The sequence below is a fragment of the Polypterus senegalus genome, chromosome 5, assembly GCF_016835505.1.
Source record: "Polypterus senegalus isolate Bchr_013 chromosome 5, ASM1683550v1, whole genome shotgun sequence".
NCBI classification, from domain to species: domain Eukaryota; kingdom Metazoa; phylum Chordata; class Cladistia; order Polypteriformes; family Polypteridae; genus Polypterus; species Polypterus senegalus.
The window spans coordinates 191,505,875-191,794,232 of record NC_053158.1 but is presented as its reverse complement, the minus strand read 5'-3'; the positions used below and the strand labels follow the sequence as shown (position 1 = coordinate 191,794,232).

The 288,358-nt window shown below is 40.8% G+C and overlaps 2 protein-coding genes across 25 annotated transcripts in view; one reads left to right on the top strand and one right to left on the bottom strand.

The window, feature by feature from the left end:
• Nucleotides 1-13,773, top strand: part of svila (supervillin a) — a 246,635-nt gene extending 232,862 nt beyond the window's left edge. For 15 of the 18 annotated variants that reach the window (XM_039753870.1, XM_039753862.1, XM_039753868.1 and 12 more), the window contains 2 exons: nucleotides 7,338-7,355; nucleotides 12,847-13,773. In XM_039753870.1, coding sequence (XP_039609804.1) covers nucleotides 7,338-7,355; nucleotides 12,847-12,933 — 105 coding nt within the window. In that variant the 3' untranslated portion in view covers nucleotides 12,934-13,773. The remainder of the gene's footprint in view (nucleotides 1-7,337; nucleotides 7,356-12,846) is intronic. The other 3 variants (XM_039753872.1, XM_039753871.1, XM_039753857.1) reach the window with 1 other exon arrangement.
• Nucleotides 13,774-130,462: 116,689 nt separating this feature from the next.
• On the bottom strand, nucleotides 130,463-269,146 carry znf438 (zinc finger protein 438). 7 transcript variants are annotated; one of them, XM_039753847.1, is made up of 6 exons: nucleotides 269,000-269,146; nucleotides 254,731-254,811; nucleotides 223,593-223,668; nucleotides 159,487-159,578; nucleotides 136,386-138,144; nucleotides 130,463-131,137 (listed from the first exon to the last, which is right to left on the bottom strand). In XM_039753847.1, the coding sequence occupies exons 4-6, from the start codon at nucleotides 159,560-159,562 to the stop codon at nucleotides 130,558-130,560; spliced, it is 2,415 nt and encodes an 804-aa protein (XP_039609781.1). In that variant the 5' UTR covers nucleotides 159,563-159,578; nucleotides 223,593-223,668; nucleotides 254,731-254,811; nucleotides 269,000-269,146; the 3' UTR covers nucleotides 130,463-130,557. The 7 variants fall into 7 exon arrangements, with proteins under 7 accessions (XP_039609781.1, XP_039609784.1, XP_039609782.1 ...); XM_039753850.1 differs by lacking the exon at nucleotides 223,593-223,668; XM_039753848.1 differs by lacking the exon at nucleotides 254,731-254,811.
• Nucleotides 269,147-288,358: the final 19,212 nt, after the last annotated feature.

Genomic DNA, 288,358 nt, shown 5'->3' with positions numbered 1-288,358 from the left:
TAGAAATGTTGGCCCATATTGATAGGATAGCATCTTGCAGTTGATGGAGATTTGTGGGATGCGCATCCAGGGCACGAAGCTCCCGTTCCACCACATCCCAAAGATGCTCTGTTGGGTTGAGATCTGGTGACTGTGGGGGCCATTTTAGTACAGTGAACTCATTGTCATGTTCAAGAAAACAATTTGAAATGATTTGAGCTTTGTGACATGGTGCATTATCCTGCTGGAATTAGCCATCAGAGGATGGGTACATGGTGGTCATGAAGGGATGGACATGGTCAGAAACAATACTCAGGTAGCCCATGGCATTTAAACGATGCCCAATTGGCACTAAGGGGCCTAAAGTGTGCCAAGAAAACATCCCCCACACCATTACACCACCACCACCAGCCTGCACAGTGGTAACAAGGCATGATGGATCCATGTTCTCATTCTGTTTACGCCAAATTCTGACTCTACCATTTGAATGTCTCAACAGAAATTGAGACTCATCAGACCAGGAAACATTTTTCTAGTCTTCAACTGTCCAATTTTGGTGAGCTCGTGCAAATTGTAGCCTCTTTTTCCTATTTGTAGTGGAGATGAGTGGTACCCGGTGGGGTCTTCTGCTGTTGTAGCCCATCCGCCTCAAGGTTGTGCGTGTTGTGGCTTCACAAATGCTTTGCTGCATACCTCGGTTGTAACGAGTGGTTATTTCAGTCAAAGTTGCTTTTCTCTCAGCTTGAATCAGTCGGCCCATTCTCCTCTGACCTCTAGCATCAACAAGGCATTTTCGCCCACAGGACTGCCGCATGCTGGATGTTTTTCCCTTTTCACACCATTCTTTGTAGCGCTAGGAATGGTTGTGCGTGAAAATCCCAGTAACTGAGCAGATTGTGAAATACTCAGACCGGCCCGTCTGGCACCAACAACCATGCCACGCTCAAAATTGCTTAAATCACCTTTGACCAGGACCACACCCCTAAATGCATTAATGCAACTGCCATGTGATTGGTTAATTAGATAATTGCATTGATGAGAAATTGAACAGGTCTTCCTAATAATCCTTTAGGTGAGTGTATGTAGAAGGTGTAACTGATGCCATTGATGAAATTCAGTAAATCACTGAGCCAGCTGCACTTGAACTGGCTGCACACAGAGGGCCAACGCTGATGCTGGCAGGCCAGTCTAGTGCTGTGGCTGAAGCCCAGGGACAGTGCTGCAGGAGGCGGCAATGGTCACAAGCGGACTGTACGACATGGACTGATCAGCCATGACATGCTGGTGAATTGCCCTGGGAACCGAGTATAGCCAGTTGCAGCCTTCAATTAATGCACGTTGACAAATATACTCGGCTCCTGTGTGCTGGCAAATTGCACTGGGAATCAACAGCGGTTTAAGGGTTAAGACAGATAGAGGGTTTTAAGTAATCAACACAAGTTGGGACACCTGTGCAAATTGTTGGCTTCATCTGTAGGTTGTAACCTATTAGTTGTTCCCTTAACGAGGCCCATTTGTAGTAATCTGAAATGTCCTGTTCTTTTCAGTGTTGCAAAGCTAAACTTTACATTTAAAACCTCTGGCTTACCCTTTCACAATTTTAGGTCATTCGTTCTTTACATTCCAACTGATTAAACTTGGCTGAGATGTTCTAAAACGTTTGATCGGTCATATATATACAGTGAACCCTCGTTTATCACGGTTAATCCGTTCCAGACTCTACTGTGATAAATGAATTTTCGCAAAGTAGGATTCTTTATTTATAAATTGAATATTTTAAGCTGTTAGAGTATAGAAAACCTGTTTACGACCTTCTAAATACGTTTTTTTAACATTATTAGAGCCCTCTAGACATGAAATAACACCCTTTAGTCACCATCACACTCGTATTACCCAATATATTAGACAAAATAAGAGAAAAGACATATTAGACGTTACAAATATCATATTATTACTAGGCTCACCCACCTTTTAAGACTTTTATCCTCAATTTGTGTGCCCTCCATGTGTACATCAGACATGTAAGTGTAGGGAATGAGAACATCAAAGTGCCCATTCTTTTTTTTTTTTTTTATCCCCTCGAGTGCCTGTCTAAAGTCGTACAATGTCAGCCCGAATCTGTACCACTAAAGACAGAGTTTCATGTACTAAATAAGCTATAGATGAGAATAAGCAAGCACCATCTCCCCTGATATTTACTACGCGGTGAGGCATTTGTACTCCATCAACATTAATATTTCCAGAGACATCATTTTGTCTTTTTCCAGTACATCGCGCACAAAAGCAAGGGAACGATGAGAGCACCAGAACTCTGCTTACATTGCGTCGCTTCGTGCCACAAGTAGTAAGTCTGTAATAAGAGGAATACCGCTATGCTTTGCACTCACGGGACGGAAGGACAATCCCGACAGCTTTTATATAGTAGATTGTACTGTACATTTAATTACACACACACACAGTTCTTACACACAACCACGAACCTATGAAGGCACAACCTCAGTAGGAGAGTCTTCAGGTGGTGCAGTATCTTCAGCAGGTGCGTCGTCGTCTTCTTCATCCGCTGAAGGAGTACTAGGAGTAGGCAGTGGGTATCTGGTTGCGCGGCTGAAGAACATCTTGATAGGCAGTTGCTGGCGCTGTCTTTTCATATGCGTGAGGAGGCTTTTGTAGGGTATTGCCATCTTTAATCATATCCAAGAGTTTCACCTTCTCCTGGATAGTAAGCATCTTCCTCCGGCACTTAGTTTTATTGTCAGAAGGCTTAGAAAAAGCAGCATGTTTAGGAGCCATCGTGGGGCTTAAATAAAAGCTCTCAGAAAGCGCATGAGTAGTGACGTAAGCGTGTATGAGAAAAAAATCACGATAGAGTGAAGCCGCGAAAGTCGAAGGGATCACTGTACTCAGAGTTTGTGTGTGGGTTTTTTTTTGTTTTTTTTTTCTGTTTTAAAAAAGTTTAGACCTGTTCAGCTAAGAGTATTTGTTTTATTAGAATCGGAATTCACTTTATTGCCGGGTACACTAATGCTGGAGTCACCAGCTCTGGTCCTGGAGGACCACCGTGGCTGCAGGTTTTCATTCTAACCCTATATTCTAATTTTCTTAATTAGTGACCAGTTTTTGCTGCTAATTAACTTCTTTTGAATTCATTTTAGTTGACTTGCTTTTGAAGACTCTGACCCCTTAATTGTTTCTTTTTCCTTAATTAGCCGCCCTCTTTTGCAGCATTCTTGAGGTAATTTAAAATTTGGAGTTCAATGGACTTCATTACCACAGCGTTTAAAGCTACTGATGTGTAGTCATTCAGGCCCATGACCTTTGATTTTTGGATAGTGGACTGGTGGTGGAGGTCTTGAAGCAGACAGGAACATTGAACACATCCAGTGATTTAGTCTAAAATGTCTACAAGTGCTGTAGATGACTGGTCTGCAGAGTGCAGAAGGAGAAATGAGATCTGATTATGTGTGCTGAGCAAGCTGCTCCACTTGTACCTCAGTTTGAAAACCTCTAAAATGGATCAAGTTGTACCAAACAAAACTGAGTGGGTGCAAAAATCACTTCACAAGCCTACCTCGGCTCCAACAACCTCAAAGCATAAAATGAAACTTATGCAAGTAAGCCTTGGCAGTTTATAAAACTGGTTGCCTGTTGAGATGTGACTAGTGGCTTCATATTGGTAACTGACTAGACCACCACCGCTAATGGTTAGCCAAGCCACTGGGAATGTAGTAAATGACCTTGCCTTGTGGGGTCAAGACAATAACTTGACTCTTGCTCGTTGGCTTTTATTTTCCAGTGCTGCCCCATTAACCACCAATGTAAAGAGCCTGTGTGGGCGAGTGTTTTCCTTTAGGGGGCGCAAGCTCCCTGGTTGGAATAAGTTCTTCTTTTAATTGCGGCATCTTAAGTAACCCGAAACTACATAGATATAATAAAAGGCGGTAAGAAATCACATAAGAGAAAATAACTTGGCTTTCTTTAATGACGTTTTACGTGGCATTACAGACAAAAGAATCCATAGCAAGACTTTTTTTTTTTACTGAGGTGGGAGCTTGATGTATACATACAGTCTGCCATTTTCGTTGCTGCGCTGGAAGGATTTTCAGGATCGAGTAACGTTATCACCCATCTGTCTGTTGTCTTCAAAGGTGTGCCGGGCAATGTTTCAAGGCTTTGTACTCCTCCTTCACGTGCAGGCCCCCACAGGTGAATCGTGCCATTCCAAACAAGGCAAAGAAGATCCAATGTCATGCTGACTCTTGACACACACAAATAGCACAATTCCCATTTTCGTAGTTGTCCCTTTCTCGTCTTCTAATGCCTGCCTAGCAGTTCTAAATGATGAGCCTCTGTGTGCTAAATCTGGCCTTGTGTTAGCTGTACATGTGAGAAGAAGCAGATTTGTAAAATACAGAGCACAGTGACATATTCAATATACAGTATAAACTTATTACAGAGAGAGATTTTAATATATAGAAAGCACTCCACTGCCATGTGTAATTATATATTGCAGACCAAGCCTGATTTTAAGACAAAACTTGTTTAGACTTAGGTTCAAACCATTTTGTAGAAGCTGACGGAATGAACCTAGTCCGAAGTAGATTATCCACAAATCAATATAGCGCTCCCAGGACAAACTGTTTTGTACTGGTCTAAACTAGTTTGGCCTGCAATCACAATTTCCTTGGTTAAACTGATTTATCCCATCATACTTCGGACAAATTGGCTTGGCCTAGTCTAAACCCTAAAATCAGGTTTGCCCGGTAACATACATAACCATACACATATAAATATATACATATATATGTGTGCGTGTGTATATATCAATATATCATGTTTCTGAAAAATATTGACTGAGTTGAAAAATCACCAAACGTATCCATTAATATAGAACGTAAGTCTTCTGCATGGCTGGTCATCCAAAAGCTTAGATTCGGTTAGATTATACTTTATTTGTCCCCAAGGGGAAACTGAAATTTTACAGAATCTCCAAAAAATAAATATATAAACCACAAACACATCCCTCTGTGGCCAGAGTCGCAGAGAGCTGCTGCTGTCAATACAGGCTTGTAGGTGGCAGGAAGATGAGATCAGACCAGCTTGGATTGTGCCATACAGTAGGTTTGTATTTAAAGGCATTAATATTTCGATAGAGAAGAATCCACAAAAGGAGCACACCAAATAGGCCTTGATTTCTTCTTTAAAGTCAGCTTAGTGTTTAAAAATAATAAAGTAATAATTTAAAAGGATGAAAAAAATAATCATCATTATTGGAATCTGACCATTCTAATACCATACAGTAAGCTGGCTAGCACTACCGGCCCTCAGATAAAACCCGATAAGAGCGGCCCTGCTAGTTACATTCTTGGCTGTTAAATCCACATGGCTGTTGTGTGTTGACTTGAGTTTACACCCGAGGCTTTTTCATTTCCCACCTCTTGGCCTTGCCCTTTAGTCGTCTGGTGATTTCCATTGACACCAACTGGTGTCCCATTCAGGTTTTGCTCCTCTCTTGAGTCCATTGCTAGGCTCCACTCCTTTTTTTAAAAAAAAAAAAAAATAAGAACAGATAATGGAAGAATTTGAAGGTTCAAATCCAGAAATTGAAAATGGCAAGAGAGTAAATAAGTTTACCAGAATGAGGAAAGTACCGGCAAGTGCTGAAGGGATTGAGGCCTGATATTGAATGATTGTTTAACTCTTTTAGGGCTAATTATTTTTACATTTTTGTCCCGAGGGCTCAATATTTTTCCAAAAAACTCAAGTTTTCTAAAAAGTACACAAAGCAAAGGTTTCACATAACTCATCCATCCATCCATCCATCCATTGTCCAACCCGCTATATCCTAACTACAGGGTCACGGGGGTCTGCTGGAGCCAATCCCAGCCAACACAGGGCGCAAGGCAGGAAACAAACCCTGGGCAGGGTGCCAGCCCACCACAATAACTCAACATAAAATACTTATTTATGACAAATGTCACTCCATTCCAGGAGCTCCTAAAGTAGGCATATTCACATATTACATATGTCACTCATAAGCTGAAAGGCACTTTTTTAAAAAAACGTCTTGAAGTAGTCAAGTGGCTGCTAGTCCATTGTGTCCACCAGAAGGCCGCGTCCTTTGAAGTCCAGTCGCCAGCTTGTCTCTCACAGATCGATGTCTGTGTGGTTGTCCCAAGGCAAATGTTTTCATAGGCCTGTCAACTACACGAGCGTTTCCAGCACTACGATCAGCCAGGGACTGGTCCGCTGATGCAAGTACCTGACTTTCATTTTCAATCTCCAGATCACTTGTATCTAAATCAGAGTTCGATAAGTCAGAGTCTGATTCGGCTATAATACGTAAAAAAATAAATAATACACACGGAGTATTTTGCTTTCTGCATTTGCTTTGCTCTCTCGCCCAATGTCGATACCATGCTAGATGTAGCCACCAATGTATAAGGCAAGATCAAGCACGGGTGAAACGTGTGCCGAAAGAAATCTCTCAGTCCAAAAGTTTCTTTTAAAAATATTTAGTGAAAGTTAAAAGCAAATAATCCACACAAGAATAAAAGAAAAAATAGTTACACATGTAGAATAAAAGGCACAAAAAGGAAAAATATATCTTCTCTATACGTAGATTTTCTTGAGAAACTTTAGTTAATTCTATACTTAAGTTCTTAATTTCTTCTTCTGTACGCCTTAAGCGTATGGCTTCGTGCTTATGTAAGAGCGTTATCTTTACGAGTTACTTCACATACTCGAAGAGCCCATAGGCGCGGGCATGAGCACGGTTTAAAACTGTATGCCCTCTATACCTTACACATGGCAAGGCTGTCACTAACTAAAGAATAATGTTTAGTCAAACTGTTAGAAATGGCAAGAATATACCAATTTCACTCAACTTATGGGGGTTTTAGGAACCTCCCATAGATTATGTATTGTCATCTAGTACAATATTCATGAATCTTTTATATAACTAGGAAAATGGCTCTTACACTAGACGTTGCCTACTCTATGCTACTTAAACACACGCAGGATTTCAATGTCAAGTCAATAAGTCTAACAATCCTCCGAGCAAAGAGAGTCGCCCTCTGCCTCTGATATTCATTCTCAACCCCTTGTGTCGACAAAAGTCGACATTTGCCCTAAAAGAATTAAAATTGCAAGACTGTCAGTTAAGTCATTACCTCGGACTGCCTATCAGTCTGTCTGTACTCCGTTTCTTTAAAATAAAGTATAAGCAATTGTAATGTATGCCAGTATAAGTCACCTTGTTTGAAGGGTGTCTGCCAAAATATACAATAATCTTTAAAAAAAAATTGTTACCTGGAAGGAATCTAAGGAAACCATTGTAAAATGTTGACTTCACGTTCTAGGGGCAGCTCCTTGGGAAGGTGAGTTCAGGAAGCTTCTTTACCTCTGATTGGCACAGCACTGGCACCGGCCCTATTCCCACCACACACACTTTTTTTTTTTTCTTTTTTCTTTCTTGTATAGTAAATACAAGCGTTGGTGGTCACTTTCCTTCTCTTTCCTTGTTTTGTGCAAATGGGAATGTAGCATGTGGATAGAATAAAGTCACACTTGCATGTATGCGCACTGCCATGTTGCACCTCCACTGAGTCACAGTTGTGGATTTTCTCAAATGATGGGCTGTTTGTTTTATTTATTTATATTTTTTTTTCCTGCAGTCATTTTCCTGTGTAGATTTTATTCAGCATTTTTTTCCTTCTGCATGAGCACTTAATTTGTGAATTTTCTCCATGTGTTTTCCCTTTTGACTGGGTGTCAGTTAACTGGTTGGAAATGTAATGATGATGGTGTGTGTGTTTTTTTTTTTCCCCCTTTTGGTGTTTATTCTAACAAATGTTAAGAGAATATTCAAAAAAGATGAATACCAAGAAGTAAGTTACTCAAATTAGTAGTGTAAGAACATGATAAAAGTACTCCCAATGAATGTTACTTTTGGACACATTGAACTTTGAGACTTGGTAAGGTGGATGCCCAGTAAGCTTAGCATATCCAACCTGTTGCCACCTTGATGTCTGCAACCTTTTTTTTTTTTTTTTGGCAATGGAGATTTTCAGACCTCTTCATGAGAACCGATAACAAATAAAGCTCTGTTCAGATGAGGTTACCTTACCAGTAGGAGGGGGGGGGAGATGAAGTCACCACTACAGGAGGGCCTCTGTAATTTTAGTCTGGTACGAATCGCTCATATCGGTAACTTTTCATAGAGTCCCTCAGGGTATCTGTCCCTGGACCCATTGTTACTTTTTCTGATTTATCTTAATGACATTGATTCTGATATGGTTAGTCAATTTGTCAAATTCATAGTTGACGCTAACATTAGAGGGATGGCAGACACTGAGGTGGCAGCAAAAAGAATTCAAAATGACCTGGACAAGCTTCAGAACTGGGCCAGCACCTGGCAAATGAAGTATGATGTAGAAACGTGCAAAGTGCTACACGTGGGGGGAAAAATATAAATAAAGATGGGAGACACTGAGTTAGAGGAAGAGATTTCTGAAATGGATTTAGGGGTTTATGTTGACTCCGCATTTCTATTGACTAAGCAACACAGAAGTTATTGAAAAGGCAAATAAAATGTTAGGTTAAATCATAAAAACTGTAGAGTTTAAGTCAAGGGACGTTATGCCCACACTACATGATGCACTCATAAGACCGTTCTGGAGTACCGTTTGCAGTTCTGGTCACCATGCTACAAGGCAGACATAGCACGACTTGAAGGCGTGCAGAGGAGAGCAACCAGGTGCATCATGTGACTTAAGGACATGTCCTGCTCTGACAGACTCAGATAATTAAATTTAGTGTCTGGGGACCTAATCCAGATCTTCAAAATCCTCTAAGGCATTGATAAAGTTGATCCAGAAACATTCTTTTAGCTTAAGGGTGAATCGAATACTCAAGGAGGGTGAAGTCCAGTCGCCAGCTTGTCTCCCACAGATTAATGTCTGTGTAGTCCTCCCAAGGCGAATGTTTTCATAGGCGTGTCAGCTGCACAAGCGTGTCCAGCACTGCAATCAGCCAGGGACCGGTCAGCTGATGCAATCACCTGACTGTCATTTTCAATGCCCAGATCACTTGTATCAGAATCGGAGTTTGAGAAGTCAGAGTCCAATTCAGCTATAATATGTAAAAAAATAAATAAAACGCAGTATTTTGCTTTGTGCATTTAATAATAAAGAAATTTTATTTATATAGCACCTTTCCTATGCTCAAGGCACTTCAGAGTTTAAGAAAGAAGGGCAGGGTATACAGTATATAGCATAGTACTAAACCAAATAAATAAATAAAGATGAGTAAGAGAGTAAATTCAGAGAAAAAAAAGCCTGACAACGTAATTAAGGGTGAATCGCATACTCAAGGACACCAGCAGAAATTTAGGGAAAGTGCATTTAACTGAAGTAAAGCCAGGAAGCACTTCTTTACACACACAGTTGTGGGACTCTGGAACAAACTACTGAGACGTGTCGTTGATGCAGGAACATGGACAACCTTTAAGAAGAAGCTTGTAGAGATATTGGGACATCTTAGCTATTCGCTAAACAAATGAGTTTCATGGACTGAATGGTTTCCTCTCGTTTGTTAAATTTCTTATGTTCTTATGAGTGCATGTTCATCTCTGTAAAAAATTATAGTTGGGGAATTGTTAACCTGAGGGTAAAAGTAATTCCATGCGAATTGACATGTCAGTCAGGTAGACAACGTTTTGTGGGCAATTCAAATGGCAATAGAGTTAATTAGCTTACCTCGGAGGTCCATCAGTGTGCTGATATACACAACTTACAGAATATAGAAATGTGGGTGGAAAAATCTAGAATTACTGTATTTTATGAACACATTGCGAAATCCATGACTTGATGGATTCCCTCCATTCTGAAGTCCTCCCTTGGCACTACAGGTACACTTGCCAGCTAACGCCACCCTTCAGTCTTTGTGTGTGAGTGAATATAAAAGCTGCTTGTGGTAACCGGTACCGTACATTGCATAGGTGTGTCACACTTCTATGAAGTTGATATTTTCTATTTTTTATTGTTAGGTGCCTGACAATATAGTTGCTTGACTCTGTTGGTTTATTTAATACGTAGTCCATCATCCTCTCCTGTTCCACCACATTTATAATTTAAATTTTAACTGAACAAATGGAAAATGAGTTATGTCATTTTCTAAAATGCTTAATCCAGACCAGGATCATGGGGGCGCTGGAGCCCATCTTGGCTAACATACAGCGCAGGACAGAAACCAATCCTGGAGAGGGCGCCAGTCCATTGCAGGGTGAACAGCCCCCAACCACACCAAACGCACACCAGGGCCAGTTTAACATCACCAATTCACCTAACGTATGTCTGTGGACAGTCGAAAGAAACCCAAACACCTGAAGGAAAACCCACATGGAAACTCCACGCAAGGAGTACCTAAAAAGCAAACCCTGGCCTCCGTACTGTGAGGCAGCAACACTGGCGCTGTGCCATGCCACTCCATGAGTAGTTGTTGCTAAAAGAGAGGGTCTTTATTAAGCTCTTTTTTTTTTTTGTAATTCATATATTCACCTTTTATTTTTACGCAGGTTATCAACAGTTCCTAATTAATCAGTCTGCAGTCCCACCCTGCATCCCTGTAGTCGAATACGTGGGTTCAGAAAATGGATGGGTGGACTTGACTGATAAATGAGGAATTTCCTTGATGTCATGGTTGCTAAAGAAGGTTGATTGGAAACGGCAGACTTTTGAGGCTTTATTGGTGGGCTCCAAAAGTTTGCTGTGCACTACAAATTTCCAAATGTGCTAGTTCTCCGCTTCTCATTCGAGGAATTCTATCCTCTTAACTGTTTGTCTTTTGTAGTTCATTATACCGTGATCAAAGTGAGGAGAGAACTGCTGTGAGAGTGCATGGAAAATGGTTACTTTCTGTCATTTGTGCACAGAGGATGAGGGAAGCTGTTCATAGACAGGATTAAAACGAAGTGTGTAGCTAAAAGCCTATAAACTTTTTATATCTAGCTGGCTAGTTTACATGTCAGGCTACATGTCTCCTTTGTAGAGGATTTCCAACACAGACTGCAGAGTAAAGGAAACTTTGCCGTCTCAGCAACATCTTTGTCTTCCTCTTCATCTTTTCCCACTTCTCTGTGAGGTCGATGTGCTTGATCAACCTTCTCCAAACGGCTCGGCCCTGCACCTTCTCCCCCAGTCAGTCCCTTTTCCTTCAGATTTTCTTTTACGTTATCCATCCACCTTCACTTTGACCTCCCTCACTTTCTCTTCCCCTGCACTTCCTTTCTGTTGACTCCCCTTGCCCCTCAACTCTTTGAACACAGTCAAATGACCAATTGGCACTCTTTGTCCTGATGACTGCCCTTGCCCCTCCTCTTTATTTCCATCACTCTTTTGTTCACATCTTCATTGTCTCTCCTCATCACACGTCCATATACTTTCCTGTGCTTTCTTTGATATCCCTATATCTTGATTGTCTCGTTTCTTATTCTGTCCTCCACACTCGACATTCTCATTTCTGCCACATCCAACTTCTTCTCCTGCACTCCCATTACTGCCCATGTCTCAGCTCTATACATCATTGCTGTTCGTACCACTGTCTTAAAAACATGACCTTTAATTTTCACTTTAATCCTGATACCTTCTTCCAATTGCTCCATCCATACTACATTCTATGGGTCATCTCTGCATTTAGTTTTCCATCTTGGGCTACCACTGATCCCAAGATGTTTGAACTTATCCACTGTTTCAGCGGCCCTCCCTGCAGGCTAACTTCTGACCATCTCAGCAACATATCAAATTTTATTACCATCAGATTCAAATCTTCAACCCGAATTACCCAAAAAGCTGGCATGGTAAAATACTGTTGACACCTCTTACCTCAACTCTTGATGCTGATTGGTCGTTTGACTGCATTCACTTTTGTCCTGGTGAATCCTCTTGACCCGCCTCTTGATGCTGATTGGTCGTTTGAATTGATGCTGATTGGTCGTTTGACTGCATTCACTTTTGTCCTGGTGAATCCTCTTGCCCCGCCTCTTGATGCTGATTGGTCGTTTGACTGCATTCACTTTTGTCCTGATGAATCCTCTTGCCCCGCCTCTTGATGCGGATTGGTCGTTTGACTGCATTCACTTTTGTCCTGATGAATCCTCTTGTCCCGCCTCTTGATGCTGATTGGTCATTTGACTGCATTCACTTTTGTCCTGATTTTGAATTGAAATGCAGTACACTTGGAGCAACCACTAAGTGAAATGCAATAAGTTTCTATTAACTAATGACGCGTGATCTTTGGACATGATTTAAAATGCAGTACACTTTTGTATTTCATTTTTAAGCTGGCACAAAAATCACTTGCCGAAATGAAAAGTAATTGATAGTTTGGTTGATATGTTTTTAATTATAACCCAATAAGGAACGTGACAAAATTAAATTCACCACAAGCATATGTATTGCGATATAGTTAACCCACTGGATTGCATTTTATTTTGCACAACTCTTCCATACTGTTCAGTCTGACTGGAAGCGACTGAACTTCAGGTTCCATAACGTTGCATTGGTTGAGTTTATTACACAACGTCAAGCGTGTCATTCTTTAACGAATCTTCTTTGTTTTGGATGTTGGCATCCTTAAATAAGCTGTAACATCCATAATAATTCAGAATTGGTTTTGTCCACTGTCTCCTCAAGATTATGTCCCGGTTAAAGTTTGGTAATCGGACGTTAGCCGAGAGCCAACAGATTTTTTTTTTGTATTTCCCAGAATTGCCTTTTTAATATATGAATATTATTTCTTGGAGAATATGCTACCTGTGCTTATATTTCTCTTGAAATGTGTCACATTTTTCTTTTCTTTGTGTGTCTTTAGAAAGCATTAGAAATGACGAGAGAGGAATTTGAAGGGCTTCCCTCCTGGAAACAGGGGAACCTGAAGAAAGCCAAAGGCCTTTTCTGAAGCTCAACAGCTGCCTGAGAAAATTGGACTCTTGCTTTGACCGATTTTGGGGGACCCCTTGCGAGACATCTGGACGAGTGGTCTTGTGGGTTGAGTGCCAGTCTACCCAAGTAAAAGGAAGCCCTTGGAACTTTTACGGTCTCCATGTTTGCGTCTCCTGACTGTCTACGAGACCCAGCATATTCTGAGTGTGTGATGATTTTTATTTTTTAATTTCCCCCCCGTCCCCCCCAACCCTTTCGTTTTCAAGTTCAGAAATTCAGATGCACTTACAGGTAGCGGTTGTCCTTCATGCTGCTGCTATAATACATTACCTGGTCACATAACTGCCAATCAGTTTTGATATGGTTATCTTTGTAAAGTGTTATTTTTGTGTGTTTAGTGCATAATAAAGAATTTATATTTATATAAACACATTATAGTAATCATAATGTACAATCCTATGTAGTCACTTTAAAAGGTTTGTGTCATAAAGCTATATTGATAATTGTAGAAAATTGAAATGCTTCAAATAAGGATTGAAACCTGCCATGGACGGCTCACGCACGTTCTGAACTCTCTCCGATATCCGAGCTCACTTTACTTGTTTCTACAATGGTGTCGGTTCAGTGGGAGGAAACTACTTTCTATAAAAACTAAAATAATGTATAGTGCCTTGTTTTTTTTTTGTGTACAGTTTATATACAGAGAGATAATAGTCTGCATTTTGATGACAGAATGTCAGCAGTTTAATATACTTTAATACATTTAGAAGAGAGAAGAAGCCATCATGGTTGAGATGCTGTATAACAACTTTTGTGATAAAGGAGTTAGAAAAATAAAGATGCAAATTGAAATGGATCATGTGGGATTTTATGTTTTTTTTTTTTTTTTTTTGGGGAGTACATTTTACACCCCCAGTCCTTTATAATGCTGTGAGCCCTCCTGATGACTCTGACGTGGTAAATGTCCTCCTCACTAATAGAAGTGCCACAAATTGGAAAGGCTTTTGCTCTCTCCTCCTCTGCCTCACCGATGTGCAGTGCTGTGCCCCGCTCTCTCTCCTTTTTCCATGGGTCCACTGTCATCCCATTGGTTAAACTGATTTAACATGGCAGTCAAACTCAGGATTTGTGGGGCTGGCGTCTGTCCTGACAGGATTGGTGCAATGCAGGAAACGACCCTAGGCACGGTGCAAGTCCATCGCAGCACACACATTCACTCGGACACAGCGCCAGTTAACCTAATGGCCATGGCTTTGAGGACGTTGGAGGGTCCTGAGATTAGGGTTGCCAGGTACTGATGATACACTATATCACCAAAAGTATTGGGACGCCTGCCTTCTCACACACACACATGAACTTGAATGACATCCCATTCTTAATACTTAGGCTTTAAAATATGGAGTTGGCCCACCTTTTGCAGCTCTAACAGCTTCAAGTCTTCTGGGAAGGCTTTCCACAAGGTGTAGGAGTGAGTATGTTGATGGCAATTTGTGACCAGGAGAGCCTCTGTGAGGTCAGGCACTGATGGTGGATGTGAAGGCCTGCCTCGGCCGCAGTCTCTGCTCTCATTCATCCCAAAGGTGTTCTGTCGGGTTGAGGTCAGGGCTCTGTGCAGGTTCCTCCACACCAAACTCACTCCTCCATTTTATTATTATTATTATTACCACGCTTATTTTAACTTCACCTGTTTGTTGTCTGGTACAAATCTTGTCATCGATATTTGACCTACTTCCTATTGTCCAAATGACATGAAATGTTGCACACTTCCGATGACAATACATGAATCAATAATCAGTTTCGCTAATTGATCAATTAAACCATGTTAAGAAATGAAACTTTCATATGAAGAATAGTTCAAGATTTCACCAATAGATGGCGCTAGTAATGGATTAGAAATATTAAAGGAAGTGTTAAAATATTGATTACAAAAATATACTAAAACCAACCAGAGACTAAAAAGTTGAAAATAATATAGTCGGTTCACTCTGTTATATTGCAGCCATTTGCTAAAATCATTTAAATTAATTTTTTTCCTCATTAATGTACACACAGCACCCCATATTGACAGACAAAAAAAGAATTTTTGAAATTGTTGCAGATTTATTAAAAAAAAAAAACTGAAATATCACATGGTCCTAAGTATTCAGACCCTTTGCTGTGACACTCATATATTTAACTCATTTCTTCTGATCATCCTTGAGATCCCCTTCATTTGAGTCCAGCTGTGTTTGATTCTACTGATTGGACTTGATTAGGAAAGCCACACACCTGTCTATATAAGACCTTACAGCTCACAATGCATGTCAGAGCAAATGAGAATCATGAGGTCAAAGGAACTGCCTGAAGAGCTCAGAGAGACAATTGTGGCAAGGCACAGATCTGGCCAAGGTTACAAAAAAATTTCTGCTGCACTTAAGGTTCCCAAGAGCACAGTGGCCTCCATAATCCTTAGATGGAAGACGTTTGGGACGACCAGAACCCTTCCTAGAGCTGGCCATCTGGCCAAGCTGAGCTACCGGGGGAGAAGAGCCTTGGTGAGAGAGGTAAAGAAGAACCCAAAGATCACTTTGGCTGAGCTCCAGAGATGCAGTCAGGAGATGGGAGAAAGTTGTAGAAAGTCAACCATCACTGCAGCCCTCCACCAGTCAGGGCTTTATGGCAGAGTGGCCTGTCGGAAGCCTCTCCTCAGTGCAAGACACATGACAGCCCGCATGGAGTTTGCTAAAAGACACCTGAAGGACTCTGAGATGGTGAGAAATAAGATTCTCTGGTCTGATGAGACCAAGATAGAACTTTTTGGCCTTAATTCTAAGCGGTATGTGTGGAGACAACCAGGCACTGCTCATCACTTGTCCAATACAGTCCCCACAGTGAAGCATGGCGGTGGCAGCATCATGCTGTGGGGTGTTTTTCAGCTGCAGGGACAGGACGACTGGTTGCAATCGAGGGAAAGATGAATGCGGCCAAGTACAGGGATATCCTGGACAAAAACCTTCTCCAGAGTGCTAAGGACCTCAGACTGGGCCAAAGGTTTACCTTCCAACAAGACAATGACCCTAAGCACACAGCTAAAATAATGGAGTGGCTTCACAACAACTCTGTGACTGTTCTTGAATGGCCCAGCCAGAGCCCTGACTTAAACCCAATTGAGCATCTCTGAGAGACCTAAAATGGCTGTCCACCAACGTTTACCATCCAACCTGACAGAACTGGAGAGGATCTGCAAGGAGGAATGGCAGAGGATCCCCAAATCCAGGTGTGAAAAACTTGTTGCATCTTTCCCAAGAAGACTCATGGCTGTATTAGCTCAAAAGGGTGCTTCTACTAAATACTGAGCAAAGGGTCTGAATACTTAGGACCATGTGATATTTCAGTTTTTCTTTTTTAATAAATCTGCAACAATTTCAAAAATTCTTTTTTTGTCTGTCAATATGGGGTGCTGTGTGTACATTAATGAGGAAAAAATTAATTTAAATGATTTTAGCAAATGGCTGCAATATAACAAAGAGTGAAAAATTGAAGGGGGTCTGAATACTTTCTGTACCCACTCTGTGTGTATGTGTGTGTGTGTATATGTGTATATACTGTATCTATACTAATAAAAGGCAAAGCCCTCACTGACTGACTGACTGACTCATCACTAATTCTCCAACTTCCCGTGTAGGTAGAAGGCTGAAATTTGGCAGGCTTATTCCTTACAGCTTACTTACAAAAGTTGGGCAGGTTTCATTTCGAAATTCTACGCGTAAGGGTCATAACTGGAAGCTATTTTTCTACATATAATGTAATGGAGTTGAGTTGGAGATGGCGTGGGGCGGAGTTTAGTGTGACATCATCACGCCTCCTACGTAAATGCGTAGAGAACAAGGAAGAACTCCAAACAGCGATGAGCACAAAACGCCATTTCACAATTGAGAAGGCAGAAAAACATTATGAAGCAAATGATGCATACAAGCATATTCATAAGTACAGCTACTGCGGAAACAAAGCACGGCGTGAACCGTAAGTTTATATTAAATTAAGTTCATAGACAGGCTGCCACTAGCGTTTGTAATTTAGTGCCTGCCCATATAAGGCCGTCCATCAGCGGCAATCCAATACAAACACTGCCGGTAAATATTCACGTGAAGGACTGTGCTTATGCAGAGGAAGATGAGATGGTCAGGGTGGTGTTTGGCACAAACTCATTGAAACTGCGAGAGAAACTTTTAAGTGCCGGGTCTTAGCTGACATTACACGAGATGGCACCAGTACAGCTGGGAACCTTCGATGCAAGAACACCAAGCGGCTCACGTGAACTGACGCAGTGCACAGACAAAAAGCAACAGTTCCAAAGAGTGCTGAACAAAACCAATTACACAATTGAGAAGGCAGCAAAAAAAGATGAAGCGCCTGATACATAGAATCATATTCATAAGTGCAGCTACTGCGGAAACAAAGCACACGGTGGAAAAAGTGAATGTCCCGCTAAAGGAAGACAGTGTAAAAAAAACCCGTGCATGCAGTTTGTCACATCTCAGATAAAAGGAAGACGAGCTGTTTATTGATGCAGTAAGGAACTAATCGATGAATGAAACCTCTTATCTTTACAACGATTGACAAACACGGAATGTAACTTGAACACATCCTACAAATACGAGCCTGATTGAAAGAAATAATGATAATCAAATCCTTGATGACAGCAACATTCAATAACACTCACAAAACAATTACTGTATATTGACAATCATGTTACGTTATTTTTAAAATGTTCCCTTTTCTTTTCATAACTTCTACTTCTCCACTGCGACACGGGTATATATATATAAATGTATATATATACCCGATCTACAATACATACTTTAGCATAGACAAGCCACACGCTGTGGCTAATTGTAGAGTCTTGCCTCTAATGCCGACATTCGAGGTTCGATTCCCGAGAGGGGATGTACTGAGTATGTACGCGCGCTACCCGATTCATTTTACCTTCGCATCTCCTTGGTTTGGGACGTATGAAAAAATATTAGGTTAACGCAGAATCATGTTACGTTATTTTTAAAATTTTCCCTTTCTTAGCACAAGCACAGCTGAGAAGCTTCGATGCATGTACTCCATAACGTAAAAATAACGATTTAATCACACTTTCAATTCCAAGCAAACGGGAACTTTTGTCAATGCATGATTTCCTGGTACATCCATTACACTGATGCACACATCACAGCTACAAAAATGTTAGAGTCGGAATAAAGCGTTCCTACGACTGATCATTTCGACTTCCCGCAAGCCTTGATAAAAGCATGGTTTTGTGCACACTGAAAAGCAAGCAAAATTAGATGCATTACAGAAAGCGGACTTTGTGGCTCTTACTGGGGATCATTGGACTTCCGTGACCGTTAGTAATTCTAAATACATCTAATTACAAAATGTTCAATGATCACACTGTTTTAGCCTAATGTACAAAATAATTTTGGCTAATGTTACTCAGAGTTTAAAGAGTAAGCTGGTCAAATTACCTTTTATGTTTCTGACTTATTTTTTAAGAAGAAAAACTGCACTTTATGGTGAAATTTTGGTTATTATTATTTAAAGACAATACTATTCTGAAAATGTACTTAAAGTACTTAAACTACCACTTTATTTTTAAGTCTGCCCAATTTTAACCAGGGATGATATTTTTGTTTCTGTTTTGAATTCAAATGCAGTTTAAAGGCTTTTTTTCAGAAATTAAAACAGCTTCAGTTTACAATATTCATGTCCATGTCTATTATTTGATTCTGTAAGCCCACTAAAACACTTTTAAATTAAAAAAAAACATTTGCGATTTGGGGCAAATTTACGTGTCGATTACATACGATTAATCAAGATTAATTCTTACACAGCCTCTAATTAATTGGATTAATTTTTTAATCGAGTCCCACCTAAATATATATATATGATATATATATGTAGATTTGTATATATATATGTGTATATACAGTATATATGTAGATATGTATATGTGTATATACAGTATGTATATATATATGTGTATAGATGTGTATATATATATATATATATATATATATATATATATATATATATATATGTGTGTATATATATACACTCATGACAATGACAAAACAATTACATTGTCAATCATGTTATGTTATTATTAAAATGTTTCCTTTTCTTTTTACTTCTCATGCCAATATATATATATTTTATATATATATATATATATATATATATATATATATATATATATATATATATATATATATATATATATATATATATATATATATATATATATATATATATATATATATATATATATATATATATATATATATATATATATATATATATATATATATATATATATATATATATATATATATATATATACACACACAAAAAGTGAAACTTGTATATTAGATTCATTCATTACACACAGACATGTATTTCAAATATTTATTTATTTTAATTTTGATGATTACAACTGACACCAAATTCAGTATTTCGGTGAAATTAGAATATCAATTAAGACCAATGCAGAAAAAGGATTTTTTGAAATGTTGGCCAACTGAAAGATATGAACATGAAAAGTATGAGCATGTACAGCACTCGATATTTAGTTGGGGCTCCTCTGGCCTGGATTACTACAGCAATGTGGCGTGGCATGGAGTCGATCAGTCTGTGGCACTGCTCAGGTGTTATGAGAGCCCATTTTGCTCTGTTAGTGCTCTGTTAGTTCTGAATTGTTGAAGAGCTGAAGGCCACTAACAGAGCTAATTTTCTAATTTTATGACCGGCACCTGTTTATATATGTACACTTTTTAAAAACCACACTTAAGTTAAAAAGTGTACTAAAAAGTAAAAAAATGAATTGTTGCACGTTGCTCTTTTGTGCAGATCACAAGTAAGGCAGCCATTGTTTCTCACACCGCAGTTACAAATGATCTGACGTAACACCTTCACACCTGCACGGCAGTGGCTGGGGAGATGGGGACCTCGTATGGAAAGACAGTGCTGCCAATGGAAGTTTTAATGTAACCGGAGAGCAGATAATTTTTTTTGACTCTCCCTCATGTGTGAGTATATATGTATATACACAAGGGACGTTCAATAAGTTTCCACACACTATTAAGAATTTCAAAAACAAATTCCATTACTTTTCTACATAGTCGTCTTTGTTTTTGATGCAATTTTCCCAGCGTCTTTCCATCTTTTTAATGCCTCCATCTCCACCGTCTCATATATATATTCATTTTCTTTGTTCTGAATTGCTATCCGATTTATTTGCGTGGTTACCTACCAGGTAACACTTGTGGTTGGTCGGCTACTCGGCAAACGTCCACCATGTCCTCTCAGTTGTGAGAAGCAGATCATACAAGGGGTGTCCAATAATTTATCTACCGGAGTATGAAAGAAAGGAGCAAGCATGCAAGTCTGGGCTGTAGTGAGTTGTCTCAAGGTTACTCCTGCACAGTTGTGGCTCAGTGCGAGTCTAACATTCCAGGAGATCAGGAGAGTCCTCGTGCGAATCAAGTAAGAAAATGTTAGATTTGGAGCAATGTTCCGTGATAAAATTTCTCACAAAAGAAGGGAAAAAGCCAAAGAAGATCCATGAACTCCTGACTGCAGTTTATGGTCTGCCCTTTCATCCTACAATGCAAACTTTTGGAGCAAGCAGTTTACAAGATAGAGAGAGAGTCCATTGAAGATGACCCTCAAACTGGATGGCCAGTGGAAGCAAGTTCCGCAGAAATGTGCAAGAAAGTAGAGGATCTTATTTTGTCAGACAGACAAATTAAGGTTTCCCAAATAGCTGAAGAAATGGACAGCTCGGCAGGTACAGTTTAGAAAATAATTCATGTAAAGTTGGGTGTGTCAAAGGTCAGTCCGAGATGGCTTCCAAGAATGCTGGCACCATGTCACAACAACAACAACAACATTTATTTATATAGCACATTTTCATACAAACAGTAGCTCAAAGTGCTTTACATATTAAAGAATAGAAAAATAAAAGACACGATTATAAGACAAAATAAATCAACATTAATTAACATCGAATAAGAGTAAGGTTCAATGGCCAGGGGGGACAGAAAAAACAAAAAAACTCCAGACGGCTGGAGAAAAAATAAAATCTGTAGGGATTCCAGACCATGAGACCACCCAGTCCCCTCTGGGGCAGGCCACCACCACAAAGAAACCGGAAACAGAAAAGAGAGTAGGGGTCAGTACCGATTTTAGAGCCACCATGAATAGTTGTTATGATGAATTGAACATGTCAGAAGGCCACAAGGCTCCAGTGCTGTCAAGAGAACTGGGAGATGCTCCATGAAGACAAAGTGAATTTGTTTTCATCATTTGTTGAGTGGAGATGAGACTTGGGTCAATTGCAGAGATCCTGAGTCCAAAATGGAGTCAATGCAGTGAAAGCACAAGTCATCCCCCACCCCAAGAAAGTTCAAGACAGAAAAATCTGCAGGCAAAGTCATAGCAACTGTCCTCTGGGATATTGAACGACTTTTGCTTCAGGAGTTCATACCACAGAAGACAACCACAACTAGAGAGAGTTATGCCAACATAAAGATGGATTTGTGGGAGTCAATCAAGGAGTAAGATGAGGAAAACTCACAGCAGGTTCTTCATGACAATGCACTGGTTCACATGTCACGTCAACCACAGCCTCCCATTCGAGAATGTGGGTCCCAGCAGCTGAACCATCCACCTCACCTCACACACAAACCAATATTTTTTTTCCAACTTTACTTACTCAATGTAGTCTATAACATCCATGTGAAAGATATTTTAAAAAATCAAAAACAAGAAATCCTGAGATGAATAAAAGATCACCCCCCTCCTAAACTCAATCAGATGTAAGTGCCCCCCATTTTCATTACAGACCCTGGTTACTGGCTGTGATCAACTGTAACGAGTGTGATTAGTGAAGCTGTTCCTGGAGCATTCATTCCCTTGCTTGGTAGGGCAACTGGCAGCAAACAAGTGACTATGGGTGGCAAGCCACCTTCAAACAATCTCAGGGACAGAGTTGTGGACAGACATAACGCAGGAGATGGATACCAAAAAATCTCAAAGGCTTTATCAATCTCAAGGAGCTCAGTAAAGTCCATCATAAAGAAGTGGCGAGTGTTTGGTACTACTAGGACCTTCCCTGGATCCTCCAAACTGGGTGGAAGAGCAAGGAGGAAACTGGTAAGAGAGGCTACCAAGAGGCCAATGGCCACTTTGAAGGAGTTACAGGATTTATGGCAGGGAGTGGTCATGGTGTGCATGTGACAATTTCACAAGTGCTCCACAATTGTGGCCTGTTCGGTAGGGTCGCCACTTGTCAAGAAAGGTCACATTAAGGCTGGTTTGAACTTTGCCAGAATGCACCTTGAAGATTCTGATGCCAAGTGGAAAACAGTCTTATGGTCAGATGACACCAAAATCGAACTAATGGGCCTCAATACCAAACGGTACACCAATGCAGCTCACTATCCACAACACAGCATACTGACAGTAAAGCATGGGGGGGCAGCATCCTGTTGTGGGGGGCCTGTGGCTCTCGTTGAGGTAGAAGGAAAAATGGATGGGGCAAAATACTTGAAGAAAACCTGCTACCCTCTGCCAGAAAGTTGAAGATGGGCAGAATGTTCACCTTTCAACATGACGACAACCCGAAGCACATAGCAAAATTAACCACACAGTGGCTGAAGGAGAAGAAAGTGAATGTCCTCGTGTGGCCAGTCAGAGCCCAGACCTAAATCTCACTGAAAATCTGTGGAAAGATTTGAAGATGGCAGACCACCAATGCTCACCATCCAATTTGACCAACTTGAACAGTTCTGTATATTGAGTGGGCTCAATCTAGATGTGCAAAGCTGATAGAGAAGAATCACAACAGACTAAAGGGGGTTCATCAAAATGACATGGGGGGGGTGATCCTTTATTAATCTCAGCATGCCCTGTTTTTGATTCTTTATAATTTTATTATTTATTTTTATATACAACTGCTCACAAAAATTAAAGGAACACTTTTTTTATTGGGCCTGGCATGAAATCAATTAAACCTGTCTAATAATTTTCTGGTTGGTTAAGCAGCTGAGGTCATTGTTAATCACTTTCAGCTGTATTGGTGTTCATGGACTTAACGACAGGTGCACTAAAGTGGCAACAATTAGAAAACCCTCAAAACAGGACTGGTTTTACATGTGGAGGTCATTTCAAGTTTCTCCCTCTTGATCTTTTTTGGCTGGTTTTCCACTCGTGCTAGTTTTGGCTTGAGTAATCATCTCTACTGGCAGTATGAGGCGATTCCTTAACCCTACAGAAGTTGCACAGGTTGTCCAACTTCTCCAGGATGGCACATCCACACGTGCTGCAGCAAGAAGGTTTAATGTGTCTCCCAGCACAATCTCCAGAACATGGAGGAGATTTCAGGAGACTGGCTGTTATTCTCGGAGAGCTGGACAGGGCCGTAGAAGGTCCTCAACCCATCAGCAGGACCGATACCTGCTCCTTTGTGCAAGGCGGAACAGGCTGAGCACTGCTCGTGCCCTACAGAATGACCTCCAGAGGGCCACTGGTGTGAATGTCTCTACCCAAACAATCAGGAACAGACTTCATGAAGATGGCCTGAGGGCCCGGCGTCCTGTAGTGGGCCCTGTGCTCACTGCCCAGCACTGTGGAGCTCGACTGGCATTTGCTCAAGAACACCAGAATTGGCAAGTCCGCCACTGGCGCCCTGTACTTTTACAGACGAGAGCAGGTTCACCCTGAGCAGCTGTGATAGGCGTGAAAGAGTCTGGAGAAGACAAGGAGAACGATATGCTGCCTGCAGCGTCGTTCAACATGACAGGTTTGGTGGTGGGTCAGTGATGGTCTGGGGAGGCATATCCATGGAGGGACGCACAGACATCTACTGCATAGGAAATGGTGCTCTGACTGCCATAAGGTATCGAGATGAAATCCTTGAACCCATTGTCAGACCCTACGCTGGTGCAGTAGGTCCTGGTTTCCTCCTAATGCACGACAATGCCCGGCCTCATGTGGCAAGAGTATGCAGGCAGTACCTGGAGGATGAAGGAATTGAAACAATTGAATGGCCTTCACGATCCCCTGACTTAAACCCAATAGAACATCTGTGGGACATTATGTTTCGGTCCATTAGGCACCGCCAGGTTGCTCCTCAGACTGTACAACAGCTCAGGGATGCCCTCATACAGATCTGGGAGGAAATGCCACAAGACACCATCCGTCGTCTCATTAGGAGCATGCCCCGACGTTGTCAAGCATGCATACAAGCTCGTGGGGGCCACACAAGATACTGAAAAGCATTTTGAGCAGCAGAAATTGAAGTTTTTGAAAAAATGGACTAGCCTGCCACATCTTCATTTCACTCTGATTTTAGGGTGTCTACACAATTGAGCCCTCTGTAGGCAGAAAACTTTTATTTCCATTAAAAGACTTGGCATCCTTTTGTTCCTAAGACATTGCCCTGTCGTTATTTGTATAGATATCCAACTTCATATTGAGATCTGATGTATCTAATGTGTTTCTTTAAAGTGTTCCTTTAATTTTTGTGAGCAGTATATTATTATTTATCTTACACTCGGATGTTAGAGGTTGCATTGAGTAAGGAAAGCTGGAAAGAAATATTTTGTGTGTGTTTTCATTTAAGGCAGTAAAGCAAAAAAAAAAAGGGAATATTTCGAAGGGGGGATTCTTTTGTATACCCACTGTATATGTAAATATATATGTATGTGTGTGCAGTCACAATTATGTAAACCATAATACAAAGTTTATAGCGCCCACTGGCCATTTAGTGGCAGGAAATGTGTCCTCCATTTTTCAAAGACCACTCCTCCACCCCTCTCCGCAGTTCAGACCATAGAATTAAAAAGCCTTTGACATAAATAACGTGCCGCTTACCTCCTCAGACCAAGAAAACGGACAAAAAATCAATTTAAATAAAAAAAACACACCCTGCATGTCCCAAAGCGGCCACAGGGTGGCGCCTAAAGCCTGCACATCAGATCGGTGGGTGAGCGTCGCTTTCCTTTCGCTTTGCTGACAGAAGTTGCAGCCTGTTGAGCTGAGCAGCCGCTGCCCCCTTAACAGGCTTGAAAATGACTCATGGAATGTAATGGAAAACTTGAAGGAAAGGGGGAAGAAAAAAAAAGCAAAATGAAGAAAACACCAAAATCAAATTCATTTGCAGCAAATTTAAAGGAGAGGTTTAGGAAGATGTAGTCATTATTTTATTTAAAATAGACATTATGTGTGTCTTGCTGATGCAATCAACTTCCGCTCCCCCACCCCAATATCTCAGATTGTGGATTAATCAAAATTCTAAAATGGGCGGGTGAGCGTCGCATTGATTATTTTACATGTTAACGAGTAATTTCTTCCAAACCAGAGATGGCCCCCTACCTTGACCCTGGTGGTCCTGGGTGACTGTGTGCCAGAGTTATAACTGAGATGAGAAACTGAATGGATCATCATCATCATACAATGTGCTTTATTCAAAAGACCTACAATCTGCAGGGACCCCTTTTATGGTCGTCTTCTCCCAGGTCCCGTGTCTCTCCCAGGTTTAGGTGGTCTCACCAGAAATTTTTAAACCATAAATGCCATTTCCTATTCTTATTTTTGTGGCAGTGGAGAAGCAAGAATTCCAGGGGGCTGGAGTTTTGGAAATAACTGGGTGGGCAAGGCATAAGTCGTTCTTGTTTTCTTAAACTTTATGTGGCCTGGAGGCGAGTTCCTGCCCAACCCTTGAAGGTTACCACGGCTCAGTTCAGTAATTATGCCAAAGGTTGGAGCAGAGAGGTCCACATTGATGTTTCCACTGCAGTCTTACACAGATGATATACAGTAGCAAAGATTGGTTGTGTTTGGGGTCCCTTTGGTGTTGTACTGAATGCCATTGTTTGTTTAGTGGAGTTTATGTGGGTAGATAAAATGCCGCCCCGCACCTTGTCCACCCTAATCGTGCTTCTCCTAATCTCTTCACTCAATGGTACCCCTTGCCTAACCATCATGTCTGTGAAAGCCAAGTACTGTGAGCATTCATTAAGGGCATAATTGATGAATCCTAGAGAGGATAGCAAACTCTATTTTTTCAGTGTTGCCAGCCTAGGAGTCCAGTCTAGAGACCACCATGGCTGCATATTCAGCCGACTTCTGCTCACGACTGTGTATGGCTACGCGCTGCTCGAATGCAATCGTGACGTCTGCGGATGACCCAGCGCTGGTGAGTCAGCCTACAAAATGGCGACACGATTGGTGGACGTGTACAAGTTCAGCCATCTGCCTCTTAATATGGAGAAGGTGAAAGAGATGATTGTGGACTTCAGGACGGCCATGCTGTCCACACATGACTGCACATAATAAACAATAAGTTGCATTTATAGAGCGCCTTTCACAAAACCCAAGGTTGCTTTACATACATACATAAAAAAAATAGTAAATACACAGGCGACAAAAGTTAATCGAAGTGGAAAGTTTTGAGTTGAGATTTAAAGGTGGAGAAAGAGGAGCAAACTCGGAGAGACTGAGGAAGAGCCATAACACTGAAGGACCTGCTTCCCAGGGTGGAGAGTCTGGTGTGTGGGACGTGGGGGACCCTGTGATGGAACTGGTCAAGACCACCCAATTCCTTGGTCAATTAACACCACCTCCTTAGCCCAGAAGGTGCAGCAGCAGCAGCATCTCCAGGGCTGGATTAAGACGAAACTGGGCCTGATGCTGCAGCGCAAAAAAGGCCTATTTCTACTCGGCATTGGTGCATTGGATACTCACCGTACACGCGCACTCAGACCGACCGAGGAGCCTTAATTACTTGTGACGCAACCAGCCAGCCTTTATTGAACAGGAATAATAATAACGACGACGTAGTATCGTAACAACTCGAGATTAACATCAAAGTATGTAACATCAACATTCGATAGCAATTGTCTGAAAAGTGCGACTTAATGCAGAAAACCTAACAATGAAATACACAAAATTTCACAATTCTCTTACGAAACAGAGCAAGAAAAAATGAATTTGCAGAGACATTGGGTCAAAGTGACTCAGTTCAGGCTCTTGAGGGTAAAAATTTTAAATTTTATAATAGACCAGAATCCTGTTGAGGATTTTAAAAATTCTAAACATCCACACTGGGCCTGCAGGTCGGCTTTTAGTTTTTTTACCTTTACAGATAACCATTTAAATAGCCATCGATTTTTACTGTACCCTAACTCTATCTTTAAAAATCTATTTTAAAGTCCTGATATATTACGGGTTTTAGGTATATTGTATAATTTGATAAATGGGGGGTACTTATAATTTAAAACCCTCTATTTTATAACAAAGAATTTTAAATATATTTAAAAGTAAATTATTGGACTTCATTACAAATTAATTTATGGATAATTTAAGACAATTAGTGAAACTTTAAGTAAATTATTATGACAATTGATAGGATGGATGAGAACTACAAAATAAAAATTTTATAAATGAAAAAGTGTACCCATGCAATTTGAGGATAATAACCTTTGGGTTATTATCCCCTACCCCAACTCTAAACCTAACCCTAATTTCAACTTTCAAAGTGAAAAATTTACTACGTGGCACTTACTGAACAATAATAAAGTGGCAAGAATCCCCAAGATATTGCAAAAAAACGCAGCTAAATTACTAAGTAAACTGTTTAACATAAAATTGATAGCATTAACTTAAAATCTTCAGTTAAGAATAAACACAACGACGTTATAGTTACGTCACAGCACAAAGAACAATAGTAACTGTATAATAAGTAACGCTGTGTCTAGGCATCTGAAAGTCGGACTCCAAATTTCATTCTAAGAATTATTTTTAGGTTAATATAGCAAAGGAAAACTGTTCAGCTTCTGGAAAATTCTCGTCTGTTTTCATCTGGGCCTATTTCAGGAATGCAGCATCAATAGCACCCACCTTAATCCGGCCCTGAGCATCTCCACATCCTTCGGTGGCAGAACAAGATGACTTCACCTCCTCTCCATTCTCGCCACATTGTCCAGGGCAGGGGTCTCCAACTCCGGTCCTGGAGAGCTACTGTGGCTGCAGGTTTTCATTCAAACTCTTTTCCTAATTAGTGATCAGTTTTCACTGCTAATTAACTATTTCCCTTTATTTTAATTGACTTTTCTTGAGACTCTCTGACCAGCTGAATTGATTCTTTTTTCCTTTGACTGCACCTAAACATAAATTTGATGTGAAGTGAGCCAACAGAGGACCAACTAAGTCGGGGCCTCAAACTCCAACTAACTTCACTTAATTGAGTTTCTTAATCTGAAGCCAATTCTCGTTGCTAATTAAAGCCGTTATTTAATTCCATGGCTCTCATTCTGCCATGGCAGGCATTTCAAAAACTGTTGATTTTGTTTTTTAAGAGCGCTGGCTGTCAAAATGTTTTGTGGACCTGAGGCCTTCACCTTTCTTTATTTTCAGTTATTGTGTGATGGACGGAGGTTGTTGTTTATGTGTTGGTTCATTTTGTGTCTTAATTCTGTTTGTTTGCTAATTAAGGAAAAAAAGAATTAATGCATGAGCCCGAGTCTTAGGTTGTGCATCAATTAAAATTAAGGCAAGGAGTTAATTAGCAGCACAACAGGTCACTAATTAAGAAAAGGGTTAGAATGAAAAGTTGCAGCCACTGTGGACGGCCCTTCAGATAGATAGATAGATAGGAAAGGCACTATATGATAGATAGATAGATAGATAGATAGATAGATAGATAGATAGATAGGAAAGGCACTATATAATAGATAGATAGATAGATAGGAAAGGCACTATATCATAGATAGATAGATAGGAAAGGCACTATATCATAGATAGATAGATAGATAGGAAAGGCACTATATCATAGATAGATAGATAGATAGGAAAGGCACTATATCATAGATAGATAGATAGATAGGAAAGGCACTATATCATAGATAGATAGATAGATAGGAAAGGCACTATATCATAGATAGATAGATAGATAGGAAAGGCACTATATCATAGATAGATAGATACTTTATTAATCCCAAGGGGAAATTCACATAATCCAGCAGCTGTATACTGATACAAAGAAACAGTATTAAATTAAATAGTAAAAAAAAAAAAAAAAAAAAAAAAAAAAAAAAATTAAAATAAAATTAATGTTCGCATTTACTCCCCCGGGTGGAATTGAAGAGTCGCATAGTGTGGGGGAGGAACGATCTCTTTAGTCTGTCAGTGGAACAGGACAGTGACAAAAGTCTGTCACTGAAGCTACTCCTCTGCCTGGAGATGACACTGTCCAGTGGATGCAGTGGATTCTTCATGATTGACAGGAGTTTGCTTAGTGCCAGGACTAGAGTTTGAAACGAAAAAGCGAAAAATATTTTTTTGTTTAAGCACAATTTTCGTGGTTATATCTGACTAAATAAATCTGTGGGGCGCACATACAGTATATTAATTCCATCCATCCATTATCCAACCCACTGTATCCGAACTACACAATTAATAGAATAGCTACTTTCATCATAAAATATAAAAAACAAACAACATTGTAGTCCCCCAAAATGCTAAACATGCTTCAAAAATTGTTTGAATCAATTAATTTATGGGTTTGCTTCCCGGGTCCTCCCTATGTGGAGTTTGCATGTTCTCCCCGTGTCTGCGTGGGTTTCCTCCCACAGTCCAAAGACATGCAGGTCAGGCGCATTGGCGATTCTAAATTGTCCCTAATGGGTGTGCTGTGTGTGTGCCCCGCAGTGGGCTGGCGCCCTGCCCAGGGTTTGTTTCCTGCCTTGCGCCCTGTGTTGGCTGGGATTGGCTCCATCAGACCCCTGTGACCCTATAGTTAGGATATAGCGGGTTGGATAATGGATGGAATTAATTTATGTGCACCCCACAATTTTATTTAGTCACATATAACCACAGAAACAGGGGCGGCACAGTGGCGCAGTGGGTAGCACTGCTGCCTCACAGTTAGGAGACCTGGGTTTGCTTCCTGGGTCCTCCCTGCGTGGAGTTTGCATGTTCTCCCCTTGTCTGCGTGGGCTTCCCCCTGGTGCTCTGGTTTCCTTCCACAGTCCAAGGACATGCAGGTGAGGTGCATTGCCGGTCCTAAATTGTCCCTAATGGGTGTGCTGTGTGTGTGCCCTGCAGTGGGCTGGCGCCCTGCCCGGTATTTGTTTCCTGCCTTGCACCCTGTGTTGGCTGGGATTGGCTCCATCAGACCCCTTTGACCCTATAGTTAGGATATACAGTAGCGGATTCGATAATGGATGGAATAAATTTATGTGCGCCCCACGATTTTATTTAGTCACATATAACCACAAAAACCATGGTCAAGGGAAATTTTATTTTTTGCTTTTTAGTGCATTTATAATTAAAGTAAACAAAATCGCCTTTTATATATTTAAAATTATATTTGAAATATAATCACATATGTATTCCCCTTAATGTACTGTAACAAACATATCTGTAAATGCAGTTTGTATAAGACGTGCATTCATTTGAAGTTTCTCAAAATGTTTTAACCTGGAAAAAAAGAAATGAAAACACAGGCGTCCCGGTGAATCCAGCGTATCGCTGTCAGCACATGTAGGATGTGAGGTTTAACACTCCGAAACATGTGTAATGTAAGCTTGATATTTTATGACATTTCAAAAAAAAAAATGATAAAAAAGTTAGCAATTTGTTAAATGATAGTTTCTAGAGATGAATAATCTACTGCCAGGCTAACAGTTTTAGCTGTGACTACATCAATAACAGGGGTCCCCAACTCCACTCCTGCAGGTTTTCATTCTAACCGTTTTCTTAATTAGTGACCTGTTTTTGCTGCTAATTAACTTCTTTTGAATTCATTTTCATTGACTTGTTTCTTAAGATTTGTACCCCAGAAGTTCTTCATCGTTTCCTTAAACAGAAATGTGAAGTGAGGGAGCCAACAGAAGACCAACTGAGTCAGGGCCTCAAACTCCAGCAAGTTGCTTCATTAGGCGCCGAGTCTTCTTGTTCATTAAACTCGTTCTTTAATTCCGTAGCTTATTGCTGCTCTCATTGTGCAATGGTAGACATTTCTGAAATTGTTGATCTTCTCTTTTCTAAGAGCTCTGGTCAAATGTTTTGTGGACCTGAGCAGATCAACATTCCTGAGATCTTCATCTTTCTTTATTTTCAGATATTGTGTGATGGTCACAGTTCACTGGTCCTGTTTTGGCTCATTTTATATTGTTTGGCTGCTAATTAAGAAAAAAAACAATTAAGGGGTCTGAGTCTTCAAGAACAAGTCAGTGAAAATTAATTCAAAAGAACTTAATTAGCAGCCAAAACAGGTCACTAATTAAGAAAAGGGTTAGAATGGAAACCTGCAGCCACTGCGGCCCTCCAGGACTGGAGATGGAGACCACTGCTTTAGGTTGTAGGAGACTGTGAAGCAGTGCCCCTTCAGACCCCAATATATAGACTTTTAGAAAAAGGTTTAGCTCGGGGTGTGATTGAGCCTCACAGCTCTAAGGACTTGGGTTCAAATCCTGACCCAGTCGTGTGGTAGAAATCCGTTGTCTTACCGTATATGTTCCAATAGAGGCCCCCGGTGTTTATTTGCAAAACTAGTCTTGGCTCCCGGCGCTTATTAGAGACCACCCATTATTAACAAAAACATCACAGTTGGGGACCCTGATCTATAATAGAAAAATTACTATTAATGGAAAGTTAAAATACATAAAAGATATATTAAAATATATTGAAATGTCTATCCATCTATTATCCATCCCACCATATCCTAACTACAGCATCATGGGGGTCTGCTGGACACAATCCCAGCCAGCACAGGGCAGAAGGCAGGAAACAAACCCCAGGCAGGGAACACACTAGGGACAATTTAGGATCGCCAATGCACCTAACCTGCATGTCTTTGGGCGGAAACCGGAGCACCCGGAGGAAACCCACACAGGCAACATGCAAACTCCCTGCAGGGAGGACCTGGGAAGCAAACCCGGGTCTCCTAACTGCGAGGCAGCAGCGCTACCCACTGCGCCACCATGCCACCCTGGAATGTCTATATACTCTAAAATATATTGTATAGTATAACTAGAATTTACAGTATACTTAACAACATGATCAAAGTGTTTTGTCCCCCTGGAGTTTCCATAGTTGAGAGGAGAGACGCTCTTCTAGTTTTGTTGGTTTTTTTTTAATAACTGCCCTTAAGGGAGATTTGCCTGTGGACTCATTTTAAATGAAGTCGGAATATTCTCCACACCAACCTGCTCCACTTCTTTATTTTATGAACCAGGAGCATGTAAATGAACACACGGGCACTCGGTTACGCATGTGTCAGATAAGGATGACTTCAATAATATTTTGCTGTTTGTTAATGTTAAGCTTATTTAAGCCATTGTTTCCTAATAAGTACGCAAGTGGACAACACTGAAGTAGCTGCTGCTGCTCTATAGCATTCGCTCATTTGCACCCGTGGTCACTGTATTGATTATTAATCGAGAGTTAATGTTGCATTTTGTTTCTTGAAAAATTCCAAGTTATTGGTAATTTGCTTTTGTGTTGGTGCCAAGGTCAAAATTTTGACATCGATCCTGCACTACTCCATAATCAACATGGCCCCCACATTCTAACGTGGGCCCCTAGGCCAGGATCTCTGGAGGGCCCCTCACCCAGGGTTAAGGAAAACCTGATACCCAATAGGATTTAAATGTAGGTATACAATTTAGTTGAAGATCCGCTTAGTTTTTCATGCACTCCGGCATTTTTGATATACTTTTCTAATGTAGGGTTTCCTATAGGAAATTTTCCGACTAAAACAATGGCGGTTGTCGCACTCCTCAATTTCCTTGCATAAAGCCGGAAATTATGTCTTTTTGAAAATGGCGGCAATTTTGAAAAAAATTGAAATTTTAACTCTATATCTCTCTAGAAATAAGTGACGTAAATGTTTAATTTTTTTGTGTAGTATTTATTTAATTGTGTTTAAAACCATGTATAATTTGTTTAAGATTATTGTTTATAATATTTATAAATAAAGAATATATAAAACTATATGACACCAAATCAGCAATTAATATCAAAATTTTCGACCAGTGGAGAGGTGTATGTTTCATTTGGATTTATAAAATGTCAAAGCGAGAAAGTTGTAGAAAAATGTATGTAGAAATTTTTTTATCTGAAACTTTTTTTGATATTGTTTTTAGTTTTCAAAATATTTTATGCTGAAGTTGACACTCAATGCTGTAGGATCAATTCTTTCTTTCTGTTCATATGTTTTGTTTGTGCATAATATCTACTCACCACTGTGATCCCGGGCCCCCTGGCTAGAGCCCTGTCAGCCCCCACTTGTGGGGGCCATGATAATCAAAGCATTGTCTTACAGCATCAAAGTTAAAGGCCTGTGTCTGTGTATCTCTCCTGAGAAAGTCTTTCAGCGTGTTGACTCAAAACACAGTGCGATCCCCCATCACGCGTGTGCGCCTCAGGACCATCTTCCTGGCTTAGCTAAGGTAAGCGCTACCACTCCAGGACAAAATGCGCCGCTGTCACTAACTGGCCCCACTCTCTCTCTCTCTCTCTCTCCTGTAGCTCAGAGAAGAAGCCCAGTGAGAGCACATAACCCCGCCCACAGTGCCCAGAGCTGGCTCCACCCCTTCTAGTTAAAACAGACAGCCCCAGAATGTGGAGTCTCATTCATGACTCAGATTCCGAAAATGACAGAGCTGCCGTAAAGAGCCTCTTGGCGATGCACTCCAGATGGAGGTTCTTTTTAATTGGCTGCAGTGCATCCTTTATGCTTTCCGTCGATTATTCGTTGAATAGGGTAACCCACTTGGTCCCCAGCACTCCTCACTACATCTTCGAGGGCTGTCCACTCGGTCACAGCCATACTTGGGTACATACGCACTGATCATCACCTGGTTATGAAATCAGCACTGTAGAAAGCTGAAAGTGTGTGTGTGTTTGTGTACCACACCCATACTGTATTAGAGACATACTGTATTAGAGAACTTGTGCTGCTGGTGGAGTTACGATTACCAGTTTGGTTCTCAAACTCCAACCTGGGGACCCCACGTGGCTGTAGGGTTTTGTCCCATCTAACTTCTTGTTCAATTGGAATCCTAGCTGTTCTATTTCAGCCAGGGTTCCTCCCCTGGCTGGGGTTCAAATCTGTATTTAATGTCTTCTTCGTTTATGTTCGATTGTTATGTTTCTGTTAATATTATGAATTATGTTAGAAATTTGATGAATACTTTAATATTTTACTAGTTTGTTGCATTGTTTGCTTTCTTTGTGTATAAGCTGCCTTTGTTGTGTGTCTTTTGAGTGTTTCCCCGAGGGGCGGGGCCACCTGTCTATCACTGCCTGGGACTGCCCATAACCCTATAAAGGCAAGAGTCTCCCTAACTTCCTGACTGTTCATTTTGAATGCGTTTGTGGTGTGGCGAGTTTACTTGTTCTCATGGTTAACAGAAGTAGCGTCATTCTCGCTAGGTGCTCTTATTGCAATACGAGTGCAGTGAATTGCTCTGATTGCGTTAGAAGAAACGGGCATGGCTGCAAATGGCCTTTTTATGTTGGCAAAATCCTGTTATGTTTTTTGTATGCGCACCCACAATCAATGAAAAATGGACGTAGTGCCTCGTCGATCAGTTCATAGCCTCCAGCACAGCTGGCATGACGGAGTGAAGCTTGGCCGAGATATTCCTGCCCTGTCAGCCAGTTTCCCTTAGAAGTGATAATGGGTAGCCGAAATAAACTGATGAAAAAAACAAAAAAGTTCTAAAAGGTCTAAAAAGACAGCTAAAAAACAATCCGTGCATCATATTAACCACTTTACAGGTTTAATACATTTGTCACGTCAGCAAACATTATAATAACGGCTCAGTGATGTGAATTATTATGCGTGTGAGTCGTCATTTTGCTGGTTTGGCTGCTTTTCCCTATCTAATTATGGGTGCCGTCATTTCCCACTTTCTCTGAAATGTGTATACAGGGATCAGTGCTACTGCAACATATACACACGTCACTTTATAAATCCCAGCATTTGTGTGGAAATTTGCGTTCACACATTTCGGGCCTCTTTATGTGTGTACACAAGTTTTTAAATGGGTTCTAGGTTTCATAATAAATTAAATATCTGTGCATTGCATACACAATACATTGTAATCTACTCTATATATAAAATCCTAAGCCTAAAAGTGCAACTATTTTATGTCATGTTTTTTGTCACGCTTTAAATTGGGCTTATTTTAAAACCTACATATACAGTGGTGTGAAAAACTATTTACTCCCTTCCCGATTTCTTATTCTTTTGCATGTTTGTCACACAAAATGTTTCTGATCATCAAACACATTTAACCATTAGTCAAATATAACACAAGTAAACACAAAATGCAGTTTTTAAATGATGGTTTTTATTATTTAGGAAGTAAAAAAAATCCAAACCTACATGGCCCTGTGTGAAAAAGTAATTGCCCCCTTGTTAAAAAACAACCTAACTGTGGTGTATCACACCTGAGTTCAATTTCCGTAGCCACCCCCAGGCCTGATTACTGCCACACCTGTTTCAATCAAGAAATCACTTCAATAGGAGCTGCCTGACACAGAGAAGTAGACCAAAAGCACCTCAAAAGCTAGACATCATGCCAAGATCCAAAGAAATTCAGGAACAAATGAGAACAGAAGTAATTGAGATCTATCAGTCTGGTAAAGGTTATAAAGCCATTTCTAAAGCTTTGGGACTCCAGCGAACCACAGTGAGAGCCATTATCCACAAATGGCAAAAACATGGAACAGTGGTGAACCTTCCCAGGAGTGGCCGGCTGACCAAAATTACCCCAAGAGCACAGAGACGACTCATCCGAGAGGTCACAAAAGACCCCAGGACAACGTCTAAAGAACTGCAGGCCTCACCTGCCACAATTAAGGTCAGTGTTCACGACTCCACCATAAGAAAGAGACTGGGCAAAGACGGCCTGCATGGCAGATTTCCAAGACGCAAACCAATGTTAAGCAAAAAGAACATTAGGGCTCGTCTCAATTTTGCTAAGAAACATCTCAATGATTGCCAAGGCTTTTGGGAAAATACCTTGTGGACTGATGAGACAAAAGTTGAACTTTTTGGAAGGCAAATGTCCCGTTACATCTGGCATAAAAGGAACACAGCATTTCAGAAAAAGAACATCATACCAACAGTAAAATATGGTGGTGGTAGTGTGATGGTCTGGGGTTGTTTTGCTGCTTCAGGACCTGGAAGGCTTGCTGTGATAGATGGAACCATGAATTCTACTGTCTACCAAAAATCCTGAAGGAGAATGTCCGGCCATCTGTTCGTCAACTCAAGCTGAAGCGATCTTGGGTGCTGCAACAGGACAATGACCCAAAACACACCAGCAAATCCACCTCTGAATGGCTGAAGAAAAACAAAATGAAGACTTTGGAGTGGCCTAGTCAAAGTCCTGACCTGAATCCAATTGAGATGCTATGGCATGACCTTAAAAAGGCGGTTCATGCTAGAAAACCCTCAAATAAAGCTGAATTACAACAATTCTGCAAAGATGAGTGGGCCAAAATTCCTCCAGAGCGCTGTAAAAGACTCATTGCAAGTTATCGCAAACGCTTGATTGCAGTTATTGCTGCTAAGGGTGGCCCAACCAGTTATTAGGTTCAGGGGGCAATTACTTTTTCACACAGGGCCATGTAGGTTTGGATTTTTTTTCTCCCTAAATAATAAAAAACATCATTTAAAAACTGCATTTTGTGTTTACTTGTGTTATATTTGACTAATGGTTAAATGTGTTTGATGATCAGAAACATTTTGTGTGACAAACATGCAAAAGAATAAGAAATCAGGAAGGGGGCAAATAGTTTTTCACACCACTGTATATGTTTGGTATCATTCTTTTAAGAATTTATCGAACTTAAATGTGATGTTGTTAGATTTTCAGACTCTTATTCAGTTTTTAAATTATAAACTAAAAACTATCAAGATCTCGCATCCCGTGAGATGAGAATTTGTGCCAAGAGATTTAACCACACCTGGGGCCGGAAATAAAAGACAAAGAGTAGATGACAAAGTAGAACATCATAGAGACAAAAGCAAGGCAGTGAGACAAAAGGACAGCTGCTGTAAAGGCTCTAAAATGTTCGAAGCGCTGCGTGAGAAGCAGATCACGTAGCAGCAGCAATGGCAATGTGAAGTGGCTGGCGAGCGAAGCGAGAAGGGTGGCAAACCCTCTAGTCTTAATATAGACTACAAAGAATTAAAGTATCCCACTAATGAAATATTAACAAACATCCTGATCATGAGAGCTTTTCATCTGTCATACTTTAAATTTTCATATTACCCTCAGGTCGGGTCAGGTCAGGTAAGGTTGGGGAGCAAGCACTGGTACAGCATGTTGACGCACACACACCACACGATGAAAATGCCCCCCAGACAGACATGCGGTCCAGTCCCACCCTCTGGAAATGACCATCTATCTGCCACAGCCAGGTCATACGTGGGCATCCCCTTAGCCTGGTCCAGCCAATAATGAGGGTCCTGTGAGCCGGATCACCCTTTGGGAATCGCGCCACATGGCTGTAGTGCCATAACTAACACTCCCTCACAATGCAGGTAATGTGCCTCAATCGGGACCCCATGAGCAACACAAAGTCAAACCAGCGGTACACAAGAATTCTCCAAAGAGACACAGCGCTGAAGGAGTCTGGTCTTCATCTCTGGTCACTGGATAGTGTCCATGTGTCACATACAGGAGGCACCAGGACACTTAAGACTTGGACCTTCATCCTTTTGCATAGATATCAGGAGTGGCACACACCCCTTTCCAGTGACCTCATGATCCCCCCCAGGCTCTCCCAGTTCGTCAACTGACTTCATAGGATGAGTCACCAGAGACATGAATGTGTCATGTAAACCCCTTGACGAGGTCGACACTCTCTCTGCAGACAGACACACTGCTGATGGCCGTGCCCATTAAAGGCCTGGATCTAATTACCCTCAGTTTTTGAAATATTGTGTTAAACAAGGCAAGGCGCTATATAGACAGAAGATTATTTGACATCTCCGGAGTTTGCAGGATGCTCTGCACTGTCATTAGAAGTCAAGTCAATTGTCAGTCCTGACGTGGAATCCCATCCCGTGTGTGCGTCTTTGTGTCACTTGTTTTATTATCTCACACCTCACAGCTGAGAGCTCCGAGGGGCTTTAACTTAATCAGCACACAATGACTTCACGACAAGATAGCATCTGAAGGAAAATATTAGACAATCCACTGACCTGCAATTCACCCTGATTAAAAAAAAAAAAGAAAGGCAGCCAGGCAAAAGTGAAAATCTCACATCTTTCGAGGGAGCCACGCTGAGGGCAGCGCAGGTCTCAGCTGTTGTGTTGTTACAGATGGGAAACATTTACAGTTTAATAACGGAGCCCTGCTTTATATCAGCTATTATCAGCCACCTTAATTACACGCAGGTATGCTCATCAGCATCCAAATTGTAATCAGAGTGAAATATGGCTTCGACGATATCTGATCTGGGAATTTATTTTCAAGTTCGCTTTTCCATGGTGCTTTCATTTCCTGTAATTTAGAGCTGGAAGCATTTGCGGAATATCACATGGTTCTGGTTTACGTTTAAAAAAAAAAAAATTGAAAAAGAAAGATCGGTGGCAGTGGCAGATAGGAGCTGATTGAAGAGAAATACGTCCTCAAAATCGATTTTATGGATCTTCAACGTCTTTTTGTTTTTTTATTTCCCTTATAGGTGTCCGTGGTGGCCAGAGAGCATTAATGGCCGCTAATTAGCAGTTGAATTGGGTGCAAATAATGAGCCACGAAATTGTACCTTGTAATGGCATGCCCCTCACGTTGTCATAGCAGGTGAGTTCTTTATATACAGAATGATAAGTCGGACAAGGCGCTGGGGGTTTAAGGGGGAGTCCCAATGGACTGGTGGTGGTTTAGTGGTTAAGCTGCAGTATCTGGCAGGGTCTGCCGCTGGCCAGCACTCCAATTGAGCAAACTGTCCTCATCCAGGTAGCTCACAAACCTTATATGATGGCAAGCTGGGTCAAAGTATCAGAGTTTTGTTTAAAGTTAAGTCTCTGCCATGTCCATGTGTCATTCCACTTGTCCACACTATCCTACCCAGCAGGGCTACACTACAGGACTACAATTCCCAGATTGCCTTGCAGGTGTGCAGATGGGTGATCAGGTCAAGGGATGTCGTCACCTAGTGCACTGAGGGAGTATACAGCCATGACAGGCAGCCTTCACCTGTCCTTCCACTGTACTGTCAGCAGCCAAACCACCTGCGTTTCAGAAGAGCTCATCCACCTGAAGCTAAGCCTGGTCAGGCCCGGCCAGCCAACCAGGAAAAGCTTGAGTTGCTACTGATAGAGGTGTAGGTGAGACCACCGAGCAGGGGGTGCTTAACCAATGGTCTGGATGTGGAGCCCAATGCTGCAGTGCAGTGACAAGAACACTGTGATGCAAAAATGGCACCGTCCTTTGGGATGAGAAGTAAAATCAAATCAAAGTGCTGACTCTCTGTGGTCATAAAAGATCCCTGGGCATCCTTCATAAAGAGTAGGGGGTATATATATATATATATATATATATATATATATATATATATATATATATATATATATATATATATATCATAGCATCCATAGTCTGAGTCTCGATCTGATTGTATGGGTGGTTACCTACCAGGTAATGCATGTGGGTGGTCTGCCAGTCTGCAAATATCTGCCACGAGCCCTCTCAGTTGCAAGAAGTCTCAATCTGATTGTATGGCAGACTGGCAGACCAACCACATGCATTACCTGGTAGGTAACCACCCATACAATCAGATCGAGACTCAGACTATGGATGCTATGAATGTAATTACTCCGATCTCCAGGCTGTCAAATAAACGAACGACATACCGTGGCGCAGCATAAAGGGACTTCGTCTCTGATGCTGACGTCCGAGGTTCGATCCTGGCGAGGGGTGCAGTTTAGTGTGTACACCTGATAAGCCAAAATAAGAGCGAAACACGTGTTGCGTACTCTTTGCATTATTTTACATTAAACTATGTAACATATATATATATATATATATATAAATATATATATATATATATATATATATATATATATCAGTGCGACACAGTGGTGCAGTGGGTAGCGCTGCTGCAGCGCAGTTAGGAGACCTGCATTCACTTCCCGGGTCCTCCCTGAGTGGAGTTTGCCTGTTCTCCCAGTGTCTGCTTGGGTTTCCTCCCACAGTCCAAAGACATGCAGGTTAGGAGCATTGGAGATCCTAAAATTGTCCCTAGTGTGTGCTTGGTGTGTGTGGGTGTGTGTGCCCTGCTCAGGGTTTGTTTCCTGCCTTGCGCCCTGTGTTGGCTGAGATTGGCTCCAGCAGACCCCTGTGACCCTGTAGTTAGGATATAGCGGGGTGAATAATGGATGGATGGATATATATTTATATATCTATATAATATCTATATATATATATATATATATATATATATATACATATACCCCTACGAAGGATATACAGTATAGTGCCTTTCACATTATCTATCTATCTATCTATCTATCTATCTATCTATCTATCTACCTATCTATCTATCTATCTATGATATAGTGCCTTTCATATCTATCTATCTATCTATCTATCTATCTATCTATCTATCTATCTATCTATCTATCTATCTATCTATCTATCTGTCTGTCTCTTTTATATAATGCCTTTCATATATCTGTCTGTCTGTGTCTTTCATACAGTTCCTTTCACATCTATCTATTTATCTCTCTCTCTCTCTCTCTCTGTATATATATATATGTATATATATACTATATAAACTATAAACTCTGTATATATATACTATATAAACACACATAGACATACATAATATACTGTAATACCAGACTGAAAAGTCCCAGTTCCCGAGTTCCATTCCCAAGTCTGCTCTTTCTCCTCCCCAATCCGTGTGGCTTTTCCTGCCACATCCCCATAGACGTGACCGGCCATTCTCTACCAGCCTCCTGTGACGACTACTTCAATGTGCCATCCTAAACAAATTATAAGATAAACCAAATAGCAGCTCCTCTAAATCTGGCGCCTGGTTTTCAGTAGATCACACCAGAGATGTCTGAGTGAACGCCAGTCCAGAAAAGACAAGAAAGGGTTAGGCCTGACTGGCATCAATCACCTTTATTCACAAAACTGGGTCACAGAGGCCTACAGGCTCGAAACAAACAATCTGATGGGTTTTATCATCGCAGTAATGTTTCCAGCCGTGATGTTTACTGAAATTGCTATGATTTTTAAATTACCTTCCTTAACAAAATAAATCAAATTTCCTCTCCACCTGCAGCTCTGGCATTTTCTCCTGTTTGGTCGCTTTACAGTATGCCAATGCATAATAGATGAAATATTCAGTAAGAGATTTGAATCGATTGTCTGTGATGAGCTGTTAAATATCAAGGCATGCAGCTCCATCTCGGTGCTGCTGACTCGGCCCGCAGGTTCAAACCCAGGCGTGCATTTGCAGGACCGCCCGGCTCCACGCGGATCTTTCCTGAGGGGCATTTCATTTTAACGACAGATAGCGGGTGAACGCTGGATATTATCCAGTAGATATCATTTAGTTAAGCTTGTGTATCGCAGGATGTTATGGTTATGCATGTTGGCAATTTGTGTACGCTTGTTTATATTTTTCTCCTAATGGTTATTCCCCAATTGTGGATTTATAAATATGAATTTTGCATTTCTTTTCAAAGTGGAATCTATTTTCCATTGTTAAAAGTTTTTAGCATCAATTTTCACCGGCATTTTCTTTGTCCCTGAGGCACTCTCGTCTTGTGTGTGCCACCCTCATAATGCTTTTTTTGCTCAGGGAGATGTTTCATTATCCTTATTAAAGTTTGTATTCCTCCCTCTGCCAACGGGGACTCAGCAACCAAAATGATTCACTCCATTACCATATGTGGTGACTGCAACCATGTCACTTTGGAAGGAACTATGACAAACGTCCATCAGATTGTGTCATGTTCCACTCACGGAAATAAAATGAGCTGGACCTGCTCTACTCAAAAGTGTCAACTTATGACCACAACCTGCTTCATCTTATTCCCAGTGTGAGTGCCATGAAGGACAGAAGGGTAAACGGGAAAATGACTGGCCGGAGGTATATAAAGAATGGGCGGTGGAAGCCGGAGGCCAGGAGCAGCTCTGTCCCCTCATACAACAGGTGGCTGAGGTCCTCCTGAAGCATCCCAGTTTGGACACATGCAGGGTTACATGGGAGATGAAGTCCAGAAGTGCAGGCCTGAGAGGAAGCTGTCGTGGGGAAGACCCTTCTGGTTCCCATACAACTCTGAAATGAGGAAGAGGAATCTATGGCATTCCCAGGTCCAGCTGAAAAGGAGCCTATCGTCTCAGGAGCGGGAGGAGAGGAAGAAGAGATTGTACTGTCTTGTAATTGTGGTTGGTTGCTTTTGCACATTTGATAATTCATACTTGTGTAATAAAATCCTCTATTTGACATATGACAGTTAGAATTCGTTACTAACCCTCACCTGTTCTGTTTCTCTGCTTGGTACTCAAATGTGGCACTTGGTGCCACTGCCCACCTGCCAAGTCATCTGCCTGCCTAAAGTAAAGTCATCTCTGATGAAGGATCGCAGGAATCGTTGGGTAGAGGTGTCCTTTCATCAGATTGGCTGGCCTCAGATTGGAATGGCCAATAGGGGGAGGCAGCTTGATGGCGGAGGTCTGCAGGACTCTGAACAAATCCAAATCATATTATGGGATATCATCTGCTCCGTACTTGGAAGATTTCTATTGCACTATTATACTGTATTGAAGATTACTTGTGTTCTGTTCTGTATATTGTGTTGTATTTACCCCCTTTTTTGACACCAACCTACCTGGAAAGGGGTCTCTCTCTCTCTTTGAACTGCCATTACTAAGGTTTCTTCAATTTTTTCCCCTTCAAGGGTTTTTTTTTTGGGAGTTTGTTCTTGTCATCTTAGAGCAGGGGCGTCGAACTCCGGGCCTGGAGGGCCTCAATGGCTGGAGGTTTTCATTCTAACCATCTTCTTAATTAGTGACCCGTTTTTGCTGCTAATTAACTTGTTCTGCCTTAGTTTTAATTAACTTGACTCAGACCCCCTTAGTTCTTTCCTTTTCCTTAATTAGCAGCCAAACAATAATGAGACACAAAACAAGCCGCCACATCACACAATATCTGAAAATAAAGAAAGGTGAGGGTCTCAGTAAGGTTGATCTCTCAGATCAATAATCAGAAACAGAAAATCAACAGTTTGGGAAATGTCTGCTGTGGTAGAATGAGAGCAGTGGCAAGCCGTGAAATTAAGAAACGGGTTTAATTAACAGCAAGAATCGGCTTCTCATTAAAGAACTGGTTGGAGTGAAATTGGCTGGAGCTTGAAACCCCAATTTAGCTGGCCATCTGTTGGCTCGTTTCACGTCTCATTTCTGATTGGCTGCCATTTAATGAAGAAAAGAATCAATTCAGAGGACTGAATCCTTAAAACAGGGCTATGAAAATGAAGGGAAAAGGAGATAATTAGCAGTGAAAACTGGCCACTGATTAGGAAAAGGGTGAGAATGAAAACCTGCAGCCACTGCGGCACTTCAGGCCCAGAGTTGGACACCCGTGTCTTGGAGAGTCAAGGGGGGCAAAAGGCAGGGCCTGTTAAAGCCCATTGTGGCACTCCTGGTGTGATTTTGGGCCATACAAAAATAAAGTGTATTGTATTATATTGTATTGTATTGATCCTGGTACGGTGTTGGGTGATACCTGGTCAGAGATTTGGGGCTCAGTGGTGCCCCTTGTGGTCACATCAGCTCCGAGCCTGTTATTAGACAGCAACCTGTTAACACCAGGATAGTGAGGAAGTGGAGCCTGTAAGCCGAAATGGCCCTGAATGGCGACTTTCAAATGACTGACTGGGAAATGACGTGTGAGTGACACGGTGACAATATCAAGGAACTTTCCAGAATGTTACTTGTGTAACCTTTACAGTTGTACTTTGCCTCTGTCCCAACTTTTTTTGGTGCATGTTTCAGGCGTCAATTTCTAAATGTGAGTATTTTTAACACACAGAATTGAGTTTGTTGGTGAAAACGTTAAAAATCTTTTTCTTTGTCCTTTTGCCTGTTACATTCAATTCAGTTCAGCATTCAACACAATCGTTCCCCAGCAGCTAATATAAAAAATCAGCCATTTGTCAATGTCAATGTCAGTTTATTTATATAGCACATTTAAAACAACATAGTAATGCTGCGGCCAAAGTGCTTTGGGACTCAAGACCTCTCTCTGCAACTGGGTTTTGGACTTTCTTACAGTGAGGCCACAAAATGTGCAGGTCGGCAATAACACCTCTAAGACCATCACGTTGAGCACAGGGGCCCCACGAGGGTGTGTGCTCAGCCCATTGCTCTTCAGCCTGCTGACCCATGACAGTTCCAATCACATGGGCAAGTTTGCGGATGATACAACCGTGGTCGGCCTCATCACCAACAATGACGAAGCCATCTACAGAAACGAGGTGAGCCAATTGGTCCAGTGGTGCAAAGGCAACAATCTCTTCCTAAACGTGGGAAAGACCAAAGAGATTCTGGTTGATTTCAGGAAAGGTTATTCACAGCACCCCAATCCACCCAAAAGCCACCTACCGATGATGGTGTAGCTGTGGAAAGGGTGAGTAGCACCAAGTTCCTGGGGACGTACATCTCCGAGGACCTCTCCTGGTCAGATAACACCACATCACTGGCCAAGAAAGCTTAAACCCGCCTCTACTTTCTATGCAAATTGAGGAGAGCACAAGTTCCACCCACCATCATGGGCTCTTTCTACCGAGGCACAATCGAGAGCATCCTCACCAGCTGCATCTCTGTGTGGTATGGAAGCTGCCCTGCCTCCTGTAGGAAGTCCCTGCAATGCATAGAGGATGCGGCCAGTAAGATCACTGGTGCCCCACTGCCCTCCCTCAAGGACATTTTCCACACCCGTCTCACCCATAGAGCCATCAGCATTGCTGGTGACTCCTCCCACCCCTTTCACTCCCTTTTTAGCCTCCTCCCCTCTGGGCGGGCCTGCTGCACAAGACTGTCTAACAACTTCATCACCAAGCTGTCTGGATGCTGAGCTCTGTCCACTTAACCTGCATGTCTTTGGACTGTGGGAGGAATGCGGAGGAGACACGGGGAGAACATGCAAACTCCACGCAGGGAGGACCTGGGAAGTGAACCTGGGTCTCCTAACTGCGAGGCAGGGTCACGGGGAGCCAACCCAGCCAACACAGGGCGCAAGGCAGGAAACAAAACCCGGGCAGGACACCAGCCCACCGCAGGGCACACACACACACACACACCAAGCACACACTAGGGACAATCTGGGATCGCCAATGCACCTCACCTGTATGTCTTTGGACTGTGGGAGGAATGCGGAGGAGACACGGGGAGAACATGCAAACTCCACACAGGCAGGACCCGGGAAGCAAACCTGCGAGGCAGCAGCGCTACCACTGCGCCACCGTGCCGCCCTGTACATATACACTGTGTGCAAAATTATTAGGCAAGTGATTATTTTGACCATACAGTGGAACCTCGGGTTACAACCATAATTTGTTCCAAAACTTTGGTCGTGAACCGAAGCAATTTCCCCCATAGGATTGTATGTAAATACAATTAATCCATTCCAGACTGTATGAACTGTATGTAAATATATATGTTTTTAGTTTTTAAGCACAAATATAGTTAATTACACCATAGAATGAGTGTTGAATAACACTGAGAAAACCTTGAACAACAGAGAAAACTAACACTGCAATAGTTTGAGCTATAGTGCTAGGAACCACTCGCTAAAAACACTTTTTTTTAATGAGACTTAGGCACAGGGAAAAAAATGAACATTTGAAAAATCTGTAATTTAATAAACCACCAAGAAAAGTAACATTGCAATAATGCACGCTGCGAACCGATCGTTATAAACAGAACTGAACACAAAAACAAGCCTTCTCTACCTTATGCGTCCAGCACCCCATCTCTCGCTCGCTCTCTTTCTCTTTCGTGTGTGTGTGTGTGTGTGTCTCTGTGTCTCTCTCTCGTGCGCCTGTGTGTGTGTGTGTGTGTCTCTCTCGCGCCTGTGTGTGTGTGTGTGTGTGTGTGTGTGTGTGTGTGTGTGTGTGTGTGTGTGTGTGTGTGTGTGTGTGTCTGTCTGTCTGTCTGTCTGTCTGTCTGTCTGTCTGTCTGTCTCTCTCTCTCGCGTGTGTGTGTGTCTCTCTCTCTGTGTGCGTGTGTGTCTGCGCGCCTGTATGTGTGCGTGCGTGTCTCTCTCTCTCGCGGGCTGTGTGTGTGTGTGTGCGTGTGTCTGTCTGTCTGTCTGTCTGTCTGTCTCTCTCTCGCGCGCCTGTGTGTGTCGCACTTTCTCTCTCTTGCTCGCTCGCTGCACAGGAAATGCACAGGGAGAGACTGAACATGTACAAAGCGAAAGGGAAACTGGCCTGTTCGTATACCGAGTGTGTGGTCGTGAACCGAGGCATAAGTTTGGCGAACTTTTTGGTCGTAAACCGAGTTGTACGTGTACCGAGACGTTTCACTGTATCATCATTTTTATGCATGTATTCCAACTCCAAGCTGTATTAACTTGAATGCTTATTGAATGTAAGCATATCAGGTGATGTGTATTTGTGTAATGAGGGAGGGTGTGGCCTAAGGAGATCAACACCCTATATCAAGGTGTGCAGAATTATTAGGCAGCTTGTTTTCCTCAGGCAAAATGGGCCAAAAAAGATTTAACTGACTCTGAAAAGTCAAAAATTGTAAAAAGCCTTTCAGAGGGATGCAGCACTTTTGAAATTGCTCAGATATTGGGGCGTGATCACAGAACCATCAAACGTTTTGTTACAAATAGTCAACAGAGTCACAGGAAACACGTCGAGAAAAAAAAAGACGCAGATTAACTGCCAAAGATTTACGAAGGATCAAACGTGAAGCTACCAGGAACCCATTATCCTCCAGTGATGTCTTATTCAGAACTGCAACTTAGAGTGCCCAGAAGTACAAGGTGTTAAGTGCTCAGAGACACGGCCAAGGTAAGGAGGACTGAAACCCAACCACCCCTGAACAAGACATATAAGTTGAAACGTCAAGACTGGGCCATGAAATATCTGAAGACAGATGAACAATATGGACTGATGAGATGAGAGTGACTCTTGACGGAGCAGATGGATGGGCCCGTGGCTGGTTCAGTAATGGGCACAGAGCTCCACTTCTACTCAGACGCCAGCAAGGTGGAGGTGAGGTACTGGTATGGGCTGGTATTATAAAAGATGAGCTAGCTGGTCCCTTTTGGGTTGAAGATGGCCCTTCTTAAATGGGAGATTTATGGTGAAAGGAAAATAGTACAGCTATCTGAACAGCGTCTGGGAAGCTGGGATTGCTGCTGATCAAGAAACTGACAGACTCTGTGAACGGCAGGTTTACGACTGTTATTGAGAAGAAGGGTCAGCTTTTTTTTTTGGAAATGTTTCTTTGTAAATTTTGAGTTGCTTATTATTCTCACTTTAACAGATGAAAATGAACAGGTGAGATGGGAAACTTTTCGTTTTTCCTTTAGTTGCGTAATAATTCTGCACACTAATAGTTGCCTAATAATTGTGCGCACATATGTATTCCCCTGAGAATGTTCACACTCACATTTCCATTGTTAAACATTTAGGTTTCAGGTTTATTAACATTTTGCATTGACTGATAGCACTGTATTTGTTCCACATTAAAATGAATCCTCAGAAATACAACTTGCCTAATAATTGTGCACACAGTGTAGTGAATTGACAATAAACGGCTATTTGATTTGATTTGATTTGATTTGATTACAGTTCAAGTCAATTACCAAATTACAGATTTTAGTTTTTATTGCATTTTTAGAAGGTGTCCCAACTTTTTCAGAAATGGGGTCTGTAGATTGACAGGCAAAGATGGCAAATGTGTCCGTAACACCTCAATGAAATGTGCGGAAAGTGAAGGGGTCTCAATACTTTCTCAAGCCAAGCTAATCTTATAGGTTGATGAAGTGGAATCTGTCGCCGTGTCTGTTAACGTCGTAAGTCGGAGGGACTTCAGCTTTTATTCCGGGTGTGCAGACAGACCAGATTTCAAGCGTTTTAAGATAACGGTGCGGATTTGCATTTAGACCTGCTTATTAATATTGCATCTGTGTTTTTACTGTTTAAAGGGCAGGGTAAGTCAATGTTTTGCTGCAAATGGAAAAATCGGCTCCTGCCGTAACGTCGGGAAATTCACTCCTGAATCAAAGCGTACCCGAGCTCTTCCTCCAACGTTGGCTCCATTCATAATTTAAATTGCCTTTTGCATATTAATTGCTAAGTAACAGAATTGCAAACCAGGAGACATTACATTAATATTTCATTCAACGGTTATTCCAAATGTAAAATTCATTAGCATCGTAGAAAACATTTGTTTGCTGGAGTTTACTCAAATGAATGACATTTCAGTCGGAGTGTTGGCTTCGTTCGCATTTTCTGCCAGAAGCATAGCCCTGATTTTTTTTTCATTTTTTTTTTTAAATGAATAAAACATGCCTCCATTTTGACTTTGCTTGCTGTTTGTCAGGTTTCTCTATGAAAGCTCTGCCGTCTTCATAAAGCAGCAGGGCTGAGCATGTGACATGAACTGCCCAATCACGGGCCAGGACTGTCCATGCCATCTGATCATTTGGATCAGCTTGGGTTTCACTGTTCAGATGGCGTGGGCTCAAGAGGATGGCAGATGGTCCAGTGAGCACCCGCTTGGTAACACTGGGAGGCGTTTATCTGCCATATCGGCTGGCAGGGCAATCTCACCTTTAATTGGTTTGTTTTCAAATGGGTTACTATTGGGAGGGTGTGAGTTTGGTGGTCTATCTGAGTTAGGGTCACACCTGACCGGGTATCGTTGGGGAAGTGATGTGGTTATTTACAGCAGGGAGACATCACACCCTGCAGTGGGTTGGCACCCTGCCCCGGGATTTGTTCCTGCCTTGCGCCCTCTGCTGGCTGGGATTGGCTCCAACAGACCCCCGTGACCCTGTGTTAGGATATGGCGGGTTGGATAATGACTGACTGACTGACATCAACCCTCATATCTCTCAGCCTCCCTGGCGTTAACCCCCAGAATTCTTTGTAAATACGGTGGCACACATGTTTGCATGGCAGACAGTTTAAGGACTCGAAGGATTGTGTTTCTCCACCGGACCAGGGGTTGGCGCTGCACTCTAAATCTTTCTCTTCTTTCCCTCTGAAGAACTCGCCTCTTAGAGACATCACCTCCGCTTCTGGCTTTGTCGACCGAGCCTCCTAAAGACGTTACTTCCACTTCCAGTCCCTGGGTACCCACCTCTTCCTGTCACCTGACTACATAACGGCCATGTTTCCATTATGTATCTCAGTTCTGTTTTGGACTCACGTCTGTAAATTTACTCTTACTGTCCCAAACCTTTCTGCTGTGTTTGTTCTGCTTGTTTTACAACGGTTAAGTCCGAGTCAGACTCGGAGTGACGCGTAACGATCCTCTTTACGGTGTTAATCCCACATGACTCTCAGAACAGTGTTCTGCTGCCATCTAGTGGGTGAATTAGCCTCATGCTGCATTCTGTCGCTTTATAGCTCTCTGTCTTTTCTTTGTGACCCTCCTCATGATGAGATGTAACAGAAGCAATGGACAAGCTTCCTCCTGCCCGGTTCTTCAATATATGTACCGTATATGCTCCAATAAACGCAGAGTCTCTTATTGTCACCGTTCTCTAATAAGCGCCGGGCTTCAGAGGGGATGCGGCAAAATAGTAGCCGGTCTCTAACAGTAGCCTACTAGCGTACATTGTAAGCGTCTGTATCTTTATAGACGTGTGTAATACATGTGCATGTCAGCACGTTGCATATATAAGAAATACGGATATACCGGTTTCAAAAACTACTTAATTTTCGTGCCGGGTTGACCAAAATACGGTCGTTAAACTGCAATACCGTATGGTAGTGATAAACAGAGAGTGGTTCAAATGTGTTTTGCTATGAAGAGTCTCCGCGATGATTCATCACTTTTAACCAGCTGCACATTCCTTATCGTTTTCTCTGTCAACGAGATTAGCCTAGGTCATCGGACCCGAGACACATTTACTTATTTTGGACTTATGAGGCCTTGGATTACGAAATCTACCCTTTGGGCAGAGAGGGGAGTAACAAAGAAAGACCTGCCGTCTTCGTATCCGCTAAAATGGAATTTTCTTGCCATTGCGGATTCAGACGATGAATAACAGCGAAAGGTACAGAAAGACTTTGCCATTTATCTTTAACAGTCTTATGCAGCGTATGAAGTTTAAATAAAGTAGCTGTTTGTAATATTAGTCGATACTTTTGTGTTGTTTGTGTTATTTTGGTGATGCTTTTGTTAATAATGGGTGGTCTCTAATAGCAGCCGGTCTCTATTAAGCGCCGGGAGCCAAGGCTAGTTTTGCAAATAAACGGCGGGGGCCTCTATTGGAGCATATACGGTAAGACAACGGATTTCTACCACACGACCGGGTCAGGATTTGAACCCAAGTCCTTAGAGCTGTGAGGCTCAACCACACCCTGAGCTAAACCTTTTTCTAAAAGTCTATATACTGGGGTCTGAGGGGGCACTGCTTCACAGTCTCCTACAACCTAAAGCAGTGGTCTCCAACTCCGGTCCTGGAGGGCCGCAGTGGCTGCAGGTTTCCATTCTAACCCTTTTCTTAATTGGTGACCCGTTTTTGCTGCTAATTAACTCCTCGTTCATTTTAATTGGCTTGGTTTTTCAGATTTGTCCCCCTAAATTTCTTCATCGTTCCTCTTCTTTCCTTAAATGGCAAACAGGAATGAAATGTGAAGTGAGTGAGCCAACAGAAGACCAACTCACTTGGGGCCTTAAACTCCAATTTCACTCCAACCATTTCTTTCATTAGGTGCCAAGTCTTGTTAATTAAACTCGTCCTTTAATTCATTGACTTGTTGTTTCTTTCATTGTGCAATAGCAGACATTTCTGAAATTATTGATTGTTCTCTTTTCTAAGAGCACTGTCGGAAGCCAACCCCGACACAGACAGGCAGGTTTTGCACCCAGCGCTCGGTGTACAAATCACCAATACTGAACACAATCCAGTCCCTCAGAGGCGGCCTTAGGGGTGTACGGGACTTTGTTCTTGGTATTACAAGAATATATATATATATATATATATATATATATATATATATATATATAGTGTGGCAGACAGCCAGGGCCCTTACCTGGCTGAGACACCTCTGTAGTGGAAGGACTGGGGGAGAGAGCATATTCAGGGCACTACCCCCCAGGAGCAGTAGATGGCAGTGCCTTGGACTCCCACAGGGCTCCTTGGGAGTTGGACTTTGGCACAGCCCTGTTGGGTTCCATGGGCACTACCAAGGTGCATTGCAGGAATGGGCTACACCCAGAAGTGCTGCCAGAAGAAGGTCACTGGACAACTGGGTGCCCTATAAAAGGAGCCAGCTGCTTTGATCAGGTGGTGGCGCAGAAAACTGGAAAAAGAACAGCTGCAGTTGCTGTCCCCCATGGGCCCCCTTTCCCAATACATGACATCATCCATCCATCCATCCATCCATTATCCAACCCACTATATCCTAACACAGGGTCAAAGGGGGTCTGCTGGAGCTAATCCCAGCCAGCAAGGCAGGAACAAACCTTGGGCAGGGCGCCAGCCCACCTCAGGGTGCGCTAACACACACACACACACACCAGGGACAATTTAGGACCACCAATGCACCTAACCTGCATGTCTTTGGACTGTGGGAGGAAAACCAAACAGACACGGGGAGAACATGCAAACTCCACACACGGAGGACCCGGGAAGCGAACCCACGGGTCTCCTAACTGCGAGGCAGCAGCGCTACCCACTGCGCCACCGTGCCGCCCTCATATGACATCATTATCTACTGTATTTGTGATCTTTAAATGATTTACGTTCCTGTTAGAAGTCCTCACAGGGTGGGCACACACACTGGATCACACACTTAGTGATTTGCGGCGTTTCTATCCCCACATCACAGACGATCACAAATTCATTAGAACGTCTTTTTTTTTTCTTTTCACAAAGGATTTTTAATCAAATCTCAAGCTAAGATAACAAACCCTCCAAGGCAAATGCCATATGCATGGCAGCACATTGGCCACGTCCACGCGTCTCTGTCATTTAACCTTGTGAACAGCACAATGTATAATTAATGGCTCCAGCAAAACAGACGAATCCCCAATGAGCTCATCAGTATTCTCATCAACAAAGTGATATTTAGAGAGGACTCAGCCTATTTTAATTAATAAAGTTCTGCCTGCTTTAAATCAGATCCTAATCTTTCTGCCTAAACCCGGTGGCTAATCATGCATTTCATCGGCACAAAAAAAAAAACAATTATTAACAACAAGTACTCCTTCACCACGCTTTTTTAAAATAATTACACTGTATTAAGGTGAATTAAGACCCTGGAAACACAGCAAAGCATCATGGGGGCAGGATGGCAGACATCACAGGATAAGCGTTGCACATCCCGCCCATTTCAAATCCCCTTATTTTTTAATTTGGGATCGCCAATGCACCTCACCTGCATGTCTTTGGATTGTGGGAGGAACGCGGAGGAGACATGGGGAGAACATGCAAACTCCACACAGGGAGGATCCTGGAAGCGAACCCGAGTCTCCTTACTGCGAGGCAGAAGCGCTACCGTGCCGCCCTAAATGTAACTTATTATTATTATTTATTATTAACTAAGTGGTTGCTGTGGGGGAGATTTTTTTAAAGAAATACAGACCTACGAACACTCTGACTCGACACAGCTGTTCAATTACACAAAGCCTTATATTATTTTCACATAACTAGTGATGTTTGGTCTTAATGTCCGACAACCTACATAATCCAACAACACTGATAGTGATGATAATAATAATAATTATCATCATCATCAAACTGTAGCACAGAAGACACAACTTCAGTCAGTCAGTCATTGTCCAACCCGCTATATCTTAACTACAGGGTCACAGGGGTCTGCCGGAGCCAATCCCAGCCAGCACAGGACGCAAGGCAGGAACAAACCCCGGGCAGAGTGCCAGCCCACCGCTGGGCACACACACACTCCCACACACACCGAGCACACACTAGGGACAATTTAGGATCACCTAACCTGCATGTCTTTGGACTGTGGGAGGAAACCGGAGGAGGAAACCCACACAGACAGCACTACGGCTCTTGAACGCATCGCAAAAGGCTGATTTAAATCAAACTATAATCATGGAGGATCACAGGAATCGTCGGGTAGAGGGGTCCTTTCATTGGATTGGCTGGCCCGGCACTGACTCAGCTGTGGATTGACCAATAGGGGGAGGCGGATTGATGGCCGAGGTCTCCAGGACTCTGAACAAATCCAAAACCTATTATGTGATATCATCTACTGTTGAATTCTGCTCTGTCCTTGTAATATTTTTATTTTTATGCTGTATCGAGGATTATTGTATTGTCCCCCTTCTTTTTTGACACTCACTGCACACCCACCCTACCTGGAATGGGGGTCTCTCTCTCTTTGAACTGCTTTTCCTGAGGTTTCTTCCATTTTTTCCCCCTACAAGGTTTTTTTTGTCTTCTTAGAGAGTCAAGGCTGGGGGCTGTCAAGTGGCAGGGCCTGTTAAAGTCCATTAGACTCTACATAAAATAAATTGTATTGTATTATATTTCACAAAAACTTGTGTAAAAACACTGGAAAAATCATTCTCGACTAATGCCAGGTGCTGCCAGGATAAACCTCATCTTCAGTGCCATTATGAAGGAAAACAGGGTCATCAGCGAACCCCATACCCCTAAACACAATCACACTAAGTCCCGGGTTCAAATAAAGGAAGGTTTATTAAACAATTCCTCTTCAAAGTAACAAAAGCATAAATAATAAGTTTTTAAGTTTTATAATAGTTTATAATAAGCCTACTGCTCAATGGAAGCATTTCCAGGTCATGTGAAAGTCCATTATACCAGGGAGCTGGTCTTTCTTTAGCGCCCCCTTGCGACACCCCAGCAGGGCTGCTCTGCCAGACTACATTTCATGACATATCCTGCTGGCTTCCCACTGGCCACTGATATCCGGGGCCGCTGCCATTTAGCGTGGTCGGGGTGTAAAAAGTCCCCAATGACATCTTTCCTTTCCAATGGGCTGTCTGTCCATCTCTTCCAGGTCTGATCCCCTTCTTCACCCAAGCCAGGATGCCTATCTGCCTGTTAGGAGCCTCCCATCCTCCTCTTCTGGCCGGGATGCCCATCCTGCCGATGTGGCATCTACACCATCTATGACATCTACGCCCATTAAAACAACAGAATCTGAGATGCAGGCTTTACTTGATTGGAGGGCAACTCAAAGTAGACAGTCAGATTTTAGGAGAGCTCTGCTCTCTTGGCAGCTCTGGTCCACAATGTGATGGCACTTTGAGGGGACATCTGCCCTTATATCATCTGAACCAGAAGGGGCAGGAGATTCTCTGGCTCAGCTGACCTCATTGGCACTGTGAGGAAAAAAAGGAGACAAGATTGTGAGTGGCAGCACCCTCTGCCGTAATGGAGTGACACTGCATACCTCAGAAAAGCCTGGAAGGTTACACTGTGGTGCACATACATGACAATATATATACAGTACTGTATATTGTCACACACGTGCGCATAGGAGGCAGCTAAAGGGCTTGAAAGAGGGAAATTCCATGCCAGACCAGGGGGTGGCAGGCTGTACTGACTGTTTCTCTCTTTCTTCTGCAGACCAACCATGGGAAATGCCACTTGGGCCTGATGACCTCACTTCTGGTTGTTGACCAGATGACATCACTTCTAGTTCTGAGCCCGATGATGTCACCTCTGGTTTCCTGACCCGATGACATCACTTCTGTTTCTGGACCCAGAGATGTCACTTCCGGTTTTCTGACCCGATGACATCACTTCTGCTTCTGGACCCAGTGATGTCACTTCCGGTTTTCTGACCCGATGACATCACTTCTGTTTCTGGGCCCGATGACATCACTTCTGTTTCTGGACCCAGTGATGTCACTTCCGGTTTCCTGACCCGATGACATCACTTCTGTTTCTGGGCCCAATGATGTCACTTCCTCCACCTGGCTTTAAAAACGACATGTTGTTTGTCACACATCAGTTCTGTTTTCGACTCAACTCTGATAAGAGATATTGTTGCTTTTTCTTTGATTTTAAACCCAGCCTTCAGGTATGCGGGGCGGCTACCCGAAGCCTTTTTGTAGTGTTTCTCGTTTCATTTGACAATATATTTATATCTAATGCTGTGCGGACTATTCCCCCTGCACTCTCGCCTGCGTCGGTCCATCACAGGGCCCACTCACATAAACACCCAGAACTGATTGAACAAAGAGAAATGTTCACTTCCAGGACGAGCCACAAATGATCCTAACAGTCAAACAGCTGCTGCGCTTATAGATTTGGTTACAACTCGGGAAAACAATAGCCAGAGGATGAATCTGATTTATTGTCAGCTGTCATTTCTCATAGTTTTTCAAAATACAACATGAGCCACGCTGAGCTTGTTATTAATTATGGAGTAAGGGTGACATCATTGCCCAAACAGCGTAGCGCTCGGCCTCCCTGGCTCAGCCTCTCTGTTTCTGCTCTCTTAGTATCACAATACGATGTCATCAGCCGAGATCAATGCTGCAGCTGACAAGAGCCATTATCCCTGTTAATGAGAGGAGAGGTTGCCCCTCTGGGTGTAACAAAAAGACAAAGCAGATGCTTAGGGCTGCCTTTCTGCATCTCAGTTTCCCCAGCTCAAGATGTCAGACCGATATAAATCAGAGCCGTATGGATCCAGAGGTGCGTCAGTAACACGGTGCCCTAAAAACAAGCAGCTTAGGAAGTCTTCATTGCAATGGGGTGATCCTGTGCTCAACGCTGACTTTCTTTAATTTCATACAGCAGATTCAGAAAGGATTGAGACCCCTGCACGCTTTATTATGTGGCAGGTTTCATTTTAAATGCTGTTTTTGAGCATCAGTCTACACTCGATATCCCATAATGACAAAGTGAACACACAATTTCAGAAGGGCCTACAAACGTATTAACAATCATCCATCCATCCATTTTCCAACCCGTTGAATCCGAATACAGGGTCACGGGGGTCTGCTGGAGCCAATCCCAGCCAACACAGGGCACAAGGCAGGAACCAATCCAGGGCAGGGTGCCAACCCACCGCAGGACACACACACACAAACACACCAAGCACACACTAGGGCCAATTTAGAATCGCCAAGCCACCAAACCTGCATGTCTTTGGATTGTGGGAGGAAACCGGAGCGCCTGGAGGAAACCCACGCAGACACGGGAGAACATGCAAACTCCACGCAGGGAGGACCCGGGAAGCGAACCCAGGTCTCCTAACTGCGAGGCAGCAGCGCTACCCACTGCGCCACCGTGCCGCCATTAACAATCAAAACACGGAAATTTCTCTGTCATAAAGCATTCGGCTCCTTTACTGTGAATCTTCAAACTGTGCTCAGGTGTGTCCTGTTTATGTGAATTCTTCTTGAGCACCTGATTGGAGACCCCCAACCCAAGACCCCAAACAACCCGGTGGGTGAACCGAAAAGTATGGTCATCATTTAGAAAGACACCATGTGTAAAAAGTCCAAAACTTCACACTGCACGCCGGGACCAAAAATCAAGCCATGAAGTCCCGGGGACTTTCTGCAAGACCTCCGTGATCAAATTGTGGTGAGGTCGAGGGGATCAGACTATTTCTAAAGCTTTGCACGGTGGTCTCAATAATTATAAAATGGAGTCAGGACTCTTCCTATAGTGTCAAAAAGGGCATCGGTCTGGGGTCTTAGCAAGAACCCATTGGTCACTCTGATAGATGGGAGATGGAAGAACATGTCAGAAGGACAACCATCTCAGCAGCACTTCATCAGACAAGCATTTACAACAGAGTGGTCAACTCCTGCACGAGTTTTGCTAATTAAGATTTAAAGGACTCTGATCTGATTGGACAAAAACTGAGCAGATCTGCAAGCCCTGCTCATCACCTGCCTAATGCCTGGTGGTATCATCATGATATGGGGGGTGCTTCTCAGTGGCAGGGACTGGGGGGTCTGGTCAGAATTGAGGGAAGAATGTCAGTCAGTCATTTTCCAACCTGCTATATCCTAACATAGAGTCACGGGGGTCTGCTGGAGCCAATGCCAGCCAACACAGGGTGAAAGGCAGGAAACAAACCCCGGGCAGGGCGCCAGCCCACCACAGGCCACACACAGACACAGACCATGCACACACACTCAGGACAATTTAGGATCACCAATACACCTAACCTGCATGTCTTTGGACTGTGGGAGGAGACCCACGCAGACACGGAGAGAACATGCAAACTCCACGCAGGGAGGACCCAGAAAGCGAACCCAGGTCTCCTAACTGCGAAGCAGCAGCGCTACCCACTGTGCCAAGACACAATGTGACAAAGTAAAATTAATTAAATTAATTCCATCCATCCATCCATTATCCAACACGCTATATGCTAACTACAGGGTCACGGGGATCTGCTAGAGCCAATCCAAGCCAGCACAGGGCGCAAGGCAGGAAACAAACACTGGGCAGGGCGCCAGCCCACCGCAGGGCACACACACACCCACAGGAGAATTTAGGATCGCCAATGCACCTAACCTGCATGTCTTTGGACTGTGGGAGGAAACCCACGCAGACACGGGGAGAAAATGCAAACTCCACGCAGGGAGGACCCGGGAAGCAAACCCAGGTGTCCTAACTGTGAGGCAGCAGCGCTACCCCACCGCCATCCTGAGGGAAGAATGAATGCGGCTAAATACAGAGAATACCTTGAAGAAAACTTTCTCCAAATTACAAAATACCCACTGGGCATTCTACCTCACATAAATGACCTCAATCAGTCCTCAGGTTTACTGGCTTCACATGGAAGAATTTGATGATAAAGGTTCATGTGGACATCTGGCCTTCAATCCATCAATGTTGGGACTGCACAGTGCTTTGATCAGGTGGTGGGGCGCAGATCACCACCACAGAAAACTGGGAAAAGAACAGCAGAGAAAGTAGTGGAGCCATGAAAAAAAAAAAGAAAATTCAATTCATATACAGAATATCACGGTTACACTAAAATGAAGCTGTCAGAAAGGCATGTCACAATAAAGAGCTTTTAGCAGTTTATTAAAGTGCTCCACCATATCAGCCTGGCGAATTTCTATCGGTCAGCTATTCCAGAATTTAGGTGCACAACAGCAGAAGGCCGCCTCACCACTTCTTTGAAGTTTAGCTCTTGGAGTTAAAAGCAGACCCTCACTTGAAGATCTAAGGTTACGATTTGCTCATGGAGTCCCGAATAGTGAGTGATTGTGAGCGGATTGGGAGAGCATGGGGGGGTCATGAGGTCACTGGAAAGGGATGTGTGGCGCTCCCGAAATCTCTGCAAAAGGACGAAGGGCCAAGTCTTTAGAGTCCTGGTGCTTCCTGTATGTGACACATGGACGCTATCCAGAGACCTGAGACGAAGACTGGACTCCTTCAGTTCTGTGTCTCTTCAGAGAATCCTGCTGGTTTGACTTTGTGTTGCTCATGGAGTCCTGAATGAGGCGCATTACCTGCATTGTGAGGGAGCGTCAGTTACGGCACTGTGGCCATGTAGCGCGATTCCCTAAGGGTGATCAGGCTCACAGGACCCTCATTTTTGGGGACCCATGCGGCCAAGGGGCCACCACAAAACACCTGGCTATGGCAGATAGACAGTAATTTCTGAAGAGGGTTTACCTGAGGGGATGCCAACAGGGATCCCAAGCTGTTTCGTCGTGTGGTGGGTACAGTAACGCGCTGTACCAGTAACTGCTCCCCAACCTGACCTGACCTTACTGCATGCAATGTTCTTTTAACATCTCGACCTATTGGTATTTCACAGATCTGATTCATCTACTCATAGTTAGTCACACTATGAAGCCTGTTATGAATATAAATAACAGAAAATGTCTTTCTGGAACCTTCATGTGAATGGGAACCACTAATGGTTTCTCTATGGCATCACTCTGAAGAACCTTCTCTGGCACCATTCTTTCTAAGAGTGTATAGGGAGCTGGTGTGTGATCTGAAAAGAGGAGTGACGCATGCAAACCCTGACTCATCGAACACCAGACGTGCCACTTAATTTTAAATCAGCTGTGGGGAGTAGTGTGTGTTGCAGTAGTCTAGACATGACAAGACCAAAGCCTGGGCCAGAACTTGTGCTTCATTGCTCTGTCAGATGTTGTGAAGAGTGAATCTTGCATGAATGAGAGATCATTGCAACGTGTTCAGCGAAGGATTGGCTGGCCAGCAATCATCACCTCAAGGTTGGGTACTGACGTAGTAGGTGTTAGTGATAATGGGGCAAGCTTTCTAGAAGTAAGGTGCGTGACGGGTTGCCACGGCCATCACCTGGCCAGGACACCAATGGAATGGAAGGACCAGGGGAGCGAGCACCCACGTGGCACTGCCTTCTCCTGGATGCTAGAGGGCAGCCCTCTTGGGCAGTTGTGGTCCCACGGATTCCCGCAGGGCACACACTGGGAGTTGGAGTTTGGCACAGCCCTGTTGGGTTCCACGGAGGTGCCACCAGGGGAGCCCTACGATGGACTGGAGCGCTCCAAAGACCATCTAAAAAGGAGCGGCCTTAGTTTACTCAGGGAGCCAGAGTCAGGAGGAAGAGGGACGAAGCTTGCCATGGAGGAGTGGAGGCGGAAAGGGAACTGCATATTTGGTGCTGCTTTGTGTAGTGTGGCTGTGGGGAGCACGACAAGAGCACTTACTACTAGTAAATAAATGTGTGTCATGTGGGAAATCGTGACTCTGCCTGTGTCTCAATGTCAGGGTTGGGGTAGCTGGAGAGCCCCCTGGTTTCCACAGACGTTAAATTACATGGGCTGGCAGGGAAAACATCTGACTTTGCCGAGTTTTAATCCACCACAACGAGATGTGTAGAAGTTGGTGTTGCTTCTTCACAGATCCACCATCCTGTGTTGGAATCTTATGCCTGGTGGTTGTCTGCATGAAGGACAGGTGGGCTACTGCCTCCCATCCCCCTGCAGATGAAGCTGTTGTGCAAAAACAGAATAGTCAATAAGTAACTCACCTCAATAATTTAATCCATTCCATCCATCCATTTCCTACCACTTATCTGAGTCCAGGTCACAGGGACGGCCCAGACATCCCTATTCCCAGCCACCTCCACCGGGGCATACACCAAGGCGTTCCCATGCCAGCTAGGAGATATAATCTCTCCAGCATGTCCTAAGGTCTGCCTTGAGGTCTCCTCCCGGTTGGACATCTCCACATGGAAGCTTCCATAAGGCATCCCAATCAGACGCCTGCACCACCTCAACTGACTGCTTACAAAGTGGAAGAGCATCAGCTCTAATTTGGGCTCCTCCCGAATGTCTGAGCTCCTCTCCCCATTTCTAAGGCTGAGACCAGACACCCTGTGAAGGAAGCTCATTTCTGTTACTTGTCTCTGTGATTGAATTCTTTCAGCCACTACTACCCAAAGCTGATGACCACAGGTGAGGACAGGGACGTTGGTCAACTGGTAACTCGAGGACTTTGCCGTTCAGCTAAACTGTTTTCACCACAATGTCCGACACTCTGATCCAACCTGCTGAACTCCTGCAATCTTCTTCCCTCACTCGTAAACAAGACCTTGAGATATTTAAACTTTGTTGAGATGAACATTTGTAATTTGATAGGATTTCAGTCAGGGACGTGTGGTCAGGGGAGGCGCCTCACCTGTCATCGTGAAAAGTAAAAAAAATAATAATGATAACATAAATGTGTCCACTTGTCTGTGCTATAAATTTGTTTTCTGTATTATTCCAATAATTTTGACCATTGTTATAGTCAAAATCGCTGAATTGGCACATTTCCTGTTCAAATACAGGGAGAAACGCGAAGCGCGGCAGACAAGCCTCACCTCACCTCGGACTGCGCTCTCCCTCACACACTCTGGGCCTGTTGCTGTCTCTCTGTATGTCGCCAATATAAGGTTTGCACACTCGTTTATTTTACACCCTGACATTCTACAGGCTGGCTAACATCTTTAATGAATGTGTGTGACATATTTAGTCTTGCTGATTGGACATAAAAATGCAGTGAAAAGGCACAAGGTGAGGCAGACAGTACCATGCCGCCCTGAAAGGGGCATGTGAGCCAAACCGGCTCTTCTACGCAATAAGTTAGTGAGATCAGAACGTCAAGTGCACTGCATGGCTCCATCCATCCATCCATTATCCAACCCGCTATATCCTAACTACAGGGTCACGGGGTCTGCCGGAGCCAATCCCAGCCAACACAGGGCGCAAGGCAGGTAACAAAACCTGGGCAGGGCACAATTTAGAATCGCCAATGCACCTAACCTGCATGTCTTTGGACTGTGGGATGAAACCACGCAGACACGGGGAGAACGTGCAAACTCCACGCAGGGAGGACCTGGGAAGCGAACCTGGATCTCCTAACTGCGAGGCGGCAGTGCTACCCACTGCGCCACCATCCCAAAATAGAAGATTAAAATTTTTAAAACTAAAGGAAAATAAGGAGCGACTTTTACAAGAGAGTGACGGAGATTTTCGTGGAGAAGGATAGGCACATGGACTTCCATTACAAATAAAAGTGAGACCATAAACGGCTTACAATTTTATACAAAATAGGATCAGACTAAGAAAGAAACAATCCAATATTTAAAAACTACATTTTGACCTTAAATAAAATATCCTTTTTATTTTTCTTGTTATCCTTTTGTTGAACAGTCTGTATTAAAACTGATTAAAGCATCAGAATTAAAAAGCTTAAAAAAAACCCCAAATATTTCAATTAAGGTCAAAATTGAAATCCATTCTTTTTTATATATCACTCAATACTTTCATATGTAGTTAATGAGTATGAATTGTGGAATTCATACTTTAGAACACATGGAGGGTGTCGAGCAAATGCGCTCTCTCCTGTCACTATAAATGTATCGTTCTTTCTTAGCCCAATATGAGCCTTACTTATGTGTGTGTAAAGAATGCTGACGAGATAGGAAACATAACCAGCAGTCAATGTGCATGCTGGCTGCCAACTAAATAGTCAATAAGCTACTCTTTTGGTTCATATATTTGTAAATCTGACTCTGAAGGAGTCACCAGCCATGATCCTCACCGCACGTCACTGATTTCAGTAGACTCTTAGAGCAAAGAGAGTTACAGGCATGCGCACAGGAGGCTTGAATCACTGTAAATACATGCCAGACCAGGGGGTGGCAGTGTTCTCTGACCCTTTCTCTCTTTCCTGTGCAGACCAACCAAACTAAATCCCTCCTGAGTCTAAGGATGTCACTTCCAGTTCAGGTCTTAATGACATCACCTTTTGGTGCCAGCCCCAATGACATCACTTCCTCAAATCCTCCTACAGCGGGAAAAAATAAGTATTGAACACGTCCACGTTTTTCTCAGTAAATATATTTCTAATGGGGCTACTGACATGAAATTTACACCAGATGTCGGTAACAACCCAAGTAATCCAAATGTAACAGGTGGATAAAACAATAAGTTTAGTTGTTTGGAGCCTCACCAAAACCCTGATAATGTTCATTGTGTTGTATGTTTTCCTGTTGTGCTCATGTTATATTTCCCTACTCTGTTTATGGTGTTATGTTATGTCATCAGTGTGGGCCTCTCCCAGTATTCATTGTGTTACTGTGAGAAGAGCGTAAGCACGCTGTTATCCTCTGTATGGTAAAATGAATCAAATTACTTTAAATAGCTTGCGTTCATTTGCTTTGTAAGTGACAGTAATTGTAATTTGATTTTTTTACTATAAAGTTGTTGTGTTGAAATGTTTTGAATGCTTTTCGATTAATTTTGCTTTTGTGTTAATGTGAGCGTTCAACAACCTTTCCATGTGTTTTTTCGTCAGTAGGAGGAATAACAGAGCTTGAATAGTCACTGTTTAAAAATTTCAGGCACTGTATATACTCGCAGAGAAGTTCTCCCTCATGATAAGTCGGGACTTGATTTTAACGTATAATTTCTGTTTTTTTATAATGTCAGTCGTATAAGTCGAAAGTGGAAAACTCACTCAATTGGTCCAAGAGATTATGATATGCTAACGGCCACCTGAGAGAGTAACCATGAAGCATACGGCCTTTTTTTTTTCTATGTATTGTGCCTACGTGACCACCTGGTAACACCTGAACTATTCTGAAGCGACATTTGCACCGATTTGTGTTTTTTGTATCTCACACCTTCATACTCCTTTATCATAAGAGTATCCCTTATCGTTCCTGCCCTACACTATGCGACTCTTCAGTTCCACCCGGAGTGGGAAATGCTAACATTATTCAAAGTTATTGTCTGTTTTTACATGCATTTTTATTACTTTCTAATTTAAAATATATATATTTTTTTGTATCAGTATACTGCTGCTAGATTATGTAAATTTTCCCCTTGGGATTAATAAAGTATCTATCTATCTATCTATCTATCTATCTATCTATCTATCTATCTATCTATCTAATTATATATGCCTATCCTATCTATCTATCTATCTATCTATCTTATTATATAGTGCCTTTCCTATCTATCTATCTATCTATCTATCTATCTTATTATATAGTGCCTTTCCTATCTATCTATCTATCTATCTATCTAATTATATAGTGCCTTTCCAATCTATCTATCTATCTATCTATCTATCTATCTTATTATATAGTGCCTTTCCTATCTATCTATCTATCTATCTATCTATCTTATCAACGATGGAGCATTCAATCAGGAAAAAATATCAAGCTGGTTTTAAATTAAACGTCGTTGAAGTAGCGAAAAAAATTGGTGACTGCACTCCTGCAACAAAATTCGATGCGACTGAGAAACTGATATGAGATTGGAGGAGGTAAGAAAATGTAAAAAAAAAATGTTAAAAATCAAGTGTCGCATTTTTGAACAGGCGTATAAGTTGGGGTCTGATTTTATGATTGATTTTTCAGGGTTTTAAGACCTGACTTATATGCGAGTATACACGGTATGTTATTTTTTTTTATTTGTATATTGAGCTGTGCGCAGATATGTATGTCGTTGCAACTGAGCACTGATCGCAGTATTCGTTGTGTTACTGTGAGAGGAGGAGGAATCACAGAGCTTGAATAGTCACTTCTTATGTTCTCTGTTTTAATATTCCAGTTACCATATATACTTGCAGATACGTTCTCCTGTGGATACATCGGGACATGGTTTTAACGTATAATTTATAGTATTTTATAATGTCAGTCGTATAAGTTGAATGCGGAAGACTCACGCTATTGGTCCACGAGATTACGATATGCTAACATTAGTCCACCTGAGAGAGTAACCACAGAGCACACGGCCTTTGTTTCTATGTATTGTGCCTACGTGACCACACGGTATCACCCAAACTATTCCGAAGCGACATTTGCACTGATTTGTGTTTTTTGTATCTCACACCCTCATACACCTTTATCGTAAGAGCATCCCTTATCTACGATCAGAAGAAAATATGGAGCTGGTTTAAAATTAAACGTCGTTGAAGTAGCGAAAGAAATTGGTGACTGCGCTACTGCAACAAAATTCAATGTGTCTGAGAAACTGATATGAGATTGGAGGAGGCAAGAAAATGTTAAAAAAAATTTGAAAAATCAAGTGTCGCATTTTTGAACAGGCGTATAAGTCGGAGTCTGATTTTATGGACGATTTTTCAGGTTTTAAGACCCGACTTATATGCGAGTATACACGGTATGTTATTTTTTTTTATTTGTATATTGAGCTGTGCACAGATATGTATGGCGTTTCAACTGAGCACTGATCGCAGTATTCGTTGTGTTACTGTGAGAGGAGGAGGAATCACAGAGCTTGAATAGTCACTTTTTACGTTCTCTGTTTTAATATTCCAGACTGTTAATAAAAAAAGAAAACATCAAGAATTAAAGGGAGTTGGCATTCCTCCTCCTTGGCGGTTTGTACTGCGCATTGCTTACAAATCACAACACAGAAACTTGGAGGGTTATCCGAATCCAAAGTCCCGGACACAGCAGTACGGCGTGTGAGGAGGAGACCGGCTACACACACATACAGGATCAGGATTGACAGATCAGATCAGATTCTTTCTTTTTGCACCTCCTTTTCTTCATGTGTTCAATACTCTTCCCCTTCATCATTCCACTTTATTACACAGAACTTAATTTATGGACTTATTTGTTTTGATTTCTTTGTATGTGTGAATTACTTGGGTTGTTACTAACATCTGGTGAAAATGTCATGTCAACAGCCCCATTAGAAATATAAACTGCTCAAAAAAGTGAAAGGACCGCTTTAAAAACACAGGCTCCTAATGAGACAACGGATGGTGTCCTGGGGGATCTGCTCCCAAATCTGGGCCAGGGTGTCACTGAGCTCCTGGACAGTCTGAGACGTCGGATGGACCGAAACATAATGTCCCACCCAGAGGTGTTCTATTGGATTGCGGTCAGGCGAGTGAGCGTGGGGGCCAGTCAATGGTATCAATTCCTTCCTACATCCTCTCGCCGCATGACGCCGGGCATTGTCGTGCACCAGGAGGAACCCAGGAGCCACTACACCAGCATAGGTTCTGACAATGGGTCCAAGGATTTCGTCTCGATACCTAATGGCAGTCAAGGTGCCGTTGTCTCACCTGTAGAGGTCTGTGTGTCCCTCCATGGATATGCCTCCCCAGACCATCACTGACCCACCACCAAACTGCTCATGCTGAATGATGTTACAGGCAGCATAACGTTCTCCTCGGCTTCTCCAGACCCTTTCACGTCTGTCACGTGTGTTCAGGGTGAACCTGCTTTCATCTGTGAAAAGCACAGGGCACCAATGGTGGACCTGCCAATTTTGGTATCCTTTGGGAAATGCCAATTGAACTCCATGGTGCCAGGCAGGCAGTGAGCACAGGGTCCACTAAAGGATGTCGGGCCCTCAGGCCTCCCTCATGAAGTCTGTTTCTGATTGTCTGGTCAGAGACATTCACACCAGTGACCTGCCTGCTGGAGGTCATTTTGTAGGCTCTGGCTGTGCTCATCCTGTTCCTCCTCGCCCATCAGTCCTGCTGATGGGTTAAGGACCTTCTAAGAGGGGCCCTGTCCAGCTGTCCTAGAGTAACTGCCTGTCTCCTGGAATCCCCTCCATGCCCTTGAGACTGTGCTGGGAGACACGGCAAACCTTCTGGCAATGAGAGGCACATATTGATGTGCCATCCTGGAGAAGTTGGACTACCTGTGCCACCAAACTCTGTAGGGTTCAGGTATGGCCTCATGCTACCAGTGGTGACACTGACTGTAGCCAAATGCAAAACGAGTGACAAAACAGATGAGGAGGGAAAATTGTCAGTGGCCTCCACCTGTTAAACCATTCAATCCTGTTTTAGGGGTCGTCTCAGTGTTGCCCCTCTAGTGCACCAAAGCAGCTGAAACTGATGAACAAGCCCCTCTGCTACTTCACTGACCAGCTCAATAGCCAAGACGTGTCATTGACTTGATGCTCTACTCACATTAAAAAGTGTGCCTTTCATTTTTTTGAGCAGTATAGTTACTGAGAAAAACGTTGACGTGTTCAATACTTATTTTCCCCGCTGTATATAAGCGCCATCTTACTCGCTCACTTCGGCTCCAGTCTGTAAGGACGTGTGATTTGTTCAATTTCTTGCTTTTCTTCAAGTATACGGGGTGGAGTCCCCAAACCTTTTTCTGTTTCCCAGCCTTTTTTCACCCCAAATTCCACAGGCTGACTTGGACCTACACAGGCCTAAAAAGGGCCCTGACTTTCACAGTTCAAAATGTCTCTTTAACCCAGCGTTTCTCAGCCTCTTAAGTATTTGCGACCCGAGTTTTCATAACAGTTTTAATCGCGACCCCCTAACGTATTTTTTGAAACCCTGATAAAATTTATTCCGATATTTTTTGCTGCCGATACACCGCTACAAGCTTTCTTATACCTACTTAACTTTTATCGACATTTATCTAACTTTATATTTATTTTTCTAGTATCAGAAGGTAGTTTAAGTTAATTTGGTTTGGTTTCAGTAGATGTATTTTTCATATTTTTCATTCTTGTTTTCTTTTTTCACATCTTCGTGCCCCCTTTTTTGAAACTTCCCCAGAGGTTGAGAACCGACGGTTTAATATACAGTACCAATAAATACATATACATCTTATTCAAGTCCAAAATTTCACAAAATAGGAGAGAAACTGTTAAGAGTCTGGCTGGTAACCAAAAGGACAAAGAAAATCTTTATAAAAGAAGGCAACAATAGAACATATTGATATGAAATGCTCAATAGATCAGAAAGGAGATTCCTAGAAGCTGACGGGTCCCAAAACGCTTCACGAAAAGCAGAAAAATTCAGAAAAATAGAAAATCCAAATGAAGGGCCAAGCATATAGTAAATGCCTAACAAAGACAATGAACCGCTGCTGAATCTTTCTCTTATAAAGCACGTATAAACCAAGAAGGTGGGCCCAGCAGCAGTGAGGCCAGCATGGCGGGCGTGGGGGACCACCCACCATGGGCACAGAATGGCTGTAGATTTGAAAAGATAAAACGCAAATTACAAATAATCAGCAAAACCGGCAGAGATAACATAAAACTCAGAAAAATGATAACGCAGCATTAACTAAAATAACAATTAAACAGAAAATACATACAAGCCTGGGAGTGTAACGTGACCCCCACAGCATGTACACGGGGTCCTGGTGTGCAGACCTCAGATGTGCGACTGCTCTTTTCCTTTTGAGATACAAACGCAGAATGAGTGAAGGTAAAAAGGGGCCTAACTATGGCAGCTCGGCCAGAGGATCGTCTTACATGGATGGCAAATTAATGTCAATTCCCAAAGTGCAGGCCAGCTTTCATGAGGAGAATATCAAGATTACAGAAGCCCCCGTGCAGACATTGCGAGTTTGTTTAATTTATTATTGATGAAGGCCAGACTTTCAGCTTCTGCACTTTTTCACAGATTATTCAAAGATGGTGTGGTCTGTAGGGGGGCCCACCAGCTCCCCCAAACCTGACAGAGACAGACACGAGGCACAACGCTGGCTTTTTATTTTGCTGTGGGAAACTCTTCCCTCACAAGTGTTTCCCACCACAGCCAACACAAGTGCACTAATAAAGCACAATTAAGTTCTCCTTCCCAGCAAGCTTTGTACTCCTTCTTTCCGACTCTGGCTCCTGGAATGAAGGCCGCACCCAGGAGTACTTCAGGTGGCCTGTTAGCGTGTTCCGGGTGACGCGGAAGCCCAACAAAGTAGGGCTCCACAGTCGATGCAGCACCCCCTGACAGAGATCAAAAGAGATGAGGTGCAGAATTCCATGTCCCATGGTGCCCTGTGGAAATCCAAAGGTACCACTGGGGGTGCCAACTAGCATTCAGGGGAAGATAATGCCCTATGCGTGCGCTCCACCCCAGTCCTTCCACTATGGAGGTGTCCCGGCCGGGTAAGGGCATTGGTGGTCCACCACAATGTGATGTGTAGTAGTTGGTGCTGCTTCTTCACAGATCCACCATCCTGGGTTAGAAACTCATGCCTGGTGGTTGTCTGCATGCAGGATAGGTGGGCTACTGCCTCCCATTCCCCTGCAGATGAATGTAATAGTCTAGAAGTAAGTAAACTCACCTCAGTAACTCAATCCATTCCATTTATCCATTTTCTACCACTTATCTCAGTCCAGGTCACAGGGACGGCCCAGACATCCCTATTCCCAGGCACCTCCTCCAGGGCAGACACCAAGGCGTTCCCATGCCAGCTAGGAGATATACAGTAATCTCTCCAGTATGTCCTAAGGTCTGCCTCGAGACAGTACTCTGAGACAAAGAGTGATGGCCTCCCAGTTGGACATCTCCACATGGAAGCTTCCAGAAGGTCTCCTAATCAGACTCCTGCACCACCTCAACTGACTGCTTACAAAGTGGAGGAGCATCAGCTCTAATTTGGGCTCCTCCCGAATGTCTGAGCTCCTCTCCCCATTTTCAAGACTGAGACCAGACACCCTGTGAAGGAAGCTCATTTCTGTCGCTTGTCTCTGTGATCGAGTTCTTTCGGCCACTACTGCCCAAAGCTGATGACCACAGGTGAGGACAGGGATGTTGGTCAACTGGTAACTCGAGGGTTTTGCCTTTTAGCTCGGCTCTTTTAACCATGGCTGACCAGTATAACGTCCACCTGATCCACCTGTTGATCTCCCTCAAGATACTTAAACTCTTCCGCTTGAGGGAGTCTTTTCTGTTTATACCACAGGTGTTGAACTCCAGTCCTGGTGGGCCGCAGTGGCTGAAGGTTTTCATTCTCACCCTTTTCTTAATCAGTGACCAGTTTTCACTGCTAATGAACTCCTTGTCTTTTCATTTTAATAGCCCTGTTTTTAAGGATTCAGTCCTCTGAATTGATTAATTTCTTCATTACATGGCAGCCAATCAGAAATGAGACGTGAAACGAGCCAACAGATGAGCAGCTAAATTGGGATTTCAGACTCCAACCAATTTCACTCCAACCAGTTTCTTAATGAGAAGCCGATTCTTGCTGTTAATTAAAGCCGTTATTGAATATCAGGACTTGTTGCTGCTCTCACTTTGGATTTTCTCTTTTCTCAAAACCACCGTCAAGATGTTTTGGTGACCTGAGAGATCAGCCTCACCGAGACCTTCATCTTTCTTTATTTTCAGATATTGTATGATGGACACCATTTGTTTTGGCTCATTTTGTAGCTCATTATTGTTTGGTTGCTAATTAATGAAAAAGAAACAATTAAGGGGTCCGAGTCTTCAAGAACAAGTCAATTAAAATGAATGGAAAAGAAGTTAATTAGCAGCAAAAACAGGTCACTCATTAAGAAAAGGGTTAGAATGAAAACCTGCAGCCACTGCGGCCCTCCAGAGCCGGAGCTGGGGACCCCCGATAATAAACAGAATGTAGCACTCGTAGGTCCCTTCCTGCGGGTCACTCTGGTTGTCATCCTCCCGATGTGCCCGAGCTTTACAGAACTTCAGTCAGAGGGGGCGGAGTCAGTTACCCTTAATGGGCACCCAGAGCTCCCTGACTGTGCGTCACCCTCGCCCAGGAGGCCGCCACACTACTGGACCTACACTCAAGTGCTCCTTTGTCCAGCAGTCAGCCTCCATGGACTGCACCACACCCTGGAGCCTCCACCTCAGCAATCAGCCCTTCCTTCATTATAGTGGTCAACAGAGCCGCGGCTGGCCGTCCCCTTTTACACAGAATAGTCGCTTCACTAGGGGTGACCACTGTGTAGCGCAGTGGTTCTCAACCTGTGGGGTGGACCCCCTAGGGGGGCGCGAAGTAACAAAAAGGGGGGTGCGAAGATGTGAAAAAAGAAAATAAGAATCAAAAATATGAAAAAAACAAATAAACTTAAACTACACTCTGATACTAGAACAATAAATATAGAGTTAGATAAATGTCGATAAAAGTTAAGTAGGTATAATAAAATAGGCTTCTACATTTCAAAAAAATGTTAGGGGGGGCGCGATTAAAACTGTTATGAAAACTCGGGGCGCAAACACGTAAAGGTTGAGAAACGCTGGTGTAGCGGGTACACTGCTGCTAAGATTCATAAACGACCCCGGGCACAGCGTGCTGTAAGTAGAGTATAAGCAGTCCTACCGGTACTCCTGGTGCGGTGAGAGGTGGTGAGATTTGGGAGTGCTCCCTCCGACAAAAAAAAAAACGATGATAAATCAAAATTGCTATTCACACAAAAGGCGGGCACAAGACAGTCAGGTGATGACAAGATGGACAAGTGGACACAGACACAAACAGCAGGCCTCCCTACTGATTGGCCGGCTTCTCTTTTTAAAGCTCCCACTGGCCAAACTTGTCCCCAGAAGCCCCTGCGTTCTTCTCAGACGGCCAATCAGGGCCCAGGCAGGGTTTCATTTCTGCTTTGCCCTCTGAGTTAACCCTTTCATCCATGTTGTTGTAACGCTCAGCTGCACAGACTGATTAGCAGAACATTTAAATGATAATTCACTCCATTAGACCGTCGCATGCATGCAGATGTACCCCTTGTACCAGTGTGAACAAAAAACAGCTTGCATTAAAACTATAAAGTCATTCACTGTTATACAATAAAAGAACACGCAACACACCCCTGACTCATTTCAGCACAATGGCTGAAACATCCATCCATCCACTATCCCACCCGCTATATCCTAACTACAGGGTCACGGGGATGGCTAACACACAAAACACTTCATTATTCTAAGATGGGTGGGACTGGTGAACAAAATGCTCATCTTTTAAGAAACAGCAGGATGAGAAAATGAAGTGAAGCTTTTAAAAGTAAAATACAGACTGACAACCGCCTGCCTACCACCTTCCTACTACCCACCTGCCATCCGCCTACCACCCGCCTGCCACCTTCCCGTCATCTGCCTACTGCCTGCCCACCTCCCACCTACCTACTGCCTGTCTACCTCCCATGTACCACCTTCCTACTGCCCACCTACCTCCCACCTACTACCTTCCTACTGCCTGCCCACCTCCCACCTACTGCTTCCTTACTACCTTCCTACCACCATTCTACTTGCTGCCTACATCCCACCCACATACCTACCACCTTCCTACTGCCTAGCCACCTACTGCCCACTGACCACCTTCCCACTGCCCACCAACCAAACTTGCCTCCTTCCTACCTATCACCTTCCTACCACCCACCTACCAGCAGCCTGCCTAACACCTGCCCACTTCCCACCTACCACTCGCCTACCTCCCACGTTCCTACTGCCTACCCACATACTGCCCAACTACCACCTTCCCACTGCCCACTTACAAAACCTGCCACCTGCCTACCTCCCACCTACCACCTTACTACTGCCTACTCACCAACCTCGCACCTACCACCTTCCCACTGCCCGCCAACCAAACCTGCCTCCTGCCTACCTACCACCTTCCTACCTCTCGCCTACCACCCATCTACCAGCAGCCTGCCTACCACCTGCCCACCTGCCTACTTCCCACCTGCCACCAGCCTACTTGCCACCCACAAACCACCTACCTCCCACCTTCCTACTGCCTACCCACATACTGCCCAATTACCACCTTCCCACTGCCCACTTACGGAATCTGCCACCTGCCCACCTCCCACCTACCACCTTTCTACTGCCTGCCTACCTCTTGCCTGCTGCCCGCCTAGCCACCCGCCCCACTCATGTCATGTGACAACAGTCTAATTATCCTTCCATTCTCCCTAATTTCTCTTACAAATATTAGGAAATCAATATAACTTCTGAAACTGATAAATTTCTGATAAAAAGAATGACCCCCTTGTTCTGAAACTGTTCGACCAAACAGAGGGTCTTTTTTGGCCTAAACTCGTTCAAACTACTTATAATAAGTTCAATGCCACGTGTTGACTTTTACCAATGAATACCTCAGAACGTCACTTCAGGTTACACGTAAATAAGATTAAAAAGTTTCACTCGAGTGTTTCTCGTTTTGGAAGGAGAGCGGCGACCGCTGCCAGAACAAATGAAATGTGACTTTTGAAATATCCCTTTATTCCAACATTCCCCGGTCCAAATGTGTGCATGCAGAATAATCCTAACATTAAAAAGTGTGGCTTCATAAACTCCCAAACACCGGCCATATGTGTCTCATTACTCCTTCATCCAAGGTGCAGATGGAAAAAACAGGCTGTGCAATTTGGCCGCATCTTGGCTTCCTCGCAGGCCCGCAGAGTCGAGTTTTGTTTTATTGAGCTGCTTAGTCAACCATTGATGAATCCAAGAAATAAAACGTAGTGTGTGAAAGAGCGAGGAAAGCAACCAAAGAATAAAATACAAAAACATCAAAAACACATCCGCAAATATTAAGGGATTTGGGCTCTGCTTAACGAATTGGGGAAACTAAAGAGCGGCCAGCTGACCTAAGCATTGTGTCCTTGAGACAGGATGGGCAGCAACGTGAAGAACATCCAAGGGACGACACGGACCTCTGGAGTCTCTCAGTGCAGTCACATTCTGAAATACGAGGTGAAGTGACACTCAGAAATGTGTAATGTATGGTTGGAATGCAGTGCTTTGTGAAAGTATTCACCCTCCATGGTGGTCTGTCCAGTTTTGTCGCATTACAACCTGGAATTGGGGGTCAGCACCATTTGATTTACACAACATGTCTGCCACAATATTTCATATTGTGACTCAAACAATAATTCTTTTTCTTCTTCTTCTTCCGCCTGCTCCTGTAACAGGTTGCCACAGCTGACCTTATTCCATATCCTCCTGTCCTCGTCATCTTGTTCTGTCACACTCATCACCTGCATGTCCTCTCTCACCACATCCATAAACCTTCTCTTAGGCCTTCCTCTTTTCCTCTTCCCTGGCAGCTCTGTCCTTAACATCCTTCTCCCAATATACCCAGCATCTCTCCTCTGCACATGTCCAAACCAACATAATCTCGTCTCTCTGACTTTGTCTCCAAACTGTCCAACCTTAGCTGACCCTCTAATGTCCTCATTTCTAATCCTGTCCATCCTTGTCACACTCAATGCAAATCTTTGCATCTTTAACTCTGCCACCTCCAGTTCTGTCTCCTGCTTTCTGGTCAGTGCCACCGTCTCCAGCCCATATAACATAGCTGGTCTCACTACCGTCCTGTAGACCTTCCCTTTCACTCTCGCTGATACCCGTCTGTCACAAATCACTCCTGACACTCTTCTCCACCCACTCCACCCTGCCTGCACTCTCTTCCTCACCTCTGTTACTCAATCCCCATTAGTCTGTACTGTTGATCCCAAGTATTTAAACTCATCCGCCTTCACCAACTCTACTCCTTCCATCCTCACCATTCCACTGACCTCCCTCTCATTCACACACATGTATTCTGTCGTGGTGGTCCTACTGACCTTCATTCCTCTCCTCCTATCTCCACCTCTCCAGGGTCTCCTCAACCTGCTCCCTACTCTCGCTACAGATCACAATGTCATCAGCAAACATCATAGTCCACGGGGACTCCTGTCTAATCTCGTCTGTCAACCTGTCCATCACCATTGTAAATAAGAAAGGGCTCAGAGCCGATCCCTGATGTCATCCCACCTCCATCACTTCTACCGCAGACCTCACCACTGTCACACTTCCCTTGTACATATCCTGTACAACTCTTACGTACTTCTCTGCCACTCCCGACGTCCTCATACAATACCACAGCTCCTCTCGAGGCACCCTGTCATATGCTTTCTCCAGGTCCACAAAGACGCAATGCAACTCCTTCTGGCCTTCTCTAAACTTCTCCATCAACATCCTCAGAGCAAACATCACATCTGTGGTGCTCGTTTCTTGGCATGAAACCACACTGCTGCTCACTAATCATCACCTCACTTCTTAACCGAGCTTCCACTACTCTTTCCCATAACTTCATGCTGTGGCTCATCAATTTTATCCCCCTGTAATTACTACAGTCCTGCACATCCCCCTTGTTCTTAAATATCGGCGCCAGTACACTTCTTCTCCACTCCTCTGGCATCCTCTCACTTTCCAAGATTCCATTAAACAATCTGGTTAAAAACTTCACTGCCGTCTCTCCTAAACACCTCCATGCTTCCATAGGTAGGTCATCTGGACCAACGTTCTTTCCATTTTTCATCATCTTCATAGCTGTCCTTACTTCCTCCTCGCTAATCCATTGCACTTCCTGAGTCACTATCTCCACATCATCCAACCTTCTCTTTCTTGTTCTCTTCATTCATCAGCCTCTCAAAGTACTCTTTCCTTCTGCTCGACACTCTCATCGCTTGTGACTACGTTTCCATCTCGACACAAACAATAATTAAGATAAAAAAAACAGAAATCCACAGCGTGCATTTTTCGCCCCCTAAAGTCAATATTCTGTACAGCCTCCATTTGCTGCAGGTCTCTTGTTGAAAGTCTTTATTAGCTTAGCACACCTCGCCACTCTGTTTTTTTGTCCATTCATTTTTTTGTCCATGTTTGACAGGTTGCGTTGCTCTCCACCCATCAGATGCCACTGATTCTCCATTGGATTGAGGTCTGGGCTTTGACATTTCAGTGTTTTCCTTTAAGCCCTCCAGTATGTTTAGAGTCACTCATTGTCCTGCTGGAAGGTGAACCTTCATCCCCAGTTGCAAATCTCTGGTGGACACAAACAGGTTTTCCTCACGACATTCCCCCGTATTTAGTGCCATCCATCTTTCCTTTAATCCTGACTAGTTTTCCTGTCCCTACTGCATGACGCCGCCACCACCATACTTCACTGTGGCAATGGTGGTCTTGAGATGATGGGAACGGTTGGGTTTGTACCACACAAGGTGTTTCATATGATGGCCAAAATGTTGAAGATTAGTCTGACCAGAGAACCTTCTTCCATGTGTTTGGGGAGTCCACCACATGCTATTGGGAAAACTCCACGTGTTTTCTTATTTTTTCTTTGGCATTCAACAGGCCCTCTGCCGTAAACCCCCACTCTATGGAGCGTACAGCTTAAAGTGGTCCTACGGACAGACACTCCCATCTCCGCTGTGGGTCTTTGCAGACCCTTCAGTGTTACCCTTGGTGTCTTTGGTGCATTTCTGGTTAATGCCCTCCTTTCTGAGTTTTGGTGGGTGGTCTTCTTTTGTCAGATTTGCACTGGTGTCACATTCTTTCCATTTTGTTATAATGGACTTAACTGGCAACTGCAAAAGTGAAACAGCTACAACAAATGACAACAACTGGAAATAAACAGAGATAAGTATAAACCATTTAAAAAGAAAGAGTATTCATATGGACTGTCTCTGTCTCTGCCTGTCTAGTCTCCCAGGCCCTGACTGATGGGCCGCTGGAATGAGGTTTCACAAGGCCAGGATTCCTCCAAATGTGACGCTTAGAACTGAGGTAGGCCAAGCAACAGAAGCAGAGAAGCTCATTTCTCACAGTCTGAGGGTCCCTCAGGTGCCTTTCTGCAAACTCCAAGTTGGGCTTTCATGTGTCATCTGGCCACTCTGCCTTAAAAAGCCCAGATCAGTGGAGTGGCTGATCTTCTGCAAGTTTCTCCTATCGCCACATGGGTTCTTCGGAGCTCAGCCAGAGAGACCATCAGGTTCTTGGTCACCTCTCTTACCATGGCCTCGTTCTCCCCGCCAGATTGGCCAGTTTGGCCAGATGAGTCATGTTTGGTCCATTTAAGAATTAATGGAGGCTGCTGCGTTCTTGGGCACCATCAATGCTGAAGGTATAACTCGTAGCTTTGCCCAGATCTGTGCTAAGCTCCACTGGCAGCTCCTTCGACCTCATGGCTTGGTTTTGGCTCAAATGTGGGACCTTCTCCAGATGGGCCAGTGATTTTTCCTAATCCTGTCCAGTCAACTGACTCTGAACACGGAGTAGAAACATCTCAACGATGATCAGTAGAACGGGACGCAGCCGGGTTACGACAAATTTTGAAGAAAAGGGAAGGGGCTCCAAATACTTTTTGAATCTGTCAGGAAGCCTGGGTTGCCCCCTAGTGGCTGAGAGACAATTTAGATGGTCGATTCTTTTACCTCTTTGTTAAAAAGCACTTCAGAGAAAAAGTCGCCCCCCCACACCAAAAGCAGTCACATTTGTCACCCTTACCAGCCATTTCTCCGTTTTGTCACTGTGGCTCATATCTAATTGGGGTTACCAGTCCATTGAAATGGGCATTAAGAAAAGAATGAAATGATTACAGGTGAAGAGCATGATAGCCAGACAGCTGCACATGACATATTGCTTGATGTGTGCCCCCATATCCCTTTTTAGACACACAATATACACATTGTTGGCTCTGCCTTTCACATTTAATGTCTCCCATTAAAGAACTCATGCATGGCAAAGCGATTTTTTTGATAAGCTGACGTGGGCATGACTTGACTTTCCAAAGCGAGCGGATGGCTGAGGTGACCCAGATTTGTTGGCATAATCAGCAGGACGGTGAGGAATATTTAATATTACACAGAGAGACAGAGCAGGCATCAAGACAATAAAGAACGAAAGAGGAAGAAGGCACGTGGAGTAGCGGACGGCAGTAAGATGAACGGGCATTGGGCGGCTTCTCAAAAGCGTCATTGTGCCTCAGACAATGTTTGACTTATCTTGGCATCAGGGTGAGTCGGCACAGCAGCTGTGGCATCCAAGGAACTGCAAGTTGGCACAGAGGAGCCTTTAGAGCAGCTGCAAATTACCATTTGGCCGTGTTGTTACTGACCCTCGCTGGTGGCAGAGGATACTCACCATCACTGCCTGACAGTGCCAACCAGTGCCTGAACCCTTTAATGGCTCCACCAAAGATTAAACTTCATGTCTCTAAATGTCATTTAAACTTTCTAGCATGGAAATGACTTCTCTTTTTTCAGATCATTATTTTTAAATGGCAGCTGACATCGTAAATATTAACCAAATCTGCAATAGAGTTGTACTCAAGTCGTGAGAAGTCAAGCAAACTGACACTAACTAAAAAGATTACAATGTACTCATGTCAAGGTTTCTGATAAATTTCAATATTGTAAGCACTGCCAGGTAAAATGGCCTCCTGCAGTCACACAGTGTGTCAATAGTGAAGGCCAAACATATCAGCCTGATGTTTACCATCCTGATACAATACAGACATTTCAGGTATCTTCTCAACAAATGGACAAGAGTGTCCTTCTAGTTTGTATGTCTCTGTCACTCCAACAGATGGTGCATCACAAATATCCACCTTAATAAAAGGGTACATGTCGGTGTGTCTGTCTGTGTGTCCTTCTAGTTTGTATGTCTCTGTCACTCCAACAGATGGTGCATCATAAATATTAACTTTAATAAAAGTGTCCTGATAAAAACCAAGAGCACAGCCATCAGCAGTGTGTCTCCCTGAACTGAGAGTGTCGACCTCGTCGAGAGGTTTACTTACCTTGGCAGTGACATTCATGTCTCTGGTGACTCTTCCTATGAAGTCAGTAGACGGATTGGGAGAGCATGGGGGGTCATGAGGTCGCTGGAAAGGGGTGTGTGGCACTCCTGCTATCTCTGAAAAAAGAACAAAGGTCCAAGTCTCTAGAGACCTGGTGCCTCCTGTTTGTGAGACATGGCCGCTATCCAGTGACCTGAGATGAAGACTGGACTCCTTCAGTGCTGTGTCTCTTCGGATAATCCTGCTGGTTTGACTTTGTGTTGCTCACGGAGTCCTGAATGAGGCACATGACCTGTGAGAGAGCGTCAGTTGCGGCACTACGGCCATGTGGCACGACTCCCCGAGGGTGACCCGGCTCATAAGATCCTCATTGTTGGGAACTCGAGTGGCTGGACCAGGCCAAGGGGTCACTCACATAACACCTGGCTGCGGCAGATAGAGGGTCATTTCCGGAGGGTGGGACTGGACCGCGTGTCTGCCTGGGGGGTTTCCAACAGGGATCCTGAGCTGTTTCGTCGTGTGATGGGTGCGGCAATGTGGTGTACTAGCGCCTGCTCCCCAACCTGCCCTGACCTAATAAAAGAATAAGTGTTTGTGTGTCTGTTTGTGTGTCCATCCAGTTGCTTTGTTTCTGTCAATCCAAAAGCAATAAAATGTTTTGAACATTCCAACAGATGGTACATCAAAAACATTAACACTGCTTTTACGAATCCTACACCAAATGACATGTAAATGACTTATGCATTGCAAATGTTAACGCTGACGTCTGTGCAGATCATTTAGATTTCATCCCAAGTTCGATAGGTAGCACTGTTATTCTGTAGTAATAAAATGCATTGCTTTTGTCATTCCAACAGGTAGCACAACACAAACATTTATATATATATTGTGGTCCCCGGCTGGGGATTGTGCCTCCTCCAGACCGAGAGGGGGCATCCGCCCTGGTTATGTTGGGGGCCTCGGGTGAAGGGCTTGGAAGCCCAGCCCTGTAGGGACCCGTGGCCACCGCCAGGCGGCGCCCCAGTGCCTGAATATCCCGGGAGCCCAGCACTTCCGCCACACCAGGAAGTGCTGGGGGGAAGACGACAGGGGACACCCGGACGGCTTCCGGGTGCGCAGCCGGCACTTCCGCCACACTGGGACGTGGCTATGGAGGAATGCCAGGAAGCAGCTGGAGCCCATCCGGGTTCCCATTTAAGAAGCCGCCTCCCTCCAGTCAGAGATGAGAGTCGGGTGGAAGAGGACGGAGCTGAGAGAGAGGACGGGAGGCGGCCAGGAAGGCATTTTGATTGTGAGGCCTGGACATTGGGGGAACAGTGCAAGAGGCACTGTAAATAATTGACTTGTAAATAAAGGGTGTGTGGTGAAATTAAGATGTCCTTCTGCCTGTGTCCGGGTTCAAGTTCACAATATATATATATATATATATATATATATATATATATATATATATATATATATATATATATATATATATATTATAAAAGGAAATCCTATAGGATGAGATACAGTAATTTCAAGTCCTGCATGACGAGACTTTTGCTAGGAGATTTTTTCCATTTTATCTCCTCTCAACCATTTTCCACCTCTCCCACAGTCCAATCACCTCTCATTCGTGTGAATGGTTTTCTCAGACACATTTCCTGTGCTCTTAGTTCTTATAAATTTCACGAAAAACTGATAGTAAAGATCGCATGAGTGCTAACAAATGGAAATTATTAATAAGTGAAATAATGGAACAGCGAAAAGAGATTGAAAAGGTGATATGACAGAAGTATGTAGATATTGTTTGGCTTTAAACTTTAAGTCGGAGGCTTGTAGATTGTCTCATTCGTGTTGTCATCAGAAATAAGTAGTGTTTCTCCACAATGAAGAGGTGTATCCAGGGAATTAAAAGATTTGTTGTTTGCCGTATGTTTTTACTGAAGTGTTACAGTAAAAGTGTAGGTTTAAAAAATATTTGCGTTCCCCTCGTTGTAAGTGCTATTTACTCAGGACCATCTGCTGGGCACTTTTATTTGCTGAATCAGCAAGACCGGCAGCACTTGATTTAGTTAATTGGGTAATTTCAGCTCCGATGTAGACTTTCTGTTCATACGAGTTAGCCTGTGTTTATTGTGAAGTAGTCCGTGATGAGGTTGAGGCTCCACCTAAAAATAGACTGGACTTGCGGAAATCTGTTGCATTTGTCAAAACAGTGCAGGTAGATCAGTGATGATGATGATTTGTACAGAATTTGCTTGGGCTCCATTATCTTCTATCCAACAATTAGAGATCTCCTATTTAAGCTATTAAAGTGTCTTTAAGGGGCGGCACAGTGGCACGGTGGCGCAATGGGTAGCGCTGATGCCTCTTAGTTTGGACCCCTGGGTTCACTTCCCGGGTCCTCCCTGCATGGAGTTTGCATGTTCTCCCCGTGTCTGCGTGGGTTTCCTCCCACAGTCCAAAGTCATGCAGGTTAGGTGGATTAGCGATTTTGAATTGTCTGTAGTGTGTGTGCCCTTCGGTGGGCTGGCGCCCTGCCCGGGGTTTGTTTCCTGCCTTACACCCTGTACTGGCTGGGATTGGCTCCAGCAGACCCCCGTGACAATGTCGTTAGGATATAGCGGGTTGGATAATGGATGGATGGATGGATATTCTGTTTAATATAATACGGCAAATTGGCGTTGTCCCTTTACTAAGAGTTTTAAGAACAAATGAATATGAATCACTCCATCAGGTCTAGTGGAGCTCCATCAGTTGTTCTGGTCAGCTAGTGTTGCCTCCTTCCAGGACACTTGGGCTTTTGTGAGGGGGGTCCTCTGACACACGTGTGACAATATACAGTATATATACACTATATTTATAATAAAGAAACCAAGTTTACAGAAGAAAAAGTTGAGTTGGGGCAATTAATAATGAATTACAATGAGAAAGGACGCCAACAGGGCTGCCTGGTAGGGAGTGTGGGAGCATAGCCAGGAGAACTCTGCCCCCCACCTCGAGTGTAGTGGGTAACAATCGCCCACTTTTCTTCAAATCAACCATCCCAGCTCATCCATAACCTCCATTACAGGGTTTTGAATTTAAAAATCCATGGCAGCGTCTGACTTTCCTCCTTCTATGATCCTTTGGCTGCGGTGGGCTGGCGCCCTGCCCAGGGTTTGTTTCCTGCCTTGCGCCTTGTGTTGGCTGGGATTGGCTCCAGCAGACCCCCGTGACCCTGTACTTAGGATATCGCAGGTTGGATAATGGATGGATGGATGGATGATTCTTTGGACTTGTTAACATTTCTGCCACTCTTATCCTAAATCTTATGGCAGTAGCAGGGCCATCGTGAAGTTCTGGTTTGTTTTCTACCTGCCTGGCATGGTGGCTCAGTAGGTGGCACAGCTGTGTCTCCCAGAGTGCCCAAAGAACTGAAGGTCAGTATCTCTGCATTGGGCCTCTATGGGAGTGCCCAGCAGATGACTGGCATGTGATCAACCTGTGCCATTCATCTAATGCTACTGTGACTGGCTCCAACTCACTATAATGGAAAAATTAATTTCACAAACTAAATTGACGGAGGATTCGCGGCTCCTTAAATACCCAAGAGTGTTACTGATGCGTTGAACAAGTTGCTTTAATTACAGATGCAAATGGCAGCATAAAAATGCCAGGACACGAAACCAGCACACTGATATATTCTTGGTGTCCTGCTTGAGTCCCACCGGTGTCCTCTGCTGAGATGTTCATTCACAAACGAGCTAAATGAATGAATGTCAGTGCACGTGCAGAGACATTTTTATTCCATGACTGGCTGACACTGCATCTATAGAGTGAAATGGAAAAAAGGAGGCCATTTGCAAATCCCCACGGCATGGTGGCATAAATCTAGGCTTGATTGTCACCAGTAGCTTCCACATTACAATGATAATTTAATATGAATATAGGCTCCAGCAAATGTAGTGCCCAAGGCCCAGTACAGTTGTAACATACCATAATATTATAGCAACCCTCTGGAAACACGTTGACACGAACATACAATGAGGTTTTACAATGAACTGTACGCCCTGCCACTGATATGGCCCTGGGTGACACCATTCTCTAAGCTCTGGCCATTACCCACATGAGCAATTCCACCCCAGGCTGAGAGGGGGCGCTGGCACTGCCCGCCTCTTCCTTTTCCTCCGCGGTGGCCAACACCAGAGGATTCCCTGGCCACGCCTCTCCAAGGGTTTTCAGAAGCCCCACCCCTTCTGAGACGAGCACTGTGTAGCGGTCCGGTGCCGCTCAGATTTCCACCATCGGTGGGATGCCGATTTATTTATTTTTTCGGTGGGGATTCCAGGAACACACCTGGTCTTGGCCCGATCTGCACACTCACAGACAGAGACACGAATCAAACAAATGTATATTAATATATTAAGTGGAAAATCAATTAACAACAGCAAAAAATCAGCTAACCCTCTCCTTACCTTTCAGCGAATATAAATATTAACACAGCAATCAACCACAACAATGAACGATCACGGCAATGTCCTTTTTACAGTTCCAGTGTGGCAGAAACAGATGAGATGGTATGGAGTAAAGATGGCGATGACGATCCCGGGGACAGCTTCTGTAAGAAATGAATTAAAAAGTACTACCGGCAGTCCTAGATTTGTGGGAGCGCTCCCTCCGAAGACACACAACGACACATATACAGAGCAGTTGTCATTCCAACAGATGGCGCGTCACAAACATTTGTCGTAATAAAAGGCATTGTATTTGTCATTCCAACAGATGGTATACGTCACAAACATTAACTCTGGTTTTACTAATCTCATTACAAATATGGCCTATAACAGAAACATATTGTATACCAAATGGTGTATAACAGACACATATACAGAGCATTTGTCATTCCAGCAGATGGCGCGTCACAAACATTTGTAGTAATAAAATGCATTGTATTTGTCATTCCAACAGATGGTGCATAATAAACATTAGCACTACTTTTACAAATCTCACGCCAAAAGACATATAACGGACACATATACAGTGCCTTTGCCATTCCAACAGATGGCGCGTCACAAACATTTGCAGTAATAAAATGCATTGTATTTGTCATTCCAACAGATGGCACGTCACAAACATTAACTCTGGTTTTACTAATCTCATGACAAATATGGCCTATAACAGAGACATATTGTATACTAAATGGTGTATAACAGACACATATACAGTGCCTTTGCCATTCCAACAGATGGCGCGTCACAAACATTTGTAGTAATAAAATGCATTGTATTTGTCATTCCAACAGATGGCGCATAATAAACATTAGCACTACTTTTACAAATCTCACGCCAAAAGACATATAACGGACACATATACAGTGCCTTTGTCATTCCAACAGATGGCACGTCACAAACATTTGTAGTAATAAAATGCAGTGCCTTTGTCATTCCAACAGATGGCGCGTCACAAACATTAACTCTGGTTTTACTAATCTCATTACAAATATGGCCTATAACAGAGACATATTGTATACCAAATGGTGTATAACAGACACATATACAGTGCCTTTGTCATTCCAACAGATGGCGCGTCACAAACATTTATAGTAGTGCATTTTATTATTACAAATGTTTGTGATGCGCTGTTTTACTAATCTCCTGTTGGAATGACAAATAACAGACACAGTAGTGCCTTTGTCATTTACTGCTACATGCATTACAAAATACATTCCAATAGATGGTGCACTGCAAATGTTAATGTGGAGGTCTATGTTAATGATTTAAATTTTAACCCATCTTAGACAGTTTATTTTTAATTTAATAATTTTGCAGACAAGGAACACATTTTTTTTTTCAATTTTTTTTATTATTACTACAAATGTTTGTGATGTGCTATCTGTTGGAATGACAAATGCAATGCATTTTACTGCTACATGCATTACAAAATAGAAAATCTGATGCCACGACTGTCCTCTCCAAGTGGAGGGGTATAAGTATGTCGGGGTCTTTTTCACGAGTGAGGGCAAAGGGGATGGTGATATTGACAGACATTTACATTACATGTTGGACAGAGGCTTGAGCTAAAGCGATCCATAGTGGTGAAGAAGGAGCTGAGCCAGAAGGCAAAGCTTTCGATTTACCCGTCAATCTAATGGCCTTAGCCTCGCCTATGGTTGTGAGCTTTGGGTAGTGACTGGAAGAATGAGATCACGGGGACGAGGGGCGGAAGTAGGATTTCTCTACCGAATAACTGGGCTCTCCCTTAGAAATAAGGAGAGAAGCGCAGACATCCAGGAGAGGCTTGAAGGAGAGCCACTAAACCTCCACATCATGAGGTGCGAACTGAAGTGGTGATACAGGTGCCTCCTGCACGCCTCCCTGAGGGGGTTCTACAGGCACGACCAGCTAGGCGGAGACCCCCGGGAAGATGCAGGGCCTGGGAATGCCTTGGGATCCCATAACATGAGTTGGCAACTGAGCAGCACAGTCAAGTTGGATTCTTTCTGAAGGTAACCACAAGTGGAGCCGCATCTCCATGACAGGTTGGCACACTCATATACCAAGTACTGGGGTCAAGTGGTTTGGGATATTCAGTTCTGCATAAAAACTCCCAAAGTGAAGAGAGGGTTACCATCAGACCCTTCCGCAGCAAAACAAGAGGCTCCCTCGAAAACTCAAGGATAGGAACTGAAGAACATCCTTGTGGCCTGCAGTCCAAAGTAATAACTCCTGGGCCATTCTGCCTGGCACATGCTGGGTGGGGTGGGACTGTCAAAGTTTACTACTGAAAGTTGACAAGGGTCCTAAAATGACACGTCCATCATTTTCTATGAAGTGGTTATTATTATTATTATTATTATTATTATATAAAGTATCAGTGCAGTGGAGCACCAGGTCACCGTGCCATCCTTTGTCCATCATAAATGCCCTGATTACTTAATGCAATATTTAGAATTCCGACTGCTGTCAGGCATTAATAGCATCCAGGCCAATCATCCATTGAAAAGCTTTCAGAGTGCGCTTCTACATCGAGATGGCCCTAATAAACATTAAATGAGATAAAACGCAGAAGCAGCGTGTGCCATTATAACATACGTGGAAGCCACCAGCAGCCCACTTACAAGCCTCAGAACAAAGCCCATCCTACTGGAAAAAATCCTGGAGAGTCAGCCATGGGGTCTTCTGCACTGGCGATATGAACAGGACCTGGAATGAAGTGAATTAGCGACAACAGCACCGATTTGTCTATCACATGAACTCCTTTATTCAAGTACGGCTAAAGGCAGGAACCAGCCCTGGAGGGGGCGCTAGCCCACTTGAATGTGTGCTAATTTAGGGAGGACAATGCAGAATCTGCCATGAGGGGAACAGGCTAGCCAAGGATAGCGCATGAAAATATTCACTTTGAATCAGGCAGTGTGGCATCAGGGTTAAAGCTTTAGACTTCAAACCTTTTGGGCTCAAATCCCACTGCTGACACCATGAGACCCCTAAGCAAGACACTTTACCTGCCATTTAGAAGAACAAAGGAAATGTAACCAGGTGTACCTCAGATGTTATAAGTCACCTTGGATAAAGGCGCCAGCCAAATTAGTTAATAATAATTCGGAAGGGTGCAGTCTGCCAATTAACAAGAAACTTTAGGGACGTACAGTGCATCCGGAAAGTATTCACAGCGCATCACTTTTTCCACATTTTGTTATGTTACAGCCTTATTCCAAAATGGATTAAATTCATTTTTTCCTCAGAATTCTACACACAACACCCCATAATGACAACGTGAAAAAAGTTTACTTGAGGTTTTTGCAAATTTATTAAAAATAAAAAAAAACTGAGAAATCACATGTACATAAGTATTCACAGCCTTTGCTCAATACTTTGTCGATGCACCTTTGGCAGCAATTACAGCCTCAAGTCTTTTTGAATATGATGCCACAAGCTTGGCACACCTATCCTTGGCCAGTTTCGCCCATTCCTCTTTGCAGCACCTCTCAAGCTCCATCAGGTTGGATGGGAAGCGTCGGTGCACAGCCATTTAAGATCTCTCCAGAGATGTTCAATCGGATTCAAGTCTGGGCTCTGGCTGGGCCACTCAAGGACATTCACAGAGTTGTCCTGAAGCCACTCCTTTGATATCTTGGCTGTGTGCTTAGGGTCGTTGTCCTGCTGAAAGATGAACCGTCGCCCCAGTCTGAGGTCAAGAGCGCTCTGGAGCAGGTTTTCATCCAGGATGTCTCTGTACATTGCTGCAGTCATCTTTCCCTTTATCCTGACTAGTCTCCCAGTTCCTGCCCCCCACAGCATGATGCTGCCACCACCATGCTTCACTGTAGGGATGGTATTGGCCTGGTGATGAGCGGTGCCTGGTTTCCTCCAAACATGACGCCTGGCATTCACACCAAGGAGTTCAATCTTTGTCTCATCAGACCAGAGAATTTTGTTTCTCATGGTCTGAGAGTCCTTCAGGTGCCTTTTGGCAAACTCCAGGCGGGCTGCCATGTGCCTTTTACTAAGGAGTGGCTTCCGTCTGGCCACTCTACCATACAGGCCTGATTGGTGGATTGCTGCAGAGATGGTTGTCCTTCTGGAAGGTTCTCCTCTCTCCACAGAGGACCTCTGGAGCTCTGACAGAGTGACCATCAGGTTCTTGGTCACCTCCCTGACTACGGCCCTTCTCCCCCGATCGCTCAGTTTAGATGGCCGGCCAGCTCTAGGAAGAGTCCTGGTGGTTTCGAACTTCTTCCACTTACAGATGATGGAGGCCACTGTGCTCATTGGGACCTTCAAAGCAGCAGAAATTTTTCTGTAACCTTCCCCAGATTTGTGCCTCGAGACAATCCTGTCTCGGAGGTCTACAGACAATTCCTTTGACTTCATGCTTGGTTTGTGCTCTGACATGAACTGTCAACTGTGGGACCTTCTATAGACAGGTGTGTGCCTTTCCAAATCATGTCCAATCAACTGAATTTACCACAGGTGGACTCCAATGAAGATGCAGAAACATCTCAAGGATGATCAGGGGAAACGGGATGCACTTCATGGCAAAGGCTGTGAATACTTATGTACATGTGCTTTCTCAATTTTTTTATTTTTAATAAATTTGCAAAAACCTCAAGTAAACTTTGTTCACGTTGTCATTATGGGGTGTTGTGTGTAGAATTCTGAGGAAAAAATGAATTTAATCAATTTTGGAATGAGGCTGTAACATAACAAAATGTGGAAAAAGTGATGCGCTGTGAATACTTTCCGGATTCTCTGTATTATTGAAGAAGGCGTTCAGGGTTCATTAAAAAAACAAAACAGATTGAAGGCTCTTGTTTCAGCATCCATCGCCTCATTTCTTTAGGTTGAAACCTCTTCTTCTGTAGAGTTCTTGGGAACTCCATGAAAGGAGCTACGTAATGTCCACTAGGGGGAGCTCTCAGACAGTGACAATACAATGAACGCTGGGGTCCTACCTGACACAAAGGTGCTTCCTAGGGGCAAAAGATTCAGCGCCTCTAGGGTCCGGAGTTAAGAGAGAGCCCACCACTCGGCTTAGGGAGTTGGACAACACTGGCCTGGTAGGAGAGGAGGAGATTGGAGAGAATAAAGGACATGACATGACATGACATAGGGTGGCACGGTGGCGCAGTGGGTAGCGCTGCTGCCTCACAGTTAGAAGACCCAGCTTCACTTCCCAGGTCCTCCCTGCGTGGAGTTTGCATGTTCTCCCTGTGTCTGCGTGGGTTTCCTCCCACAGTCCAAAGACATGCAGGTTAGGTGGATTGGCGATTCTAAATTGTCCCTAGTGTGTGCTTGGTGTGTGGGTGTCTGTGTCTGTGTCCTGCGGTGGGCTGGCACCCTGCCCGGGGTTTGTTTCCTGACTTGTGTTGGCTGGCTCCAGCAGACCCCCGTGACCCTATAGTTAGGATATAGCGGGTTGGATGATGGATGTAAATGAAAGAGCCACCATCCTGTATGCCTCTATATATCCATGGGGACTTTGCCAGTGCTAATGCCCACTTATTCTGGACTGACACAGTTTAATCTACTCTGCTTTTGAAATGATTTCCTTACTAAGGCATCGTCCACCTTTAGTCATGAAAAGAAGGCAACTGCTTGAGGGGGTTGCAGGATTTTGGCATCCTAATGTAAAATAAAAGATTCCCAGACTAAGTGGACGTTAATGCATGGCAGGAATGTGAAAGAAAACACCAACTGGCCGTCTGGCATTCAGTCTGCAGACCAAGCGGACCCTTAAGGCCAGTCAGTCCAGTGGCAGGGTGACACCCTCGGCCAGCAGTGGTTTTTGCACGGGTGGGCGCATGTTGATTGTCTGGGGTGGTGGGGTGGGATCAGCGGAGCTCAGGGTGAGCCGGTGTGCCTTCCTGCTCAACTTGTCATAAAATCGTCTGCTTCTTCTCAAACTGGAAAAAAAAAAAACCCAAACGTTTCCAAATTTGGATGAACACACGGGACAGTCCTCTGAAATTCCCACCGGCGTGCCTCGCTCGGGTTTGGCCAATGCCACGGCATCTCCACAGCCGAACGAGCGCTGTCTCCTTTTAAGGCTGCTGCCATTCCTTTGGAACGTGGCAAAGACATTCCTGATAGAAATAATCGCCGGGGCCGAGGGGAGCGTCAGATTTCAGGATGTGTGTGAGTGGAGAGTGTTGAAGCTGCCACCGTCTGAAAGCCTTCAAATGACCTGGAAGGTCAGGGGCCAGTGGGCAGAGCCCTCGAGACCGGGAGAGCTTTAGGTTCCTCCACCAAGGCCATTGTTTGGAAGTGGATGGCACAGTTCTGATATGGACGAGGAATATGGGCTCAAACTGCTGGAGGTTGTTGTGGTGGGGTATGGCAGTTATAATTCCTAGGCATTATTTGCTGTCTGAATCAGAGGCCACATACTGCAATCCATAACGTAAAATATTTTATTGAATTGAAGGAGTGATAAAGAGAGGGATGAGCAAAGGGAAAAGGGATGTGCTCATAACAATAAGATACGTTTGTGGCCTGCTTTGAAAAACGTAATATTAAGCACACAAATCCTTCATGATTCCTATGGCCTTTTAGGACGTTATGTTGGCAGATGCTCCTGTTTACCCTCTGTGAACGTCACAATGAACCCAATTGGGATAGAGGATGAGATATTGTCTGGCCGGGAGGCCATTGGCGAAAATGTGGATGGTCAGGCATTCCTACAAAGCTGGATGCTGGTACCTTTGCCAGTTGGGAGTCCATAATTCCTTAGAAGGCTGGCATCCTTCAACATCTGCAATAAGATGCCGCAGATGTTCTACCAGACGGTTGTGGCGAGCGCCCTCTTCTACGTGGTGGTGTGCTGGGGAGGCAGCATAAAGAAGAGGGACGCCTCATGCCTGGACAAACTGGTGAGGAAGGCAGGCTCTATTGTAGACATGGAGCTGGACAGTTTGACATCCGTGGCAGAGTGACAGGCGCTGAGCAGACTCCTGTCAATCATGGGGAATCCACTGCATCCACTGAACAGGATCATCTCCAGACAGAGGAGCAGCTTCAGATAGACTGCTGTCACCGTCCTGCTCCACTGACAGACTGAGGAGACCCCACACTATGTGACTCTTCAGTTCCACCCGGGGGGTAAACGTTAACATTATACAAAGTTATTGTCTGTTATACCTGCATTGTTATCACTCTTTAATTTAATATTGTTTTTTATCAGTATGCTGGTCCTGGAGTATGTGAATTTCCCCTTGGGATTAATAAAATATCTGTCTATCTATCTATCATGAAAGGACAAAGGGAGTCTGCTTCACATGCAGTCACAGGGCCAAATAAGAATCACCAGCCATCATCACCGACACGCCTTTGGGAAGCACAGGACTCGGTGCGAAACCCAAGGAGAAGAGCCTGACTCCACTCAGACAAGGGCCAAGTGTGACATTCTAGCCCAGAACACTGCATCTTTGAAGCAGCAGCACTAACCACCACGCCACCGTACCACCCACCACACATTTCAAATAAATCACTTACAACATCTTTTGTTCTTCTAGTTGGAGCTCAGGCAGGTGAAGTGACTTGCTCAGGGTCACACAGTGTCAGTAGTGGGATCTGATCCCCTGACTCCAGGGTTTGAAGTCCAAAACCTAAACCACTATGCCACGGCCTTGGCATTACTGAAAACCAACAACAGAGGCCTTTGGCCACAGCATCTGAGATGAAGCCCACTTTAGACTGTTGTCTGTCCCCTACTAGTTATAGGTTTGTAGGATCTTTATTGTCATATGGACACAGTCCAGTGGAACTCTCACCTGCATGTGTTAATCAACCTGCAACATGTCACCCACTACTCTATGGCACCACTTGTGTTCCTTGTCTGCAACGTTATTAAATTAAAAATAAACTGTCTGAGATAAAATTAAAGTCATTAACATAGACCTCCACGTTAACATTTGCAGTGCATCATCTACTGGAATGTATTGTGCGATGCATGCAGTAATAAAAGGCACTGCATTTGTCATTCCAACAGATGGAGTATCGCAAATACTTATTGTAATGCATTTCACTAACACAAATGTTTGTGATGTGCCATCTGTTGGAATGACTGAGATATACCAAGAGAACATATGTACAGATACATAAGCACAAAGACATTTATCCTTTTATTAATGCTGATAAATGTCAGGTATAAACATGCAACATGCTTTGGACAAATTCAATTATATTATATCATTCCATTTTCTAAGTCAGCTTAAGCCTGAGTATGTTCACCCTGTGATTTCACATCTATCTACTGTATCTATCTATCGATCTATCAATCCATCTTTATTCCTTTGCTTTAGCACTTGATTGTGGCTCAGGTGCATTCCATTCTATTGCTCATCATTGAGATGTTTCTACACTTCGATTGTAGTCCACCTGAGGTCAATTCAGTTAATCTATTATGTGGTATCTAGGATTGAATTCTGCTATTTGAATTCTGTGAATTTCTCCTTGGGATTAATAAAGTATCTATCTATCTGTTTAAATATTAGGCAGAAGTGTGTGAAGAAACCCCACTGAGGCTCCTTCATACCTATGGCAGTACACATGGTAGTAATTATCGTATTTTCTACTGTAACATTGGTGACCTTCTTTAACTGTGGTTCTTCTTATCCTACTTCTATGTAGCAAAATAATCTATTTGTATATCTATCTATCTATCATATACAGTAATTCCTTTCATATCAATCTATCGATTTTTTTATAGTGCCTTTCACATTATCTATCTATTATATAATGCCTTTCACAGGTATCTATCTATCTATCTATTATATAGTGCCCTCTCTATCTATCTATCTATCTATCTATAGTGCCTTTAAATCTACCTCTCTTTCTCGATCTATCCATCAATCTCTTATATAGTGCCTTTCCTATCTGTCTATCTATCTATCTATTGTGGAACGAGCCCCGGATGTTGAAAAGCACCACCACACGTTTATTTACACTAATATTTACAGTAATAAGTGTCACCCAACCCGCAGACTCCCCCAAAGCCCAGGCCTCACACTGCCTCTGTCTCTCTTCAGGCCGCCTCCTTGCCTCTCCACCCGAGCTCCGTCCTTCTCATCACCCGACTCCAGCCCTCGAATGGAGGGAGGTGGCCCCTTATATACACCCCCAGATGTGCTCCACGTGCTTCTCGACACTCTTCTGCCGGCACCCCCCTGTGTGGTGGAAGTGCCGGCTGTGCACCCAGAAGCACTCCGGGTGTCCCCGGTCCTCTTTCCCCCCCCAGTACTTCCGGGTGTGGCGGAAGTGCTGAGGTCCAGGGCTCCAAAGGCACTGGGGCGCCCCCTGGCGGTGACCAAGGGCACCTATAGGGTTGAGCTTCAAAGCTCTGTACCCGTGGTCCCCAGTGCAACCTGGGCGGTCGCCCTCTCGTGGTCTGGAGGAGGCACAAGCCCTCCTCCGATCCTCCTGGGCATCCCCGCTGGGTACCACCCCCAGCCGCTCACCACACTATCTATCTGTATCTCATGAAGTAAGTCGTTACATTTCTTTTATGATAATTCAGGCTTTTTCTTACTTACTATTTTTCGTATTTCATTTATTCACTCATATATGCATTTATCTCCAAATTATTATCTTTATTTTTTCTTGCAATTTTTTTCTTTGACATCTTTTAAAGTACAGTGACACCTTGAGATACGAGTTTAATTCGTTCCGTGACCGAGCTCTTAAGTCAAAATGCTCTTATCTCAAATCAATTTTCCCCATTGAATGAATTGAAATGCCATTAATCCGTTCCGGACCTGTTTTTAAATAAGAAAATTGTACTTATAAATAACGAATAATGTATAAAAACACAATACAATAGAATGTACTGCAATAAACGGGTTTTATTAAGGATAGATAGATAGATAGATAGATAGATAGATAGATAGATAGATAGATAGATAGATAGATAGGAAAGGCACTATATGATAGATAGATAGATAGATAGATAGATATTTTATTAATCCCAAGGGGAAATTCACATAATCCAGCAGCAGTATACTGATACAAAGAAACACTATTAAATTAAATAGTAATAAAAATGAAAAAAAATTAAATAAAATTAATGTTAACGTTTACTCCCCCGGGTGGAATTGAAGAGTCGCATAGTGTGGGGTCTCCTCAGTCTGTCAGTGGAGCAGGATGGTGACAGCAGTCTGTGTGAAGCTGCTCCTCTGTCTGGCGATGATCCTGTTCAGTGGATGCAGTGGATTCTCCATGACTGACAGGAGTCTGCTCAGCGCCCGTCACTCTGCCACAGATGTCAGTCTGTCCAGCTCCGTACCTACAATAGAGCCTGCCTTCCACACCAGTTTGTCCAGGCGTGAGGCGTCTTTCATCTTTATGCTGCCACCCCAGCACACCACCGTGTAGAAGAGGGCACTCGCCACAACCGTCTGGTAGAACATCTGCAGCATCTTACTGCAGATGTTGAAGGATGCCAACCTTCTCAGAAAGTATAGTCTGCTCTGATATATATAATGTACAGCATTTACCTTGGAGATCAGACGAGTTGAAGATGCTGACGGAGGTGGTGGAGAAAGGCTGAACTGAACAACTGAATGTTATTCACTGATTTTTGCCCTTTTCGCCGCACTTTCATCTGCAGGGGTTTTCGATAAAAACCAGTCCAATGAGGTCTGTTTCAGCCTCTCTTTCAGAATGTTTCTAAAATGCGTTAGGCAAGTGTCATTAAATAGCACGGCTGCACTATCTGTTGCATTTTTTTTCAGGGTTATCTCTTAAATAAACTCAAGCGTTAGGCAAGTGTCATTAAATAGAGCCGCTGCGCGATCAGTTGTAATTTTTTCAGGGTGTTTCATTTCTTTAAAATTCGAAACTTTTGTCCCCACTTCCTTTATCTCACTTTATGAGGTAACCTTCTCCGCGATACGGATCTCCTGCAGAACCTCTGTATGTTGCCGCGTCTGTAGTTCCGTCAAGTCCTCCGTCGTCAGTTCCTCTGAATGTACGGCGACAAGCTCTTTGATGGCTCATATTTCGAATTTTGGCTCATAACTCAAGGCAAAAAATCAACTTAGTGACGGCTCGTATCTCAAAAAACACGTACGTTGCGGCACTCATATCTTAAAATACTACTGTACTTTGACCTGCTGTACAGGTTTTGTATAAAATGTACAACAGAAATAAGTGTGGCGTAGGTACTGCAGTGCTTTGTACTACAAAAGGCCGCGTACATACTGTAAGGCACTACAGTATACAAAGGTTACGTTTTGTGGAGCACTGAATTGAACGTAAAGAAAGCCCACTTCCCACACTTTCCACTTCTAGTCCCCTCCTGTGAGACCCCAGGCTCAGTTCAGTGTTCATCCGTTCCGTTAAAGCGGCCTGTGGTTTGGGTCTGGAGGTGTACAGTTTGCTTTTTCCATCTTTTTTGAAGAAGTCTGTTCATCAGCTGTCTAAACACGGCGGAGAACGAGAACAAAGTGAAGACCACACGATTTAAATAAGCACTGGGAACGTTTTCATTTGAGTATTCCACATGAACAAACAAGGCAGCGAGCATTTCGTTTCATTCGTTCCTGACGTGCTGCACCTTCGGTAAACTTTACCTTTTTCATTCCTACACACGGCCTCAGGCTCACAGTCACATTTCTTAAGGGCTGGGATGTCTGCGCTAATATTTAAGGCCAGATCTGGAGGGCCGAGAGCTCGCTTTGCATGGCTGGCTGGCCTCAGCTCTGCGTCTCAAGTGTGGGTTTGGCCGATGCGGAGGTCTGGAATGGCATTAAAGGCAAAAAGGAGAATAAAAACATGAAAAGTACAGGAAAAAATTAATCCCTCAAATAACAAACATGCTGTCATTTCTGTAAGAATGTGAACAGTTAGAAATTCGAGATGTGCTTATTTGAGTAATGATGCCAGGATTTATTTTTAAACAGTGTTATATAAAGTACACAGCAGCCATACTTCACTAAAAGCACAAATGACCTTTCTGGAAAGAAAGTCAAGTCAAAGCAGGACTTGTCTGTGAGAAAACTGCTCAAGTACAAGTTTTAAAATATCAGATATTGAGTGTATGTAAGTATCAAACGTACAAGTAAATAAATCATCTCTCCCTGTTTATGTAAAGTCAAGAAAGTTCATTAAAAACTAAAACTAATTTGGCCTGCCTTCTTTTATCGTGTCAGCCATACTACAGTCACTGCAGTGCGGGTCAAATAACTGCAGCAGAAATGGCGGAGAGGGCCGTCTTAATGGTTGGAACTTAATTCAGTGGGTTGGGTGCTAAGGCCGAAACTATCCATCCATCCACTTTCTAACTCGCTGAATCCGAATACAGGGTCACGGGGGTCTGCTGGAGCCAATCCCAGCCAACACAGGGCACAATGCAGGAACCAATCCCAGGCAGGGTGCCAACCCACCGCAGGACACACACAAACACACACCCACACACCAAGCACACACACACGGGCCAATTTAGAATCGCCAATCCACCTAACTGGCATGTCTTTGGACTGTGGGAGGAAACCCACGCAGACACGGGGAGAACATGCAAAATCCACGCAGGGAGGACCCGAGAAGCGAACCTAACTGTGAGGCAGCAGCACTACCACTGCACCACCGTGCTGCCCTAGGCCGAAACTAATTACATTTAATCTAAATGGAAAACATTTTCAAGAGATCCCTGGATCTACAGAACCCCTCCATAATGTTTGGCACAAAGACATGTTTTTTCCTTGATGTCCCCCTCTGCTCCACAGTTTAAACCAGTGGTTCTCAAACTGTGGGGCAGGCCCCGCTAGGGGGGCGCAAAGATGTGAAAAAAAGAAAACAAGAATCGAAAATATGAAAAATACATCTATTGAAACCACAACAAATGAACTTGAACTACATTCTGATACTAGAAAAATAAATATAGAGTTAGATAAATGTTGATAAAAGTTAAGTAGGTATAATAAAATAGGCTTCTACATTTCAAAAAAATGTTAGGGGGGCGCGATTAAAACTGTTATGAAAACTCGGGGCGCAAATACGTAAAGGTTGAGAAACGCTGGTGTAGCGGGTACACTGCTGCTAAGATTCATAAACGACTCCGAGCACAGCGTGCTGTAAGTAGAGTATAAGCAGTCCTACCGGTACTCCTGGTGCGGTGAGAGGTGGTGAGATTTGGGAGTGCTCCCTCCGACAAAAAACGACGATAAATCAAAATTGCTTTGATGAAGTCGTCCTCCCGATGTGCCCGAGCTTTACAGAACTCCAGTCAGAGGGGGCGGAGTCAGTTACCCTTAATGGGCACCCAGAGCTCCCTGAGAGTGCGTCACCCTCGCCCAGGAGGCCGCCACGCTACTGGACCTACACTCAAGTGCTCCTTTGTCCAGCAGTCAGCCTCCATGGAGCCTCCACCTCAGCAATCAGCCCTTCCTTCACTATAGTGGTCAACAGAGCCGCGGCTGGCCGTCCCCTTTTACACAGAATAGTCGCTTCACTAGGGGTGACCACTGTGTAGCGCAGTGGTTCTCAACCTGTGGGGCGGACCCCCTAGGGGGGCGCAAAGTAACAAAAAGGGGGGTGCGAAGATGTGAAAAAAAGAAAATAAGAATCAAAAATATGAAAAAAACAAATGAACTTAAACTACACTCTGATACTAGAACAATAAATATAGAGTTAGATAAATGTCGATAAAAGTTAAGTAGGTATAATAAAATATGCATCTATGATATATCATTAATTAAAAAAGAACAAATTGGTATTAGTGGGCTCCTTTCAAAAAAACGTTAGGGGGCGCAATTAAAACTGTCATGAAAACTCGGGTCGCAAATAATACAAATAAGGTTGAGAAAAGTTGGTTAAAAACGACAAAACAGACGATTCAGACATCGTGATTAAAGTTTCATTTAAGGGGATTTGCAGTCTACACGGTCCCCCCATTTCAAGGGCACCACAATATGGTGGCAGGTCTATTAAAGCCATCATATTTATTTCTTTGTCGCTTATCCCTCACATGCAATGACTGCTTGACGTCTGCAATTCATAGACATCACCAAGTGATGAGGGTCTTCTCATAAATTTCAATTCTCAAGATATAAATCGTTTGCAACGAGTGCAGAATGCAGCTGCTAGAATCCTAACTAGGAAAAGAAAATCCGAACACATCACACCAGTCTTAGCGTCACTGCACTGGTTACCTGTGTCATTCAGGATTGACTTTAAAATTCTGCTTATGGTTTATAAAGCCTTAAATAATCTCGCCCCATCTTATATATCGGAATGTCTGACACCTTATATTCCAAATCGTAATCTCAGATCCTCAAATGAGTGTCTCCTTAGAATTCCAAGAACAAAACTTAAAAGAAGTGGTGAGGCTGGCAGCCTTCTGCTGTTATGCACCTAAAATCTGGAATAGTCTGCCAATAGGAATTCGCCAGGCTGATACAGTAGAGCAATTTAAAACACGGCTGAAAACACATTACTTTAACATGGCCTTTGTATAACTTCAATTTAACTTAATTTAACTTAATCCTGATACTCTGTATGTTCAATTTCCTCATAATAACTATTCATGGTGGCTCTAAAATCCGTACTGACCCCTACTCTCTTTTCTGTTTCTTTTTCCGGTTTCTTTGTGGTGGTGGCCTGCGTCACCTCCACCTACTTAAAGCTTCATGATGCTCCAACAATGATGGACTGATTAAAAGGCAGAAGTCTACGTGACCATCATCATCATCAAGCCCTTCCGTGAGAACCCTAAATCCAAAGAGGACTGTTTCATTTATGTTAGGTAGAATGCCCAGAGGGGACTGGGCGATCTCATGGTCTGGAATCCCTACAGATTTTATTTTTTTCTCCAGCCGTCTGGAGTTTTTGTTTTTCTGTCCCCTGGCCATTGAACCTTACTCTTATTCGATGTTAATTAATGTTGATTTATTTTGTTTTATAATTATGTCTTTCATTTTTCTATTCTTTAATATGTAAAGCACTTTGAGCTACTGTTTGTATGAAAATGTGCTATAGAAATAAATGTTGTTGTTGTTCTCTGGTGATGCTCTACCAAGCCTCTAATGCCACCATCTTCAGCTGCTGCTTGTTCTGGGGGGCTTGTCCCCTCAAGTTTTCTCTTCAGCATATGGAAGACCTGCTCAGTTGAATCAAAATTGGGCGACTGGCTTGGTCATTCCAGAATTTTCCATTTTTTTTTTTAGCTTTGTTGCCTCAGCTGTATGTTGGATCATTGACTTATGAAGGATGAAGTGCCGTCCACTGAGTTTGGAGACAGTGACTAGAACTTGAGAAGATCAGACGTTTCTGCACACCTCAGAACTGCATCAATAAAGACAAGAGTGCCAGGACCTGTGGCAGCCATACATGACCAAGACATAACACCCCCAAGCATCATGTCCAACAGATGAGGTGGTCTGCTTTGGATCTCAGGCAGTTATTTCTCGTTTCCACACTCACCATCACCCTGATGCTGGTTCGTCTTTGTCTCATCTGTCCACCAAGCCAGGTTGTCTCTCAGGAGGATCAGGCACAAAGCAGGAGCCAACCTTGGAGGGGATGCCAGTCCATCAAAAGACGCGCTCAATTACACTAAGCTGATTTGTGATTTATCAAACCCCTTAATTCACTTCAGGATTAGGGGGTCGTGTTGCCGATGCTCTCCCAGGTGAAAAGCAAGAACCAGCTCAGGAGGGGATGCCAGTCCACTGCAGGACATACATCAAAAGGACAACCTAGACTTCTTCAAGCGTAGCCCTTTAACAATTGATCAAGCCATATTAAACATCTTACAATTCAGCAAATTACTGAAGTGGGTGGGCCAGATCACCCCCCCGGCAGTATTGGGGGAAAGACAGAAATGCCAGTCTGTCACTCATTGTACACAGTATAAGCATGCTGGGCCAATTTACAGTTACCTAAACCCCTCAATGCACTTGATGATCAGGAGGGCCCAGAACCTACCACCAGCACTACCAGGTGCAAGGCAGGATCCAACCCCGGATGGGACACTAGGCCATTGCAAGACACACTCAAGTACATAACCCACCCTCCATCATAGGAGAGCTAATTCATAAGTTATCAGACTCAGATCATTACCCAGCAGGACCAGGTGTAAACCAAAAACCAGCCCAACACACACAAGAACAAGAACGTAACCAGCACTTTGTAATCCTGAGCCAATTTACATTTCATGAAACCCTTTTCTCCATTTTCTTGTCATGTAGCAGCCCTGTCGCCAGAAAATCTTGGACCCCTAAAAATTATGAGCCCCCTGGCTCCGAATTATAATCATTTTGCTTCCCCAAGCTGACCAAGTGAAATGTCATGCAACTGTAATTAAATTTATATTATATTGTATCACATGTCGTGTCTCATGATGAGTGGAGGCTCTGGCAGCTCTGAATTAAAATTACTAACAGAGTCAGCGTGTCTTTCTGCAACATTTTTATTTCTGTATTTGTATCATATCATGGCAAATATCATCCCACTAGTAACGGCGCAAGGCAACAATGACGTGCAGTGAATCCACTTGACTTGAGTTTTCATTCCTAGTTTTCATCCTCTTTCTCTGTACGTTTAGCATTTGTTTGCTCAGAGGTTGATGCGCTTGTTGATTCCTGAGCAGCTCTTCTTCTCTTCACCCTAGTGGCCCGCTTCTTTTCTTCTGTTGGCATCTTTTCAGGTTAAAACTGATTTAAGTCCGTGTTTTGTTGCAATTACTCAGTATGTTTTCCTTAATTTTTCACTTAGACTGGCACTTAAGTCTTCAATCTGCCTCAAGAATGATTTAAGATATGAAGAGGTAGGGGAAGTGATGGCGAAAGTGGTAGGGAATGAGAACGGCGCCCGTATGCATGCGCCACATAGCCACCCAGATGGCTGCTGCCGAGAGCTGATTCTACAATAAAATAAAAATAAAAAGAGGAATAACATTGGAGGTCAATCACCACCCCCAAAAGCGGGCAGTAGATGTCACGTAGTGTATGTGTACCAAATTTCAGGTCAATACGTCAAACGGTTTGCAAGCTACAGGCGATTTAGATAGATAGATAGATAGATAGATAGATAGATAGATAGATAGATAGATAGATAGATATGAAAGAGACTATATAATAGATAGATAGATAGATAGATAGATAGATAGATAGATAGATAGATAGATAGGAAAGGCACTATATGATAGATAGATAGATAGATATGAAAGGCACTATATAATAGATAGATAGATAGATAGATGATAGATAGATAGATAGATAGATAGATAGATAGATAGATAGATAGATAGATAGATAGATAGGAAAGGCACTATATAATAGATAGATAGATAGATAGATAGATAGATAGATAGATAGGAAAGGCACTATATAATAGATAGATAGATAGATAGATAGATAGATAGATAGATAGATAGATAGATAAGGCACTATATGAGATACATAGATAGATAGATAGATAGATAGATAGATAGATAGATAGATAGATAGATAGATAGATAGATAGATAGATACTTTATTAATCCCTGGGGGAAATTCACATACTCCAGCAGCAGTATAGTGATAAAGAACAATATTAAATTAAAGAATAATAAAAATGCATGTAAAAACAGACAATAACTTTGAATAATGTTAGCATTTACTCCCCCTGGTGGAATTGAAGAGTCGCATAGCGTGGGGAGGAACGATCTGCTCAGTCTAATCCTAGGCAGACAAGCAGACAGCCACGGTAGCGTATTATATATAAAGATTATATAAAAAGGGTGACAGGGCAGTTATTAGGAACAGTCAGCATGGGTTCCGAAGAGGGAGGTCGTGTTTTACCAACATGCTGGAATTCTATGAGGAGGCAACAAAAGGATATGAGCGGAGTGGAGCTTATGATATTATTTATCTTGACTTTCAGAAAACATTTTATAAGATGCCACATGAGAGGTTGGGCATCGAACTAAAAGAAGTGGCAGTTCAGGGTGATGTTTGTAGGTGGGTGCAGAATTGGCTCAGACACAGGAAGCAGAGGGTGATGGTGTGGGGAACCTCATTAGAATTGGCCGATGTTAAGAGTGATGACTAACAGGGGTCAGTGCTGGGGCCGCTGCTATTTATAATAAACTAGCTGATTACCCAATGGCTTCGCTCACTGAGTGCAAGGGAAAAAAATAAAATTTGGTATTTATAAAATAAGTTATTAAGTAGTAAAACATTTTGATAAAAGAATTTGAAGAACATATAAGAAGTGTATACATTTTTAAACAGTAAACATTTCCATAAGAGAATTTGAATGATATATAAGAAGTGTATAAATTATTAAACAGTAAAACATTAACATGTAAGAAGTAAAGATACATTGAGCAGTACTGGAGTGCTTTCAGGTAAGGTACATTTTAAAGGCGCTATAACACAACAGGTAAGTAGCACTAACAGCAGCTTAAATGTATTTGGATTATCTCTCGGTAGCAGATCCCTTATGAAAGGGAGTACACGACTGCTGTGGTATAGAAATTACATTTTCTATGCGATCCTCCAAATTTCTGCCTGATATCGTTGCACTACGTGCCTGTGATTTAAGAGAAAAATTATTCTGAGAAATGTGGACGCTGCCCTTCCGTGCTTAACGGGCAGAAGGTCCAAACAATTCCCAAGTCCAAAACTTAACATGAAAGGGCCGGTACATCTTCTTAGATGTGAACCCTCCATCTTCTTAAAAGAATTTATCACAAAAGCAACCTTGAATGTTGTAGGGTTTTAGTGACCCAAACTCACCTTAAGGGACAGTAAGTAGTCGTGCACCGCAATTTACCAGAGTCACGCTTCGATGGCACCGATTACACTCATTCACAAAGATTTCCACTATCCAAGGAGCCGACGGGAAACTTGAAGTGTCACAAACGGTGCGAAAAGAGAAGACGCTGTCCGAAACTGCGAAGATGTCAATCCGGCAGAGCGGCCCTACATTCCGCACCTTCCAGCGTCCACTTTGTTGTCACGACCCCTCGCCGCTGAAGGTGGTCTTCTACAGCTCGGCACAGTTAAAAAGTAGAAAGACGCAAAGCTGTTTTCTTCATCTCTTCTACTATCAAGTACTGGCAATTAAAAAAAGGTTAGAATGTAGCAGTTTCCGCGACAGTCACTTGGACGAATAAATAAAACTTCTGTGTCAGAACGTGCCTGGCGGCAGACGGCTCAGTGCTAGAGTCCAGAGACAAGGGCTGGGAGAGGGCGACACGGGGCGCACTTCTATGGGATAGATTGGCATGTTTGTGTTTACTTCTTTTCAATAACAGTAAAATAAATCTCACACAAATAATAATTCGTAAAGACGATATAAAAATGGCGTCCACAAACGAAGTGATTAGTTCCTGTATTATAATATGTTTTGTGGTCATACGTAATTTCCGTTTCGTGTGGTCATACACAATTTCCGTTTCAAACTCGAAAAGAATTTTATATATATATAGATATAAATGATTTAGATAGGACTATAAGTAACAAGCTGCTTAAGTTTGCAGATGATACCAAGATAGGTGAATTAGCAGATAATTTGGAATCCATTATGTCATCACAGAAGGACTTGGACAGCATACAGGCTTGGGCAGATTAGTGGCAGATGAAATTTAATGTCAGTAAATGTAAAGGGTTACACATAGGAAGTAAAAATATTAGGTTTGAATACACAATGGGCGGTCGGAAAATCGAGAGTACACCTTATGAGAAGGATTTAGGAGTCATAGTGGACTCTAAGCTATCAATCTCCAGATGGTGTTCAGAAGCCATTAGGAAGGCTAACAGAATGTCAAGTTATATAGCGCCTTGATTTTTTTTGAGTACAAGTCACATGAGGTTATACTCAGTCTTTATAACACACTGGTGAGGCCTCATCTGGAGTCCTGTGTGCAGTTTTGCTCTCCAGGCTACAAAAAGGACATAGCAGCACAAGAAATGGTCCAGAGAAGAGCGACTAGGCTGATTGAAGGGCTACAGGGGTTGAATTATGAGGAAAGATTAAAAGAGCTGAGCCTTTACAGTTTAAACAAAAGAAGATTAAGAGGAGACATGATGGAAGTGTTTAAAATTATGAAAAATCAGTGCAGTGGATCGAGACGGTGACTTTAAAAAGAGTTCATCAAGAACACGGGGACACAGCTGGAACTTGTTAAAGGTAAATGTCACACAAACATTAGGAAGTTTTTCTTTACACAAAGAACAACTGACACTTGGAATAAGCGAGCTTTGTTGGGCTAAACGGCCTGTTCTCGTCTGGAGTGTTCTAAAGTTCTATATCTCATATGATATGAACGATCACAGTGCCCACCTTCAGACCTTAACATTTGACGTGAATCACCTCATCTTTCAAATGATGTGACAGATCCTTTGAATATTTTGCATCTAAATTTGCACGAGAGGCTGTGATGTCCTCCGTGCTTGTGCTCCTACAGTTTAAAATTGGGACAAAAAAGGTGACCTACATTGTTTAGGCTTTCAAAACTACCCGGACAAATCTGACACTAAGGAATCCATCCTAACATGAAACGCGCCTCTTCTGAATTTTACTTCTGGATCTTGGGATTCCTGATCATCTGCTCCTGCATCAGATCCATCAGACTCAATAAGACGTCTTGGTCTTTTGCGACGCCGACCTGATTTGAACGCTGTAGGGATTTCCATTTAATTTGTCGCAGCTTTAGCCTCGCGCAAGAGAGCCTCCCACTGCTCAGAGTCCCCTGACATGTGTCATGTTTGCCTCCCCCTGGCAAACATCAGGAAGAATCAGCTCTGAATTGCATGTCAGTCTATTGTTGGGCACACTACTTATCAAATACCTACCAACACTACAGGGTCCTGCGTGGGTCAGATCCTTCTCCCAGAAACCTCAGGTACAAGTCAGGAATCCACCCTGAATGGGAGCAGGTTCACTAGAATCAGAGTTAGTGTCAAATCTCCTAGGGGATCAGAACACCACATGTTATGTAAGAAATACAAGTCAAATATGGAATGAAATCTCAACAATTAAAAAAAACGCCTGGAGCATCGTGCACATCTCTGGGTGTACTGAGTGGCACCACGACCGTCATCTAAAACAGAGGCTGCCGCCGATCTGAGGCTGTGCGCTCTGATGATTAATTAGCACCATGCGATGGCAGGCCTGATTAATCTGACACCCTTAAGGACTCTTCTCTCGCATGGCTTTCATTATTAGGGCAATTTAATTCAGACCAAAACTCCGACAGCTGCCAAACCTTACATATTTCTGTTATAGCAGCTGAACAGGAGGGGCTTTTTGGACAGTCACTGCTATGGGCCGCCTAATTAGCAAAGGCATTTGTTTTATTGTGCCACAAGTGGAACTTACCATGTCGAGGACTGTTATGGACTGGCACCCACTGTTTAACATGCACACGCTATCTACTTGAGCACTGATTACACTTGTAGGGGACTTCAAGGACAGCGCGGAGGTTGCCACCAGATTTGTGTAGCGATGAAGCCACTAGGCTTTTAAAATGAGGGGCAGGTAGAATTAGAATTATATATTTTTTTTTTTTTTTTATAATTATGTCTTTCATTTTTCTATTCTTTAATATGTAAAGCACTTTGAGCTACTGTTTGTATGAAAATGTGCTATATAAATAAATGTTGTTGTTGTTGTAGGCCGAGACTTACAGCATTTCCACATTGACATCCGAATATTAACAACGCTCAAGAAAAAATGTCCAAATAGATTAAATATATTCCACAACAAATATATATATACATATATATATATATACACATATATATATATACACATATATACATACATATATATATATATACACATATATACATACATATATATATATATACACATATATACATACATATATATATATATATATATATACATATACATACATATATATATATATATACATATATATATACATATATATATATATATACATATATATATATATATATATATATATATATATATATATATATACATATACATATATATATATATACATATACACATATATATATATACATATACATATATATATATATATATATATATATATATATATATATATGGGGCCAGCGTTCACAATATATATATATATATATATTATATACAGTTAGGTCCATAAATATTTGGCCACAGACAACTTTTTTCTAATTTTAGTTCTGTACATTACCACAATGAATTTTAAATGAAACAACTCAGATGCAGTTGAAGTGCAGACTTTCAGCTTTAATTCAGTGGGTTGAACAAAAAAATGTGACGCAACTAAAGTATTATTTTAACACAATCCCTTCATTTCAGGGGCTCAAAAGTAATTGGACAAATTAAATAACTGGAAATAAAATGTTCATTTCTAATACTTGGTTGAAAACCCTTTGCTGGCAATGCCAGCCTGAAGTCTTGAACTCCTGGACATCACCAGATGCTGGGTTTCCTCCTTTTTAATGCTCTGCCAGGCCTTTACTTTCAGTTGCTGTTTGTTTGTGGGCCTTTCTGCCTGAAGTTTAGTCTTCAACAAGTGAAATGCCTGCCTTTTTGGGTTAAGATCAGGTGACTGACTTGCCATTCAAGAATTTTCCACTTCTTTGCTGTAATAAACTCCTGGGTTGCTTTGCTTGTATGTTTTGGGTCATTGTCCATCTGTATCATGAAACGCAGACTAATCAATTTGACTGCATTGAGCTGGATTTGAGCAGACAGTACGTCTCTGAACACCTCAGAATTCATTTGGCTGCTTCTGTCCTGTGTCACATCATCAATAAACACTAGTGTCCCAGTGCCACTGGCAGCCATGCACGCCCAAGCCATCACACTGCCTGACTCCACCGTGTTTTACAGATGATGTGCTATGCTTTGGATGATGAGCTGTTCCAAGCCTTCTCCATACTTTTTTCTTGCCATCATTCTGGTAGAGGTTGATCTTGGTTTCATCTGCCAAAGAATGTTTCTCCAGAACTGTGCTGGCTTTTTAGATGTTCTTTAGCAAAGTCCAATCTAGCCTTTCTATTCTTGAGGCTTATGAGTGGCTTGCACCTTGCAGTGCACCCTCTGGATTTACTTTCATGCAGTCTTCTCTTTATGGTAGACTTCGATATCGATACGCCGACCAAGCCCTGGAGAGTGTTGTTCACTTGGCTGGCTGTTGTGAAGGGGTTTCTCTTCACCATGGAAATGATTCTGCGATCATCCACCACTGTTGTCTTCTGTGGACGTCCAGGGGCCTCATGTATAAACGGTGGGTACGCACAGAAATGTTGCGTAAGAACTTTTCCACGTTCAAATCGCGATGTATAAAACCAACACTTGGCGTAAAGCCACGCACTTTTCCACGGTACCTCATGCCTTGTCGTACGCAAGTTCTCCGCTCGGTTTTGCAAACTGGCGGCACCCAGCGTCAAAGCAATGGTACTGTTCTTGTGTGATTACTCATTATTTTCATGATGCGGCTTTATAAATACACAGAAACTAACCGCATATTGTTTATTAGTGTAATGCATCTGATTGTAATTAACTCGTAACAATATAATGGTCCAGGGAACAGCCATAGTATTCCAAATACCATAACTGCTTTAGCGTTGTTACTCTCACTTCTTCTTCTTCTTCTTCTTTCAGCTCCTCCCGTTAGGAGTTGCCACAGCGGATCATCTTTTTCCATATTACTCTCACTGCACGACTCGGAGTATTTATATCACTGTATCTGAGTGTGAATCACAGCAGCAGCTGATCGGAAAGAGAATTATCGGTATACAGCTTTAAGGACACGCTGTCTCAGCCACTGCAAAACGTTTTAAAGCCTTTCCTGTACGGACCTCGCGGTTCAGAAACAGTTTAATCCCAAGAACTTTAAATGCACTCAATCAATTGCTCCTTGTAGAACTGTTTGTACTTATAAGTACAATCACCCCACTGTAAACTTGCACTACAGTTATAATATCTCACAACCTGGGCCACTTTATAAAGCGTATTTACATATGATGACGATATCATTTTTAAGGTGAAATGCAGCAAAATATGTTTGTTAAATTATACACATAAAACTTTAACTTCATTTAAATAATCTATATTCTTCACTGGGAGTGTCGTGAAGGATAGAATAATTAAACATGTACTACGAAGATATTTCAATGTTCTTTAAGCGTTTTGAAGAATCGGCGCTAAGCTTACAGATGGCTTAACTTCTATTACAGAGCTGATTGTGTGGCGATCGGTTACTTGGGGAAAGAAAAGCAAGGACTCTTGGGCGCGCCAATATATATTGAATATAAAACAGAAAGAGAAAATAACAACACAGCTAAAAAGCATGCGACAAATTTCGACAAAAGATAATGCTTGTCATGAGCACGAGGCTCATGAAACACATGTTTAATAATGTGCTTTAGCTCCTATCATCATGAAAATGACATCACGTATACATCTCAGTATTTTAGTTATTCAGAGAGCTGTAATATCACAAATGTAATGGACTCTGTGTCCAGTTGGAGGAAGAGAGCCAGTTTAAGAAGCAAGTAGTGATTCACACACATAGATCACATACGAGTAGAAGATCAAATACAAAACAAAGCATTTAACGTGCTACTTTAATTACAATGTGATTTGAGAAACTGGTTAATTAAACGATTTTAAGATGAAGTTTATAATGTTCTACTAAATGACAAAATAAACTACGTGATTAAAGTGGAAAATTCGAGATTGAAGTTGACATTTCGTGCTTTTTCCCCACCGTGTGCCTTTTTCTCTGTACCCTAATAAGCTTTCATATGACACTCAGACAGTGGGCTTACAACTCTTCTTTTCACGGCAACTTTGATATGTGACTTTTTTTATTTCCGGCACTGTGCGATTTTGTGAATGTGAGCTTTCAAGTTTCTCCAACACGCTATGTCACTCGATCAACTTCATTTTGTTGATTATACCACGGTTTATTTGAACAAATAGTATGTTTTTCCTTTGCCTCCACTTGGTATTCGCTGAAATTCTTATATTTTCCCCGTGCTTTTCCCATTGTCTTTTCACAGAAGGCTGCGCTTAAGGGCGATTTATATTGATTTGCATATTCAAATAGGCGTAATTCTGGGAGGATTTGGGGCGTTACAAAATGCTTGGCGTGCGGCGTTAGTTTTCACGCTGATCGGGATTTATGTAACGGAAGGACGTGGAAGTTGGAGTACGCACAGATTCCTGCATCTGGATTTTTCTGTGCGTAAGCACATTTCGGCTTTTGTGGTTACGCCATGTTATAGTGCGAGTTCTACGCACGGCGTTATACATGAGGCCCCAGGTCTTTTTGCGTTGCTGAGTTCACCAGTACTTGCTTTCTTTCTCAGGATGTACCAAACTGTAGATTTTGCCACTCATAATATTGTAGCAATTTCTCGGATGGGTTTTTTCTGTTTTCACAGCTTAAGGATGGCTTCTTTCACCTGCATGAATGGAGAGCTCCTTTGAGCGCATGTTGTCTGTTCACAGCAGAATCTTCCACATGCAAACACCACACCTCAAATCAACTCCAGGCCTTTTATCTGCTTAATTGATAAGACAGAACGACGGACTTGAACACACCTGCCCATGAAATAGCCTTTGAGTCAATTGTCCAATTACTTTTGAGCCCCTGAAATGAAGGGATTGTGTTCAAAATGCTTTAGTTGCCTCACATTTTTATGCAATCTTTTTGTTCAACCCACTGAATTAAAGCTGAAAGTCTGCAAATGAGTTGTTTCATTTAAAATTCATTGTGGTAATGTACAGAACCAAAATTAGAAAAAAGTGGTCTCTGTCCAAATATTTATGGACCTAACTGTTCATATATATATATATATATATATATATATATATATATATATATATATATATATATAATATATTCATCCATCTATTATCCAACCCGCTATATTCTAACTACAGGGACACGGGGGTCTGCTGGAGCCAATCCCAGCCAATACAGGGCACTAGGCAGGAAACAAACCCCGGGCGCCAGCCCACTGCAGATATTTAATATATTATATATATACTGTATATATATTTTATACACATATATAGATAGATAGACACATATATACAGTGCATCCGGAAAGTATTCACAGCACATCACTTTTTCCACATTTTGTTATGTTACAGCCTTATTCCAAAATGGATTAAAATCATTTTTTCCTCAATTCAATTCAATTTTACACACAACACCCCATAATGACAACGTGAAAAAAGTTTACCTGATGTTTTTGCAAATTTATTATAAATAAAAAAACTGAGAAAGCACATGTACATAAGAATTCACAGCCTTTGACATGAAGTGCATCCTGTTTCCCCTGATCATCCTTGAGATGTTTCTGCAGCTTCATTGGAGTCCACCTGTGGTAAATTCAGTTGACTGGACATGATTTGGAAAGGCACACACCTGTCTATAGAAGGTCCCACAGTTGACAGTTCATGTCAGAGCACAAACCAAGCATGAAGTCAAAGGAATTGTCTGTAGACCTCCAAGACAGGATTGTCTCGAGGCACAAATCTGGGGAAGGTTACAGAAAAATTTCTGCTGCTTTGAAGGTCCCAATGAGCACAGTGGCCTCCATCATCCGTAAGTGGAAGAAGTTCGAAACCACCAGGACTCTTCCTAGAGCTGGCCGGCCATCTAAACTGAGCGATCAGGGGAGAAGGGCCTTAGTCAGAGAGGTGACCAAGAACCCGATGGTCACTTTGTCAGAGCTCCGGAGGTCCTCTGTGAAGAGAGGAGAACCTTCCAGAAGGACAACCATCTCTGCAGTAATCCACCAATCAGGCCTGTATGGTAGAGTAGCCAGATGGAAGCCACTCCTTAGTAAAAGGCACATGGCAGCCCGCCTGGAGTTTGCAAAAGGCACCTGAAGGACTCTCAGACCATGAAAAACAAAATTCTCTGGTCTGATGAGACAAAGATTGAACTCTTTGGTGTGAATGCCAGGCGTCACGTTTGGAGGAAACCAGGCACCACTCATCACCAGGCCAATACCATCCCTACAGTGAAGCATAGTGGTGGCAGCATCATGCTGTGGGGATGGAACTGGGAGACTAGTCAGGATAAATGGAAAGATGACTGCAGCAATGTACAGAGACATCCTGGATGAAAACCTGCTCCAGAGCTCTCTTGACCTCAGACTGGGGCGACAGTTCATCTTTCAGCAGGACAACAACCCTAAGCACACAGCCAAGATATCAAAGGAGTGGCTTCAGGACAACTCTGTGAATGTCCTTGAGTGGCCCAGCCAGAGCCCAGACTTGAATTCGATTGAACATCTCTGGAGAGATCTTAAATGGCTGTGCACACACTTCCCATCCAACCTGATGGAGCTTGAGAGGTGCTGCAAAGAGGAATGGGCGAAACTGGCCAAGGATAGGTGTGCCAAGCTTGTGGCATCATATTCAAAAAGACTTGAGGCTGGAATTGAACAAAGTATTGAGCAAAGGCTGTGAATACTTATGTACATGTGAGTTCTCAGTTTTTTTATTTTTAATAAATTTGCAAAAATCTCAAGTAAACTTTTTTCATGTTGTCATTATGGGCTGTTGTGTGTAGAATTCTGAGGAAAAAAATGAATTTAATCCATTTTGGAATAAGGCTGTAACATAAGAAAATGTGGAAAAAGTGATGCTCTGTGAATACTTTCCAGATGCACTGTATAGGGCGGCACGGTGGCGCAGTGGGTAGCGCTGCTGCCTCGCAGTTAGGAGACCTGGGTTCACTTCCCAAGTCCTCCCTGGGTGGAGTTTGCATGTTCTCCCCGTGTCTGTGTGGGTTTACCCCGCAGCGGTACCCACTGTGCCACCATGCCGCCACAATGACAATAAGGAAGACAAAAAAAGACACAGGACAGGGTTGACATAATTGAAAGACACTTTACAGTCCAGTCACAGTCAAAATCCTGCCAAATTCTTATGAAAATGTAGCCCAGTACTGATGCGTGCATTTCAGGTCAACAAATTGCCACCCAAACTGCAAATATCTACGAATGTCACTCCACTGATTGGTCAATTCGTCCTTAATTTGCATGTGTGGGCGGAGACTGATTGTTACATATTGACAGGATCTTCCTGTATTGACAAAGGGCCAAGGGCATAACTTAGAGAGGGAAGCCTTTAAGTAGATTTCTTTAAATGAATGTGATATAAAAACACTGATGTCCAGTAGAAAAAAAATACGATGAGTGGCAGTTTGGTTATGTGTGTTGAATTTATTTATTGCAGGTGAAACAACATAAAAAAAAGTTAATGAAGGGCAGTGTCCATGTGCTTCTGCAAATGAAAAAAGTTAAAAGTTATATGTGCGCTGAAGGAAGAAAAAGAAGGTAACAGACACAACGCTTTGGCTGTAAAGACTTTACAAAAAAAAATCATGTACAATTTCAAGAAAAATAGCCCAAAAAGAAGAGTCATGCCCGAGCATTTTGTTTCATGCACATTGGGTTTTAAAAGTATCCCAACTGGACATGAAAGTGCCCAGTCTGGCAGCTATGGACAAGCACAACCTTCAAAAATGAGGATTGTTTGATAAGTAAGGTAAAAAAAAAGCAAGTTAAATACAGTTTTTTGAAAAAAATAAAAAATTTCAAATCTCTGTAGTACAATGTGACACTTCTGTCCTAAACGTGGCCTGACCTAGTTTGAAGAGTGACACTTGCTAGCCATGATGTCACCAAACAAATTGTGGCACTATTTCATAGAAATTTACCCAACTTATCAAATGACCCTCGTACAATCAGGGATTTGAGACAGCAGTGCTAACCACTGCACCACCAGGCTACCCCACCATTTTGTACCTATAATGATGCCATCTTAAGCTTTCAAAGTCACAACTTTGCTTTTTATCCACAAATCAATTTGTATGTTATGAAACACGTCAATGCCCCAAACGTCACGGTGAAGGCTGTGCTATTCTCCCAAAGTGAGCCCGCAAAGACAGCTTCTGGGTAAACATGCCATGCTATTTTCTACTTTTGTCAATTTCTCATCCTTATTTTCCATTGGTCTTCGTTTTCCTGCAGCCCGCTGAAAGGAATTATTTTTCATGGCTGACAGTAGATGAAGGGAGCCCAGGAGACCCAGCCGTCCGCTTGAACTGTGGCTGAAAAATGTGACTCATCTGAATGGTGCAGAGTTTAATTGATTTTGACTGCAGAAGCCACATGCAGCGTCCCCCGGGGAGGCGCATTTCAGAAATCCCTGTTACAGTAGAGTAGCTGGGGGGTGAGGGTGGGGAATTGGAGCAGAAGTGATGAAGCGGCTGAATTAGCTGAACTACAAGATCGCTCATTAGTCACGAGACTGTAGGCAAGCTTATCAGCGTCCATTTTTACATTCAGACATTGTTCAAGACGTATCACCACTTCCGCAAATTGATACAGATTAATTATGTAACGAGACAGCTGGAACAACAGAGGGCAAGACTCCATCACTGCAGCCTCGTCTCACTCTTGACGCAATTAACCCATCAACGAGGAGCCCAACGCTTCAAGCCCATCTAGACAACTATGATACTAAGAAATAAGCGGATGGCGTGTGAGGAAATTAGCCTGCTGCTCCACTAAGTGGCACATTGAAAGGGTACGGCTTCAGGGCCTCCTCCCTCCTGCCTTGTTTGCTGCCTTATGACATGCAAATACAATCAGGGATTTGAGACAGCAGTGCCAACCACCGCATTACCACGCTACCCTCATCCTGAATGAAGAGATGAGGGTTTGTATGTGTGTGTATCTCAATGTCCATTCAGTTGCTTTGTCTCTTTCACCCTAACAGGTGGCACGTCACAAACGTTTGTAGTGATAAAATTCATTGCAGTTGTCATTCCAACAGATGGTGCATCACAAACATTTGTAGAAATAAAATTCATTGCAGTTTTCATTCCAACAGATGGTACATCACAAACATTTGTAGAAATAAAATTCATTGCAGTTGTCACTCCAACAGACGGTGTTTATTATTATCACTGTTTTTACTAACAGCGTACTAAATGGCATATAACAGAGACATACACTACCATTTAGAAGTTTGGAGTCACATGGAAATTTTTATCTTTTTGACAGTGTGAGGGACGGCCAGAATCATTACCTGCCTGGGACGACTCCTTAATGGAAGGACAGGAGGAGACAGGGTGCTATCCCCCCACCAAGCTGCTATCTGGATATGTTGACATGTGGCTTTCTTCCATGAAGGGAGACCAATCATGGAATGTGAGGTTGTAATGAGCAAGGATCCAATCAGAGAAGGGCGACGTAATAAGCGCAAACCAATCAAAGTTCAAGTCCACACTGTAATGCTGAGCTAGCATTGTCAGAAGTCTATGGCTCTGGATTTTAGGTTGAAGGGCGAAAATGGATAACATTTTTAAAATGAAAACGTTTAGTGTGGATGCAACCTAACTAAACATGTGTGTTCCAAACTTACTAGACATTGTAAATGTGACTGATAACCTTAATAACATTCCAAAATGAAAACAAATTTACAAAATAATAACCAAAACATACGCAATATGTAAAAAAGCAGGGATATTAATGTCAGTATCAACTACTGATATGTAGCTTTGAAATGTGAATGCATGGTTTTGGCAAATTTCACTTTGGAAAGTTTGAAACACTTCTTGCAATTAAAATAAGACACTGAATATTTACATCATTTTTATGGTTCATAGTTAACTCTCATTTTCTCTCATTATTTTAAAACTCAAAAAAAAAATGGTTGAATGAAAATACAGCCCTTAACAAAGTGCCACCTAAGGAGATCACCTCGTCACCTCACCGCACATGCCGGCCCTGTACAATGATATACTGTAGGCAAAACAAAATAATCTATTCAAGTAAATCCAAAAAGAAAACACAATAAAGTCAGGAAGCAAATCATACGCAGACAAATCCAAAAACCAGAACACCAAGTAAAGTCCCAGAAAGGAAAGCGAGAGGTCAAGTGTTCCTGCATCATGTGACAGGTGTGCCATAATTGTTGCATAGCAACAAGCACAGATAGACAGGGCCGTGGGCTATCAGCAGGTACAAAAGGGAGGAGCCGCAGACTCTTCCTGACAGACACACCCACTCGTGTCGGCTTAGATTGCACTTTAAGGCCCCCTTTAGCTAACCCTGCCATTGTGCAGTCACATTCTACTTATTAGCTAAGGACTCAATATCAGTCAATAAGTGACTGCTGCTATATGTCTCTCTCTTCCCAAAACACTGCCGTAAATTTGATTTGCCGTTACGTTGAAATTACTTTGGATTCATTAAGTGTGTCGTAACTCTTAATTGTTGGCATTTCTAAAAGGCCAAGGAGGCAATTAAATGCAGCACTTGGTGAGATTTTACGATAATTATAAATATAAGGTAAAATTAAATTTACGATTAAGCTGATTTAGTGCATCCAACCAATATCTAATCCACTTTTCAATCCAGTTCAGAATCATGGGAGTTGGGGGCCTGTTCTGGAAACAGTGGGCGCAAAGCAGAAGCCAAGTCTGAATTGAAAAGCACACATATGAACACACTCACACGCATCTAACAATGTGGGGACAAAATCGGGGAGAAACGGGGAGAATATGACAACTCCGCAAAGACACCGACTTGGAGAGCATTTAAAGCCAGGACCCTGGTATTGTGAGTCAGCAGCGCCTTCCATTTCACCAATCATATTTACTTAAATAGATATCTCTTTAAGGCATTTTATTTTAAACAGGGGTCAGATTTATGAAATTTGCGTATGCACAAAAGAGACTCGAAATAGAGAAATGCTGGCAAACCAGCTAAATGCCAACTCACGCGTATAAAAATTCATATCACCGGCTGTTATTAAAATGCATGTTGAACTGACAACCCTCAAAAGTAATGAAAATGATGTAGACTCTGTTTTAGTTCCCTTTAAAGAGGACCAATGCTGCGTATCTGCTGTCACACATGTGCACTTAGGTGGCAGTCAACAAACCCTGAGGTGAGTGAAAAATCACGAGACAATGGGTTGATTTGCGGTACTAACGCCTCTCTCTCTTTTGCGTCAGACCCAAAGATGAAAAATAACGTACCTTCCATACTTCCGGGTGCCCAAGATGGCCACCAAACGTCACTTCCGGCAACCTCTGATGACATCACATTCCAGCTCCATCACAATGACATCACGTCCGATCTCCAGAAGATGACGTCACTTCCTCCATTACTTCTGGTTCAGTCGTATCCGTCTGCCAGTTTCGACGTCATTTCCTGTCACATCATGTCTGTCCACCATTCTGTTACAGTATATAAACGGCATCTTTTAAAATCCATTTTGTCAGTTAGTCGATCAGTCATTGTCCAACCCGCTATATCCTAATACAGGGTCATGGGGGTCTGCTGGAGCCAATCCCAGCCAACACAGGGCAGCAGAGCAGGGCGCACACAGGGACAATTTAGGATCGCCAATGCACCTAACCTGCATGTCTTTGGATTATAGGAGGAAACCGGAGCACCCGGAGGAAACCCACGCAGACACGGGGAGAACATGCAAACTCCACACAGGAAGGACCTGAGAAGCGAACCCAGGTCTCCTTACTGACAGACAGCAGCGGTAACCACTGCGCAACTGCTGTAAATAGTATTTGATCATTCATTTTGCCTCACTGCATTCCTTTTTATTCCATCGGACATTATACGGGGACGGTCCCCAACTCTTTTCCCTTCGTGGAAGTGTTTTTGTTTCATTACACTGCACTGAAGAACTCTTTTAGTTATTTTTTTTTAGATTATATTGCATATGTGTTGTCACTTCTCAAGAAACTGGCCAACACATCAGCAGTATCTCAGCTAAGCTTCACTCCATGACGCCTGTTGGAAGTCTAACCGTTCGATAAGGGGCTACATTCAGTTTTTTGTATGGTGGGATGGTGGGAATGTACATGCATAAAACATTAAAAGGTTTTTATCAGCATAGATAGATAGATAGATAGATAGATAGATAGATAGATAGATAGATAGATAGATAGATAGATAGATAGATAGATAGGAAAGGCACTAAACAATAGATAGATTAATAAGAATACTTATTAATACAAAAAATATAAAAAGGCAGTGTCTGGTTCTCGGAGCAATTTGCTGAACTCGTGGTGCAATAAGGACACCTAGCGAGAATGAGGCTGCTTTTGTTAACCATAAGTGGCTTCATGTCATTACCATACATGTCATCTGTGATACCAACATGAGACCGACAACAGTCAGGACTGCTCTGGCACAGTGCCACCTAAACAGGGGTATCTCCCATTACAGGTGCCTGATCAGAGAGCTTAGATGTGCTTTAATCTCCTCCCTTGACGTGCATGCTGCATAAGGACTCTTGATGTACGATACAATGAAATCCACAAAAATCCGTACCTTCGCTGGACTTGACTTTTTTCTTTGGAATTTGGCAACAAAATGGAAAAACAAATAAATGTCTTTACTTGTTCTTTTAACTGCCTGACCAAATCTTGCTCTAGGACAGTAGTAACTCTGTCTGCTACCTTTTGTCTTGACATACTTATATTAATAAAAGCCTGCCTCTTGTTGAGACACACCAGTTCAGCTGCCCTCAACATGCACATTTTAATGAAGTCTCTTTCAGAATGTCACTTTGATGCTGATGCAGTGTTATTGGCAATAATATACAGTGGCTCACCTTCACCAGCGCCATCATTCATCTCGCAGCTTACGAGTGAAAGCAGACTGCTGCTTCATAAGAGCTGCAATTAACTCAGTGACCTTGTCTGTCCATAACTGTTCTGTATATGTATATCTGTCCGAATATTAAATTCTTTGGGAACAACCACTTGCTGTGAGCAAATTAAGCAAATGGTTTGCAATTTATTTCTAATAAAAATATGCTGCGGTCCATTTCTCCTCGAATAAACAACAGTCAGAATCCACTTTACGTTTTTCTTTAATAAAAGACTTTTTTTAACAGTACATTTCAAATTAATATAATATTTGAACTGCCTCTAATGCTGCTACTATTGGCTACTAAGAAAAGATGCTAAGGAAAGCCAGAAAGGACACCTACTGGATACAAAAGAAATTGCATCTGACAAGTTCAATTTATTTTCCCATATTTGAGTCACCAGACTGCGGGCTAGACAAAAACATCAGGGGAATGGCACCCATGGGCCATATGTTTTGTACCTTTGGTCTAAGATATTACTTTGTGAAGTATCTCAAGTGCCTGGGACATTTGCACAGTACTTCTCACAACTCAGAAGGCGTGGTAGATGTTTGCCACTAGCTGACCAACCACAAACGTTACCTGGTAGGTGACCACCCAAATAATTAGATTGTGGTTCAGACCTATGGTTTTATATATATATATATATATATATATATATATATATATATATATATATATATATGTATATACACATACACACACACATATATATACCCTGTATACTAGCAAAATACTCTCGCTTCGCAGCGGAGAAGTAGTGTGTTAAAGAAGTAATGAAAAAGAAAAGGAAACATTTTTAAAATAACGTAACATGATTGTTAATGTAATTGTTTTGTCATTGATATGAGTGTTGTTCTCATATCTATTTATTGTGGCAGTAGGGGGCGCTAGTGCTCCCTTAAACCCTCAGGTACAACTCCAGACACGAGGTAAAAGTCCAAGACTCTTTATTATATTTTACAGTGCACCAAGCATCCTCCACACTATTCATAAAGTAAACCAAATCCAACACAACACTATAATTTTCTCTCCTCCTCGCCCAGACACTTTGCTCCTCTACCTCCCAGCTCAGCTCAGTGTCTGGACTGAGTCACCGCCCTTTTATAGCCCCTGACCTAGAGGTGTTCCTGTCCCAACAGTCCACAGTTCCTTATTCCTTCCGGGTCAGGGCAAACAGTCCTTTTCTTCACCCCGGGAGCACGCCGTTCCTTCCCGTCACATGAACGTGACGTACTCCCGGGTCATAAAGCACAACAGAGCCCATAAGTCCCCCCACAGTGACTCCTGGTGGTCCCCAAGGTATCCAGCAGGACTGTATATAAACACTACAAAGTCCATAAGGCCCTGCTGGACCTCGGGGCACGATCCTGCTGTCGGGAGAGCTCCTCCTGGCGGCCTGGAGGTGCAGACTGGCATGGGAAGCCGGCAGTCCTTCACAGTTTCCCCCCCCCCTTAGCGACGACTTCTGGGGCGGAGCGTCCAGCCCCGCGAGGGACATCCTCCTCCCGGAGGACGCGTCAGCCGGACCTTGGCTGCGTTGCCCCTGTCTTTGAGCGAACCTTGGGGAGACTGTGTACCTCCTGTCTCCCCGGGGACAATGGCACCACTCGTGGCCCGGTCGCTGGCAATTGTAGCACCGACGAAGTCCTCCTGGTTGTTTCCCTCTGCGGGACCAAAAACATCTCGGAAACTCCGTCAGTGTTGTCTCCGGCCCTTCACGTGCCAGGGAGGGCATTACGGCCGCTTGGCTGCCCTCAAGCCTTCTCTCCATTATGTCGGGAGACCCACCTTTCCTTTTGGGGATCTCCCGCTTGATCTGGGGCTTGTGCTCAGCCTGAGGCTCCCCATGGAAAGAAGAGAGCCTCTTTGCTGTCTGCACACCCGTTTCCTTCCGCTTACCAGGAGCCGGCGTCATTAGCACCGTCTCGCTCCGATGAACAGCACTATTCAGCTGCACCGGCACAATCGGTGCTTTCCCCGGGCCTCCTGTCACCGACATTACCCTGCATATCGGACCGGTTGGGAGCTGGAGACTTGTACGACTCTGGGCGGCCACGTCACACGCATGCCCCGGACCGTTTACTCCTTTCTCCAACCCTTCGGTCATAGTGCCACCATCCTTTGTCGGGCACACAGTGCTTTGACACGCGCTACTTTTTATTTGCGATGCCGGTTCGCACTGTGTCCCTTTATGCTCTACGACACGGGAGGGACTCACCTGCACTCCCGCATCGATCATCTCTGGAGCTTCCCGGCCCAGCCGCTGCATGAAGTCCATCAGTGCCTTCACTGGTGCTGCTGCCGTTGCTCCCAGTTCCTCCACTCGTTTTCTCAGGTCACTATATTCCTGTAAGAAACGTTTTAGGGGCGCGAGGTATTCCACGAGCCCCCGTAAGTCCAGACAGTTAGTCATTACGGCCGGCTGTATTTTCGCTTCCGCGTTTTGCTTACCCTCCGGCCGGGAACCAATGAGCACGTCCCCTCCTGGCACGTGTTCAGCTGGGTCGCGCAAAGGCTCTTGGGACTTGGAGTCCACAGGGGGACGGCTGGCTACTACAAGCCGGCTGAGATCTGCCTTTTCCTTTGCACCAGCAGACCCTTCAGCCACAACCCATCCCTCTTTGTCGGTTGCTGTCTGTGTAGGCGCTGCATTGCACGCCTTCCCCTCCCCTTCCAGGAGGCTCGGACCCGTCAGGGAACGAACGACCTCGTCGGAGGACTCCAAGTTTCTCTCACCTTCCCGGCATGCACCGCGGGTGACCAGTCTGTTGTCCTCGTATGGAGTCATCGCTAGCCGTCTCGCGTCCTGGCTTGCCTTCTTGGAGCCGCGGCCATTTTTCCGGAACATGAGGCAGGCATCGGAGACGCTGCTGAGATTCTGAATGCGGGCGTCTGCAAAACAGGATAAAAAGCAACCCGTTGCATCGGGCATTTTCTCTGTACCTACCTCCGGACTCGGCAGCGGTGTTCCCCGTCTACTTGGGGAGTTCGGTGCGCTCGATGGCTGACCGTGCTCCTGCTTTTGGGCTACTCGGGCTCGTTCAGCCTTTATCAGTGCGCGGTCCTCCTCGCTCCCAGTCGGGTAAGCCCAGGTCATGTCGGCCTCGGTCATATTCTGTACCCCGCTGGTACTGACCTTCTTTTTCCGTGTCTTCTTCCCCATCACAGTCCGAAGTAGCAAAGGCCCAGCAGCGCTCTCCGTAGCGGGTGGTGTTTGCACCTCCGTGTTCTGATGCGTGACCTTCTTAGGGTTGTCTGCCCACACAAAATTTGTTTTTAATGCAGGTCCCCTGCCAACAGACGGTCAGAGAATCCTGCCGACTACGCCAGTGTGGCAGTAGGGGGCGCTAGTGCTCTCTTGAACCCTCAGGTACAACTCCAGACACCGGATAAAAGTCCAAGACTCTTTATTATATTTTACAGTGCACCAAGCACCCTCCACACTATTCATAAAGTAAACCAAATCCAACACAACACTATAATTTTCTCTCCTCCTCGCCCAGACACTTTGCTCCTCTACCTCCCAGCTCAGCTCAGTGTCTGGACTGAGGCACCGCCCTTTTATAGCCCCTGACCTGGAAGTGTTCCTGTCCCAACAGTCCACAGTTCCTGCTGTCGGGAGAGATGGGAAGCCAGCAGTCCTCCACAGTATATATATATATATATATATATATATATATATGAAAATACCCACGCATGGCATAAATATATATATACACACATGTGTACATATATACACACACACATATACTATGGGGTGCCAAACAGGCAAATACATTGATTTTCTGAATACAGTAATCCCTCCTCGATCGCGGGGGTTGCGTTCCAGAACCCCCCGCGATAGGTGAAAATCCGCGAAGTAGAAACCATTTGTTTGTATGGTTATTTTTATATATTTTAAGCTCTTAGAAACTCTCCCACACTGTTTATAAATATTCTCCGCACAGAATATAGATTATACAGATACAGAATACAGATTATACAGTAAACCCTCGTTTATAGCGGTTGATCTGCTCCAGACAGATAAATGAATTTCCAAGAAGTAGGATTCTTTATTTATAAATCTAATATTTTCACAGTTAGAGCATTGAAAATCTGTTTACGACCTTCTAAATACGTTTTTTTTAACATTATTAGAGCCCTCTAGACTTGAAATAACACCCTTTAGTCAAAAGTTTAAACTGTGCTCTATGACAAGACAGAGATGACAGTTCTTTCTCACAATTAAAAGAATGTAAACAGATCTTCCTCTTCAAGGTGCGCGTCAGGAACAGAGAATGTCAGAGAGAGAGAGTAAAGTAAACAATCAAAAATCAATAGGGCTGTTACGCTTTTAAGTATGCAAGCACCGCGATAAAGCGGCGCAATGAAGGGATCAATGTGAAGGTAGCCTTTCAGCATTTTTTTACAGGCGCGTCCGTATCTCCTAAGCAAACAGCCCCTCTGCTCACACCCCCTCGTCAGGAGCAGATAATGGGGCCAATCAAACGCCTCCCTGATGGTATTGCATGATGGATAATTATCTGCCTGTATTTCTCAGAGAGAGTGAGAGACAGAGAAAAGCAAACAATGAAAAATCAATACGGGCTTTGAAGTGTGCGAAGCAGCGCGCTGGAAGCATATTGTATATCATTGAGGAGTTTTATTTAATATGTAATACGTGCTCCGATTGGGTAGCTTCTCAGCCATCCGCCAATAGCGTCCCTTGTATGAAATCAACTGGGCAAACAAACTGAGGAAGCATGTAACATAAATTAAAAGACCCATTGTTCGCAGAAATCTGCGAACCAGCGAAAAATCCGTGATATATATTTAGATATGCTTACATTTAAAATCTGCGATGGAGTGAAGCCGCGAAAGTCGAAGCGCGATATAGCGAGGGATCACTGTATATAAAGTCAAAACTTGAATGTATAAAGTCAGCGTTAGAATATATAAAGCACTGACTTTATATATTCCAAAGCTGACTTTATATATTTAAGTTTTGAATTTATATATTCCAGCGCTTACTTTATATATTCAAGTTTTGACTTTATATATTCGGGAATGACTTTATATAATCAAGTTTTGACTTTATATAATCAAGTTTTGACTTTATATAGTTAAATGTAGTCATCATTGCATAACTTTTTCTTTACCATAGAAATTTAAAGACTAAATTCAACTTCCATTCCTAACAAAGATATTTCTGGCGACTAAACAGAACCTACTTATATCCAAATTCGAGCCATTGAGCTGTCGCCTGCCTGCCTAAATAAGTCACCCTCGTTTCGCTCTTACTTTTTTACCGTTCATTTAATCATTGCTAGTGGTGGAAAAATTAGAAAATGGAAGGATTACACTGAGTATGGCTTTACCAAAACAATTATTGATGGCGAATCGATTATTCATAAAGCTTGAATTGGTGATCTGTTTTTCTGTGTTAACCTCATATTTTTTCATACTTCTTCTCAAACCAAGGGGGTGCGAGGGTAAAATGAATCGGGAAGCGCTGATCAATGTAATCGGTGTACCATGAAATCATGCATTGACAGAAGTTCCCCTTTGCTTGCATTGCAAAGTGTGATTAAATGCATTATTTTTTAACGCGTTATGGAGCACATGCATCAAAGCTTCTCAGCTGTGCTTGTGCTAGAAAAGGAAACATTTTAAAAATAACGTAACACAATTGTCAATGTAACCTTTTGTAAGTAGTGCCTGGAGGATTCAGTGTGGAGAAACTGTAGAGACAGCGTGTGTATTAACTTGCGGATTTTTCTGTGATTATTTGATGGCAGCGTCACAAAGTCGCTTCCGTAACATTGCGTTATAGTGATGGGTCGTTCTTGAACGATTCGTTCATTTTGAACGAATCTTTAATGTGACTCGGGAAGAACAAGTCGCACATGCACATTTGCACAACTCCCTATAGTTTCTGTATTGGAATTGATTCACCTGTTTCGAGTCTTCGGGTTTTTCGAGACGTTCGTTCATCGCGTGACAGCCCATAAGCAACCAACTCAGTCTGAGCCAGAAACAGAATTGATTAGTTCATGCTTCGAGTCTTGGGTTTGAGTGGATTCGATCATTACGTGACAGCCCATAAGCTTAACCTATGCAGTCTGAGCGGAAGAGAATTGAACGAATTGACTCAAAAAAAGATTTGTTCATTTTGCTGAACGAGACTCAAAGGTACGAGTTGGTAAAATGATCCGAACTTCCCATCACTACTGCGTTAGCTGCAGAGCTCAGCTCAGAGCGAAATGAGGTGAATGGGAGGGGAGATGATGACGTGACTCCCCACCCGCCTTAACTGTCAATCCCCCCCACAAAGACAGTCTCTCGGAATTTCCATAAGCACAGCCCTTAACCAGCAATGTTAACTTAATTACTTAATTTTGGGATTAATAAAGTATCTATCTATCTATCTATCTAATTACAGTGATCAAAACTCTTGTTTATATCCTGCGTCCTCTCATTAAACTTGTATCCCGCATTACCCGTGGGCATGAGAAACACCAGCGGCAGCCTGTCTATGAACTTAATTTAAAGTTTATGTTTACACCGTGCTTTGTTTCCGAAGTAGCAGCACTCATGAATATGGTTGTAAATGTCAGTCGCTCGCTTCTTATTGTTTCGCTCCCTTCTCAATTATATAATGCATGTTTTCTTCAGCGCTTTTTGGAGGTCTTCCTGGTTTTCTACGCACTGTGTTGACAGTCAGTTCACGTGATTACGTGGGAGGCATGATGATGTCACATGAAACTCCGCCCCCCATGGCTTTCGAGCTCAACTCCATTACGGTAAATGGAGAAAAATAGCTTCCAGTTATGACCATTACACGTAGAATTTCGAAATGAAATCTGGCCAACTTTTGTAAGGAAGCTGTAAGGAATGAGCCTGCCAAATTTCAGCCTTCTACCTACACGGGAAGTTGGGGAATTAGTGATGAGTCAGTGAGTGAGTGAGTGAGTGAGTGAGTGAATGAGTGAGTGAGTGAGTGAGTGAGTGAGTGAGGGCTTTGCCTTTTATTAGTATATATATATATATATATATATATATATATATATACATACAGTATACACACACACACACACACACACACATATATATATATATATATATATATACACACACACTGTGAACTTGAATCCGGACACAGACAGACGGAAATCATTAGTTCACCCAACACACCCTTTATTTACAATATTTACAGTATTTACGTGCACTCCCCAGTGCCTCTTGCACCGTTCCCAATGTCCAGGGCACACAGTCCAATCGCCTTCTGGCCGCCTCCAGTCCTTTCTCCAGCTCCGTCTTTCTTCCACCCGACTTCCACTCTCGACTGAAGGGAGGCGGCCCCTAAAATAGGAACCCGGATGGGCTCCAGCTGCTTCCCGGCACTCCTCTGCAGACACACCCCAGTGTGACGGAAGTGCCGGCTGCGCACCTGGAAGCCCTCCGGGTGTCCCCTGTCTTCTTCCCCGTTCTTCCGTTGTTGTTTAGGCACCGGGGCAGCGCCTGGCAGTGGCCACGGGTCCCTACAGGGCTGGGCTTCCAAGCCCTCTACCCGTAGCCCCCAACATAACCAGGGCAGTCGCCCCCTCGCAGTCTGGAGGAGGTACAAGCCCTGCTCCGGTCCTCCTGGGCATCCCGGCCGGGCTCCAGCCTCGGCCGGATGCCACACACACACACACATACATATATACAGAACGCCAGATGGAGATGCCCCTGAAGTACAGCGGCACCCCAGATTCCTGCAGGGCACCATGGGAGTTGGAGTCTGGCTTCACCGCCCTACTGGGTGCCATGGGTGCCACCAGGACACGCTCCAGGGAGGCTTGAGAATTTATATTTCCCGTATAACACTCATGAGTTACGGGGACGGAACTAAAGGAGTACTTCCGGGCTGAAGAAATCCACAAGTCTCCATCAGACCCGGAAGTGCAGACATATCACATGGTTAGAAGGACAGAAGCACTTCCGGGTCAAGGACTATTTAAAGGACTGGTTGAAACCCAGCAAGCTGAGCTGGAGTTGGGTGGGAGCAGGACAGAGCTTGGAGGGAGGAGAGGAGGAGAGATTTGTGAACAGTGGTTGTTACTTTGTTTATGTATGGTGGTGGAGGTGCTTTTGGGTACTGCATTAAGAAGAAAATCCATTAAAGATCTTCTTGGTGATTTTACTCTGTGTGCAGTGTGTCTGTCTGTTGGGTTGAAAGAGGCAACAGCGACCTCTAACGTCCACAACACACACACACACATACACACACACACACATTATACTTTCTTAATGGCTTGGAAGGACTTCCAGGGAGACACAGGATAGCACCTGAAGCATTCAGCTTAAAAGGGAGTCGGCTGCCTTACATCAATAGTCAGAATCAGGAGGTGGTGGACAACACTCATTGGAGATAGAAAGGAGAAAGAATTATTGGTTTGTCGTTGGAAGAAGAATTGTGAAGAAGCGCTGTTGAAAGAATAAATAACTTTTAATCTAAATTGTGTATTACTGATATTACTGTGTCTTGGGGTTGAGGCTTAGTGGACTTCCCTTGTAGTCACTATATATATGGAGAGACTGAACGCCACACACACCGGGTGTAACAGCCAGCATCGTCAATAACAGCTGCTGAAATATCCAGGCTGTATCACTGATTTTTCACACCCATTTACTTTTATTTGCTTTTGCTTTTTGGCACATTAAAAACATTTAAGAATGTTAAAGACTATAATGAGTCTGACTAAAGAAAAGTTTATTGCCTGCTCCCCTTGCTTGCCTTATCTTACCACTTAGGGTACAGAGAAAAGAAGAGATGTCCACTAATAGGACAGGTGAAGCAGAGTGGCAGTCAGTCGTGGGTGAAGTCAGTCCTTAGTCCCAGTGGCAAGTGCATGAAGTTTGCAGGTCGTGTCTCCTTACAGGACGGGTAAGCACAAGGATAAGAGAAAAAGAGGACTTATGTGTGGATCTACTCTACATGGGTGTGAGAATAAAAATATCTATATTTTATGACAGGGTCACCCCAAAACCCTTCCATATAAAACACTATCACACTTTGATTTGGTGGATTTTATACAGATGTTTAGGTAATGATTCACACATCTAAGTATTCCCTGTGCTAGTCTTTTGTAAGAACACTCTCTGTAACTGTGCACCAGAAACTGGATCTGAGATGCTCCAGGTATGGCACTAGTTATGAATAATTTAACCAAGATGTAAGATTTTGTTGTTGCATGAATTAGAATATTGTTACATTTTTGCTTTTCAGTCACTGATTCCTTCATTGACTATCAACCCCCACTTTTCTTTATTAGTTCACATCAAATTACTTGTCCATCCATTTTGGACTTATCTTGATTCCAGTATCACAAGGGGGCAAATACTGTACTGGCAGTGTCGAGTGTAAGACAAGAAACATCCCTGGGCAAGAAGCCACACCAACCCAGGCCTCCATCCAATTAGGCATATAAAAATAACGTCAGCTATGAAATTCCTGATGTGAAATTAGCAGGGAGCAAATCCCATTAAGTGCCATGTGTTAAGTATACAACCTTCATTTTACATTCTGACCATAAAGCAGGAAGCATGGATCACAAAACTATTATTTTTTTGAATAAAGTAAGTTGTAAGCCCCCACATTTATCTGACATTTCTGACATCTAAGTACAGGGTGAGCCAAAATGAAGTACCACATTTCTGAAGGTCATTGTGCGATGTAGAGGTAGCCGAGTGGGTTGGGGTGGTGGGTGTCCATTGATAGGCAATTCCTTGCAGTTTTCAGTCAGCAACATACCTTGGTCCAGTACGCACTGTGCTCTTGCTGTCGAAGCGTTTTTCAAAAACAACAAATCCATCATCACTTACCAAAAGCGCCTTCCAAACACACTTCAGCATTCCTCCCAACGGTGACGTCCCAAATCAGAAAAACAATTCGTCAGTGGGCGGCTAAATTTAGACAGATCGGTACAGAAAATCTCCAGGCTGTCCTTGGACTGTACGAACGCCTGAAAACATCTAAGCTCTAAGGGCATCAAATTTTGCAGTCTCCTAGACGTTCAGCGTGCAAACCTGCTTCTGCCTTATGCATTTCCAACATGTCATGATTTTGCATGAGGACCTTAATTTCCATCTATACAAAATGATGGTAGCGCAGAGAGAATTGTGCTGAACATTCTGCAAACCTCTCATCCTGATGCCACTATCATGTGCAGCGACGAGGCACATTTCCATTTGAATGGTTGCATAAATAAACAAAGATTTCGCTATTGGGCTGAAAGCAACCCTCGTGAACTTCATCAGAGACCCCTTCACAGTGAGCGTGTTACAATTTGGTGTGCCGTTAAAGAATTTGACATTGTAGGCCCTTACTTTTTTGAGGGCGGGGGCAACGGTCATTGTCACTTCAGAACGTTACATTAAAATGCTAGTGAACTTTTTGCAGCCCCAACTGGAAGAAATGGATGTGGTGGATGCCTGGTTTCAAGAGGATGGAGCAACAGCTCATACAGCGCGAATATCCATGCAAGTTTTGCGGGAGATGTTTGCGGGGAAGCTGATTTACCTGCACAGTGATGTCGGGTGGCCTTCACGTTTGACTGATCTCGCACCGTGCGATTTCTTCTTGTGGGGCTACCTCAAGTCGAATGTATACACACACCGACCTGAAAACCTTGAAGCCCTCAAAGACGCTCTTCGCCTCGAAATCGAAGGTATTCCCCTTGAAATGTCCGAATGAGTCACGCAAGCATTCAGAAATCATCTTGAAGAGTGTATCGCTAATGATGATGGCCATCACCTTGAAGACATCATTTTTAAAACACAGTGAAAAAAATCTGTTTTTTTATTCCCTTTCTTGTGTCGTAATGAAATTCATTTTATCTTGTAGCTTTTTTGTAGAATAAACATTTTGAACCCCTCCTTGAACCGTCACCTTATCATGGTGGAGGGGTTTGCGTGTCCCAATGATCCTAGGAGCTATGTTGTCCGGGGCTTTATGCCTGGTAGAACCACCAAGGCAAACTGGTCCTAGGTGAGGGATGAGACAAAAGCGGTTCAACAAACCTCCAATGAAGAATAAAACTTGGACGCGTTTTCCCTTGCCGGACGGGTCACGGGCCCCCTCTGGAGCCAGGCCTGGAGGTGGGGCTCGATGGGCGCCTGGTGGCGGGCCTGCACCCATGGGGCTCGGCGGGCACAGCCAGAAGAGGTAACGTGGGTCCTCCTCCCCATGGGCTCACCACCTATGGGAGGGGCCAAGGAGGTTGGGTGCAATGTGAGTTGGGTGGTGGCCGAAGGCGGGGACCTTGGCGGTCTGATCCTCGGCTACAGAAACTGGCTCTTGGGGCGTGGAATGTCACCTCTCTGAAGGGAAGGAGCCTGAGCTAGTGCGAGGTGAGAGGTTCCGGCTAGATATAGTCGGACTCACCTCGACGCACAGCTTGGACTCTGGAACCAATCTCCTTGAGAGGGGCTGGACTCTCTACCACTCTGGAGTTGCCTCCGGTGAGGCGCCGAGCAGGTGTGGGCATACTTATTGCCCCGACTGGAGCCTGTGCATTGGGGTTTACCCGGTGGGCGAGAGGGTGGCCTCCCTCCCGCCGGGTGGGGAAGGGTCCTGACTGTTGTTTGTGCGTATGCGCGAACAGCAGTTTGGAGTATCCACCCTTTTGGAGTCTCTGGAGGGTTGCTAGAGGGCATACCTTCTGGGGATTCCCTCGTTTTGCTGGGAGACTTCAATGCTCCGTGGGCAATGACAGTGAGACCTGGAAGGCGTGATTGGGAGGAATGGCCCCGATCTGAACCCGGCGGTGTTTTGTTATTGGACTTCTGTGCTGTCACGGATTGTCCATAACGAACACCATGTTCAAGCATAAGGGTGTTCATATGTGCACTTGGCACCAGGACACCCTAGGCCTCAGGTCGATGATCGACTTTGTGGTGTGTCGTGGACTTGCGGCCATATGTCTTGGACACTTTCGGGTGAAGAGAGGGGCGAGCTGTCAACTGATCACCACCTGGTGGTGAGTTGGCTTGATGGTGGGGAAGATGCGGTCAGACCTGGTAGGCCCAAGCGTGTTGTGAGGGTCTGCTGGGAGCGGCTGGCAGAGTCCCCTGTCAGAAGTAGCTTCAACTCCCACCTCCGCAGAACTTCAACCCGCCCCGAGGGAGGTGGGGACATTGAGTCGAATGGGCCATGTTCCGTGCCTCTATTGTTGAGGCGGCTGACGGAGCTGTGGCCGCAAGGTGGTGGTGCCTGTCGTGGCGGCAATCCCGAACCCGTTGGTGGACACCGCGGTGAGGATGCCGTCAAGCTGAAGAAGGAGTCCTATAGGACTTTTTGTCCTGTGGGTCTCTGGAGGCAGCTGATAGGTACCGGCAGGCCAAGCGGAGCGCGGCGGTTGTTGCTGAGGCAAAACTTCGGGCATGGGAGGAGTTTGGAGAGGCCATGGAGAGCGACTTTGGACGGCGAGGAGATTCTGGTCCACCGTCCGGCGTCTCAGGAGGGAAGCAGTGCAGTGTCAACACCGTATATGGTGGGGATGGTGCGCTGCTGACCTCGACTTCGGGCGTTAGGGTCGGTGGGAGGAGTACTTGAAGACCTCCTCAATCCCACTAACATGCCTTCCAATGAGGAAGCAGAGCCTGGGGACTCTGAGGTGGGCTCTCCCATCTCTGGGACTGAAGTCACCGAGGTGGTCAAAAACTCCTTGGTGGCAGGGCCCGGGGTGGATGAGATCGCCGGAGTTCCTTAAGGCTCTGGATGTTGTAGGACTGTCTTGGTTGACACGTCTCTGCAACATCGCATGGACATCGGGACAGTGCCTCTGGATTGGCAGACCGGGGTGGTGGTCCCCTCTTTAAAAGGGGACGGAGGGTGTGTTCCAACTATAGAGGGATCACACTCCTCAGCCTCCCTGGAAAAGTCTATTGGGGTTCTGGAGAGGAGGGTCCGTCGGATAGTGAACCTCGGATTCAGGAGGAACAGTGTGGTTTTAGTCCTGGTGGCGGAACAGTGGACCAGCTCTTCACCCTTAGCAGAGTCCTGGAGGGTGCATGGGAGTTTGCCCGACCGGTCTACATGTGTTTTGTGGACTTGGAAAGGCATTGACCGTGTCCCTCGGGAATCCTGTGGGGGTGCTCGGGAGTATGGGGTACGGACCCCTGATAAGAGCTGTTGGTCTCTGTACAACCGGTGTCAGAGCTTGGTCCGCATTGCGGCAGTAAGTCGAGCCCGTTTCCAGTGAGAGTTGGACTCCGCCAGGGCTGCCCTTTGTCACCGATTCTGTTCATAACTTTTATGGACAGAATTTCTAGCGCAGCCAGGGTGTTGAAGGGGTCGGTTTGGTGGACTCAGGATTGGGTCACTGCTTTTGCAGATGATGTTGTCCTGTTTGCTTCATCAGGCCGTGATCTTCAGCTCTCTCTGGATCGGTTGCAGCTGAGTGTGAAGCGGCTGGGATGAGAATCAGCACCTCCAAATCCGAGCATGGTCCTCAGCCGGAAAAGGGTGGAGTGCCCTCTCAGGGTTGGGGGAGAGATCCTGCCCCAAGTGGAGGAGTTCAAGTATCTCGGGGTCTTGTTCACGAGTGAGGGAAGAATGGAGCGTGAGATCGACAGGCGGATCGGTGCGGCATCCGCGTGATGCGGCTCTGCATCGGTCTGTCGTGGTGAAAAGGAGCTGAGCCGTAAGGCAAAGCTCTCAATTTACCAGTCGATCTACCTCCTACCCTCACCTATGGTCATGAGCTATGGGTAGTGACGAAAGAGCGAGATGCAATACAAGCGGCTGAAATGAGTTTCCTCCGCAGGGTGTCTGGGCTTTCCCTTAAAGATAGGGTGAGAAGCTCAGTCATCCGGGAGGGGCTCAGAGTAGAGCTGCTGCTCCTCCGCATCGAGAGGAGTCAGATGAGGTGGCTCGGGCATCTGATCAGGATGCCTCCTGGACGCCTCCCTGGTGAGGTGTTCCGGGCACGTCCAACGGGAGGAGGCCCGGGGAAGACCCAGGACACGCTGGAGGGACTATGTCTCCCGGCTGGCCTGGGAAGCATGGGATTCTCCGGAAGAGCTGGAAGAAGTGGCGGGAGAGGGAAGTCTGGGCCTCTCTGCTTAAGCTGCTGCCCCCGCGACCCGACCTCGGATAAGCGGAAGAGGATGGATGGATGGATGGAAACATTTTGAAATGTGGTACTTCTTTTTGGCTCACCCTGTACAAAACAATGAATATTAAGTAAAAGAAAAAAAAGTCAGCTGAAAGAGTGATTTAAAGACAATAATTTGTATTCTTATAAGTAAATATACTTTAAAATATTATCAATAGATTTTATCCAATAATTTTCAGTTATCATAAAATGACATTGTATCAAATATACATTTACCATAATCCGTCTCCAGATTTACATATTCAATATTGCTTCTACAGTCTTTGAACAAGGATTAAAAATGACACTTACAGTCTTCAATGATTTTGCTGCCATCAAAGGCACAGTCTCCCAAAATGCTTTACTTTATTTCATAGCATCTTTTTTCATAATATAATGTTAATTTTAACATAATTCAATCATAACAACTCCCGTTTCCCACCATTTTCACGTTGTATATACGAGTTAATGATTGTCCACAACAGCTCTGGATTCTCACACTTGTGATAGCTTTGCCAGTGAACGAAGAGTTCATCACTGCTGTCCGCCACTTCCTTGCACAAGATACAGTGGAAGCCTAATTCACTCCCAAGATCAGAGTTGCTGTCTAATATTCTGGATGTGCTCTCCTTTACTGTGGGTTCAGACTCTGTTTCGTGACTTGCACATTCTATGATTATTTCTGACTCGTCATGGTGGTGGCAGTAGATGTGTTTCTTAAGCTTTGAGAAGGAATAAAATTCCTCTTTGCAACTCCCACACTTTACAAGGTTCCTTTTCTCATTCAGTTGTTTCCAGTAGCGGGCAGCATGCTTTACCAGCTCATCTTCAGCATCCCTACCACCTTGGATGATTCCCTCCTTCAGACGAACTTGGATCTCTTCTCCATGAACGTACAGTAAGTGCAGCTTCATATCCGCAAAGGTGGGGGTAATGGCCAGACAGCGGCCACACTTAATCTGCAGCTCAACAGTCTCTTTTGCACTCGTCACTGGTTCTCTGTTAAGAGTGACAAAAAAGAAAATGAATTATCAGATTGTATTTTGCACATCGGGGGGTAAATGGCAGAGCTGAGTATAGTGATTCATTCATTATTGTTACTAGCATTGGGCATACACGGTAACAGAATACTTCTTAGGTCCTGCAGCCTTCACAAGCCATTTCTTTCTAGTATAAAAAGGAAGAGAAATGTCTCATTTATATAAGTACTCAGACGTTTGCTGTGGCACTGCAGATTACAGTCAGATGCATCCTGGTTGCTTTAACTATCCTTGAGATGTGTCAAATAGTTTAATAGAGTCCACCTGTGACAAGTTGAATTATTTGGACATCACTTAAAAAGGCACACATATGAGATTTCAGTTTTTGATTTTGAACAAATTTGGAAACCATTCTGAAAACATGTTTTCAATCTGTCATTAGGGGTTATTGAATGTAGATTGACAGGCAAAAATGGCAAATGTATCCATTTAAAATTAAATCTACAATACAATAAAGGTGAAGGGGTCTGAACATATTCTGAGCAGCCCTTTATTTACCTAGGAATGCTGCATTCCTTTAATGTGGGCAGAGATGTTCTTTACATGTTCTATAACTCTGTGATGGCCAGTGTGATTTTCTACACCAGTGAAAGGCAACCTTTTTCGAGTTGCGGCGCACTAAGTCCAAAATTTTCTTTCGCGGCGCACCTGAGGGACTGCCCATAAATAAAGTCATGACGACACAATCTATTGACAATCGCCAATAAAAACAGTTAATTTTACAAGTTTGAAAGACATTTTATTAACAAAGGAATCAAAGGATAAATCTTAAATTTAATTAATGTGAACGTTGAGATTGTTTTTCAGCACATAAGAGATTGATGCGAGAATCAAATTTCGAAAGACAGACGCGCATTTCCTTGTCGATCATTTGACGTCTCTCACGTTTCTTAGACTTAATTTCCGTAAGTGTTCCGTTATCTGTTTTTCCAACATAAAATATTTTTTTTTAAACATTATCTTTTTAATCAACCAAACGTTCAAAAACACGAGCAATTTTAAATATTTTACAAAAGTTTTTGCGGCGCCCCTAGAAAATTACGCTGCGCAGTGGCGCACCGGTTGTCCGACAATGTTCTACACCATACTCTGCTGGGCCAGTAACATCACTTGAAGAGGGACCCCCTGAATCAACAAGCTAATTAAGAAGGAAGGCTCAATTCTGGGGTGCTTTCTGGATGTTCTGAAAGTAATAGTGAAGGAGAGAATGAAGGAAAAATTAACAGCCATTATAAACAATGCTACACAACCCTATTCAGACACATCAGGACTGAGGACTATCAGCCAACAAGTTATTTAGCAGAAGCATGTCAAGAAAGGCTACTGGAGCTCCTTCACACCTACGATGAATTAGCGTTTTCTTTAATTTTTTTGTGCAATTTTTTATCGTTCTTCCAGAAACTATGCATCTGTCTGGGGTGTTTTCTACCAAATGAATATATATATTTTGAATTAGTTTTTCCTAGAAGCTATAGCTAGAAGTTACAATTTTTTATCATTATTATGTGACACCATTTTGTTTTATCACTGGCACTGCCATTGCAGTATCCAAGGGACTGTTGTTCAGAAGGCATCGGGAGGTGCACAGCATGTAACATCACCAGAACAACCATATAAAGGTTACCGGCTGTGCATCCTTTAGGTATCTGAGAAAGGATAAATATAGTGTAACTTAGCAAATCTATAGTGTTACATTTCTTTGATTTTAGGAATTGTTTTTTTCTGGCTTATGGTTTTGATACTGGGTTAAAGATTTGGCTTAGATGAAAGGTAGTATTGATTCCTGATTACTGAAACTCTGTCTGTTTTTCTCACTATGTCCATCTCTTGGTCACCTCTCATAAAATATTTTCTATCTCCTTGCAAGATTAGAATAATACTTGCGGCAATGCCTCACTGTGACTGCTGTCTTATCATTAGCAAAATCAGTAGTTTTCTTTTCTTGTTGTAATTCTTTGGGAGGAGTTGTTGTTATTATTACATTTCTTGAGCTTATCTTTCTGTCTGCCTATCCCTGTCTGCAGCTGCCTCATGTGTATTTTGTGACCTTTCTTTTAATTCTCTAAAGCTCTAATTGACCTTAGTTCTCTAAAACTCTAATTGATTGTTAACCTTTTTGTAGGGAGTGTGTTTGGTCAAAAAGTCACATATCCAATTCAATACATATGTTCGTCTAACAAGAAAATCGGAAAAAAACCTTTGAATGGTTTTATTCTCTGTAAGTATGATGGATAGCATTTTATGTGCTGGTGGATATTTTTAATAGTTGTCATACTAATATTGAAGTTTCAACTAGAAAATGTTTGGTCCAGTCTATTTTCTATACCTCAGAAATGCATTAACTAACTAGATATTCATTTTTTAATTTTTTAAAAAAGGAAAATTATTAAATTTACCTCTAAACACATTTGGCCAAAATAATGACATTCCAGGTGGAGCATGACAAGTTCTCATTATTGTAATCATGGTTTCATTTTGACTGTTAAGTCAACTTACAGATTGGCACATGTGGTTAACAACATTTTGAGCTTGTATCTTGGCACTGATGTGTTTAAGAATCTTTTTGCAGTGCACTTGATTATCGGTCTATCTATTTTCAGAGACTGTGTCTCTCTGTTTCATTTTCTCACTCTCTATCTCCGAGATATCATTCAAAACAAGGATAATGATTGTCAAGGTTAAATCTGTGACTTTACATGGCTAGGGAGGCCAATCCTTGAGCCTCAGAGTGTGGGACATTAGAGGAAAGTTTCCATCTGGGAGTGAGCTCCACACATCTCTTCCTGCTCAATCTATCACTGTCTTTTGGTCAGGCTCATCAGACATAAAGTGCTAATTGATGAATCGTGCAGAACCATGTACCACGATAGAGTGGCTAGGAAGGCCACAATACAGTGGATTCAGAAAGTATTCAGACCCCTTCACTTTTTGCACACTTTATTGTGTTGCAGATTTCATTTTAAATTGATAAAGTTGCCATTTTGCCCACTAATCTACATTCAATAACCCATATTGACAAAGTGAAAACAAATTTTTAGTAAATTTATGAAAGAAAAATCAAAATCTAAAATCTCTCATTCATAGGAGTATTTAAACCTTTAATTCAGTATTATGTACAAGCCCTTTGGCAGCAATTACAGCTTTGTATTTTCTAGGGAAACTCTCTGCAAGTATTTCACACCCGAATATTGGCCGTTTCTCCCATTCTCCCTGGCAGATCATCTCAAGCTCTAGTTACATTGGATGAGAATCGTCTGCCATCTTCAGGTCTCTCCATACATGTTCTATGGGGTTTGGATTTTGGCTGGGCCACTTGTCCCAAAGCCACTCCAGCATTGCTCCTGAACATTGCCATGGTGAAAAGTAAACCATCACCTTTGTGCACTTTGGAGCAGGTTTTCTAAAGGGGCCACTATGTAATTGGCTGCATTTATCCTCCCCTCAATTCTGACAAATCTGTCTGATTCTGCCACTGAGGAGCACTCTATAGCATTATGCTGCCACCACCATGCTTCACCACAGGAATGGTATCAGGCAAATGATGAGCAATGCCTGGTCTTGATCAGACATAGTGTTTGGAGTTCTGCCCAAAGAGTTCCAAGTTTTATTTCATCAGATAAATGTCCTTTAAATGCCATTTAGCAAACTCCCAGTGAGCTGTCATGTCCTTTACTTAAAAGAGGTTTCATCTAGCCATTCTACCATAAATGTCTGACTGATGGAGAACTGCTGAGATGGTCGTACTTCCAACTGGCTCACCCATCTCAGCTCTGTCAGAGTGACCATTGGGTTCTTTGTCACGACCCTTCCTGCCCAACTACTTACCTTGGCCAGATGACCCAACCTGGAGTGCCAGAGCCAAGAGTCTGAATACTTACATAAACGACAGATTTCAGTTTTTGATTTTTTTTTTTTTTTAATAAAACTGCAAACCTTTCTGAAAACATGTTTCCACTATATAAATATGGGTTACTGCATGTAAATGCAAAAATACCAAATGTACTCATTGAAAATGAAATCTATAACACAATCAAGTGTGCATAAAGTGAAAGGATCTGAATCCTTTCTGAATCCACTGCACCATCCCTGAATGAAAGCCAGATCATAGCAGTGTGCACTTACGCAAACACCTACATCAACTGATACATGGTAAATTTAAAAGTAAGCTAAACACTCTAGCTCTTGGGATGGGGGTGAAAACTGCGGAACACAGACACAAGAACAGGGATTGGCAGACAAATTGGCAAGCAGAGACACCTGGAACTGTGAGACAGCAATGCCAGCCTCTGCACAAATATATTCCACTGCACTGCAACCACCAAATTATAAGTTAATAACGACACATCTATTTTAATAATATGACTGCATCAGAGCTTGATATTACTAGGCTTGAATCCCAGCCTGGTCACTGTCTTTATGGCTGTTGCACTTCTACTCATTTTGTCCACAGGAGCAGGTCTTGCTAATAATGGGATAGGCTCAACTTCTATTACCCTCAACTATATTAATGTGTTTAAAATTTGATATTGTGTTTTAAAAAATATATATCTACTGGATGGATTTGAAAAAAAATAAAGAATAATATAGCTGTGTGACTATCACCTTATATAACTAATTAGGACAATATACTTCCATCTTGTAAAGCCCACTGTTTGTCATGTCTACAAAAATAATACAAAGAAAATCTTATTGCCTCTCACAGGAAAACTGCTGATTCTTTTTCTTTTTTTGTCTGGAAGTCTTCCTTTCTTAACATGATAGTTTTAGAGTTGCTATCATTGAGGATCAATGGGACATCTGGCTCTTATATTGATAAATAAAGGCATATAGTACAGCTGGTCCAGTCACAGATGCACCAAGGTCCTCAACCGCAACACTAATCTTTAGCTCTTCTTCTCTTTAATGGAATCAATGCTGAGCTGTTTCCTCATGGGCTGCTTTACTCTTTTGTTGCCACTACCACTATGTATTGAGTACGGATGGGATGGTATAAGCTGTGTTGTGTTAGGGGGTAGGCACCAAGCATGAAGTTTTATTTTAATGTAATTGCCTATGTTCCCCTTCAAAGTATTTGTTTTGATCAGAAAAAAAGAAAACCTTTTAAAAAAAAGAAACATGTGACCCTAGAGAAAGAAAAAAAATCTTAAAAAGTTGTGTAACTCTTCATCATTGCATTTTAAATTAACTGGAATCAATGAGGCACCTACCTTTCCTTTGTTTTTCCACTTTGCACTTGATGATGATGTTTTACTGAAGGCTCTGCACTGAGGATTACCTTATGAACTTCTTTCAGATGGCTAAAATAGACTCCAACGTATCCAAAGACCTTGTCACAGAATTCACAGGGCATACTTTTTTTGTGCCTTCCTTCACTGTGATGAAGCTTCATATGGGTGCTGAGGCTGCCAGAATGAGCATAGGTTTTCCGACAGAGCGGGCACATGTATGGCCTGCTGTTGGTGTGGCTGTTCATGTGGCTTTGAAGGTGGTGCTTAAACTGAAAGCAGCGGTCACACGTAGGACACTTATAAAACTGCTTGCTCCCTAGCAGCACATAGGCATTTCCAAGGGTTTGAATGGCATCAGGATGATTAGCATCATCACCATCAGCTTTATGAGACATAAAAACCTTGCGGTCCAAACATTCATTTGAAGAAAGAGGATTAATGCTTGTCGCTTGAGGGACAGGTTCTACAACCACAACTGGCTTAGGCATTATGTTGCGATACTTTTTTGAAATGTCAATTATTTTCTCTTGAGATTTAAAACTGTTAGCAACTGGACTGTCAGTGCCACTTTTCTTAATAAAAGAAAATGATCTCTTTCTTTTAGCTTCAAGAGCTAGCACATCTTCAATGGTCCTTCTTTTTCTACCTCGTTTTTTCCCAGGACCAATGATCATTTTCTGAGGTTTTTCTTTAACTTCTTTTTCCATATCACTTGTTGAATGCTTTGTGGCCGTTTGATGCAAACATGATTGAGAATCAGAACGTTCCCTCTGGCACATTTGGCTTGGGACTGGCAAGTGCCTTAAATTGATCCTTTTTCGTTTGCCTACAGCAGGCTGTGTGTTGATGGCAGATATTTCAGGTAACTCAGCATTGGATTTAGCCATTGAGTAGACTGTGTCTTTAACTTTAGAATAAGGTAAAATTGGTAGCTTTTCGGGGATAATTTGTATAGTGTTGCTAAATATTGTTGGTGACAAGACAGTAATGTTACTGGAAGGGTCCATTGACTTTGACAGTGATTCTTCTTTTTTGGGACTCTTTATTGTTTTATCTTGTTTTGTTAATAATGTGGAATATCCAGAAGTGTTTGCTATGACCTGGACATGCTGAAGCACTGATGCATTGGAGGGATCTTGAAAGGACTGATCTGTTTCAGTGGGCTTCTCAATAGGTTTGTTGTCTAGTGCAGCGTCCTCAGGAAGCAAAGTGGTAACAGTGATTTCAGAGGATCTTGGGTCAATAAGTATGACTTGCTCAGACCCATCTGATGTTGATGGAGCTACAGAGTGCATAGTCGCAGATGAAGGTGGCTTTACCTGAATCTTCATTTTATTTTGATCTTTAGATTCATTTGATGCAAACTTCAGTGATTTTTGGGATCTACGTTTCTTTTCAGGAGTCTGCTTACTTCTCAAAGGCTGACACCTTGGGATTGGCAATTTAATATTTTTGGAAAAAGCTGTATCTTTCTGGATTTGCTGAGGAGACTGAGACGACAAAGATGGAGATAATGCTACAAGGGAAAAAGTCCCTTCGTGTCCAGCAACCTGCATTAACGCATAGTTCTGAGTTGGTACAATGATGGATTTTGAGTTGGTCACAGGTGTGTCAGGCACACAGGAGGACTGACAGGACAGAATGGCTGGGGAAACAAGAGTTGGAGAAACCTTTGGTGCAATTGTCCTAAACTGGGAACATTTTGGCTGATTTGTGCTTGATATTGTTTTCAGCTCACCTGTGGGGAAAAAAAAGTAGAAAGGTTACATGATACAGAATTTTGAAGATCAGAATTTTAGATCAGATGTATACTAATTTGAATATTTACATAAAGTGTAACTTATTTCTTTAATGGACTGGCACATCACCAATGGATGCATTCTGTCTTTGTTCCATCCAACCACCCAGTCTAAACCCCGCTATATCCTAACTATAGGGTCACGAGGGTCTGCTGGAGCCAATCCCAGCCAACACAGGGCGCAAAGCAGGAAACAAACTCTGGCCAGGGTGCCAGCCCACCGCAGTGTCTTTGTTCCAGTGCTGCTTTTATTAACTCTAGCCCCTACAACTCTGAACTAGAGTAAGAAGAGATGGAAATGAATGATTCGAAAGATAACTTGCTGCTAGACTGCATGTACTCCATCCATCCATCTTCTCTAACTGCTCATTTTCTTCCCTATGCTAGAAGCATTTGTAACAAGTCAGAATCTATCCATGTAATGGACATCAGTTTAGCTCAGAGAAATATCAGGAACTACAGTGAGGGATCAAAAGAAGCATTCAAAACGTTAAAAGAAAAAATTTATAAACGTCTGCTACTACATTTTTTCTAGTACTACTCCAGTAAATAATAATAAAAAAAAACAAACAAATATTAAAGAAGAATAAAATAAGTATTATGAACTAGAAAATATGTTTTAGTTCATTACAAATTGTTTTTTACTTTACAGGTATTTTTTTCCTTCAGTTAAAAGAATTTAATATTTTGAAACCTACATTTTTCAACTTTTATTTTCATGTGTGTCTTTTAATTTAAATTTCCTTGCCTGATAAATATTTACATTTTTTCCATTTAATTCTTAAGTGTGTCAAACTGCCATTTTAGAATCTGTGCAGACAGATAAGGAGTTGCTATGAGATCTTGCCTGGTTGCTGAAGACCTCCTCTCATGAGGCACCACGATTCACATCATGGAGACTCGTTTATAAATTTCAGTGCAGCACCAGTAGCCCTTTTTCCCAGATTATAGATTTGGCATGTGAACAAGTGCAATTAAATGATTTAGATTCTGGCATACAGATTGATGATTCATATTTGTCTCATCTCGACTCAATTCTTTATCTTAGCATTTTGGCTTCGACTGAATAACAGTACACTAGTAAGTGAACGGCTCCTGCAATTTATGTCCAACTATGATAATGGGTAGACCTTCTAATTTAGCAAATCTAGTAAATCACAGCCCCTTGAGAAACTTTTTTTTTGGTTTCTTTGTTAAAAGACAAACAAATGAAGAAAATAAATATTTATCCAAGTATTTGTAAAAGAAAAAATAAACACAATGCCCCACGCAAAAGATTTGAAAATTTGAAGAAAGAAGAGTCTGATGTGCTTCACGTGTTCCTGATGGGATAAAATACTGCATTTTTAACCTTTATTAAGGTATATTCTTGCAGTCATTTTAGATGACTGGAAAGCTACAAATCCACAAGTACTGAGAAAAAATTGATCCCAGTAATTATAGACAAATATGCTTTACTTCTATCCCAAAAAGTATGTAAACTACGAGTAAAATACTAGTATGAAAAAATATAGTAAATAACAACCAGTATGGGTTTATGAGAGAAAGATGCTGCCAAACAAATCTGTAACACTTTTTTGAACAGTTAACTGGAGCAGCAGACACAAGAATAGCATACAACATAATTTGAGTAAACTTTCAAAGCCCTTTCTTTAACGCATTTCTGCACTGAGGGTCACTTTTAAAACTAGGTACCATTTATGGACTTATAGTCTTTTCAGACTTCCCACCCATCCTTGGCCTCTCTTTATTCTGATAGCCCCCAAAATTTAATTCTTAGAACAACCTAGTGACCTGTGTTTTCCAACATTGATGTACAGAGTTGTCCTATCATTGTGAGCACTGGTCTCTCTCTTCAGATGGTTTTCTGAGGGACCACCGTCTTCTTTGCATCCCATGACAACAGATATATAAATATCAAGTTAGACTGCAGTAATGATAGATAGATAGATAGATAGATAGATAGATAGATAGATAGATAGATAGATAGATAGATAGATAGATAGATAGATAGATAATATAAAAGACACTATATAAGAAATAGATAGACTCTGACAATTCGCACAAAAATGTATTTATTAATTTATGTACAAAAAATCACCACCATCTTTGTGAATAACCTATACTTAATTAAATATTTAAATTGTGTAAAGACTAGAAATTTAAAAAGAATGAACATAAGGCCATGATGGAGGGAATGGATATGTTTAGCTTAACTTAATTAAAAATAATGATGAATACAAAACATTCCAACATGCTGAGATCTGAATGTCAGATAATTTATTGTATACATTGAAATAATAGTAAACATCTAATAAGTAATTTCCCTTAAGTTGAACCCTTTCTCTGACTTCTCTGTACTTGTTAAAAATCTGACTTCACTGTTTTAGATCAGTGTAGCAAAGTCTAACAAATATAAACAAATCTTACTATTTCTGTTTTACAAGTTACAAGTCATCTACCAATCAAAGATACAAAAACAACATTTAACTAATGAAGAGAGAATTTCCATACAAAAGAATGTATGAAATTAAAGTGTATATTTTTCTACTCCATTCTGCTAAATTATGACAACAGCCTCCCACAGGTATTAAGCCTGCACATGGTGTTTCATGTGATTTTTCATCTCGATGTGTTGTGTAACTCATGCTGTCTTCTCACCAGGATTTCTCCATACAAAACTGAATTCCTGCATGTCTGGCTCAGTGAAGCATAAAATTGTTTTGGAGCAGGAAGTTTACTATAAAAAGCGTTATCTTTAATGCATACTTATTTTGTTGACATTAAATAAAGTCCCTAAGAAGGTTACTGCTGTAGCATTATGTACTGTAGCTGCTACACTGTAAGTCCTGTCTTGCCTGGAATAACTGCACTATGAAATAAGTCTAATCATTGGCTAAAAAGCATTGCTCTTTTATAAAGAGGAATAAATCAGCCCAGACTCCATGAAACTTTGAATTTTGATAAGGAGGTTCAACAAAATGAATGAATGAATGAGATCAAGCTCTCTGAAACCCAGAACTGGTGTAAACAGGTTTAGAAAATTAATACAAAAAAGTATAGACTCTAAAGCCCTGTGACTATGAACTGGAATAAGTAGTTTAAGAAAATGAATGAATGAATGAATAACCTTGGCTTGCCAATGATTCTAAAATAGAATAAGAGGGTTTAGAAAATGAATAAATGAATCTGTTCTGGCTCCCAATGACCCTGAAGTGGATTAAGAAAATGATTAGATGAATAAATTAATATGCACTAGCTTCATGTGATGTTGATGAAGAACAAGAAGAATGATGAATGAATAGATGGATAAACAAATTATGTGACACTCAGTATACAAAGTGGATTGCACATTAAGATTGCAGTCAGATTCGGTTTATATAAAACCTTTATTCTACTGCTTTCTGAAATAGTGTATAAACTCATCATATATGTAGGTTTAGAGCATCTTCAGTACTAAGTATACTGAAATTGTTACTTGCATGTATTAATCATCTAGTAGCAGTAGTAGGAGTAGTAAGTACAGTGAACAGCTCAGAAAATATGTAATTGTAATATACATTACAAGAGACACTCGGCAGTAAGATGACATTAGAGGGAAAATAACAGTCAAAAGTACATTGAAATAACACTCAAGATAGTGGACAATAATGGATATGAATAATACTGAAGGCAAGGGCTTGGAATGGTCAAGAAAGTGTGTTAAAATATATAACAGATATCTTATGCAGAACTATATTGTCTTATAATTCTGGACAACACAGCTGGGAGACAAGATCTTGCTGTCTTTTATTGTTGGAGCAACTATGCAATCCACACAATGACTGTGTCTAAAGAGATTTTAATAAGGAACCTTAAAGAAGGACAATCAACATAAAGAAGATGTGATCAGACGAGCATAAAGTGACAAGATAAAGTATCTGGAGCCTTTGGAATTAACTGCATTATGTATACATTTGTCCAGTTACAATAATGAACAAAAACATTCTATTCGAATTAATAACACATACATTATTGCATTGTTCTTGTAAAAATTAAATACATCATTCTACAATTCACATGTGTAGGTTGGAAAAAGTATCTGAACCATTAGGTTGATGTTTTCAACAGCAGATAATTGGAGTCAGAAGCTGGAAAATCTGGAGTCAATAAAATGAGATTGGAGATATTTTGATATACAGATAATTTGACAAATATAACCCAAATATTTTGAATTTGCTATTTTGAAGAATCTACTGGTGTAAACTATGTCCTGCTAAAAAGAGATCTCAGAAGATCTACAATGTTGAACTGTTGATTTATAGAATACTGGAAAGGGTTAAAAGTAATTTAAAAGAATTTAGATATTTATCAGTCCACAGTTAGAGAAATTGTACATAAGTGGCGATGACTTAGTCAGTGGCTACTCTCCCTAGAAGCGGACGTCTAGCCAAAATAACTTGGTATGCACATTGCAGAATGCTGAGTCAGATGAGAAGAACACCAGAATAACAGCTAAAGGCTCAAAGGAACCACTGGAACAGGTTAACAATTCTGTTCATGAGTCTACCATATGCAAAACAAAGGACAGACTTGAAGTCTAAGTTGGAAGCCGCAGTGCTCCAAAATTAACACTGAGGCATGCATTAAGTTTTTCAAACTAAACCTTGACACTGCAAAGCTATTGGGAAAATGTTTTGTAGAATGATGAAACTAAGGTTGAAAATGCAGCAGTACAGGCAGTATGGTGTATCAAGGTATCCAAGAGGATTATGTCAAAGTGGCTGTCCACCATCTGAAGCTCAGCAGAAGTTGTAGAATAACAATGCCAAACATTGAGAAAATCTACTACAGAATGGCTTAAAAAACTGAAAATCCGACATTTGGTGTAACTCAATCAGAGCCCATATCATAAACTCAATAGGGACATCCTAAGACTATGGCTGAGCTATAAGGAAAAATGGTCCAGAATTACTCCTGAATGTTGTGCAGTTCTGATCCACAGCTGCCGGAAGAGGTTATTGCTGCCAAATAAGGTTGAACAATTATTAAATCCAACGACTCACATACTTTTTCCACAACATGCTGTGAATGTTTGATGGGGGTTGTTCAATGAAGAAATGAAAGATTATAATTTGGTGTAATTAGCTTAGGCATAGTGTTTTTGTCTATACTTGTGACAGATGAAGATCAGATCACATTTTTTGACCAATTAACAGAGAAAAACAGTTAATAGTTCATATATACATTTTCTCACTACTGTACTCCTAGTTTATGTTAACTGAATGTTATTTTAAAGTTCAAAACAGGGCAGCAACTTCAAATCAGTTAACTGAAAACCTAGAGCATGAACAGGCTACAGCATCAAAGTGAAACCACCAAGAACTACAGAGTCATTTGCAGTAGTTATAGCGCGGTGCATAATCTATTACTGTTGGCAATACACATTTGCAGTGATTACAGTACTGCAGTGTCCGGAAGACAATGAGGCAATATGGTCAGAATGAATTATCATTACCATGTTCTCCATTAAAAAGCCAAATTTCCCCCGAGGACAGATAAAGTTCAATCAATCAATCTATCTATCTAGGATAGACCACAAATCAAAGTACTTTCATAAAAAAGTAAAGGCTTCTGGAGGTTTCCACAATGGTGTGAAGTGCACATATCCTCTTAGAAGGCAATATCAACACTGATAATTACTTCATTCTTATGAGGATGAGAACACTAAGGGTCGCTGTTACCACTTTAACCCCAACAGACAGACACACTGGACACAGGTTAAAAGCAACAAGAAGTATTTTAATACTTCCTCTTCTTGAAAACAGTGCCCAAAGCACCACAGCCACAATAAACAGGCAATTAAATACAATAAACAAGACAATTCTCTCTCTTTCTATTTCCTCCACACCTCCCAGCAAGTGCTGTCTACTACCTCCTGACTCTGGCTTGCTTTCTGGGTCTTCAGAGTCCTTCAAATAGTCCTTGACCTGGAAGTGCTTTTGTCCTTCCGCCCATGTGACTTGCTAGCACTTCTGGGTCAGGCGGAGAACTGTTTTTTTCTTCAGCCTGGAAGCACTTCAGAGCTTCCATCCTTGTGACTTGTGAGTACTTCTGGGCTATGGATGAGGAATGGCTCCTCCGGTCCTTTTACAGCTCCTCCTGGCGGTACCCACGGTACCCAATAGGGCTGAAGAAAGCGAACTCCAAGTCCCAGCATGCCCTGCAGGAATCCAGGGCACCGCTACACTCCAGGGGAGCTGCCATCTAGCATTTTGGGGGAGGCAGTGTCCAAAATGATTTGCCTTCCCCCATCCTTCCTTCCATCCTTTGGGCGTCCTGGCCGGGTTCAGTTGCAAGCCGTCCGTCACAAGGGATGTCATGCTTGTCATGTTGCTGTCTGTCTGTGTCCTACTCTCTTCTTCTAGACTGCCAAAATTCAAAGTTGACAATGGCTCGATAAACATAATGTTCAAGTTATACATTTCTCAGGGCCTACACAGTCACCAGATCTGAGTCCAGCTCAGTGTTTATGGGTAATCCATAAATTAAGTCTGAGACAACATTTTTAACTTTCATCAAGAATAAAAAAATGTAATGACTTTCTCATGGAAGAATGGTATCACATTCCTTCTAAAACTGCAGACAATGATCTATCTATATTGTACTGCATAGTTGCATACACACTGTATTATTGATATGTGGTGGTCCAACCACTAATAGGTGATTTTATTATAGTAGTTTCAACTTTGTGCCAACCTCTGTATATGTACCAGTGATGTTCATATATGGCAAAAACTAATGTAAAAGAGACAGTGGTTACTGGGCCTGAACTATATTCTTGAAATTAAGGAAGATGTTTAATTATCACAAGTTTCATTCATGTGTTCTACTCTTTTGCTTGCTTCTTAAAATACTGTTCTTATACTTTACTCTAGTCCCAATTATGTGAAATTAAAAGTTCAGAGTCTGATGTCTATTGTAATTTTAATTATTGGCATTGATAGACTGAGAACATACAGAGACTTCCTAATTTGTAAACAAATGGGAAAAGTGATGACATAAATGTAAATCACACATTTGCCAGTTCAGTGTTTAACAGAGAACGAGTTACTTAAGTGTCAAGTGCTAAGCTATGTGATTTGTAATGCTCTTTGTATAAAAGCATCAGATGAATAAATGTAAGAAAATATGTTGGCCAAAGCCCAATGGGATAAAAGCATCAGTAATTTAATTGTAAATATGGCTACATGCATTTAGCTCAAATGCAAGCACTCAAGGGCCACACAGACAGATACAGTATACAGCACAACTAAACAATGCAAGTTATCTATTTCCAAATGTGTTTTATGACACTGGAAGAAATACTGAAAGTGATGGAATGTGAAAAAAATTCATCACTATTCAAAGATGAGCAGTAAATTTACATTTAGAGACCCCCTTCGTAGGTCTAGCTGCCATCCCTGTACGATTAACTGCTCAGCGTCAGTGTCATTTCTGCTGGCAGTGCTATTTAAAACAGGAAATCAGGTTCAAACATATTGTGTGCAAACAATTTAAAATGAGAAAGGCCTAGACTAAAGATTTAACTTACAATATTTCTGAGTCCAAGAGGGGGCATTTCTGAGTCAAGTGGCACATGCTTTAGAGCAGACGCCTGCTTTGTAGTCTGCAGGTGGTCCAATTTCTGTATCTTATCTCTTAGAGGTAGTACTGCTTTTTTCGGACATCTTTTTGAACTTATTTGGTTATTAAGTGTGTCTGTAATCCATTGCTTAAAAGGGAGAAGGAGTTATAAGCGTCTTAGCTTTTTAGTGTTTTTCATTTTCTATAAAGACTTTTCTGGTCTTTACTTACATTTAATGTATGGTTGGTAGTTTTGCCCTGGTTCCATTCCTCATTTATTTGTAATTGTGACCTGAACATCCCATAATATACCTTTTGACTGCCTCAACTGGTTTGTTTTTTTTTTTTTGTAATTTTGCCCTTTTATAAGTTTGTTGGTCTTTTGACCAGTTTTGTTCAGTCTGATATAAACTTCTGTGCAATTATAAGTCTTGTAAAATGTTGCAATTCTGGCAGTTCATTGTATGTAATAAAATATTGGTATGGAATACTTTACTGCTAAAATCAAAGCTTCTGTGGGGAAAAGTCATGTGCTGGACACATCAAATTTACATTCCATGGAGAGCAGTGGTGACCAAAATCATCTTGTCCAAAAGTTAATTGTTGAGCTACCCTAAAAACTCTTTGCCCACTTCCACTCACTATCATTTAAAAAATATTTTTATAAACAGGGCAAAAGGTTACATTTTAAATCCTATATTCTAAAATAAAAACGAGGCTGACTTTTGTCAATCAGATAAGATCAAGTGCATATAAAGAATCTATGAGTAATACTGCATGTTTGGAATTGTTAGCATTCTGGTATATTGTCACAGTCATTTGGGATTTCTTCTGCTTAAGAGATCATCTGCATAAATAAAGATGTTAAAGATGTTAACATCTGCTGTGGAGTGACTGGTCTCAGGAGCAATTACAGTATCTCTGTCCTACTGCCAGCTTGTTTTGATACAATATTGTAACAGATGTAAACAATCAGAAATGCATGGCTTCCCATAATGATGCACTACGACTGGTTTCAGTTTTTATTTTATAATATGCAGGTATTTTAAAGAAATGACAAGTATTGTAAAATGCTCTCACACCATGCAAATTTGGAGTTGCCAACTAACCTAAAAAATATCTTTGGGGCAAGAAAGAAATTTTGTGGACATTATTATAGACTTAATTGAATATAAACAAGCACTATGCACAACTGAAGAAACATTTCCCAACACCTGCAGTGTGCTCCATACTGTCTATCCAAACATTAGGTCCCAAACATTATGAAGGGTGTGAACGCTGGCCCCAGCACAGACAGACGGACATCATTTTGTCACCACACACCATTTATTATATACAATATGTACAATGTTCTCTCACGTGCACCCCCAGTGCCTTCTTGCACCGATCTCCCCAAGTCCAGGCCACACAGTCCTTTTGCCTTCCTGGCCGCCTCCCGTCCTTTCTCTCCAGCTCTGTCCGCTTCCTCCCGACATCCACACTCACTGGAGGGAGGCCCCTTATGTAACGCCCCCGGATGAGCCCCAGGTGTTTCCGGCATCTGCTCTCTAGCCACGCCCCAGCGTGGCGGAAGTGTCGGCTGCCTTCCTGGCAGCTCTCCGGGCGCCACACAAAGTCTTCCCCCCGGGATAATTAGGCAAAGGGGCGCCGCCTGGCGGTGGCCACGGGTCCCTACAGGGCTGGGGACCACAAGGGTTTTAGGTAGTCGGATATATTCAAACTGCATGTTATATGCAAACATTTCCTATAATAACTGTTAAGAAGGCATAAGGATCAGAGTTGTGGCTTTTTAAATCTATGATAAAATAAAACACAAGCAGTAGAACAGCTGCTATACAGGCTTTTAAATGCTTGAAGCGCTACACAAGATGCAGATCATGCAGCACCACAGCAGCAGCAAGCCAGCAGCTGATCAAGCAAAGAGGAGGTAAAAAAAAAAAACTGGATTTGTTTCCCATTGTATCACCATTTAAGAGGGGGTTTCGGAGGAGCAACCGCGTCTCCTTGGGGTGCGTTCAGGCCCCCTCTTCACAACATGAGCAGCAGAGACGCGAAGTGGCTGGCGACCGAAGCGAGCAGGGGGGAACCCCTAGCTGTATATAATTTTCTTCACTGACACCTACAAGTTTTATGTCTGTCTTATCTCCTCATTTTAATTTATAAATACAGTTATCCCTCACTATATCACGCTTCGACTTTCGCGGCTTCACTCTATTGCAATTTTTTCTCATACACGCTTACGTCACTATGCATACGCTTTCTGAGAACTTTAATCTAAGCCCCACGATGGCTCCTAAACATGCTGCTTTTCCTAAGCCTTCTGACAATAAAACTAAGCGCCAGAGGAAGATGCTTACTATCCAGGAGAAGGTGAAACTCTTGAATACGATCAAAAATGGCAATACCCAACAAAAGCCTCCTCATGCATATGAAAAGACAGCGCCAGCAACTGCCTATCAAGATGTTCTTCAGCCGCACACCCACTGCCTACTCCTAGTACTCCTTCAGCGGTAGAAGACAATGACGCACCTGCTGAAGATACTGCACCACCTACTCTCCTACTGAGGTCGTGCCTTCATAGGTTAGTGGTTGTGAGTAAGAACTGTGTGTGTGTGTGTAATTAAATGTACAGTACAATAATCTACTACATAAAATCGGTCGGGATTGTCCTTCCGTCCCGTGAGTGCAAAGCATAGCGGTATTACGCTTATCACAGACTTACTACTTGCGGTACGAAGCGACACGACGTGAGCAGAGTTCTGGTGCTCCCATTGTTCCCTTGCTTTTGTGCGCGATGCGCTGGAAAAATAGACAAAATTATGTCTCTGGAAATAATTAATGTTGATGGAGTACAAATGCCTCACCGTGTAGTAAATATCAGGGGAGATGGTGCTTGCTTATTTCAGCTATAGCTTATTTAGTTCGTGAAACTCCGTCTTTAGCGGTACAGATTCGGGCTGACATTGTACGACTTTGGACAGGCACTCGAGGGGATAAAAAAAAACGTAGGTTTTCGGGAGATGTTATGAATGGGCACTTTGATGTTCTCATTCCCTACACTTACATGCCTGATGTACACATGGAGCGCACACAATTTGAGGATAAAAGTCGGTCGCCTTAAAAGTTGTGTGAGCCTAGTAATAATATATTTGTAACGTCTAATATGTCTTATTTACTGTTCTTTTGTCTAATATATTGGGTAATACGAGTGTAATGGTGACTAAAGGGTGCTATTTCATGTCTAGAGGGCTCTAATAATGTTAAAAAACATATTTAGAAGGTCGTAAACAGGTTTTCTATACTCTAACTGCGAAAATATTCAATTTATAAATAAAGAATCCTACTTTGCGAAAATTCATTTATCACGGTAGAGTCTGGAACGGATTAACCGTGATAAACGAGGGTTCACTGTATAGACAAATTCAATGTGGCATTTTGCATCAATACATCTTATGAAGGTCTATTTCAGTATGAAAGCAAACAAATACCCACCAATTTGTTAATCCTCAACTACACTCCCATAAATTTTAAAAAGAGAATAGAATGACTTTTGCAGTGAACAAGTCAAAAGAATTATATAAAACATTTTTTAGTAACTCAAAAAATGAAATATAGCAACACATATTTAATAGGTAATAACTTCATTTAGTAGGAAGTAGTATTTGTAAATGTCTCCATAAACTGAAAAAGCAACATGGAAAAGTCCATCAACAACAACAAGACATCCCTAGGGGTGTTCTGGCTTGACATTAGAAAGACAAAAGGTCTCAAGCAGGAAGCAATCCCAGATTACCAGTCATTCACAGTATACATTCATGGTATAAATGTGATACAAACATGGCGAAAGGGTGTGAGATCTCTTAACAGTTCTACAAAAGGAGGCCAGGACCTTCATCGACCTGCCCAGATGTAGTTTCACTCCTACACAGTCAGCATCCAAGCTCCACAGGCAGGTTGCACCCTGCATGAGTCCAATGCTGGAGAGCTGGAATGAAGTTCAAAATATCTCAAATGTTCAAGATGTATACAAAAATACCTTTTAAGAGAAAGGAACCATCAGACCTCTGGCTTGAATAAACAATGCCAAACAAGTATCGTTTTACATCAAGAATATAATAAGAAAAACAGAAAACAAGGCATATTGATTAGAACAAGGCAAAAATGATTTAAAGCAATACAAGGTGAACTAGTCCCAACACAAAATGCAGAAGCAGTAATCCAAGAATAGAAGGAAAAACAATAAAATTCAAAGGGAAACAATACTCACAAAAATTTTGAGAACACTTAATGGGCCATTGCTGGGATCTTTTCCTTTACCTCAATATAAAGGCTGAGTGAGGGAAGTCCCAGAAGCTGTGACATCAGTGTTATCTCATCGATTGGTGGTTCCACCAATTGAAAATACAAAATATGTCATATACTTAAAGACACAAATATGCACAAATATCAATCAATAAACAAACAAAACAGAAATGACACAAAGCGTGAAAAATAGCAATTTAAAAATAACATAAACAATAAGCAGGAAAATACATATAAGCCTTAGCCATAAAATAATTCAAGCACATCTAAACATATTTGCACAAAGCCAATTTAATGATTCCAATCAAATGAACTGTAAGAGACCAGAATCTTGGAGAACTCCCCCCCATGAACTCCTGCAGTGTATTCAAACGTACTGTACTAGCTCTCTGGTTCTCTCAGTGTCAGCTATTCAGAACTGGACAGATTATTCAAAATTCGATGTCTGGAGGAAGTAGGAATAGGAAATTTGATGCAGTTTCTGCTCAGTTTTTTTTTTTGCACAGTAAGTATATGCATAAATGATTCTTACACAGCACATACCCTTGATGAAAAGCATAAGGAAGAATAGCTTATATACGAAGAAAAAAAAATGAAACTAATGGTGTTCTGGTGTCCCTTTACTTTGAAATTGTAATACTTTACCAGCCTCATTCAAATGCAAATACCATTTTGGAGTTACGATTCTGTAAAATCGAAATTGAAAAACTGATCAGGCATCTACAGCTTAAAAGGCTCTCTTACTGCAAGAACTAAAATGAAACTTACAGAAACTAAAAGTGCAATCTACTCAGTTTTAGGAAGAGCAGACGTCTGTAACAAATGCACAGACAGCCTGAAAAAGAATAATCTAAAATAATGTTTGCTCAGTTTACAACTAGACAAATAATGAGAAAGTGCTCAATCTTGAATCAAATAAAATTACACATTTTCTTATCACAGATTCAAATATTCAAATGAACAGTGCTAAATGTAATATTATTTAAATATTTACACAGTTTTAATATTTATACTCCTACTGAGGAGCTGCTTGGTGTCACAGTACTGCCATTGTGATATAGTACTTCATGAACCAGGATGCTCAGATATTCATACCATGCCACTATCTCTGTCTGTGTAATGTTTGCACATTCTTCTTCTCTCTGTGCAGGGGTTTCTCCAGATTCTTCACATTTACCTGCCCTACAAAAGGCAAATCTGTTGGGGTAATTGACAACTGTAAATAGAGTGTGTGCGTTAATAAATTCTGCAATGGACTGTTGCCACATTTGTGGGGAGTAATTCCTAGCTAGTATGCAACATTTCTGTAATAAACCTTAGTGCCCTGTGACCCTGAATACGGTTAACCATGTTTGACAATGTAAAATGTTAGGATACTGTATTATTTAAACAGCAATGTAAGTCCATCACACACAAACACAAAAGGTGAGTGAAGCGAGAAGGGGGCAAAGCCCCCTAGTATAAATTAAGAGTACAGTAATCCCTCCTCGATCGCGGGGGGTTTCATTCCAAATAGGTGAAAATCCGCAAAGTAGAAACCATATTCTTCAAAGGAGTGCAGGTCAGGAGCAGAGAATGTCAGAGAGAGAGAGAGAAAAGTAAACAATCAAAAATCAATAGGGCTGTTGGGCTTTTAAGTATGCGAAGCACCACGATAAAGCGGCCGCAATGAAGGGATCAATGTGAAGGTAGTCTTTCTGCATTTTTTAGAGGAGCATCCGTATCTTCTAAGCAAACAGCCACTGTGCGGGAAGCATATCGTATATCATTGAGGAGTTTTATTTAATACGTAATACGTGCTCTGATTGGGTAGCTTCTCAGCCATCCGCCAATAGCGTCCCTTGTATGAAATCAACTGGGCAAACAAACTGGGGAAGCATGTACCATAAATTAAAAGACCCATTGTCCGCAGAAATCCGTGAACCAGCAAAAAATCTGTGATATATATTTAGATATGCTTACATTTAAAATCCGTGATGGAGTGAAGCCAAGAAAGTCAAAGCGTGATATAGCGAGGGATCACTGTATATTATAAAATAGTTAAAGAAAAAAAAGAGTGAAAAAGGGCAAAAAGTATTTGCCTAAAGAGGCAACCCAAGGATAACACATTCAATCTGTAATCCAATACTCTGAATATAAAAACAAGGCAAGAAAGCCACAAAGCAAGAAAAATCAAATGAACACAATACTTACAATAATGAACTTGCACAACTTTCAATGACAACCTGAAGGACACCCTGTGATCCATCATAATATAAAGGGGGGTGACAGTGCCCTAAGGGGTGACATCAGGGTGAACCAGTCTCTTTGGGCTCCACCCACAGAACACAAGGAATGGACGCACATTTAATGGGACAGTACGTACTTACAGAATATTACACAAAACCAACAGTAATCACAAAAATACATGGAAAATAATAGTTAAAAGTTAACAAAAACAACAAAAAAACATAGAATACACATAAACACACCTGATACTGTCGATATTTAAAATGTCTAAGAATAATCTGTACTATTTTCAGTCATATTTGTTTTTAATAATAAATGACATTCCAAAAGCTTTGGTGATGTAATGTGGTAATAATTACCTTAATTTCTGTTATAAGGGTAGAGTTTCATTTCCATCAGCTAGATAATTTAATATTTAATTCTCAAACAGGAGTGAAATTTGTTGCATTATGGTAATCTATGTTAAATTTGGTTAATGCGATATGAAAGCATATAAGAACACAAGCAAAAGAACATAATACAATATAATTTAACCATAAAGGACACCTTCTAAAATCAAACAGGCACAATGCTAAAAGACACGTTTATTTAAGTACTTAGAGATCACTAACTAAACTGTTCTACATTAGAGAGTAGGGAAGAATTAAAAAGAAATCCTCCCTATATGTATGTAACATTTATTTTTGTGTATGAAAAAATAATTATAAAATAGAGATGATGAATGGAAAAACATCATAAACTAAACTGAAGAGATTACCATTTCACAACACAAATACTGTATATACAATATACTCTTACTATATGATTCATTCAGAAAATGTCAGTGTCCACCAGAGGCTGCATGAAGCAGGAAATGCTGATATAAAAACCCACCATCACTTTTGATTGTAGCAAAGCTTCCAGCTACTAAAGTGCACCGGGAATATTATTTAGAAACTGGCAAGATTAAATATCTTCATTGTTAAAAGCGATGCATCACTTTATGATTTGCAATGTCATAAGTAAGAAGGCTGGTTGAATGAATTACAAGCCCTTAGCTGGAAGCACAAGATCCCTGACATAATGAAGAACAGAGCAAGGCATTGAAACTTTGAAAGGTTTTAACAGCATAGCTTGAAGCTATCACTGTATATATTAAATACATTTGCAATAGTAGACAGTTGCAATAGGCTATAACATCAAAATACAGTGTTCATATTGGGCAAAGTACTTTGCTGATCATCAATTCATTTACTGTAGTTCTGTAGTCCAATTTTTTGGGTCATGGTAAAACAGAGGGAAGAACCAGTCTTGGACAGGACAAGATTAAAAGATTTCTTGGCAGGGCACATCTATACTCAGTCATACAGGATTAAATTAGACTCAACAATTACCATAATGTGCATGTTTTTGAGTTGGGTGAAGAAAACTGTCTGCATGAGTTCTTTCCCATAAATCCAGAGACCAGGCCAGGAATGAAATTCTTATTGCCTGGATGTAAGAGACAGCAGTGCGCCATATTACCAGTATTTTACAACACTAACAAATGACACAAGGCAAAATATAACTGGAAATTTTTAATGGCATTGCTCTAAATACCTTGAAGTAGATACATAGAAGAACTAAAAACATCTAAATTAATTACCTTTACAGCACCAGAGGGAAGACATTAATATGCATGGTGTGCATGTTCAAGTCAAAATCAACTGGAAACATCTGTTTGTCTGCCCTGTGAGTTGTGGATGTGGGCTGGCTACATCCTCTGCATTTAGGATTCATGCAGTGAACTCAGTGCACTCGACAGGAATGACAAAGAGATCTGTACATCTTATATAAACTCTGCACAAGATAATACAATGTGTAGTACTCCTTTAGTCATCCAAATGAACTGAACACCATGATGCATCAGCTGGTATTCAATTCACATACTGCAATCTGAAAAGGAAATACTGGTGGATAAAGTTTCCAGATCTGTTGAGTTCACAGAGTTCAAAATCCTTTAAATTAATCTTTTAAACTGTGGCATGCAAGAGGGTCTAATAAAACCTACAAGACATCTCTCCTTTATACCCATAATCATCAGGAAGGAAAAAGGAGTTGGGAAATCTTTCTAAATGTTTGCCTTTGAATACACACATTGCTACTGCATTTGTTCTTTTCACCTTAAGTGAAAAGCATGAATTAATTCAAAATGGTACCTCACCATGTTACGTGTCATTGTGGCTGTGATGAAGTATCTTTTGTCACTATAGCCCAGTATTACATGTGAACCAGCAGTCAGTTTTACTGGACATTATACAATACACAGGGAATATGATGTTCCTTATGAACTGTGCTCTCAACATCTAATATGGTCCCACAGAAGCCAATTGTATTACTTGCAACAACCACTATATCCACACCCCATCCCCATATTAAAAACACACACACACACACATTAGGACGCGTTATAGTGGAGACTATTGCCACAAATGCCGCACATGTACTGTTAAAAAATACTAATACATTTTTTATCTTGTCATTTTGAACAGGAAACTACAAATAATATGACTATCAAACTCTCAATCACGATTGCCAAACTTCCTTAGGCTAGCTGTAAGAAAAAATTTATAACATTATCTTTATTCTCAAAACAACATGAAGCACTGCAGAGTTTGAGCTGTATAATATGAATTTAAATATATTATCATGTATTGTATAATGTATGAGAAAATCAATACAATGCATATAATAAGTTAATCTAGCTCCTTCTTCAGTCAAAAGTGTAACGCACATGTAAATGTATAAATGTTTAACTGAATGCGGCAGTGTTTGTAGCGGGGTAATGCATATGAATGTATGTCATATTTACTGAAATGAAAAATGAAAGAAGATATAAACGAGTATGATTCCTCAATAAACTCGCATCATGTGAATGATTTCATATTCCAGAAACTGTATTAGCAAGGTAATAAAAGGATGCTTCATTGATGAAGTGGAATACAATATGGAGTACTTGCATAAATCCAATTAAATTAAAATTCTTACAGTTCTGCAAAAAATTTGCAATTATACAAAAGTTCTTTATTATATTTATTATTATTATTTTTAAAACGACTGCAATATGCTTCTCCACGGTTGACCACCGTAAAATTGCATTTTAAAAATCTATGTAAGAGCTCACTGATTTTGGTATAATGACTTATCTTTTTAGAATTTTAAAGAACAAGCAATTTGATTTTTTGTAACGAGGCCTATCTTTTAAAAAGAATTTTTAATAGCAAGTTTATGAAGCATCTAAGTCTGTTATACCAAACAGAATTTGACATGTAAACTTCCATGTTGTAAGAAAATGTTTTTTATAAAAGAACCTACTGAGATCCATATTGTTGGGTTTGTTGATTGAAGGCATCCCTCTCAGCAGTGAGGAATGAGAATGTTTTATTCACTGTTTCATACCTGTGCATATGCAAAGATTCAGGTGTGCTTTCCATGTTTGTTTAGAAGATATTTTACCCACCATTCTAATACCACTCACAGACTGCAGGGCATAAAGAAAGATGGATCCATAGATTAATGACCAAAGACCAAATTCCGATCCAACCGTTTGCATACCATACCGCAAAAGAAATTGAGATTCCTCAGACTATCAATCCAGGCATCAATCCATTTCCTAACCCAGTTCTACCCCACGTTTTTTCAGCCTTCAACTACATAGTTTTTCTGATCACTTGTACACTGTATCCTCATATTTCTGTTCTTAGCAGACAGGAGTAGAACCTGACCTGGGGCCTCATGCATAACGCTGTGCGTAGAATTCACACTATAACATGGCATAAGCACAAAAGCAGAAATGTGCTTACGCACAAAAAAATCCAGATGCATAAATCTGTGCGAAAGTCAACTTCCACGTTCTTCCACTACATAAAACCCAGTCAGCGTGAAAAGTAACACATGTGCACGCGCCTGCTGTCCCGCCCCAATTACGCCTCTTTGAAAATGCAAAACAATAGCCCTTAAGCTCAGCATTCTGTGAAAAGGCAATGGCAAAAGCACGGGGGGGGAAATAAAAGAAGTTCAGTGAATACCAAGCTGAGGCAAGGAAAAATGTACTATTTGTTGGTTTAAACAGTGGAATAAACAACAAAAGGTAGTTGATCAAGTGACATAGAGTGTCAGAGAAACTCGAAAGCTCAAGTTCACAAAGTCGCACATCGAAAGTCGAAATAAAAAAGAAGTTGTCAGATATCAAAGTCCCGGTAAAAAGGCAAGTCATAGCCCACCGTCTGAGTGTCATATGAAAGCTTATTAGGGTACAGAGAAAAAAAAAATTGGCACACAGTGGGGAAAAAAACATGAAATGTCAACTTTAATCTCGAAATTTCCACTTTAATCACGTAGTTTATTTTGTCATTAAAGTAGAAAATCATAAACTTCACATTAAAATCATTTAATTTACTAGTTTCTCAAATCCCATTGTAACTAAAGTAGCATGTTAAATGCTTTGTTTTGTATTTGATCTTCTATGTGCTCTATGTGTGTGAATCACTACATGCTTCTTCCTCTGACAGGACACAGAATCTATTACATTCGTGATATTACAGTTCTCTGAATAATTAAAATACTGAGATGTATACTTGATATCATTTTCATGATGATAGGAGTTAAAGCATGTTATTAAACATGGGAACACGGTGGCGCAGTGAGCGAGTGATTGCAGCAGTACTGTCTCTTTCGATGAAATAATTTATTGCAGCAGTACTGTCTCTTTCAAACGCAGATTCTTACTAACATTGAAATTCCTGTCCTTACTTTTCTTTCTCCAAATACCCAATCGCCACACAATCAGCTCTGTTTTATCTGTATAATATAATAAACATTTTGCTGCATTTTATCTTAAAAATGATATTATCATCATATGTATCATATGTAAATACGCACTTTATAAAGTGGCTCAGGTTGTGCAATATTATAACTGTAGTGCAAGTTTACAGTGAGGTGATTGTACTTATAAGTAGAAACAGTTCTATAAGGAGCACTTGATGGACTGATTGAGTGCGTTTATAGTTCTTGGAATGAAACTGTTTCTGAACCGCAAGGTCCGTACAGGAAAGGTTTTGAAGTGTTTGCCGTGTGAGAGCAGTACAAATAGGCAGCATGGCTGAGGCAGCATGTGCTTGATTGCTGTATACCGATAATTCTCTTTCCGATCAGCTGCTCCGTGTGGTGCAGTGAGAGTAATATGGAAAAAGATGATCTAGTGTGGCAACCCCTAACAGGAGCAACTGAAAGAAGAAAAAGAAGGTGCAGTGAGAGTAGCAACGCTAAAGCAGCTATGGTATTTGGAATAGTTTGGCCATTCCGTGGACCATTATATTGTTACAGGTTACAATCAGATGCATTAAACTAATAAACAATATGCAGTTAATTTCAGTGTACTTATAAAGCCCCGTCAGGGATGTTCATCTAAAAAAGAAAGGGAAACCACACTGGAACAGTAGCACTGCTTTGACGCTGGGTGCCGCCAGTCTGCAAAACCAAACACAGAACTTGTGTACGCCAGGGTATGAGCTACCAAGGAAATGTGCGTGGCTTTACACCAAGTTTAAGTTTTATACATCGCGATTTGAATGTGGAAACAGACTTACGCAACATTTTTGTGTGTATGCACTGTTTATACATGAGGCCCCTGGTCTTTTGCTCGAATGTCTGTAAAATTTAAACCAACTCCCTTGGACATGTAAGACAGCAATATTAACCATTGAGTCACCATGTTTTTCTTAACTATTTACTGTTTTATTATTATTTGAACTGAAAGAAAATGTTTAAATGAGGATTCTAATCTGATGGTTACATAGGTATTATACATGGTGTCCCGAAAGTCACTATACATTTTTAATGAATTCCTAAAAAGTACACAAGAAACTGAGTTTATTAATATTTCTAGCATCAACAAAGGAGTCGTTGCAGTTTTACTTGCTAGGCTTGCGATCACATTACAACGACTTGAAGACTGGTTGTATACCTTCACATGAGTGCCTCCATTGTTGACAACTTTCAGCCACCTTTGGACGCAAGCCTCTCCGACATTTTGCAGCACCTCTTCTCCAACCTCGCTGCGGGCTGTGCGGATCCTTTCCTCAGGCTGTGACAGGTTACGGGGCATAGTGGCATACACCTTGCTTCTGATATAGCCCCACAAAAAAGTCACAAGGTGTAAGGTCAGGGGAGCATGGAGCCCATTCAAGGGGATCCCTTCGAACGATCCATCGGTCAGGAAACTTGATGTTCAGGAAATCTCTGACTAACCTGGCAAAGTGGGGAGGGGCTCCATCTTGTTGAAAAAAGACATTAGCAAGGTCACTCCTCACTTGAAGTTGTGGCACAGCAAACTCCTGCAGCATCTCCAGGTAATTTTCCCCAGTAACGGTGGCCATGTTAGAAAAAAGGAAGTGTATACTGACTTTTGGGACACCCTGTATAACAAGATGGAACAATCTGTGTGTATGTGTGTGCGTGTGTGCATGTGAGTCCAGTCCCCCAAAGCAATCTCAGTTTGGCTTTGAATTGATTGGTCAGTTTTGAGACAGAAAGCGCCGGGCAAGAGAGTGTGACACACATGAAGATACTGAGGAATGGTACAGGAAGAACACTGAGTGTCACCTTCAAACACAGAAAGTTTTTGCAAGAATACGAACATTGTTTTTACAGTTGGTAATGGAGGCCTGTCTTCAATTGGCGGTAGTCAAAAAGCAGACATGAGGGGAGCAACTACCTCAAAATGACATAGTATGTGAAGCTTTATGAGAATGCGACTGAGAAAAGAGAGACTGACCAAGGCAGACTGTAATAGGAGCAATGCTGACAGTACAACTGAGGCAAAAGAGATCAAATATCAAATATTTTTGAATTACTCTATTACTTGCCTTTGACAGGTAACGTAGCTAACGGTGCATATAAGTTGAATTTAATCTATCCAGCAATCACTACAGCTGTCCAATCAGTTTGACTACATTTGTCAGGTCACTTTCATATTTTCCTCATGTTTGTCAGACTCGACAGAGCTGATAAGAGATTCACATTGTACAATGCACATAAAATAAGAAAGCTATAATGCTAAAGGCCATATGCATGTCATCCATTTCTTTATTAACTTTAATTGTTTTATTTACATATTTTTATGCCTACCTTTAATGGGTGCTGAAGAATCTAGAATGTTAAGATTTTTTTTCTGGATTTGGCTTTTCATTAGTCTGTTGTCCATGTTTTCACCAGGTTTCCTGTAAAATGATATGTTCACAACACACAGTTAAAAGAATATTCTAATATGTTAGATGTAGTATATTCTTAACAATACAATACAACCTTAAAACCAAAAATAATTATGCACTTGCTTTGAAGTTGATAACCATTTAGTGTTCACCTGATTACTGTTTCCATAAACAGTACATATGTGTCGAGGACATGTGTGACCCTATATTAGAAATTGCAGAAATTTAATTTCATCCAAATGAAGCATGAATTGTCTTAATTGCCATAATGATGTCAGTTACAAGAAATCAATATAAACATTTTTAAAAATATACGCCATGGTAATTATCATTCCCCAACAACTTCTCATACAATAACACATTAAACATATTCATGACGTTAATTCCGAAGACTCTTAAGGACAAGATGTGGATATGAACATTCATGAAATCTGGTAGATCTTCACTTGTCATGACTAATGTGAGAAGGTGTAAAGACATAGCTGTTTTTCGATAAGATTTCAATTGCTTTATATTTTACTCTGTAAAAGTAGAGTAAACCCAAGGCAGGGAGTTGGTAACCATAGATAATAATAATAACACATTTTATTTATATAGCAAGTGCACCACACTCTCTAGTTTTTTTGCCCTCATTAACTAGTACAACCACTCTAGTGTATATTTCCTTAAAAACAGACATGATGATTAAATTTATGTGTCATCGTTCTTTCATATTGCCCCACACTTTACATTCCAACACAACACTTTTCTTTGATCAAGACCAAATTAGACTTCAGTAACATATTCAAATTCATACGTTTACTGCATTTATGAAACATTAACAAATGAGGCTAAAGGATGAAAAATATTACCAATACTTTATCCTGAAATCTGTTCTATTATTTCAGAAGGAGAAAAGCAGTATGTGCTACTGACTTAAAGTAAACTGTAGGAATAATTCACCCCATCTGAAGCTAGTCAGTTGAAATGTGCAATCCAGAAAGACTCAATGGTCTTCTCTTATTTGTAATTTATTTTATGTTCTTAATAAATATGTTCTCTTGTGGTTTTTGTGGTGTCCGAAAATATGCTCTCCTTTCAAAGTGTTCATTTTTATGGATTTCTTTAATTTCATTTATTATGTACAGTTACTTTGTGGTTTTCAGTAAGACTGGTAAAATGGCAAAGTGAAGACTGATGAAAAGAACTGGTAGCGAACCTGCACAGTAAGATATAAATATGAATGAAGCGATTGGTTTGTTCAAAATAGGGAAAATGAACAAATAAAGTTAAAATGTTAAAAAAACAATTTCAGGAACAGAAAAACAATATTTCATCAGGTTTTTTTTTATTGGAGGACATTAAACCATTAAAACTAACATGTCAGTCTTTAATATATGTGATCCTAAGTGCAATACCTGTGGAGTGTCTTGAGCTGGTTTGTATTATAGAATGATGGTCCATTACATTTACATTTATTTTGTAATCATGTGTTCATTATCAAGATTTAATTGTTTATTATTAAAATAAAGCAAGCTTGAATTCTGACATTTTGCTGTACTATTAAAATTTGTTAAATGCTACAGTGTGTTGTCATCAACCGTGTAAAGAGACTTGTGATGACGCAACTTAAAATAACTGATGGATTGATTGGTTGAACTGAATCAGTCATACATTACTGTAACTGGGAATTATGAGAGACTGTGATTAGTTCAAAGACTGCAACTATTCAGCACCTTACTATTCAAAGGGATTCTACTTTTCACTGCCAGTGTATGAAATATATACACCGATGTACAGAACTGATTTCTGCCTTGCTCCTGATGTTAGTGGGATATACTCTAGTATCATGCAACTAAGAACTGGAAGAACAGACTTCACATTATTGATGGATTTCAGTTTAATAGATGATGTTATTCAGTCTAATTAGACAAAGTGGGTTTTATTGAACTAAATGAGACCTGTTCATCTGAACTCAGATTATTCACAAACCAAACAAAGCAAAACACCACAAATTGAGCTTACAGAGGACATTGTTCATGTCAAAGTGTTGCCTCCATTCACATATTTCTTGTAAAACTGACAGTCAGTGTGAAATCAGAACCAGCATGGTAGAAAACCATCACTTAGCAACATAAAAACAAATAGTGTTAGCTCTAAGGAAAGAAGTGCAATTGAAAATCTGCACTCACTAATAAAGCAAATGAGTATCACTAATCAATGAATTAATCAATATTAACTTTGTGCGGTCACTTGTATATGTATACTTGCCTCTGGTAATGTGCCTTACCGGCATTTAAAGAAAATTAGTTTTGTGTCCTCTGCAGTGTTAAGAGAGAAAGGCTTTGGTTTGGGATAAAAGGACAAAAGGTGTAAAGAAAGGAAAGTTGCCTTTTTCTTTTATATAGTATAGAGAGATGTGTTCGTTGACGTTATGATCGCCTTTTGGGGACAGTCGCGGTGGGTCTTGTGTAGACTGGTGAGGCGTCCCGCCATTAATCGGCTGTGATGGCACTGTCAGTCCTCCACTCCTGTGCGTATCTTCATAATCCAAGCTGAGGACCTCATAATCGTATACGTGCAAAAGAAAGTGTGAATCGCCTTAATATTATTTTGCCGTGGTGTAGAAAAGGGGTCCCGTGTTTGCACTTGTCTGGGCTATAGCGCAGGGGGAGGAAGAAAAAAATTAAAAGTGCTCACTTTGACTTAAGGCAGAAGCGCAGTCAGCGTCTCAAAGGCTGGCACAGCTACGCGCGCGCGCTGGCTGCTCGACTTTTGCTGGGCAGGAGACCCCTTTTGTACACACGTTCATGATATCAAAAGTCTCAGCGCTCTTTGGAGGTCATTCATATATTATATATATATATATATATATATATCTCTCAAAATACCAGCGCCTACAGCGGAGAAGTAGTGTGTTAAAGAAGTAATGAAAAGAAAAGGAAACATTTTAATAATAGCGTAACATGATTGACATTGTCATGAGTGTTGCTGTCATATATATTCCTGCCTAAATAAGTCACCTCGCGCTCTTACTTTTTACCGTTCATTTAATCATGGCTAGTGGCGGAAAAATTATAAAATGGAAGGATTACATGGCTTTACCAAAACAATTATTGATGGCGAATCGATTATTCATAAAGCTTGAATTGGTGATCTGTTTTCTGTGTTAACCTCATATTTTTCATACTTCTTCTCAAACTAAGGTGGTGCGAGGGTAAAATGAATCGGGATGCGCTGATCAATGTAATCGGTGTACCAGGAAATCATGCATTGACAAAAGCTCCCTTTGCTTGTAATGCAAAGTGTGATTAAATGCATTATTTTTAAGCGTTATGGAGCACATGCATCAAAGCTTCTCAGCTGTGCTTGTGCTAAGAAAAGGAAAGATTTTAAAAATAACGTAACACGATTGTCAATGTAACCTTTTGTAAGTCGTGCCTGGAGGATTCTAGAACTCTAGAGACAGCGTGTGTATTAACTTGTGGATTTTTCTGTGAGTATTTGATGGCAGTGTGACGAAGTTGCTTCGGAAGACGGCGTTAGCCGCGGAGCTCAGCTCAAAGCGAAATGAGGTAAATGGGAGGGGAGATGATGACGCGATTCCCCAACCCTCCTTAACTGTCAATCCCCCACAAACACAGTCTCTCGGAATTTGCATAAGCACACCCCTTCACCTACAATTTTAACTTAGTTACAAAGTGATCAAAACTCTCGTTTATATCCTGCGTCCTCTCATTAAACTTGTATCCCGCATTACCTGTGGGCATGTGAAACGCCAGCGGTAGCCTGTCTATGAACTTAATTTAAAGTTTAGGTTTACACCTTGCTTTCTTTCCGAGGTAGCAGCACTCATGAATATGGTAGTATATGTCACTCGCTCGCTTCTTATTGTTTCGCTGCCTTCTCAATTATATAATGCATGTCTTAAGCGCTTTTTGGAGGTCTTCCTGGTTTTCTACATACTGCGTTGACAGTCAGTTCACGTGATTACGTGGGAGGCGTGATGATGTCACACGAAACTCCGCCCCCACGTCTTTCCAGCTCAACTTCATTACAGTTAATGGAGAAAAATACCTTCCAGTTATGACCATTAGGTGTAGAATTTCGAAATGAAACCTGCACAACTTTTGTAAGTAAGCTGTAAGGAATATGCCTGCCAAATTTCAGCCTTCTACCTACATGGGAAGTTGGAGAATTAGTGATGAGTCAGTGAGTGAGTGAGTGAGTGAGTGAGTGAGGGCTTTGCCTTTTATTAGTATAGATTTGTCAAAGTTAAATAACTTAAATATATGTAAGTGAAATCGATCTATTAATTTATGCCTTATACTGTCTAATGTAGGGCTATTCAAAATGAAAGAGCAGATTTCAAAAATTGATTTCAAACTGTATAAGACAGAAACACATTCCGCACATCACTGGATAGAGGAAAGTTCAAAGTTTAAAAATTCAACTTCAAGAAGATTTCAGTGACTTCACTTTCATGCAAGATGGTGCCCTGCCTCATTTCCACTTGGAGGTCCGCCGTTACCTGAACGACACCATTCACCATTCCAGGACGATGGATTGAAAGATGTGGACAACAGGATTTTGCTCATCATCTATGGCCTCCCAGGTCTCAAGACCTTAGGCCCTGCAATTTTTATCTATAGGGGTACAATACAGAAAGAGTGTTTGTTCCACCTATGCCCACTGATCTTCAAAATTTGCAAAATTGAATTGAGGAAGCTGTGAATTCAGCAACTAGGAACCAGATGACTTGGGTGTGGCAAGAAATGGTCTACCATTTTGATGTTTGTCATGCTACACATTGTGCTCATGTTGAGTGCATGCAACCTCAAGGACCATAGGACCAAACTTTGAACTTTCCTCTATCCAGTGAGGTGCGGAATATGTTTATGTCTTATACAGTTTGTTTGAAATAAATTTTTGAAATCTGTTCTTTAATTTTGAATAGCCCTGTATTTTGTTTTATAAACCAGCATTATAGTATTAAAGAAAATGATTGCAGTTGCAGTGAAATTATTTGGATGACAAATAATTTGGATTGGCTGACCCATTTAGGTTGAGCTCATGTCTTGTATCAGATGTTGTCAGGAATGGCTCTGGACGCTCAAGGCCAACAATGAACTACGAGGGCTTTAATAGTAAGACAGATAGCACTGGCTACTCTATGAGTCACTGCCTGCCTTACTGTTACAGGATTCATAAAATGGAAGGACAGATTTTTCTGGTAGGAAAAGCTACATTCATGTTTAGTTTTTGCAAGCAGTATGAAACTCTTTCCCGATGTATTACCTGACATCAATACCCAAAATAAAAAAATAAAACCACAGGATTTAATTAGATTGAATTGGTATGACAAATAACACATTACACTTCAAGAATTCTTTATTTTTACTGTTGTAAATATTAGGTGTGAGATCAGACTGGAAAATATACTTTTTTATGTCTTGCTGCAAACAAATTTACTTTCAGAGATTATAAGGCCTATCTACCTACCTACTTGTTCAACGTTTTTTCCAGGTGAGGTACCTAACATTAAAGGCCAATCCTGTGCAGCTGTTACTCTTCTTATTTTGGATCTTCAGATAAACTGGGAGTGCCCTTTAGAGCAGAAACATTTATGGTATGTGATTTTGACAACTAAGTGCATTTATCTGGCCCTACAGTGCTTGCGCTTGCTGAAATAACCTTTGATTCTCTGCAAATATGACATGGAAAAAAAAACTGAAACAGAATATTTATAAATGGATAGGCATTCTATTTCATGTGTGTAAAATGTTGCAAAGCTTGGCAATTAACAAATAACCCTACAAGTGGCCCTGAAACAACATTCTCCAAAATCTCCACAAAGGAACTGTGATAAAGACCACAAAAAGTGTATGATATAAAGCATTTATTTGTGATCGAAATGGCTTTTGGTAATATTCAATATATACTATACAGTAAAATTCAGCACTCTAATTACACATTGTGCCCTGCCGGGACGCCTGTAGGAAGGACGGACCGGGAGATCGGCACTATTCTTCCCTGGGTGCCTGGACGGTCCTTTGAACCCTGGAGGGCAGCACTTCCACCACACTGGGGAGTGCTGCCAGAAATTCGTCATCGTGCACCTGGAGCACATCTGGGGAAAGATAAAAGGGGCCGCCTCACTCCATTCGGACAACCAGAGTCAGGTGGAAGAGGACGGAGCTTGCGAGAGAGGAATGGAGGCGGCCAAAAGAAACAAGGACTGAGCCAAATCTGTAAATATTGTAAATAGTGTGAATAAAACATGTGTGTGTGTGTGTGTTTTGGACATCTGGAGTCGGGTCTGTCTGTGGCCGGGCTATTTTTTACAACATGAACCATTTTAGTTAAAGAACGAATCAGATATCAATGATGCCCAATCTACCATAATAGAAATAAACAACAAGAGTGAATCTCACAACAATCCCAAAACATATATTGCTTCAAAACACTGGAAACCAAAATCAAAAATTAATAGATTTAAAAAAAAAATGTATAAAGCTCAGAGATAAATTACAAAAATAACATCTCTCTATACAAGACTTTTTAGCCTGGGACGAGCCGTGACTTTTTCAGAGAGAGATACTTTCAAGTCCTGCGAGACAAGACTTTGTGCCAAGAGATTTAACCATGCCCAGGGCCGGAAATAAAAGACAAAGAGTAGATGACAAAGTAGAACGTCGTAAAGAATTCAAAAACGTTGGTGCAATACACATGCAGAGCAGGTTAGAGATAATAAAAGTACTTAAATTCTAAAGTCTCAAAATAATGATAGTAAAAATCGCATTAGTGCAAACAAACGGAAATTATTACTCAGTGAAATAATGGAACTGTGAAATGAGATCGAATATATTGTTCAGATTTAGTCAGAAACTTGTAGATTGTCTAATTCGTGTTGCCATCAGGGAAAAGTAGTGTTTCTTCCCAATGATGAGGCCTATCTGCGAGAATTAAAAGATATGTTGTTTGGTGAAAGTGAAATCTACATACGCAAGTGGCAGACATGCGAAGTGGCTGGAGCATAGCGCAGGCCGGGGGTGGGTGGTTGGCAAGTGAAGCGAACAGGGGGCATAAAATAATTAAATGAGTGACCAAGTGATGTGGCGGACAAGAGGACTTTCAGAAACTTCAAAATTTAATTTGATGTCATTGTGGAGAAACTAGAGGAATACGATTTACAAGCTTGTTGTACTGAATGGTCAATTCTGGTCTAAATAGTTCTAATAAGGAAATATATACTTTAGAACAGGAAATAATGGCCAGAACAAATATTTCACTTTCTTAAGCTTGTTTTCAGACAGCCTCCCCAGAAATGTCAGGTATGACATTTTTTTAGTTGTCCCCTGGCATAGCATGTTTCAACCTGGCGCCAACCCAGAAAAGGCACTTCATTTTTATCACCATGAAGCAATGCATGATCTAGCACAGCTTCAACTTTATGTGGCATCACATGATAACACTTCCTTTAAAATAAAGATAATAATAAAATATTATGCATTAAATACCTTAGAAATAAAGAAGTCAGTAATATTAGTACTTATGAAATTCATTGTGTTTTCTGAGTCTCAAAAGCCTCTCTGAAATTACAAGATCCTTTTTTATTTCTTCATTTGTGTAAGAAACTCTCACTTCATGAAATTCAATAGAAAAAATATATTTTGAGATAAAGTTGTCTTATCAGTTATCTTTAAGAATTACATTGTTAAGTCCATTCCTTGGTTAATGACATGGGGTGAAATAGGCACATTATAAGAATCACTCCTAGACTGGATGCCAGTATTCTTCTTTCATGTATAATTCTACTGTTGTAATAATTCTAACAATCTGTTGAAGGGTCAAACACCTATAGTATAATGTATATGCATATTAAGAGAAAATGTCTTTAAGTACAGAGTTTAAGGTTTCTGCATCACAAGGAAGAAATCCAAGTAAAAATGAAACATTAGAATTTAAAAGAACATTGCACTGATGTGGCATGTGTGTTTACATAAGACAACAGCTTATTATCGTAATCACGTAACACGTACTCAGACAAGTCTGAGGCACAGTTCTCTCCTCCATGTGGCTCTGTCTTCAGATACTCTTTTAATCTGATATGTGAAAATTCCTTCAGGCATAAAGTGATCAAATATGCTGAAATAACTTTTTTTCCATTGATTTATTGTATCAGAAAACAAAAGGAGTACGTCTATATATTGTTGTAGTGAATCATGAATTCCTTAACAAAATGAAATCTGTATATTGGGATGGACATTAAAGCTTAAGGCTGTTCTTCAACAAACAGCAAAACGGCTTTTCATTCATCCCCATATGACAAATGAGTAGCAAACAAAGCATGTAATGCAAACAGAGTAAACAATAAAAGCAAGAGGCTGTAATAACTACTACATAAAAGCGTCCGACCTTCAAGACACATGGAAAAGATTTACATCATTTTTTCATATAATTCAGCACATATTTGTTTTTGTCACCTTTTAACTTCTCAGTAAGGGATATTTTTCATTGTGAATAGACAAAAGCAACAACGATTCATTTTTTACACACTGCTCTTCTCTGATACTCTTTCCCGTGTTAACTATAGGGCAAACACAATAAAAACATGAGAAACGGATTTTTAAAATACATATAACAGAATCCCAGCTGGGACTGTTACAGTTACACAAGGAGAATGGGAATGCAGTAATGTAAGCAATGTGCTACACCATGTGGAGTTTGCAAGTTTTCCTTGTGCGCAATCAGCTTCCTTAATGCATTTGTTTCCTTACACTTTCCACATTATAATAATTTGCAGCCAGAGCTGTGGAGTCGGTACACAAAACCTTCGACTCCAACTCCGACTCCTCAATTTCTGGTACCAGCAACTTCGACTACAACTCTGACTTCTCTATTTGTAATTAGACAAATATATTTACTATAGTGATTGAAAGCAAATAACAAACAAGATACACGTCACTTCAGCACTGTCAGCGCGAATCATCAGGCTATTTTTTAGCACTTCAGCTTGTTATAGTTCAGGTTTAAAGGCTGTAGCAATTCTGTAAAATTACAGATTTAAAAAGAGAATCTATTTTTAATAATATATAATATACTGTATATATATATATATATATAATATAATATATTTTATCATTTTGTATTGAATATGTGAAATTGTACATTTTAACACATTAGATTAACATTCACATTTAGTCAGAGTCGTTAAAATTGTTTCTGACTCAGATTCCAGTAACCCAATAATTTCTTCTGATTCTGACTCCAACTCCACAACTCCAACTTCACTGCCCTGGTGGCAACTACAGAGTAAATTCTCTGGCTGAAGGGGAGTGGAGACAAAGGGCCCATATAAGACTACTCTTCTGTCTAGAGCTGGTTACTGCCTTGAACCTGGCTGTGGAAAATAGATTTATGAATGGATGCTGAACTGTGCCATTCTACCAAGTGCAAGCTGAAAGGTTTTCACTCTCCTTCCTTTATGTACAAAATAAACCAGCTAAACTAAAGGAACATAAGCATATGTCTGATCATAATCTGATATCTGGGTGGTTACCTACCAGGTAACGCTTGAGGTTGGTCAGCCAGTCAACAGATATCTGCCACATCCTCTCAGTAGCAAAAACCAGATCATAGATTTGTTATACATTACCTGCTAATACAAAGAGTACACAATGCACAGACATCTGAGGTTTGATCCCCACCAAGGGAAGCAAAATTGCGTATACCTGATAAGCCCCAAATGGGGCAAAAACGTGTTGTGTACTCTGTATTATTTCGCAGGTACTATATATAAATATATATATATATATATATATATATATATATATATATATATATATATATATATATATATATATATATATATATATATATATATATATATATATATATATATATATACAGCTCAGCTCGGAAACTCATATTTCTGTTTACAACAAAAACAGTTATGACATTATACAGTGTGTAACAAGGTTTGGTTTTGCCTAACTGATAAGCAGCCATTACTTTTTTTTTTTACATTTTACTGTATACCAAAGCATCAAATAAAAGTTAAAGTGCTTACTTCCTTCTACCAATCCATTTTTAGGTGCATTTTTATATAATGTGAAAACCCCTACTGTGCTCACAGTGACTATGTATGTCTATGTTTGCCTGTCCATCCATCCACCCATCTGTCTGTCTGTCTACCACTAGGCTCTCAGTGGACCAATTTTGCTGAAATTTGGCACAATTATTTTTCAAGAAGATTTGTCATAAAAGTTTTATTTTCAAGTCTTTTTGAAAACTAAATTTTAGTTTAAAAAAAAAAGTATTTATACCCTCTGTAAATTATAAAAATAACTAACTTTGTTCAGGTGAAGTGCATTACCATACCAACTCACCTGCTGAGATCAAACAGTATGGTAGAGCAAAGCAAATCAAAATGAAGATAATGGAGGACTCAAAGTTAGAGGTATAAATATAGAGAAGCATAGACAGAAGAAATTCACAATTTAACAAGTTCCAAAGCAAATTTTGTGGCTTCGAAAACTAAGTTGTATGTTTTCCGCAAATATAACACTAGTATCAGCCTGGTAACTCTATTCCAACTGTAAACCCTGGTTATTGCTGTGTCATGTTATGGGGATGCTTTCTAAAAGCAATCTGGTCAGGACTAATGAATAAAATCGCTGCACAATACAGACACATCCAGCAGGGAAACCTGCTCCCCTCTCCCAGAAAGCTTAAATTGCGGATGAAGTTTGTCCTTCAATAGGATAATGATACAAAGCATGCTGCTAGAGAAATAATCCAGATGCTTTAAATAAAGAAAATCGATGTCCTTTAATGACCCAGGAAAAGCCCTGACAACCCCACTGAACATCTGTGGTGAAGTCTAAAAATTGCTGTCCACCATCACTCCCCAATTAACTTGGAACAGCTTGAGAAGTCTTGCAATGAAGAATCTATCATTTTGTCCAAACAACAGCACATTCAAAAAGGCTACTTGTAATAGCTGCAAGAGGTGGTTCAACCAAGTACTGATCAGAGATTAGTTAACTGTTGACATTTTAACAATTGGCCACAGTTCTCATTACACATTTGGGCTTCTGCATTAAATGCCACATCCTCTGGGACCCTAAACCTTATTCTGACCTAGTCTTATCATTCTTTACACCTGGCAATTACTATTACAAATTGTTTGCAAATTACAAAGTTCAATTATCTTTGAATATGATTTAGTATCTGAGCACAATTAAAAACCTACTTTTTTTGTAGGAACAAAAGCAACCAAAGTATTTTTTTTAATAACTATTTTTAAATTTTTTTTTTTCATTTAACTACAGTTATTCTTAATGACAAGGTTGTACTGAACGTGTAACATGTTAATTTCAACCTTTACATTAACAAAAACTGAATTTTCAGAAAGGGTATGAAGTCTTTTGATATTCATTGTACATCTGAACGATGGAGGAGTGCTTGGTAAAAGGTTCCTATGGGCAATGGTACCACCAGGATGGTATAGGGCAACCACTTCATGTGGACTGTTCAGTAAACTGGAACAATAAGTAATATCTTACTCTGAATATCAAAATTACCCAAGAAATAATTTGTTTTGAGAGGCAGAAATCTGCATGTTCACCTATCATTGTTTTGGGAAGAGGCAGAAATAATGACTGAATATACAGTAAATGCTTAGGAACTCTTTTAGATAATAATCTTAACTTGAATATAGATGCAAAAAACATACTATAAATGCAATCAGCACTTATTTCCACTTTGTACACTCAGTTTCTTCACTGGTGACTCTAACCTGAATGTGGATGATTGAATATACTGATATGTGTAAACGCACCCTGAAATGGATGGGTTTTCTATCTTGGGTTATGCTGCATTCCATTTACGTCAGAAATGGAAATGTCAGAGCTGGGAATGACATCTCACCTGAGTTGACCACATTCCAGTAAAACCAGTATAGTCACCTTCAGGAAAATGTTTGCTGTGGTTGCTCTTTCGGAATGCAGACATCTACTGCACAAGTTCATAAAAACACATTACGCTGTATTATGCATAAGCTTGCGCGTTTGATCGTGCGTGTATCCAAAAACTGTAGCAACACGTCTACAGATAGACATTAGGCAGTACTGTGTGTACAACTGATTTAATGAGACATTTATAGAAGTGCTAATAAACAATATTATACTACAGCTTTCACTAATTGTTGATGCACGGCGCAGCCATCTTGTATTCTGAGGTCAAGACTGATAAGGCTCTCCCAGCTTTCCCAGTAGGAAATCTGACTTGTGGGGACGTTCCATTTGAAACTTCCTATTTGGAACTCAGAAATTCTGTCTTGCCAGTTTAAATGGAACACAGCATTTGTTCTGGTGTAATAATTAATTTTGATGTAACTGAATTGGAATAAGTGGATTAGGAAAATAAATAAATGATTAATAAACTTCAGCTGCAAGAATCTGTGATGCATATTTTAGAATACCAGCACAATAATTCATAAAAATAGCACACAGAAAAACTACGTGTGCACAACATAAAACTAAATGGTTGAAAAACTTTGAAAATATAACCATGTTCAAAAAACATGGAAAATTCCAGTGACATCAAATCAGCTAACAGCCTGCATGTTTGGCTTCTGTACTGATGTTCTACTCAAATAACAGATGGCATGTTGCAGACTAACCAGAAATTAAATCATACATGATCTGAAAGTCTCATTGGATATACTTCTGTTTCACTGGACACGAACTGCTGTGTTCAGATTTTCCAGACAACTTGCCTGACGGTTTTGTTTTGCAAAAATAGGTCAAAAAAATCATATACTCAAAAGAAAACAACTACCTTGGCATTTTGCTTGAGAGATCTTTTTTAACCAAATAAATGGAAGCTATTGCATTTTTTTTCTCTCATCCATCCATCCATTTTCTAACCCGCTGAATCCGAATACAGGGGGGTCACGGGGGTCTGCTGGAGCCAATCCCAGTTAACACAGGGCACAAGGCAGGAACCAATCCCGGGCAGGGTGCCAACCCACCGCAGGACACACACAAACACACCCACACACCAAACACACACTAGGGCCAATGTAGAATCGCCAATCCACCTAACCAGCATGTCTTTGGATTGTGGGAGGAAACCGGAGCACCCGGAGGAAACCCACGCAGACACGGGGAGAACATGCAAACTCCACGCAGGGAGGACCCGGGAAGCAAATCCTGGTCTCCTAACTGCGAGGCAGCAGCGCTACCACTGCGCCACCGTGCCGCCATTTTTTTCTCTCAGTCTGCCATAATAAATTTCTTAATAAATACAATTCACAAAACAACACAATTGCTAACCATTCAAATATTATAGTTTCAGTACTGTACGACGCTCTGTCTTAATTTGAATGTACTGAATTTTTTTTTCATCACATGATCACAGTAAACCCTTCCCATCTATAGAAAGTTGAGGGAACCTAAAGTGCTTGGAGAAAAGTCAAATAGCCTAAACAGAAAATGTTCAAACTCTACACGGTACCGCTAGATATGTCACCAAGATGGGTTTTAAAGATCTTCTTCTTCTTTCGGCTGCTCTGCAAAAAACGTAACCACTGAAAACATTCATCTTCATGCAGATTTCCACATTTCAGTTACCCTATGGTGAATGCCCATTTAAAAACTCTTTCACAAACAGTCTTTATATATAATACGCTACTGTGGCTGTTCGTTTGTCTGTTGAGGATTTTAAATCGCCTGTAGCTCGCAAACCGTTTGACCTATTGAACTGAAATTTGGTACACATATACTACGTGATGTCTACTGTCCGCTTTTGGGGTGATGATTGACCTCCAATGTTATTCCTCTTTTTATTTAATTGTAGAATCAACTCTCTGCAGCCTGCGGTGGGTTGGCACCCTGCCCAGGATTGGTTCCTGCCTTGTGCCCTGTGTTGGCTGGGATTGGCTCCAGCAGACCCCCGTGACCCTGTATTTGGATTCAGCGGGTTAGAAAATGGATGGATGGAACTCTCTGCAGCTGAAGCGCATGCATATGGGCGCAGTTCTCATCCCTACCAGCTTCGCTGTCACTTCCCCTACCTCTTCATATCTTAAATCATTCTTGAGGCAGATTGAAGACTTAAGTGCCAGCTTAAATGAAAAATTAAAGAAAACATACTAAGTAATTGCAACACAAACACTGACCTAAACAGTTTTAACGTGAAAAGATGCCGACGAAAGAAGAGAAGAAGTGGGCCGCTACAGAGGAGAAAAGAAGAGCTGCTCAGGAATCAGCAAGCGCATCAACCTGTGAGCAAACAAATGTTAAACGTACAGAGAAAGAGGATGAAAACTAGGAATGCTTAAGTCAAGTGTATTCACTGCACGTTATCATGTAATTCGCCATTACTGGTTATAAAATATTTTTATATCGGCCAGCAGAGCAACACAGTGAAGGTTATGCATTTGGTTGTGTTAGTGAATGTAATGGTTCCTGCCCTGCTTTCTGTGCTGCTGGAATAGATTATATACTGTAAAGACTGCATGTAAAAGACTACTTGGACCCACTATAGCATGGGAAAGGTGCTCTATAAATAAAAAGTTTCATTATTATAATTATTATTATCAGACAAAGAATGGAATGGATGGTTCAGTTATCTTTATTGTTCTACAAGGCTTATTCCCGTATGGACACTGCTGATAGCACTGTGAAGATTATGTTTTATGATTTCTGTAATGTCTTCAGAACTATCTAGCCATCTCTTTTAAGGGGTAAACTCTTAGATGTGCAGGTGGATGATCTTAAGGTGACCTGGATAATGGACTATCCGCCCGTCAGACCACAGACTTTAAGGCTAAAGGACTGTCAGCTATGGATGTGAGCAACATGGAAGCACCACAAGGAACAGTCCTGTCTTCTTTACTCATCACTCTGTACACCTCAGACTATGAATATAACAACAGGTCAAGTCACTGGCAGGAATTCTCTGATGATTTTGCACTACTGGGGTTTATTTACAAGAGGGATGAGGCAAAGTATAGGAGTAAGATGAAGAACTTTGTTTCTTGGTGCAGAAAGAATTTTCTGCAACTTAGCATTAGCAAAACAAAGGAACTGGCTATTGTGTTTTGCCGCACCAAACAGCTTCTATGCTCGGTCACTATCCAGGGAGTGGATGTGGAGGTGTTGTATTTCTACAAGTACTTTGGTGCCCACATCAATAACAGGCTATACTGGCCTACTAACATAGAGGAGTTTTGAAAGAAAGGGAAGAGAAGATACTTTCTTTTCTTAGGAGACTGCATTGTTCGAATGTGGGTAGTGACACCCTTTATTTGTTCTATAACAATCTCTCTGAGACACTAACATGGAGTACCTTCAGCCAGAGCATTATTCAACAGTACTAGAGAAATTTCATATGTACAGCAATATGCCTTTACAATGCCTTACTGTATGTGATCCTTTATTGTTCACCAAGTCAAACGTTTTCTTCTTTTTTGTAATTTTTGTGTGTATTTGTCCATCTTGTGACAAATAAAGTACTATCTATAGTCTAAGGATTAGCTTAACATGAGAATGTTATGATTTATAAAAAGTGGCAGGGGGGTGCTCTGCTTAGCACTGCTGACTAAATGCTTCAGAAGACAGGCTTAGGCTCTCAACCTATCAGTGCCGATTTTACAGTTGCGTTCAGAGTTTTAAGTGACTACTCTTATCAAAAATACAATAAATTCAAAATAGGTGATGGGAACCTGAAATGGCTTTCTGCCCAATGAATACATACTATGAGATATGCTGCTCATTTAAATAGTTATATAAGGGCAGAATTTTAGCAACACAATACTACTTCTGTAAGCAGAATATGAACAATCAGTGAAAGTAAAACATGCTAAGCATCACTTAGTTTGGAAGAGATGTAAAGCAAAAGAGTGATGAGAACTACACAAACTGTGTAATGGTGTGCTGTAATCAGCAGCCGTCAGCAAGGCCAAACTGAAAGGAAAAATGGATGACTAATGGTCACAGGATATCAGACAGAGGATGGGCACAATGACTGAACAAGACATGTTGTCAATCATCATGGTTAATAGCAAAGGCTTTTCACAAGTGATCAGTCTTCTTAAGCTAAAGTACTTCAGTCCAACTATAGGTATTGTAACCAGCTGTACACAAATACATTTTCCAGAGAAGATGCAAGAGCTGAAAATACAGCTGGCCACATCACAATTGACTTTTGGAATGCACTAACAACTGAGAAATATATTATAATAAAGTGCCACTACAAAGAAGAGATATGGCTAACCTTAAATTAAATAGACAAGGACAAATAATTAGGTATAAGGATGGCTGATGAATATACGGGTAGATTTAGAAGAATGTTAAATGTAATACAGGATAACTTAATATCAAAATTTGTAGTATACCTAATAAATGCCATCATTGGATCAGCAAAGTGATCAGGCCAGTGAACAGAAGACAGCAACAATTTCAGTAAAAAAGAAATACTAATTATGCAAAAATTAACCTTAAAAGGTTATGCCAGTATTTAGCAGTGATAAAAGAGGGGTGCATTTTATTAAGAAAAGTAATGAAAAATATAAAAAAAGAGGCATAGAAAATGCTCACACTTTTCACTTACATCACAGCTCAGAAGCATACTATGAGTAGGGTAAGGTAACATTAAGAAAATAATAAATATTTTAAATGCTAAAGAGAGAAATATGTTACTTAGATTAATAAGATGAAAAATATCACTAGGAACTGATCACATGTATCCTACTGCACTCAAATGTGTTGGGAACTGTTTAAAATGAATTATTCAGAAGTTACTGCAAACCTGGGAAATTCTGAAAGAGAGAAAGTTAGCTCACTTTGTCCCAGTTTACGAAAAAATCAATTAAGCTGAGCGCGGAAATTATATATCAGTAACTCTAAGATGCATCACCGGTAAATTCATTTAAAGAAAAAAAATGCAAAAGCAACTGTCTGTAAAGTATGCTAATGGACAGTCAAAATACAATACAATTTATTTTTGTATAGCCCAAAATCACACAAGAAGTGTCGCAATGGGCTTTAACAGGCCCTGTCTTTTGACAACCCCCCAGCCTTGACTCTCTAAGAAGACAGGGAAAAACTCCCAAAAAAAACCCTTGTAGGGAAAAAACAGAAAAAACATTGGGAAAGGCAGTTCAAAGAGAGACCCCTTTCCAGGTAGGTTGGGCGTGCAGTGGAAGTCCAAAAAAAAGGAGTAAATACAATATAATACACAGAACAGAACACAAGTAATCCTCAATACAGTATAATAGTCCAAAAAAATTATATTACAAGAACAGAGCAGAATTCAATAGTAGATAATATTACATAATACAATTTGGATTTGTTTAGAGTACAAAATGACTGTACATATGGGATATACTGTTTTACTTGCATCTTCTTCTTCTTTTGGCTGCTCCCGTTAGGGGTCACCACAGTGGATCATCTTCTTCCATATCTTTCTGTCCTCTCCATCTTGTTCTGTCACACTCATCACTTGCATGTCCAAACTCACCACATCCATAAACCAACTCCTAGGCCTTCCTCTTTTCCTCTTCCCTGGCAGCTCTATTATTAGCATCCTTTTCCCAATATACTCAGCATCTCTCCACTGTACTTGTCCAAACCAACACAATCTCGCCTCTCTGACTTTGTCTCCCAACCGTTCAACTTGAGCTGACCCTTTAATGTCCTCATTTCTAATCCTGTTCACCCTCGTCACACTCAATGCAAATCTTAACATCTTTAACTCTGCCACCTCCAGCTCTGTCTCCTGCTTTCGGGTCAGTGCCACCGACTCCAACTCATATAGCATAGCTGGTCTCACTACCATCCTGTAGACCTTCCCTTTCACTCTTGCATACTGGACTAAAACAAGACGTCAACTCAAATACTTAATGATAAAATGCATAAAACTATTTACTTTGATATTCAAAATGCTTTTGACAATGCACTTTATAAGATTCAGAAGGGTCCAAAATTAGCTTAAGTACAGAAAACAATAGGTTTACGATTTATTGATTATTTTGTGATCCCACAGTGATCAGGGGCCTTTGGACTTCTTAAATATTTAAACATGATGTGGATGGAAGTACAATAAATAAGTTGGTTTTATTTACAGAGGACACTCCATTAAGTGGATGAGCACATACCCTAGAGTGAAAAAGTTCCTATATATAAACTTGGATGTTTTTCATGTCAGTATGGATATATTTGATGAATTAGTTTAATGTAAAGTTTTAAACACATGAAGTACAAATATACAATATGTTTATACAATGGAAGCCTGGAATTGCAAAGTAACTCTCATTAAAAAAAAAAAAAGTTATAACCCTAGTGTTCTCATCACTGTTTACATGGAGATGGTTTACAGAACCTGTTAAAAATGTTAATAGGATACAGAGATGAGGAGCACCAGCGGAGAGCTATAGATTGAGACCACGACTGTTTATTATGAGTACAAGGAAAAACTGAATGAACTGCGCCTTTCAAAAGTAAAAAGACATCATAAGATGTTATTATAACTGAGTGGAAAAAGTGAAGCTAGAAAAGCATAAAATTCAACCACATGCTAGGATACGTTTTCTATATAAGTATTGCAAATAGATAAAAAAAAAATATTCAGTGATGGTGAAAGAAGTACTTTGGAGACTAACTTAAATGTAAATCATTTTGGAAGAAGCAGTATTAGGGTGAATGGCTTCTTCCAGACAACTCTGGACAAGAAGGCAGGCTTTCACTGGACACAATTGTATATATTATCAATATACAGGTGCCACTTAAACTAAACATGTACGTATTTGGGATGAGACAGAAAAACGGCGTAACCTGTGAAAGCACATTTAAACAGAGAGAGTACAAGCAAACTCCACAGAGACAGTGAAGGAGCTGGAAACTAAACAGTGAGGTTCATTCTTGAATACATGAAATCTCAGTATTTATTCATTTTTACTGTTATCTTTACCTTCAGTTACTAATTTAAGTGCTCTGAATAGTATGGAAGCATTCCTTAGTATGAATGGTCTAGTTACCATTGCTCTGCCTTGGCTTTCCTGCATTCTCTAATGAATGGCAGCAACATTTTATTAAGCCATATACAATTTAAAATGACTGTAAAAATTGTGTGGTATACTTTCCATATTTACTTTTTTAAGATTTTGTATGATCTTTGAAAAAATAGATGTATTAGTTATTGTGTATAACATCTGTCATCTTGGTCTTATAATTATTAGTATTGATATTAATATAGTTGCGATCAGCATTTTTATGCCTTCTTTGTGGGTTCCCTGAACAGATTGTATTAAAGTATTCCTATGTTTAGGAGTTTTGGAACACAAGGATTATGAAAATAACTTTAATTCTTTGAGTACAATATGTCTTGAGATTTTTTTTATGTTATGCAGTGACTCCAGTTTTGCTTTGTATATGGGAACACCCATTTCATGAGTCCCATTGTCATGACAGGACTCCTAGTTGCCAAGGAGCATGGCCACAGAGATTGCGGCATCTGATGTCACTGAAACAGTAAGTTAAAAGGTTAGCACTGGTAGCCATTTCTCATCTGAGTCTGTGGATAAAATCCCTGTGCTGGCATGCAATTAAAACTTCATGGAAGACTGTCTTGGCTTCTGGTTTATTCTTTGTTTAATTTTTATCTCTTGATCCTTAAAAACTCTTCCTGTCGCAGGCAACTTCCACACTGCTGCTTTTTCAACTCTCCAAAGCCATAAGATTATGAAAATGCTGGCACAAAGGTGTAGTGTGAATGAGTAAACATTCAAAACTCTGATTTGTTTGTGCCTATTATGTAGCCTTTCTCTGGTTTGATTGTGCTCATCATAATGTCTCATTCCCTGATTGTTTGGCCTTCATGGCTGAAAACCATATTACAACATGGAGAACATCGAGGAGTTGCTTTCCATGGAGCTTGCTGTGTTGCTCACCTGTATGCATCCAGTCACTACCCCCATTGCCAGCAGTGTTATCAGGCATTCAAGGATTTTTCTGCTGATGCATGCATGCCAAGTGTACAGTAGATGAATTTAGTGTGGACAGAAATACTTTCGTAAATGATGTAAAAACACTAGTGTGGACAGAAATCGTTCTCATTTCTAAGCGAAAGGATAGTACCATGGATGTTGCCTTACTGTTTCCTCCCACAGTCCAAAGACATGCAGGTTAGGTGCATTGGTGATCCTAAATTGTCCCTAGTGTGTGTGTGCCCTGCGGTGGGCTGGCAGGGTTTGTTTCCTGCCTTGCGTCCTGTGTTGGCTGGGTTTGGCTCCAGCAGGCCCCCGTGAATCTGTAGTTGGGATATAGCGGGTTGGATAATGGATGGATGGATGGGTTTTGCCTTACTATGAGTCAGTACAATAATTAGTACTCTGCTATCATTCTTTCATCTGGTATTATGATAAACCTATTATATTTTAAACTATAGCACATAGTAGCTCATTCTGGAAAAATTAACTTACATTTAAAGCATTTTTTAAAGCCCATACATGTGTGTTAATGAGTTCCAACATTTTGTCCAGGGTTATTTGTATGGATACCTGGATAAATAAATGGATTAGTCTCCACAATAGGCTGTGCTTTTATTGCTTAAATACTGCATAATAATTGATGTATTCTGCATATGATTACAGATGCAGTATTTTATTTCATACAAACATAAAACAAAGTCAAATATCAATAAGTAGCTTTACCAACTTGTCAGACTGGGGATGGAATTGTCAAGAATTTAATAAAAAAAAGGCTTAATATGAAAACTAATCTGTTAAAACCACCCCAAAGATGCTAGTAATTATCTCACCGTACTTGGAACAGTATGTGTAATATGTAGCAAATCTGTTCCAGAATCAAACATCTGTGTACCAAAGAATGATACAAAAATGGCAACCTCTAGTTTGTACCTCACTGTACCCTTTTGTTCCAAACACAGAGAGGCACATTTCTATATCCAGTTCCAGATCAGACAGAGCATCTAGTTAATGATTTGCATACCCAGAGCAATAATCCTAAAAGTCTTGGCAGAAGCTGTCAACCTAATGCTAAATAAATAAAGAGCTTATTCTGTGTAAATTATTCATTTAACATTTTTTAGCCTTTAAGACAGTCTTGTTATAGAAAATCACTTTGAGAAAAAGAGTGCAAAAGAGGGACGAGAAAGACAGCTCGCTCACAATATTCCAGCTCTTTATTATTATACTCATTACCTGTAGGGATGCTGCTAAATGTTAAATTCTGTATTATTGTTTTGCATACTGTTGAAAGTAATTATTCTTTCATGTATTAACCTTGAAGATGTGTTTATAAAATATTATTGGCTGTCAAATGTTATGTCTTTGTTTATCTATTGAATCTGCATATCAATGTCTTCTGTTTTTTGTACTTTCCTGCTGCAAACACATTTCCCTCAGATATAATAAAGTCTGCCTAACCTAACCTGACCTTATATAATAATCTCTAAGTTTCTAAAGTCTTTGAATTGCCAGGCTGTCCTGCTTAATGATGGTGTCTACCATTTCCTTTGTTTTTCCAAGAAACCCTGAACTCAAGACTATGGAACAGAAACCATTACAATGGTATAATCAACAATCACCTGAGCATGAATTATTAAAATACTGTATAAAACAAAGCAAGTCTAGGAAGAAAAAAAACTATTATCTAATTATATTGTGTTTATTTCTGTTTATTAGATTGTAATACTGTAAGACTCAGTAAAATAAACACCCTGTGTATCTTTTTAACTAAAGGGTTATTAACTGAATGAAATCAGTGTATTAATCAAGTGCCTCTGTGTAGGAAACCGGTCTTAACAGGTTCAAAAATCTCAAGACTGACACAAAAATGGTTCTACTATTATAAGAAGAAGTAAAAGTATTTTATCAATTTGCTTAATTTAGGAAATTACTCCCAACTTTACCAGGATTTAAGAGATATTTTGAGCTGTCCTAACTTGCTGGGAGCTACCAGAAGATGGTGTTCAAGCAGAAATGGCACGCACATTCTGGGAAAGGCTGAATGTTTTGGAAAAGCAGGTTAGGAGCACACGCTGATACAGCGCATTGCCCCACCCACCAAATGACAAACCAACTCAGGAACCCAGATTAGGACCCAAGTGCAGCCATGTGGCGGGTGACACCTCAGCGCCACACTAGTTCAGATGGAGTGGAACCTGTGTGAGGTTTGTTTATGGTGGCTGGAGTGGCAATTCTGCCACCAGCCCCCCAGGTTTTTCCCTGCAGGTTGGAGGGCCTACTTGCATGGCTGGATGCAGATTAACGTCATACCCAGGACGGAGCAATTGCAGGTTAAGGGCCTTGTTCAAGGACCCAATGGAGTAAAGTCACTTTTGGCGTTTACAGGATTTGAACCGGCAACCAGATAGAAAAAAATTAACTTGTACATAGATATTGATTTGACAGAGCCAGAACATTACGTGATAACTCCATCTACACAGAGAACTTATGAGCTATAAGCTGAAATAAAAGTGTAAAGTGTAAAATACAGCTTTGCTATAGCGATGATTTAGGTATGTTACAACCAAACATTTCTCGAATTTTACACCAGACTTTGAAAGTCCTTACAACATGTGAGGTAATACGCAGTTACACAATTTCCCTACACTTCACGTGAATTAATAATAAAGCAAGCTGCATTCATGCAAATCGGTATGCACATAAAGATCATTGCCCCAATTGTGGATGAAGACATATATGTGTATTGAAAGAGATATCACAGTATCAACACACATGTGGTTATGGGTGCAAATCGTACTGTAGTTACCAGCATTTTACCCTCAAGATATCAAGGGGTGGATGGGTGATTGATCCATCTCCGTGTATATCACAAAGGTACACTGAGCTTTGCATTCTGCAAACCCCTGGAACGCTCCCTTTACATTTTTAAGAGCCCAGAAGGTTTAAAAAGGACAGCCGAAACCTTGGGGTATTAGATAAAAAGAGCCTTGCAGAAGATAATGGGGCATTACAGAGAGGGACATGGCACAGCATAGTGGAAGACAATCAGGACCCTTGAAAAGTAAGCACAACTTCAGAAACTGTGCAAGAACAGCTATGGGCAGTTTCAGTAATTCTTACTTTACAATGCATTTTCTGTTCGCATAGCGGTGAAAAGGTGTGGTACGGCTGTGGGTCGTCCATGGAACATTCAATTTATATAAATGTGCCTGTTATCAGGCTTTACTCTAATACGGTGTGTGACTTGGTCATTCCTTCCTGGTGCTTATTATACTATTATTCTTTCTGTTGTAGAGAGCGAGCAAACAATTATGTGCAGCTTAGCCCAATATCCTACTTTATTGTGTATTCCTTCTTCTTCTACTACTACTTAGAACATAATAATAATAATAAGTATAACTATTATTATTATTATTTTTATTATAGGAGCAAGTCCATCGGTCAGTCAGTCAGACATTTTCTAACCTGCTTAGCTCTTAGGGTCACGGGTGGTGCTAAAGCCTATCCTAACTAGCATAGGAAGCAAGAGGGAAACAATTCCAAGACAGGACAAACACACACACACACCCAGGCATAACACAGGGGTCAATTTAGTATTGCCAATCCTGTATGTGGGACTGTGGAAACAAACGCAGATACGGGCAGAACATGCTAGCGCAGGGAGGACCTGGGAAGCAAACCCAGATCTCTTTACTGGGAGGCAGCCATGCTACAACTGCACTACCGTGCCGCCCCAAGGCCTTTGGTATAAATGTCAAATCTTCAAGATGAAGTCACTGTTGTGGCTACCTTTATCCCAAGTGGACTAGCAACATGGGTTGCTTTTTTTTTTTTTTTTTTTTTTTTTTTTAAGAAACTCTGCCCAGTGTTAATTTCATGCAAATAATTTGAGCTAGATTTTACCTATCAAAGCATATTTTGCTTGATCAAAGCAAGTGCAAAAGATTTTAAAAATCTGTCCATGTCTTTCAAGGCAACAAGGGCTCTTTAAAATCAATCCTGTCAGCATTGTAACATGTCTAGGATAAAACATTGTGCAAAAACCAATTCCACAAGTGCAGTTCTTTCATTTTATTTAGAAATACAGTAAAAGGCCAATACCTGTTTTATTGATTTATTTCACTCTGGCACTTTCTTGTTGGCAAGTATGTTATTTCCAGTTGTCATAAAAATGATATAATGGGTTGGAATGTTTAAAAAGTCTAGACTTCAATATAATATTCTCCAGGCAAAAACAGATTCCAAATGCATGCAGTTTTTTACATTTACTTATTGGGCTAACGCCTTTATCCAAGGTGAATTACAATATTTATGAACTGGTGACATTTCTTTTTGGTTTTCCAGTTGGCAGCTCAAGTGACTTCCCTGTGGTCACACAGTGTCAGTAGCAGGATTTGAACCCACAACCTCTGAGTTTGAAGTCCATCCATCCATCCATTTTCCAACCCACTGAATCTGAACACAGGGTCACGGGGTCTGCTGGAGCCAATCCCAGCCAACACAGGGCACAAGGCAGGAACCAATCCTGGGCAGGGTGCCAACCCACAGAGTTTGAAGTCCAAAGCCTTAACCACTACACCACAATGCCTTGCAGTTTTTTGGCAAATAAATTAAAATTACATTTAAACTTAAATTAAATTATGGGTGACACGGTGGCACAATGGTTAGTGCTGCTGTGTCACAGCTCCCAATTCACAGGTGTGAATCCCAGTTTAAGTACTGCTTGTGAATGTGTGTGTGTGTGTGTGTGCTGTGATGGACTAGCATTAGTTCTCGTCTTGTGCTCAATGCTGCCTTTTGTTTTAATGTTACCATTTTTTGTTTCCATCTTATAAGTTACCAAGGGAGCAATCACCAAAAAAAAGGTGTAATTTGCTTGCTGCAAATGGCAAATAATATACACCCATTTCTTCTTCAATACATGATAATGTTTTTAGAGGGTATAAATATTGTGTTACACTTTTTTGCCTAAACAAGGTTATCTAGTTCTAGATAAAACAGATAACGAAAAGATGGATATTAAATTAGATGGGATGGCCTGGTACCCAGTCAAAGGTTAATTCTTATTTTGCACCCTGTGTTATCAAAATATGCAACAGCTACTTGTGACCCTGCATTGAATAAACAGATTAGGAAAATAAACAGAAGAATGGAAATTAAATAATCTGTAATGGACTACAATAATGTCAAGGGATGGTTTCATCTAATGCCCAGTGCTGCCAAGATATGTATACACCAGATCTCTGTGACACTAAAACAAGATAAATGGGTTAGAAGAATGGGTGGATTAGTGGATAGAATCTATTTATTTCTGAAGGACTGGCATGCTAGTTATGGTTGCTTCCCGTCTTGCATCCAAGGCTGATTGGATAGTCTCCAGCTACCTACAACCCTTAAACTGCATTTAGAGGGTTCAGGCAATTGAAGAATTTATAGAAGTGAATGTCTGCAACTATACCTTTAACTAACGAGGATTTAGCCTATTTTGTTCAATTAAATCAAAATGAAGAATCTAATTGGGACAATTTACAGCAGATAAATCAATGAAACTATTAACAAAAAATTAAGAGTTAATACTCAAAAGCATATCGCATTATGCACACCTTAAAGCTGTTTTATGACATCACATTTACAGCCTCATCTAAACCAACAGTAGGTTCAGATTTTCAAATGAACTTTGTGTAGAACACTTTGAGGTTTTCTTGAAACATGCCAAAACCTTGAGAAGCATGCTTTTAAAAACGATGCCATCTGTTAGCATACCTTAACCTTTAGGAAAACTGGATGCTGCTTTGGTAGCAACAATAAGTGGTTACCAAAATTTGACAGTAGTGTTTTACAATCCCATCAACTGATTTTTATCATTTATGCTGTATTTTTTTAAAACAGTTTGCTAGTTTAAAAATCAACATCCCATTTTTGGGACACAGCTTACATCGCATAATGAAGCTGTTTCATCTTATGTCCTTGAAACTGATCAACTTTTCTAAAGGTGGCCAGGGATATTTGGTACCATCTCTTCTTTATAAAGAGTGTTACCGCTGCCTTTACACCAAGAACTTTCCAATACGTCTTCCATTGCACATTTACTTCCAGGTGCAGCAAAAACGTAAAGTCACTGAGGATTAGACTTAAAGCAGGAACATCAACACTGCGTAATCAGTTCTTGGCCAGTACACTGGACCATAATATACTGGGATACATCCACTGCTACATTCACTAAACTACTTGGCATTTCAAGATCAAGATCTATAGGCCCAAAGAAACTGCATGCAGTTTTAGTTTATATGGCCATTGGTAACTCTTGAATTTGAACACGGCCAAACATGTTATGTAGTAGAAATGTTACTAAATTATATGTTTATTTTTATTTCTTTTAAAGTATGAGCATTTGCATTCAAAAATACTTTAAAAACTGTGATTCACTATATAATCTACTCAATTACAGTAACACATGTAAATGTAATTTGTTACTTTCCATTCCTAAAGCATATTATATAAGCAGCAGGAGTCCTCAAAAATTATGGTCAAAGTTGGTGTTAAGACAGCTGTTAAATGTTCTTCTTGGATGACATTTTAAATTAAATTCAGCTACATTTTAAGTGCCGTGCCACTGACAATTAATTTGTCCGCTGTAACTAACATAAATTTCTGTCATTTAGAGAATTATAAAGCCAATGTCTATCATACATATTCAGCCCTAAGCACAGAAATGAAAGAACAGAATGAGAAAAAAAATAAAATTGAAGACTTGAGCCAGATTCAGAATCTAAGAAGAATGATTTCATTGGAATTTCCCAAATTTACACATAAAACAATACATGAATAAGCATTGGCATTATATGCTCGTAAAAGTGCTGTTGCTTAACCCAATTTACTGTCAAGGTAGGCCAGAGCCTATCCTAGGAGCATCGGGTACATCGGGCAGAAAACAGCGCAAGAGGACGCATCAGTCTATCCTTGGAACACCGTTTATTACTAATACTACTCTTTAAAGTCCTTTCACAGTAAGATCTGAATCAAAACAACTTATAAATCAAATAACTTTTGAAAATAGCTAATATCAGTATTTAGAAAAGAAACATTGTATTGCTGGATTTTCTGTTTTTTGTGGATTTATTGCTTCTGCATTTGCATAGCAGATATGGTCTTGTATGCTTTGCAAACTTTTTTTCCCTTATTTTTTCAATTTTTGTTCTCTTGTTGTTTAATTTTTTTCACTTACAGCATCCTCCACTAATACTGGCATCCTTACTAAATAAAAGCAAAACAAGCCATGAAAAAAAAACTCTTTTTTGTTTACTATCTTGATTTTTCATTCACAATATTAATACAAAGCAAACCTTCAAGTGAAGTAAAAAACTGAAAAGAAAAAAATGCTTATCATAAAATATTTTTCTCAAATATGTGTGCCACAATTATTGGTATTCCTTCATTAAATACCTTGTGCAGCCCTCCTTTGCCAAGCTAACAACTCTAAGTCTTCTCCTCAAATGCTTAATGAAGCTGGAGAACACACGATGATGGATCTAAGACTATTTCTCCATACATTAGTTCTCTCTCTAGACCCTTCTTGATTCTTGTTGAGCTTATCACACATGTTTTCAATGGGCGTTAGGTCAGGAGACTGGGATGGCCATAGCAAATATGTGATTTTGTGGTCACTAAACCATTTTTATTTTGATTTGAGGTGTGTTTTGGATCATCGTCCTAATGAAGATCTAGCCTAGCAATTGAAGCTTCCTGCAAGAGGCAGTCAGGTTTTAATTTAAAATTTGCTGATACTTGGAGTCCATAACACCATGTATCTCAATAATGTGAAAAATAATCATGCAGCATCAAAGTTCCATTATCAAACTTCACAGTGGGGATAAGGTACTTTTCAGCATGCCTATCATTCCCACTGTGAAGACAAACCCATTGTGGGTGTCTGCTGTTAAATGGCTTAGTTTTTGTCTTATCTTGAGGCTGCTGTTGGATAACAACAAAAGCTTTTATCTCACAACCCTCCCAATCAACTATTGGTTAGGCAGGTCAGCATGGTTTTGGAGATTTTCTGACCACAAGATCCAACTGCTGTTCTACAGCTGTGATATTTGGAAATTCTTTGACTCATTTGAACAATACTCTTCACTCTGCATGTCATCAATACAGACTCATGTTCTCTTCCAGGCCAATTCTTAATCACCAACTACCTTAAAAATATTAAGCATTTTTAACTGTTCAGCTATTTTCTTATAGCCATTTCATGATTGGTGTGGTTCGACAACCTTATGTCACACATCGTTACTGTGTTATTGAGTCGTTCTCATTGTGATGGCTAATTAAGAGAATTTGTGTGAAATAGGAGTGACCTCATATTTATACCTTAGTGAAACACAATGTCATGACTGGCCTCTTAAGTGTTCCTACTCACTCATAAATGTCAAATATGAATGAGAATATACTTCAATGAGATTTTACTTGGATGACTTTGTATGTGAGAAAAATAGTTGTTTTATGATGAGAATTTCCTTTCAGTTATTTTCAGTTATTTAAAAGTTACATTTTTGTTAATACTTTGAATGAAAGCTCAATCTTGTTCAATTTGTTGTTGGCCGTGCACTTTAAGCCAGGGGTCGCCAAGTGCGGTCCTGGAGGACCACCATGGCTGCAGGTTTTCATTCTAACCCTTTTTTTAATGAGTGCCCTGTTTGTGCTGCTAATTAACTTCTTGTGAATTAATTTTAATTGAATTGCTTTTTAAATATCTGTTCCCTCTGAAGTGCTTCATTTCTTTCCTTAAATGGCACCCAAACAGAAATGAAATGTGGAGTGAGGGAGCCAACAGAAGATCAACTAAGTCAGGGCCTCAAACTCCAATCAATTTCACTCCAACCAGCTGCTTAATGAGGTGCCAATTCTTGTCGTTAATTAAACCCGTTCTTTAATTCTGTGCCTTGTTGCTGCTTTTGTGGTGTATTAGCTGACATTTCTGAAATTGTTGATTTTTCTCTTTCTAAGAGCACCATTAAAATGTTTTGGGGACCTGAGCAGACCAACATATCTGAGACCTTCATTATTCTTTATTTTCAGATATTATATGACAGACACCAGTTGTTTTGGCCCATTTTGCATCTCATTATTGTTTGGCTACTAATTAAGGAAAAAGAAACAATTAAGGGGTCCGAGACTTAAAGAGCAAGTCAATTCAAATTAGTTCAAAAGAAGTTAATTAGCAGCAAAAACAGGACACTCATTCAGAAAAGGGTTAGAATGAAAACCTGCAGCCACGGTGATCCTCCAGGACTCCTGCTTTAAGCTATACGTTTTAGGGTTTCCTCCCCCTTGAAGGGCATGGGGGATATGGGTCACTAAACAGTATTTTTGAACTTTTAAAGCCACTGCCCAATTCTGAGACTATGAAAGCCTGAATTGAGTTTAGGGTCTGGCTGCCTGGGACAAGGCCTGTTTCTGAGACTTACCAGTACAGACCCCGTTAGCTTTAGATTATTCTGTGACATGTTCATCCCTTTTTGCCATTTTTTATCACTGTGCTCATAACAGTAGAGAGATTTTCTAGTATGACAACTCCCCTATCCACCGGTTAAAAGTGGTCAATTTACAGTGTAAGCAGTAGGATGAGGATGCAGATTAAATGGTATGGCCATTCTAGTCATCACATCTCAACTTAAAGGAATATGCCATGATAAAAGGACATTGTTTTTATATGTTACTTATCCTATATACTGTACTTCATTGTGGTGGCCGAGAAAAACTTTTATTCTCATGTTTTCACACAGAATGAAGAGAAAGAAGTTTATGATATTATACAAGTCAAACGTACATCAGCAAAAAGTGTGAAAAACATTCATGGAAAAAATAAAAAATAAAAATAGCATCACATAATTCACATGTCAGTTATCCAGGCATATGTACAAAACATTCAAAATGCATTGGTTTGCTAAAATATTGTTAAATATATACTTTAAGAATAATGAGCGCACATTATAAATGGGAAACTAGAGCCTGGACATTTTTTTTACATCATTTGTCACTGTACAGCATTATTCACTACTGGCTTCTCTAATATCGTACATGGTTTTTTCTCCATTCTGCATAAAAAGATATTGCAGCTTTTTCTTAACCATCACTACAAGCAACATCATATAAAAAATCTCTTTTATGTGTAGTGTATTACTTTAAATAAGTACTTACTGGAGACTACAGAGGTTGTGCAGGGGTGCGGAAATCCAACGCCAGACTCGTCTGACACGGGTAAATTGACCGTCGGACAAGCGTGTTTTTCTGGTTTCAGTTGTCCGCAGACAAGTGCAATTTTCTGGAGAAAAAAGAATTATATGTGCTGTGCAGGGCACATTTTTACCACTACTTTCAAATTTTAAACATTTGGTTATGTACTTTGTGCAGAAACAGTCTACTTAAGGCATGTTCTTCATGTCTCAAATTGGTATTCAATATTGTTTTTCAAAGGGGAATCACTCTTGTGGTCTTACATAAGTATTCTACCCTACTATTTACACGCTTGGAGATGCGGTCATTTATTTCATGCCGACATTACGATGTAATTTGATGATTTTTCATTATAAATCGATAACTTTTATATATTATCGATAAAATTAATTTTTTCTACATAAAAATGTGGTCATTTCACCTACAATGCATTTGTTTGCTCCACATAAAGCTTGTTAGGCAGTTAATCTTTCCTGAAACTTGCAATTTCGCGTAGGTTGTGATATATTGAAGAGTTAAGAAATTTATTGCGTGACATCAATTTTGATGAGCGGTCTATAGATCGTTTTTGATTAGAGAATTTTTCATATAAAAGTTGTTTCGCGCTGTCAGTTTATTAAAAATAAAGAAGAAAACATTATGAAATATCAATAAAAATTTTTACTTAGACGCGATTATTTTTTTCCCCGACAACATCGGTAATATTTACTTCTTTGGAAATGTAACATCTTGCACAATTTTGAATACGTCATTAGGAATTACCTGCGTAACCCATAATGCACTGCGGTAAGCACATTGTTCTCGCTATATGCGTGCCGCTGAAACTGAAACAAGTAGCATCGTGGATGAGAAATGGATAATTTCTTGATTAAAACTGGCACAACAGGCCCTGAAAAACCTAGGAAGCGTATTAAGGCCACGGTGAAAAAAAATACAGACACAGTGAAGACAAAAAAAAAATGTAAATGTCAAGATTAAAATCGACATGTTGACTTTATTCTCGACATTTACATCGAAATTAAAGTCGACATTTCCACTTTATTCTCGTAGTTCATTTTGTCAGTAGAATGTCGCAAACTAAATTTCATCTTAAAATGAATGTTTCATTTACTAGATTTTCTCAAACCCCGTCATAATATAAAGCATTTAATGTGCTACATTAATTTAAGTGTTCCCTGACCCAGCTGTTAATCTCTGCGCGCTTCTTAAACTGACTTCCTCTTGCACTGAGGAAGCGCCGGCAGCAATCGCCGCACATTGACTTAATGATATTCCTGCTCAAAGATCATTCAGAATACTAAGATAAATACTTGATATCTTTTTCACAATGAAATGCATTAAAGCATGTATTAGACATGGGTGGCAGGGGGCATGGTGGCGTGGCTGTATTGCTGCTCCCTTGCATTAAGGGGTCCTCAGGTCTATGTTCAGTGTAGAGAAGTTTATGGTAGGTGTGACGAGGCTCCAAAAAACTGGATATTTGAATGGGTATCGCACAGGTTTAACTGAAATATTGTGTAAATGCTGGGTTCGTGATCTGGGGGTCGGAGACACGAACGCAGAATTCAGTGGTTGTTTTTCTGAGCAGGCTTTCTTTATTGCATGTTTGCTGTGTCTATCTTACGTACTAAACCCCTAGTTCCTATCCTTTGTCTTTCTCCATATAACCAATCACCACACGATAAACGACTTTGTGAAATTAAAACTAGTTATAAACCTAGACCTCAGAGTTTTCAGAACTTTAAAAAAAATTTTCATTATACATGTTTATGCCATCCATTCAGAGGTCTAAGCTTATAACTAGTTTTAATTTCACAAATACGTTTATCGTGTGGTGATTGGTTATGGAGTTTGCATGTTCTCCCGTGTCTGCGTGGGTTTCCTCCGGGCGCTCCGGTTTCCTCCCACAATCCAAAGACATGCAGGTTAGGTGGATTGGCGATTCTAAATTGGCCCTAGTGGGTGCTTGTTGTGTGGGTGTGTTTGTGTGTGTCCTGCAGTGGGTTGGCACCCTGCCCAGGATTGGTTCCTGCCTTGTGCCCTGTGTTGGCTGGGATTGGCTCCAGCAGACCCCCGTGACCCTGTATTCGGATTCAGCGGGTTAGAAAATGGATGGATGATTGGTTATGTGCAGAAAGAAAAAGGATAGGAACTGGGAGTTTAGTACGTCAGACAGACACATGAGTCTAAAAGTAAGAAAAAAGTTGGTTCAATTGAAAAACCATTTTCTAAAGCTGAACGCTCTGAGGTTGAGCGTTATGCTAGGCTATTCAATACTGCTTCTTTAGAAGAGTTTGACCCACGACCAGCTGTGGAATTCTGGCTGTCACCTGGCAACAGGCACATCACTCATAAAAAACCTGAAAAGTCATCAGCATTCACTTCTGCAGGACCATCAGTCCAGGAACCATGCAGTTCAGCTCAAGCAGAAATGAACAGCATTCAACCCATGCTGTCTGAGATAGTAAAGATTCTTCGGGGAGTTCTGTTATGTAACTGTAATAATATATGAAAAAAGAACTAGTGCAGCTATAATGAAGGCATTGTTTATTAGCCAGTTAAAATAAGAGAATCTTTTATATAATGTTCTAGAGCAAGGTGGCAAAATACTACTCCCTGAAAGAACTTTTTTCAATTTTAAAATGGAAGGCAGTTTTGGTATCAATAAAAGAGATCAGAAAAAAGAGATTATTTTTCACTTTTGTTATTTACAGGCAAGTGAATTTAACTGGCGGACAAGTAGAAACAAATTTGATTTCCACACCCCTGTTGTGTGAGGCAAGATTTTTCACCACCATCATCTATGATGGAATTTCCCATTGACGGATGGTGTTGCATCATTCCAGTACAGTTTCAGACACAATGCTAATTAAGCTTAAGTAAAGTTTTCCAGACAGTTGGTGGTGGCCCAGTGCTCACTAATCACATATTTGTTTCCTTTATTTTGTAAGTTACCTGTACGTAATCAGCAGCAGAGTGGGGGAAATGGTTACAGTTGCTGTTTCATGGATTCAGCAGTTTGAATCTCATGTCTTTTTATTTATTGCATGTGTGGAGTTTGCACATTCGTCCAGTTTCTATGTGAGTTTTTCACCAGGAAGAACAGCCTTACTCCAACATCCCTATAACCACGTGTGTAAGGATGATTAGCAACTCTAAATGGATCCAGTTTGAGTGTGGGCGTTGATCTGTCCATAAGTGGGTTCTAAGATGGATTAATATGCCACATCCAGATTTGATTCAAAATTTGTGCCTCATATTGCTGGCATAAGCTCCAATCTGAATTAGATTAAAGGTCAGAGAATGTTTTTTTAATGTTATCTGTACACAGTGGCTGCAACTAAACAGTTTAAGATGATTTAAATAAGACAGCATTCTTAATTCAGAAAGGTACAAGGAATATACATGGATTTAAATATCAAAGCCTCAGGTGATATTATCTCGTGGGTAGAAAGTCACATACATAGGTATAAATTATTTGAGTCCAGGAATTGAATCATCTATCCATTATCCAGTCCGCTATACCCTATCTACAGGGTCACGGGGGTCTGCTGGAGTCAATCCTAGCCAACACAGGGCGCAAGGCAGGAAACAAACCCCGGGCAGGGCACCAGCCCACCACAGGGTGCGCACACACACACCAAGCACACACTAGGGACAATTTAGGATCGCCAATGCACCTAACCTGCATATCTTTGGACTGTGGGAGGAAACCCACGCAGACACCGGGAGAACATGCAAACTCCACACAGGGAGGACCCAGGAAGTGAACCCGGGTCTCCTACCTGCGAAGCAGCAGCGCTACCCACTGTGCCATCGTGCCGCCCGAATTTAATCATACTTGGTGAAAAATTTTTTTGTCAGAAAAAGACCGACCAAGAAAATAATGACATTTTATATATAAAGTATGCATGTATTGTTGTGTATGCATTCCTGGGAGTTCAAAGAATCTAGCATTGCAGTGTTTGGCCCATTTGAACTAGCTAGTTCTGAATGTATGGTGAAAGGTGCATTACTTGTTTGAGCTATTATAACAAATAACATGTCTCAGTCCTTTATCAAAGTATATAAATGCCTCCAAATTTCCCTAACAGATCAAATTTAAGACACTCAAGCAGAAGGCAGATGGTCTAAAGGTAACAGTTTACCCTTTAACTTTCTAATTACCCTCTCCAGTCACCCACTAGCATTCATATGTGACAGATAGCAAAGCACAGGACATGAATAAGTTACAGCCTCATAAATAATGTAATCAGTACTAATCTCATTGAGAATACTAACCTCAGTGAACCTACCAAAGCACCTCTAATGAGGCACTTGGGTCTCTTAAAGCAGCCATACTTCATTTTGAAGCACTACATCTTGCAAACAGTGGAATAAATGTCTTGCATCTTTTATTCAGTTTGTTTTTGAGAAGGCTGATTATTGTTTGACCAGAATTTGAAAGTAAACTACGGTAATTCTTGACAGATCAGATTCACTTCACACTGTGATGAAAGGCCTTGAAATGAATGATTTGTTTAATTCACAAATAGCAATGACCTTTTTAAGAGACTTATCATGACAAATTAATTGGTGCTTGGACAAGCTCATCCCTTAACACGACCTCCTTCAAAACACGAAACAGAGCTCTATTTATAACAGCCAAGTGCTGAAGTGTGGATTCATCAGTCATTAAAATTAGCTGCGGGTGCAGAATCAATCTCTCCTTTAAGAGCTGGCTATAGTGCTTCGTTTACACTTCTGCCAAAGATCCTACACTGACAAATACGGCAATGCAGACCTGACAGTTGAAGAAACAGCCCATTAACGCAAGCACTAGAATAATACTTGGATCATAAAAAAAGCACCTCATTGTCGATCATACCAGTCAAAAAAAAAAAAAAATCAGAGTTAGCAAAATGCCCTTTAAGCTTCTAAATGTACAGCATTTATACCAGTGACAGATTCATTAGATAAAGATAGACGCAATCCATAACACTCTGCGACAGGAAAAAAAACTGTAGTGTTCCACTTGCACAATATCCTTAATTAAGTTACGGACATTTCAGTGGGGCCAAACTGGCATCTACAGGTTAAATATATTTTCTCTTTACAAAAATTTCCAATTCCATCAAAACTGTTGAATCAAATAAATACTGAAATTAGCTTCATCAAGCAGCAATCAATACAGCTTTGAAGACTTACAACATTATTCATGCCAGTCTGTTGCAGGGCACACTTAGGTACTCACACAGGAACAGTTCTAGTGTCAACAGTTCACCTAACATGTATGAATTTATGTCTCGGGAGGAAACAGAACTACCTGGAGAAACCCCACACAGACACAGGAAGTATGTGGAAAACTCCGTAAAGACCACAGAGTAGAGGCATTCTCTTACTACGTCAAAGCAGCAGCATTAGTCACTATGGCACTGTGCAGGCCATGGGGTTTTCAGCGTCATAAATGTTAAAAAAAATCAGTTTGAAGGATTAAGTATTCTGGACAACTTGATATTGAAAGAAAGCTACAGCTCCTTTTTTAAATATTTTACTCAGGAACTGATTTGGAAAAACTGCCATCTAACATTAAGCTATTAAGCTAAAGCTAAGCTAAAAACTTACATTTTTCTGAGGTGTTTACAAGTGAGCAAGTGGATAACCTGCCAGAGGTAAACACAACTACTAAGGAGGTACTGAGAGATTTGGAAATTGTAGAGGGAGAAGTGCTGCTCAGATTAAATAAGATGAAATCAAACAAATCACCAGGCCCAGATAATATTTATCCTCGTGTTCTTAAGGAGGCTAGTGAGTACATATTGTGAAGGACAGCCGGGTCCCATGCCCGGTAGGGACGCCTCTGTTGCTTATGCTCCGGGGGAGCCGCCATGGGAAGTCCAATACCTCCCCCGGGACGCTTGGTGGCAGCCTCCCTGGCCGTCAGTGACTCCCCAACCACCCGCAGGGCTCCATGGGAGATGGAGTCCTCCACAGCTTGGTTGGGGCCCGGCGTGGCCGCTAGGGGGAGCTGCCTGCTTCCCACAGCCCGGCTGGACGAGCTTTCAGCCCCACCCGGAGGTGCAATCGGGACCAGGTGGTTAATCACCTGGAATGCTTCCGGTGGGCTATAAAAGGGCCCAGCCACCACCACTCGGCGAGCCAGAGTTGGGAGGAAGAAGGAGACGAAGCTTGCCTGGGAGGAGTGGTGGAGAATTGTAAGATTGTGTTTTGGGACTGTGTTTGGGACTGTGTTGGGCCTGTGTTGGGCCTGTGGGACACGGGAAGGCGTGTGCCCACGGCTGAAGAAAATAAACCTGTGTGTTTTTGTACACGTTGCCTTTGCGTGGTCTGTGCCGGGTCGGGCGCTATATAGCGCCTTTTACAATATATAAACCCTTGACACGTATTTTTAGGAAGTCACTGTGCACTGGAGAGATTCCAAAGGACTGGAAAATGGCAAATATCATCCCATTATATAAAAAGGGTGACAGGGCAGATCCAAGCAACTATAGGCCAGTAAGCTTAACAAGCATCACAGGAAAATTAATGGAAGGAATTATTAAGGATAAGATTGAGCAACACATGACAAGGACAGGAGTTATTCTGAACAGTCAGCATGGGTTCAGAAGGGGGAGGTCGTGTTTTACTAACATGTTGGAATTCTATGAGGAGGCAACAAAAGGATACGATCAAAGTGGAGCTTATGATATTATTTATCTGGACTTTCAGAAAGCATTTGATAAGGTGCCACATGAGAGGTTGGGCATCAAGTTAAAAGAAGTGGGAATTCAGGGTGATGTTTTTAGATGGGTGCAGAATTGGCTCAGACACAGGAAGCAGAGGGTGATGGTGCGAGGAACCTCATCAGAACTGGCTGATGTTAAGAGTGGTGTTCCACAGGGGTCAGTGCTAGGGCCGCTGCTATTTTTAATATATATAAATGATTTAGATAGGAATATAAGTAACAAGCTGGTTAAGTTTGCAGATGATACCAAGATAGGTGGATTAGCAGATAATTTGGAATCCGTTATATCATTACAGAAGGACTTGGATAGCATACAGGCTTGGGCAGATCTGTGGCAGATGAAATTTAATGTCAGTAAATGTAAAGTATTACACATAGGAAGTAAAAATATTAGGTTTGAATACACAATGGGCGGTCGAAAAATCGAGAGTACACCTTATGAGAAGGATTTAGGAGTCATAGTGGACTCCAAGCTATCAACTTCCAAACAGTGTTCAGAAGCCATTAAGAAGGCTAACAGAATGTTAGGTTATATAGCACGATCTGTGGAGTACAAGTCCAAGGAGGTTATGCTCAACCTTTATAATGCACTGGTGAGGCCTCATCTTGAGTACTGTGTGCAGTTTTGGTCTCCAGGCTACAAAAAGGACATAGCAGCACTAGAAAAGGTCCAGAGAAGAGCGACTAGGCTGATTCCAGGTCTACAGGGGTTGAATTATGAGGAAAGATTAAAAGAGCTGGGCCTTTACAGTTTAAGCAAAAGAAGATTAAGAGGTGACATGATTGAAGTGTTTAAAATTATGAAGGGAATTAGTACAGTGGATCGAGACTTGTATTTTAAAATGAGCTCATCAAGAACACGGGGACACAGTTGGAAACTTGTTAAGGGTAAATTTCGCACAAACATTAGGAAGTTTTTCTTTACACAAAGAACGATAGACACTTGGAATAAGTTACCAAGTAGTGTGGTAGACAGTAAGACGTTAGGGACTTTCAAAACTCGACCTGATGTTTTCTTGGAGGAAGCAAGTGGATAGGACTGGCGAGCTTTGTTGGGCTGAATGGCCTGTTCTCGTCTAGATTGTTCTAATTGTTCTAATTATTCTTAGTTTACTTAGTACTTTTTTAATAAATACAAAATACATCAGGCCAACAGAGCAATATAGTAGATATTACAAAACTAGTGGCCAAACACATACATCTGAAGTCAATGGTCCTCATATACAGCTACCAGACCAACCTGTGTAAGCTAGAGGTCTGCCTGATACTGATTTTTCAGTCGTGCCATAGTTTCATCTTGCTCCTGACAAAATTCCATGACATTTCTACCCATGCCAACCCACTTCCTCCTGCATCAACCGAAGATTCCATTCCGTTCCCGACTGCATTCCCACTTTTTTCTTTAAAAGGCACTTGAATATGGCTCATAGCCTAAGTGGACTCTTAAAACATCAGAATCTATGAGAGGTAAAATCATCACACAGATGTGAGTAAATCTGCTTTAAACAGCAAGGGAATCGGTAAAGAAATGCTGCCACATGGGATGATGCTGATCACTTCTAACCATTAAGGTGTGATAAGCATGGATGCTCCCTTCAAGCTGGATGAGTGCACCAAATACAAGTCAAGAAAAGCTACCTCATACCATTACAAAACTCACAAACAAATTATTTAAACACTCACAATAAAATTATTTATGCATTATTGTACCTGCCTAATTCAGTTCAGGGTCCTGGCAGTATCAAGGCAAAAGCCATCCATGGTTGGAGCACCGGTTAATAGCAGAGAATATTTATGTACATATCCATACTAATTCATATCAGGCACATTTCAAAAAGTTTTCAGTTTATAGTACATCTAATAGACACATCTTTAAGTTATGACTTCAAATCATATGTTCAAGGGAATCCCATCCTTTCTAAGGGCAAAGAGCTGGTCAACAAGGTTCAAGGCCAGGACAGAATCCACATTGCTCCTTCTGGATCTGAATTTTAATTATCTGGTAGAGTCTTCAATCTAGTACTTCCGCCAAAGCTTTCCGAAGAAAACTATGGAGTATGATTCCTTGGAAATTAGAACACACTGTCTGGCCCACACATTCAAAAATGTGACCCATATCCAAGAAACTGTCCCCGACTTCCATGAAGCACTGAAGAGGTTTGTTAGCCAAAACACCCCCACAATATCCAGTGCTTTCAGCATTTCTGGTCATATTTCATTCCACCACTGTGACCTTACTACTACAGGGGATTTTAATCACCACAGTAACCTCTACTGTACCACTGAGATGGACCCAGCAAAAACCAATGCTTCTAACCACTGGGTTGAGGAGTTCCACTAAGTGCTCTTTGGACCTTTTTACTATATCCCAAATTAATGCCAAAGTTCTCACATCTTTGCAGAGAGTAAATCAGGTAAGGTGTCAAAAGTTTTGTAAAGTCATTCTTTGTGGCCTCACCAAACTAAACCCACACACAGGCCTTTGCATCAGCTATTGCTGAAACAGCTGCTTTTCAGGAATGCAGTAACTCTCAGTCAAACGTGGAGTCCACCATGCTAAAATTGCATAAAAGCCCTCATTCTTTAAATTGACAACTTCCCTTACAGCTGTTGTCTACCAATGGAACCTACAGCTGCACCAGGCACCAACAACCTTTTGGGCACAGCTAATTACAGCTGCCTGGCTCCACTAAAAAATGTATTCTTATTTGCACTGAATAACATCTTGTGATGTTGTAGTTTATGAATAGTACTATGTAAAACAATTAGGAATTGGTCAAAGTTGAAATTCATTGTAGAACAACATGACCAAATTTATTATTAAAAAAACTGAACTAATACATTTTCAATGCAAAACCAAAGTGTTTCTGGGTCCGAAAACAGGAAATGGTGTTAAACTAAAGGATGATAACATAAAATTGATAGCATTTAGGACAACAATTTTATTAGTTAAAACAGATAAACCTTAGGGATGCAGCTGTTATGTGGACGGAAATATTTTGTTCTTATTATGTTAGTTTAAAACAATGACTGCAGGAAAAGAATATCTAAAAGTTCCAGGAAACCACAAATGTTACATTGATTTATTTGGTATTTATTCATCTTCAGGGTTGTTTATATAAAATTGCCATTACATATTTCTATTACTATTCAAAATTCAAGGTTAACACCATATACACACAAATGCAAACTATCCCTAGTGGGTTGGAGTGGTCTTCTACTACCCATTCTTTTTCTACACTGGAATAAGCTTTCCATGTAATCCCACCAAGGATTAAACACATAACAATAAACTAGGATATCCTTACAGCTATGTATGGCTCATGGATAACACTTTAAATTTCATAAATTTGAATCTCATACATATATTTCCTAGCAGTGTACAGCACAAAGCTAAGCAACATGCAGAAATGGATGCAGTGAATATGCATATAGTAATAAACACACAGCAGAAACTCAAATTTGGACATTGTCATTGTCATGGCTGTCCATCGATCTGACAACGCTGTTCAATCATTTGTCCATCTCTGCCAATCCCCCTCCTGTGTGTGCGCTGGTGGGAGAGCAAGCCAATTCAGGAAAGACAGACCTGGGGGCACAACGGACAAGGGAATTCAACTTAACCTGCACAACCCAACTTGTACAGTATACCCATTCAGTAAACATACTGAAGGAGCTATAAATGGGCAACACAGTCACCACAGGGGTTGGGGTTTGAGTTTAAGCTCTGCCCATAGAAGCAATCCTGAGCAGATTAGTTTGGATGAGGCAGGATGTGCAGTCTGAAGAAAATGAGGGATGATCTCAGCTGTAGCATGTTGGGATGCAGAAAGATTGTCCCCCTTCACAGAAACAGAGTTTCTATAATAAAGGTGAAGGACAGTTGACAAGATGTTACTATTTTGTCTTTCATTAACATTTTTACTATAAAATAAAAATCCTTAATTGGCTATAGCCCAAAAATACTTTTGCCCACAATCCTACTAAATACTGGTAGACTTTGAAATGACAAGTTGTAAAACCTACCCTCTGTACACTGCACTTCAGTATTTTATTTTGAGTCTTTCATTTCTACAAATAGTTCATATTCTGGTGATGCAGCAGTCAAGACTACTGTCTCAACGCCCAAGGGTCGAAGTTTTGATTCTTGTGCAGGCCACTGTCAATGTGGGTTTTCAGGTTCTCTCTGTGTTTTTCTCTTTGCATTTTACCTTTCTGCTAAGGAGAGAGAACACCCTAACCTGGCCTAGTGTCAGTGATAGTGGGTGTGACTGGCATAGTTAATCTTAGCTTACCTATAATGCGGTCAGGATTGATTTTGTTAATAGCTCCTCACAAACCTGTGTTGGAAGAAAGCAGGTTTGAAAAATGGATGGATGGGTTCCATATTTCATCCATCTCTCCTGGTCAGTGTCTTGAGGACCCAAAATATTATTTACTTAGCAGAAAAAAAAAATCAAAACACAAATGCTGTATTATGAGCAAGACTTTGAAAAACATTTACAAATCAGCAGCACAGAGCACGTAAAGCAGCATGTGGGAATTTTCATTGGGCAATCAAGCCACTCTATAAACTTTATTATTTTGAAAGCAGCAATGCAGAAAACCAAAAACAGAACTTAGGTTGACTTGACACAGTGAAGTATATAATTTACTGTGCAACAGGATGTTGAAACTAAACTGTGAAAACAAAAGGGCATTCTAATAGCAATTTCTGGAATGTATGAATATCCAAAATGATATTTTTAGATAAAGCAAAGCAAGTGGGGAACAAATGGAAAGAAGAAAGTATTAAAAAAAAAAAAACAAAAGAAACAAACCAGCTAACTTTCTGCAACTTCTTACACAGGACTGGACCCTGTCTATTGAGGATTGACTGCTACAAAGAACAACAAATAAGCGCTCCATTTTCCACCTTTCATCTCTTGTCCATCTCCCTCTGGCCTCTGTGCTGCCTGGCATTTGGGCATTTGTATGAGACTTGTTGTGGAGTCTGCACTTAATGTGTCTTAGGGCTCAGGGCAGCTTTGAGCCCTGCTCAGTACTTAGACATGATGTGTTAACGGGTTACTGTGAACTGGTAACTTCTACTGGGTCTCAAAGCAACAGATTTATTCCCTGGCTTAAGTATATTTTCTTTTTTACTGCTATTTTTGAATTTTTATTTTCCATGTGTTTCTTATGCATTTTTTGTTGATATTGCTTTAAGTAAATATACTGTAATTGTTATGTGTTGTTTAAATTGCCTTTAAGTCATATTCCTTGTTTTGTGTGGTTGCAGCCCCAAAAGATGGGGCCATCATGGCATCACCGCTGAGTGACCATACTGCACCACTATAGTCACGACGGAGGAAATCAGTCTGTCACCGGTTTATTGACAGTAGCTGGAGTTCAGGATTTGCAAATATAGTTATTGGATGTTTCTGGTCATTGGAATTCTTGCTTTTCTGTCTTTAAGGTTTCTAATTCATGAATTACAGACTGATTTTTGTTTGCCTTGGGTTCGCGTTTCAGGTATACAATTTTGACCATTTTTTTTGCTGTATTTCCTGCCTTGCCTTTTATTGTGCTTGTTTTTTGTTAATATATGTAAATTCTTCATTGTCTCCTAAGCCAGAGCTTTTTACAGTTTCCTCTCCCTTGAAGGGCATTTTTATAGATATGGGACATTTAAAGTTTATTTTTAAACTTTAAATGCCTGATGCCCTTTTTCTGCCTGAGCTTTAAGCTTGACTTTTCAAGTTTGGAGTCAGGCTACCTGTGGTGAAACCTGTTTCTGAGTTCCAGTCTAGGTGTGTGCAGGTTTTTGATTTTTTTTTCGAGGCCTGCACCACTTTACTCCATCTTGTTGCAAATAAAGACAATTAATATGCACACATATTTTCATTTTGCTATTCCTTACTGATTCCTTGAACAGACATGAATGTTTAACAGAATGTTTAAATTCATTTTGTACAGTAGTAATGTGATGGAAGGATTAAGGAAATAAAAGAAGAGCATTTCTTTCTAGCAGTAGTTCAAAATTGTGCCTTAAATCCTTTGTGAAAGTCCTTTGAGTCAACTCTTTTGATATTTGCATCTTTAAGTTACTAAATGTATGTTAGGATTTTCAACTACGCAAGTTTTTAATTCTGCCGTTAACAGTTGCACTTTGAAAATTTGTCTGTTTTGACTTACTGTCATTTAGATCAGCTGCTTGTCCCTGACTCTGCCTTTGCTTTTGCCTACAATGCATCCATCTACTCAAATCTAGTTGATCGAGGTCAGATTCACAGCTGTCAATAATGTGTTAGTAATTTCAGATTTCTGTTTAATGGCTTCTTTATAAATTTAATGTTATGGTGGTATCAGTATCAGAGCAATTCTGTAATATTACTGTTTCTTAGACAAGGCCATTTTGTGTTGCTGCTTGTATTGGCGTCACTATTTTGGATATCTGGCCGCTATGATGCTAAATGTTTGTTAGACACATACACTCACCTAAAGGATTATTAGGAACACCTGTTCAATTTCTCATTAATGCAATTATCTAATCAACCAATCACATAGCAGTTGCTTCAATGCATTTCGGGGTGTGGTCCTGGTCAAGACAATCTCCTGAACTCCAAACTGAATGTCAGAATGGGAAAGAAAGGTGATTTAAGCAATTTTGAGCGTGGCATGGTTGTTGGTGCCAGACGGGCCGGTCTGAGTATTTCACAGTCTGCTCAGTTACTGGGATTTTCACGCACAACCATTTCTAGGGTTTACAAAGAATGGTGTGAAAAGGGAAAAACATCCAGTATGCGGCAGTCCTGTGGGCGAAAATGCCTTGTTGATGCTAGAGGTCAGAGGAGAATGGGCCGACTGATTCAAGCTGATAGAAGAGCAACTTTGACTGAAATAACCACTCGTTACAACCGAGGTATGCAGCAAAGCATTTGTGAAGCCACAACACGCACAACCTTGAGGCGGATGGGCTACAACAGCAGAAGACCCCACCGGGTACCACTCATCTCCACTACAAATAGGAAAAAGAGGCTACAATTTGCACGAGCTCACCAAAATTGGACAGTTGAAGACTGGAAAAATGTTGCCTGGTCTGATGAGTCTCGCTTTCTGTTGAGACATTCAAATGGTAGAGTCAGAATTTGGCGTAAACAGAATGAGAACATGGATCCATCATGCCTTGTTACCACTGTGCAGGCTGGTGGTGGAGGTGTAATGGTGTAGGGGATGTTTTCTTGGCACACTTTAGGCCCCTTAGTGCCAATTGGGCATCGTTTAAATGCCACGGGCTACCTGAGCATTGTTTTTGACCATGTCCATCCCTTCATGACCACCATGTACCCATCCTCTGATGGCTAATTCCAGCAGGATAATGCACCATGTCACAAAGCTCGAATCATTTCAAATTGGTTTCTTGAACATGACAATGAGTTCACTGTACTAAAATGGCCCCCACAGTCACCAGATCTCAACCCAATAGAGCATCTTTGGGATGTGGTGGAACGGGAGCTTCGTGCCCTGGATGTGCATCCCACAAATCTCCATCAACTGCAAGATGCTATCCTATCAATATGGGCCAACATTTCTAAAGAATGCTTTCAGCACCTTGTTGAATCAATGCCACGTAGAATTAAGGCAGTTCTGAAGGTGAAAGGGGGTCAAACACCGTATTAGTCTGGTGTTCCTAATAATCCTTTAGGTGAGTGTATATGTGCCATTTGACCCATGATCAATGACATCATAACAGCAATGTTATATAAAATGTACTATATAAGCTTTATTGAAATACAAAAAAAAAGAAATCACCGATATTTTAGCTAGAATCTTTTGGGAATTTTATGATTACCAGACAGACCAATGTAATAAATACAATAAATGACATCATAACAGCAATGTTGGTTTTCATCCAAGATACTTTATTTTATTCCCAGCTCACAAAAGCTTTCATATTTTATTAATTGGTGACTCTAAGCTGCCTGGATGCAATTGTGTGTGAGGTGTGCATTTAAGTGTGCCATACTATGGGCCGAAAACTCATCTAAGACTGACTTCTACCTTGTGCCCCACACTGCCAGGATAGATTCTATCTCCTCTTTACCCTGAATTGCAATAAGCAAGTTCAGAAAATGTATGGATGGGTGGATAGATGGATGGATTGGGGAAATAAAAATCATCAAGATATCCTCAATAAGCCTACCACACACAAATCAAGTGCTGTTATGTTGAATCATCAATAAAAATTAACCTCTAATATACATGGGAGACATTGCATTTTAAAAGTGAGCCATTTTATTTATTTATTTTGTTATATTTCTAATTTTGATCTAATTAAATCAGTTGCACCACTAAATATAGCAGAGACACAGAAAAAAGGAATGGTGTTGCAGTGTCAAAAATTAATTCCTGTTTGAAAATTCATCATCCTCTGAATCACGTACTGTGTATTGCACAACTCCACAACTACAAACCAATTAATAACAAAAGGATTGATTTTTATTTTACAAAATTTCTTTTTCTTCCTGTTCAAAACAGTAAAATAACACAGGAATGGTCTCTACTGAAGCAGTTATGTTAAGTAGTTAGGTGTTAGGCACTAATTCACTAATAAGCTAAGCATGTTTGGGCCTGGCCAGTACCTGGATGGGAGTATCGTCTAGGAAAATCTTGATCTGATGCTGGATAAGGTCTGGGTGTTGCCATCAAAGGGTGTTTACCCTGCGGTATGTGTGTGGATACCAAGTGCAGCAACAGAGAAACTGTTCTGTAAAAAATGGCAAACTCCTTTGGATGAGATGTAAAACCAAGGTCCTAACTCTCTGAGGATATTAAAGATCCCTAAGTATCTTTTGAAAAGAGAAGGGTGTTTCCCAGATTTTCTGACAAAATTGCTCACTTCAGATTGGTCATTCTAGCCTCCTAATCACCACCTGTACCTTATTGGCTAGCTCTCACACCCCGTCACCACCTAATAGCTAATGTTTGCTGAGCATATGGTTGCACAAATGGCAGCTGTCAAATTATCCAGGTGGATGCTTAACACTGATTTCACCTTAATGTCCATGTACTGTAAATGCTTTCTGCAGATTAGAAAAGTGTTATATAAATGTAATTAATTAATTAGTTAAGTAATATATGTAACCTGTTTTTTCTTTTTTTAGTCAAAAACATGGTTAAACGTTCAGTCTCTACTCTTCTTTTGTATTTTCTTCTGCATGAGAATTAATACTTTACTTTTTCATTGTTATCATCAAAAGTGCAACCCAGACTGTATAGTGTCTATATTACATTTTGTTGCTGTACAATATATAATCACAGTGCATTTAATTTGCCGTTTTTGACACTGAACAACAGAAAAAGACTCTTTAAGGTCAAAGTGAAAACAGATCTGAGCAAATTGGTCTTAATTAATAACAGATATAAAACAAAATAATAAATTGCAGAAGTATTCACCCACTTATAACACAACTAAATCATCAATAGTGCAGGTAATTGGTTTTAGAAGGTACATAATTAGTTCAATGAAGTTCACCTGTTTGTAGTCAAAGGGTAACATTTGTCTGTAGTATAAACGTCCCCAAAGTGGAAGATCAAACTTACGGTGAGTCAGTACCATAGCCTAATCTACACAATAATGTAACTCTACAACAAGGTGATTGAAAAGCACAAGTTAGGGAATGAAGATGAGAAAAACAAGCTCCCAAATAACCTGTGGAGAGCAGTTAATTCAATCAATAAAAACAGAAAAAATATGCTGTACATCTGCTGTAACAAAGGCGCTATATAGGCGCCTGACCCGACACAAAGACACGGAGGCACGTATACAAACACAAAGACTTTCTTTTTCTTCACCCGTGGGCGCACATCTTCCCCGTGACCCACAGGCAATACACTGTCCCAAAGCACAAACACAACACCGCAACACACTTTTCTTCCACAAGCGTAGTCCTCCTCCTCCCGACTCTGGCTCCTCGAGTGGTGGTGGCTGGCCCTTTTATAGCCCACCCGGAAGCGTTCCAGGTGATTAACCACCTGGTCCTAATTGCACTTCCGAGTGGGGCTGAAGACGGGCTGCCGGGCTGTTGGAAGCAGACAGCCCCCCCTAGCGGCCACCCCAGGCCCCAACCAAGCTGTGGAGGACTCCATCTCCCATGGAGCCCTGCGGATGGTTGGGGAATCACCGTTGGCCAGGGAGGCTGCCACCAAGCGTCGCGGGGGAGATATTGGACTGCCCATGGTGGCTACCCCGGAACATAAGCAGCAGGGGTGTCTCTGCCGGGCATGGGACCCGGCTGTCCTTCACACTGCCTAGAACAGGCCATCCACAAAAACTAAACAAGGCAACTCTGATGGAGTTAAAAGCTACAGTTGCTCAAATTGGAGAGACTACATACAATAACTGTTGCCTGTGTATGTCAAAGCTTTATGGGAGAATCTCAAAGAGAAAAAACACACCTGATATCTTGGCTAGAGTCTGACAAAAAGCACATTGGAGATTCAGCTGGAAGAAGGTTCTGTGGTCTGAAGAGACACAAATTGAGCTTTTAGGCCATAGGACTAAACACTGTTTTTGATCACTGCACATTATCAAAAACATATTGTTTCTACCATGACGCATGGTGGTGACAGCATTATGCTGTGGGGATGCTTCTCTACAGCAGGCCCTAGAAGGCTTGTGAGGATAAAATAAGTGCAGAAAAATACAGGGAGAGCCTGGAGGAAAACCTGATGCAGTCTACAAAAATCCAGAGCTTTGGGAGAAAATTTGTTTTCCAGCAAGACAGCAAATCCAAGTATAAAGCTTAAGCTACACAGGAATGGCACTAAAAACAAGTTAAGGCCCTGGAGTGAGAATGGAGAATTTGTGGCTGGATTGAAAAAGGCTGTTTACTCACATATCCCCCCGTGCAACCTGACAGAGCTTGAGCAATTTTGCAAAGGATCATGAGGAAAAAATGCAGTGTCCAAATGTGCTAAACTGACAGAGACCTACTGTATCTACACAGACTCCAGGCTAGCATGGCTCACAGAGGTGCATCTGCTAAATACAGTACTGACTTGCAGAGGGATATTTAGTCAGTTGATTTAGACTGCTTTGCAGAGATCAGTTTACACTTTGACATTAAAGAGTCTTTTTCTGGTGATCAATGACAAAAAAAGACAAATCCAATGTGATTTAATATTGTCTCTATTATATAAAAAAATCCTGCAGCGAGACAAGACTTTTTGGAAGATTTTTCCAAGTCCCATGAGTCGAGACTTTGGCCATGAGATGTTTTCAAGTCACGCTCTCCTCTCAACCATATTCAACCACACACACGGTCCTCTCATCTCTTATTCATGTGAAAGCTTTTGACAGACACAGTTCTTGCACTCTCAGCTCTTCTATTTTAACGTTTTCATCACTTTAAGTTCCCAATTAAAGAAGACGTATTACGTCCAAATCTTATTGAAGAATTTCATCATGAAGGGATATCAACAGTAAAAATGAGTACATGGGCAATCCTAGCACCGAGAAACGATGAAGTCAATCGGATTAACGGCAGAAATTTTGATCGGTTACACGGCAAATTGGATAAACGTGCATCAATAGACTATGCTGAAGCAGTTGGTGGTGATCATGCAGAAGATGAAAATATCAACTTACAATATCCCGAAGAATAACTACAACCGTTAATACCATGCAGGCTTCCTCCGCACGACTTACTGTAGAAAGAAGGATGTATCCAAGAAAGGTAATGTAGTACATCTTCAGGGGATAACATTAGACGACAAAGGAGATCTTGATATGCCATTCGTATTAAAACGTTAACAGTTTCCCATTAGAATAGCTTTACAAATCTCAGAGACAAACATTCAAAAAAGTCGTTTTATTTAAAGAGAGCAAGAAAACTAAATTCAGTCATGGGCAGTTATACGTTGCGTTGTCACGATGAAAGTCCAAACACAGAATCACAATTCAATGCAATATTGACGAAAATGTAATTCAAAAAATTGTTTTTACTGAAGTTTTATGGCAAAAGTGTAAGTTTAAAAAAAGCCAAACAGGACGAAATCGTATGACGCAACGAAAAACTGTAACGCAACATGAAGCATAATTTATTTACACATTATTACGTTTTACTGTTTTTTAATTTGGTTAATTACTCACTGTAATGTAAAATAGTTAGTAAATTGCACATTTGCATTCCCATACTGCATACTGCAGTTGCTATAGTGCAAAACTGCAAATAGGCTGGCGCATAGCGCAGGCACGGGGGTTGGCGAGCAAAGTGAGCAGGGGGCAAAGCCCTGTAGTATAATAAAAAGTGAACACTTCTAAGGGGGTGAACACTTTTTATAGGCACTTTATATCACTGACCTGTAGAACATTAATGAATGTACAATATAAAAATGGTGTATGGGGGGCATATACACCCAAAGTTATTCCAAACCACACTTCCTAAGCATAGCACATATTTTCTGTTGAGAAGGAAATCTTGGCTGTAGATCAAGCCCAATTAAACCATCATATCCAGTGCAGAATCATCATATGTCAAAGTGAGGACACTGCGTGAAGAGAGATAGGAAAAGGTTTGTCTTATCTTCATGAAGAGCAAAAATTCAATATCAAGCTTATGAACCAAAACATTGTACAAAAGGGGTACAATCCTACCTTTACTGTATCTCGAAATGAGCGCTGAAACCACTGCAATCACTGTCACTATTGTCACACACGTGCACATGGGAGGCAGCTAAAGGGCTTGAGTGAAGGCAGTTCGGAGGCATGCCGGGGTGTGGCAGAGTGCACTGACTCTTTTTCTCCCTTGCCTGTAGACCATCCCCGGGGGATTTCACCTGGCTCTCCTGACATCACTTCCGGGACTGAGCCAATGGAAGTCGGCCACACCAGCTCCAGTCCCTCTGATGTCACGTCCGGCTATGAACCAATGGTGAAAGACCACGTGCCGGATCCATGTGACCTCACTTCCTATCTCCCCCTTTAAAACCTGCCCCTTTTCCTTTGTTTCCTCAGTCTTGTTCTGGACTCAGTTGAATGCACTTCAGTGCTGATTATTTGATAAAAAACGACCTTTTGCAGCCAGGATTCCACATTATATGGGTGCCTGCCCCAACTCTTTATCTGTCCATGTCTCGTTCTTGTGACACTATTTATCAAACAACTGCAAAAAAATGTATATACAGCACTGTCACTAAAATAACCCCTGGGTCCCTTTTTTGATCACTCAGAGGTGGAGCAAGTGGGACAAGAAAAAGAGCTGCTGCAAAGAAAAGCAGCATCAGAGCTAAGAATGCCAGATCTGAAACCAGCTAAAAGAGATATAGTAGCAACCCATGTCGGTGTCTCACCTCTGCCATCTCAGCAGGGACTACTAGAGTAGGTGTGCGGCCCTGAGTGATTTCTCACTGATGACAGCTGGGAAATATAAAACAGATTAGCTGGCGCTTCGTGATGAAAGTTTGGGCAGGTGAGTAAACTATACAACTGGTAAACAAAAGTTCAATACCCATATACAGAAAAAGCACCAACATTTCTGAAAATGTTATTACTGAGTAGCACACACTGGGGTTTAGTGAAATGTTTTGTTTAATACCTCCAAACACCCTTAATCTAAATGACATTTGAGGGGACTAAAATCTGACTCAGTAGTGACAGGCACCTGGAGGGAATATTCCCTGAGTGAAATACCAGCAGCATACATTATACACATTAACACTGTCTCACCTCTAGAGAAGCTTGTTTAAAACCTGTGTTCTTCATCCACATAATTAATTCTTTGTTGCCTTGGTTTATTTACCACACTCACATTTTTCTAAATAAATATAACATGTTTGAGATTTCTGTGTCTTTCTGTAATTCTAGACAGGGAGAAACAGCAGGGGGTGCTCTCCCATTAGCAACAGAAATAGAAAACAATAAAATCTGACAATCACAGTACACTTATTAAACACTAAGAGCATCACCTACAAAAATTACAATCAATAATCAAAGCACACAAAACATGTTTAGACCCACTTCTGACAAAAGTAATTCTAAATATAACAAATCACAAATCACATGCATATTGTTAATTTCTATGGCTTAGCTAGAATTGTAGCCCTGGTTCAAGTTTATTCTTTGTTCATTTAATGGTTTTGTTTTCTTTCAAGTATCATTTGCCATTTTAAGTTCTTATGTTTGTAATTTTGGCTTGTCTTTTTTTTTATTTACGTCAAATGATGCTTTCCTTTGATTATGTTTTGTTTAATTTGTATTTTTATGTTTTATGTTCCTTATGTTTTGCGGTGAAAACTGAAAAGGCAAGGCCACCCTGCCGTCACAACTAAAGGACCAACCTCAGCCTATATATTGTGAGGTTGAGTAGTGGACCTTTCAGTTGTTCATTGATGTTCAACAAGTGCATTATTTATTGTATTGAGTTTCTAGTTTCTAGATGTATTGTTTCTCTCTTTATGGTTTTGATATATTGTGAGTTGCCCTTTTCATAGACTGCGGTTCACAGTCAGTCTCCTTTAACTAGACCAGCATTGTTTTATGTATTTTGGAAATTTAAAGTATATTTTGAGCATTCTGAACTTTAAAAGCCAGTTCCCTTTTTTGGGCTTGTTTAGGCCAAAGCCTGCCTGTGCTCTAAGATACAAACTGTAATGCAGTGAGACAATGAAGTTGTTATCCCAAAATGGTTAAGAAAAACAAAACAGTAGCAGTTGCCACCTTTGATAAAATGTTCACTTTGTGAGTGCTAATGCAATTATCTGGTGCAGCGCACTGGGTGATGGGAGTTGTAGTCCCCTCTTCGACATTTGCACAAGGCTATAGGTAAGCTGGGGAGAATCCAAATTATTAAAAACCTTATTTACTAGATCAGTTGCATGAAATGGACTACACTCACAAGCACAGCACCTGGTAAGCATTTGTCTAAATATGTCTTCTTTGAGCTATTTCCTGCTTTTATTTTGCTTTCATTTGTATAAACTGGCACACACCAAATGCCTCACTAACAACAATTTAACAAATATTTAACAATTTAACAAATAAAAAAGGTAATTATGCTTTTTTGGGGGCGGCACGGTGGCGCAGTGGTAGCGCTGCTGCCTCGCAGTTAGGAGACCCAGGTTCGCTTCCCGGGTCCTCCCTGCGTGGAGTTTGCATGTTCTCCCCGTGTCTGTGTGGGTTTCCTCCGGGCGCTCCGGTTTCCTCCCACAATCCAAAAACATGCAGGTTAGGTGGATTGGCGATTCTAAATTGGCCTTTGTGTGTGTCCTGCGGTGGGTCCTGCCCAGGATTGGTTCCTGCCTTGTGCCCTGTGTTGGCTGGGATTGGCTCCAGCAGACCCCCGTGACCCTGTATTTGGATTCAGCAGGTTAGAAAATGGATGGATGGATTATGCTTTTTCTACAATGTCAGCAAATTTCAATCGAACCTGCCAAGAGGAGGATAATTAGTGCTGTTTTTTTGTAGATCACAATTAAAGTTCTTATATTGGTTTATTTTATTATAACATTCTCAAACCTTTTTAATCATCTTCCATCACCATGGTGGTTTATGGCCTATCCCAGTATCGGATGGTATGAAGGAACTAGCCCTGGACAGGACACCTGTTCATCGCAGGACCCACTCACACACATGCCAACAGTCATAGTCATAGTCACAGACAGAGCCAATCAACCAAATTTGTACATCTGGACTGGAACCCATTGTACTGGAGTTGTTGTGGAGTTGATGTTTGGAGTAAGGCAAGAAATAAGCATGGATCATGGAACCAGTTCATGTCATGGCCCATTGATGTACACACCCAAACTCACGTTGGGTTGATTTAGACCAGGACTAATAGCGAGCTAGCAATATAAGTATTTTTATTTGTAGGTAAACTAGGAAAAGAGGCATTGTCAGTATAAGAAAAGGGTCAATGCTATAAGATCTTACACACTGTGTCAAAGCCAAAATAAGAAGCAAAAAATTTAAATTAAAAAAATCACACACAAGAGTCAGCAGAAGAATGACTAATCACAAACCTGAGCATCAAAAATGGTTTTCGGAATCCATAAAGTCATATAGAGAAATGTTCTTATGGGTGACATTTTACATCCATCACATCATTAGCACATATCATGACCACTGAGAGCAGGCCGTTTAAAAACATGGGCGCTTCCCAAATGATGGGAAGGCAAAATAGTGGCAACTGTAAATAACCAAGAGGGCAGCAAAAACATTACAAAATAATTTGTAACAACAAAAATAAGTGTTAAATCAAAAAACTAATGAAAAATACAGAATCTAGAACTAAGTAAATTCCAAACACAACATCTCAACCAGTAAAATGCATACAAATTTAATAATGAACCCATACATAACAAAAATCGCAAAACTAACCAAACACTCTGGGGTCTTCGGGATGTGGAAAGAAAACCAGAATGCCTGGAGAAAAACCCACACAGACACAGGGACTGAATTTGAATTTCAGGAAGATAATGACAATGGTGAACTCTTGAGCGATGAGGATTAACCCCAGCACCGTCCAATATTATATTATATTAGAGCAAAACATTGCCAGACACACTTAATCCGATTTAGTTTCATAGGGGACAAAAATTATATTGTGGCATTATTGAATGCAAGGCAGAAATTAGTCCTGAAGAGTGCGTGTGTGCGCATACGAGTGGGCTCTGAAGTTCTTTGTCGGTCCTACTAATTCACGCAGGGCCCATACAAAATTGCCAATAAATCTAACATACAGTCTTTGAACTTGTGGGAAGAAAACTCAGTTGGATCTATAGAGCTTGTGTAAACTCTACAAGGACAAGGTAGCAGCAGTTACTACCTTACCAAACAGATCATCGTGACACCCTATTTGTTTATTGATTTATTTATTTTCTGAATCTAATTGCTGCAGTTCAGAGCTAAGGGGAGCCAGAACACACCACAGCAGCTTCAGGGGCGAGGCAAAAACCATGGAATAGCAGTCTACAGAGGCATTTTTCACACCAAGGTAAACTAAGCAATTAGTCTAACATGCACATCATCCAGATGGAGGAAGAAAACAAAGTACTAGTAGAAAAATCCATGCAGGCATGGCCAGAAAGTAACGCTCCATGCAAACAATGACCAGGCTAAGACTTCAACTGCAACTATGCCACTGCGGTACCCTTCACTTGTTTATCTTTGCTTATTCTTTATAATCCCATAGGCAAAAAAAAAAACCACATTGCACATATTGATACTAGACAGCAAATTACAAAATAAAAAACAAACCAGGGCATGTCAACTTTCTGTGTTTCTAAAAATAAACTTCTCTTTGATCACACTTTTTAAAATACGAAACAAACAATGTAATCATGAAAGGAATGTTCATGTGTATGTGGGGATGGGAATAGCAGAAATACACACTGGAAAAAGGAGAGATTTTTATCCCATAAAAACAGGAGGTTCGCCCACACATTCACCTGGGACATTTCTTGGCCCATGCAGGCAAGCCAGAAGGTTAGAGGAGCCTGGGAATATTTCACATGAAGAAAGCAATCATAACCCAGCAAGAGCAAGGGGAATTACACAGGAAATGTGAAATGTAACCCTTTACTGTATTGCAAAAAAACAGAGAAGTATATAAAAAGGCAGTGCTTATTTATAAAAAAATAAATAAATAAATAAATAAGGGAAAAAAAGATTTTGAAAAGTCATTTTGCACTTTTGACACACAAAAAGTACACCGAGAGGCCTGTTTAGCAGATCCACTGACGTAATGGCAATCTGACCCCTTTTCCATCACAACAGCCTGAATTTGTCAGGTCATGGGCTCGAGAAGTTGTTGAAATTGCAGGCCTGGGATTCTGGCCCATACCGATTCTATAAAGTGTCCCACGGTTGTTACAAATTAACTGGTGGTGGATCTCTACTCCAAACAGCTCATTCTATCACATTCCACAGATGCTCTACTGGGCTGAGATCTGGTGACTGGAGAGGTCACTGCATAAGGCTGACTTCACGCTTTATGTTCCTGGAACCATTCCATGAGTTTCCAAGCATAGCATCAGGAGGTGCTATTCTTCTGAAAAAGTCTATTTGCACATGGAGCACTGTTGCCTTGAGGGGATGCAATGAATTATTCTTTTCAGCCCTGCTAGGGATGTTTCTATGTTTATGTAACATAGTGAAAAGAACAGCACAAAAAAAATTGTAAACTCAGTCCTAACAGCATATTTAGCAGTCTTCATCATATTTCATTATTATCATATACTTGACTGATGCCTTTGTCCTATTAATAAATACTTTTTTTTTAAATTTGGACCACCATCACTGGAAGAAACAGAACCACCAACCTTGGACTTAAAGTCCAATACCAAATTCACTAAACGACACTGACCTACCTACCCATCCATTTTCTGGAAAGCTAGCCTGATGTCTTCTGTAAGCCAGAGGACCAGATGAAAACACAAGCAGACCTTGTAATGGATTGGCTCAGGTGCTAGAAAGGAGTGTGGACAAAGCTGGTATCCTGAACCAATTTTTAAAGAGATTTTCCATCCTTTCACCATGATCTTCTTCCATAGACTAGTCTCCTTACTACTTTTCGACTGCATCAACCAGGTAGGGACAGTGATGAGTCCACCTCTGACAATCAGTATGGGCAGCCCATAAATGATGACCAACTGAAAAGAGTGCATACAAGAAAAGCTGTGGGACAGGACGGAGTCTGTCCTCCAGTTTTTAAGGCCGGTGCTGACGAATTTTGTGGTATACTCTGCTACCTGTTAAGTCCGTGACTCAGGCTCCACAAAGTGCTGCTGTACTTTCTATGCATAATACACTAAGCCCAGACTATCAGAACACATTTAATACTTAAACATAATTTGAGCAATTGCTTAACCTGTTTACTGCGTTTTGAAAAGAAAAAAGATGTTTTTCTTTCACATTGTTTCTAGTATAACGAGATCTGCTGCCTCACAGTTCCTAGGTTCTGCCACTGTCTGTCTGGATTTGTTGTTCCCATTGCCTCCCATATCTCAAAGACAAACATGGTACAATTACTGTAACTGCATCTCTTAATAGAGTCAATGTGAGTGAAAGTAGGATGGACTGGTATATTCAACCTTAATTCCTGCTTTCTTTCTAATGCCCCTACTAACCATACATTTTGTTTAACACTCAGACCACTTTGTAGTCTATAAAAAGAGCAGTCATTTTAAAACACACTAATGCTGCATTCACATTGGCCAGAAAGCAAAACCCCATGCAAACAATGACCAGGCCAAGATTTGAACCCAGGATGCTGCCACTATGCCACCACGGTACCCCTTACTTGTTTATCTGTGCTTATTCTTTATAGTCCCATAGGTTCAAAAAACACATTGCGCATATTAATAATAGATGGCAAATTACAAAAAAAAACTAACCAGGGCACGTTAATTTTCTGTGTTTCTAAAAATAAACTTCTCTTTGATCACACTTTTTGGTGCTAGAAAGGAGTGTGGACAAAGCTGGTATGCTGAACCAATTTTTAAAGAGATTCACCCTTCTTCCATAGACTAGTCTCCTTACCACATTCCTACTGCATCAACCTGGCAGGGACAGCAATAAGTCCACCTCTGACAATCAGTATGGGCAGCCCATAACTGATGACCAACTGAAGAGGGTACACACAGGAAAAGCTGTGGGACAGGACGGAGTCTGTCCTCCAGTTTTTAAGGCCGGTGCTGACGAATTTTGTGGTATACTCTGCTACCTGTTAAGTCTGTGACTCAGGCTCCACAAAGTGCTGCTGTACTTTCTACGCATAATACAGTAAGCCCAGACTATCAGAACACATTTAATACTTAAACATAATTTGAACAATTGCATAACCTGTTTACTGCATTTTGAAAAGAAAAAAGATGTTTTTCTTTCACATTGTTTCTAGTATAACAAGATCTGCTACCTCACAGTTCGTAGGTTCTGCCACTGTCTGTCTGGATTTGTTATTCCCATTGCCTCCCATATCTCAAAGACAAACATGGTACAATTAACTGCATCTCTTAATAGAGTCAATGTGCGTGAAAGTAGGACGGACTGGTATATTCAACCTTAATTCCTGTTTCTTTCTAATGCCCTTACTAACCACACGTTTTGTTTACCACTCAGACCACTTTGTAGTCTATAAAAAGATCAGTCGTTTTAAAAACACACTAATGCTGCATTCACATGGTGTGGAAATTTTCATATTTAACGTTTCTGGTGTTAAAACCTTTGCCACTTTATTTTCTTCACGTACATTTCTAATTTCTAGTGCATACTATATGTATGTTTTTCTTGCTAATTACAGAATATATTTCTTTTACGATTACAAATTTTGTCCATTTTCTTTATTAATATTTTGTTATTTCTTTTATGAGTGACCTGCTTTATAACAAACAGACAAAACTGTTGGTCCACGGCTTAAACCCCAAACAATGCAATTAATAATGTCTCAGATTTTTTCATGAAAACAAAAGCAAAGGAAACGATTATAGAATTACCACATTGCTCCAAATACAAAATGACCACCAACATTATTTTTGCCGCTTTTAGAGCTATCATGAGATGATAAATCAGTGTAAGAGTTAGAGAGAGATCAGAATTCAAGTACACCATTATCTCTGAACTGTCCAATAGTGAGCTATCACTTGAAAGGGCGCTCAAATGAAAATTTCCACTGGAAAGCTCCTATTGTTCATATTTCTCTACCAAGCCAGGTTGCATTCAACTGCATTCATACCTTATAGTAAGAGGGGGAGGTGAAACTGTGAACACGGCGGAAATATCGTTGTCAACTTTTAAATAAAAGCAGACACGGCTTGTTTTCAAAAACATTTCCCATGCCATCTACTGACACTTTAATCTACATTCAGGGTGGTCCTCAGAAGAGGAAGACTGCAATTTCCAGTTCCACAAAAGCTCTAGCAGTATTGCAATCACAAATCCACCTCATAAGATTTTTACTTAATTCCTCCAACATCTATGTTCACCAGCTCACCATATTTCAATTGTTATCAAATTAGTATCTATGCTTATTAAAACAAAACCAAAGTAAATCCACTGCAGTAGCACAAGCATGTCTCCTATAATCCCAGAGATGACACAGGGAAGTGATCTAATCCGTTCAGATGGGTTCACAGAGCAACTAGTCGTAAAAACAGGTCTAGCTGACATGAACCGTTTTACTTGGGTTGGTTAACTTATATTATGCTCTTCCTTGTGTCACCATGCCCTGTTTTAAATAAGTATACAATATTTTTGTGCTGGTGAGAGACAGAATGCTTTCTTGCTGGAGAAATCATTGCTGAAAGTTTTTTTTCCAGGGAATATCAGATAACTTGTCTGCATATCAGACTACTGGTATTGCCAGATATACAAAGTTAGTATGCGTCAAAGCTGGGAAAGGCAGTAACTGCTATGACAGGCACTGTAGTCAGGGGTGTAGTGGACATTTTATTTACAGTGGGTGATCCTAAAGGATGTGAATCATAGTATTAAAAATGTGCAGTCCCTGCCCAGGTACATGTGTGTACTCTCTGGCAAAAGGTTTAAACAAATACTGAACTAATGAATATCTACTTTAATAAAACACTAAAGGTTTGGGTGAGTGTGTGTGTGTCAGGTTCTAAGCAATCTGATTGGTCAGTTCGGCTTTGGTGTTATTGGTTACTTGAATTGGGCGACGCGATCAAAACAGGATGTGCGAGTATGATGCACATAAGGGTGTAGGAGGCACACTGAGAGTCACCTTGAAAGCTGTGAAGTATAAAAGCAGACAGGAGGCGAGCAAGTCGTCTGTAAATGACAGAGTCTGAGAAGCAGGATTTATGGGAGTACGCTCGAGAGAGGAAGCACTAGGCAGGAGAGGTTCCGGCACACGAGGATACCTTTGAAAGGCACAGGAGGAACATTGCAGGATGACTTCTGTAGTTTTATTTATGTGTATTAGTTTATATGTAATGCAATGTCATGTCTTTAGGCTTTCATGTAGTGTATGTGGGATGACACCAGTGGTAGAAACAACAATGGACACAATTATCATTGTTACTGCTATTATTAAGATGGTAATAATTATGACTACTATTATTTCAGATTGGAGATTGTTAGAATGTTCGGATTTAACTGAAAACAGTTTTCACAAAGAAAAAGACATCCATCCATCCATTTTCTAACCCGCTGAATCCGAATACAGGGTCACGGGGGTCTGCTGGAGCCAATCCCAGCCAACACAGGGCACAAGGCAGGATTGTTGTTTGAAACATCCAAAATTAATAATTTGTAATGGCTAAGGTATTTGATTTCTTAACCCAAATGTCACCAAGATTAATGCTTCCTAGAAGCAGCTAAACAAGGGAAGAAAAAAAATTGGGAGTGATTACAATGAACGTGCTTTATGTTGATTTAATTAAATTGTTTTTCAGGATATTTTCAACAGAGTCTAGTTATGCCTTATTCACTGAAGAATCTCTCCTCCACCCTGCACCACCTAATGCTGAATTACGGAATCATTGCTAAAGGCAGACAATTTCCAGATGCTACTTTCCTAAACCAACCAAGTATTTACAGCCTGTTCTTTTCTCCTTAGTGTGAAGAACTGGCAGTCCGTTAAGACAAGCCTTCAGTTACACTTCAGTTAAAGTTGGAGACGCTAAACCTTGTACATTTCATTGGAGGCCTTTAAATTACACATTTTTATGGGCACACAACTACCTTGGATGTTTTCTGTGCTGCTATTTATTTTTTTGTCTCTAAGGCAACTTTCTTTTCATTTTTAATGTAAGACTTATTACAAAAAAAGCTATCACACTGACCTTGGCACAAAAAAAAACTTAAAGTAAACCTTTAGGTTAATGCTAAACTGCTGTACTGCATTATTCCAAATGGATTTTAGAGGAAGGGTAGTGAGTTTCAACATGTACCTGTCAGTATTAAATGATTGTTCATTTCCTGAAAACTGGGAACATGGTAATAACAAACAGCTGCAAAGCTGGACCGTTAAGTGTTATTTGGTCTTTATCAGCTACAATCCAGCCTTTAACAGTTCTGATAATTACTTTGCCCCTAAAGTTGACTCATTTTTCCTAGTTTTCCACATTGTAGAAATGGCTTTGTTTTGCTGTGGGTAGACAGCAGCCTCCAACTGGTATATTTTAGAAGGCAATTTGCAAATTTTTTAGCAACTTCTACAATAATACAAATTATGCATTAGCTAAAAAAATACTGACATGAACTGGACTGTGTACCTAAGCAGGGATTACTATTAAAATGAAATGATATTCTTAAATCCATAGTTTAGACAATTTCAAAAGATTCAGTTTGCAACAGTACGATGAAAGAGTTTTACTAATGTCATTGCAAATGTATATTGTTTCAACCAGTTTCCTACAATTGCTTTTAGACCTTTTCAAGCATAGGTCGTTTAGGCAACCATAGCATATTATCTTTGACATACTTAATGTTTATAAACTATTGGCCCAGATTTGAAGTTAAAGCCAATTTGCTTTCAAATACACTTGCTGTTCGTTTGTTCTCTGTGTGTATAAGAAATGTTCCAAACGTCTTTAGCTTTCATTTCCCAGTGAGCTGCCAGCGTGCTCACATTGATTGGAAATCAAGTTTATTCTTCCCAGAGTTCATAAAACACTGCAGTGGGTTGGCACCCTGCCCAGGATTGGTTCCTGCCTTGTGCCCTGTGTTGGCTGGGATTGGCTCCAGCAGACCCCCGTGATCCTGTATTCGGATTCAGCGGGTTGGAAAATGGATGGATGGAGTTCATAAAACAAATTTCTTACCCACAGGAAGTCATGCTGAGTGGTAAGAGGGGAAGAGTTTGAGGAGTGGAGGTCACCCCCGTCTGATTCTGAACATTCCCACCATATCAATGTACCGGTGCACACAGTAAAGCTGACCACTGAAACTTTGGAGAAATCTGGTGTCCAGCTGGTTGAACCCCCTCCTTTTTCACCTGATTTAGCACCTTGCAATTTTTGGTTGTCCTCAAAAATGAAAGAACATTGCTGGAAAGGTTTTTGAGATGCACAATGAATTGATTGATGTGGTAAATGAGCAACTTGAGAACTTAACTCAAGGTAATTTTGTTGCTTTCTTTGACAAATGGATCAAGCACATGAAAAAGAGTATTGATGCTGGACTGAATTCACCAATACATGAGCTTCCACTGGGGAAAACGTTTTATTGTAATTTTGAATTTTTTTCATGAAAGGCGAAGGACTCTGAATCGTCTCTCATATATATCTTTTCAATTCTGCTTTTCACTTCATTGCCAGCGTAACTTAACATATTCAGTTAATTGTCACTTATGTTTATAAAGAATTAAGAAATGATATTGAAAATTATATATGTATCATTGTGTGTACTTCAGAAGAGCGTAGTGGTGCAGTAATAGGAATGGGAAATACTAAGAAGCCTGCAGTAAGAGAATACCAAGATACTTGGGTCATGATACAGTAAAATTAAGAATTTTTTGTGTTTCATAATATTAACCATCGTGTTTCAATTTTATGGAATATTGCAATTTATTATTAACTTAAAATCTAAAAAAGGTTACGGTTGAAATAATATAGGCATCAAATTAATAAGAAGAACCTTTGACATTATTCATCCCACTCAGATTTCTTTGTGGAAATAGAAAGCACAGGCAAAGGCAAGCAAAAACACCAGGCACAAATGCAAAATACTAAACTCAGCATTTCTACTGGCAACATCTTTTATTTACCTTGCTCATTATTATGGTTGGGCATGGACTTTGGCATCTTTTAGTTACAGCAATGCCTACTGTACTCCTAAGTTAAGGTGACCCATGATGATTACTCAGTTATTGCATTAAGTCATTTAATAATCCTATGGCCTCATGTCACTGTGAAGTGACCCAGTTTCAGAACTGTAAAAAGACAATTAACCATTAGGCAACACTAGTGCAATTAAAAAAAAAAAAAAAAGATCAATATAATCATAATGATTGGAGAAGGCTTACTATAGATTGTGTCGTCAAGAGGTCTAGAAGTGCAGGAGAGAGAAAGAAGTACCACAGAAGTACGTGAGGAATGTCGAAGATTTGTGAGTGAGGACTGGGCTTAAAAGCAGTGTTGGGGTAACAGACAAGATCCCAGTTAGAGTAAGTCTGCACCAGGGATCTCCTTTAAGTCCTTACCACTTTGACGTGGATAAGGACGTGCTGAGTCATGGGATAAAAGATCAATCCCCCTGGTGCATGCTTTTTGCTAAGGACATTGCTTACAGAAATGGAAAAGAAGCTGGAAGAATGGAGAAGGACTTTGGAAGACAGAGGATTGAGGAAATATTGGAAACAGACAGAATGTTTAATGATGGTCAGGATTTAGAAGTTAAGAGTGCAAAGAGAGCTTATTCCACAAGATATACGATTCAGTGAAAAACTCCATTTTGAAAAAAAAAAAGTTTTTTTAAATTAACTTTCATTTACTTTATGGCATAAGTATTTTTCGTGCTCACAAAATTACTTGAAGTACATTCTGAAATGAAAAATTAAAGTCTTCCGCGTTCTTAACTTTAGCTAAGGTGGAAACAACCCAAAGCCATGTATTTGCCACACATTATTTGCTTTCAATCACTATATTTTTTCTCTCTTCTTGTTCCTCTAAAACAGCCAAGAATTTATATCTAGAATGTTAAAAAGCTGCCGCTTTACCGTCCAGGGGAGATAAAGTTGTTGTTTAAATGGCTTTCACAGAATGATTCAAGGTCAGGTTGATCCATTATTGAACATGTAACAGGTAAGAAAGTTAAAAAAGAGCTTGGGAGGCATTTAAAAGTATGTAGCCTAATTCACACAGGAGTATAGAAGTGGAAAAGTTCAAAGAACTGGTTGAGGAGCTTCTCTCTTCATGACTAGTGCTTGGGTGATCTTTTAAAAATCAATTTCCTACAGTCTCATTTGGATTTTTTTCCCTGAGAACATGGGAGAAGTCTCTAATGAAAATGGGCTGAGGTTCCAACTGGATATCGTTCAAATTTGGGGGAGAGAGACATTATAATGGAAAGTGGAGTAACTCTAAGTTAGTAGACATCTGTTTTTTTTTTTTCTTTTTTCATTTTTCTTTTTCCGGTTTCTTTGTGGTGGCGGCCTGCGCCACCACCACCTACTCAAAGCATCATGATGCACCAACATTGATGGACTGAAAGCCAGAAGTCTACGTGACCATCATCATCAGGTCCTTCCATGAAAACCCTAAATACAAAGATGACTGTTTGACTTATATTAGGTAGATTGCCCAGAGGGGACTGGGCGGTCTCGTGGTCTGGAACCCCTACAGATTTTATTTTTTTCTCCAGCTTTTGGAGTTTTTTTTTGTTTTTTCTGTCCACCCTGGCCATCGGATCTTACTCTTATTCTATGTTAATTAATGTTGACTTATGTTTATTTTTTATTGTGTCTTCTATTTTTCTATTCATTTTGTAAAGCACTTTGAGCTACATTTTTTTGTATGAATATGTGCTATATAAATAAATGTTGATTGATTGATTGATTGTTCATTATTCCACAGAGAATCACCTACAAGGAATTATAAGACAAATAAAACTACCTAGTGACTACTTTTTAGAAGTAATAATAATTTAATAATAACATTGATTAATATTTAATAACTAGGGGGCTTTTACCCCTGCTCGCTTCGCACACCTACCCCCTCCCATGCCACCTTTCGTCTCTGCCGCTCGCTTTGTGAAGGGGGGACTGAACACACTCTAAGTAGATGCAGTCCCTTCAGCTGCCGACTTGCTGCTGCCGAGCTGCGTGTCGATCATTTAAAAGCCAGTATAGCAGCTGTCCTTTTGTCTGGGACGTCAAAGTGTTTTTCGAGAATATCAAGTCTCAACCCAAGATTTTTTTATTATAATAGAGAGGTATAACTAATATTTAATTATTTGTATAATTTGTTTATTTTTTCAAGTCTAATTATTTAAAAAAAAAAAGTTTTTTTCTAAAAATAGTACTTTTTCCATTTTAAACCCTCTGTAACAAATATGATGTGACGGAGGAATTATGTTGTCTGATTTGAAATCAGTACCCTTACATCTATATAAAGAAAACCTACAATTTAAATATACAGTACTCACTGTTAAACACGTCTTTGATTTAGTCCACATCCATGTACTTCACTTTAGGCCTTCATGGATAAACCCTTATATTCTCCTGTTTAAGTGACAGAAGCAAAATCATCACAAACTGTCCTATACAATATGCATACTTTTTAACAATTGTGCATCTTCTCTACTATATAAGAATGATTCATATAATGAATTAGTCAATAAATTCTGTATACTGTTTTAGAAACTGATTTCACTGTCATACAGTTGGCCTGGTCCTTAGTCACATATTTTATCATTCTTTCTGCGTGCAGTGTTTCCTACTCTTCTTTTAAAACTATTCATTGCTTCTGAATGAAAAATCAAAGCAGTTTAAACACCTTTGTTTTAATTTTCCAAACCATAACTTCTCCATCTTTACTCTTTCTACTCTTCTTTAGCGGCTGTCTTCCACTTTTTCTAACTGTGATGGAACAATATGTGAGAGGCATAAATACAACTGAAATATAGCTTTATTGACAAAAGTAAACTCTCACCGTCATCATAATCATTTGAAACTCAGGCTTGTCTGGCATGCACAGAAAGAATTTTTTTTATCCCCATACCCGTTTTCAAGGTCACTGAACCTGTTTTGCTATTTGTTCTTATGGATTCAGCTGCATTGATGATATTAATTAATTTTGCATCTCCCCGTGGTGCCATTTTGAAATTCATGGACACTGCCACGTTCTCCGGGTTTGTATGCCGATTGCTATGTGGTTGTTAAGAAGTGACGTTTGATGCTGCGTGTACCATGATGTTACGAATTGTGACATATAAAAGACAGCAATTTTGACTTTTGCCTTATAATAGTTGGTAAATAATCTTAAATGTTTTTATTTGCATATCTTTTTTTGTGTCTTTTTGATGGTTGCAACTTTGCTCTGTTTTTCAAAATTGTCATCCGGTTCAGTTCTGGATTTTCACAATAGACTCTGGAATTCTCAGTAATGATCTTAAAGTACATTTTATTCCTGCTGTTCACCCAATTCTCGTTTTTAATGCTCTTATGGCATGCCTTAAGAATTACACAACAAAAAAACAATATAACTATTAATACATTAGCTCTTGACCACAGAAATTCTTTTAAAAGTTTATCCAATGACTTTGTAATGTGCAACTAAGGTCAAAAGCTCAAAGAAGCTCTTCTGGTGGTAATATAATAATTATAGTAATAATTGTTGTTATAATAATAGTTGGGTGGCACGGTAGTGCAGTGGGTAGAGCTGCTACATCACAGTAAGGAGACATGAGTTCATTTCCCAGGTCCTCCCTGCGTGGAGTTTGCATGTTCTCCCCGTGTCTGCGTGGGTTTCCTCCGGGTGCTCCGGTTTCCTTCCACAGTCCAAAGACATGCAGGTTAGGTGCATTGGCGATTCTAAATTGTCCCTAGTGTGTGCTTGATGTGTGGGTGTGTGTGCGCACCCTGCGGTGGGCTGGCGCCCTGCCCGGGGTTTGTTTCCTGCCTTGCACCCTGTGTTGGCTGCGATTGGCTCCAGCAGACCCCGTGACCCTGTAGTTAGGATATAGCAGGTTTGATAATGGATGGATGGATAATAATAGTTGCTGTTATTATTATTACTATTATTATTATTATTACTATTATTCAGTGTTTGTTTCCTCTCACATGATGTCTTTGTGGTTTTAGCTGTAGAGAAAAGCCAAGCAAAATGACACCTTTTATTGGCTAACTAAAAGATTACAATATGCAAGCTTTGAGGCAACTCAGGCCCCTTCTTCAGGCCTGAAGAAGGGGCCTGAGTTGCCTCGAAAGCTTGCATATTGTAATCTTTTTAGTTAGCCAATAAAAGGTGTCACTTTGCTTGGCTTTTCTCTACATTCATAATGGCTAACACGGTACAACAACCTAGTACTACAGACATGGTTTTAGCTGGTAAATCCAGGCCACAACAAGAAGCCAAAGTGATTTACCCAAACACCTTTCTAAGGATGTGTGCAGTGCCCATAAGTGCAATCTTTTGCACTTCAGTAGCTAATGGATAGCCTGGGAGCATCTTCAAGTTTTCATCATGATCTTTCTTTAATGCACCTAATGCTCCATCTATAACTGGCACAGTTCTAGTTTAACATTTCCACATCCTGCTAATCTCAATTTCCAAATTCTTGTAACTACTGATCTTCTCAGTTTCTTTTACCATGATGTTCAAGTTGTCTGGGACAGCTATATCGATCAACGGGCAGGTTCTCTCTTTCTCTGTGCAGTTTTTCCACTTTGTTACATCTTATTATATATATACTATACTATATATATATTATGGGGTGTCAAATAGGCAGTTACAATGATTTTCGGAATATATAAAATCAGCGTCTGAATATATAAAGTCATTCTTGAATATATAAAGTCAGAGTTAGAATATATAAAGCCATTACCGAATATATAAAATCAGCGTCGGAATATACAGTATAAACTCATTCCTGAATATATAAATTTAAAGTCAGATTATATTGATACTGATTGAAACGATTCAGGCACATTTTTAGTAAACTCAATGAGTTCCTAATACAATGTAATGAAATAAGTAAACAAAACTTCTTCAGAAAAATATATTAAAAAAAAAAAACACTGTTCAGTTAATTTATTCAAAATGATGTATGCACCTGGCATTTTGAGCACTATATTTATTTATTCTTTTTGTATGGGTGCATTTTTGGACGAACCTCACAAGCCCGATCAACTCTGAGTGGCTTCTGTCGAAGTTTACCTTTCACTAGTACGTGTGAAATGACAAGCACAGAAATTAGAGAATATCTGATGAAACTATACCATTCTATTTCTGAACTGTCCTAATTTTACATATTCAGGAATGATCTTATATATTCCAACGCTGACTTTATATAATCAGGCTTTGACGTTAACTATAATCAGGAATGATTTTATATATTCTGACGCTGACTTTATATATTCAAGTTTAGAATTTACATAATCCGACGCTAACTTTATATATTCAGGACTGACTTTATATATTGGGCGGCATGGTGGTGCAGTGGGTAGAGCTGCTGCATCACAGTAAGGAGACATGAGTTCGCTTCCCAGGTCCTCCCTGCATGGACTTGGCATGTTCTCCCTTTGTCTGCGTGGGTTTCCTCCGGTGCTCCGGTTTCCTTCCACAGTCCAAAGACATGCAGGTTAGGTGCATTGGCGATTCTAAATTGCACTAGTGTGTGCTTGATGTGTGGGTGTGTGTGCGCACCCTGCGGTGGGCTGGTGCCCTGCCCGGGGTTTGTTTCCTGCCATGTGCCCTGTGTTGGCTGGGATTGGCTCCAGCAGACCCCTGTGACCCTGTAGTTAGGATATAGCGATAATGGATAGATGGATATATTCGGGAATGACTTTATATATTCAGACGCTGACTTTATATATTCCGAAAATCATTATATTTGCCTGTTTGGCACCCCATAATATATACTGTATATATATATATATATATATATATATATATATATAGAACTTGGGAAATAACACATCACTTAATTAGCCCAGGAGTTCAATTAAAAACAGAAGCTGGTTGGAACAAAAACCTTCAACCACAGTGTGCCACCAGGACCGAGGCTGGGAAACACTGCCCTAGATTCTTGCACATATTCCAGTGTACATAATGTCTCTGTGTATATTCAGTAGGTGCAAGTGTTGTACAGCCTGCAGCAATATGACTAATATGCTCTTCTGCCTTGTTGCATAGTCTATATTTACTATCTACTGGCTGTTTTGGGTTGTTCTTAACCTGGTGTTAATTATTATTATTTATAATAATATATATTATTATTATAAGCACTTTGAGCTATTATTTGTATGACAATGTGCTATATAAATAATGGTTGTAAGATAGATAGATAGATAGATAGATAGATAGATAGATAGATAGATAGATAGATAGATAGATAGATACTTTATTAATCCCAAGGGGAGATTCACATACTCCAGTAGCAGCATACTGATAAAGAACGATATTAAATTAAAGAGTGATAACAATGAAGGTATAACAGACAGACAATAACTTTGTATAATAATGTTAACGTTTACCCCCCCAGGTGGAATTGAAGAGTCACTTAGTGTGGGGTCTCCTCAGTCTGTCAGTGGAGCAGGACGGTGACAGCAGTCTGTCTGAAGCTGCTCCTCTGTCTGGAGATGATCCTGTTCAGTGGATGCAGTGGATTCTCCATGATTGACAGGAGCCTGCTCAGCGCCCGTCGCTCTGCCACGTTGTTCTTATTATTATTATTAACATATTGTGTGTTGCCTTATTAAGTGTAATTGTTTTCTGTCTTACGTGCTAAAATTTTCCTCACTTAGAGTTTCCTTTAAAAATGTAGTGATTTAGTTTTATGTAAAATGCACTCCTCAAACAAAGCATTTGCTTATTTCTGTACATAAAAAAGGTCAACAAACTCACCATACAAAAAACAAGAAAGGAGAAAAAAAAACTGATTACACATAAACCATTCTCATGACACAAAGAAACATGCCCTTAAAATACACATGTCAAGGGAAAAAAAAACCTTCAAGCTGACAGGTTCCAAGTATGACTCACGAAAGTTCACAATTTGGAAAACTGCTGCTGTTCTTGACCCACGGCAGGCAACGACAGAACTTTGCCTCAGGGTTATACATGGGTTTAGAGGCACTGCATGGCAGGTAAATTAAATGTTAACAAATACTACAACTCGCTCAAAAAAAGCTAATAAACAAAACTAATATACAAGCATTTCTGGGAAAAGTCCTTAGACTCTTCAGATTCTGGTCTGAAATTTTTGTAAACCTATGGCAGTGAATGCTTGTACTCACTGCTCACCTAAAAAAACAGTATATACTTGGTAAGACTGAATTTGTGTACAGCATTTACTATAGCATTGTAGATTTCATTGAGCAGGTTTCCATTTGACATTTTTAATTTTAAACAAAGGTCAAATTAATTTTTTCACAAACATATTTTGGATTAGGAATATGTAGATGAGTGGATAAATTTGTTGACTAGTAAAAGTAGCCATACAATTTTTATACTACATCAGGGTAAGGTGTTCATCATTTTCAAATGTGTTAAAGTTTGTGTACTCATTTAAAATAATAAATGCTTAAAAGCACTCTCAGGCAGCATTCTTCACTAATAAGAACAGGCTTCCTAACTACTTATCCACCACAATCCCACTTTCCAATTAAAACCTTTTCATCGATACTCTCTAGTTTTCTCAGAGATTGAGCTGTTCTTCCTCATATCCTGTGAACCTCTACTCAACTTAAGCTATAAATGTCATAATTTCTATAGCCATTAATAATCCTTGTTAAGACAGTAAGGTGTAATGATCCGTCAGACTCAAAAACGATTTCGAGGGGCAAAGGTGACATGAGGATAACAGAAGACAGGGGATCTGCCACCTCTAGAGTTGTAGACAACACACTCGGACTACCTGGCAGGATTTAAACACTGCATCCTGCCAGTGGATCAATGTGTCTAGAGCAGTGTGTGTGTGTCATAAACTGTGAGATATAAACCAGATTAGGGCTAGGACATGTCTGTGATGAGCAGTAAAAGTAGTATACTTAGCAACATTCATGCAAGTGTGAATTCTGTGGCAGGTGATATACAATACACTTCTCATCTTACTATTTATTGTGGTAGCATGCAATCCAAGACGTACTATCTTATAAAGAATGCCATTAATGCTTTACTTAGAGCTTTTGTTTCTACATTATGAAAATACAATAAATATTCCCCAAGACACACCACCACCTCTTTCAACAACCTGTGAAACAATTAAACTGAGATGACTAACAGCAAAGACACATGTAAGAAAGGGGAGAGAGCAGGGAATGACACAGACAAACTTATGAAGCGAAGGGACTGTGGCGTTATTGTAAAATGTCGACACAGAAACAATGGACGTGGCACAAAGATGTAATATTTTTTAGGGTGTTGTGGGATTTAGAGTGGGTGGTATCCAGTATATAGTGCCTTGGCAATGCGGTTTAGTCGCCATGGAAAATTGGTCAGTACCTGGTGGCCTGTTCACCCTTATAGCATACACTGAATCCCAATTGGGGGAAAAGACTTATACTGCATTTAATATGAAACAACGAGGAAGAAATATGATTTAATAAATTTCAAGCTCCTGGTAGTGTGAAGATTGTGCTTGTTGACTGAGGACTATAAAAACACCAGAAAATATCGAGAGAGAGAGACAGGTTGTACAGGGCAGCCTACTGCATAGAGCATGATGATGTCAGTTGATAGATAGATAGATAGATAGATAGATAGATAGATAGATAGATAGATAGATAGATAGATAGATAGATAGATAGATAGATAGAGGCACTATATGAAAGGCACTATATAATAGATAGATAGATAGATAGATAGATAGATAGATAGATAGATAGATAGATAGATACTTTATTAATCCCAAGGGGAAATTCACAAAAAAAGTAGCATTAAACATTTCAAACTGGACAGTTCTCCAAATTACTTGTCCAGGTTGATCTTATGATAATAATCCTATTCTTGGGTCTCAGTATGTTAATGTGTTTCTTATTTGTGTCCTCAGATTTAAAAGATGTCCTGGAGGAAAGATTGAAAAAAAAAAAAAAAGGTCACTGGTAGGAAGAATGAAAGTGAGGGTTTGCACAGCAAACAATTACTTTGCAGTATGGAAGCCTCTTTACAGTGTAGTCAGGCTCAAAGTATTTTGTTACTTATATTCTCTTATAATCATCCACTCAATAAAGCACCAATTCTGATGAATCTGTGATGTACTTGGCCTCATTCCACATGGAGAGATGTTTAGGGTGAAATTTCCTGGTACATAATGCATCCACTTGAGGCATATTAACATAACATGTTCTTTTCAAACTAAAAGAGTAGTAGAGTAAAGCCAGGTGGGCTTACTTGTGAATACTACTGGACTTGTGTTCTTTTCCATTCCAGTGGGTTAATCTCTGGCAAGACCCGAGTCAGAGAACTTTGCACATCAGTGGTCAGTACATCATACAAGTGACACTAAAGCCATTGGAAATGTTCAAAAACTAGCGACACAACAAGTGACTCAATAGGCCAGGAAAAGAGCTAAACAGACCCAAAATAAGAAATGCCCTTCAGAGGTATAAACAAGATCAACTATTTACAGGTTTGTTTGGTCTTTTTTTCGCTTCAGGAAGCAGGGTGCCACATCAGAACCAATTAGGCAAAGTTAAATAAAGGAAAACTAAATGCAGAGAGATGACACAAATCTTCCACACATAGGAAATCCACTATTTACTTGCTGGACGGATGAGCTGAGCTTGCTTTTCTTAAAAGAAGGCTGCATTTAATTGCACTTGTCCATCCTGGAAGAGAGGTGATCTGCCGGTCATGACCTCCTCTAATTTTATCTTCAGCAACTGATGTTTTGCCCCCTTTTCCTGTGTCTTCATGATAGTCATGTAACGGTTAGCTAATAAGGTTTTTTAACATCAGCAATACAAATCTGAGCACATATGAGCTAGGCCTCCCTTTGCCTGTACATCTTACAATTATGCAAAGATTATATCTCGCAAACTAAGCAGATTTTTATGCAGGAATACTACAGTCAGGCAGGTTGATTTAGCTTTATATACTGTCAACCTCATGCCTTCTATATCATGAGTGGAACCAGAGAAACCAGACAGCTAAAGTTGTACCTAAGATGCTAACGGGTTTCCTTCCCACTTTAGATAGGCAAGCTTCCTGCTTCCTTCAGCTTTCATGGCTGCCACTCAAGACACAAAGGCAACCTTGGCTAAAACAACACCGACTTCCTCCAATAGATTACTTAATAAAAAAAGGGTAAAAAACGCTGACTGTTTCTTTGCTTTTCTTTCTTATGAATGCCATTACAAACAATAATCTTGCACACCATTAATGGAAATGGCCACACTGCGCAGAACATTTAAAAGATTTAAAAGGAAAATAGCATCAATCTTTTAAAAGCATATAACCACAAGAGCCAAAGATTCACATTAGAAGACATCAGCATTGGGGAAAGTAGTCAGAAAGGCTAAAGGAAAGTAGACAAGAAAAATATTTTTTATATTGACTTAAATAAATGAATATGGTATTCTCCCATGGATCTTATGGCATCTGCAGGTTTACAAAGTTCTAATATTTACCACTGACAGCTTTATGAGGAAGATCAGACACATCAATAGGTAGTTGGGCCAACCATAACGCTTGAGCAGCATACTTTTGTGCAGATGGGAAAAAAAAGGGGATGCTTCCTTTCAGCAGATTTAGTAGACATTCATGATCAGAGTTTTTGCGATACAGAGTCAAGTGATATGAAAATTTCTTAGTCAGGAGTCAACATAAGGATTAAGAGGGAATGGAGTGTGACAGAAGCAGGAGAACAGGCAAAATCTGATTACAACATAAGGACTTGATGGGATCTTTGTAGCATTTCAATAATTCACTCTAGTGCAGCAGGAGCAACAAATGACATGAATATTTGACACTGTTGCTCGAAAGCCATGGGAGAAGGGCGTAACTGTTGGTGCCATGACCAAGTGCTGAAAGTTATTGCTGATACCATCTTTAAAAGATATCACTAATAGCAAGCATTTACATGATGTAGCATGTTCAACTACACTTATCAATGTAGGAGAGAAGCCACAAACCATTAACGAGCCATCAAATGGTCTCCTTGCAATGGAGAAAGTATAGCAGCTGTAGGCTGACCTGGGAAAGCAACTCAGATTTCCAGATAACACTGCACAAAGTAAATGTAGGCCAGACATTGTTCTGTGGTCTGAAACAAAATATCAAATTGTTTTACATAAGCAGACAGTCCTCTGGGAAGACTATATGGAGCATGTCAACACACAAAAAGGGGGAAAGTGTGGAGGATGCCAACAAGCAAAAAGGGGGGAAAAGTATGAAGGATTAGAGAATGAATGTCATAGGCAAAGCAGGAGTGTACTTAGCATATTTATTGAGATTGGCCACAGATTGTTCAAGGCAGATCATGTGTAAGGCGTTTAGCCTGTTGGATATTACTTGAATTCATAAGAATAGTGGTTTTCCAAGTTACCACAGAAGTTGACGTGAGGGCTTAATAAAGTTGTGGATCAAAAGAAATGAATGATAAATGGGCACTGGGGCATCATAAATACCCAGGGAAGTAAGGACTAGAGGACTTGCATGCTGGTCTTCATGAACAACTCTCAGACACACTGTGGGTTTTATATATGTACACATAAGAAATTGGAAATCAGAAACATCAAGATCACTGTGGATCAAAAGGCACAATTAGCAGTTTGTTTATACCATTTGGGCACATGTTAGGGTTCTGCCAAAACTAGCTGCATCACAAGGGCTAAGGTGTCTGATTTTGAATGACCAAGGGATCCCAGGCTAACTCACTACTTCAATATGTTTTAGATGTAATAATTTTGCGGATGGTGTCTAATGTTTGTCCAAATCACAAACATACTCCTGATGTGATAAACGTTTAAGAGACTTTGTTTGCTGCATACATCCTTGAAGTCAGCATACTGGCTAGGAAAAAGCCTCCAATGAAAAACAATTCATCAAAGGTGAAGTAGTCTTAATGGCACGGTTTCAAAATAGGTGGCTCCTCAACATTCAAGTTCTTCAGAAGACCAATTCATTTTAGGATTATGTTGCTTTAACAAGGGAGAACGTAATAAATAGGCATAGGACAGTAAAAACAAAATTCTTCAACATGTAGGGTATCTTAATATGAAAGAAGGCTTATTATTGGGGAAACATATGCTATAATAGCCTTCCCAAAAGGTCTACCATCTATCAAATTAAGACTTAATATATACTTCAGTGAAATGTTCTGGCAACAATTTAAATGTAATAGGCCAGTGCTAACAAAGTTCTGAACTGATCTTGAATTAAATTAATTCTGAGATTTCAAGTGGATTGAAAATGGTCTGATCAGCCCAAAGCTCCCATCAGAGCTACGTTGCCATGTTTCTCTATTAGTTTAGAACAGTGGTTCCCAAACTTTGTCCAGGGGACCCACCATGGCTGCGGGTTTTTGTTCCAACCAACTTCCATTTTTCATTGGACTCTTAGCCTCATTATTTTAACATGGCTTTCTCATAGCTTCATTTAAGTTTAATCCTGATTGATCCAGAGGGGACTGGGTAGTCTAATGGTCTGGAATCCCTACAGATTTTATTTTTTTCTCCAGCCATCAGGAGTTTTTTTTTTTTTTTCTGTCCACCCTGGCCATTGGACCTTACTCTTATTCTTTGTTAATTAATGTTGACTTATTTTATTTTCTTAATGTGTCTTTTATTTTTCTATTCTTCATTATGTAAAGCACTTTGAGCTACGTTTTGTATGAAAATGTGCTATATAAATAAATGTTGTTGTTGATACTCTATATATGCATTTAATTATCAATATCATTCCAGGTGGCTCCACTATCCACACTAACCCCTACTCTCTCTTCTGTTCTTTTTCCGGTTTTCTGTGGTGTTGATCTGCACCACCACCTGATCAAAGCACCATGATGTCCCTACATTGATGGATTAAAGGCCAGAAGTCCACATGACCATCATCATCAAGTTCGGCCATTTGAACCCTGAATACAATGAAGACTGATTGAGAGGTCATTTATGTTAGGTAGAATGCCTAGAAGGGGCTGGGTGGTCTCCTGGCCTCGGAACCCCTGCAGATTTTTTTTTTTTTTTCTACAGCCGTCTGGAGTTTTTTTGTTTTTTTCTGTCCTCCCTGGCCATCGGACCTTACTTTTACTCTATGTTGAGTAGTGTTCCCTAATTCTATTTTCTTATTTATTTTGTCTTTTTTCTCTTTCTTCATTATGTAAAGCACTTTGAGCTACATCATTTGTATGAAAATGTGCTATAGAAATAAATGTTGTTGTTGTTGTTAGCCTAATTAAGTGCGTCATTATTTCCCAGTTTCTGTGTTTTGGAGTCAATGTAGAAATTACAAACTAAGTTTGGTAGATTTTTATTAAAATGTAATAAGCAGTTATAAGGGGAAGATGTAGTTTACGTCATTTACAGTATTTTCAATATAATTTTCATTCTGCTTTTCCTGATGTTCTGGTTATTTAATTGGTTATTTACTCTTTAGTGGGTCTGACACTGAAGTCGTTGCAGCTTTCATAATCCTGGGTGTCTGCTATGCTGGTTGTTAATTGTCACTATTAGGGTTAAATGAAGGAAGCAAACTAAACAGGAAAATGGGGAAATAATGGGAAAGCAGCAAAAGAGAGTTAAGCATTTATAGCTTTAGAAAAAAACTGAAATATTTCAAAAATGTCTTATAAATGTAAAAACCATACTGTTGTGTTTTTCTGAATGCAGAATAAGAGAAGAATAAAAAAGACCAGATAATTAAATTAGAGTTATTATCGATTATTAGCACTGATTGTGAATGTGGTTGGAACAAAAACCTACAGCTACAGGGGTTCCCTAGGACCGAGTCTGGGTACCACTGGCTTAGAACATCTCCTTAGGAATAAGCTGACTGAGATGGGAGTAGATTCACACCTTGTGGCATGGATTGTGGACTATCTTACAGACAGACCTCAATATGTGCGTCTTGGGAACTGCAGGTCTAAAATTGTGTGCAGCAATACAGGGGCGCCGCAGGGGACTGTACTTTCTCCGGTCCTGTTCAGTCTATATACATCAGACTTCCAATATGACTCGGGGTCCTGCCACGTGCAAAAGTTCGCTGATGACACTGCTATTGTGGGCTGCATCAGGAGTGGGCAGGAGGAGGAGTATAGGAACCTAATGGAGGACTTTGTTAAATGGTGCGACTCAAACCACTTACACCTTAACACCAGCAAGACCAAGGAGCTGGTGGTGGATTTTAGGAGGCCCAGGCCCCTCATGGACCCTGTGATCATCAGAGGTGACTGTGTGCAGAGGGTGCATACCTATAAATATCTGGGAGTGCAGCTGGATGACAAATTGGACTGGACTGCCAATACTGATGCTCTATGTAAGAAAGCTCAGAGCAGAATATACTTTCTGAGAAGGTTGGCATCCTTCAACATCTGCAGTAAGATGCTGCAGATGTTCTACCAGACGGTTGTGGCGAGTGCCCTCTTCTACGCGGTGGTGTGCTGGGGTGGCAGCATAAAGATGAAAGACGCCTCACGCCTGGACAAACTTGTTAAGAAGGCAGGCTCCATTGTAGGATTAAAGTTGGACAGTTTAACATCTGTGGCAGAGCGACGGGCATTAAGCAAACTCCTGTCAATCATGAAGAATCCACTGCATCCACTGAACAGTGTCATCTCCAGGCAGAGGAGTAGCTTCAGTGACAGACTTTTGTCATTGTCCTGTTCCACTGACAGACTGAGGAGATTGTTCCTCCCCCACACTATGCGACTCTTCAATTCCACCCGGGGGAGTAAATGCGAACATTAATTTAATTTTTTTCATTTTTATTACTATTTAATTTAATATTGTTTCTTTGTATCAGTATACTGCTGCTGGATTATGTGAATTTCCCCTTGGGATTAATAAAGTATCTATCTATCTATCTATTTAATAGATACCACTTCCCCACAATGCAGACATAACCTACCAAAATACGTCTGTTTCTGTTTTCTTTACTTGGGTTAGAGTTAACTGCCATAGCAGAAAGTGTTTTTTTTTTTTTAAACGCTTTCTGAATTTTCAAGGACAACCCCACAATTTCATCATAAATTAGAATAAAGAAATCAGAATGAATCTGAAATTCTTTCTCCAAATATGTGAAATATTTCTTTAATTAAGTTAATTTCAACTTTACTCATTTCGGGGTCTGACTTTTCTGGGCCCAGGTTTATGTACTATCACCATAATGTGAATGACAAACGCACAACAAAGTTACAAGGAAATGAGACAATAAACATAGTCAAAGGCTGGCCAAGGTCTAAATCAAAAGGTCAGTGAGTGCCAAACTTCTAAAGTCCAACAAAGAAATCAAAAATCAGAGTTAAAAGCAACTTGCAAAAGTCCTGAATGCCTAGTAAGATTAAAAAATATCTTAAGGTTTTTCAGAATTCAATCCAGATACACGGATGCAGCAAATAGTGTGCACTGCCATCCTAAGTAGCGGTGACTTAATGATATCACGCACAACAACCTCAGCCTGCTATAAGTTCTCAACAGAGCTTCACTGCTAAGAAGATGCTATGTAGAAACATCTGTTTATGTGCTTTGTTGTTACTTTTGTCATTATTTTTCATATTTCTATGTATGGTTCATTACATTTGTAATTATGTACTGCCCTTTTAAATGTTCCTCCATTCATTGTGTTTTGTGGGTGGACCGCAGGAGGCACGACCACCCTAACATCACCAGTTATGAGTGCTCACTTTCGCTTTTTAAATCTTGAGTGGAGAAGGCACAGATCAAGAGATCATCAAGTTTGTATTTGGAGTTGTGAATATTGCGATTTTCTTGCATCTATTGGGTTCTGATTATTTTCTGCTCTGTATTTAGTGCTTTGCTAACAGTGTTGGGGGTAATATTCATTATCGTGTTACTATGGAAGATTATTCCTAACACTCTGGAAAAACATACTGAGTTATTCCACAAAGTATTGAGTTTTCTTGTAAAGATGTTGTCTGCTGCTGTGGGAGTAGCATCGTGTATGCATGCACTCGTCGTCTGGCGACAGGAAGAATTTAAGTACATGCGTAGCATGCAATCAAGTGAAAACAACTGAACAAAAGTCATAGGTATACATTTAACTCTGCATGCATATGCTAAGGGGTAAATTTAGTCCAGCCAGTTTAGCGTTGCCATGAACCAGTGATCATTGCAGCAGCACTTAGTGTAAAGAAAAACACAGAAAGTGAAGGTATTTGGCATATAATCTTGCCGATTTACAAATTGAAATTTATCTCTCATTCCACATAATGCTGTCGCCCCATTCTGCATACAAGAGATGGACACTCCACAGTTTTCAGTGGTGCTCATCCTGCTTGTGTCTCTTTTTTATTGGAAGGAGTCTTAGTTTGGGTCACTGGCTGCTGAACCTCATCTTTGACAAACTACAATTCATTGTGAACTCTGATATGGATTTATAGACACTACTGTTCTATTTAGCTGTACAATAATTGACTCTAACCTAGCTGATCAAGCCAAGTCAGCTTCAATTAGTTATTTAAGGGATCTGTTTTCAACCACAGGACCAACAGTGACTGGACATGCTATTTGGGTGTGACCCATTCTACATACTGTACATTCTTGGCACTGTTGCATAGAAGAAGCCCCAACAGCGTTACTGTTTATAACAAAGCCGCATAAGTGGTTTTACTGTTTATAATCTAAATTCTTTTTGTGAACTAAATACCGCATAAGTGGTTTTAACAACCACTATGCCATATTCAGCGTCACTTAAATCTAAGTTTGTCCATTCTTTTTGTGAACTAAATACAGACAACTAATCTGTTGGCACTTTCCTACCACTGCTACCAGCTTTAAGTGGCATGATTTCCACATATGATGTTATTACTAGCAGAGCAGTTCATTACAGGTATACTTAATAAAGAGGCCACACAATGTTTGTGAACCTCTGAACTACACAGCCTTAAGAGCTACAACACTACAGTGACTGATCTAGTGTCCATACACAAACATCTGATTAAAAATGTGGTATTAAATGACTTAAAATAAGCATGAACGGGACACATTTGCCTTATTTGAATAAATAAAAACAAAACATACACATAAACTGTGTTTTGGCCTGGTTTTACTACTACCTGACTAACTATTGAGAAGATGTGAGGAGTTTCAACAAGATGATAGTAACTGCCACCACGAGACTGATGTGGGCAGAAGAAATGGAGTGTCTATAAAAAAAGAAGACAACAAAGTGAAAATCTAAATAGATTTTCACATTTTTGTGAAAATATTCGGGAACAGTAAAGATACTTTAACAAACATGACCATAACAAAAATACATTTTTCTTCAGACTTTGTAAGTTACTACTGAAGAGAATGTTTCACTCTATGCTATAAATAAGGTTATTACAGTACTTTATAGAACTGCATTTTTTTCTGACTACAGGAAAAATAAATTTATCAGTAACAAATTATAATCAGCATGTTCAAAAGGGAGACAACTGTGGCATTAAACTATCATATATTTGCTCTTTCACCTCTGGAAAAAAATGCTGAGTACTCCTTTCAATAACCATGACATGAGGCGTAGCATGCACAAAAGCTTATTAGTTTAAATGTCATGAGTTATATGATTTAATAATGCATCGGCTTGATATTACATCTTCTTGAACTTTAAAAGTACTGACTTTGGAATGCTTTAGCATCATTTAAGATGGCAACGGATCTCCCGCAGTGTTAAAAACACATCTGCTCTGAACGTTTCTGTAGTTAAGGGAAACACTATAAACTATGGAGGACAATCACTGAAAAAGCAACAAATCAAAGGCATCCAAATATATAATAGAATATTTTACTCTTCTTGTTTTAATTCTTTGCTAAAATAAATTCCCTAAAAAAGCTAATATTTTATATGACTCAATCATTTTATATAGTGCCTTACACAGTTAGATAGATAGATAGATAGATAGATAGATAGATAGATAGATAGATAGATAGATAGATAGATAGATAGATAGATAGATACTTTATTAATCACAAGGGGAAATTCACATAATCCAGCAGCAGCATACTGATACAAAAAACAATATCAAATTAAAGAATGATAACAATGCAGGTAAAAACAGAACATAAACTTTGAATAATGTTAACGTTTACCCCCGTACCCCCCGCCCCTGGGTGGAATTGAAGAGTCGCATAGTGTGGGGGAGGAACAGTGAACTAACACAAAGCAAAAAAGTGAGAATGAAAGCAAGATGATGAAATACAAGAGTATTCTGCTTATGATAAATCAGGAGCAACAACACTTAAGAGTCTTCTTAAATAAAGATGGGCAGATAGTATTTGGAAGCAGACAAACAATATGACTGGCAAAATTCACCAAAGCATTTTTCACAGCACATTTTCTGGGTTTGTCAGTGATATAGGTCATCTACTTTTTCCCTGAAAATTCACAGTGTGGCCAGCATAAAGATTTGTAAGGCCAGCATGACATTACAGAGCTGCAGCATCCAATGATGGATGGGAGTGTCACTACCCGATCTGAGCTACCTGCCCAATTTACACTGTGTATGCACAGAACATTCAAGCATGCATATTGCTAAAATACTCCGCCTCGCACTTTACGGCATTGCCCTATCTGCTTTGCATGTGCATACATAAATGGATGATGTCACTACTCGCTTTTTACTCCAGACAAATTTGATCCCCACATACATTTGAAAAAAACAAAAAGAAAAACTTGCAGTATTTTCATTTGAGGGGTACATTAGCTGACCATAATGAGAATATTCTGAAAATATGTTCTGTATTGATTCATTTTAAATTGTATCTTCACTGCTGGATTAAGTATGTTATTTCCCTCACTATGTAGCACAGATCAGATAGTGACAGGGACAGCCAACTGAGTATATAATGCTAATCCCTTGCAGCACAGGTTCAGTGAGTGTTAGTCATACTGATAGGAGATGCAGAGGGAGATAAAAGTACTCAGAATAGTGTGGACTCAGAGTATAAATTTACCTCAAAGTATAGTAGCACAGTGGTTAGCAAAACTTCACATTTCTGGCCATAATAATGGGTCCAGCACAATTAGCAGACACTTTCCTAGACCTCAGGACACTTAAAATGCCATTGCAAAATGATAATCCACTACAGTCTAATTGAGTTTGTTCTTCTTCACTGATTTCAATGCCTTTCACAAAGTTGACCAAAATTCTTGAATATTTCTGCATTTTCTCCTAACTCAAGGCGAAGTAAATTCAGAGAAGTTTGCGTATCACTAAAGCAGGATAAATCTGGAATTTTTGGTGTCAAAAGGTTTAAGTTTTCCTATTTGTTACATTATGAATGAATATCCATTCATTTTCTAGACTCGTCTGCCCATGATACGGACATTAGAAGTCAAGCACAATGACACCTTTTATTGGCTAACTGAACGGATTACAATATGCAAGCTTTCAAGGCAGTTCAGGCCCCTTCTTCAGGCAGACAAGGAGCCTGAGCTGCCTTGAAAGCTTGCATATTGTAATCAATCCATTCAGTTAGCCAATAAAAGGTGTCATTTTGACTGACTTCTCATTGCATCTATAATGACTAACACGGTACAACACCCTACTACTACTATCCATTATATTGTAAAATATTCCTACATTATCATAGATAACAAAAAAAAAATGGCAACTCATCACAGGACACACCAACAGACAGTCAGACAGACACATAGAATTGCAGAATTACATGCCTCTGTGATATAACAGAGTACTTACAAAAAAATACATACATTCACTTGGGGAATCTAAGCAAGAAAGTATACGCCTGTTCACTCTATACTTTGTCAGGTTAACTGATTTTCTCAGGATATAAAAACTTGGAAGGGATCAAAATGTAAATTTTCTGGTTACCTGACTGAGTGGTATTAAGCTGCAAATCAGCAGCATCACAGATCATGCCTTGCTTGTGTGATTTTTTTTAATCTTGACTTCACTTATATATGTTTTGTATATAATAATGAGTAAACAAGAGCATTATTAACATTATTTATGTAAGCAGTATCAAAAACGTATTGTTTATAACTATAATACCTGTAGTATCTCTTATTATAGAAAAAATGGTGCCTTACATTGACATACCATTGTTATTGCTATTTCCTAAAAAATCATTCAATGCTGAAACTTAACATTTCAAGTCAAGGCCACATTACCTGTCCATTTCCCATGCATTAAAATTCACATTTATTTAATTCTATTTTATTACCTGGAAGCATAATAACATCTTTTGATTTTCTCTGAATACTCCGTTGCTGTCTTCTATATTCTGTAATTTAAACTGATAACACTACAAACGCTCCCCTTTAAGAAATGAGAACTGTTACCATCTCTATCTATCCTACATTGCTTTTTATTTGTTAATTTAATTTAACTGAGAAATTTTTTAGTTGGGAGTGAAAAATTATCATTCCAATTAATAAGTATGTCATTAGTATTCTAAACATTTCTGTTCCTTTATGCATCATGATGATAAATGTGTTTTCCATTTGACAAGAAAAATAAATGGCTTATTACTAGTGTATTATTTATACATATACAGTATAAGAAATACCTATGCGCACACACACACACACACACACACACATACCTACTTTATCTACATCTATATCTGTATGTACAGCATATTCTTGCTTTTTACTATGAATATTAAGCCAAATCTACCATACCAATTTTAAATAAACCTTTGGTTGCACCAACGCAAATAGAAAAAAAATAATTTTCCATCTTCTGTGGGTTTGACTCCAAAATTCCTAAAGTTGTGCCTTTTTTCCATAAGAAAAGGGTTGGGGAATATTTTAAAAATAACTAAACTAAATAAATTAATTCACATACTGCCACACAAGGTGATGGACACAGTGCATCTGAACGGCGTGTGGTTAAAATTGTTTTCCTAAATACAAACGCAGGTTATGTTGACTGTTGGCATGTCAACTCCTAAAGTAACTAAACTATTTTACAATATTATACGTTTTAAACTATTGTAAATATTTCAACAAGTAAATATTTAGATACATTTACCATAGAAGCATTAGTCACATGGGGCTCCCGAGTTCAATGCGAGAAACCTCTAAATATCTTCCCATAGGAAATGCATAAGGAATTCTACATCCATTTTTAAAGAAAGAATTCCAGCCAGAATAATAAAACACACAATACTCCTTGATAGTATTTAAGAATAAAAAATCTCTGAGAAACTTGGCTCAACCAAAAGAGTTATACGTCAGGATTGTTATTCTCCCTAAGAAAAGCACTCTAAAAAGGTAAAATAGTGAAAAATTGTAAATACAACCATTATTATGGTGTTTTTGTTCATACTAATGTTCTTTGTACAATTAAAAATGATATGAAACATACTCTTCTTTGGAAAATCTAAGGCACATGAAAAATTATAAATGTAAAACATAAAAGTTTTGGAAAGTCAGTATAAAAGTAGACACTTTTTTTTAGAAGATATCTATTGAACTCTACATAAGGTCTTTTTATGACATTTGCATCCAGCAATAAATATAGACGTAGCTGCATATTTGATTAGTATCATGGCAAACATCACGAGTTTGACTTTTGAAAATACAGAATGAAACCCTTTATGAAATGCACAGGATAAATTATAAAAAAGAGAACACTATTAAGATCATGACCTTGGATGATTCCCAATATTGTTAACATTGGCAGTCTGTATGTAAACAGCGCCTTCATAAAATTTTCAGACCCTTTCACGGTTTTCACATTTTATGTTGCAGCCTTGTACTAAAATCATTTCCATTCATTTTTTCCTCATCATCAAGTGAAAACAGGATTTTAGAAATGTTTGTAATTTTTTGAATAAAAATTTTAAATTCCAAATCGACACAAGTAATTTATTATGACAGCTTAAATCTGGCTTGGGTGCAGCCTGTTATATTGATTATCACAGTACGGCAAGTGGCTCTCTAGCTAAAGGATCTGGGATGGTAACTCGAAGGTGTCCGGTTCGAATCCTGGTAGTGACAGAAGGAATGTTACTCCATTGGGCCCTTGAGCAAGGCCATTAACCTGCAATTGCTCCAGGGGTGTTATGCAAATCCCTGACACAGTACACTGACCCTAAAGCTCTCTGGAATGTAAGATGGGGTATGCAAAAATGCAAAAAATTATATATGACAAATAAAGGATTAAAAAAAATCACTAACAAAATCATGAAGATGCTTCTACACATTTTTTGGAGTACACCTGTGGTCAGTACAGTTAATTGGGCTTCATTTGGAAAGGCACACATCTATCTATAGAAAGTAACTACATATAACAGATCAAAAAACTAAACCATGAGGTCAAAGGAATTGCCTGCAGTGCATAGAAACAGGGCTGTGTTGAGGCACAGATATGGAAAAGGAAAGCTACAAAAAAGATCCTGCAGATTCGATGGTTGTAGAGAGCACAGTGGCCGTCATCTATACTAATAAAAGGCAAAGCCCTCACTGACTGACTGACTCACTTATCACTAATTCTACAACTTCCCGTGTAGGTAGAAGGCTGAAATTTGTCAGGCTCATTCCTTACAGCTTACTTACAAAAGTTAAGCAGGTTTCATTTCGAAATTCTATGCGTAACGGTCATAATTGAATCCGACTTAAGTACATATATACGTCCATAGCCAACAGCTCAGTCGCCGTGTGAGGCGGAGTTGTGTCCCCCATTCCCACGCCTCCCACGTAATTGACTGCCTGCCCATATAAGGCCATCCGTCAGCAGCAATCCAAGCTGTGAGAAAATAGTAAAAAGGAGGCGTGTCAGACGTCGTGGTACATTTTCTGATGCAGCTAGACGGAAACCACTTTGTGACTCCACAAGTTAAAAGACATGCTGTCGCTAAATACTCGCAGGCAAATCCACAAGTCCATAGAGACACTGCTGCTAAACACTCACAGGCAATTCCACAAGTTCATAGACACGCTGCCACTAAATACTCACAGGCAAATCCACAAGTTCATAGACACGCTGCCGCTAAATATTCACAGGCAAATCCACAAGTTAATACCGGGAATGCCTGTTAAACATCTTAGATTCATGAGTAGCGATTTGGGTGGTGAGATGTCTATCGAGGTGATCACCATCGATCAATGAACTGTCACTTACAGAGTGGTTTCCATGCCCAGAGATGGCACCTGCCTTTTCCATTCTCTTTGTTACATATTGCACAGCCATATCAGGCTCACTCTTGATATCCGGAGGAACATTGTGTCTTATGTATTGAATGACTGGGACAGGTTCAAGGTGTGGACTGATGACGGTACAGGAGATAATTATACTACACAGGAGCACTAGAAGAGTGAAATGCTTAAGCTCTTCACCTATGGTTCTGCATGTGAGTTGATGGCTGCCACTGAATTGTTCGGTTGTCGCTTTCAAGTGTACCGAAATGGCCAAATATTTTACACCTTTGGACAACCGCCAATGCCTCTTAAACATCTTAGATTCACAGGTGACGATTTCAGTAGTGGACACTTTGATGTTTATGAATGTTTAAACTCTCAAAAGCTGGATGCGAAGTTATCGATGAAGCCGGTTGTTTGCTTACAACGCTTGACAGTTGCCGAATGTCTCTTCAACACAACAAGTCCTGCAAATACTAACATAATTGAAACAAACCATGAAACTCAAACCGATTATGACAGCAGCAATCCAAGCTGTGAGAAAACAGTAAAAAGGAGGCATGTCAGACATCGTGGTACATTTTCTGATGCAGCTACACGGAAACAACTTTGTGACGCTGCCGCCAAATACTCGCAGAAAAATGCACAAGTTCGTAGACACACTGTCGCTAAATACTCGCAGGCAAATCCACAAGTTCATAGAGACGCTGCCGCTAAATACTTGCGGGCTAATCCACAAGTTCATAGACACGCGGTCGCTAAATATTCGCAAGCAAATCCACAAGTTAATACCGGGAATGCCTGTTAAACATCTTAGATTCACGAGTAGTAATTTGGGTAGTGAACACTTCGATGAATGAAAACTGTTATCTTTACAACGGTTGACAAACACGGAATGTAACTTGAACACAACACGTCCTCCAAATACGAACCTGATTGAAAAAAATAATGCTAATCAAATCCTTGATGACAGCAACACTCATAACAGTGACAAAACAATTACATTGACAATCATGTTACGATATTTTTAAAATGTTTCCTTTTCTTTTTCATAACTTCTTTTAACACACTACTTCTCCGCTGCGAAGCGCGGGTATTTTGCTAGTAATTCTTATATGGAAAAATTTTTTGAACAACCACAACACTTCCTAGACCTGGCTCTATGGCCAAACTTAGCAATCAGGAGAGAAGGCTCAGGGTAAGAGAGGCAACTAAGATCCCAATGTTTTCTTTACCTGAGCTCAAGAGAACCTGTGTGGAGATGGAAGAAACTTCCAGAAGAACAGCCACCATTGCAACACTCCACTAATCTAAGCTTCACGAAAGCCCATTTGGAGCTTGTAAAAAGACACCTAAATGACTTTCAAACTATTAGAGGAAGATTCTCTGGTGTGATGAAACCTAGACTAAACTATATTGTCTCCCTTTTAAGAATCATGTCAGGCATTGCTCATCACGTGCACGATACTGTTCCAACAGTAAAGAATGCTGGTGGCAGAATCATGCTGTGGGAGTGTTTTTCAATGACAGGGACTAGGAGAAATGCGGCTGAGACAAGAAATGCCAGGCAAGGGAGGTTGGCACACATAATGGCACTGAAGAAAGCATAGGAAGAACCCTGAGAGGGACAACTTTTGTAATGTCCTTGAGTGGCCCAGCCAGAGGGCAAACTTGAACCCAATTAAACACCTCTGGGAAAACCTGATAGCTGTCCAATGGTGGTCTCAATGCAACCTGACAGTGCTTGAGAGGAGCTGCCGAGAACAATGACAGAAAATCCCAAAATCCAGGTATGTGAAGATTGATGTGTCAAATCCAAGAAAGCACCACACTGGAATCGATGCCAAAGGGACTTCAACTAAGAAGAATATAAATGGTCTGAATACTTGTGTCAATGGGATATTTCTTTTTTTTTTATTTTTAATAAAATGGCAAAAAAATCTAAAATCCTTTTTTTGCTTTGTCATTCTGGGGTACTGAGTGTTAGTTGATGACGGAAAAAAATAATTTCAATGATTTTAGCACAAGGTTAAAAAATAGTAAAATATGTAAAAAGTGAAGGGGTCTGAATACTTTCTGAAGGCACTTTTTGTATACACAATACCATATATATATATATATATATTAGTTACAGAGAAGCGGAAATTTGATTTTTCTTCCAATTTTGTTTCAACTAATATGAGCAATATAGGAAAATGTTATTTTTAACAATAAATGAAATGTGGCTGAGAGAGAAAAATCATCTAAATCTCTGTGAATGTTTGGACAGGCTACTTGAAAAATGAGGATTAAAATAACTTTAATGGGCTGAGCCTTCTAAATTCACTGAAATGAAAATATTAGTAGTTTGGAGGAATGGAGATATCACATCTCTTTTTGTTTTAAATAAAACAGTAAGATTTGTGCTTTGAATATGTGGACCTCATAGCAACTGAATTCCACATTTTTCCAAACATTGTGAGGTTTTAAAGAAGTGGAAAGAGAAATCAACATATCACATTGCACAAGATGTAGAAATAAAGCTTAGTGGAATATTTCATTCCAAAAATTTGTTGTATTACTGCGCTACGTTTTCAAGTATTTTTGCTTTTGGAAAACTTTTCAAATCAATAGCTATCTTCCCATTAACTCTTTGAGGGCTGAATGTTTTTTTCCAAAAAACTCAGTTTTCTGGAAAGCACACAAAACAATGGTCTCACACATAAGTCAAGATAAAACGTCAGTTGCTATGTGCTGTGGCTGCTGTTGGTGCATTTTCAGCATCTCTGGCGGCAGTGGCTGCGTGGGGGCACCTCGTTGGTCAACAGGAATGCACGGTGGGCCAGCTGCCTGGCTGTCTTCGCACAGCAGATGGGTGGTGGTGACGGCTGCAGTGTGACGCAATATGGTTTGTACCTCTTGTCATCAAAAGTGGTGGTCCTCCCAGGCAAACAACTGCTGTAGGTGCATCAGCTACACGAAAGTGTTCAGCACCACGATCAGCTGGGGACCAATCGAGATGATGCTGGGATCTCACTTTTGTTTTTGATATCCATCTCCAGATCACGTGCATCAAACTCGGATTCGGACAGGTCAGAGTCCTATTCAACAAAATTATGTAAAACATCCATGGAGTATTTTGCTTTGCACATTCGCTTTAGTCTCTCACCAGAAGTCGGTACCATTTTAGAGGTTGTATACTCTTCACTACTCGTGCACGTGTAGGGAATCGAGATTTAATCATCAAAGCTATGTAACTTTCCTTCTAGCAAAGAGAGTCAAACTAAAACATAAGGGTGAGTTTTGTTGCAATTTATAGCTGATTATCATCCTCTACTCCTGAAAGTCAACATCAGCCCTGAAAGAGTTAAAATATTCCAGGCTCAAAAATAGATCTGAATGTGCACTTAAGAAAACTAGCAGCCTGTTAAAAGTAAAGGTAGCTGACAATAAATTAAAAAAAAACACTTTTTTAAATGACAGATGCAACTTATACAGCTGAAAGCAATTTACCTCTATGCAGGTGTGGACACTGAGATAACTAAGCAATTAAAATCCCTTAATGTTCAATGTCAGTTATAAAAAGGCTGGGAGACTCAGTTGCTCACTGTCTAAGTTATTGTGGATGAAGAGATCACAGAGACACTTTGGAAGGGCTGATCATTGGGGCATCTTGTGCATAAGCATCGGTGATGAATTTGCTAATATTTGCATGAGGGACAGCAGCCAATGAGATGCTTGCATCAAACTTGGAGAGAAACTCAACATCAGATGAGGCCACTTTATCGTACACTTCTCAGCCATGATGTCCCTTCATTGATTTTAAATGCAAGGAAAAAATCAAAGAGGTAACTCTGTATCATTTGGCATTAAATGCCAATCTAGGGTTGGAGCAAGACGTCACCAAGAACTTCAGAGAGAAACTGTGCTCGGCTAGTTGTACATAAACCCCTAACTGAACGTTTGTAGGTAAAATGGTACAAACAGCATAAAATGTAGCCTACTAAGTAATAAAAAAGGAGAACAGGTAAGGCATCATTCACACAGGCAGACAGGTGTCACAAAAAAGTTCGCTGATGACATTGCTATTGTGGGCTGCATCAGGTGTGGGCAGGAGGAGGAGTACAGGAAGTTAATCAAAGACTTTGTTAAATGGTGCGACTCAAACCACTTACACCTTAACACCAGCAAGACCAAGGAGCTGGTGGTGGATTTTAGGAGGCCCAGGCCCCTCATGGACCCTGTGATCATCAGAGGTGACTGTGTCCAGAGGGTGCAGACCTTTAAATATCTGGGAGTGCAGCTGGATGACTAATTGGACTGGACTGCCAATACTGATGCTCTGTGCAAGAGAGGACAGAGCAGACTATACTTTCTGAGAAGGTTGGCATCCTTCAACATCTGCAGTAAGATGCTGCAGATGTTCTACCAGACGGTTGTGGCGAGTGCCCTCTTCTACGCAGTGGTGTGCTGGGGTGGCAGCATAAAGATGAAAGACGCCTCACGCCTGGACAAACTTGTTAAGAAGACAGGCTCTATTGTAGGAGTAAAGTTGGACAGTTTAACATCTGTGGCAGAGCGACGGGCACTAAGCAAACTCCTGTCAATCATGAAGAATCCACTGAACAGTGTCATCTCCAGACAGAGGAGTAGCTTCAGTGACAGACTTTTGTCACCGTCCTGCTCCACTGACAGACTGAGGAGATCGTTCCTCCCCCACACTATTTGACTCTTCAATTCCACCCGGGGGAGTAAATGCGAACATTAATTTTATTTAAATTTTTTTCATTTTTTTCATTTTTATTACTATTTAATTTTAATATTGTTTTTGTATCAGTATACTGCTGCTGGATTATGTGAATTTCCCCTTGGGATTAATAAAGTATCTATCTATCTACCTAAAAGAAGCCTGCAGGCCAAAGTGCTGTGTCCTTCTCTCAATGAATGGTGCTGGTGAGTCTGCTATGGTATGAAGTGCGTTTTCCAGTATGGCTTAGAATTTACGTAGAGGCCAAAACAAAAGGCAATTAATTAAATGAAATTCTGTGTGGTTACATTCATCCTATTCGGAAGCATTTCAATTGTGATAAAGGAATGTTCTAGGATGCTGCACAGTAAATAATAGAATTAAACAGCATGATAATGACATAAATTACATACCGCACACATCCCAGTCGTTAGATCTTAACCCAGTTAAACACTTATGAGAGATTGTGCATTGCCACCTGAGACCATGATTTCCACTTCCATCATCAAAACCTCAAATGATTAACTTTCTCATGAAAGAACAGCCTCACATCACTTTAATAGAGTCACAGATACTTGTGACATCTATGCCCATGTACCTTAAGGCTGTTTCAGCTGCCCATGGTGGTCCAACGCTCTATTACATCAATTTTCACAAGCATTCTTTTATTCTGTCAGTCAAATCTCTCCACAGAGTAGTGTTCTACATTTTTGATTTCAGGTTGTTTCCAAGCACCTCCTAGTATCTGCATTTTACAGTGTGATACTTTAGCTTTGTTCAGTGCATAGAACTGTCAGTTTAATAATTCCATGCTGCAATATGTTTACTCTACAAAGGGGATGAATGTTAACAGCCATGCTGTAGTTCTTCATCTTCTTTTGGCTGCTTCCATTAGGGGTTGCCACAGTGGATCATCTTTTTCCATAGTTTCCTGCCCTTGTCATCTTGCTCTGTCACACCCATCACCTTCATGTCCTCTCTCACAACATCCATAAACCTCCTCTTAGGGCTTCCTCCTTTTCCTCTTGCCTGGCAGCTGTATTTTTTACCATCCTTCTCCCAATATACCCTGCCTCTCTCCTCTGTACATGTCCTAACCAACGCAATCTCGCCTCTCTGACTTTGTCTCCCAACCGCCCAACTTGAGCTGACCCTCATGCTGTAGTATCTCTTATATTTATTTCTCTTCTGGTTCATCCTGCTTCCTCTTTAAAACTGGTCAGCCCCCACACGCAGCCCACACAGCATTTCTTGATTCCTATTCCTCCTCTTCCAAATCCTTCCCCATACTGCCTGCGGCCTCCCATACACCCCCATGCCGTTTTTCTCGATTCCTATTCCTCCTTCGGACTACCGCATTCCCCGCTCCTCTCTCATGACCCCATTGGTGTCACGTCACCACCCTATATCTAGCCTGACAGCGTGACCTTTCACTTCGGCCATGTGTACGCCTGGGAGTCTTTTCTGTAGCCTGCTACAGGAAGGTAATCTCTCGACCTTTGGCATTGGTTTCGCTCCTTGCTATTGGTTTCGCTCCTTGCTATTTTCGCTATACTACGATGGTTGTTTCCTAAGCCTTTGTTATAAATGAACGACAGTATCTTTTCTGTCGACTGGGTTTTTGTACAACGTCATCTGTATTCCGGGATCCGGCAACTGCCTGTTCCTATCAGTAGGTTATCTCTTGACACAAATGGTTGACAAAGGCAATGCACTCTCACTAGGACATAGGGCAGTAGATTTCGTTAATGCATCACATTGGGACAGATTTGGAGACGTTCTTCCTGTTGTTCTTTCCAACGCAAGTCGAGTTATCACAACAAGTCATGAGTACTATCAATACATGGCAACATCTGGAGTTTATGGTGGTGAAGCTGAAATTCAATCTCTTTTCGAAATTCTCCATGCTACCATTGTCATTTACATCAAACATGACCCCAACATCCCACCTTGCATTACATTTGCGTTAATCTACAACAACCAGTCTTCAGTCACGGTCAGTTGTACGTGGCTTTATCTAGGGTTAGATCTTTCGATTCATTATCTGTCGTCTCCAGCAAAACACCTATTCACAACTGCGTCTTTCAAGAAATATTTCTTTCTTCTTGATTTCTGCATTCTTTTCTCACCATTTTCCGTTCCTATTCTTACACCGCCGTATGCTACAGCGAGCGTCGGCTAGTAGGGCATAAATTGGGAAAACAGATGGTGCTGTGGTAAGACAGTTACACTGTCTGAGGATTAAATCTTAGCCTGGTCACAATATGTCGAGTTTGCCTATTTTCTCCTATTTGCGAGGGTTTCCTACTTGAACCATGTGTTGTGATGTAAGATTTTGCATATAACTTGATAAATGTTTTGTACGTCTTTATTTGTAATTTAGGCGAAGCAATGTAATTTAGTGTTACTTTGGTGAGAGGCATTCATGTTTGCCCCCCAGTTTACGACTTTTCTTTGTAATTTTACGACAGGATTTGGGGGATGTGTCTTAAACCAGTTTGATGAGTATTTCTTTGCTAAAGTCTTTCTCTCATCACCTACACAAAGCCAGGTTAGCTTAACATATGGTCTTGGGGGTTGCAGGTGTTAAGATGTACTATTTCCCCCATTGGTCTGAGATATGGCTGTCTGGATTGGCTGTAGGGGTTGGGCAGAAAACCTATAAATTTGCTTGCTCAACCACATTCTCTCTCTAACCAACATATGATGAAAGAAGCATCTCTCTTGCTAACCTGTGATGATGTAGAAGTATATTTCTCTTGTTAACAACTGATGAAGACCATCACACCATGAACTGACAAGAACAGCACAACGAAGAGCACAGCTTCAGCCATATTGAGACAGGCTTGAGGCCTGTTCTGAAGAAAGCTGAGCACCAATGATGCCTTAACTAGAGACATTTTAAGTAACTACAAGTCTGTGTGCCACCTGAATTACACATCACCATTTTGTCAGGTTGTATGGTTGCCAATATTCAAACGTACTTTGCATTTCGTTATTATTTAGGAATATTATCAGCAATACATTATTTTATGTTTAACTTAACTCCTGCTTGTCTTTTTTTGCTACATCTAATTGCCTGAGGTCCAGCCTCACTAGGTCACATGTTCTGGGCCTGCACCAAATTAACATTATTCTGGACAAAATTTTTTTAATTACCTTTCAGATAGCCTTGGACTCACAATCCCTCCTAACCCATTAACAGCTGTGTTTGGGGTTCTTCCAGAGGGGCTTAAAGTGGAGAAGGACAAACTAATTGTGATTGCATTCGCTACACTTTCGGCACGCAGACTTATTCTGTTAAACTGGAAGAATCCAAACTCTCCTCTTTTAAGTCAGTTAGAAACTGATGTGTTATATTATTTGAAATTGGAAAAAATCAAATACTCAGTTAGAGGATCCGTACAGACGTTTTTCAAAACATGGCAGGATCTAATCAGTAATATTTTAAAATAAGTTCATGAAGGATAGAGAATTTATTAATTTAGGTATGTTTAAAAGCTGTAAAATTTTTATGCCATTTGGCTTGTTCTCTCTCTCAAGGGTGGGGATCGATCTGTCCTTAACTCTATTTTTCTTTTTGTAAAAACTTGATTGCTTTGTATGGAGTGCAATAAAATTAATACAAATAAAAATAAATAAATAAATAAAATAACTAATTGCCTGAGGTTATAGATATACAAGGGAAGGTGGGGAGAAGTTATATACAGTGGTAAGTCTGTGAGATTAGGCATTCTACAGCTACATATTAATAATGCAATTGGGGAAAGTAGAGCAATATATATATATATATATATATATGTATATATATTACTCTACCAAGACAAAGCACCATGGTATGGTCGGTGGTACTTTTCCTGACCAGGATATCAATACAGTGGAATGGCAGTAGATTACTGCATGTCAGGGTAATATGCACTTCCAGTAAGCTGAGAGGCAGAATTCCTTTGGTGCTGCTCCTCTCTCAGTTCCGGCAGGGCTGCATTAGAATTGCAGTTGGAGAGTTCAGCCCTGTCAGGGACCTGCTGGAGGGAGCTCTTGGGGATCCCTGCCCTCATCTGTCTGACATGAAAGTGCTTCCAAAGTATATCGGCAAAGTATAAAAAGCCATTTCTGGGTCACAGTTTAAATAAAAGCCCATCCTCCTCAGCAAGGTGAGTCAGGGTCGGGAGGGGAATGAGAAGAAGCTCACCTGGAGTGAAGGCGAAAGAAGGAAAGCAAAAAAAAGAAAAGGTAGTCAATTATATCTTAATAAATTATGGTAAAGATACCTGTTTAAAAGAAGGGAAACAAAGGACAAATGGCTCTGGGTACAGAATATTTGTGTCTGGGATATGGAGATCTGAGATGCCTCCTACAGGCAACACTCTACATTCTAAAAACATAGTGGTTGGGTTGATAAACTACTTTAAACTGACTCTGTATAAGAGACTATAGATCTGTCTGTGTGAACTGGGCTTGTGACCGATTTCTGACCAGGTCTCCAGGTTTTATTTTTGCCTTGCTTTCCATGATGCACAGATAGGATCTGGCACACCTTTTTTTTGTAATTTATTAAGTGGTTTCAGAAATTGGATGGAAAGGTGAATTGTTGGATTTTGCATACAAGAAACAACACAAGAAAACTAAACTATGCAATAAATGATTTATTAATGACGCAGGTTTTACATACGGGAAATACCAATCCTATTTAAGAAAACCAATGTTTGTTTCTTCAAAAAACCCACTGAATATACACATTCAGCCACTGGAATGTGTTGCTTAAAACAACATTACATCAGCGGGGCATGTGCAGGTTACTCCAACACAGAAACTGCTGCAATTTTGACTACTGTACATTTCTTTAATATAACGAAACAAGAAAAAAAAGTCATTCTTAAATGAATGAATATTTTTTTTTAATTTAAATAAATATTGACCAAAAAGTGATTTTCTAATTCAAACAAGTTACAAATAAGAAGTCAGATCACCCCTTAAACTGGAAGCCTAAATTAACAGATAATAATATTATTTTTACATATTGCCACTCTGATTATAGAACACAACCCACAGATATATAAACCATTCATCCACATCTTAAGTCACCTTTCTCCAACAAAGCACTGGGCACTCAGTCAGAATCAACCGTAGACACAATCTCAGTCTGGTATAGAACACAATGACACGTATACTCACTCACTTATATCAGAGGGATATTCTGCCAGTTGATCTAAAACATACAAGAAGATGCCAGATCACCCAGATAAACTCCGCATTGACAAGGACCAGGCCAGGGGAAACAGATTTATTAAACTTGTGTATGCACAAAAAAGGTCTAAAACCTGAGAAAGACAATTTCCACAGAAAAGTCAGGATTAAAATAGAAAACCCAACAAGAAATGGGTGTATATTTACAGCAACTCCGACCCATCCATGCACAACATTTCGATAAAAGTGGGAAATGATGGCAACCTTAGCTAAATAACAACACACACTTATAGTAATTCATATCACTGAGCCGTTATTATAATGTGTGTTGACATAACATAGCATATTAAACCTCAAAAGTGATGAGTATGATGTATAAACCCTATTGTATTTGAGTGTTATGAGGGCCAATTCTGTGTATTTGCACTGAAGCACTTACTTGGTTTTTCGTCAGTTTATATCCGCCACCTGCTGTCACTTCTCAGGTCTAGAAACCAATGCAATCCCTTATTGTCAATAACTGCATTAAGAAAAAACATAGATGTGATTCACACTCAGAAAGATCTACATCTCATGTCCAATGGCATATTCATAGTCTAATAATTTGACAAAACATGGCTTGCTTGGCACTGCTTGAAGACAATGCAAATGGTCATACTATATACAAAGAAAATGAGCTTTTAGGGACCAGCAAGACTTTTTTTTGACTATGATGATGGCGGTCTTAAGTCAATTTAGGCTTCCAGTTCTATCTGTCTATCTAACAAACAAACAATCAACAGTCATTCTCTTTGAACTATCTGCTAAAATGGGCCCCGTTAGAATTTGAGCTTTACCTCATCATATCCTGCTTTTAACATCAGTTGGCCTCCTGGCAACAGGGATCTACAAGAAGAAACTGGCTGCAGGGCCGTCTTAACTTATGGGCACAATGGGCACTGGCTCCCAGGAGCATAAGGGCCTACAATGTTACTGATGCCTATACATTTTTCTTTTGCTATCAAAACAGGGGTCCCAGTGCACTACTTTGCCTGGGGGCCTATGATGCGGTTAAGATGGTCCTGACTAACCAGCTAGCCAGGAATATCTCAGTCAGGCTTCAGCTCCATCATGGCCACTGTGCTTGAAGCCATGATCTGGCTGACTCTGCTGCATTTAGTTTCTGAATGATGCAGATAATTGCACTCAAATGCAAGTGATAAGTGTTTTACTCAATTCCTCTGCAGTTGTCTCATCCTCTACATCTTTGGGCAGCCTCTGTATCTTCAGACAGCGCTGGCATAATGCCAAAGAATAAGGCATCTCCAATTACAGATGTTATTCACAGCTCAAAACCAGACAGGGTACAGCACACTTTTTCTTCCTCCTGTGGTACTCCCATTCTCTGGTCATAGTGCAGCTGATCAATCTCACCACATTCATGGCAGCAATAACATGTTGCCATTCAAAATACTGGTGCCTGTTGGTGACCCCTACACTTAATCCACCAAATAAAAAGTTCTGTGCATGCCTGTACTTCACAGATGAGAAATTCTATCTTGCAGTATTCAAAGTTTTTGCTTTTTGCCTCTTTTCTTTGTTGTCTCCATTGTCTCATCTTACAGGTAAATCTGTTAATTATATATAGCATGGGGTAGGTTCAGTAGCATGGTCCATATACAGTATGTTTGTTTTAGAGTGGCAACTGGGCGGTGTTTGAGGCGCATTCATGTAAACAAACTTACAAGATGACTGTGATAAACAACGAGTACAACGTGCAGACATGTGTAAGCCAGGTTTTATTTTTTTTTTGCATACGCACTTTCCTATTTTTAGGTATACGCGTACTTTTACATTCAAATCCATGCATTTTTATAAATGTGTGCCCAGCTTCCAAGACCAGGTCCCTGGGACTAAGATGCGGGTGTTGATTACAGCAAGATCAAAAGAATTACAATAACAATTAATCATTGAAAAGGTACAACTTTCTAAGAGGTATAACTGCATAGCACATGCCAAAGATTTGGTATTAAAAAAGCAGATGAAAGCAAAACCCCTAGCTTGGCATGAATCCATAAGTAAAGCAAAAACCTGTCGGCCCGGAGTTCTTTGCATTAAAATAATATCTGGCAGATATATGCCAACTGGTCAGCCAAAACACTCCCTAGGGAGATTATCAAAATACAGAAAAATTTGTCCTGGCAAATGCCCTAAAAAGTGGCAGCAATGTGAGACACATTACATAACTTAGTAGGTCCAGCTTTGACGCTGCATCTCCAATTTACTGTGAAGCTGTGTCTGGCAGCTCAGGAAACTTATTTATGTGTGATCATATTTTATAGTGACATGCACTGTTGCCTGCATTATATTGGTAAATCACAAGGAGTTCTGTCACTGTAGTTTTAGTATACAACTGTCTTTTTGGGTGTGTACATTTATATTCCTCTTATTTTAACCTAACTGACATTTAAGGGCTTCACTGCTTAATTATTATTGCAGAGATTTAACAAAGTGAAGACATATGGAAAAACAGTGGTTTATATGTGTTCAAAATTGTCATATTAACTTGAGTGTTTGTCACTTTGTGGCAGATTTTAAATAAAAATTGGGGAAGGAAATAATCACAGGCTATGTGGGTGTTAGTTAGTCATAGTGATATGAGCTCAGGTGACACGGAGAGAGATAAAGGACTCAGATTATTGTAGACTTGGAGTATAACTTTATCTCAGGGAGGCGCAACTTTATTCATCACCAGGGGGAAATAAATACACACTCACACTTTGGTCTGGACAAACACCAGAATGATCATTACAGAGTTATAGAAGATCTAAAGCAGGGGTGCCCACAGTTTTTCGGCTTGCGAGCTACTTTTAAAATGACCTGGTCTACCTACATTAAAATGCTATTTTTTTATATATATATATATATATATATATATATATATATATATATATATATATACACACACACACACACACATATATATACTGTACATATATACATATACATACATACACATTATATATATACTATAATGGCATAATTATATTTGAATACTAACCCTCACCTATTCTGTTTCTTTTCTCGGTACCCAAATGTGGCAATTGGTGCCACGGCCCACCTGCCAAGTTGTTTGCCTGCCTGTGTTAAAGTCATCCCTGATGGAGGATCACAGGAATCATGGGAAAGAGGGGTCCTTTCATCGGAGCAACGTTTCAGCCGTGGCATGGCTCCAGGACTCTAAAAATATCCAAACCTAATTATGTCATATCATCTACTGTTAAACCGTAATTCTAAAATTTTTATTATTATGCTGTCTTAAGGAATTGTTCTGTTCTGTATATTGTATTGTATTGACCCCCTACTTTTGACACCCACTGCACGCCCAACCTACCTGGAAAGGGGTCTCTCTTTGAACTGCCTTTCCCGAGGTTTCTTCCATTTTCCTACAAGGTTTTATTGGGAGTTTTTCCTTGTCTTCTCAGAGAGTCAAGGCTGGGGGGCTGTCAAAAGGCAGGGCCTGTTAAAGCCCATTGCGGCACTTCCTGTGTGATTTTGGGCTATACAAAAAAAAAAAAATTGTATTGTGTGTATATATATATATATGTATAATATATATGTATGTATATATATATATATATATATATATATATATATATATATATATATATATATATATATATATATATATATATATATATATATATATATATATATATATATATATATATATATATATATATATATATATATATATATATATACTGTATATACTGTATATATCTCATTTGCATTCTGAATCACAATCTGATTGTATGGGTGGTTACCTACCAGGTTGGTCTGCACGTCGACAAACACCTGCCAGGGGTGCCCTCTCAGTTGCAAGAAACAGATCATAGAATGTTAGATAGTTAACTGTCAAATAATGCAGAGTACGCAACACATGTTTCGCCCTATTTTGGACTCATCAGGCGTACACACTCCATTGCACCCTTCATCGGGGATCGAACCTCAGACGTCAGACAAACGCACTTCGTTTGTGACATTGTGAGAAACAAAATCCTCTTCCAATTCTACATTCAGCCCACACCCTCCCCAGACATTTTTTTTTTTTAATTCCTTCTTTAGTCGATATAAATTGGAAGGCTAACTAGATCACATCCGGAGTTTTGCAGTAGCTCGCGCGTTTGATCGTGCGTGCGGGATGACCAGTGTGTCAGTCAAGTGGCAAATGCCATAGGTAGGATATATGATAGACTAATGTTTTAAAAAAAAAATTTTTTTTCAATGCAAAGCGATCTACCAGCACTACCTTTGCAATCTACCGGTCGATCACGATTGGGCACCCCTGATCTAAAGGATGTCACTTCCCACATTAAAGGAATGCAGTCACCCAAGGAAAAACAGCCTGCCCTGCCCTTTCTTTTATAGTTTCTCTGTGTTCTGAGACCAGTCCAGCTTGTCATTAAGTCATTAATGTGGACTCCCAAATACTTGTAAGAATGGACCGCCATACATCCACTCCTTAAACAGTGACTGCACATAGAGGCTCTTTAGTGTATCAAAAGTCAATAACCAGTTTCTTGGTTTTGTTGATGTTAAGATGCAGAAAAGTCTCTTTGCACCAAGAAACAAACTTCCCCACTTGACTCTTCTCCTCTGTCTTGTCCCCTTTATCAATATACCCCACAAGTAGAGAATCATCAAGTGACATGACCTGGTGTTATATTTATAGTCTGAGGTGTACAGTGCGAAGATAAAAGGAGGCAGAACTGTTCCTTGTGGTGCTCCAGTGTTCTCTGGTACACCTTGAAACTGTCCAATACTGAATATGTCCTGGAACATTTGTGATATTTAAATGGAACTTGTTTTTGTCCCCAAGGGGGTGGAGTTTAGTGATTTTACTTGTATTTATTCATTATAAGAATTAGTTGTATAATATTTACAACTGACTTATAAGGGGTGGGGGGGCATTATGATTCAGCATGAAAACACTTTTACAAATGAAACACAGCATATCACACATGGTGCAGAGTCACAGCATTTTTAACCCACTTAATCTAACTGAGGGTAACAAGTGCCAGAGCCTACCCTGGCAGCATCGGGCACAAAATAGGAATCAACTCTAGACTGGCCAATTTATTGCAGAGCACACTAATGCACACAACCTCAGTTTGGAAGAGCCAGTTAGTCTAACCTGCATGTTTTTAGGATGAAGGTGGGAAAACTTATGCAACTGGGGAAAAAAAAACACACACACACAAACAGAGGACGGACGTGCGATCTCCTCGCACATACAGGTGCTGGATCTGTAAAACAGCAGCACTAACCACATTTCTCAGAACAGAACACCAAATACAGATTTATTGTCCTTTCAATTGTTGCAGTTTTGTTAGTGATGGTCCATGTGGGACAGAAGAAACCTTACAATCATTGTTTCAGTTCCATTACAATAAACGTCTTCATCTAAGGCATTTCAGCTAAAAATCACAACACTATGTGTTTAATTCTCATTTATTAAGCACTGTGTGACCCTTAACAAGTGATTCAATCCATCAATACTCCAATTTAAAAAGGTATGTAAACAGACAATTGTACTTTACCATGAACATATAAGCCTGCAGTGGGCTGGCGCCCTGCTCGGGGTTTGTTTCCTGCCTTGCGCCCTGTGTTGGCTGGGATTGGCTCGAACAGACCCCCGTGACCCTGTAGTCAGGATATAGCAGGTTGGATATTGGATGGATGGATGAACATATGAGTCAAATAATATCAAACTTCTTTAAGAGGCCCATAGCTCTCTTGTCATAGAACAGCCAGTTCTTTTGGAAACTCAATTCAGATTTTCAGTTTCATCACAATTACATGACGACAGTCTGAATAATTAGATAGGAGATCTATAAACTTGTCATGCCCATAGTAAGACATGGTAGATTTTTCCTTTTTTTTGGCTTATAGCAGTCTCTGGGTAACAATTAGATTTTTACTCTCAGCAACCTAATGAATAAGTTTTGCAACATTCAATTACCAGTTTTTCCAAAGTTACAAGAAAAATAGAATAAAGACTCATTTTTACTTTCGTCTTTACTTTATTCATATCTCACAAATTATTATTCTCAGGGAAAAAAATGATTTTGATGTTTTGATATCCCTAAAGCACAGCAACTTTATACTGAAAGGAAAGATTCTTATGAAATTTTGAGGAAACGTGCATTTCTTAGTCCTAACAGTTGATTAGGTTATTGGTCAGCTTCAAGCCTTTGAAATTCAAAGTTCTGTAACACTTAAATCAACTACTGCCAACCAAACCACTGCTCAAAAGTTCACAAAATTTGGAATACATAATATTTATAAATTTGAAGGAAACACTTTAGTGAATTCTTCGTTTTCAAAGGTTACAATTTTCAAGGACAGTAGTCAAAAGAGCTCATTTTTAATTAGAAAAAAACACCTTTTTACATTTTATCCCTTAACAAAGTTACCACAAATATCTGTTTGTAGCAAGCACTTAAGTTTTTTTTTGTTTGCTTTTTTTTTTAAAAAAAAGCATTTTTAGTTTGAGCTTGAAACTCTGCATCTTAGATAGATAGATAGACAGATAGATAGATAGATAGATAGGCACTATATGATAGATAGATAGATAGATAGATAGATAGATAGATAGATAGAAAGGCACTATATATTGATAGATAGATAGATAGATAGATAGATAGATAGATAGATAGATAGATAGATAGAAAAGGCACTATATGATTGATAGATAGATAGATGATAGATAGATAGATAGATAGATAGATAGATAGATAGATAGATAGATAGATAGATAGATAGATAGATAGATAGATAGATAGATAGATAGATAGATAGATAGATAGATAGAAAAGGATAGATAGATAGATAGATAGATAGATAGATAGATAGATAGATAGATAGATAGATAGATAGATAGATAGATAGATAGATAGATAGAAAGATAGATACTTTATTAATCTATCTATCTTACATCTAGGACCAACAGGCACCAAGCCTTAGACCATCCTAGCTATACAATGAAAAACTGCAGGTTTCTACTCCTTCTTCTCTAACTTTTTAAACCATAAATAAAAAAAGTGTAATGGTATTAATTCAAAATTCATATAGTTACAGGTCGATTGACTCATTAATTACTTGTTCAAATTTGGGCTAGAAAAATAAGATTTTTAGTGTCATAAAAATATTTTTAAATAAGTTTGCGTTTAAAGCAAACTAGAATGAAACTGATAAACTTCAGGGGTATCTCATCTTTCATAAATGTTGGTATATTCACACCATATTCTGTATTTATTGTGAAGAAAGTCACATCCATAAGATTTTTATTTTTCAGTATTAGCCTGATAATATAATGTATTTCTGTCTGCTATGTAAGGCACCTAGTGGTGATATGTACAATTAATATTGCTACATCAAATACAGATTAACATATTGATGACTTAGGGCAGTTCAGTTGTGAAAGGCAACAGGTCTTTGTTCTAATCCACTTTCTTGATAAGAAGCTAACTTGCTCAAGTAACATTTTCATTAAAAGTTTACTTTTAACTTCCTTCACTTGCTTAATTGATACATTTAGTCTTAAGCAGTTGGATTCTCTGATTTTGCATTTAACTGCTTCTTGATTTCTTCAGCAGTTCCTCCTTTAACTTGGTCCCATTTAGCAAAAGTCCCTCCTTTAACTGTGTTTGTTCATCCTGAAGTATTTCTTTTAATTATATATTTGGAAATAAATGAAAGAGAGAAAAGGGAGGTCACTAACTTAAGAAACTGGGTTGGAACAAAAAAAAATATATATATCTTCAGCCACTGTCGACCCCTGGGTTTCAAGTTCAGTTCTGGGCCCCCTTGGTGCCTGCAAGCTTTGATCTAAATTTCTTCTTTTATTTGGACTTTTCAATTAAATAAGAAACCTACAGTTTCCAGGTTTCTATGTTTTCTTCTATAATCCATAATAAAAGGTGTCATTTTGCTTGACTTCTCACTATATTCTATAAATCCACAAATTACAAACTGGTTATGCTAAATTATTACTGGATGAAGCCAGCATTTTATGTGTGTTAGACGGGAATGAATTCATTCTTTTCTGGCTTTTTAATGTTGTGTTCTTAATTAATATTCAGGTTATTGGAGCCATTGTTTGACAGTAAGTACCCTAAACACTAAAGTAGATGCAGACCTTTAGTATTGATTGTATCTTGTACCTGTGTCCAATCCACTGATATTAATTGTCAGCATTTGGATACAATTAAGACTTGCAAAAGGTTACGTAATTAAGCAACAATTTTAATTAAAGGTAAAAATAGCTCACCAAATGTGAAATTAATAGGGACAAAAACCTGCAACCACAGGGGTCCCCAGAACTGAACTGTGAAAACACTTGGTATAGACCATTTATCACACAGACAATGCCTTTGATGGGATAAAGCAGGGGTCTGAAAAGTGAGTCCTGGAGGGCTGTAGTAGTTGACTGCAGGTTTTTGTTCCAACCTCATTGCTTAGTTACAAACCAGTCCTTGACAATAGCAGATCTTAATGAGACTGGCGCTCTCACAGCTGGACTACTGCAATGGTCTCCTGGCAAGGTTCCATTTCAAAACTCTCATCTTAACCTACAATTCTCTGAATATATATATCTATATATACAGTATATATATATATATATATATATATATATATTTATATATATAAATAAAATATATATACTACAATTCTGACATTGTGGTCAGCAGCACAGGAGCGCCACAGAGTACTGTACTGTCTACGGTCCTGTTCAGTCTACATACATCGGACTTCCAATACAACTCGGAGTCCTGCCACGTGCAAAAGTTCGATGACGACACTGCTATCGTGGGCTGCATCAGGAGTGGGCAGGAGGAGGAGTATAGGAAACTAATCAAGGACTTTATTAAATGGTGCCACTTAAACCACTTACAACTGAACACCAGCAAAACCAAGGAGCTGGTGGTGGATTTTAGGAGGCCCAGGCCCCTCATGGACCCCATGATCATCAGAGGTGACTGTGCAGAGGGTGCAGACCTATAAATACCTGGCAGTGCAGCTGGATAATAAATTGGACTGGACTGCCAATACTGATGCTCTGTGCAAGAGAGGACAGAGCTGACTATACTTTCTTAGAAGGCTGGTATCCTTCAACATCTGCAATAAGAAGCTGCAGATGTTCTATCAGACGGTTGTGGCGAGTGCCCTCTTCTACGCAGTGGTGTGCTGGGGAGGCAGCATAAAGAAGAGGGACACCTCATGCCTGGACAAACTGGTGTGGAAGGCAGGCTTTATTGTAGGCACAGAGCTGGACAGTTTGACATCCATGGCAGAGCGACGGGCGCTGAGCAGACTCCTGTCAGTCATGGAGAATCCACTGCATCCACTGAACAGGATCATCTCCAGACAGAGGAGCAGCTTCACCGACAGACAGACTGCTGTCACCGTCCTGCTCCACTGACAGACTGAGGAGATCGTTCCTCCCCCACACTATGCGACTATTCAATTCCACCTTCAGGGGGGTAAACGTTAACATTATACAAAGTTATTGTCTGTTATACCTGCATTGTTATCACTCTTTAACTCTTTGAGGGCTGAATATTTTTTCCAAAAAACATAGTTTCTGAAAAGCAATGGTTTCACACAGAAATGAACATAACATCTGTTGCTGCGGCTGCCGGTTTGCCAAGAATGTGCAGCAGGCTTTACTGCCAGGCTGTCTTCGCGTGGCTGGGGCAGCAGCAGCAGGGGTCATGGTCGCAGTGCATTGCAATCTGGTTTTTACCTCTTCCCATTGTTAAGTGGCAGTCCTCCTGGTGAACATTGCCGTAGGCATGTCAGCTACATGAACCTGTTTAGCACCACCACGATCAGCTGGGGACCAGTCAGCTGAAGCTGGAACCTCACACTCGTTTTCGATCACTTGTATCAGAATTGGAATCCGACAAGTCATAATCCAGATCAGAGATAATAGGCAAGGCTTCGTCCACGGAGTGTTTTGCTTTACGCATTCGCTTTGATCTCTCTCCATTATGTCAGTGCCATTTTTGCTCTTGTTTGCGCCTTACTACTCACACAAGTGCAGGAAATCTCAGTCAAACCAATGAAGCGAACTTTCCTTCTAGCAACGAGAGTCCAACTAAAATGTAACAGTTGGTTTACAGTCGATAACCATCGTCAACTCCTCCTTTTGACAGAAGTCGACATATCGTTTAACATCAGTATGCTGCTGCTGGAGTATGTGAATTTCCCCTTGGGATTAATAACATATCTATCTATCTATCTATAGTCCTTGGTCACTCAATATGTCTAATCATTCTGCTTCCATCTGTCTGCTGACCACCCTACCTTTTGCCAAACCCACCATGACTGCAAAATGCTTCTCCATTCTTACTCTAACAACTGTGGATTGATCTACCTTTTGGCTACTCAAATTGCCCCCAATTTACTCCTGTTTAGGTGTCTTTTCAAAATGCTCCTTTTCATGAAATATTTTGGAACTGCTTAGTTTCTCTTTCCGAGGACCCTGTTATTCTATTAACAAAGACTTCGGCATACTGAGTTTAAACTTAGTCTGCCTGATGATATAATTACATAGCAGTAGTAGCAGTACAGTTCCTTCTTGCTCACTTTATCTTGTTCTTGGTTGCTGTTGATGCTTGCACCTTCTAATCATTCTTGTATACATTACAACTTGCTTTGTAGTCTCCTTGGATAAAGGCATCTGCTAAATAAGTACAGTAATTGTATAGCTTGTGTTTTTAGGTCATACTTAAATCGTACATTTTTTTTTTTTTCCTTCCAAGGATATCACCCAAATGATCTGCAGCCTCAAGCAAATGAGAAATTCTCAGTCCTCCACTTTTTTTTTTCTCCGCGTCTGCCTTCTTCCAAATATTTTTAACCAGATAGCTCACGATGGAATACGCACGGATGTAAACGGAAAAAAGTTAGACGGAGAACCGCAGCTTCTTCTGTCATTTGCAAAATAAAAAAAGGCCCAATTCAAACCAGCAAATGCAACTGTTTGGGACTAAAAATAACTGTAAGAGCCAATCTTCGAAAGTTAATGTCTGATGTCAAATTCATAGGTTTTCTAAATTTATATAGAATATCAATTTATTACAGCTACATAGAATATGGTATAGCCTTTTACCCTCTGTAAGTTAACACGAGATAGAACTCTCTTAGCTATATTTGTAGAAAAGAGTTAGGAAATAGTCTTACTGCTAGCATGGACTGTTAGATATGTCGCAAATAGGAGATGGCATACAGTTTTCTGACCTTGCTTCACATGCCTAAAGTATGACTGTATGAGCAAACTTAGATAAATGAAACAAGATATATAAGCCTTAAACAGCATTTTTCTTAAATGAAAACTTTTACTATCATGTGAAATGTTTCGCTTTGCAATTTTACTAAAACTTTTAAAACAAAGAGATTTGGTCTTGTGGAATTATTTGAACAAGTGTCACCCTGTTGCTTGAATCATCCTATGAAGTGAACTAAAAGCTGCAGAACTTTGGACAATTTAAATAAACACAGCTGCAATGGCCATTGCTGGCGAATCTAAACATGAGAGGCAACTAAAATAATAAGTACTTCAATGGCAAGAACTGATTTCTTGTTCTGAAATTAAGATGGAACAAAACCTGCGGCCACCAGGTCTGCAATGTTTCCACCCCTATGTTTTTCCACCTAGATCAGGGGTCCTCAATCCCAGTCCTGGAGAGCCGCAGTGGCTGCAGGTTTTTGTTCTGACCTGGTTGCTTAATTAGAAAGCAATTCTTGCCAATAAAGCACTAACAAGCTATGAAATTAAATTCACTCGGCTATGTCAGCTCATTCTCATATCCTAGATTTTCTTTCCCTTTCTATCATGCAAATGATTTGAAGGCTAAAATGGACGAGTAATTCTCAGTCCTTCACTTTTTTCTCTTCATTTTTCTTCCAAGTATTTAATTAAACCCAATAGTGCAGATAAATACACACAGGTGTAAATGTAAATAAGCTAAATGGAGAAATGCTGCTCTCTCTTGTCATTTGCATGTTATTGATAATAAGGAGCAATTAAAATAGCTGTTTAAGACAAAATGAAGCAATAAGGGCTCAAAATCACTAAAGTGAAGCAGAAGTGTTACTTTAGCAATAAGTGCTTTTTATTAAGTAACTGGGTTGGAGCAAAAACCTGCAGCCACTGCGGCTCTCCAGGACCACCGTGATTGAGGATCCCTGACCTAGATCAGTGGTCTTAAACTCCAGTCCTGGAGCACCGTTTTCATTCTAACCCTTTTCTTAATTGGTAATCAGTTTTTGTTGCTAATTAATTCCTATTCCGTTAATTTTAATTGACTTGCCTTTTAAGATTTGTTCCCCTGAATCGCTTCATTTCTTTCCTTAAATGGCACCCAAGCAGAAATGAAATGTGCAGTGAGGGAGCCAACAGAAGACCAACTAAGTCAGGGCCTCAAACTCCCACCAGTGGCTTCATTAGGCACCGAGTCTTGTTGTTAATTAAACTCGTCCTTTAATTCCATGGCTTGTTGCTCCTCATTGTGCAATAGCAGACATTTCTGAAATTGCCGATTTTCTCTTTTCTAATACTGCTCAAATGTTTTGGGGGCCTGAGCAGATCAACATTCCTGAGACCTTCACCTTTCTTTATTTTCAGATATTGTACCACGGACACATTTTGCTCATCATGTTTTGGCTCATTTTGTATCTCATTATTGTTTGGTTGCTAATTAACAAAAAAGAAACAATTATTGGGTCCGAGTCTTCAAGAGCAAGTCAATTAAAATGAATTCAGAAGAAGTAGCAGCATAAACAGATCACTAATTAAGAAAAGGGTTAGAATGAAAACCTCCAGTCGCTGCGGCCCACCAGGACCGGAGTTTGAGACCACTGACCTAGATCAGGGGTCCTCAATCCCAGTCTTGGAGAGCCGCAGTGGCTGCAGGTTTTTGTTCTGACCTGGTTGCTTAAATAAAAAGCAATTCTTGCCAATAAAGCACTAACAAGCTATGAAATTAAATTCACTCGGCTATGTCAGCTCATTCTCATATCCTAGATTTTCTTTCCCTTTCTATCATGCAAATGATTTGAAGGCTAAAATGGACGAGTAATTCTCAGTCCTTCACTTTTTTCTCTTCATTTTTCTTCCAAGTATTTAATTAAACCCAATAGTGCAGATAAATACACACAGGTGTAAATGTAAATAAGCTAAATGGAGAAATGCTGCTCTCTCTTGTCATTTGCATGCTATTGATAATAAGGAGCAATTAAAATAGCTGTTTAAGACAAAATGAAGCAATAAGGGCTCAAAATCACTAAAGTGAAGCAGAAGTGTTACTTTAGCAATAAGTGCTTTTTATTAAGCAACTGGGTTGGAGCAAAAACCTGCAGCCACTGCGGCTCTCCAGGACCACCGTGATTGAGGACCCCTGCACTAGATCTATGTTTTTTCATCACAGTCTTTATCTCTTTTAGCACAATTCTTGAACTACAGCTTCTTGTGTACATAAATTTATTGTTTCATACATCGTAACAAAAACTTATCAACGCATCTCTAAAATGTAATTACTACTCTGTGCATAACCAAATTAACTTGGTGATTGTGATTGGGGTGACATGTGCCATCTTGCATAGTGCACAGGCCTTAATGTCAGTCAGTCATGTGCTGATAGCAAAAGAGGTCATTAAATATCAACTGCTACACTTGGAAACCACCAAAATCTGTCATTGAGGATGTTAAATAAGTACGGTGCCATAAACGATGTTGTGAGAAACTGAAAAAGTACAAACAGGAAAATTTAAAGTTAATAATTTGAGTGAGGATGAGTCCTGTTTAATGTCCTGCTTATCAGGAATATAAGAGTTTTTTTGACACTTAAGGTTTATTTGGCAGACATGTGCTGCTGCTGTATTTAATTAGAAAATTCCTTGCATACCTCATTAAACATGCCTATGTTTTTTCTGTGTTTATCTGGTTACATGGTCTCTATGCTATTCCTAAAAGTTAAAGTGGCAAAACTGCAGGTCTGATTTTGCAGACCCCAATGCTAAAACACAACAGGCTACTTTGGAATGACAGTAAGAATTTTCAGGCCCGTCGAATAGTATGGGATGTGATTAAAAAAATATTTAAAACCACCGTACATTAAATGGGCCATTCATTTGGGTTATTCATAAATAATAATAAAACATCAATGTTCATGTCCGTTGTGCTATCAAAAAAAACGATATACCAAACGGGCACTACTTCATCAACATTTTTTATGATATCGCTCATTCACTTTTCTATCCAGTTATGTTTCCACTAATTGTATTCATTTGAATTTTAAGGGAAACGTACACTTGTATCTATGTGCGTATTATTTTATAAATTTTGTTAAAAAAAAATTCCACAAACTTTAAACTCAAGGGTGAAATAAACAGAAGAGAGTGCTTAAAAATAACACACATACGCGCACACAAACAAAACAACAAGCCAATCACAGACCAGGTATTTACGTTAGTAAGGAAAGCCCGCCTCGCTTCCTACCAGGAAAGCAGACACTTCATCGGAAAAGCTCGCACGGCCCAATGCCATTGGAGGAACGCACGTCCGTAAAACGTTCCCCGATCAACCCGATTGGATTCGCGTTTACACCGTGACGCAGGCGCGGCGCTGTCAGTTAAATTGCCTGATTTAAACTGCTCACCTTTTGGCATGTCACGGAGTTGCATCCTTTCAATCATAAAGTAGTCAAAAACTCAACAGCAACGCCAAAACGTGCATCTTTAGATGCAGAACGAGAGGGTTGTGCATCTCTTACACAACAGCCATTTTGAGCCCACTTTCTTGGTAGAAGGAGCGGGGGAGACATATAAGAGACGGCTTGCTATTTTTTCATTAAAGTATCAAAATCCAAAAAGATCTAGAAAGAATGAAATGTGATAGACTATTTTGAAGTTAATGTATGATTCTTTTTCGACGCATTAGAAAGGCGTGCTTTCTACATTATTTTTCAATTTTACCATATCTTCCCTGTTTGTAAATAATGGTATGTCTCAGCCAACAGTGGGTTATTCCTGAAACTCAGCCAATCACTATCAAGGAAATGCAATGTCCAATCAGAGTTCAGTAGGCGAGGTTAGCGCGTGAGTTTCATTCACAAGCGGAACAGACGCACGAGTAGTAGGTGCAAGCTGGGAGATGTCAAGATATGAGGAAAATAAGACACAATGCCGTCACTGGTGGACTGAGATGCAGGGAACTGCGTTTGTGATCTGTCAAAATCTGAGCTGTGAAAATTCAGATAAATTCCTGGATAGGATACTAAGCAGCGGATGGATTTCTTTAACGAACGGACATAATTTATTATTTCGTACTCATCCGTACATGCGGTGTAGCCCGCAAGGTTAACAAAATCAAGAAACGGCGGAAATTCTTTCTTTTGTGTGTGTATGTGTGTGATATTGTTGTTATATTTCGAAACGACATGGGATACATTGACGTTTACTGTTTGGACTCCAGAACGTCAACTATCTTGCTGTGTGTAGGTTCTTTGAAAAGCTCACGAAACAAATCACATTTATTTATTTTTCATAATTCCGTGGACTTCCGCTTACATGGCCCGTTTTACGATTTATACAAATTGGGTTTATCACCTCGTCCTGCTTTGGGTCAATAATGTTATTATGCTTCCTTGAGGATATATTTAAAGTTGAAATTTTTTTTATGAAAAATAAATATTCAGTGACGGATTGTTTTAGTAAAAGCACTGCTGGTGTGAGTATACACAAGACGATGGCATAAGGGTTTACATTAGATCAGCATGCTTAATGCTAATTTGTGAACATAATATATCTTTTTCACGCAGAGAAAATCCCAGTGGGTCAGTCCATCTTTTAAGAATTGAATATCACAGTGCAGTAAGTTTCTCTTGCATGCTTAAATGTATCAAAATATACATTCTATCCCATGCGTTTCACCATTGACAAATATGTGTAATGTAAACCTTACAGAGGCAGCATCTGTCCCATTAGCACACAGACACAACAGACTGCATATTGTGGCTACTTTCATGAAAGCATAATGAATATGAGCGAAAAGCAAGTCATTTAATTTATAGTAGAGAAAAAATCAACTTGTTTGAAGCATAATTTGTGGATTTAATGGTATTCTAAAGCCAAAACACTATTTTGACATTATTTTTCAGCAAGGAATTAGCTTTTACATTTTTTTCTTATTTACAGGTGATGTATGTTTAAAATCAAAAATAGTTTTTGATGTTAGTTTCACATATAAAATTAAATTTTATTTGTCAACTACAGTTATTCACAGTACAATGTGTAGTGAACAGATTAGATGCTGAACTGTAACACTGAATTAGAATATAAAAAATAGTTAATACTCAAATCTATAAATATGAATATGTGCAATTACTGCACTGTATTAATATTGAATATAGTGGTTCACTTCGCTAAGATGAGTACAGCTGGCCTATCTGTATATACAGCACAATATGTAGTGAAATGATTAGTAGATAAACTGCAACACTGCAGTAGAAGAATATAAAAATAGTTGATATTCTATCTTATAAATATCAATATGTATAATAACTACATTATATTAATATAAAAAATATAGTGTAATCAGTTCATTAAGTACAACACAGTGGTAGTAGAATATAAAAAATAGTTAATATTGTTCTTTATGCATATCAATATGTGTAATTACTACATTATATTAATATAAAAATAGAGTTTTTCTGTTTATTAACATAAGCACAGCTGGTCTTCTACGTGTAATTTAACAAACAGAAATTCAAATTTTATCATGAAAAACTTTTTTTCTGCTAAAATATGTAATCCCAAATGTATCACCAGTGCCAAGCATCCATTTGAAATCTTTTCCTTAAAATCTTAATTAATACATGTAAATATAATATTAATAGATTTTAAAATATGTCAGTGAAGACCAGAATTGTAAATATGTAGTTATAAGCCCTAGTCAGCTAACCTAAATGTACTTGTATTTAGGTTGGTTTTATTTATTTTTTACATTATGTTTTTGCATTGGATTTCTTAGTCATCATTTTGCTGATTTTACAAGGACATTTTTCTCCTTATATATAAATGTCTAGTGTCCCCTAAAATGAGAGTTTACTCTAGAGACAGGCAGTAAGAACAGCCCTCCTTTGTGTGAAGTGGAATAGGAAGGGGTGTACAATAGTTTTGAAAATCAATGCAAAACAAAACCGAATGCAAGGCTCAGTTAAGATTCATTTGAGGAGGGACAGTGTTGAGAATGAATCTTGGAGTAGTGCCCGGCCCAGGACTGGTCCTGCTTAACACCTGATGCTGCTGGGTCCGGCAGTGTCCCCCACCCCGTCGTCGTATTGGGGTGGGTGGGTCCTGGACCCTAGGAGATAAATAAATTGCTGAGTGGAAGTGTGACCTTGGCATTTTTTGACATGGGTAATTTAGGGAAGTGTCAAAGAGACACTAATGAGGGAATGCCATTGTACTCAACTGCACTTCTAAGAATAATCACAATTGGGCAGTCTATTTTAAGAGTTGGTTTCTATAAAATTCCCTTGAAAAGCCTGAGCCGAACTTAAATACCACTGAAGCTCTCTAACTCTTTTTATTAATGTTACAGCATTCCTGTTTACGTTGTAAACACAACATTTTTTACCTTTGTATAACTTGTCGGTTCTGTTGTCATATTTTGACTCACTTAATTAAATCTCTTTTTTCATGATGACGATGTTTATGGATTTTCCTTAATTTTTTTATCCTATTGGTTCAATGAAAAATATATTTAAAGAGGTAATTGTTTGCAAATGGTGCATTTTGTGCACTGGCGCCTTGTCTGTTGAAGACTTGCGACGTATGCTTGCCGGGATAGGCTCCAGCTTCTCCCTAACCCTGCTGAGGGTAGAGCGGGTTTAGAAAGTGGATGGACTGTTGCAGAGTTTTAATGTGATATTTAATCATTAAATGAAAGTCAATGGTAACTGCAAAAATGAATAGAATTCAAAAAGTACGAAGGAAATCAGATAATCCTTCCATCCATTATCCATCTATTTTCCAAACCGCTGAATCTGAACACAGGGTCACGGGGGTCTGCAGGAGCCAATCCCAGCCAGCACAGGGTTCAAGGGAGGAACAAACCCCAGGCAGGGTGCCAGCCCACCGCAGGATACACACACACACCAGGGACAATTTAGGATCACCAATGCACCTAACCTGCATGTCTTTGGACTGTGGGAGGAAACCCACACAGACACGGGAGAACATGGAAACTCCCCGCAGGGAGGGACCGGGAAGTGAACCCGGGTCTCCTAACTGCGAGGCAGCAGCGCTACCCACTGCGACACCCCTCCCGCCCATCTGACCTTATTTTATTCTATGTTAATTAGTCATTCAGTCCTTTTCCAACTCGCTATATCCTAACACAGGGTCACAGGGGTCTGCTGGAGCCAATCCCAGCCAGCACAGGGTTCAAGGGAGGAACAAACCCCAGGCAGGGTGCCAGCCCACCGCAGGATACACACACACACCAGGGACAATTTAGAACCGCCAATGCACCTAACCTGCATGTCTTTGGACTGTGGGAGGAAACCCACGCAGACACGGGAAGAACATGTAAACTCCAAGCAGGGAGGACCAGGGAAGTGAACCCGGGTCTCCTAACTGCCATCCATTATCCAACCCGCTATATCCTAATAGGCTCCAGCTTCTCCCTAACCCTGCTGAGGGTAGAGCAGGTTTAGAAAGTGGATGGACTCTTGTTGCAGAGTTTTAATGTGATATTTAATCATTAAATGAAAGTCAATGGTAACTGCAAAAATGAATAGAATTCAAAAAGTACAAAGGAAATCAAATAATCCAACCCGCTATATCCTAACTACAGGGTCATGGGGGTCTACTGGAGCCAATCCTAGCCAACACAGGGCGCAAGGCAAGAACCAACCCGGACAGGGTGCCAGCCCACTGCAGGGAATCAAATAATTCATTGTTTTAAAATTTTTGTATCTAATTTACTTTCTTTTCTTTAGGCTTAGCTTATAATAACTTAGAATTACTCCATATGCAATATAAACTGACAGAAATGACCCTATAAGCCGTATATTTAAATGTTTTAATGTTTGCTTATATACAGATAGACAGAACAACCCATGAAGAACTGTGGTAACCCTGTTTAATGAAACGAGTAACGAAAATAAACAGCCTCAGCCATGTTTCAAATTGCTAGTGGACTGCTACTGACCGCGTGATCCATCTCTGTCTAATGCAGGTCCCAAATATACAGCAATGTCCGGCAGATGACCAGTGTACAGTATATAGCAGGTCCATCTGCAAGGGAATGGACTTCTGCATCTGGAGGGCAAGTGATGTCGGGCATCAACCAGAACTTACCCATCTGTACTGCGGAGTTAAAGGGAGAATCAGTTAGCTAAAGCACCCTGTCTCGCTCTGGGGTGAGACCACTTAATTTCAAGAGCCTTGAATGTGTCCCGTAAGTGCACGTGTGTGACAGTAGTTATACACTGTGGTCTATGGCCGGCTTGTCATCCCGGCCAATACCCCCAGGCCGTCAGATGGAGCTCTCCCTGCAGCATGGAGGTGCCCCGGATACCAACAGGGAATCATGGACAATGGTGGTTTCCTCTACAGCCCAGCCGGATACCACAGGGGCCAACAGAGGACACTGCAGGGAAGCCCAGAGAGTCACATGTGCCCTATAACCTGGAAGTAGGTCATAGGCAAAGCGACAACGGAAGTGGCGTACTTCCGGGATGAAGAAGAGGATTTTTATCTGACCCAGAAGTGATAAGGAGTCACATGGACTGAAGGATGAGAAACACTTCTGGGTCAGGGACTATAAAAGACGACGAGCTGAGCTGGGTGGAAGGGTGGCAACGTGTCTGGGAGTGGTGGATTGATTATTGAGTATTGTATTGTGTTATTTATGAGTATTGTGGAGAGGAGGGTGCTTTGTGCACTGTTCAAATGAATTAATAATTTAGACTTTTACCTGGTGTCTTGACGTATTGTCCGAGGGTTCAAGAGAACGATAGCGCCCTCTATCTGTCACAACAAAAAAATAAATAAGGGGAAACCTGTACCCAGCAATGGAGTCCTACCACTAACCTCGTACAGGAACATTGAATCATTCACACCAAAAAGGAAACCATGTAGGCTGTTGTTTCCATTCCTGCTTGTAATATTTCAGTAGCCGAGACCTCATGAAATGGACAGATGAGGAGCTTACACCGTGCAGAGTCTCACTTGCAGTGTGATGTGAAATGCTGCTTATTGGAGTTATATGATTAGTGACAAAGGGTGAGTGTTTATATGGCACAGAAGTGTATTCTGCAATACGGAAAGTCACCACCGCAGCTGTTCTCTCCTTCCACCTGCTGCTTGTCCACCCGTACAGCATACAACCTGTAATAAGAACACAAAAGAGATCATAAAAGTGTTGGGTCACCAGCTGGTGAGAGGCACAAACAAAACAAAGACTTTGACAGTCCCTCGTTGTAATGTCTGTTCAGACGTGAGGCCAAACAACAATGAGGACAATATTGTGATAGAGGTGGTTATATGGCAGCATTACCGGAAGAGTTGGGTTCAAATGACTGGGAGTGGCATTTATGTATCTCTGTGCCATCAGTCCTGAGGTCTGTAGACATAAGTGTAGAGAGGCTTTAGGTGACGGCACTAATCCCTCAACTCGGGATGGATTTAAAATTTTGAAGAGCCCTAAAGATGTCTTCCAAGTGCGTGTGCATGTGTGTGATAAACCTCACAGCAGACACTTTATGGAACTTTGCTTACTGCGGACCCGTTTTGCCAGGACAGCTCTATGGGGGTGACACTGCAAATGTCACATTCCTGATGGCTTCTTCATATGCAGTAACGTGTTTTATCTTTAAATACCGTCCTGCTTGAACAGTCACTCCAGGCAGCAGTCCTAACCTTACCTATTCTAAACGCTTCCACTTCTGATCCTGACTCTTATTTTTTGTCACGCTCATCACTACCAACCAATGAGAGTGTAGGTGACATAGACATGCTTAAAAAGAGCCCTGGATATTTTTTGGGGTCTTATTTAACATTCAGAAGAAGGTACAGAAAACCAAATAAAAGTGCTGTACATCACAATACAGGTAGGAGGTAATGAGGTAGCGCTGCTGCCTTGCAGTTAGGAGACCCGGGTTTGTATGTTCTCCCCGTGTCTGCGTGGGTTTCCTCCCACAGTCCAAAGACATGCAGGTTAGGTGTATTGGTGATCCTAAATTGTCCTTGGTGTGCGCTTGGTGTGTGTGTGTGTGTGTGTGTGTGTGTGCCCTGCGGTGGGCTGGCGCCCTGCCCGGGGTTTGTTTCCTGCCTTGCAATGTCAATTTATTTATATAGCACATTTAAAACAACATTGGAATGCTGTGGCCAAAGTGCTTTACAATAATAGAATAAAAGAAAACAAACAAATAACATAAATATAAAGAAAATATATGAACATAAATACAATAAATAATAAATAGAAGTAATGTTTACACTCGGTACGAGGGACAACAAGAGACAACTGACCAGAAGATCTAAGCACTCTGGATGGCTGGTGTAAAACACACAATTCAGATAAATAGGCAGGAGCGAGTCCATGTAAAGATTTAAAAACTAGCAGCAAGATTTTAAAATCAATTCAAAAACTGACAGGCAGCCAGTGTAAAGAAGCTAATATTGGAGAAACAGAATCAGACTTTCTTGCCCCAACCAGAAAGCGAGCGGCAGCATTCTGGACCAACTGTAACCTGCGTATCGGAGATTTGCTAATCCCAGAATACAGCGAGTTGCAGTAATCAAGGCGAGTAAAGATAAAAGCATGAGTGGCTTTCTCAAGATCTTTAGAAGATAAAAAAGGCTTGATCTTACCTAATGGACGAAGCTGGAAAAGCAACTCTTGACTACAGAATTTACTTGTTTCTTAAAAGAGAGGCTACTGTCAAAGATAACACCAAGATTGCGGACTTGAGGTTTGGAAAAGACAGAGAAAGAGCCAAGAAGTCCAAGACCAATTTGGGTTTTAGCTGATGGACCCGCTATAAGCACCTCCGTTTTATTTTGATTCAGATCAAGAAATTATTAGCCATCCAGGATCTTAGTTCAGAAAGACAGTTATGGAGTTGATTTATTGCGGAGTTGCAGACGGGAATATAAACCTGAGTGTCATCAGCATAGCAGTGAAAAGAAATGTTAAATTTCCTAAAAATAGCTCCAATAGGATGAAGGTATGGGCGGCATGGTGGCGCAGTGGGTAGCGCTGCTGCCTCGCAGTTAGGAGACCCTGGTGTGTGGGTATGTTTGTGTATGTCCTGCGGTGGGTTGGCACCCTGCCCAGAATTGGTTGCTGCCTTGTGCCCTGTGTTGGCTGGGATTGGCTCCAGCAGACCCCTGTGACCCTGTGTTCGGATTCAGCGGGTTGGAAAATGGATGGATGGATGGATGAAGGTATATAGGTATATATATATAGGTTCCGTACTGACCCCTACTCTCTTTTCTGTTTCTTTTTCCGGTTTCTTTGTGGTGGTGGCCTGCGCCACCTCCACCTACTCAAAGCTTCATGATGCTCCAACAATGATGGATGGATTGAAAGGCAGAAGTCTACGTGACCATCATCATCATCAAGCCCTTCCGTGAGAACCCTAAATCCAAAGAGGACTGTTTCATTTATGTTAGGTAGAACGCCCAGTGGGGACTGGGTGGTCTCATAGTCTGGAATCCCTACAGATTTTATTTTTTTCTCCAGCCGTCTGGAGTTTTTTTATTTTTTCTGTCCCCCCTGGCCATTGAACCTTACTCTTATTCGATGTTAATTAATGTTGATTTATTTTGTTTTCTTACTGTGTCTTTTATTTTTATTTTTCTTTATTTTTCTATTCTTTATTATGTAAAGCTACTGTTTGTATGAAAATGTGCTATAGAAATAAATGTTGTTGTTGTTGTTGATATAGAGAATAAAATAGGACCCAAAATGGATCCCTGAGGAACACCACATTTAAGAGGAGCAGTGGACAAAAAAGAGGAATTTAAAGTCACTGAAAAGTGTCTACCAGTTAGATATGACCTGAACCAGTTAAGAGCGGCCCCTTTAAGCCCAACAAGATGTTCAAGCTGCAACAGCAATGTCTCATGGTCAACAGTGTCAAAGGCAGTGGACAGGTCAAGGAGGAGAAGGACTGCAGTGTCACCTGAGTCAGTAATAAGAGAGATGTCATTGAATACTTTCAGGAGGGCCATTTCAACACCTGTGTTGGCTGGGATTGGCTCCAGCAGACCCCCGTGACCCTGTAGTTAGGATATAGCAGGTTGGATAATGGATTAATGGATGGCCATCACAATATTGGCTTTTAAATGTTGATTTTTCTTAAATGTCAAATCAAATTGAAAATTTGAGCTATTGCTCGGCCCCAATCATTAGTGATCTCAAATCAATGTCCATCCATTCATTTCTTTTTTAGAAAATGTAAAATGGGAGTAAGAGTCTTTTGCCAGTAGAAACGGGCATAAGGCAGGAGCCATCACTGAAAGACAGAGTGGACCATCACAGAGAACATTTGTACTCACATCAGGCCAGTTTTAAATCCATTGGAATGAATCTATTAGTGGACGCTTAGCTGGATTTGTGAAAAGCTGCTGTGTATCTTTAAAAAATTATCGATAGTTTCATCTTATGGCACTTTTTAATTAAATAACATTTTGTCGAATGCAGGTCTGGGGTGCAGGAGAACAACATATTTTTTGTATAGCGCCCTTCATTGAGTGTAGGCACAGAATGCTGTGAACAATTAAAATAGAAGTATAGATTATACTAATTACTAAATACAGAAGTGACGCACATTTAAATACAGACTTGGTAAAACACAGAACATGGTTGAAATTGAAATGTCGCGTCATTTTTTTAACCCACTTGATTGAGACCATGGTCGGCAGGTGTGTGGGCGGAGCCTATCCCAGATAGTTTAGGACACAAGGCAGGAACAAACCCTGAACAGGGCATCAGTCTTATTGCAGGACGAACACACACACACACACTCCAGGCACACACAAGCATGTGCAGTTCACCTAACCTGCACGTCTTTAGATGGTGGGGGGAAAACCAAAGCACCAAATACACACAAGCATCGCCAATTCAGCTAACCTGCATGCCTTTAGATGGTGGGGGGAAAACCAGAGCACCTAGAAGGAAGCCACACAGAAACAGAGAAGAACCCAGGGCACAAACCTGAGTCTCCTGATTGCAAGGCAGCAGTGCTCCCACAGCGTCACCATGCTGCCCACCTAACAACATCTATCCATTCATTAATTGATGAACTATGACCAGATGACAAGAGAGGAGATTAAAATTGCAAACGAGAAACTGAAAAAACAAAGTCCTGCAGACCTCAGGCAACTGAGTCTGTGCTGGCGGTCCAATCTGCTGAGAGAATCTTTCCAGCCAATGATTCTTCTTTATCCAGGATGACTTTTCCACACGCAGGAGAGCAGCCTAGCAGTAAAGCAGAGGCACCAAGTGCTAACAAGAGAAACAGAACAGAGGTGGGTTAATAACCGTTTAAAATTTGATCCTGCTTACATTTCTTCATGAATGACTAGCAAACAGAAATGCAGCATGCACAGCTAACCCGCAGCTCTAGTCAGGGTGTGCCCGACTAAAGCTGTCAGTCTTCATCCAGTCAGGAAGTCATTTTCCAACCCGCTATATTCTAACACAGGGTCATGGGGGGTCTGCTGGAGCCAATCCCAGCCAGCACAGGGCACAAGACAGGAACAAATCCTGGGCAGGGCAACAGTCCACCACAGGACACTAACACCCGGGACAATTTAGGATCGCCAATGTACCTAACCTGCATGTCTTTGGACTGTCGGAGGAATCCCACGCAGACACCGGGAGAACATGCAAACTCCATGCAAAGTTGACCCGGGTTAGTAGTTAGGATATAGCGGGTTGGATAATAGATGGATGGATGGATATATATATATTGTGGCAGACGACCAGGGATCCTGCCCCACCGGGACAGGACAGGATTGACTGGGAGAGGGGCACTATATTTCCCTGGGCATAAGAGGGCAGTCCCCATGGATTCCATCAGGGGCTGGGAAGCTCAAACCTGTATGTGTATATATATATATAAATATATATATATATATATATATATATATATATATATATATATATATATATATATATATATATATATATATATATATAGCATCCGTGGTCTGTGTCTAGGTCTGATTGTATGGGTGGTTACCTCCGATCTCCAGGCTGTCAAATAAACAAACTACACGGCGTGGCGCAGCGTAAAGGGACTTCGTTTGTGACGCCGAGGTTCGATCCCCACGAGGGGATGCAGTGGAGTGTGTACGCCTGATGAGCCCAAATGAGGGCGAAACACGTGTCGCGTAGTCTTTGCATTATTTGACCGTAAACATATTGTCACAAAGTTGAGACATACTCAATAAAAGGTTTGGGGCAGCCACGCGTATAATCTCGTAACCCGGCTGCAAAGTCGTTCTTTTTATAAAGATACAGCACTGAAGTGCATACAACGAGTCCAAGACAAGACTGAGGGAAAAGGGGAAAAGGGCAGGCTTTTAAAAGGGAAGACAGGAAGTGAGGTCATAAGGATCGGGCATGTGTTCATCGCTCATTGGATCAGGCCCGGACGTGACATCAGGGGGGCCGGAGCTGGTAAGGTCTGTTTCCATTGGTTCGGTCCCGGAAGTGATGTCAAGAGAGCCAGGTGGAGTCTCCCATACAGGGAAGTGAGAAAAAGAGTCAGTGCACTCTGCCACCTCCCGGCATGCCTCCGAACTGCCTTCATTTAAGCCCTTTAGCTGCCTCCCATGCGCACGTGTGTGACAATATGTATATATTAGAATGTTCCAAGCAGTTATATGGGAATAATGTATTTTTTTCTGTTTAACAATATTTTCATCTTGATTTTCATTCTACTTTTCTAGGTGTTGTAATTGTTTAATTAATCCCTTATTTACTAATTAGTGGGTCTGATGCTAAAGTACTTGCAGTCTTTGATTATTCAGTGTTGTTTGCCAGCGTGTCTGCTCTGCTCGTTTTTAATTGTCATTAATAAGATACAACAAAGGGGAAAAACTGCACAGAGAAAGGACAAAATATAATGACATCAACAAAAGAGAGTTAAGCAATTTAGGATTGCCAATGCAAGTAACCTGCATGTCTTTGGGCTGTGGGAGGAAACCCACCCACGCAGACACGGAGAGAACATGCAGACTGCACGCAAGGAGGACCCGGGAAGCCAACCCGGGTCTCCTAACTGTGAGGCAGCAGCGCTACCAATGTGCCACCCTAGTCTTCATCCAGGATTTACATTACATTAGCGGGCAGACAGATTATTAGGCAGATCATTCCACAACTTTGGGGCCCTGTAACTGAAAGATCAATCTCGCACTGTTATTTTATCATCCATCCATCCATCCATTGTCCAACCCGCTGAATCCGAATACAGGGTCACGGGGGTCTGCTGGAGCCAATCCCAGCCAACACAGGGCACAAGGCAGGAACCAATCCTGGGCAGGGTGCCAACCCACCGCAGGACACACAATAATGAATTATTTTATCATTCCTTGATAAATCCTTAAGTAGGCTGTCATCTTGATATCTTGATTTGTGTTCAGGTGCAAAGCAGAATCTAACCCTGGATAGCGTCCCAGTCCATCACGTCATGCTGTCGTCAACGGTGGGTTATATATTTCTAATTGCCAAGTAACCTAATATGCATGTCTTTGGGATGTGAGAAGAACACTGGTTGATCATGCAAACATCATACAAATAATTACCGGGCATGGGAAATGAGCTTCAGACATTGAATCTGTGAGGCAGCATTGCTAGCAACTGTGGCACTGCGCTGCCCCGACCTTTTAATTAAAATTGACTTTCTTAGAGTACAATTCCACAGCACATCAGTAAATTTGCTCATCGGCCCTGTTGACAGGTACATGAACAAAGCACTGCTAAACTCAGCTTTCTGGCATCATATGTTAATGTCTGAGCTGATTGTGTGCTGTGTTGTCAGCTGGCGATAGTGATGTGCACCCTGCTCAGCCAACACTTAATATTTTTTTAATGGTGGGAGCTGTTTCTCTTATGACAATCAGGCTAAAGGATTATTCTTAGGATGCTGCTTGTTAATTCTCTGACATAACCGCTTCCTGGCTGAATGCTGACACAGGCCAGCAAAATCTGCTTATATGTGCATTTCTTCTGTTTTCTGCATTCATACAGAAATAAGCACAGATAAAGCAATTTGTGGGCGCCTAATCAAGTCACATCACACAGAAATTCAGTTCAGTTTGTCAGATAGCAAAGAGAATATAATGTCACTAGAAGTGTACTGCTAGTTTTTAGAGGAAGCCGTTTATGTAGAAAGGGAGTAGTTACGACAGATACAGGGAAGTTATTCCCGAGTACGAAGGTGTTGCTTATTTCGTACGATAACAAAGACTGCAGGAAGGAGCCATGGGGCTTGCAGGGTTTAGTTCCACCTCAGCGTCTTTGACACAGATAGCTGGCTCATTATAATCCAAAGTGAGGGCAGGTCAGTAGGTAACGAGGCCATGTCACACCTATTGGGTCCTAGGCCCATTCATTGCTGGGGTCTGTCTTCTGTAGGACATTCGCATTTTCAGGACACCTTCTACGGCATATTCTAGAGCAGGGGTGCTCACACTTTTGTGGCTTGCGAGCTCCTTTAAAATGAGTAGGTCAAAATGATCGACCTACATTAAAAATTATATATAAATACTCAGCAAAAAATTAAATGTCCCTTTTTCAGGACTGTGTATTTCAACAATAATGTTTTAAAAATCCAAATAACTTTACAGATCTTCATTGTAAAGGGTTTAAACAATGTTTTCCATGCATGTTCAATTAACCCTAATCAATTAATTAACATGCACCTGTGGAATGGTCGTTAAGACCTTAACAGCTTACAGAAAGTAGGCATTTAAGGTCACAGTTCTAAAAACGCAGGACACTAAAGAGACTTGTCTACCGACTGTGAAAGATGCCCAGGGTCCCTGCTCATCTGCGTGAACGTGCATTAGGAGGCATGCTGCAGGGAGGCATGAGGACTGCTGATGTGGCTAGGGCAATAAATTGCCATGTCCGCACTGTGAGACGCCTAAGACAGCGCTACAGGGAGACAGGAAGGACAGCTGATCATCCTCGCAGTGGAAGACCACGTGTAACAACACCTGCACAGGATCGGTACGATGAGGGCGAAACACGTGTCGTGTAGTCTTTGCATTATTTGACAGTAAACATTGTAGAGGACTGCCGGCTTCGTGCTCCAGCCCTCACCCCCAGGCCGCCAAGAGGAGCTCTCCCGACAGCAGGATCGTGCCCTGAGTTCCAGCAGGGCCTCATGGACTATGTAGTGTTTTTACCTAGCCCTGTTGGATACCTTGGGGGCCACCGTGAGTTGCTGTAGGGGGGCTCCTGGGCTCTTGTGTGCCCTATAACCTGGGAGTACGTCACGGTCAAACAGGAAGGAACGACGTGTTCCCGGGTTGAAGAAAAGGACTGTTTACCCTGACCCGGAAGGAATAAGGGACTGTGGTCTGATTGGACAGGAACACCTCCGGGTCAGGGGCTATAAAAGGACGATGGGCCAGTCCAGACACTGAGCTGAGCTGGGAGGTAGAGGGGCGAAGTGTCTGGGCGAGGAGGAAAGAGAATAGTATTGTTGGTTGTGATTTATGAGTGTAGAGTGGAGGGTGCTTTGTGCACTGTATAATAATAAAAATAATAATTATTATACTTTCACCTGGTGTTCAGAGTGGTACCTGAGGGTGTTAGAGGTGGACCACGCTTCTATCTGCTACAATGTCTATCGCGCAAATGTCGGGTCACAGGGTGCTACACATTGGTGGTGGTTGAAGTGGTCCCCCTCTGTCTAACCACTTTTAGTAGTGAGAAATTGCTAAAAAAAAATGTAAAGAATTATTATTATTTTTAAAGACGAGTCGAACCGTATGTTATATGTGGGGTTTTTTGTCATACCAGTCAGTCAGGAGGCACCAGACAAGAAAAGCTGACGTGATTTCAAAGCATTCAGAAGTAATTCTTGTGAACACAATTAGAGGAATATTGGCGACATTTGCAGACTTTATCAATTATTGTCACCTTCCTCGTTGCAAGACCGCCTCCAGCAATGCTGTGAAAGTAAGACCGCTCTATCAATTTCTCAAGCAAGGAGTGGAATTCGATAATTCACAATATTCCTTCTTCAATTATTGCAAAAGCCACTGTAATTCAGCTGAAAAACCTAAACTGGGCACAAACTGGGCACAGCTCTCCAAACTGAGATGATCTGAAATAGACAGAGAATTGGACGTCTGCTGTGAACAAAGCCAGACAGCTCCTGGCCGTAGGTATTTTCTAATATTTCAGATGGCTTCTGATGTACGATTGACATCACGCAAATCCTCTTACAACGGTGTTTGGAGTTATTAGTAAGTAAGGTGACACCTCGTTGGATATGGCAGCGTTTACACGTGAAGCTGCGGGAGCTGTAGGGCCCTACTTTGGGCTTCTGCCACACCTGGAGTTCCACACCTAATCCACCTGGAGTTCTCCCGGGTGCAGCTTGAAAGAAGTGACCTTCCTCACGGAAGGAAGCTTGAGTCGGGAGGAGGTGGATGAAGCTCACCTAAAAGATATGGAGAAGGAAGGGGGCTGCAAGACTCTGGAAGAAAGGGACAGTGTTATTACAGTGCTTGAATGGCTGTGGGGATCAGTCCTTGGAGATTGTTCTGAGTTCCTTTCCCTAAACAAAGGGGGCTTTTGTTGAATGGAATTGGTGTCTCTGCCTGTTTGTGTCATGTCGGCATGGCAGGCCCGCCCCTTGGTTTCCACAATTGTTATGATTGATATTTTCTGCAGAATAAGAACAATTGCTTTTCATTTTGAATTATATACTGTTCTAGCAGTGCACTGTGGCTCTGCCCACATAGTAGTGAAACAGGACAGTGAGGAGGGCCCTGCCCGGCTCCCCACTCCTGACGTCACGCTTCCCAGCAGCCTCTCTCTCGGATTATATCGCTCCTGCAAGCAAACTAAGATTCTTACTGCCATAAGAGTAGTTGCAAAATCAACCGTTCAAGAAAATTACAGAAAAAAACCCAATCTAAATCCGTTAAGTAGTTGTCTCGTTCACTAGCTAAGCGGATGTAAGAAACGTCCCGAGACTGGCACGTGAGGAGGAGGGCACCGCCCCCCTTCCCTCGGCCTGCTGCGTCTCTCTCGGATTCGCGCAAATAAATCAGTACCACAAGTGAACTATAATACATAGCGCAATGAGAGAAGCTGCAAAATCAACTGGAATGTCCAAGCAAATTATAGAAAGACCCAATCTAAATCTGTTACGTAGTTCTCTTACAGAACATACAGACAGACAGACACAGAGATTTTGCTCAAAAACATTAAAGACCACTTTGAAAACACATCAGATCTCAATTGGGAAACAAATCCTGCTGGATATCTCTGTTGATATGGTAATGTGTTAGGAACGAAAGGATGCCACATCGTTTGATGGAAATGAAAATGATCAACCTACAGAGCCCTGAATTCAAAGACGCCCCGAAAATCAAAGTGAAACAATGATGCGGTAGACAGACGAGTCTATTTTGCTAAAATGTCATTGCAGCAACTCCAAATTGTACTCAGTAGTTTGTATGGCCCTCACGTGCTTGTATGCATACCTGACAATGTCCTAATGAGATGACAGATGGTGTTGTGGGGGTTCTCCTCCCAGATCTGGACCAGGGCATCACTGAGCTCCTGGATAGCCTGAGGCGTCGGATGGAGCAAAACATAATGTCCCACCCAGAGGTGTTCTACTGGATTGCGGTCAGGTGAGTGATCATGGAGTCCAGTCAATGGTATCAATTCCTTCTTACATCCTCTCGCCACATGACACCAGGCATTGTCGTGCACCAGGAGGAACCCAGGAGCCACTGCACCAGCATAGGGTCTGACAATGGGTCCAAGGATTTTATCTCGATACCTAATGGCAGTCAAAGTGTTGTTGTCTAGCCTGTAGAGGTCTGTGTGTCCCTCCATGGATATGCCTCCCCAGACCATCACTAACCCACCACCAAACTGGTCATGCTGAATGATGTTACAGGCAGCATAACGTTCTCCACAGCTTCTCCAGACCCTTTCACGTCTGTCACATGTGCTCAGGGTGAACCTGCTCTCATCTGTGACAAGCACAGGACGCCAGTGGTGGACCTGCCGATTCTGGTATCCTATGGCAAATGCCAATCGAGCTCCACAGTGCCAGGATGGCAGTGAACACAGTGCCCACTAGAGGACATAGGGGACTCATGAAGTCTGTTTCTGATTGTTTGACCAGAGACATTCACACCAGTGGCCTGCTAGAGGTCATTTTGTAGGCTTTGGCTGTGCTCATCCTGTTCCTTCTTGCCCAAAGGAGCAGATACCAGTCAGTCCTGCTGTTGGGTTAAGGACCTTCTATGAGGGGCCCAGTCCAGCTCTCCTCGAGGAACTGCCTGTCTCCTGGAATCTTCGCAATGCCCTTGAGACTGTGCTGGGAGACGCAGCAAACCTTCTGGCAATGCCACATATTGATGTGCCATCCTAGAGAAGCTGAACCATCTGTGCAACCAAACTCTGTAGGGTTCAGGTATGGCCTCATGCTACCAGTAGTGACACTGACCGCAGCCAAATGCAAAACGAGTGACAAAACAGATGAGGAGGGAAAAATGTCAGTGGCCTCCCTCCACCTGTTAAACCATTCATTCCTATTTTGGGGGGTCATCTCATTGTTACCCCCCCCTCTAGTTCACCAAAGCTGCTGAAACTGATGAACGAGCCCCTTTGCTACTTAACTGACCAGATCAACAGCTCAGACGTTTTATTGACTTGATGCTGTACTCTCATTAATTAGTGTGCCTTTAATATTTTTGAGGGTACTAATGCTCTGTCTCATTTCATTTGTTAATTCTTGCCATGATCACTGGCATATTGTCCAAGTAGCACTTCAGAGGGTGTAGTAACACAGTCACAGACAGACTGAGGGTTCTTAAGTGATCAACACAAGTCTCTTGGACCTCTGGCTTTCTCCTTCGTTCCAGAGACATGAAGGTTTGTCTGATTGGTGACTCGGTATGAGTGAGGGCCTCCTCCGATGACCTGAGGTTCATTCCTGCCTTCCATTCAGCACTGTCAGGATTGTCTACAGCTGCCCTCTGCCCTCAAATGGGATTTTTAAAAGGCTTTTTATTATTCTTTATTAATAGTTTTTGTGTTATGAGGAACTCAGACTTTATTCTTTAATTCCCATATGACAGAAGCTCATTTCTGACACCGGTCATGGGCACTGTATAGCAGATCCTCCTAAAATCAAAAGTAGTTATAACAAAGATATTCAGGACGGGTTCATTATTAGAGCTTATTTGGCTAACGCTTTTATTCAATATGATGTATTACATCAGGGTGCAGTACAATTGTTCACATATGATAGCTCATGAGCTGCCAACAGAGTGCCCTCCTGGCTTCTCTCCATGTCTGGAGTGATGCCAAAGCACAGGATTTATCAAAAAAGTGCAATTAATTTATCAAATGAAATACGCAAGGGAGGGAACAAAATACAAAGAGTATGAATAGACAAACAAAACAAGTCCTGGCTGTCCTTGGGCATAAATTGTACATTTCAGATTGCCTGTTACGCCAAGTCTGGGAGATACCAGGCCCAGCTCATCACCTGTGCAATACCATTCTAACAGTGAAGCTTGCTGGTGGCAGCATCACGCCATGGGGGTTGTCTTTAGAGGCAGGGGCCGTCGAGACTAGGCAGGGTTGAAGGGAAGCTGAATGGAGCAAAATACAGAGACATCCTTAAAGCAAACCTGTGCCAGGGCACCCTGGACCTTACACTGGGCTGATGGTTCACCTTCCAACAGGACAATGACCCTAAACACAAAGCAAAGACAACACACGAGTGGCTGAGGGGACAGCTCTTGGAACATCCTTGAGTAATCCAGCCAAAGCCCATCTCTAGAGAGACCTGAAAGTTGCTATCCACCAATGGTCTCCATCCAACCTGACAGAACTGGAGAGGATCTGCAGAGAAAAATGGCAGAAAATCCCCCAAATCCAGGTGTGTGAAGCTTGTTGCATCAGAACCAAGAAGACTTCAGGCTGGAAATGCCACCAAAGGGACTTCAAACAATCTGATTAATCAGTTTTGCTGTGGTTACCAAGTCAAATGTGCGTGAGACAGGAAACGCCAAGCAAAGTGAGGTTGGCACACATGATAGCCATGAGGAAAGCATAGGGGGAACCCTGAAAGGGGCAACTCTTGGAATTTCCTTGAGTGGCCAAAACGAAGCTCATCTATAGAGAGACCTGAAAGCTGCTGTCCTCCAATGGTCTTCATCCAACCTGATAGAACTGGAGAGGATTTTCAGAGAAGAATGGCAGAAAGTCCGCCAAATCCAGGTGTGTGAAGCTTGTCGCATCAGAACCAAGAAGACTCCAGGCTGGAAATGCCGCCAAAGGGGCTTCAACAAAGTACTGAGTAAAGGGTCTGAATACTTGTGTCAATGGGAGATTTCAGTTATTTATCCATCCATCCATCCATTTTCCAACCCACTGAATCCGAACACAGGGTCACGGGGGTCTGCTGGAGCCAATCCCAGCCAACACAGGGCACAAGGCAGGAACCAATCCTGAGCAGGGTGCCAACCCACCGCAGGCAGTTATTTATCTCTCTATATAATAAAACGCTAATATCTGTGTGTGTGTCCAGTCCCCCCAATTAATCTGATTAATCAGTTTTGCTGTGGTTACCAAGTCAAATGTGACTGAGACAGGAAACGCCGAGCAAAGGGAGGTTGGCACAATGATAGCCTTGAGGAAAGTGTAGGAGTGACCCTGAGAGGGGCAACTCTTAGAATGTCCTCAATTGGCCCAGCCGAAGCCAAGACTTACACCCAATCAA

Coding starts and splice junctions, on each gene's coding strand:
- znf438 (XM_039753847.1), bottom strand. CDS start 159,562: ATGGACAACAGACTAATGAAAAGCCAAATCCAGAAAAAAAATCTTAAC. Junction 138,145..159,486: donor TTCTTCAGCACCCATTAAAG/GTAGGCATAAAA, acceptor TTTTCCCCACAG/GTGAGCTGAAAACAATATCA. Junction 131,138..136,385: donor AGTGGAAAAACAAAGGAAAG/GTAGGTGCCTCA, acceptor CACTCTTAACAG/AGAACCAGTGACGAGTGCAA.